Source organism: Tribolium castaneum, chromosome 5, assembly GCF_031307605.1.
Source record: "Tribolium castaneum strain GA2 chromosome 5, icTriCast1.1, whole genome shotgun sequence".
In the NCBI taxonomy this organism is placed as follows: domain Eukaryota; kingdom Metazoa; phylum Arthropoda; class Insecta; order Coleoptera; family Tenebrionidae; genus Tribolium; species Tribolium castaneum.
This window is the reverse complement of record NC_087398.1, coordinates 15648205-15925849: the sequence shown is the minus strand read 5'-3', so window position 1 is coordinate 15925849 and position 277645 is coordinate 15648205. Positions and strand designations below refer to the sequence as shown.

The following is a 277645-nucleotide window of genomic DNA, read 5'->3' as shown; positions in this document are numbered from 1 at the left end:
AACAAAAATAGTGTAAACATAGACGAAATTAGAGTCAAAATCAAAACAATAAAGAAGACAAATAATGGTGACGTGTTTCTAGAAATACAAGGAGGAAAAAATGAGGCAACCATCCTTAAACAAGCAATAATAAATAAAAACGAAAATACCCAAGTAGTGATTAAAAACAACGAAGATATCATACACATATTGGATATAGATGCAGACCTTAGTAGCCAGCAGATTGAAGATGCTGTTAAAAAAAGCGTCGGAAACGCAGAAGATAACGAAGTTAGAGTTGTGTCATGTAGAACAAACCAGAGAGGTAATCAAACCGCTACTGTTGCTGTTAAAAAAGGCAAAGCAAATGCACTGGTGAATAAAGGAGTTATCAAGATAGGATGGGTGCCATGCAAAGTAAGAGCACGCACAAACCTCCTACGGTGCTACAGATGCTTAGACTTTGGACATCACACCAAGGACTGCACTGGAAACGATAACACAAATATATGCCTTAAATGTGGCAAAGATAGTCATCGAGCTAAAGAATGCCAAAACACAAGCTACTGCCTTAAGTGTAAACAAGAAGGCCACAGAGCGGAACAAGACAAGTGCCCATACTATCGTAAGTTATTAAAAGACCAAGCTAAAGCAACAAATGAAAATAGACGAAGGCATGCAAGTGCTGCATGCCCGACGCGTTAAATACCCTAAATGACTCTAAAAATACTACAAGCTAACGTTGGACGAGCATATGCAGCTCAAGATCTAGTCTGTGCCACAGCAAACCAGCTAAAAGCTGATTTGCTAGTTATCAGCGAACCAAATAAAAAAAGAATAGAAAAATCAAACTGGATTAAAGACAAAAGGAGAGACGTGGCAATGTTAGTCCTAACAAAGAATGTTGGTATTGTAAGCCATACTATTTTTGACGGTTACTTAATGATCCAAACAAAAAAACTTAATATAATTGGATGCTATATATCACCCAATATAGGAATACAAGATTACCAAAAAAAGGTAGATAGCATAATGAAGGAAGTTAAATATGGAGAAACCATAGTATTGGGAGATTTTAACGGCAAATCTCCGCTATGGAGATCACCTAAAAAAGATGAAAAGGGCGACTACTGGGTGCAGTGGATCTCGGCGCGCGACATGGTTGTTCTGAATACTGGACTAAGACCTACCTTTGTACGGGGAGAAAGCGAATCATATATCGACGTAACAATGGCCACTAACAAATCGCAGGAGATGTAACTAATTGGGAGATTCTGGACATCGAGACACTGACAGAGCATAAATACATCTACTTTGAAATTAGGACAAATTCTGGAAAAATAATAAGGGATGTGGGCAACAAACGAGCAGACTGGGACGCATAAAAAACAGCTATAGAGTTGTTAACAAGAGACAGATATGATACTGACTATAGAGCAAGCACCAGGCTAATAAAACAAGCATACAAAAATTGTATACAATTACGTAACCTAGAATGGAAAACGCCTTATTGGTGGAATAGAGACATTGCTGTAAAAAGGGAGCTATGTAACAAGATCAGGAGAAAACAGATACGAGCCGCAAAAAACAAGACAATAACCAGGGAAGAAACAGAGAGACTAAAAATCGATTATAAAAAATGTAAGAAAGAACTTAGCAAACTAATTAGGGATTCTAAAAACAGACACTGGAAGGACTTGATTCAAGAGCTTGATAACGATATATGGGGAAAAGCCTTTCAGATAGTAGCAAAAAATGCAAATGCCTTAAAACCATACGAATTAGATATTGAAAAGAAAAAGCAGGTAGTAACAGATCTTTTCCCAACAGAAAAGGAAGAGTGGGCGATCTTTCAAATAGATGACAAACCAACACCATTCACACTAGAGGAGCTAAGAACTGCAGCGGTTGGCATAAAATGTGGGAAGGCACCAGGAGTAGACAAAGTACCACCAGATGCAATTAAAATAGTAGCAACATGTGCCCCAAACTGGCTGTTGTCGATAATGAATGGCCTACTTCAAGTTCAAAACTTTCCTGATGAATGGAAAATAGCTAAAATTGTATTAATCTTAAAACCTGGCAAACCAACAGAAATAGCAAGTTCATATAGACCACTTTGTATGCTAAACTCTCTAAGCAAGCTGCTGGAAACTCTCATTAAAAACAGACTACAAAGTGAATTAGTTAATAAGGTGGATTACATCCACGACAGTACGGTTTTCAAAAAGGAAAATCCACTTTTCAAGCAGTAGAAAAGGCACTAGCGATTGCAAGAGATTTTAACAGAAAATATTGCACACTTATAACAATTGATGTGAAGAACGCATTTAACTCTGCTAGTCATAAAATTATTATTGAAAAACTGCAGGAAAAAAGAATATCGAAATACTTGATAACTTTCATCTCAAACTACCTAAAAAATAGAAAGATTATGATTAAACCGGGAAGTATGATAAAGGTGACGGCTGGAGTTCCACAGGGTTCGGTCCTTGGACCAACACTGTGGAATATTCTATATGATGAAATCTTAAGCACTGAACTTACTAGTGATGCTAAAACTATAGGGTTTGCTGACGACCTTACACTAATTGTTGGAGCATCCGAAGAGAAGACTTTTGTAAACAATACAAATGAGTGTCTAGCAAGAATTAACAAGTGGATGAAGTCTCACAAGTTGCAGTTAGCTCCTAATAAAACCGAGGCAGTTTTACTTAGAGGTATGCAAAAGAGGGAACGCATTATGTTTACGATTGAAGGAGTCAACATTACACCGAGCAAAACGTTAAAATACCTTGGAATTATAATTGATGAGAGGCTTACCTTTGGAAGTCATGTTGAGACAGCTATTTTAAAAGCGGAAAAAAACATATCTACTCTAACTAGAATCTTACCAAACATAGGAGGTCCAAGAGATAGCAAAAGAAAAGTGTTGTGCAGTGCCGTCCATAACATTGTATTGTATGGTGCGCCAGTTTGGGAGAAAGCACTAGAAACCAAAAAGCAATACACAGCCATACACAAGCTACAAAGAAAGATGCTATTGCGAGTTGCCTCAGCCTTCAAAACCGTATCTGGGCTGGCGCTACAAACTGTCACGGGCATTCTCCCTATAAATATTATGGTACAAGAACGGTCATATATGTATCAACATAGGCTAGAGGATAAAAAACAAACTGAAATCTCCGCTAGAGAAAGATCTCTAAAGCAATAGGAAAATAGGTGGACGAGTGAAACGAATAAGGCACAATAGACCAAATTTGAGGATCTGGCTTAATTGCAAACATCGGCAGACGGACTATTATCTTACGCAAGTTCTTACAGGACATGGTGTTTTTAGAAGCTACGCAAAAAGATTTGCGAAAGACACCGTGGAAGAATGCATTTTCTGCTGTAGAAACGACACTGTTGAACATACTATTTTTGAATGTGAAAAATGGAATAATATTAGACAGAGCACTTACAACCAACTGGGATGCACACTAGAACCTGGAAATCTTGTGCAGAAGATGATTGACAACAAAACAAACTGGGATACAATTTACAACATGATCAAACATATAATGAGTAGAAAGGAAAAGGCTGAACTTAACAGACAGGACGAAATGAAAAGTAGATAGAAGAAAACAGAAGAACAAAAATGAGACCAGCACTGATATCCTGATGAATATCTGAACTAGATGGATTCCGGGATGTCTCAGGTGCGAGACAGGAGGGTGGTTTTAGTCAGTAGGGCTAAGGTAAAAGCAGAGTCTGACACTACCAGAGCGCGATAGAAACTAAGCGTATGGTGTCCATAAAGGATTTCCACCCTTAAATTAAAAAAAAAAAGATAATAATGATAATAATAATAATAATGATAATATTGATAATAATGATAATAATGATGATAATAATAATAATAATAATAATAATAATAATAATAATAATAATAATAATAATAATAATAATAATAATAATAATGATAATAATGATAAAGATAATGATAATGATAATAATAATAATAATAATAATAATAATAATAATAATAATAATAATAATAATAATAATAATAATAATGATAATAATGATAATAATAATAATAATAATAATAATAATAATGATAATAATGATAATAATGATAATAATAATAATAATAATAATAATAATAATAATAATAATAATAATAAATACTTTTAATATTGAATTTCCTTCTAAATCTAAGCTTAGTTTTTCTAAGCAAAAATGAAGCTTATTTTGTGTGTTATATGAGCGTTTTCTCATTTCTATGCAAAAGATCATCTGTGATCTGTGTTTTTAGGCAATGTAAGCCATTTTATAGTATTTAGGCAAAAAATTGTTTAAAATTAATCACTCATTTTAAAACTGGTATAAAAACATTTACTATACAAAAGTTATAAACGGTTTTTAATAACAATACTAATAGTAATAATAATAAAGCTCAGAGGATACAAAGATACGACAAGCGAACCAAAACGTATCACCAAAACAAATTGTTTGCAGAAGACAACGGAAAGTTTTATAAAATGTTAAATCAATCGCAGAATGATAACCACAAATAGCCAAGAAAATATGAGTTGGAAAACTATTGGAAAAACATATGGGAAAAAGAAGAACACTAGGAAAATGAAGCCAAATGAATAAAAAGAGAGGAACGCCGAAATGAAAAGTAAACAATATGACATGGAATTTTATAACAAAAGAAGAATTAGAGCAACAGATAAAGCGAACTGCCAGTTGAAAAGCAACAGGCCCCGACTTAATATCAAACTACTGGTTAAAAAAGTTTCCAGCCACACACGAAGCATTAGCTAATGCATTTAACAACCTCATTGTCAATAATGAACCACCCCCTAAATGGTTAACGCTTGGAAACACCTACTTAATCCCAAAAGACAAACATACAATTCTTCCAGCAAACTTTAGACCTATCACATGCTTGCCGACTATATATAAAATCATGACAAGATTAATAGCCAAAAAAGTAAAACAACATTTTCTACGCAATAAAGTATTTCCCAAAGAACAAAAAAGCTGCATGTCTCAAACATACGGATGCAAAGATCACCTATTAATAGATAAAGCAATTACTACTAACTGTAAGAAAAATAAGAAGAATTTAAGCATGTGCTAGATTGATTACCAAAAAGCATTTGATAGTGTACCGCACGATTGGCTTTTAAAATCGTTAGAAATCTACAAAGTCAACGAAGTAATAATAAACTTTATTGCAAGAACAATGCAAAATTGGTCAAAAAATCTATTAGCAAAAAATTACTTTAACAGTGTAGAAATAAAAGAAGTAAAAATAAAACGAGGCATCTTTCAAGGAGATTCGCTATCTCCACTTCTATTTTGTATCGCATTGTTTCCGCTGACATCTGAGCTAAAGGAGTCGTCAACTGGATATCAGCTTCATCCTGGAGGTACAAAAATCGATCATCTACTATACATAGACGATCTCAAACTGTTTGCAAAATCAAAAAATGAATTAGAAATACAACTTGAATCAGTTAAAGTCTTTAGCGAAAATATTAAAATGAGCTTTGGGTTCGAAAAATGTGCTAAAGCTACTTTAAAAAAAGGAAGAATCGAATACACCGAAAAGTTAGAATTGATAAATGACAACAACATCAAAGAACTACTACCAACCACCTCTTATAAGTACCTGGGAATCAAAGAAAGTGCAAAAGGAGTGGAACAAGCTGAGATGAAGAATCAAATCAGGAAAAAATTCTTACGAAGAATTAGATTAATAATGAAAACAGAACTAACGTCAAAAAATAAATTTATAGCAATTAGAACATTAGCAGTTCTAGTAATTGAGTATGAAGTAGGCATAATAGATTGGAGAGCAGAAGAGCTAAGGAGTATTGATAGAAAAGTAAGAAAAATACTTACCCTCAACGGGCTACTACATCCTAGAGCCGACGTGCATCGATTATATGTCCCACGACGAGATGGTGGACGAGGGCTTCCTCAAATTGAGGACATTGTAAACAACACACTTATTGGCTTAGCTACATACCTAAATGAAACAGAAAACCAACAATTAAAACTTGTACTCAATGACCAGGGTGAAAACAGGAAATTAAGTAAATTCCACAAAAAGACACCGGAGATTGAAAACTCAAGAACAACAACTGAAATAGCAAAAGATGTACGAAAGAAGGAAAAAGAAAAGGCTGAAGCAAAATTACAAGAAAAATGGAAAGAAAAAGAAATGCATGGGCAATACTGCAGGGAAATGCAAAAGGAACATGTCAACAAGTTCATTACCAATGGCTGGCTAAGAAAAGGACTTTTAAAAGGAGAAACGGAAGCATTAATAACTGCATACCAGGATCAAGCAATTAGCACAAATTACTACAAAGCATGCATATTAAAAACACAAGAAAACACTGCATGCAGAATATGCCAACAACACGCGGAAACAATACATCACCTGTTAACTGGTTGTCCTATATTAGCCCCAAGAGAGTACACACAACGCCATGATTCAGTAGCTTCCCAAATACACTGGAACATTTGCAAGGCATTTAACATCCCGGTATCGTTAAAATGGTACGAATACAAACCTCGACCAGTAGAAGAAACAGGAGATGTTACAATACTCTGGAACATGCAAATCCACACTGACCAGACAATCTTAGCAAATAAGCTTGACATTGTAGTTAAAGACAAAAAGCACAACTTATGCCAACTAATAGACGTAGCAATTCCATCCGACTACAACGTCATCCAAAAAGAGGCTGAAAAAATGAATAAGTATAAAGATCTAGCGATAGAAGTCAGTAGAATGTGGAAGATAAAGATCAAAACGATACCGATTATTATTGGAGTTACAGGATTAGTCAGCAAAAACATCACTAATCTTCTTTAAGAAATCCCTGGCCACCACAATGTATCGGATCTACAAAAAACAACTAATAATAATAATAATAATAATAATAATAATAATAATAATAATAATAATAATAATAATAATAATAATAATAATAATAATAATAATAGTAATAATAGTAATAATAGTAATAATAATAATAATAATAATAATCCCAAGGCAGAAGCCAAACTGCTACTGGGCGCGTCCCCGGGTAACGGATAGGGGGATGCCCAAACCGGCTGATGACGGACTTGGCGATGGACATGGAAAAGATTCTGGTACTCTGGGGAAAAATGGAAACAGGGAAAACAACATGGCGATGGACCGGGCTCCAGGTTACGGACACTGAGGATAGGAAAAGACTCAGGTACAAAAATGCCCTAAACATGAATATGGCGGATAGCAAAAATAATCCCCGGGCGGGTCCTCTAAAAGGGGGAATCCCGTCGTCTGAACTGACAGACGCTGCCTCAACGGATACGGGGGAGGCACTACTCGTTAATTCTATCGCTGTAGGATACAGCTGGGAAGATGCACCGGACCCATTCAACAGGCGTTCCTCTATACAAAGAACACCGCCAAGCAAGAGCGAATTAAAGCAAGGTGAAAACTTTGAAAATGTTTTTGACACTCCAAAAGAAAGCAAGCCTGAAGTAACAAACATGCAAGAAGGCGAGTGGCAAGATGAAAAGATTTTTACAAGCTCAATATCTACACTCTACGAGAAAGATAATGAAAACGAAAGTGCTCTACTGAAAAAAAACATAAGAAGTCCGCTAAAAAAAAAGAGGAAAAGAGAAGTGCGTGAAAGCGATGAAGCCGAAGGGATCGACAAAGAAATGACAGCTGTAAGTGCTGCAATGGAAAATCTAAACAAAAAGATCGAAGAGCTTAAAATGCAAGTAAGACAGCGTACTAAAACAAAAACTGAAATAAAAGCTATTACAAGACAGTTGGTAGATACAACAGCTACCCTAAAGAGGAAAATGGCTGTTTTGCAAGCAAGCTATAGTGACTTAAAAACTAAAACTGTAGAACTGGATAAACAAAACAATGAAACTAGAGATGGTACGAAAAGAACTGTTATTTTGGAACAGGTATGCGGTGACTGTTCCACGGAACTGTTCCGTCATTCAGTAAGTAACAGTTACTGCGATACTTGGAACGACGCCTGTTCTATGCTTACACCCGTTGTCAACTTTCGCACTGGAACGAATACTGGTCTCGTCATATCTCGATCCTTCAACTAATATCGGTTCCTAGCCTGTTCCCGAAATTATTTCTGTTATTCTGTGACTCACTTACGGCGATCTCTGCCAATATCGGCATCGGACAGTGGTCTTGGTCTCGGTACTCTCGCTCGATGACGCATACTTACATGTTTCATTATTTATCATCGAATTACACCGTTTATATTTTGCTAATGCGGCGTCTTATTTTTATCGTAAATTATCTTCAACGAAATTAAACACAACAAAAATGAATAAAAAAACATAATCACGGATAATATAATTTTGTAATTATAAAAAATAATGATTAATTACGTAAATAACGCAATATAAAGCGAAAATTAAATTTAATTCAGAATTAAACTAATTTTAAATTAAGTTGCCAATGGTTGTCATTTATCTTGTATTGACAATAGACAATAAACGTCAAGTTAATCGCGAACTAAAATTTCCTCTTTTTAATCTGTGGTATACGTACTCGTATATACCTGTAAATTAACTAATAATATAAACAGATAAAAATGTAATTCTCCGGGCAATTCTCCTTAAACGAAAAATAAAAACTGTCATCTCTCAAACTTTTCAAACCCTTTTATTTTTGTGTAATATGTAAAGAAGAAAAGAAGTACTCCCTTGATATAAATCAATTGTAATTCACTTAATTCATTTGTATTTTTATTTTTATACATCAGACTTCGAGTCTTGTGATGCCTGTAAGATTGTAGTTCCTCGGTACGGCACGACACCAAGCCAGACGGAGCAATATTGTTATCGGTATCGGTAAGAGTTTCATTTTACTTTCAACGTGACTTACTTTGGAACCACTTGGAACAGGAACAGGTATTTGGAACAGATATCATTCGGTAACAGGAACAGTTCGGAACTGTTCCGCAGAAACGTTGTTCCATACCATCTCTAAATGAAACAGAGGAAAAAGATGAAGAAGTGTACACAAGAAATATAAGCACCCAAGATGTCGGGGTGCAAGCTGATGAAAATGAAATAAAGCAAGAAGTCTGGCAACGAAATGAAGAAATATACAGGAAAGTGGAAACTGCAATTGAAGAGGAAACAGGATGGACAGGCTTAGAAAAAGTAATAAATGAGAAGTGGCCACCAAAATGCTTCAAAAACACTGATTTATTAGAACTACAGACGCTAAAAGAACTAAGAGGAGATGCTGCTATCATCATATATCCAGATAAGACACTGACTATAACAGTGAAAGAAAACCTGAAATATAACTACCCTGAAATTGAAGCGGTAATGAAAGATGAGCTTAGAGAAGGTAATGTTGAGTGTATTAAAACAAACATGGAGACTATTCTAAAAAAAGGAGGAAAAGAAACGACTTCCAGGATTTTATACGTGATACCGTACCAGATAAACGAAGACGGCGTAAACGATATGGCTAAGCTATATGAGAGCATACAAATACTGAAAGATGAGACAATAATACAAGATACAAAACAAGTTAAAATAGCCCCTTTTGGAAACCTAGATAATATGTATATACGGAAATGTACGGACTATGTATTTCGGGGCTCTGATAAAGAATAACAAATAATCATTCCCAAAACGAATAAAAAGAGTAGGCTCAAATTTACAAGCAATAGAAACAATGTGCAGACGGAAAAAGTTATAGTAAAAGCGGAGGACAGACAGTACGCTGATATTCTGCGCACAAAAACAAAAATAGTGTAAACATAGACGAAATTAGAGTCAAAATCAAAACAATAAAGAAAACAAATAATGGTGACGTGTTTCTAGAAATACAAGGAGGAAAAAAGAGGCAACCATCCTTAAACAAGCAATAATAAATAAAAACGAAAACACCCAAGTAGTGATTAAAAACAACGAAGATATCATACACATACTGGATATAGATGCAGACCTTAGTAGGCAGCAGATTGAAGAAACTGTTAAAAAAAGCGTAGGAAACGCAGAAGATAACGAAGTTAGAGTTGTGTCATGTAGAACAAACCAGAGAGGTAATCAAACTGCTACTGTTGCTGTTAAAAAAGGCAAAGCAAATGCACTGGTGAATCAAGAAGTTATCAAGATATGATGGGTGCCATGCAAAGTAAGAGCACGCAAAAACCTCCTACGGTGCTACAGATGCTTAGACTTTGGACATCACACCAAGGACTGCACTGGAAACGATAACACAAATATATGCCTTAAATGTGGCAAAGATAGTCATCGAGCTAAAGAATGCCAAAACACAAGCTACTGCCTTAAGTGTAAACACGAAGACCACAGAGCGGAACAAGCCAAGTGCCCATACTATCGTAAGTTATTAAAAGACGAAGCTAAAGCAACAAATGATAATAGACGAAGGCATGCAAGTGCTGCATGCCCGACGCGTTAAATACCCTAAATGACTCTAAAAATACTACAAGCTAACGTTGGACGAGCATATGCAGCTCAAGATCTAGTCTGTGCCACAGCAAACCAGCTAAAAGCTGATTTGCTAATTATCAGCGAACCAAATAAAAAAAGAATAGAAAAATCAAACTGGATTAAAGACAAAAGGAGAGACGTGGCAATGTTAGTCCTAACAAAAAATTTTGGCATTGTAAGCCATACTATTTTTGACGGTTACTTAATGATCCAAACAAAAAACTTAGTATAATTGGATGCTATATATAAATCACCCAATATATAATAGGAATACAAGATTACCACAAAAAGGTAGATAGCATAATGAAAGAAGTTAAATATGGAGAAACCATAGTATTGGAAGATTTTAACGGCAAATCTCCGCTATGGGGATCACCTAAAAGAGATGAAAAGAGCGACTATTGGGTGCAGTGGATCTCGGTGCGCGACATGGTTGTTCTGAATACTGAACTAACAATGGCCACTAATAAAATCGCAGGAAATGCAACTAATTGGGAGGTTCTTGACATCGAGACACTGACAGAGCATAAATACATCTACTTTGAAATTAGGACAAATTGTGAAAAAATAATAATAGATGTGGGCAACAAACGAGCAGACTGGGACGCATACAAAACAGCTATAGAGTTGTTAACAAAAGACAGATATGATACTGACTATAGAGTAAGCACCAGGCTGATAAAACAAGCATACAAAAATTGTATACAATTACGTAACCTAGAAAGGAAAACGCCTTATTGGTGGAATAGAAACATTGCTGTAAAAAGGGAGCAATGTAACAAGATCAGGAGAAAACAGATACGAGCCGCAAAAAACAAGACAGTAACCAGTTAAGAAACAGAGAGACTAAAATTCGATTATAAAAAATGTAAGAAAGAACTTAGCAAACTAATTAGGGATTCTAAAAACAGACACAGAAAGGACTTGATTCAAGAGCTTGATAACGATATATGGGGAAAAGCCTTTCAGATAGTAGCAAAAAATGCAAATGCCTTAAGACCATACGAATTAGATATTGAAAAGAAAAAGCAGGTAGTAACAGATCTTTTCCCAACAGAAAAGGAAGAGTGGGCGATCTCTCAAATAGATGACAAACCAACACCGTTCACAATGGAGGAGCTGAGAATTGCAACGGTTGGCATAAAATGCGGGAAGGCACCAGGAGTAGACAAAATACCACCAGATGCAGTTAAAATAGTAGCAACATGTGCCCCAAACTGGCTGTGGTCGATAATGAATAGCCTACTTCAAGATCAAAACTTTCCTGATGAATAAAAAATAGCTAAAATTGTATTAATCTTAAAACCTGGCAAACCAACAGAAATAGCAAGTTCATATAGACCACTTTGTATGCTTAACTCTCTAAGCAAGCTGCTGGAAACTCTCATTAAAAACAGACTACAAAATGAATTAGTTAATATAGGTGGATTACGTCCACGACAGTACGGTTTTCAAAAAGGAAAATCCACTATTCAGGCAGTAGAAAAGGCACTAGCGATTGCAAGAGATTTTAACAGAAAATATTGCACACTTATAACAATTAATGTGAAGAACGCTTTTAACTCTGCTAGTCATAAAATTATTATTGAAAAAGTGCAGGAAAAAAGAATATCGAAATACTTGATAAATTTCATCTCAAGCTACCTAAAAAATAGAAAAATTATGATTAAACCGGAAAGTATGGTAAAGGTGACGGCTGGAGTTCCACAGGGTTCGGTCCTTGGACCAACACTGTGGAATATTCTATATGATGAAATCTTAAGCATTGAACTTACTAGTGATGCTAACACAATAGGGTTTGCTGACGACCTAACACTAATTGTTGGAGCATCTAAAGAGAAGACTTTTGTAGACAATACAAATGAGTGTCTAGCAAGAATTAGCAAGTAGATGAAATCTCACAAGTTGCAGTTAGCTCCTAATAAAACCAAGGCAGTTTTACTTAGAGGTATGCAAAAAAGGGAACGCATTATGTTTACGATTGAAGGAGTCAACATTACACCGAGCAAAACGTTAAAATACCTTGGAATTATAATTGATGAGAGGCTTACCTTTGGAAGTCATGTTGAGACAGCTATTTTAAAAGCGGAAAAAAACATATCTACTCTAACTAGAATCTTACCAAACATAGGAGGTCCAAGAGATAGCAAAAGAAAAGTATTGTGCAGTGCCGTCCATAACATTGTATTGTATGGTGCGCCAGTTTGGGAGAAAGCACTAGAAACCAAAAAGCAATACACAGCCATACACAAGCTACAAAGAAAGATGCTACTGCGAGTTGCCTCAGCCTTCAAAACCGTATCTGGGCTGGCGCTACAAACTGTCACGGGCATTCTCCCTATAGATATTATGGTACAAGAACGGTCATATATGTATCAACATAGGCTAGAGGATAAAAAACAAACTAAAATCTCCGCTAGAGAAAGATCTCTAAAGCAATGGGAAAATAAGTGGATGAGTGAAACGAATAAGGCACAATGGACAAAAAGGTTAATTCCAAATTTGAGGATCTGGCTTAATTGCAAACATCGGCAGACGGACTACTATCTTACGCAAGTTCTTACAGGACATGGTGTTTTTAGAAGCTACGCAAAAAGATTTGCGAAAGACACCGTGGAAGAATGCATTTTCTGCTGTAGAAACGACACTGTTGAACATACTATTTTTGATTGTGAAAAATGGAATAATATTAGACAGAGCACTTACAACCAACTGGGATGCACACTAGAACCTGGAAATCTTGTGCAGAAGATGTTTGACAACAAAACAAACTGGGATACAATTTACAACATGATCAAACATATAATGAGTAGAAAGGAAAAGGCTGAACTTAACAGACAGGAAGAAATGAAAACTAGATAGAAAAAAACAGAAGAACAAAAATGAGACTCAGCACTAAAATCAGCACTGATATCCTGATGAATATCTGAACTAGATGGATTCCGGGATGTCTCAGGTGTGAGACAGGAGGGTGGTTTTAGTCAGTAGGGCTAAGGTAAAAGCAGAGTCTGACACTACCAGAGCGCGATAGAAACTAAGCGTATGGTGTCCATAAAGGATTTCCACCCTTTAAAAAAAATTATAATAATGATAATAATGATAATAATAATAATGATAATACTGATAATGATAATAATAATAATAATAATGATAATGATAATAATAATAATAATAATAATAATAATAATAATAATAATAATAATAATAATAATAATAATAATAATAATAATAATAATAATAATAATAATAATAATAATAATGATAATAATAATAATAATAATAATAATAAATACTTTTAATATTGAATTTCCTTCTAAATCTAAGCTTAGTTTTTCTAAGCAAAAATGAAGCTTATTTTGTGTGTTATATGAGCGTTTTCTCATTTCTATGCAAAAGATCATCTGTGATCTGTGTTTTTAGGCAATGTAAGCCATTTTATAGTATTTAGGCAAAAAATTGATTAAAATTAAACACTCATTTTAAAACTAGTATAAAAACATTTACTATACAAAAGTTATAAACGGTTTTTAATAACAATACTAATAGTAATAATAATAAAGCTCAGAGGATACAAAGATACGACAAGCGAACCAAAACGTATCACCAAAACAAATTGTTTGCAGAAGACAACGGAAAGTTTTATAAAATGTTAAATCAATCGCAGAATGATAACCACAAATAGCCAAGAAAAGATGAGTTGGAAAACTATTGGAAGAACATATGGGAAAAAGAAGAACACTATGAAAATGAAGCCAAATGGATAAAAAGAGAGGAACGCCGAAATGAAAAGTAAACAATATGACATGGAATTTTATAACAAAAGAAGAATTAGAGCAACAGATAAAGCGAACTGCCAGTTGGAAAGCAACAGGCCCCGACTTAATATCAAACTACTGGTTAAAAAAGTTTCCAGCCACACACGAAGCATTAGCTAATGCATTTAACAACCTCATTGTCAATAATGAACCACCCCCTAAATGGTTAACGCTTGGAAACACCTACTTAATCCCAAAAGACAAACATACAATTCTTCCAGCAAACTTTAGACCTATCACATGCTTGCCGACTATATATAAAATCATGACAAGATTAATAGCCAAAAAAGTAAAGCAACATTTTCTACGCAATAAAGTATTTCCCAAAGAACAAAAAGGCTGCATGTCTCAAACATACGGATGCAAAGATCACCTATTAATAGATAAAGCAATTACTACTAACTGTAAGAAAAATAAGAAGAATTTAAGCATGTGCTAGATTGATTACCAAAAAGCATTTGATAGTGTACCGCACGATTGGCTTTTAAAATCGTTAGAAATCTACAAAGTCAACGAAGTAATAATAAACTTTATTGCAAGAACAATGCAAAATTGGTCAAAAAATCTAATAGCAAAAAATTATTTTAACAGTGTAGAAATAAAAGAAGTAAAAATAAAACGAGGCATCTTTCAAAGAGATTCGCTATCTCCACTTCTATTTTGTATCGCATTGTTTCCGCTGACATCTGAGCTAAAGGAGTCGTCAACTGGATATCAGCTTCATCCTGGAAGTACAAAGATCGATCATTTACTATACATAGACGATCTCAAACTGTTTGCAAAATCAAAAAATGAATTAGAAATACAACTTGAATCAGTTAAAGTTTTTAGCGAAAATATTAAAATGAGCTTTGGGTTCGAAAAATGTGCTAAAGCTACTTTAAAAAAAGGAAGAATCGAATACACCGAAAAGTTAGAATTGATAAATGACAACAACATCAAAGAACTACTACCAACCACCTCTTATAAGTACCTGGGAATCAAAGAAAGTGCAAAAGGAGTGGAACAAGCTGAGATGAAGAATCAAATCAGGAAAAAATTCTTACGAAGAATTAGATTAATAATGAAAACAGAACTAACGTCAAAAAATATATTTATAGCAATTAGAACATTAGCAGTTCTAGTAATTGAGTATAGAGTAGGCATAATAGATTGGAAAGCAGAATAGCTAAGGAGTATTGATAGAAAAGTAAGAAAAATACTTACCCTCAACGGGCTACTACATCCTAGAGCCGACGTGCATCGATTATATGTCCCACGACGAGATGGTGGACGAGGGCTTCCTCAAATTGAGGGCATTGTAAACAACACACTTATTGGCTTAGCTACATACCTAAATGAAACAGAAGACCAACAATTAAAACTTGTACTCAATGACCAGGGTGAAAACAGCAAATTAAGTAAATTCCACAAAAAGACACCGGAGATTGAAAACACAAAAACAACAACTGAAATAGCAAAAGATGTACAAAAGAAGGAAAAAGAAAAAGCTGATGCAAAATTACAAGAAAAATAGAAAGAAAAAGAAATGCATAGGCAATACTGCAGGGAAATGCAAAAGGAACATGTCAACAAGTTCATTAACAATGGCTGGCTAAGAAAAGGACTTTTAAAAGGAGAAACGGAAGCATTAATAACTGCATGCCAGGATCAAGCAATTAGCACAAATTACTACAAAGCATGCATATTAAAAACTCAAGAAAACACTACATGCAGAATGTGCCAACAACACGCGGAAACAATACATCACCTGTTAAGTGGTTGTCCTATGGAAAACGCCTTATTGGTGGAATAGAGACATTGCTGTAAAAAGGGAGCAATGTAACAAGATCAGGAGAAAACAGATACGAGCCGCAAAAAACAAGACAATAACCAGGGAAGAAACAGAGAGACTAAAAATCGATTATAAAAAATGTAAGAAAGAACTTAGCAAACTAATTAGGGATTCTAAAAACAGACACTGGAAGGACTTGATTCAAGAGCTTGATAACGATATATGGGGAAAAGCCTTTCAGATAGTAGCAAAAAATGTAAATGCCTTAAGACCATACGAATTAGATATTGAAAAGAAAAAGCAGGTAGTAACAGATCTTTTCCCAACAGAAAAGGAAGAGTGGGCGATCTTTCAAATAGATGACAAACCAACACCATTCACACTAGAGGAGCTAAGAACTGCAGCGGTTGGCATAAAATGCGGGAAGGCACCAGGAGTAGACAAAGTACCACCAGATGCAATTAAAATAGTAGCAACATGTGCCCCAAACTGGCTGTTGTCGATAATGAATGGCCTACTTCAAGTTCAAAACTTTCATGATGAATGGAAAATAGCTAAAATTGTATTAATCTTAAAACCTGGCAAACCAACAGAAATATCAAGTTCATATAGACCACTTTGTATGCTAAACTCTCTAAGCAAGCTGCTGGAAACTCTCATTAAAAACAGACTACAAAGTGAATTAGTTAATAGAGGTGGATTACATCCACGACAGTACGGTTTTCAAAAAGGAAAATCCACTATTCAAGCAGTAGAAAAGGCACTAGCGATTGCAAGAGATTTTAACAGAAAATATTGCACACTTATAACAATTGATGTGAAGAACGCATTTAACTCTGCTAGTCATAAAATTATTATTGAAAAACTGCAGGAAAAAAGAATATCGAAATACTTGATAAATTTCATCTCAAGCTACCTAAAAAATAGAAAGATTATGATTAAACCGGGAAGTATGATAAAGGTGACGGCTGGAGTTCCACAGGGTTCGGTCCTTGGACCAACACTGTGGAATATTCTATATGATGAAATCTTAAGCATTGAACTTACTAGTGATGCTAAAACTTTAGGGTTTGCTGACGACCTTACACTAATTGTTGGAGCATCCGAAGAAAAGACTTTTGTAAACAATACAAATGAGTGTCTAGCAAGAATTGACAAGTGGATGAAGTCTCACAAGTTGCAGTTAGCTCCTAATAAAACCGAGGCAGTTTTACTTAGAGGTATGCAAAAGAGGGAACGCATTATGTTTACGATTGAAGGAGTCAACATTACACCGAGCAAAACGTTAAAATACCTTGGAATTATAATTGATGAGAGGCTTACCTTTGGAAGTCATGTTGAGACAGCTATTTTAAAAGCGGAAAAAAACATATCTACTCTAACTAGAATCTTACCAAACATAGGAGGTCCAAGAGATAGCAAAAGAAAAGTATTGTGCAGTGCCGTCCATAACATTGTATTGTATGGTGCGCCAGTTTGGGAGAAAGCACTAGAAACCAAAAAGCAATACACAGCCATACACAAGCTACAAAGAAAGATGCTATTGCGAGTTGCCTCAGCCTTCAAAACCGTATCTGGGCTGGCGCTACAAACTGTCACGGGCATTCTCCCTATAGATATTATGGTACAAGAACGGTCATATATGTATCAACATAAGCTAGAGGATAAAAAACAAACTGAAATCTCCGCTAGAGAAAGATCTCTAAAGCAATGGGAAAATAGGTGGATGAGTGAAACGAATAAGGCACAATGGACAAAAAGGTTAATTCCAAATTTGAGGATCTGGCTTAATTGCAAACATCGGCAGACGGACTACTATCTTACGCAAGTTCTTACAGGACATGGTGTTTTTAGAAGCTACGCAAAAAGATTTGCGAAAGACACCGTGGAAGAATGCATTTTCTGCTGTAGAAACGACACTGTTGAACATACTATTTTTGATTGTGAAAAATGGAATAATATTAGACAGAGCACTTACAACCAACTGGGATGCACACTAGAACCTGGAAATCTTGTGCAGAAGATGATTGACAACAAAACAAACTGGGATACAATTTACAACATGATCAAACATATAATGAGTAGAAAGGAAAAGGCTGAACTTAACAGACAGGAAGAAATGAAAACTAGATAGAAAAAAACAGAAGAACAAAAATGAGACTCAGCACTAAAATCAGCACTGATATCCTGATGAATATCTGAACTAGATGGATTCCGGGATGTCTCAGGTGCGAGACAGGAGGGTGGTTTTAGTCAGTAGGGCTAAGGTAAAAGCAGAGTCTGACACTACCAGAGCGCGATAGAAACTAAGCGTATGGTGTCCATAAAGGATTTCCACCCTTTAAAAAAAATGATAATAATGATAATAATAATAATGATAATACTGATAATGATAATAATAATAATAATAATAATGATAATAATGATAATGATAATGATAATAACAATAATAATAATAATAATAATAATAATAATAATAATGATAATAATGATAATAATAATAATAATAATAATAATAATAATAATAATAATTATAAATACTTTTTATATTGAATTTCCTTCTAAATCTAAGCTTAGTTTTTCTAAGCAAAAATGAAGCTTATTTTGTGTGTTATATGAGCGTTTTCTCATTTCTATGCAAAAGATCATCTGTGATCTGTGTTTTTAGGCAATGTAAGCCATTTTATAGTATTTAGGCAAAAAATTGTTTAAAATTAAACACTCATTTTAAAACTGGTATAAAAACATTTACTATACAAAAGTTATAAACGGTTTTTAGTTACAATACTAATAGTAATAATAATAAAGCTCAGAGGATACAAAGATACGACAAGCGAACCAAAACGTATCACCAAAACAAATTGTTTGCAGAAGACAACGGAAAGTTTTATAAAATGTTAAATCAATCGCAGAATGATAACCACAAATAGCCAAGAAAAGATGAGTTGGAAAACTATTGGAAGAACATATGGGAAAAAGAAGAACACTATGAAAATGAAGCCAAATGGATAAAAAGAGAGGAACGCCGAAATGAAAAGTAAACAATATGACATGGAATTTTATAATAAAAGAAGAATTAGAGCAACAGATAAAGCGAACTGCCAGTTGGAAAGCAACAGGCCCCGACTTAATATCAAACTACTGGTTAAAAAAGTTTCCAGCCACACACGAAGCATTAGCTAATGCATTTAACAACCTCATTGTCAATAATGAACCACCCCCTAAATGGTTAACGCTTGGAAACACCTACTTAATCCCAAAAGACAAACATACAATTCTTCCAGCAAACTTTAGACCTATCACATGCTTGCCGACTATATATAAAATCATGACAAGATTAATAGCCAAAAAAGTAAAACAACATTTTCTACGCAATAAAGTATTTCCCAAAGAACAAAAAGGCTGCATGTCTCAAACATACGGATGCAAAGATCACCTATTAATAGATAAAGCAATTACTACTAACTGTAAGAAAAATAAGAAGAATTTAAGCATGTGCTAGATTGATTACCAAAAAGCATTTGATAGTGTACCGCACGATTGGCTTTTAAAATCGTTAGAAATCTACAAAGTCAACGAAGTAATAATAAACTTTATTGCAAGAACAATGCAAAATTGGTCAAAAAATCTAATAGCAAAAAATTATTTTAACAGTGTAGAAATAAAAGAAGTAAAAATAAAACGAGGCATCTTTCAAGGAGATTCGCTATCTCCACTTCTATTTTGTATCGCATTGTTTCCGCTGACATCTGAGCTAAAGGAGTCGTCAACTGGATATCAGCTTCATCCTGGAAGTACAAAGATCGATCATCTACTATACATAGACGATCTCAAACTGTTTGCAAAATCAAAAAATGAATTAGAAATACAACTTGAATCAGTTAAAGTTTTTAGCGAAAATATTAAAATGAGCTTTGGGTTCGAAAAATGTGCTAAAGCTACTTTAAAAAAAGGAAGAATCGAATACACCGAAAAGTTAGAATTGATAAATGACAACAACATCAAAGAACTACTACCAACCACCTCTTATAAGTACCTGGGAATCAAAGAAAGTGCAAAAGGAGTGGAACAAGCTGAGATGAAGAATCAAATCAAGAAAAAATTCTTACGAAGAATTAGATTAATAATGAAAACAGAACTAACGTCAAAAAATAAATTTATAGCAATTAGAACATTAGCAGTTCTAGTAATTGAGTATAGAGTAGGCATAATAGATTGGAAAGCAGAAGAGCTAAGGAGTATTGATAGAAAAGTAAGAAAAATACTTACCCTCAACGGGCTACTACATCCTAGAGCCGACGTGCATCGATTATATGTCCCACGACGAGATGGTGGACGAGGGCTTCCTCAAATTGAGGGCATTGTAAACAACACACTTATTGGCTTAGCTACATACCTAAATGAAACAGAAGACCAACAATTAAAACTTGTACTCAATGACCAGGGTGAAAACAGCAAATTAAGTAAATTCCACAAAAATCACCGGAGATTGAAAACACAAGAACAACAACTGAAATAGCAAAAGATGTACGAAAGAAGGAAAAAGAAAAAGCTGATGCAAAATTACAAGAAAAATGGAAAGAAAAAGAAAAGAAATGCATGGGCAATACTGCAGGGAAATGCAAAAGGAACATGTCAACAAGTTCATTAACAATGGCTGGCTAAGAAAAGGACTTTTAAAAGGAGAAACGGAAGCATTAATAACTGCATGCCAGGATCAAGCAATTAGCACAAATTACTACAAAGCATGCATATTAAAAACTCAAGAAAACACTACATGCAGAATGTGCCAACAACACGCGGAAACAATACATCACCTGTTAAGTGGTTGTCCTATATTAGCCCCAAGAGAGTACACACAACGCCATGATTCAGTAGCTTCCCAAATACACTGGAACATTTGCAAGGCATTTAACATCCCGGTATCGTTAAAATGGTACGAACACAAACCTCGACCAGTAGAAGAAACAGGAGATGTTACAATACTCTGGAACATGCAAATCCACACTGACCAGACAATCTTAGCAAATAAGCCTGACATTGTAGTTAAAGACAAAAAGCGCAACTTATGCCAACTAATAGACGTAGCAATTCCATCCGACTACAACGTCATCCAAAAGAGGCTGAAAAAATGAATAAGTATAAAGATCTAGCGATAGAAGTCAGTAGAATGTGGAAGATAAAGATCAAAACGATACCGATTATTATTGGAGTTACAGGATTAGTCAGCAAAAACATCACTAATCTTCTTTAAGAAATCCCTGGCCACCACAATGTATCGGATCTACAAAAAACAACTAATAATAATAATAATAATAATAATAATAATAATAATAATAATAATAATAATAATAATAATAATAATAATAATAATAATAATAATAATAATAATAATAATAATAATAGTAGTAATAATAATAGTAATAATAATAATAATAATAATAATAATAATAATAATAATAATAATAATAATAATAATCCCAAGGCAGAAGCCAAACTGCTACTGGGCGCGTCCCCGGGTGACGGATAGGGGGATGCCCAAACCGGATGTCGGTGGGTAGTGGTAAAATAAAATAGCCACCGCGGACCAAATAGTGCAAACGGCTGATGACGGACTTGGCGATGGACATGGAAAAGATTCTGGTACTCTGGGGAAAAATGGAAACAGGGAAAACAACATGGCGATGGACCGGGCTCCAGGTTACGGACACTGTGGAAATGAAAAGACTCAGGTACAAAAATGCCCTAAACATAAATATGGCGGATAGCAAAAATAATCCCCGGGCGGGTCCTCTAAAAGGGGGAATCCCGTCGTCTGAACTGACAGACGCTGCCTCAACGGATACGGGGGAGGCACTACTCGTTAATTCTAAAGCTGAAGGATACAGCTGGGAAGATGCACCGGACCCATTCAATAGGCGTTCCTCTATACAAAGAACACCGCCAAGCAAGAGCGAATTAAAGCAAGGTGAAAACTTTGAAAATGTTTTTGACACTCCAAAAGAAAGCAAGCCTAAAGTAACAAACATGCAAGAAGGCGAGTGGCAAGATGAAAAGATTTTTACAAGCTCAATATCTACACTCTACGAGAAAGATAATGAAAACGAAAGTGCTCTACTGAAAAAAAACACAAGAAGTCCGCTAAAAAAAAAGAGAAAAAGAGAAGTGCGTGAAAGCGATGAAGCCGAAGGGATCGACAAAGAAATGACAGCTGTAATTGCTGCAATGGAAAATCTAAACAAAAAGATCGAAGAGCTTAAAATGCAAGTAAGACAGCGTACTAAAACAAAAACTAAAATAAAAGCTATTACAAGACAGTTGGTAGATACAACAGCTACCCTAAAGAGGAAAATGGCTGTTTTGCAAGCAAGCTATAGTGACTTAAAAACTAAAACTGTAGAACTGGATAAACAAAACAATGAAACTAGAGATGGTACGAAAAGAACTGTTATTTTGGAACAGGTATGCGGTGACTGTTCCACGGAACTGTTCCGTCATTCAGTAAGTAACAGTTACTGCGATACTTGGAACGACGCCTGTTCTATGCTTACACCCGTTGTCAACTTTCGCACTGGAACGAATACTGGTCTCGTCATATCTCGATCTTTCAACTAATATCGGTTCCTAGCCTGTTCCCGAAATTATTTCTGTTATTCTGTGACTCACTTACGGCGATCTCTGCCAATATCGGCATCGGACAGTGGTCTTGGTCTCGGTACTCTCGCTCGATGACGCATACTTACATGTTTCATTATTTAGTATCGAATTACACCGTTTATATTTTGCTAATGCGGCGTCTTATTTTTATCGTAAATTATCTTCAACGAAATTAAACACAACAAAAATGAATAAAAAAACATAATCACGGATAATATAATTTTGTAATTATAAAAAATAATGATTAATTACGTACAGGTACATACGTAAATGCGTAAAATATTCTAAATTTTATTTCGCTAATCTTGTTTATTTCTTTATTTGGTCTTAGATACGTAATTATTTTAAATTAAGTTGCCAATGGTTGTCATTTATCTTGCATTGACAATAGACAATAAACGTCAAGTTAATCGCGAACTAAAATTTCCTTTTTTTAATCTGTGGTATACGTACTCGTATATACCTGTAAATTAACTAATAATATAAACAGATAAAAATGTAATTCTCCGGGCAATTCTCCTTAACCGAAAAATAAAAACTGTCATCTCTCAAACTTTTCAAACCCTTTTATTTTTGTGTAATATGTAAAGAAGAAAAGAAGTACTCCCTTGATATAAATCAACTGTAATTCACTTATTTCATTTGTATTTTTATTTTTATATATCAGACTTCGAGTCTTGTGATGCCTGTAAGAGTGTAGTTCCTCCGTACGGCACGACACCAAGCCAAACGGCCATTGTTATCGGTATCGGTAAGAGTTTCATTTTACTTTCAACGTGACTTGCTTTGAAACCACTTGGAACAGGAACAGGTATTTGGAACAGATATCATTCGGTTACAGGAACAGTTCAGAATTGTTCCGCAGAAACGTTGTTCCATACCATCTCTAAATGAAACAGAGGAAAAAGATGAAGAAGTATACACAAGAAATATAAGCACCCAAGATGTCGGGGTGCAAACTGATGAAAATGAAATAAAGCAAGAAGTCTGGCAACGAAATGAAGAAATATACAGGAAAGTGGAAACTGCAATTGAAGAGGAAACAGGATGGACAGGCTTAGAAAAAGTAATAGATGAGGAGTGGCCACCAAAATGCTTCAAAAACACTGATTTATTAGAACTAGAGACGCTAAAAGAACTAAGAGGAGATGCTGCTATCATCATATATCCAGATAAGACACTGACTATAACAGTGAAGAAAAACCTGAAATATAACTACCCTGAAATTGAAGCGGTAATGAAAGATGAGCTTAGAGAAGGTAATATTGAGTATATTAAAACAAACATGGAGACTATTCTAAAGAAAGGAGGAAAAGGAAAAGCAAATGCACTGGTGAATAAAGAAGTTATCAAGATATGATGGGTGCCATGCAAAGTAAGAGCACGCACAAACCTCCTACGGTGCTACAGATGCATAGACTTTGGACATCACACCAAAGACTGCACTGGAAACGATAACACAAATATATGCCTTAAATGTGGCAAAGATAGTCATCGAGCTAAAGAATGCCAAAACACAAGCTACTGCCTTAAGTGTAAACAAGAAGACCACAGAGCGGAACAAGCCAAGTGCCCATACTATCGTAAGTTATTAAAAGACGAAGCTAATGCAACAAATGAAAATAGACGAAGGCATGCAAGTGCTGCATGCCCGACGCGTTAAATACCCTAAATGACTCTAAAAATACTACAAGCCAGCGTTGGACGAGCATATGCAGTTCAAGATATAGTCTGTGCCACAGCAAACCAGCTAAAAGCTGATTTGCTAATTATCAGCGAACCAAATAAAAAAAGAATAGAAAAATCAAACTGGATTAAACACAAAAGGAGAGACGTGGCAATGTTAGTCCTAACAAAGAATGTTGCCATTGTAAGCCATACTATTTTTGACGGTTACTTAATGATCCAAACAAAAAACATAGTATAATTGGATGCTATATATCACCCAATATAGGAATACAAGATTACCAAAAAAAGGTAGATAGCATAATGAAAGAAGTTAAATATGGGGAAACCATAGTATTGGAAGATTTTAACGGCAAATCTCCGCTATGGGGATCACCTAAAAGAGATGAAAAGAGCGACTATTGGGTGCAGTGGATCTCGGTGCGCGACATGGTTGTTCTGAATACTGGACTAAGACCTACCTTTGTACGGGGAGAAAGCGAATCATATATCGACGTAACAATGGCCACTAATAAAATCGCAGGAAATGTAACTAATTGGGAGGTTCTTGACATCGAGACACTGACAGAGCAAAAATACATCTTCTTTGAAATTAGGACAAATTGTGAAAAAATTAAAATGGATGTGGGCAACAAACGAGCAGACTGGGACGCATACAAAACAGCTATAGAGTTGTTAACAAGAGACAGATATGATACTGACTATAGAGTAAGCACCAGGCTGATCAAACAAGCATACAAAAATTGTATACAATTACGTAACCTAGAAAGGAAAACGCCTTATTGGTGGAATAGAGACATTGCTGTAAAAAGGGAGCAATGTAACAAGATCAGAAGAAAACAGATACGAGCCGCAAAAAACAAGACAGTAACCAGGGAAGAAACAGAGAGACTAAAAATCGATTATAAAAAATGTAAGAAAGAACTTAGCAAACTAATTAGGGATTCTAAAAACAGACACAGGAAGTACTTGATTCAAGAGCTTGATAACGATATATGGGGAAAAGCCTTTCAGATAGTAGCAAAAAATGCAAATGCCTTAAGACCATACGAATTAGATATTGAAAAGAAAAAGCAGGTAGTAACAGATCTTTTCCCAACAGAAAAGGAAGAGTGGGCGATCTCTCAAATAGATGACAAACCAACACCGTTCACAATGGAGGAGCTGAGAATTGCAACGGTTGGCGTAAAATGCGGGAAGGCACCAGGAGTAGACAAAATACCACCAGATGCAGTTAAAATAGTAGCAACATGTGCCCCAAACTGGCTGTGGTCGATAATGAATAGCCTACTTCAAGTTCAAAACTTTCCTGATGAATAAAAAATAGCTAAAATTGTATTAATCTTAAAACCTGGCAAACCAACAGAAATAGCAAGTTTATATAGACCACTTTGTATGCTTAACTCTCTAAGCAAGCTGCTGGAAACTCTCATTAAAAACAGACTACAAAATGAATTAGTTAATAGAGGTGGATTACATCTACGACAGTACGACCTTTGTAGACAATACAAATGAGTGTCTAGCAAGAATCAGCAAGTGGATGAAATCTCACAAGTTGCAGTTAGCTCCTAATAAAACCGAGGCAGTTTTACTTAGAGGTATGCAAAAGAGGGAACGCATTGTGTTTAAGATTGAAGGAGTCAACATAACACCGAGCGAAACGTTAAAATACCTTGGAATTATAATTGATGAGAGGCTTATCTTTGGAAGTCATGTCGAGACAGCTATTTTAAAAGCGGAAAAAACATATCTACTCTAACTAGAATCTTACCAAACATAGGAGGTCCAAAAGATAGCAAAAGAAAAGTATTGTGCAGTGCCGTCCATAACATTGTATTGTATGGTGCGCCAGTTTGGGACAAAGCACTAGAAACCAAAAAGCAATACACAGCCATACACAAGCTACAAAGAAAGATGCTATTGCGAGTTGCCTCAGCCTTCAAAACCGTATCTGGGCTGGCGCTACAAACTGTCACGGGCACTCTCCCTATAGATATTATGGTACAAGAAGGGTCATATATGTATCAACAAAGGCTAGAGGATAAGAAACAAACTGAGAACTCCGCTAGAGAAAGATCTCTAAAGCAATGAGAATATAGGTGGATGAGAGAAACGAATAAGGCACAATGGACAAAAAGGTTAATTCCAAATTTGAGGATCTGGCTTAATTGCAAACATCGGCAGACGGACTACTATCTTACGCAAGTTCTTACAGGACATGGTGTTTGTAGAAGCTACGCAAAAAGATTTGCGAAAGACACCGTGGAAGAATGCATTTTCTGCTGTAGAAACGACACTGTTGAATATACTATTTTTGAATGTGAGATATGGAATAATATTAGAGAGAGCACTTACAACCAACTGGGATGCACACTAGAACCTGGAAATATTGTGCAGAAGATGATTGACAACAAAACAAACTGGGATACAATTTACAACATGATCAAACATATAATGAGTAGAAAGGAAAAGGCTGAGCTTAACAGACAGGAAGAATTGAAAACTAGATAGAAAAAAACAGAAGAACAAAAATGAGACATAGCACTAAAAGCAGCACTGATATCCTGATAAATATCTGAACTAGATGGATTCCGGGATGTCTCAGGTGCAAGACAGGAGGGTGGTTTTAGTCAGTAGGGCTAAGGTAAAAGCAGAGTCTGACACTACCAGAGCGCGATAGAAACTAAGCGTATGAAGTCCATAAAGGATTTCCACTCTTAAAAAAAAAAAAAATAATAATAATAATAATAATAATAATAATAATAATAATAATACTTTTAATAATGTATTTTCTTCTAAATCAAACCTTAGTTTTTCTAAGCAAAAATGAAGCTTATTTTGTGTGTTATAATTTGTAATTAATTTTGTATATTATCATAGCTCATGTCTTTTAAATTAACAATCCAGACATATTTCTTGTAGAAAATATATAATTTATGATTTGCTATTAAAAAAGTGTTAATACTTTCACTTAAGTTGCATAAATCAGGTAATGATTCAGTCTTTCTAGGAGTTAAAGTAATGGGTTTTTTAGTTGTGGTAGACGTAGTAGTTGTGGTAGTTGTAGTTGGAATCGATTCATATTTTGACCGTTCAGGTATTCCATATAAATATTGAATTGCCCAAATATCATTCTTGCGTTAATTTATCACCATCTCCCTTATAATAAGCATACATAATTGCTTTATCGTTGGCAGAATGTTCAATACCTAAAGTATGTCCAATCTCGTGTAGTAATGTTATATAGAAATTAATTTCTCCGTCAGGAGTATTGTCAAGTTCTCCAAAATACCAGCTTTCTGATTTATCAAAATGAATTCCTAGACATTCATCATTATTTGGAAGGAAGCCATGTGCTAAGACATTACCTTTTCCGTCAAAACTGCTAGAACATATTCCTTTTTGGCACCGTGAATTATGATTATGTTGAAACAGCGTATTAGAAAATTAAATAAGTATGTCCGGTTTACCACTATTGGGCTGGCCTGCGGAGCCGTAGTCCCTTTCAGAGACGCTGTGCCAGTATTCAAACTTCAAATTTGAAACAGATTCCCATTAATCAAAGGCTTTTTATGCTAATTCTTTCATCTCGTTTGTAGCTAACGAAAAATACCATTTAAGATTTGTTTTATTCCATTTTTGATAATGAATTCTATAAGCTGTTAGATTATCTTTAACGCCACATCTTGGTTTACTGATAAAAGCAAGTGTTTCTTGATTTAATGTTCCATCAGTTGGTAAATTATAGAATTCTTGAAACCTTATTAGTGCTTCGCGTGCACTAGTCAAAGACGTTTCTGTTGATAATGATCCATTACTCTCTAAATACCCAAATTGTTTAAATATCAAATTGAACTAAATGGGAAGATCTTCAAAAATAATTATATTACAAAAACAATCTTCACAATCATATGATTTCTTTGCAGAAACACTATTTGCTTTTTATCAAGAAAATATGAAACAGCGTCATATAACTCATACAACTTATTCATTTTTGTGGAGTCTGCAAATAAGTCAACAACGGATAAATATAACTTCAAGTTTCCCTCTAAAATAAAAAATAATCCATTAGTTGGACCAACTTATAGCAGTAATATCATACCTCTTATCAGTCTGGGGTGGAATTGCCAGTCATTTATTACAATAAGAAATTATTAATTTCCGTTTAAGTGGACTTTTTCTAGGTATTTCTCTCTGGGAAAATAATTAAAATTACTGACAAATTCTTCTTCACGTAAATTTATTTCTTTTTCATTTATTTTATCAGCCTTATATAAATGCAATAACTGTCTATAAAATTTATAAATTAACTTATATTCTTCCATTCTTTCTGATATTTTTAATCTCTTATCTAATATTTCTATTACCCCTGCACCAAGAGATAAACAAGCTAATGGAGGTAGGGCTAACGAAGATAATCCCGATGCACTAAATAATAATTTACTAATAGATAAGCCGATTCCAATTTTATAAAAATATATGTAACTTTTTCTGTATACATACAAACGTTTTTGTAGATATGTTTCCATTTATAACATATAGATAAATATATAATTTATCATCGTCGTCTTCGACACTGGCCTTGCCAGTCATCACGAGTAAGCAAAGGCAAATGTCAATTGCAAAAACACCTCGAAAGTTTCGCGTAGCTTCATGAGGCAAACCCGAATTTTTCATAATATCAGATATTTCTATATTACTTAAACCCGATTTCCTATCAATTTTATTCCTTGTCCATATGTCTTCGACCTTGCCTCTGGGCTGGCATTGCCAGTCTTCGTCTTCTTTTTTTTATACCATCTCCAAAGGCTTTTTGTGCTAATTTAGTACCAGCATAACCAGCAGCACCTAACCCCAATGCTTTGGCTATAGCTAACGTTGCAGGAATTGAAGTAGGTAAAAATCCACCTATCTGTGTTGGAGAAAATTTGATATTACAATAATTTTTCTTCTCTTTTTTACACTTTTTAATTTCATCAATCTGATTTTCTCTTAATTTAATAGTATTATTAGGTCTTTCTGTTAAATCGAATGTTATATTACAATCTATTCTTTTTTCCTTACAACTTTGGAGTTTCTTTATTTGACTGGGTGATAAATATACTTTATAATCATTCATCGTCGTCTTCGACACTGGATTGGCCTTGCCAGTCAATTATTTAATTAAAAACTCAGCAAAGCTTCGTGAGCCAAAGGCGAACTACTTCATTTCCAAATAAATCTTTTCATCTATGATATTCATATTTGCAATTCTTTGAGATTCAACGACAGCATATAAATAGTAATTAACATTTTGATAATCTTTTAATGTCCAATTAACTTCTAGTTCAGATGATTTTGTTTTACTAAATAAATTTTCATCATTTTCTTTTGTTACATCAAAAGCAACAACCAAATAGAGGTTACAAAAATCTTTATAGCTAACGCACGTACCTTCATCCAAATCTTTTTTATAATTACAAGAGAGGAATGCGGCATACAAGCGTTGTAAATCCTCATTATTCACCTGATATTCATAAGTAGGATGTTGGGTTCCATTGATTTTAATATTTATTCTTTTTAAATTCATATTATCAAAAATCATTATTGACTCGGTAAAATTATCGTTTCGTTCAGCTCTAGAAAAAACTATAAAAACTCTAGATATTTTATTTTGATTATTTACAACGCGCCAGTTTCCACTTTCAGAAGACCACAAATTACTACGGTAACAGTTAAGCGCATTCCATCCACAAAGAAAGTTAGATTTGCTAACTAATGATGAAGATAATATTTTTTCAGTTTCTAATGAGGGTTTTACTATTGGGATTCACAAACTAATATCAGATATTTCATAATCATAAGTTCCATCAACTTTAGCGTGTAATATATTTTTTACCCTACTTTTACGTAATTCAATGCGAATTTTTCCATTCAAAAGTTTGTTACAGTCTCGTACAAATCGGAAAATTTTAGATAAAGGAATAAATTTAACTCTTTAAATTTTTCCGCCTTATTTTTTCCATCATATTTGTATTGAGACGTATCTGCTGAATCTGCTGTGTCTGGGTACCAACACAATTGTGATGCTGAAGTATCAGAAACATCTCCTGAAAATTCAATCAGATTTGAAATTAGCGTAGCAACACCCACATAATTTGTTTTTTCTATTAATACCTCTTCATAGAATAGCCTCACATAGTCAAAATCATTTATCCCATTATTTGATATAGTTGCATAATTATTTAGATTGTTTTTAATTTTAGATTTGACAAAAATATAAGCACCTGATAAATGTTTCCATCCACTTATGTTAGTTTCGAGCGTATACTGTTCAAGTTCTTTCACATTGATATTACCTTCTCTTATTTCATTGTAAGTATAACTTTTTGTTGATTCATCGATTACAGGCATTTCACCAATACGCCATAAATTGTCCACAATGCTTTCCATTTATTTAAATAAAAAGAAGTCTGATGAAATCAGTCCCAGAGCCAAAAGCGAAGTCTTTTAGGAAACTTAAGTATTCAGTAGATTTTTAATAATCTCCTTTGATTTTTTAGTTAATCGATTCGTCCTGCCAGTCTTGGCCTTTTTCAATCCGTCACCTCGTAAATGTTCATTCGTCGATTTTTCTTTCATTTTGTTTAGAATAGGATTTATAATTTCTTCTTTATAAGTAGAAAACGGCGGTGATTTTACATATGTAGACGCTATGTTTTTAAACCCTGAAGTCACACCTTGAATGATATCCTCTTTATTATTTTTCCAAAAAGGTTTTAATATATTGCGATATAAAAAACCTAATGCAGGTAGAGCAAATTTTTTTATAGATTGAAAAATATTTCCACCTCTAATATCTCTGTGATATTTAAGGCCAAACCCATATTGTTTAGGAAATAATTGTTTTCTATGAACGACAAGTACCATTTATTCTACAAGAAAGACGAAGGCTTACTGAATATCTAGAACAAAATTTAAGCACTCTCCATTAAAATTTATCAACTGATTTAGCTGATTTGTAACGGAAATGCGAATATTAAATATATAATCCGTACGATTAATTGGTAAATATTTCGGATGCGTCGGTTCAATATTAATTAAAGATATAGGTGAAATATTTGGAGTAAAAGCGTATATAACATCACTTTTGAGATTATTTTGATAACTAGATGAAACTAGGGAGCAGTGAATCATGATTTGATCAATATCTTTGGTGATATTACCAATTTTTGTTGCATAGTTTATTCCTTCTTTATATATTTTTGAGTTCGGCTTCTAAGTCGTTTTTACCAGACTTGTATTTTATTTTTATACTCTTCGGTAATGTTATCCCAACTATACCAGAGACTTGCTGTTTTTAAAGCAATTTCACCTTTCAATCCAGATAAATTAATAGGATTTTCAGAATAACTTATTTCAAAATCATTTTTTTTAGATCTAATGTGTAATAGGCTCATTTATTCAGTTTAAAAAAGCAAGTGGTAGCGGAGCGTCCACGAAATGGACTAGTGCTTCGCGTGCACAAGTCAAAGACGGTTCACGAGGCAAAGGCGAGTTGCGTCGAGAATATCTTTTTGTGATCTGATTTTTTTATGAGTTTCAGGTTTAACAATTTATCAAGTATTTCTACGCATTCATTATATACCTCAATTGAATCATTTCCAGCATTTTTTGACGCGATTAATAGATTAAGACGTTCTACCATTTCCTTTGGATCTGAAAAAATACCGCTTCCTTTTTCATAGAAAGGAATTTTTCGAGTATCTTCTAAAACACTTTTATATTTTTTCAACTGTGAATACACATATTGTAAATTATCAATTTTTTCTTGTTCTTGTGATTTCTTTGCGTTTGTAATGTGTGCATTTAATGATTTTAATTTAGTTGATATTTCAGACATCGTTGTATCAATTTTTGCGTTTCGATTTCTAATGTCTAACGATAATAAATGTGAAGGTTTTTCAAATTTAAATTGTTTTTCAATAATATCAAAATTTAAATCTTTATTCGGATCTAAATTTATTGAGGTGGACGCTGAAGGTGATTCGCCTGCGGAGCCGCCTTCCGCGATCTTTGAAACATTTTTGTCTTCCTCTTCGACTCTGGGCAGACCTTGCCTGTCTTCTTCTTTGATTGCTAAGCCTTTTTTGGATTCATTTCGTTCATCATGAGCGATGCGAATTCAGTAATATTATCAATTCAGTTATAGGTTTCTGTAGCTTCTTAATTTTTTCCTTCGTTAAATGTTCTTTAAATTGTTTTAAGTGGATCCTGTTTTTTATTATCTCACGATTTTTTAAAATAGCGTCAATTATTTCAGTTTTACTATCCGTGTTAGTCATTTTAATGCAGTGAAAAAAAAATATTCCGGGATAGGGATTCGAACCTTGGACTGGGTTAATGAATTGTTTTTGACTTTAATACTTTCTTTTGTTATCTTGTAATTTACTGATTCACATAATTTGAAGGACTATCTGAAGATTGATAAACTTCTTGAAGAGTTTGTAACACGATCAAGGCCCTTCAAAATTTGTTTGAATTTTTGGATTTGTTTTGAATTTTATGATTCCTTTTAAAAATTTTATTTTACAACTTGATTTTTATTTTAGTTTAATCATGAGTCTAACGCGAAAGAATTTGCCCGCTATCAGGATTCGAACACGCAGCGAAATGTTGTACACATATTGGGAGTGCGTATTTGTGATAAATAAATGACTGGCAAGGCCAGTCCAGTGTCGAAGCCGAAGACGACGATGAATACGTCTTTGCCTATTCATTTTATTAAAGCCGATGAAAAAGAACATTACACCATTAATAAATTAGCGCCAAAATGGCCTTTTATATTAATAATTATAGGACGAAGCGGTTCTGGTAAAACAAATACTGTTGTCAATCTTTTAAAATATTTATTTTTTGATACTTTTTATTTGTATGCGAAAGATTTAGAAGAATTGCAAATTAAGCGGTGGTCGCAGTTTTATGGCATGGATTTGGACATAATTGGACATATCAAATAAAGGTGCTACAAATTTTAGTTTCCTTATCTGAAAAGGGTGCATCGTATGATACGCTATCCGTAGCCCGTAGACGACCGACCGTTTTCACCGTGTTTTCAAAATTAATCCGATGACATCTTTCTGGACCAAGATCCAACATGCCTAAGGCTCAAAACATGCCATTAACGTGTTGGGGGACTTAGTTTCTTGCTAAAATTGTCTGTATAAAAAACTGATGCTGAAGCTAATTAGTTCCTGGTCTTATTAAGAGCCCAAAGTTTGCATTTCGAAATTGAGATGACCTATCTCTCAGGACGCTTACTCATAACCACGTCCAAACACATTTTGTTCTATCTCAGCGAATGTGTGGCCTGTCTTCTAGTCTAAAGTACTAACTTTTCAATCCTTGTGCACGACCAAACGGCGGATGAACAGAAATTTCCGTTCATTTTAAAAAGGTCATTCGTAAAAACACTTATTTGGTTAAGTTATCCTTGAGCGTTTTGTTATTTATTTTGTCTTTATTTGGGCGAAATTTAACCAGGGTTACTTACCGTAACCCAGTAAAAAACAGAAAAATACTTAAGGCCCGTCCGGAGCAAGCTCGACCTTCAAAATTTTACGATACTGGTTCAACTGTCAAGTTGGAATCGGCAGCAATCTTGAAGGACACCCTATTACGATTGCATCATAATTTACAACACCCTAACCGCCGGTATCCCAGCCTCTTTATTCATTCCGAATTTCAGAATTTTACGTAGGCGACTAACTTGCCGCATTTTCAACTCTCAAACGTAATTTTTCAAGTTTGTATCATATTTCTCATTTATTTAAAAGAATGTTTATCCCAAAGAGATTTTAAAATCTCTGAAATCTTCTCTTATAAATCTAGCCATGTATTGGACATATGCAAATAAGGCTACCTCTGTGGAGGTGTTATTTACAAACATTTTTTCATCGGACTTGAAATTATCGGGTTAAACAACAAGAATAAATTTATTGGCCATTTAAAAATTCGAAAAAACCTCTCAGAATGCGTTTTCTAGAAATCTATAACTTTAGTCAAACTTTCTCTACCTTTATTAGAGTTTGTAGGTAACCTATCGCATATCTAAAATGGCCGATAAACAAGAAAAAAATCTCTTTTACATGATACCAAGTTTATGAAAATATGTTTGATAGTTTTTGAGGTACAGCGGTAGTCATTTACATTGGAACTCCCATAAGAGATTTCAATTCGGACGGCTCTTAAAGTAATACTTGAATAGGAGCAGAAGAAAAAATATAATAAACAAAAATGAAAACACAATTGTGTTAAGACTTGTAGACTCTTACTTTATATCTTCCTTGATTGGAACACTCGTTTGTCGCAACAGCTTTCAACATCTACACTTAATGGTCTAAGTGCAAGGTGCTAATACAATCAGAAGATCAAACAAACTTACCAAGTGAAGTTCGATCTTGATTATATGTAGCACCTTGTACGAAGATCAGTCCCTCCCATCCCCGTGGTTTACCACTTCACCCTAAAGTTGCGACAATTGACTTTACAAAGAATGAGCGCATGCGTGGGAATATACCGGGAGTTATAAAAATTTTGTTTTACTGGCTTGATACATGTGTGAATTTGTCCAAATAGAAAGGGTACTACACTTAATGATCTTCGTACAAGGTGCTACATAATCATCAATAAATATTTTCACTTTACATGAGGAAAGCCGTAGCATTTACTAAGCAGCTAAGTTTTTACTTTATTTAAAAGGTATTACAGAGTAAATGTTTCTACAAAAACAAAGTTTTATTAAGAGAAGTTACATCTTTATTAACATTTTCCGTTAATACTCGTACATGTACAAATTTTAACAATCTGTACTTTGCAATGTAAATTTGTCCGTAAATGAATTAAATCAAAACCAGGCATTTTCTTTATTACAACAAACAATTTGATGTTTGGAAATAAAAGTGGCATTAATAATATTCTCTAAGAAGGTAAAAGAATAAATAAAAAATATACAATTAGGTACGACAAAAAATTAACGGATAGTATAATTGATCTACAGATATAAATCCTTATTTAGAAAGCTGCAGAGCAACACTGCGAAAATAGTTCTATTGATGTGCGCACTGTATGCCCGGTCCATGCATGTGATCCTCGTCGTCGCTCGCATACGCTTCCCCTCTGCTTCCATGCGCCCCCTTGTCATTCGCCGAATCGAAATGATGCAAGTCAACTTCTTCCACGTTTTCGCCTTCAGGCATTTGAAAGACGGGCCGCGGCGGCAGCATACTCTCTAATGATTTGAGGGTCTTCTCGTCTGCGAAATTACTCTCCGGGAATGTGATTTCGAAGGTGATATAGAGATTTCCCTTTTCGAAGGGATTTTTGTACATGGGCATACCTTCGCCCATCACTGCTTTCAAATCGCCTGGTTTCACAATGTCCCCTGGTGGGTGTTTGATTAACAAATCGCGCCCGTCCAACTGGCGCAACACGAAACTGAAGCCACAGAGAGCTTCCGTCAGACTAATGGTGCGATTCATGAGCAAATCGTCGCCGCTTCTTTGGAACGTTTCATGGGATTTCTCGTTAAGTATGATGATGACATCGCCGGGTTCGATGTCGGGCTGTTGGTCGCCCTCGCCACGGAAGAAGATTTTCTGACCGTCTTTCATTCCTTTGTCGATGTGGACCTCGAGGATTTTCGTCTCGTTACAAACCTGAGTAGAACAACAATTTAAAACGCCTTCAAATCAAAATTTTGGAGAATTACGAAAAGGTTACCTAAAATGGTATACTGTGGTAAAACAGGATACCCTAATTATTTTGTAGTACATGCAAAGCAATCTGTTGTGTAATTGACCTAATACTTCCTGACAGTATGAATTTGCAATTTGACCATCATTAGTGCAATACCGCAACGTGGATCTTTAAGTTTTTAACATATTTTTGTAAAAGTTTAGAATTAAAAACATAAGCTTTTTGTATTTAAGAACAATAAGATGACGGTGATAAGTTTTTTATCAGTTACTAAAACATAAACGGCCATTTAACGTTCGAAATTTGAAGTTTTTCTTATAAGAAAAATATGAAATTGTCATTTAATTCGTATTGAGAATAAAATAATAATGAAAATTTTACTGTTATTTGTTGATTCCAAGAGTTGACTCGAATACAACTACTTAAAAGATCTGATGTTTCTAATAAATTTAACCGTCTAAACCCGTACGCTCGGTATTTTAGTTGATGGTTAAAGTAAAAATATTCTGGTTACCAATTAATTTCCAGGTTTGGCGTATTTCAGTGTTTGGTTATGATTTACCCAAGGTTAAAATTTTTACCGAAGGAAACGTGTCGGGTTACCAATTTGTTTCAGGGTTAGTCAAACTGTAGCAACGAGAGTATTCGGAAATAAAATTAACTAGACGCCCTCTGGTGATGACTTTTGAACTATGTCGAAAACAGTAAAGAAATTTTCGTAATGCCACATTTAACTGACATTTAATGAATTGTTCAACAATTTTGCGTGTATAGTGTTAATTATTTACAATAGAAAGAATTATTTTAAAAGTACGTGGTGGTAAATACTAGCGTTGACTTTGGTTCTGTAGTTTTTCGTGGTATAAAGTGTTTACTGTTGGAACTTGAAAGTGGATAAAAAGTGAAAAATATTTAAATTTTGATTACAAAGTGTTATCAAACAGTTGTCTAATCAATGATTATTAGTAATGGATCACAGCGAACACAAAGTTTGGCTCAAGAAACCAATAAATTAGTGAAGTGTTACGAATTTTAGGTTAGAATTTTCCACTGAAAAAATCATGAAATGCTGCGGTAAATCTACAAAACTACAATAAAGATTAACAACTTCTGATACATTTAAACGTAAGTTATGCCAAAAGGTAGGCTTTTCAATGTCTTTGTAATAATTTTCCAATAAAGAAAGTGAACCAAACAGTCATTCGTTATTCGTGTTTTCCTCGTCATCTCTCATTTGTCAACATACGTTTCTTGCATCAAAGATGCAATAATCATTCCGCATAGGCAATGTAATAATTGTGAAGCCCCAAAATTCGTACAACGCTCAAAATGTCCGAATAAACATTTTCCCGCCATTTATGGTTACTGTTTTCGACCTAGCTCAGTGGCGCCCCCAACGGTAATTTTACTTCCGAATATCTGCACTCAAGCTCCTGTCAAGTCCTGTCAGGCACTTGTCAACTTTAACTTTGGACCATTTAGGACTCTAAATTGAAAATATTTAATAAAAGAGTTTACTTCAGCATCTTTACATAACCTACAATAAATTTGAACTAATTTGGTAGCATTTTTGTTGCAGTTGTGCTACTAGTGATGCTACTTCTTCTTGACGATCTTGTAATTTAAAATAATGTAAATAATTTTTAAACAGTGCGTTAATTCTTTTTCAACAACCTGTGGAACAAAAATAACTTCCTATTAAAGCAAAAATTACCATATGCTACTACCAATGGTTGATAAGGTTTTATTTTATAATTTGTTACAGTTGAGGTAATCTTCTTGGTCTGAACGTTTTAATATTTCATTTGGTTTTGTAGTTTTATAATGCATATTGAAATACGAAGAACAAACAACAATTTTAATGGAAAATCGTTTTCGGTGTGAAAATTTGTGGTGTGGTCTTAGATCAATTTGTGACACCGGGATGGCTAACGCAAGCTCATGCACTGTTTCTTCCAACACATAATCGTGTCTTTAACTATTATCATCACGAATTAATCACATTTTACTTTGGATTAAATGAAATTGACAGCATTGACAGCTGTGTCATTCGTAGCGGACTGTTTCCAAGGTAATGGTACGCTCAAAATTCATACTTTTTGATTTTGCAGTGAAGTGTAGAGTTTAGTTTAAACTCAAATAACTTGAGACCGGTACATTTTGGCGATATGATATTAAACAATAATTGGGCTTTTGATTTTTGGCATCAAAAATACGTGTTAATAGGCCGAAAAATTGAGTTATGACCCAAAAAATGAAAGGGCCCCCTTGTCCCCGAAAATGTATAACTTTTAAAAGTTTTACCTTTACACCATATCAAAGAACGTCTTCGAGTCTCTTGACATGCGAAATTTCATAATTATCGGATAAACGATAACAAAAATATTTAAGAAAAAACATTTTTCCATACAAATTTTTGCAAAGCTGTAATTTTTCTATTTTTTGGGGTAGGCCAAATGAGATGAGTATTCGTGGTTAAAATTATGCCACACAATTTTGAATCACCCGATATTAAGCAAAATTTATGTTAATCAAAAATGCATAGTTTTTCCAAAAAAATCGTTCTTAAAAAAGTCCCAAATTTTAAGAACCGCTGAACTTGAATTATAAAAATTAGCGTAAATTTTAATATTATTGACAAAAAAGCAGAGATAAATTAACTTCTTGGTCCACTATTTTGTTCTTCTATTTCAGTTTGTTTTGTTATTAAATTTTACAAAAAAAAGTTTTTTGTCTAGTACCGGGATTCAAACCTCCCACACAAAGGAACATGTTAGCCACAGTTTTCAAAAATTCTCAAAACGCCCATGCGCCACCATCTCCATTTTGTTTTATGAAAAAATTAACTGCTAAAAAACTACCATTAGCCGCACAGTGGCTCTCAACAACCCTGTATGTTAATAAGATTAAGGCACTACTATACAGGGTGTCTGTTTTTCGAACTCCACCATGGGAATCTCAGTTATTATCAGAGATACGAAGTCGGTTAAATTAGAACAAAGTTGCGCATTTTCATGCCCTTGCCCTTGCGGTCACCACTCGTCGGGTGGGTTTATGATAGACAATTTGAATCTTTCAACAACGATTACATTTAAAGGTCCTCTACATAAATACAAAGCTTCAAATTATAATTAATTTTGTAGTGGCAATTCGCGTCCCCCGGCGTCAGATATAACATGCAATAATTCATTTGATGGAAAACGAATATTGATTTCATATCGAGCATATCCTAAGTACCACAAAATACTCGCAACATGTGCACAGCATCCTATGGTTCTTGCACCTGCTTTACAAAGACAATAATACCCGAAAATTGGATCGCCGGTATCATAATTTTCATTATTATTGTTAATGTTATAATCCGGATTAAATGAAATCCAAAGCTGATGTTTAGTAGATTGTCTAAACCTAGAATAATTCTGGCTCTTAAAAAACCAGTGACCTGATAAAAAAGTGATCAACATTTTCGCGATGCATTTTGTCCTGTACATAACCTGGTGCAAGTTTAATTTAGCATGTGCCAAAAGTAATATCTCGTAAATACAGGCTGATTCAGATAAGATAAAGAGCCTGACGATCTGACGATGCAACCCAAAAAACATATTCCATTTACTTCTTGATCTAATTTCCAAAGGTCTCAAATGCCCTTTGCATATTTTAAAGAAAACTTTGCATATTTTGGTAAAATTTGGTGCATATGCAGGGTGAATCATTGACATGGTCGACATTGGTCGTGCTCGATTACACCTACACTGTCAAAGATATCGAAATGAATCAAATGGCAAACAAATGGGAAGTCAAAGTGCACGTTCTAAACTTATTTTGCTCTATACAGAGTGTTTAATTTTTAGAGTGCAGCCTTTGAGTTTTTTTTAAATGGTACCCCCTGTATACAGGGTGTCCCAGCTAAGACTTTCGAGCCTGATATATCAGATATTTGTCAACGGATTTTTATGAAATTTAAAATGTAGATATTTTAGAAGATAATGATTAAAATCCAGTTAATGCAACAACTCAAGTCTTAAAAACGTAATTTTTACATGCCTTTTTAAAATGTTAAGCCTTTTAACACTTATTTAAAAAAATTATTGTCAGTGAAAAATACTGTCAGAAAAAACTCGTTCGTGGAAGACGTCTGTTTCGCGTGAAAAATGAGAAACAAAGTGTTAAACGTGGGTACAGATGCAAAAGCGTAGATCTCTATAAGACAAATGAGCATTACCATTGAACTTGGTCAATCCTACTCGCAGAAACGTAACGTAACAGGGACCTTTCACAATTACCTCTCACCCATACAAAGTTAAAAAACAATATTTTCGACTTACTTTTGGTACTGAATGCTTTAATTCTTTCAAAAAGGACTAAAAGACTGAACAACAACTGAAAAATTCTAGGCACTTGAACATTTAGGACTTTGGAAATGTTTCGTACACTGCTGATTGGATTCTCTTCAAAAGCTTGAATTACAGCCCCAACTATTGCTTCGTTTCCAGTAACGTGTTTTGTCCTCACTCGATTTAGTTCACGTTCGCTTCCTGTGTCTTCAAATTATTGACGATTCTTTGAACTTTAAATTTCATAAATAACATTTCACAAAAAGTCCAACGACACTTTCTATAGGCGAATATTGATTCCTTTTTCAACAACACAAAAATGTCAATTTTGGGTGACTGCCCAAATTACTACCAAAATTTAGATTAAGTTTTTAACAAGAAAATTTTTTTTCTTGGATCAGCCGAGCGATTTGGTTAATTTTTTGTGTGGCCATTTATTTTTCGGGGTTTAATGATCCAATTGTAATTTGGCTTAATTTCAAATAAAAGAAGTGTGTTTTAAAATTTCATTTTTAACTTGAAGTCATTTTTTTGCCCCTAATTGGAAAACCACCTCCTAAATGACAAATAACTGAGATATTAAGTTCGAAAATCTTAGTTGAAACACCCTGTATTTGCACATATTTAAATTTGCACTTTTTAGGCTTAATAAATCAGTTTAGTTTTTGCAATTTACTTCAACCGTTCAGAAGTTATTTAATTTTTTCTACAGTTTAGTGCGTCTGCAGGCCCATTATTAAAACATCGCAGAGCGCTTGGTTTTTGTGATATCAAGTTGGGACTTTGTCCATGGGTAAACAAATGGCTGAGGTATCTTTCGGTGACAAGACCATACATTTGCACTGTAGCATCACCTTGCTGTGACACATTCACTTTGGTAAAATTTGACCAAGCGTAACTTGATTTTTTTAAATAGCACCCCCTGTATCTTGTTACTAAGTATTATACAGTGTCTCATTTTACATCTTTTTTATTTGTTAAGTTTTTTCCAAAAGTTGATCGTTAAGGAGATAATTCGGTTTTTCTGAAAAATGCACACAAAATCTCTTGGATACTATTGTAATGTGCTATGAAAAACAAGCAATTTTCCACATTCGCACTTCATGCAGTACTCGCTACGCTCGTGCAGAAAACAAAGTGCTCATGTGGGAAACTGTACTTTCTAAACTCGTTAGGTAAATAACTATTTTTTAGCACTCTACTACTGCGATTCTCTTTGGTAAAAGATTGCTATGCTTTAAAAATTACTTTTAATTCAAATAGCTGAGCTTTGCAACTTTTTTTATTTTTATATTAATTTTTTGAGGTAAGAGGTAAATTCATCCACTTATGCAAATAATAAATTTTTTTATCAATCTTAAATTGAGGAAAAAACATTTTAGGGTATAACATATCCCACGACCCTAAACTCGCCACAATTTCCCAGCACACTAACGAAGGGCTAAGAGAGTAATCGCCTTCGATAGTTGACGTCCCGAATCGTTGGTCGCAGACATCTTTAATAACTTGTGATAAAATAGCAAGAGCGTTACTTCTTCACTTTTTAAATATTTTGCTTACCTTTTTTCCTTTACACGTCGTGCATCTATCCTTCTCCTTGATCATGACCCCATCACCATGACAGTCTGAGCACTCGGCCTGCACCTGCTGCGCCATTCCCGGTGCGATCTGGTGGTAGGTCACTTTGAATCCCCGACCCTTGCACCCGGGACACTGTTCGAAATTTTCGCTTCTGCCGCCTTTGCCGTTGCACGCGGCGCAAATAACGTTCTTGCTCAACTGCAATTTGGACGTTTTTCCGTTGTACAAGTCCTCAAGCGACACTTTAAGCGGATGGACGGTATCCTCTCCTTTGTGACGTCTCCTGTGCGGAAAGCCGCCGAAACCGCCAAACAAACCGCCGCCGAACAGGTGCGAGAACAAGCTGTCGCCAGCAAAGCCGTCCTGCGCCCCCTCTTGCATGCCTTTGAGGCCATACTTGTCGTAAATCTGTCGTTTCTTCGGATCGGAAAGCACCTCGTACGCGTACGAGATCTCCTTGAACTTGTCGCCAGCTTCAGGATTCTTATCCGGGTGGAATTCTTTCGCTAGTTTCCGGTAATTCTGCACAGAAAAACTACAATGATTTGGCTAATTTGGTAGCGGCCTTGACTCAAATGGTGACCTTGATGATTGATGTTGAGAGTTTTGGGAAGGTAGCACGAGGGGTTTACGAGATGTTACGTATCGAAACTTATGATCATACCTTTTTAATTTCGCTGTCTGATGCGTTTCGGCTCACCCCCAACGTTTCGTACAACTTGTTGTCTGCCATCTTTCTAAACAAGGAATGAAAGAAGGTAGCGCGCAAGCGCTAGTCGATAAAAACAAAACTGCCAACCTGACGTGAGGTCACCAACCACCATCTAGTTTTAAACAAAAACAATCAACTAGTTATTTAATCGATAATTAACAAATAAACTCTGCAACTGCCAATTGCAGTAAAAAACTTCTTACCCAAATTATATTAATCCGACTTCAAATCACAATACGCTGCCAGCAACCTGGTAAACTTGAGGTAACAAATAAAGTGCGGTAAATTCAAGTTTGTGCCATCTTTCTCAACAATCAAATGCAACAATGCGCAGGCGTCAATCGACGAGAACAGAGCAGAATCGCCAACCTAACGTGATGTTAGTTAGTGGTAACATCACCGAAGCGCTGACAAGCATTCAAGAAAGATAAAATATCTTACTGTCTCAATCATTTAAAAAATTTGTTGTTTTGGCACAGGCCCCTGAAGGTCTATACAAATTATTGGTTTACTGGCAGGGGTGGGGCAAAGGGGCGAAACGGCCCTTTCACTAAACATCAATTGCGTTTCGGAATGAAAAAGCAAAACATTTTGTAGAATTCGGTGAAGAATTCTAGAATGTTTCAATATTTTATTTGAGTGTGAAAAAATGCAACAACCGAATCTTGCAAATTCTTGAGTTTAACTCGCCTGGAAAACTGAATTTTTTTCCTTTCGCGACGGCTACAATCGACAAAATTTATTATTTCTATTTTGTTGCATAAAACAGCAGCTGTTGATTTCTCGGTTTATTTTGGACAAAAAAGTTTAACTTATAGTAATGTGGTGGTTCTTCAGTTTTACAAAAGATGGCACTGCAAATTTCTACTTACCACTATAGCATTTCTTTTTGTAAACAAATAGTCGTATTGTAAAGTTGTCTGTCTTATAGTTCGGTTTAGAACTGATCCGTAGACAGTTCAGTTATAGAACTTACAGTTCCTGAATTGTAGTGTGGTGAATAAATTGTGCTTCATATCATTAGGGAAGTGTTTCTTATTTCTAGTCCTACCACTCTACAGTAATAACTTTTCCTTCCATTTTAATAACAACTCGCTTAAAAGGTCAAAGAGCAAAAATAACATCATTTTCGACGTAATTCTGCAATTTTCGGCGTATTTTTTTATTCAAATAGCAAAATAATAAAGTTTCTGATTGGATAAACAATAAATAAAACTTTTGAAAATAAAGAGAGATAATTTTATGTTGACATAATTTTGTACTTTTTCATTCCCTTCTAAAAAAATATCGCTAAAAACAGATTTTTGAAGTATTTGACTGCACAATTTTCGACGCAATTTAATGATTTTTTTAAAGCAATTTTGATGCCAAATGCAACAAATAGCTCCAGTACAGTGATTGTAGTGGTTTTTCTATAGTTGGTCACCTAAGCAAGCGAGAAATAATTCGACAATAATTATTAATTAACAAATAAACTCAGCAACTGCTAATATAAATCCAAGACTCCTTATCAAATAATATTGAAAAAAACAATACGGTGACACCAAACCTGTAAACTTAGGTAAATAACTCACAAAGTGTGAAGAATTCAAACTTGGATAAAACAAGTACTGTTTTTATTTCAAATTATCGCAGATTATTTACAGGGTTTGAGAAAATGAAGGGCAATGCTATAAAAACTGTACAAGAAAATGGACTACATGGAGGGTCTGGGAAAAACAAGTAAATATCTGTTTCTATCCCATCACTGATTTTTTTGAGACGTGTATTCCTCAGTTCCAGCATGTAGTAATAACACATGGGAAAAAATCACTTTACACATTTCTCTAGAATCTAACAATAACACTATTTTTAAAAAGCATTATGCTACAAATTTAAGAAATCACACAAAATTTGTTTGTTTTTCCAGTGGCGTTATGCGACAAAAACAATTTATTGCACTAGAGACGCTTATAAAACCTTAGCAAAAATCGAAAAGTATACTCGAATATACCTGAGGTAGTACATTTCAGTTTGTGAGAAAGTAAAAATACCGTATGATCGAAAAAACCGGTCATTTGAGGGACCATTTTTTTTGATCTAGAGTACACTGAAAAAGGACACCAAGCTACAAATTTATTTCTCAATTTTTTTTCTTTATCAAAACGCTGGAAGACTTCTAATAATAAATAAAAACAAACGTCGGAGCGGCACAATAATAAATAAATAAACAAAAATAAAGTATATTATATTATAAAATGAAGTGTATGATATGTAACAGACTAAAATAATTTATACAATTAAAAAAATGTAAATCGGTGACGAACCAGAGTATTCTTATTCACATGTACAAGCATTAAGTAAAATAGTCCTCACTATGTTGTAAATTACAATATAAATTTTAAAAACTAATATTAAAAATCACTATGAACCAAGTCTTCTTTGTTACATTGTTCAATATACCACAGTACAATTTCACTTTTTTATTTGTTGGTAACGATTCTGCTTCAATTTAATCGCACAAAGCTGCTGAGTATAAACAATATAATGTCCCATTAAATGAAAAGCAGCTGTCTGACAATATAAATTAGTACGGAATAGAAAGTCATCAACGTTCAACTTTTTCTGTATATAGAACGTTGATAAACTATTGTTAGACAACTGTAATGTAATAAAATTAACAACCATAAAGATTCTGCTTGTAGATAACAGATCGTAATACTTTAAGAACCATGAAATTGCAGTTGTTGACGATGGTGTTATCGATCCAAAAATTTCGAAGCAAAGACAGATTTTCATTTAAGAAATTACGTATCGAATAATTAAAAACAAGAGAGATCGAGCGTCCAGTTTCAGAGATATTCAGTTTCGAAAATTGAGTTTTTGACTATCTTTTTTTACATTAAACCATATAGAGTATACCGGAATTATTAGGCTTTGCGCGATAAGATCGTAAACAAGGTCTAGCTTTTTCAATATGTGCTTGATATAAGTACGAAGCACTGTATATACAAATGATAATGATAAGGGCTCGTTTTTTAGTTAAAAGGAAATTACGAAGTAAAAACTTTGCTGATTATTTTTTAACGATCCGTTTGAATTTTTAATTACTTTCAAAAAAATCGGAAAATGTCCTAACATGACCCATGAGCATGTCAGATTTTTATATTTTTCGATAGTTCGAATAGGGCTTTAGACTACTTAGTATGTTTTCATGAGGATTCAAATCGATTTGAATACGGATCCAACTCATGAAAACACCTTGACCTGAACGTAAATGCCATTTTGCCATTGGTATGTTACTATCAACTTTTGTTACTACTACTAGTTACTCATATTTGACTAGAAAATTCACGCCATATCTCATCTGTTCGATTTTACTTTAAAAATTATCTAGAACTCGGACCCCACAACACTATTAAATTGTTGTTAACTGGAAGCGTACTCCATTGGTATTTTTTTAAATTCACATCCAGTGTTGCCAACAGACTCCAGTATTTCTGGATCAGTCTGTAGCATGCGAATCGAGATACAAAATAATTCCATCTTTTGCATTAAAAAAATTTGTGTCGCTAATAAAAATGAAGGCGCTTCGAAAGTTAAACCGTCTTGGCTCCAAATTTAAAATAGACTAGTACGAGTAGTTCACTAAGGACCGGTTTATAGAAGCGTCATTAATTTAATTCGCAATTAAATGTGTGATTAACGGATCACGTGACGAAACTGAGCCAATTTGATTGGTCTATTCGCGTTGTTAACTTTTAACAACGCATTAAAATTTGATGAAGCTTTCTATAAACTGGACCTAAGAGTCGGTTTACAGAAAGCAAAATTAATATTTAATTCAAGATTAAACTAATTCGAATTAAGTTGCCATTTAAAATGCATTGACAAATCTCAAATTAATGTCGATTAAATTTTAATTGCGATTAAAATGTTCTGTAAACCGGTCCTGTGAGCTAAATTAAGATTTAATTCAGAATTAAACTAATTTGAATTAAGTTGCCATTTATAATGCATTGACAAATGTCAAGTTAATTGCGATTAAAATATTATTGCAATTAAGATGTTCTGTAAACCGGCTCTAAGGGTCGGTTTACAGAAAGCGAAATTAAGATTTAATTCGAAATTAAACTAATTCGAATTAAGTTGCCATTTAAAATGCATTGACAAATGTCAAGTTAATCGCGATTAAAATTTAATTGCAATTAAAATTTTCTGTAAACCGGCTCTTAGGGTCGGTTTACAGAAAGCGAAATTAAGATTTAATTTGAAATTAAACTAATTCGAATTCAGTTGCCATTTAATATGCATTGACAAATGTCAAGTTAATCGCGATTAAAATTTAATTGCAATTAAAATTTTCTGTAAACCGGCTCTTAATGTTTTAGAACTTTTAACTTTTTAAAAAAAATAGGAAAGAGAAGCATCAAATTCTTATTAATAGTAGAAGTTTATTTTCTCCATTGTAAGAGTTAATTAATTACTTAATAAAACACCAAAGGGCCTTTTAATTTGTATTTATTATTAATTATTTTACAGCTGTTTCGGCCGTTTTTAATTGTTAATAATTTTACAGTACGTAACGAATTTTTTGTAGGTCTGATGATGGTGTAACGACCGTAACAGCTGTAACATAATAATAAATAAGAGTTAAAAGGACCTTTGGTATTTTGTAAAGTCTTACTAATAAGCTGAAAACAATTGACAACTAAAATTCCCACAACAAACATGAGAAAAAAATACAAATTTTAAAGATACAAAAAAAGTAAAGAATTATATTTTTGAAAGAAAATCATCGCTTCTAAGTCAACTGTCCTCAAAAACTCGAATCGTGTGTTATTATAAAACTGAAATAAACTACAGCATCAGTAAAATGCTTACGGCCCTCGTGCACTAAACAGTGCTTTATCTTATGAGTTATTTCAATAATGAAATGACATGTTGATGAAATTTACATGTTTTATATTTAATTAATTAATGTTTAAACTTAGCGAAGAGATAACTAATTTAATTTACCATTTAATTTCGTAGAAGGAATAGGATTCCGCAAACTGATTTAAGAAATAGCACCCAAATTTAATTTAAGAAGGCGAAACTTTTTTTATGATTTCGTGTGCAATAAACTGTATGGAAAAGAGACTTTTGACGATCGTCACACAAGACATAATTGCCGAATAATTGTTCCCATTAGCAACTTAAAAAACGCCTAGAAAAAAGAACAAGTCCGGACTTCTAAAAATTTTCTTTTAAGAATAAAATTAACTGGACGCCCTTTGGTGACGACACTTCGTACTTGCCGAAAGCAGTAACGAAATTTTCGTAATTCCTCATTTAATGAATTATTTAGCAATTCTGCATGTATCCTGTTAATTCCTTACATTAGAGAGAGTCAGTTTAAAAGTATGTGGTGGTAAACACTACTGTTGCTTTTGGTTGTGCGGTTTTTCGGTTTTTCATGATTATAAAGTGTTTTTTGTTGGACTTTGAAAGTGGATAAAAAGTGATAAAGATTTTGTTTTTGATTTTCTGATAACAAAGTGTTAATAAAACAATTGCGTAACTAACTACAGCCCATAAGTATCAGGTCACAGCCGATGCTGGGTTCAAAAAAAAACAGTAAATTATTGTGTGTGAATTTGAGGTTACAATTTTTCCACTGAAAAAAAAAATCATGAAATACGGCGGTGAATCTACAAAACTGCAATTAAGATTAAGCCAACTGCTGATACATTTTTGTATTTTTCTGTCGGTTACTATTCTGTCGCTTACGGTTCTGTGCAATAACGATTCTGTCACAGACACATTCTGTCTTGACCATATTATGTCAATGTGCGTTTCTAGTGATTACGTTTCTGTACATTTATTTTTATTTTGAAGTGCGTTTTTATAATTTACGGTTCTGTCGTTTTACGTTTCGGGTAACGTCCGGTTCTGTGAGTGTACTTTTCTAGGCTTGAAAGCTCCCCTGTGGGGTGTGACAAACCCTATGGACAAACCCCAAGCGATTTTAAAATGTGGTATTTTCGAAATCTGTATTTTTACGTGACTACCCTTTTCGATAACTTTCTGAAATAATCGTTTCTTTAAGTATACATACATCGCTAACATGATGACATTATGTTGCATTTAGTTTTGTGACACGTTTAATTTGGCTGGGGTTTGTGAAACCCCATACGTCAGTTACCAGTGGTTATTAGTCTCGGATTCGAGTTTTGAGATAATAGTTATTTACGTAGCAAATCCGTAAAATGGACTTTTAGCGGACGAATCGACGAATAATGAGATGAGTCCGTTAAAACTATTTTGCGAAAGTATTGCATACAAACTTTTTTGGTACCAGCTCTTTAAAAGAACAAAATTGTAAAATTCTTTACATTTCCAATTCACCCTCAAGTGCAGTCGACCGATAGTCATAGCAACGACTAATTTATTGAAACAATAATTATTGTTTTGTCGAATAATAAATAAATTAGAGTCCGCATAATGTTGCTATGACGACTTTAAGTACTTGTGCATTTTGCGGAGTCAAAGCAGTTTCCAAAGTAACCATCTTAGGGAGCGTGTACCAAAATAGTTATTTATGTTAAAAGGCCGTGAACTAAGACTTTTTTTATGAGAATGAATATTATTTGGCGAGGCGCAGGCCGAGTCTTTTCGTTTTCGAAATAAAAATCATTGAAAATTAGATCAAATATTGCTGTGCGTTTTTGATTTAAAAAGAAAAGTATGGTTGCTTGGATACTGCTTAGTTGCTTGAAACAGTACCTAAAATTCACAAAAAGCTAAAAGCGGCCAAGCAGCGACAGGTTCAACTTTTCTAAAAATTGCAGATGTACAGGGTGCTGCATTTTGGATGTCCGAATAGGAAATCTCCGAAACTAAGAGGTTTCGATAGAAACAAGTGTGACACATTCTCTGGTCCGTTTTTTTGAGAACATAATTTTGGTCAAAACCGCTTCCCGCTATCGTCTTTTGTTTTCAACTTATAAACAAAAGTTGACATTTTAGCGGAAACTTAAAAAAATCATATCTTTCTTAATATAAAAGATACACATTTGAAACATTTGAATACAGACATTATAGAAACACTTTTTTACGGATATTTAATTATGTTATCAGCGATTTTTTTAACCTTTAGTTTAGCTGTAATAACATAAAGTTTTATTTTCTTCAATAGGAATATAAATACAGTTTGATATTTTTATGCTTTTAATAAAAAAATGTATTTAAAATATTTGAAAGTAGTTGACTATGAAAAAATTATTTCACATAAAAGGTGAGAATAAACTTGAAATTTTGTGAACGGTTAAAGTAACAATTGTGAAATTACAAAAATAAGCTAAGTCAAAGTTATTTTCAATTAAACAAATATACGATCGTCACAAATTTTAATTACATAAAAAATGTGCAGAAAATTAAAAATGATGACATTTGATGACACTGTTTTATGATTTAGTGAAGTGCAATGGAGGCGACGTTGATAATGATATGTATTTTGTGACCGCAGAAAGATTTGATTTTGGTGTTTGGATTTTGTAAAAAAAATTATTAACAGGCAATCATACAATTAATAGAATTTTTCTTTGTCCGGCATTTCATTTTTAATTAGAAAATAGAATGACAATGTAACCTTGCCATTTTAAATCTAAAAACAAATAATTTTTATTAATTAATATATTATGCTGTTTTTGAATTCATTAGTGTTTAAAAAAATCATGAAATTTAAAAATACTTGTTGGGTAACACATTTTTCAGTTTTAATTAAAAACCCAATATTTTTTCAAGGCCTACTAAAAAGAAAAAAATGTTATGTTTTACCTTAATTATTTAAAATAATGTATTACACAAATAGGAATATTAAATCAAAAAAAGTAAACTTTTCGAAAATGTCATAAACAACTATGATTCCTATTTAAAATAATACAACTTTATGTTATTAGTTATTACAGCTAAACGCATGATTAAAAAAAATTGCTGATAGCATTATTAAATTCTCCGTAATGTTTTTGTTTCAAATGTGTACCTTTTATAATATGGAAGATATTAATTTTTTATATTTTGCTAATATTCAACTTTCGTTTATAATTCGAGAACAAAAGACGATTGCAGGACGGGGTTTTGATCAAAATTATTTTCTCAAAAAACGGAGAATGTGTCACTCGTTTTTCTTTTAACTTCTTAGTTTCGGAGATTCCCTATTCGGATATCCAAAATGCAGCACCCTGTACACTTCATTGCACGGAAATCGACTACACTGAATTTTTGCCTCTGTAGCTTGCCTTTATTCAATTATTTTTTACGTTAAAATAATTATTCTCGTCAATCATTAAAATATCAAAACTTACACCAGAAGAGAACCGTTGCCAGGTTCATCAAATCAAAATCTTACTTATGAAGACGTCATACGTTTCCAAAAATTAAATAATTCCATGTGTATTGTTTGTATCTACTGTTTTGTGACGTTTGTATACCTCATTCTTTTTTTAAATCAATTGTCAATGTCAAAAATTTTGAAATTATGTTGGAACCCTGCGATATTGCTATAGAAACGAAGCCTGGACGACCAATTTTAAATGGAGTTGCCAACGTTGAAACAATTTGACAGTTGGTTTTAATACCAGATGGACTTTAGATTTGGGTGCGTACATTATTAGACGCAAGAGTCGTAAAATTGTGTTAAACACACTGTATTTAGACAAAAGAAAGCAGTTTACGATTCAGTTAGCACACGTGCATTTTTGTTACGTTCTAAGAAACAGAAATCCTTTCCGACATTACAGCAACATTCCGACAGGCACAAAATTATAAATTATTAAATTGTTTCGTAATAAAATTAGATTAATACTTTATTTCGTGTATCTATTCCAAACTTTAGAATTCATTTAACTTGAAAATTACTCATAGAGACTATGATCGGTTAGGACCAACGATCGGTTACTTATAACGAACAAATTCTAAAGCCCCTTGAGTGTTCGTTATAATCGAGTTCCACTGTAGTAAACTTGTGACTTATAGAAATCAACTTATAAATTTTTATGAAACAGGCCCCAGATAGCGATTTACAATCGACTCGATTTCGAATAAAATGGCAAAAGCCTTGATAATTTTTTGTCGCAGTGTTGTTTCACAAGTGCTATCCTTTATATCATTTTCCTTGGAATACGAGCTCTTGCTAGACATCTGTTGGTTAAACAAGTTCATTTAGTTTTCGTTACGAGGCACCGCCCTTAAACACAAACTTTATCTGCTCATATAATAAATAACTATTTTTGCATTTCTGCTTAAAGTACGTACGTCTTGGAAATAATTTTTTGAAAATAAAATCAGTAATCAAATTAAATAAAACTAAATATACACGCTATGAGAAAAATATCACAAACCCCAAACAAATGGTCTTGAGTGCGACCAAGATACATAAAAGTGTATGGTATGTACGTCAACTTAACGTAAAAACGCCGCCAAAGTCGAGAGCACGAAAGCTGTTAAATTAAGTTGAATCAGATGGCACCACAGTTTCGTTGACAGCGTGGCCCACGAAAATGACATTTCGCTTCACTCATTTGGCCGTGCCACTAAGCCTAGTTTCCATCGTGAAATTGATTCTATTTGACATTTCCAATTGCACGGCAGATTACGACCTCTACCCTCGTTTGAGTTTCAAATTTTAGCTGTAAAGCGTTGTGATTTCGTCGTCATACCAAATGTTATCTGTTAAAAAAATTAAATAATTTGCTCATATATGCGTTAAGACCAAGATGGTGAGTTAAAATAGCTTCCAAAGAAGTTTTTCAGCAATAGAAGTTAAATTTGTTCTTTTGGAAATGTCTAATTGAATCCCAATACGATAAAGAGTACGTAGAATCACACCCCGAGAAGCTATAATAATAATGAGCTTTTCCAGTGACTGATGTGATGGCCTAAGATACTTAATACGTACAACGCTTACTGCAATGAGTAAAACAGAAAAAAAGACATAAGTGGTCAATAATTTGCTGTGAAAATGGTTTACGCAAAGTTTAGTATTACACGTAATCTTTTAAGCTTTTGATTAAAAGAAAAAATACATTAAAATACCTAGGGAGTTCAAAAATAAACTGGAATTTTAATTTCAAACAACTTTTTCACATATTCTTCCTCTACCTCCCTGCGCATACGCCATTCCTTTGGTAGTTTTAAAACTCTAAAAAGTTTTGTTAAAATTTTGTTTCAATAAAAAATTATGAACAAATTCCGGTTTATATTTGAACTCCCCTCGTATATTGGTTGTTTCTACTAAGTAATAACCTAACTATTGCTTGAGATTTTAAACAAAGATTTATTCGGGTTACTCCAGGCGAAACACTTACGTTTAACCATTGAACCAAATCTAAGAAAAAACACAATTGCAAGAAACAACGAAAAAAACAACTCAGAGCGAGATTATTAAATTAAGAAAAGTGCTTGAAAAGTGTCAAGAGCTGAACAGTCACAACAATGCCCCTTCAAATGTATATTATTTAAAAGTAACTAAGTAACGGTGAAATTTTTCGAATTTCGCGGTTTTATTCTGCTATTCTGCCTGTAGAGGGCTCTACATGCCGGCCGCTTCAAGGCCTTCTGATCTGAATCAGAATTTCATGTCCAGTGAAACGGCCACATGAGTGAAGCGAAATGTCATTTTCGTCGGCCACGGTTGACAGTGCTGTCAACATTTTCATGCAAAAGTAAAATTTACAAAAAAGATGCTTAAATTGATAAGAAAATAACTTGGAAAACGTTAATTTACTGAGCCTCTTGGGGGTATCAAGTCTTTCTTGACCTGTCATCCCCGTAGGGGCCGTACTAGGGAGAGATAGATAATAAATTTGTGCTGCTATAAACCTTGTCTGAACTATTTTGTGCCTGAAACTTCAACACTATTCTTCTATAAGGTAAGTTGGTAACGTGAAAGAATGGTAGACTTTTTGCCGCTGAGTTTTACAGAATTTTCCCTATTAAGATGACTGGTCAAGAAAGTCTAATACCTTCAACACTCAGAAAATTAACGTTTTTCAAGTTATTTTCTTATCAATTTAAGCTTCTTTATTGTAAATTTTACTTTGCTTGAGAATGCTGACAGCATCGTCAACAAAACTGATAGTCCTTCGCCTACCGTGGTGCCGTCTGTTTCAATTTAATTTGATTGCTTTCATATTCTATGCTGCTTTCGTACTCTCGTTTTGACGTTAAGTTGACGTACCATAAACTTCTATGTATCTTGAGTGCGACCTGTTATCTACGCTTTTACCCTGATTGACCGTTACCAACAAATAATCTCTCACACAATCCAACCTACCGTATAAAACACGTACGACAAAGTCTATTCGGTCCAATACAGTCGTCGTGACAGAACGCTCCGCACTTTTTACATACGACCATCGCTTTCAGACTGCACGCGCAATTGTCCGTCGTCCGCTTCGGCATCATTTGCATCGGCTGCATCGCCGCCCCCGGATGGTCAACCATCTCGCCGCCAATGATCGTATAATTATGCATTTGATTCTCAACGCTTACGTCGCCGTACACTACACCGGAAGGCAGTCTCTGTCTGCGCGTGACCGCTTGAGTGCCCGGATTCGGACACTGAACAATAAAGTCGTTCGATTGTGGCGGCTGGGGCGGTGGCTGCTGTTGAAGGATCGGATGGTCCGCGTCGACACTGGCCGGACGACCGCGCGCTGTACCCACTGAAACTATCTGCGAGACGCCACCAGTGTTGATCGGCGTCGGGAGCTGCTGCTGGTGGGATGGGGGTGCGCTGGACGAACGGGGGATGTTGTGGTGGTCGCCGACGCCAGCGCGCTGCACGAGGATGTATTGGCCGACGGCGCCCATCGGATTCGGGGCTTCAACCACCTACCAAAGCAGATACACACAAATTTTATATCAGAAAGTATTGTTGATTACATAAAAATGTAGTCGAAATCAATTGATTTTTCGATGTAAAAGTGATCTTTTCTGACCAAACTGTTGTTTATGGCAGAGGCGTTAGCCGAGACTGCAATTCAGATAAGGCCAAAAAAGCACCCTAGGCGATCATTAATTGATTGATTGATTTTTCGAATACTATTTCCAATAAAAGCATAGTTGTCTTTGGATAACAAGACAAACCAAAAAACATCTGTCAACTTTAATAGCGTCCTTCGCGTCGATTTTAAAACGGGTCAAAATGAGTGGTAGTGAGAGTTCCGATACCCCCCAAGAAGTTTTGGGAGAGACAAATGTTGCGACGTTGAGTTTACTTCCCGTTGTTAAATCACAACAATCTTTCTTGGTGAAATAGTTTTTGACAAATGGGTCCAAGAAAATGCCAGATGTGTACAAAAACGCAAAAATTTAACAGATGAGTACAAAAAAACGAAATCTTTATGCGCCCAAGGAGGCCACAGAATTATCTTTTTTGTAATCATCGTCTTAAAAAAGTAAGGACGCTATCACTAAATTAAAAAAATTACAAATTATTGAAATTTCAACGTTTCTTATACATGAATTATTTATAAGTATAACACTTGGATACTTAGTTTGATTTTTGTACATTAACTGAATCAACGTACTTAGTAGTTTTCTCATCTTTTAAATAAATAATCCAGCAAAACTGTCAAGACAAATCAGGGACGTAGGAAGAGAGGACGGAGCGGAACCTATACCGTCAATACTTTGAATGCGGTATAAGGCGGCTTCACATGACATTATCCTCACCTTTTCAGTAGCATACCGTACCTAAGGCGTGTTTTTTTTTTGTAGTGATTTTGTGTAATTTTGGTGTTTTTATAGTTACTGTACTACTGTACACTTGTTACTGTACACTTTTTACACAGTCATTTTTAAAGTTCCGAAAGGCATTTAATTAACTAATACTCAAAAAGCACAAATTGTGGCCAAACTTGAATGCAGATGGTTAATCCTAAAGTTGGCGGCAGATTTTAAGTAAGTTTAGAAATTAATTAAAACATCATTTGTGTGGTAATGTAATAGCAATAAAAATCCAATTTCACAAATAAAGAATTGCAAAATGGGCTTTCAGTGTATGCTTTTTCAGTGAACAGAAGCGTACAATGGCGGACAAAAGTCTTCATACATCAATGTCATGATTACAACATAATATGTAAAATGGTTTTACATAAGTAACCACACTTTTGATTATTGACATTTTGACAAACAATTCCATTTGATTAAAATCAAAGACACTGTCACACGGCGAACACAAAGTTGGGCTCTAGAAACCAATAAATTAGTGAAGTGTGTGAATTTTAGGTTAGAATTTTTCCACTGAAAAAATCATGAAATACTTAAATAAATCTACAAAACTACAATTAAGATTAACAACTGCTGATACATTTAAACGTAAATTATGCCAAAAAGTAGGCTTTTTAATGTCTTTGTAATAATTTTCCAATAAAGAAAGTGAACCAAACAGATATTCGTTATTCGTGTTTTCCCCGTCATCTCTAATTTGTCAACATTCGTTTCTTGCTCCAAAGATACAGTAGTCATCCCGCATAGGCAATGCAATAATTGTGAAGCCTCAAACTTCGTACAACGCTTAATAAAATATCCGAATAAACACTTTCCCGTCATTTATGGTTACTGTTTTCGACCTAGTTCAGTTGCGCCCCCAACGGTAATTTTACTTCCGAATTACTGCGCTCACCGTCCACTCGGCCTTGTGAATGCACAAATTTGAAACTTAATATTTAAGAAAAATAATAAACAAAATTGTTAATAATTTATTTATTCGACGAGTGTGAGTGTAAATCAGACGCTTTATTTCACGACTGGATTTATTAAACGCCGAATGATGACGAGAGTTTATCATCCACGAGGTGAAATAAATGAACCGATTTATACGAAAACGAGTTGAATACAACATTTCATTCTTTGAATTAGACTCAACAAGGCTTAAAATTGCTTTAAACTTGTTATAAATAATCTGACGTTTCGTACTAAATGACTAAAAATTGAGGTTTTTTCATTTTATTTTTAAATGACACTAACGTTTTTTCTTTATGTATGTTGTTGCTAAGGTCCTCAAAAATTTACCATATTATTTTTTTCATGCAATTTGAATTTGATAGCATTTTAATAGTATATTAAGTATTAAGAACGGTAAGGAGATTTTACCGATCAAAGACAATTGTTTGTAGGAGGAGCGTAGCGACGACACCAATTATTGTCTGAGATCGGCAATCCTTAACGTTCGTGATGTTTATGGCGTTTTTTGCACGATTCTTAATTTTTTTAAATTTATTAAATAACGTCAAAATACTTGTCAAGACAGAAGGTTATGTTTACCGGTTGCTACGTCCAAGGCGTCGACAAATATTACTTACCGACGCGCCTAATTTACTTACTGACGCCTTTCGACGTAACAACTAGTAAACACTACATACTGTCTTAGAAACAGGCGTAGTAAACAATCAAATAGAGCTTAGTCGTGCAAAAAACACTTTTTCCTTACAGGCCAAGTAGAAGAATGTGTCCTGTAAATAACTCTAAAAACGTTACTCAAAACGGCTGAAATTTTAGCGTGGGTATTCTCCCCCTTAATTTCTGATGTACAAAACATAAAATCATGATAGTACTTTAAAAGCAAATAGTGGACGGATCCAAAAGTGTCAGGTCATCTCTTAGGAAAAGATAAAAATTCCTATGACAACAAATTGTTCACGTCCTGTAGCTCAAAAATACGCCAAAAACCACAAAAAAATCAAAAATAAGGTAAGTTTCGAGCGAAACGTTAACTTGAAGCACATTTTGCTGATAAAAACTGTTATTTTAAAGAGACATGATATTTCGCTGGAACATACAGAAAAATCACCAAATAAAATTGAAAATGACATTATTTTTGTCAAAATTTTGCATCTTTCGAGTGCTTTAGCGTATATTTTAACTAGAAACCATGAAAGAATGAATACTCAGGAGGAAAGGATAGTTCAAAAAGCTGTTATTTCGCGCCACGCAACGAAGCTGTAAAAGGTGCTTGCAAATGGCGGCCTATTCCAGACACGTAGCATAAGGTTCTACTGAAGGGCAACATAAATAAAATTAAATTCGATTTTATTTATCAGATTGATTGGAGATTGTTGAAGCTGGTGTTTTAAGTGAAGTGAGAAATATTAACACAAAAAAACAACTAAACTAAAACCGGTAAAAAAGCCAACAGAACGCTAGACGCTGTGGTTGTTATTAGAAACGCCACTGGTGGAGCGAGTGCATCAGTCATACGTAAAAGATCGGCAATGTCCGTTGCGCGTGAAACTGCGCATCAGTCTAAACGATTCTTGGATTTGTGGTAAAAATTTTACACGGCGAACATAGCTAACTTTACCTCTAGAGTATTCATTCCTTCATGCTAGACACACAAATAAAAAATAAAAATGACACTCTTATTGTATTTTCAAGTACCATAAAGTAGTCATTTTTTAGCTAAAAAATAAGCTTCTTTCGAAACATTTTGCCAAAACTGAGAATAAAATTACCGTAATTTGGTAATCAACATTGATATTATTTTAGCGTGCTTTGCTCAATTAAATCAGTTTCGGAACCAGATACTCATTTTAATTATTTCAGTGTGTGGTTTGTAGTATTTACTCACTCACTTCTGGACTTAAGGCAGGAGGTTGTGGAAGCACAGCCATAGTGACAGGAATTCCCTGTCCTGATGTGAAGACGTGTCGCACCACCACAGGTGGACTTGGTTGCCTCTGTTGTTGATAAGGAACTGACCTCGCCTTCTGTCCTACGTTTTTAACGCCATTATTTTGCACCATTTGGAAGTTACCACTGGCAGGCAATGGGGGCGTAAACGTCTTAGTTGAACCTCGAGACGAAGTCACTGAACTGTACTGAGTTTGTCTATTGTTTTCGTTCTTTTTCACGTTGTTGTTACCTGCGGCGGCGGCAAGAAGAGATGGGGGTGGCTTCAACTGACACCTAAAAACAAGCAATTAACTTTTATCTAGAATTTTGCCACATAATATTTTTTTTGTTCAAATTTTGGTAACAAAATTGCTATCAACTTATCACCATGTCCACCTGTTTTGTCTGTTTTTGTTCTCGTCCGTATAAATTAAAACACGGATTTTAAAGTTTTTCCTTTTTTTGTGGAAATGCCCTTTACAACCTTTGGAATGCGATTGTATCTTAAAATTGTGCACTTATATCCCTTTTCCTGATTATGACCTTTTGAAATACTTTCAATGACTTTAATAACCTTTTTATTTTATTTCTGCTTTTTTTTAATTTCTTGCTTTATTTTATACTTACCAGAAAAATAAAAATGTGTACAGTGGCGGACATGGAATTTTGAACACCTATGACATCTCGTTGACATAAACATATGGAATGCTCCATACCTTTTGACAACGAAAAGCGTCCAAAATTCCATGTCCGCCACTGGACTATCTAAAACACTAATCAAAATTGTAAGTTGTTATTTTTAAAAATTAACATCATTACTCATGAATTAATGGCTTCAGAAATGTCATTAAAGTATTAAAATAAAGCATTTAAAAAATTAAGTCGACCAGTACCAGTATTTTTTTTTTTTTGAAAAATGACACAAAAAATATACAAATTTTTTGCATTAAAAAATAAAAATTAATTAATCGAAATTTTATTAGTTCTGTAGTGCCTTTTTAGATCAACGGTGCATGCTTGAAGCAAAAATTTCTTAATAAAAATTAAATTCTTCTTTAATGTATGTATGTTACAACAAATGTGTAAACTTGGCTAGTTTGTAAACTACATGATTACTTTGTAAACTAGCCAGACCATAGACTATTTCAATAAATAAAAACGCAACTTAAGTATCGGCTAGCTTTTGAACTAACCAAGAATCTTGCCTAATTTACTTATAATATAAAACAGCTGGAAGTTTTAGAAATTTTTTAAGATGTCTTTACGTTAGAACACATAGTACAACACATGGAGTTATTTCAACGACCAACTAATTCAAATTTGAGGGACTGTGTAACCCAACATAATACTTATATCTCATTCTTTTTTTGAACCAACTGTCAATGTCAAAAATTTTGAAATTATGTTGGAACCCTGCGGCATTGCCATAGGAATGAAGCCTGGACGACTAATTTAAAATGGAGTTGCCAACGTTGAAACAATTTGATAATTAATTTTAATTTCGGATGGACTTTACGTCCCGATTGTCAAATCTGATGTGCAAAATGTAAAATACAGAATACAGATAGTTTCGAAATAGTTGGACATGAACTTGTTGAAGTAGAAAGAAAAATCAAAGTAGCTTATGCTTAACAACACAAAGTTATTGATAGATATTGTTTTTAATTCAAATGTTTTATATAAACTGTCATCACAGTCTTTATTCTTCTAAATAAACCTTAACAAGTTTTTCATCGTCTTTATTCTAACAGAACTTTTAGGGTGATACAGTCTGGTCTTTATCAGAATTTTTTTATCAGACAGTTGGTTATTATTAAAAATTAACTGTAATACAGAATGTTTATAAAAGAGTGTAGCATCTCAGGTGGTTCTGGAATATAAATTTGCCGCATTTAATTATTTTATTTCTATAAAATTGCTGAAAAGTACCAAGTTTTATCTATTCAGGCAACCAGTCAAACCAAATTTTTCATATACTAACTTTGATCGTTTTTTCTGGAAAGACATTTATAGACATTTATTGTATAAAAACAATACTTTCTTGAAACACAAAATATTCAATGCTTTAGTTACTAGTTTTCAAACTAATAAACTCGGTAGCTAATTTAGTAAATAAAATGATGATGCGAGATACTTTTTGCATAAATCAAATTGACTTCGTAAAAATAAGTAGCCAAAATATAAGTTGGCTAATTTATAAACAAGATAAAACATCCAATGTTTTATTTAGCAAATAAACCCGAATCGGTAATCAAAAATATCGCGTAACTGGCGTAACTATTCATAAGTCCTAACCCCATTTTTGGTAGAATGCTAAAGCATTGGAAATTTCTGTAATAAAAGAAAGTACGGTTCTCACATTAGCTTTAAAGTTTATAAACTAACCGCTATTTCAGAAGAAATTGCGTTTTCTATTAAAATAAACAACAAGGCAACGGTTTGGCTAGTTTATAAACTAACCAGCTAGATTATAAATTAACCAAGTTTGCACATTAAGCGTAACAAATACAGAGTATCTCAGTGAGTTGGTAAGGTTCATTATTGACCTTTAAATGTTAGAAAAGAATTTTTTACAAAAGCCGTAGATACTAACCCTTTGTCTCACCTAAAATTATTTTCAAGTATGTAGGTAAACACGATGTTTCACTAGTGAGCTACAACGTATAACTTTTTTTTAATAAAACGCACAATTTTTTTGCATTTTGGGATATAGCTTTCAATATTCATGTTTTTAAGCTAACTGTTGTTGGTCAATTTTGCCAAATTTATTTTAAATTTCATTTATTTGACGAAAACATGGTTTATTAAAAAAATATTAGATAAAAACTAAGAATCGTAGGAAAGTAGAACTTTCACTACTTTAATGAAGAAAACTTAAAAGATCCAATTTCTTTTAAACCCACTGCAATAAAGAAGATAGAGAACTATCTTTTGTTGACGGTTGTTGCAAGTAGAATAACTCAAAAATTTAAATGGAACACACTATTCGGAAAAAAATAAGGACACTCACATGAGAATGACCAACCCTAAAAATAAGTCTCAGTTTTGCTTACACACATCTGATAGACGATTACCAGAATCTACAGACGATTCGAGAAACGTTATTCTCATTGTAACTTTCGCCATCATGCTCTTTTCGGAGGAGGTTAAAAATTATGATTTTGGGGGAAAATCTGAAAACACACAGAGTTGGTGTCCTGTATGTGGTGCTTGTCTAACAATTGCCCGATTGAAGACATTTTAGAACCTCATGTGGTACCCTATGGCTGTTATGTCGGGAATAATTTCTTGTTTATTCGCAAAAATGCCCGATAGTACCAGACTTCACATAGCTAAAATTATGCATCAGTACATGTAAGAGGTCAATTTAAGAACATTGTATTGGTCTGAAAAAAATCCTGATCTTAATCTTATCGATTATGTTTGGAATCACCCTCAGCGAGGCTTGCTAAAGCAGCAAAATGAATTTTGGTCTCAACAATAAATACTGTAAAATGCCCTTCTGCAGTGATGGAAAAAATTGGTTCAAAATTATGTTGTTGTCCTCATAGCAAGCATTCCTAGAACATTGGATTCGGACTAGAGGTGATAATACACGGTATTAATGTTAAAGTGTAACACCTACAAAAATTATAATTTTTGATAAGAATTAATTTTTGTCCTTAAAAGATTTTTTTGCAAATAAATAAATTTCAATTCTTATTGTACTTCCAAAAACAATAAAATATTTTTTGTTCCTAAATTATTTAAGAAAATCACCCGTGTTGCGATAATTTTGTGTATTACAAAATAAGAATTATTAGGTTAAATAAAACCTTTGATAAACGTAGCGAAGTTTTACTATAAACACGTTTTAATGTCGAAATTTAAAGGAAAACCTTGCAATGACATCTTCTTGGTGGTCCCTGTGGCAGGCTCACCTCGTAGGAACAGCGACTTTTAATATAAGTTTACCCCCTAACTAGCCCGAACACAGCCCTAAAGTTAAAAATACTGTGTCAGGATATTCGTTTTTGTTTGTTAGCTGGTTCAAAATTTATTTTTAGGAGTTTTACAGTTGCGCAGTGTTGCCAGTTTTATTTTAGTTTTATTTTAGTCTTATACTGCTCCAGAGAGACAAATTTCTTATCCTTTATTAACTCCAAAATTTAGACAGTGACCCCCAGTTTTTTCCCCTTAAAATACTTATATATTAACCCCTTAAAATACTTAAGAAGCGCTTATTAGTTATACTAAAAAACGTAAAAAACCCAATTTTCCATATGCCAGAATGTAAAATAGAGTCAAAAATTCAATTTTTAAAATTCAGTATCTCCGAAACTAGACGGTCGATCTTTTTAATTTTTGCACCATCGATGCGGAATTCTTTGAACAATATCTGTTAAGTTTTAAAAAAAATCTTAAGAAAGTGAATTTAGGCACCAACTACCTTAAAGTGGTGAAAGTCCTACTTTTCTAAAATATTTTGTTTCTGTGTAATATTTTTTAAAAGCGTGTTTTCATTACTTTTCAATTATTTGAAGGTCAATAATGGACTTTTTCAACTCTCTGGGACAAACAATAACTGTTATTAACAAAATTGATTTCAATTTACCTGAGCTGATCCCTATTGGGACTATTCTGAATGACAGCTTGACAAATCTGATAACTCCTTTCTAAATTGACAGCCCCCGGTGGCGGTTTGTTGCTCCCTCTATTTCGATTCGAACCACTACTTTGCGAATTCTTCGGTTTTGATTTGGTGTGTGCCGGTACAGCCCTGATTGGTTGACTCGTACTCAATGCCAGATAAGGTAAAGCACTCGAACTTTGTACCATTCCAGGCCTCGGTAAAGTAGGACATTGCGTTTCATTAACTGGGGGATTCACCAGAGACGAAGTACTGACAACCGAAGGCAAACAAACGATGGTAGTTGGCGGAATCACAGTCGTTACTGTCTTACTAACAGAGGGCGTGACAGTCGAATTCGTTCCATTGCTCGAACTGACTGTACTTGTTATGAGACTATCGTTACTAATAATTTCCGGTGTTAGAGTCACTTCCAGCTCGAGTTTGACTTGATTTCCGGTGAATTCCTGATAGTTTTGGTTCGGTTTGTTATTGGAGGTGGTGGTGGCGTTGGTGGCGTTATCATTGTCAGTGGTTCCCAAAGCCGCTGCCACCATTTCCGAATCCATTTTCACATCGTAAGGCCAATCGTTTGGAACAGGGAAATTTCCTTGTTCTAGTCTCACTTCGAGTTCTTCTTGCATCGGAATCACTTCGACGTGTTCGGTGGGATTCTCCTGACCGACGATGCCGGCAGGAACAGACTCTAACGCGTGCAAAGGCACTTCTAGAAGTTTCTCGGTGCTCGAATCGACTAAATCCCAACAGCAGCCTTCTGTTGGCGCTGAAAACATTTAAGGGCGATTTAGATTGTGGAAACAATTGACGCTGAATGTGCGATAATGAACATGGTGTTTTGGTTATACGATAGACTTTTGCAGACTCGACACGATTGATAAGTTATAAATCGTGACGGTTTTTAGACCACCAACCAAGACAAAAAATATTGAGCAAACAGATTTCCGTTGCATTTTTAAATAAAAAGTCTTAATGTGACTCGTTTGTATAGGTACTTACCCACACATTAGACCACGAAATTCAGTTTCGGATGAACGATTAAATTAGGCGACGTCTTTAAACCGTTTTTTTTTACAACTGCAATACATTTACCTGTAATGGAGTTAGTCCACTGAGGTAAACGAGAAATCATGAGCCAAAACTTCCTTTCATATCTAAATTTTGTATTATAATAAATTAAAGTAATTTAAGTACACATTATTTTTTTAGTAACCAATAGACTCAGTAAATGTTGCAGTGAGTCAAAAATTAAATTATATACAGGGGCGATTCACGAAAGCCTAACCAAATTCTCTATGCAACCACCATTACATTTCGCAATGATTCGTATTCGTATTCCTATTTTTGCTAAATGATGCAAATTCACTGCAAACTGTACAAATATCTGAGAACATATATAACACTGTTTTAAGACTAAAGTCATAATCCAGTGCTTATTTATTAATACTTGTGATCGTGGGACGGATTCAATTACAGGGACAAGAAATAAAAACAAGCCATCACTATCAGTGACATGTCCATAAGTCCAAGGGAGTAACGTTGTCATAAATTAATACTTGTCTTAAGTGATCAATATGGCAAATATTTGATACAAAGTTAATATTGAAAACAACGATGTTTAATGCAAACAGCTATTAGAAAGATTGGCCAAAAATTTCCTGTAATTTATTAAAACTGAGCTCCAAACTGAAGAAAGTTATCCACATTTAAAATAAGTAACACAGTTGTAATCGTATATAAAGTACAAGAACGGTAAGGAGATTTTACCGATCGAAAACAATTTTTTTCTTACTTTTTTTAAATTTATTAAATATTGTCACAATAATTGTCAATACAGCAGCTTATGACTACCGGTTGCTAGAGCTTATTCCAAATCTGGTGGCGAACTGACATTGTCAAAAATGACTGAATTTTGACAATAAACACATGTTTACTATTGAAAAAAAATTGTCCATAGGCGTCGTAATAAAATGATTTTCAAATCCACTGATAGTCTTTAAAAAATTATAGTGAGAGGCGTAAAATGAAGAATAATGAACAAATTATTAACAATAATAGTAATTTTTGTATGTATCATCGTCCTCAAAATTTATTAAAATAACAACTAAGTAAATTTTAGCGAAAAAAATGCACGCCCATGTATTTCATTATCTTAACCAAGTGAGTGCATTTCAAGAGACTTTTATGTCACTGTCAGTTCGCCACCAGACATGGAACCACCTTTACGTCCAAGGCGTCGACAAAATTACCTACTGATGCCAAATTTAGTTACCGACGCATTGGGCGTAGCAACTAGTAAACACCACACTTTGACAAGCCCATAAGCGTAAACATAAGCACAACATAAAGAAAACAAGAAAAATAGTTAATGTTCGTTTCAAAAATATTGTACGACCCATTTATTATTTTTTTACTGATCAAAACCGGATCAATTACGCTTTAATATTACCCTTAAAAATTATATGATGACGTCATGGCGACGTCATATTGACCACTGTAACTTATTCAGTCAAAACTGACCGCAGATAAAATGTTTTTGTATTTTCTGTTTTAGAAAAATAAAAGAATTATGAATTTTATGCATTACTTTAAGCTCACTCTGTACACTTCTTCAGCATTACTTTCAAAATTGGTACTTTGCTCTGTAACCACACAACTTTATTTATTGCTTTCCGTCTTATTCAAAAGTACTATTCTGTATTTTCGTTTCTTTACCACTAAAAATTGAAGAATGTTTTAATTTCGAAAAGAATTCCAGTAATTCGATGATTTATCAATTAGTTTTTTCTACAAGCAGACAATTTAAGAATAAAACGATAGATTCTATGCTTTGTATTCACATGGCTTCGTTTCATGCACAAAAATTAAAGTAACAAACTGTTCTATAAAAAAGAGTTGGTGTGTTCGATAATTTATATGTTGGTTCATCAGAAAAATTAACAACAAAAAATAAAAAAACAAACACTAATACAACGTTTTCTTACCAGGTTTTCCTTATTTTATTCAATTTTATGGTACAACTTCCAATTTCTTACGATCACAATAAAAAATACGGTCAACTATAATACAAATTTGTTTGATCACAATAGTGCATAAATACATATTTACATGTATATGTTAAATGTCATTTTTATTACACTGCTTACATGTTCTCCAATGTCAAAAAATCATTTTTTGTAATCCCATGCTATTTTAATGATATTCGTTATGAAACGAGTTTTTAATATAATTTTTTGTAATTTGCCCCCTTTTTAACGTTTTTAAACAAAAATTGTTATTTTAGTCGATTTAGAGATTTTTTTAACAGTTGATAATGTTTCAATTTTGAAAATGAAAAATTGATTTCAAAATTTTGTTTTATCCAAATTCTGTCAAAAACAAGAATATAGATAATAATGAAAGTAATCTTGGATGAACTCCCCCTAAAATTTGTAAAATTTGCAAAAATACAGTCTCGAATTTGCTTCTTGCCAATCTGAAAATTTTCGTAAAATGTTCGGCAAATAATGACTATTATGACATTGCACTTGATGACGTTGCGTGCTTTAAGATGCCTATTAAAGCATTAAAAAAGCGGCAAATTACAAAGGAATTATTTATCATAAAGTATATTTCGCGGTCTCTGAAAGCCTAAAACTTTCGTGTTATTTTACCAAATGGTGTGCGCAAAAATGCACAAATGCCTGTAAAAAACTACCGTGAATGTTAAAAATATGTAAAGACGTAAACTACAGTTGTCGAAGCCAAAAAAAAATTCTATGTGAAAGGTCAAAATTATCGTTTTTCTTTTATTATTCTCGGAAACAGTAAGCCTTATCATGAAAATGGTCAGACAAAAGTTGCAGCTCATACCATCATCTATAAAAATTGTTTTATTTTTGTCCTACAAACAACCAATCCTGAGTTTTCTCCATTCGAAATATCGAAATACAATCAGGGTGTTCAATGTTAAAACACTACCTTCCGTCAAAATGGCATTTTGCGACCGCGAACGTAGATGTCTCGCACTAGTGCGCGAACTTTAATTTACACGGTGATTTAGAAGAGTCAGACAATCTTTTAAATGGTGATAGAAAACATTAAAAGAAACCGAAAAGTGCTTTTAATGTTTTTTAAACCGCGTGATTTTTAAACTGCAAATGACGAAGGGCAAATTTGAAATAATTTTTTCTCATGAAAATTTTAGTCGTCAGTTTTTCGCAGTCTGTTGGGAATGCAAAGCTCAACATTCCGGCATTTTTTTAAGTAATTAGTGAATTGGTTGAATTTAAATTAATTTAAAACGATTTGGCACTGCGACAGTATACCTCCCCGGTATAGTCCTTCGTAGTATATAAGATTACCCTTATTACATTAACAGAAAATACATATTAAAGTGAGAACTTTGAAGAGATGTATCCACCTCAAGAAATTTTTTGAGATATAACTAAGTGGTTCCTAAAACCATGCACGAGATTGTACGGTGCTTTGAATCACGCTGTATAATAATAAATGCTGGTTGTCATTTTTCCACTTTGGATATTGAATTGAATATCGGAAGAATAAAAATAAATCGCTATTTTATTTATTTTCTTTTTAACTCGATTGACAGTTGACACTTTGGCAAGCCCATAAGCGCAAATAATATAATTAATGTTCGTTTCAAAAAAATATTGTACGAAGCTCTGCGTGAAGACGTACTCGACGCATTTGTGCAAATGAAGCACTCGTTCGTTTCCCACTCATGTTAGCTTATGGTACATTAATAGCCGATTATTTTTTTTTAATATTTGCAATTAAGTTATAAATAAAAATTCTACAGCGCCTGTCGTTTTTTTAATCACCTTGCATACGAAAGTGGCAGTGTGCAAAATAAGATTGGCAGGTGTTTCAAAAACGCTTTATTGTTCACTTTAATTTTTAAATTCAATCTATTCTGTTTACTACTCATACTTGTTACAACACTCGCCTCCGGCTCGTTGCATAACATACTATATAAAAACAACTCACCTTGCGCTGTGTCGTTCCCAAACAACGTCGCCTCTATATCCACCTCAGTCCTCTCCTTTTCCTTATCGGCCTCCTGGACCGTAATCTGTCCCGACTCTAGCACATAATTCTCCGCATCGATAAACCTATCCTCATTCGCATCATCATCAGCGATATTCCTCACGCTTTCGAAATTGCTTTCGGTCAACTGCGCCATCACTAAATCGGACTCCTCCACACTCGCCTCGAGCTTCTCCGCCGAGTCCTCCAGACACATCCCGGCGTCGCACAGCGTCTTCTCCAACACGATCGACTCCTGCTGCAAAATCAACGAATTGGGAAGAATCGGAAACGAGTCCTCGATTAAGTTTGGTGCGGGGTTTTCCTCCTCCTCCTCTTCGTCGATCTTAGGCTCAGTTTTTGGCTCCTCGTCTTCGACCTTTTCATCGGTCGAAGGCTCCTCCTCGTCTTTGGTGTCGCTTTCAGACAGCACGATCGAGCTGTCGACGGAATCAGGGTCGGTATTACAGGGTTCTGTAACTTTATCGTCAAGCGATTGGCGCTTTGAATCGATGGATTCGTGACTAAGCGATCTCCGACGCTTGTTATTGTTACTACAAATGATTGTCTCTTCGTCGGTTTGAAGAATCGTTTTACTAATGTTGATTATACAGTTTTCTTGTTTTTCGGCTTGGGTTTCGCTGGTGTCTTTAGGCGTTTGGTTTCGGATCGATTTGATCGGTAACAAATCGGGGATTGGTGTCTTGATCGGTTCTTGATTCGATATTTCGGATTCTTTCAAACTTGTGCACGATCTAGTCATCGCTCCGACGGTTCGTAGTCGTTTGATAGGTGGCGCTGCTTTTGCTTTATTGGTGACTGTTGTTGTGGGTCGTAATTTGATCGTGGTTTTGATTGGCGGTCTTGATGCCAGGGGTGTGTTGAAGTTTTGAGGCGGCTCAGTTTGACTCCTGTCGCCCCAAATCGGTTCGAAATGTTTCAATTTCCAGGGATCTAATTTACTACGTTCTTTGTCAGCTTCCAATTTCAATTTTTGTTGGTTTTCTGGTGTGAATTCGCCTTCGGCGAGCCGATCTTGCCATTCGACACAAGCCCGTGCAAAAAACTCGTTATTGAGTCCGGAATTGCTAAGTTCGAGCGAATCCGTCGAATTTGTTACACTATTATTTCGATCAACGTCTGGTAATAATTGCACTAGTTTGTTTTGGTACAGAAGTGGTAGAGAGGCAAAAGTCGCTTTGTTGAGTAGTAATCGCAGGTTTGTGTTGACAAGGATCGAGTCAGGAGTCTCCAAATCGATGCAGCCCTCTTTGGTTTGTTCCAATTGCGCTGCAGTTGAAAGTTTCTTGTTAGTGCGTCGTCTGGGTTTCATAGTGAAGCCGGGAATCGACGCTAGGACTTCCCGCATCGTAGGGGCTTTGGCTGGGGGCGTCTCCTCGGGGGGCTGCGGAGGCAACGGTTTGACTATTATACGAGGAACCGTCGAACTGTTTCCCGATGCAATCGTCGTGTTCTTTTTCCTGCGTTTGGCCTGCTGTCGCAGCGCGAGCTTGATGGCCTTCTTCGTGGGCTCGGGGGCCGCTTTTTCTGACACCACTTTTTCGGCATTTTCTTCCTCGCCTTGACTCGAAGCACCGTCACTCGCCTCGGGTGTAACGTCTATTTCCATCACGTAACCGAACAGTTGAGGACATTAAAGTTTACTTGAGTCGATTTTTTCGACTTGTGTGTGAAATACGACCGAATTTTCAGGCGAGCATTCACCCCATATTTTGGTGCGCGTTCGGGTCACAACAGGACTCGTTGCCATTCATTTACAAAATGCTAGGAGGCGACAACAGTCTTAGTCTTTTTGTTTAAAAGCACTCGGTCTTTGACAATAAAACACCATCCGCCATTTCATAACCGGGCCTAATATAAACAGGATTTTTGGACTGCTAGGTTGGCCACACTGGTTGCAACTTGCAACCGTACGACTGGTGCCAACATTTAAATTCTCGATAATATCAATAAAAAGACAACGAACAAATTAACATTGAATTTAACTTGCTTGCTTCTGTTTGGTATTTAATTATTAATTAATGGTGAAGCAGCAAAAATTACAACAAGCTAGACACGAATGCACTCCTATAATAGGTACACATTTTCTTTTTTTTGTAAATAATATAAACGACTCCTACCGATAGACGTTATCAGTGGCGTAGTGAAGGTGGTTCCGCGGGTTCCGAGGAACCAGGCCCGGGACTGTGAAAGGCCCGGTCAAATTTCTTACTTATTAACTTTATTGTAAAAATAAAATAAAAAAGTTTTATTGTTAAAAACAAAATTGGCCTACTATGTATTTAAAATTCATGGAAAACACTGAAGCGATCTACGATGTTTATTTTAAATACAAAACAAAACTGCTACTCACAATAACTACAAGTTGGTTACAAGAAATGGCTGGCTCTTGTTTTCTAAACACTAGCTCGTTTGGGTTTAGAATTATTTTTCTCCTTGGGACACTTTTAAGAAAAGTATAAAAAATAAAAATAAATGTGAAACACGACTTTATTACTTCTTTTACGTATTTTCAACCTTCATTTCTTCAGTCGTTATGCAGAGCTCAGATTAAAATCAGCTTGACACCGAACAGTGTTCAATTTTTGTGTATTTAATCCATTAATCAGTTATTGAATATGACCTCCGTAATTTATTTTCCGATTTATTTATTAAAACTGAGGCTAATAATTTTTAATTTAAAAATAGCTTTAATAGTCGCTGACTTGGACACTGAATCAAGCACGAATTCTTCAAATTTGGATCTTTGTAAGTTATCTTTAAATTTGGTATTTAAATTTTGATTCGAATTTTACTAGGTCCTGAAAAAGATGACATTACTATTGTCAATGTTACCGATAGGGGTCATTTTCAGGCAGTGTTGACTAATTCTGAAAAACGTTTTATGTTTATCTAATTTATATTTTATATTATATTTATATTTATATTATATTTTAATATTTTATCTAATGGCGACCTTGCAGACCCCCTGGTCTATTCCCAAAAAATTGTATTATTACACAAAAACTTCAGCAATGGGATTTAAAAGTACTCGAACCTGGTTATGTTACTCTAAAATCCTTAACAAATGTTATTGTCAACCATGTTGGCTATTTTCTAAACAACAAATTAAACTCAGTTTAGGGTTTGATGACTGGATACATTTAAATCGAACAATTAAAAAACATGAAGAAAAGTTAGAGCATAGTCAATGTTGTGCAATATACAAGGAGCTCAAAAACTGGCGTACCAACTACGCTGTTGGTACGCTGTTGAGAAGCATGTGTAGATCACGGAAAAAATCGTGAAAAAATTCCTAATGTCATATTTTAAAAAATATGGAGCTACAAACTTATTTTGTAAACTTCTTCAGTTTTCATTCTTTTTTTATGTTTTTATGTTTCACACTAAGTAATCGTTCCCTAACACAACAATGAATAATTATTTTTAAATTTCCTATCAGACTTTAGCAGATTTTTTAATTAAAAAAAATAAAATTCGTTAAAAAAATCACAATTTGTAGATGTGTCAACAATGGGAATTATTACCTAGGAAACCGTTTCAAAAATAATTTATTTTTATTGTTGATCAAGTTTTATGGCGATCATGACTGTTAGACAACGTTGCCACATATCATTTCATTAAAATTCGTTATTTATGAATAATTTTAATACAAAGAATTTTTTTACTATTTTTACCTTTATATGTAAGCAATTCTCTACCACACTCCAATGAGTTGGTGCGCCGGTTTTTGAGCACTCGGTATGACAAATGGCGTTTAAATAAAACTATCGATTATACAGGGTGTATCAGAAATACGTGTCTTAATTTTAACAGGTAGCAGAACTCAACAAATAAAGCATCTTTTCTATTTTTCAATAAAAAATTCGCAAATTTACTTAAAATTTGAAAAAAGATAACATACTGAAACGTGTACTCGCCTATGGGTAGGTACAAAAATAAGAGAGCCGAACTATTTTCGTTGTGACAGAAACAGACAATTTAAACAATTTAGAATAACAATGAAAATTGTTGCTATGAATACAAACTATTAAACACTGACCCGCTCGTTTGCATAAAAGAAAGAAGGAAAACAGTGAAAATTATAAATAAAAATTTTGCAAAATGTTATATAGAAAAGTTGTGGTATTTGATGAGTTTTATTACGTGTTAAAATTAACACACGTATTTCTGATACACCCTGTATTAATGAAGAAGTAATTTGCCAAGAGATCTCATCTTGGAGGAAGGTTTTAAAGCGTGTTATTAGCGTTGCTCTTTTATTGGCTTCATGTAATATGCCGATTCGAGGACATGAAAAAATTGAGTCTACAAATCCAGGGATGTTTTTGGCGACTATAAAATTATTATCTAAATATGATCCTGTGTTAAAACATCTTCTAGAAACTAAAACGAAAAAATCAGTTACATACTTTAGTCGCCAAATTCAGAACGAAGTAATACAATTATTATCAAATGCAGTTAAAGAAAACATACTTGAAAGAATTAATGCAAGTCCATTTTATTCAATTATAATTAACATCACCCAGGATATTTCAAAAGTAGATCAAATGAGTTTAATTATTTGTTACGTAGAACTCGTTTATTCTCATAATATTTTGAAAGGTATAAAAGTGAATCAATCCTTTTTAGGATTTGTACCAGTAGAAAATCAAAGTGCTGCTACATTAAGTGATAAAATAATTTCTACCATTAATAATTTAAATCTTCCGTTAAATAAATTGCGAACCCAAACATATGGCGGAGCCGTCAATATTAGCGGTGTATACAATGGGGTTCAAACAAACATTTCGGAAAAAATTGGTTATACGCCATACATTCACTGCGATGCACATAATTTAAACTTAATTTTAAACGATTCGGTAAAAGAAGTAGAACAAATTCGATTTTTTTTTGACTTTGTTGAAAAAGTATACGTTTTTTTGGTCATAGCATCATACGCTGGCATTATTTATATCCAGAGAAAAATACAAAAGATTTTAAATTGAAAAAATTGGTACCTACAAGGTGGTCTTCTAGTCATGACGCACTGAGTGCTTTACGGTATAAATGTGTAGATACAGGGCGATTCAGATAAAATAAGGAGCCTGACAATCTGGCGATGCAACCCAAAAAACACATTTCATTTACGCCTTTCACCCAATTTAAATTAGGATTTGCAAGTTGAATCAAAGTTATCAACTTATGTCACTCTGACGTTAACGCAGAGAACGATCGTTATTGCGATGATATGTCTAACACCACCGTTATTGCCATTCAGTTTTCGTGGAATGATAGAGAAAGTAGAGAACTCTTTTCAGTGTATAAACTACAATACAAAATATATGAAAGAATGAAGCATTAAAGGTAGGTATTCAGTTTTTCCAAAATCATAAATTGCAACAGTAAACAGGGAAACAAAAAATTAACTTTTAGCGAAAAATGTGTTCAAAATGCTGGCCTTCTGCTAGTTTTTCTTGGCCCGATTATACGATTCACAAAGATGCGAGATACCACACTAAACGTTCACCAAAACAATTAATTGGAAATGTGTTTCACTTATCCCCAGTGTATCTTTTTGAGCATAGTAATGACTGTTGTGCAATATCATTAATGTTAGAAAATCGGGCTTCCTCACAATAACATTTTCTGAAGTAAGTTGTTGCCAACTTGTATTTATGTTCTGATAAAGAGACAAAACTCTAATCTGCGTTCAAATTCAGTTTTCCCAAGTTCTCGCACTAGCTGAACATGATAGGTAAGAAATTTATTTTTTCTCAGCGGGTGTATCAGAAATACGTGTGTTAATTTTAACAGGTAACAGAGCTTAACAAATAAAACATTTTTTCTATTTGTAATTTTTCAATAAAAGTTTCGCAAATTTACTTAAAAATTGGAACAAATAACATACAGAAATGTGTGCCCGCCAATGGGTACAAAAATAGTAGTAGGTATCGAACTGTTTTTGTTGTGATAGAAACGTATAATTTGAACAATTTAAAACAACAATAAAAATTGTTGTTATGAATACAACACTGACCGGCTGGTTTGCATAAAAGAGAGGAGGAAAATATATTATATTAAATAAGAATAAGAATTAAACATATTAAATAAGAATTTGGAAAATATTATATAGAAAAGTTGTTGTACTTGATAAGTTTTTTTACGTAGTAAATTAACACACGTATTTCTGATACATCCTGTATACCTTCAAAACCTAAATGAAGGAAGTGTCCCTTAATTTTCTGATTATGGTTAAGGAAAAACTAAATAGTTTTATATGTGCAAAAATCAAGTCTAATAAATATTTACCCTTGATGTAATATACGGACTGTTTATAAAAGAGTGTAGAATTTTAGGTGGTTCTGGAATTTAAATTTACCGCAATTAATTATTGAATTTTTAAGAAATTTCTGAAAAGTACCAATTTTTATTTACTCAGTAATCAGTAAAACCAAATTTTTCATATACTAACATTGTTTGTTTTTTCTTTAAAGAAGCGGCAACCTTTTAATACCTACTACGATCCTACATTCATTTTTAGACAGATTGTAAAAATTTGCTAAGAAATGTTTTGATTTTCCACATAGTAAAACAACTTTATGTTGCATAATGAAATCTATTAGCTATAGGTATAAAAAAGTTGACTCCAAAGATTATCATAAAACTATGAATGGTGCGTTTTTCAAAAAATAGGTGAGCGCACTCAGCTGCTCCTTCATTTGCACTCATTAAATGTTAAGGGTCGGTTTACAGAAAGCGAAATTAAGACTTAATTCAAAATTAAACTAATTTGTGAAACGTAAAGGTCGTTTTACACAATCATGTCATCTTTTATTTTGAAAACGAGATACGTTGATACGTTCTTTTATTTACATCAATTTTTTTTGTCCTCAATATTGCAGTGGCCGACACGGAATTTTGGACACCTATGACATTTCGTTGACATAAACGTCATACTTTTTGACAACGAAGTGACTGGAGTGTCCAAAATTCCGCGTCCGCCACTGTACTAGTTTTCTTATAGTTCATTTTTTATATAATCAACTGTCAATGTTAAAATTTTGATAAAGACCAAGTTCATGACCAACCACTTTTGAAACTACCTTCTGTTCATTTTCATAAAAACCATTGTGGTGGAACTGACTAAGCTGTTACCATGACAATTTATATAAAAGTTAGTGCCAAGAATGTAGCTGTATTCTGTATTTGACATTTTGAACACCAGATTTGACATTTTTCAAAATTTGACGTTAGTGTTAATCGATAATTCGTTAGTTTAAAGATGGTCTAAAATAACTAAATGTGTTGTTGAATGTGTTTTAAATTGGAGACACTTGAAAAATTTGGAAATTGAATTTGCCAGATAAAAAATTACACTAACCTTGATTCAAAAAAATTACTATTTATGGTAATGCCAACCTGGGGGCTCTTTAACAGTAGATTATAAAAAAAAGACTATATGTCCGCTTTTAGAGACCTTTACCACAGTCTACTGAACTAAGGATTGCGAGCATTTTAGTTGCCTACCCTACAGTTCTTTACTAGTAAAAGAAAGTGTTGAGTGAAATATCTCATTAATGCAAGATTTCTTTATTCACAAATAAACGGAAAACAAATTACTAGCGGCTAGCCCTTGCCGGTCTACAAATGTTCGCTCAGTCGAAATGTTGCGAGCGAGGTCGGAACAGTACGAACGGAGACCATAACGGACTTCTCATTTCAGCTGGGCTGGTTAAGTCTAAAGAGTTTTCTGAGTATTTTAAAAATAATTACATTAACAATCGGCATTGATGGGCATATTGGAATAGTGGTTTTTATGGAAATATGTTGCGCGTTTAGTTAACTAAAAGGAAACAAACCCCACGACCAATTAAACTCGAAAACGTGGAACTCGAAACGTGGAATAGTGTTTATGTTTATGAACTGTACGCCACCCTAGCTCCATAAAAAAACACTATTCCACGTTTCGAGTTCCACGTTTTCGAGTTTAATTGGTCGTGGGGTTTGTTTCCTTTTAGTTAACTGGGGCGAAGCCCCAGCCACGCGCAACATATTTCCATAAAAACCACTATTCCAATATGCCCAGCTGAAATGAGAAGTCCGTTATGGTCTCCGTTCGTACTGTTCCGACCTCGCTCGCAAAATTTCGACTGAGCGAACATTTGTAGACCGGCAAGGGCTAGCCGCTAGTAAACAAATTCACTTATTTTGTTAAAATTAATAGTGAGCTGGTGAGGCATCGGGACATACATGGTTGCAAGGTTGGTAGCGCAACCACTCGTCTAATTTTTTATTCCAGTAAAATAATTTTTTGTTAAAATTATAAGTGGATACTACTGAAGGTGGTAATAAACAAATCGTTTATAATTTATAATATCCTACGGACTGTTCTGTTTATAATATTGATAACAATTTGCACGTTGCATGTTGCAAGTTGCAACCGTCCAAAGCATCCTTCAAAGTTTGACAGTTCGGTTCCTTGTCCGAAAAATGTGTTTAATTCGCCGTTTGAAACAACAATCCACATAAAACCATGTAATAGTAAACAAGTTGTGCGCACCGTCGAAATCCACAAACTCCTCACCGGCTGCATTCGCAATTGCCGGCTGAAACAAGGCGTTCACTCGTGGGTGTTGATCTAAAATCGGCTTATCTGCGTGGACACAATCGGTGATAAGATGAGCTGCCGCAGATAGCGATGGCACGCTAAGGGGGCCACCATGGGCAACAAGAACAGCTGCTGCTCGTACTCCAGCCCGCAGACCAGCCACCGCGTCATCATCCCCATTGAAGATACGCTAAATGAGGGCGAGGTCAGTGTCAGTAACCTGCAGCATATCAGCGAGCGGGAGGCAGACGACGGCGACGCCGACCCCTCGCAAGACCCTACGGCGAAAACCATCTTCATTGAACGCTCCAAGACGGCCATCGAGAATGGCATGATCCGCAGGAAGAGCCAGCACCAGATCGCCGATTTGCGCCCCCTGAAGAAGAGCAGCTCGTGTTCGACGATTTATTTGGACGACAGCACAGTGTCGCAGCCCAATTTGAAGAACACGGTCAAGTGTGTGGCATTGGCGATTTACTACCACATCAAAAACAGGGATTCGCAAAGAGAGATTGATATCTTTGATGAGAAGCTGCATCCACTGACCAGGGATGGGGTTAGTGACGATTACGACAAGCATAATCCCGAACACCGACAAATTTACAAGTTTGTGAGGACTTTGTTCAATGCTGCTCAACTGACTGCTGAGTGTGCCATTATTACTCTAGTGTATTTAGAACGGCTGTTGACATATGCAGAGTTGGATATACAACCTTCCAATTGGAAAAGAATAGTCTTAGGTACGTATAAACTACGAAAATAATTAATATTTTGATTAATAGTTAATGTACAAGGTGAGTTTGCTAAAAGTATACCGGATATTTTGGTTTGGTTTTTCCATACTTTTTTGTACTGGGTGACTTTTAAAGATTGAGGCTAAAAAATCTATTGGCAACATTGAGTTATTGGCCTCCCTGCTAGCTTGTTGTATGGAGTTGTTTTATCTGACGGCCATGTCAGCGATCGTAGGTCGAAAATGAATGACAATTGAATATAAAATTTTGAGAAATAAATTTAATAGTCAAGGTTGCGAAATTTAGTTTTCAAATTTGTTACCAACTTGGCCACAAATATCACAATCATTAATAGTCACCCGGTCTAGTAAAAATGTATTATTACAAACCAAAACCGAAATATATTCTTGATTGAAATGACAAAATCTTTTCAATTAAATCACGAGTTTACCTTATGATCATATTTGTCTATATCTGTCGAGTTTTTTTCAAATGGTACCCTGTATAATTTTTTGCTCTCTTTGATAGATAATTTACTTGTAATTTTAGAAATGTGTCACAATATGACAAAATAATAGTAAGCAAACAAATAAAATTAAAAAGTATACAGGTGTCCCAAAATTGGCGAATTCCGACTACAGAGCATTGTAGAGAATCACTTCAGTAGTCCAGATATAGAAAAAAATAAGACTGGGGGCTTTTCCACAAAGATACACTGGTTTGAAGATTACTCTTTGAATTTCGTTTTTTTTTTCAAATGCAAGCTATAAGTTTTGTGATTTATGGTGTAGATGATTGTGGAGAATAATAATGAAAACCATTTTTTTAATTAGCCTTATTTTGGAGTAAAAAAATTTAAATTTTGGTGATTTTCGTCTGATTTTTAAGAAAGATTACGAAAATTTAAGATTGTTTTACTCCAAAATAAAGCAAATTTTTTGAGAAATTGTTTTACATTATTATTTTTTACAATCACCTACACTATAAATAACAATAAACAATGAAATTTTTTGCTTGCATTTGAAAAAAAAACGCAATTCAAAATGCACCGAAGTACACATTCAAACCAATGTATCTTTGTGGGGAAGCACCGAATCTTTATTTTGTTTCTACCTACATTTGGACTAGTAAAGTGATTCTTTACAACATTCTGAACTCGGAATTTGCCAATTTTGAGACACGCTGTATATTATTTCAGATAAAAAAGCTAGATGACAACGAAAACAATTAACACTCTTGTCAACTTTTTTCATTCAAATAATCTAGCCATTTTTTATAATCACAGATTTAAACTGATTGACAAGGCATGATATTTTTTGATACTTTAAAATGAAGTGAAATTGTTTTTATAGGTAACTAAGTTTTTTTTTTAACTAACTATATTAACTGTTTCAAAACTACACACATCTGAAAAGTTTAGGGATATTAGCAATTTTTCTAAATAATAATGTAATGAATTTAATTTTTGTAATTTTTTTGAAATGAATTGTTATTTCTTTCAAATATTCCATGAAAATGACTTTGTCATTCTTACAATTAAAGAAAAACAAAAATAAAAAAATAATTTAAATTAAATTAATTAATTAAATTTTTAAATTTTTGAACTTGGTTTAATTAATACGAAATCGGTTCTTCGTCCGGTTTGAGTTCTACCCTACGACATGATTGTTTCACTTAAGTAAGGATACATTCCTGGACCTGTTGGAAAAGATTTTCTCTGCCAGATTCTCTTCAAATACGCATTCTTGTTGAACCCGGGTAGATTCCAAATAGTTATTAATCAGGAAACAAAACATTAGCTCACTGTTGCAAATTTCAAGGAACAATTTGCTGAGCCAGTGAAAGTCTGGCTATGCGTTTTGACTAAACCATTTTTAACCGCAAGAATCTTAACCTCTTGTCTTGCATTATACCAAAAATTATGATAATAGTTTGATTTTTATGCAAGATATTGCTAACTGCACACTTCAAGTGGTTAAGGAATATTTACAAAGGTATCGAAATTTCTGTTTTGCTGTGGCCAAAACAATCTTCTGACTCTTTGAAGTCGTCTAGCATACACTCCAAATTCTATGGATAATTGTTCCGCAGAAAAATCATCAGGATTTATTCGCTGCCTTAAGGGCAGTGTAGAAAGAAATCTTTTAAGAAAAGATAAACAACTATGCCACGGCGATGTCGAGCTGTAATAACCAATAGGAGTTGCATTAGTTATTAAAAATATTATCTTATTTTTATTTTTTGTAATTGTAAAATCGTCGCACAGGATCAGGTTACAAACATCAGTCTTTGTTTTTGATTTTCATGGAATCTTTGAAGTTTACTCTGATAAATAACAATTTGTTTAAAAAAAAGCCAAATATTTCATTTATTATTATTCAGAAAAATCATTAATTTTCTGATGTGTATGTAAATGCCATCCCATAGAAAACTCGCCTATGGCTCGTTATCTAACTTGGGATTCGTACGCCAAATCAAACCCTTATAAAACTTGTTTTTTAATATACTATTATACGTTTAGAAAAATATTAACTACAAGTAGTACTTAATACAATGGTAATATTACATGTTGTTATTACTGTTTGTTATTTTTTTTTTTATAAAAAAGTTACAAGGATGTGAATACCAAACTGACACATCAGGTTTTTTTACTGAATCTCAAAAACTAATCACATTCGAATTCAACGTTTGCTATTAAACAAATAGTTTTTTTCTCTGCATGGAAATGATTCTTGCACCAAAAACTTATTTGAAGAGTACATGGGAAAAACAAAGTAATTTTTCAAAAAAAATTGGAAATTTGAACTAAAGCGCCATCTAGTAGGAAAAATTGAGAACTATGGATTGCTGTGTCAATTCACGTAAAAAAATATTTTTAAAGGTATTAATAATGTTGCTTATTCCATAAATACGAATACAGGTAGTACATTTTTATTCTACAAGTGGTTACTGTGTTAATTTAGCTATGGTTTGTTTCTTCATTTTACTCTGGCGTACTATTTTTTTTTTTTGGGTTCAGAATTTTCCAAAGTCCTAGCAGTGAGTTTTCTTCTTTTGCAAAGAGGCCAATTTCTTCTAAGTTCCCTCTCAGGACTTTTAAAATTCATGCCACTAGAATTTTGTTTATTTGGGAAACGTTGAGCAAACAAATTCATTGCAGCAACAGCAATGCAGGGTACAATGTGACAATAATGACTAGCACCGATGTCAAAGCTTATCAAGGACTGTCAGTAACATAAGATTACTTGGATTGCAAATGCAAATCGTAATTAAAATTAGATCAAGACGTAAATGAAATTGTTTTTTGGGTTGCATCGCCAAATCGTCAGGCTCTTAATCTTATCTGAATCACCCTGGATAAGAGAAAACGTTGTTTATACACGTAAAAAAAAGTTGGCATAATCTGCTCTTGATTGTTTCAGAAACCCCTCACTCTCAGATAATGAACAACTTTTTTTTACTTGTATAATAAACTACTAGTTTTTGATTTTTTCCTTTTTCTTTAAATGATAGAGGTATCAAAAATTTGGTTTAAGTTAAAACCTTAAGTCAAAAGGTCATTGTATGACACTAAAAAACTTACAAAAGCAATAATATTCCCTAAAAACTAAAATTAAAGTTCTAAACACAATATGAAAATTGAACCAAAAAACCTGTTTTTTTTTCAGAACGTGTAAAATTTGTCATTCCTTGTTTTTCTTTTGTACAATGGTGGACAAATTAATCGCGTATACTACGAAAAATCAAGCAACACATTTTTTCTAACTTAATGTGTAATTATGTCTTTTTTGAAGTTTGAAGGTATTTTTAGAATAGAGGTTATCGGTTGCAATTAGAAATTGTCACTCTAATTTAACAGTAAGGTAAGAATGACACTTTATTTACAAAAATTAGTACAGCATCGATTGCAAAATTAAAATTTTTTTATGGCTCCATTTACAACTGATACTTAGTGTGATCTGTTAGAAATGGATGCATTAAGGTCTATAATTTTTGTTAATTTCCTTCAACCGTTTTGAATAACATCCCAAAGTTCGTTTTTGTTCTCAGATCTAAAATTCCTTAATTATTATTTAACAAATGTTTCACCTTATCCAGGATTTGACAGTCATGGTCGTTCCGAACCAACTTTTTTTGTTCCCATCACTTCTTTACTCTTATGATGTGACTCTCCTCCAGTTTCGACAATGTAAGAACTTTGTCGTGTTCAGTAAGTATTGTCAATTTTAGTATTTGACACTGATGAAAATGTCATGCTAATACCTACTAGATCCAGCAAAAATACGGTGTACGCGACTATATTGTCCACCATTGTATATCTCATTTCATTTCATAGTAGAATTTTGCTACATTTTGACAACATTTGCGCGTAGACAGTGAAATGAAATTAATAATTTGGACCGTCATTAGTTTATTCGTACAAATGTATTCTGAAAATGTCTAAGACGTCTAAGGCAATCCCTTAACAAATACGGGCTTTTGTGTCAAATACGTGGAATTTGAAAATTGGCCGAAGGATAATGAGATTTCAATTTACTTACTTGCACTGGCTTTTGAAGTTATGTATGTACATTACTCGAAAGGGCCACATATCATGACTGGTACAAAAGCCTCTAAAGACAAAGCTGTTTCTAAAGTAACCATTTTAGGGAGCGTGTACCAAAAAAAAATCTTTAACGTTTTTAAATATAATTTAGACCTCGGGAACTGTGGTAAAACGGTGCTTTAGTTTTTTACTTTTATTATTTATTATTTACTGTATTCGGGCTTATCGAAGTTTTCGACCAGCTGTCCCTTATTAATAACCGAGCTTTTATAAATTTTAAAATCCTAATTTGTAAGCAAAACTATTCTCATCTGATAGAAAAACATACTTTTGATTCACTTTCATAAAAATCATTGTGGTGGAATTAACTAACCTGTTACCATGATAACTCATATAAAAGTTAATGCTAAGATTACCCAATTTCCACCACAATGGTTTTTATGAAGGTGAACCGAATGTAATTTTTTACTTTTTAGTGCATCTTTTAAATATAAGCTTTTTTCTAAAAAAACATTTTTTTTATTTTAATTTACTAAAATTTTTGTTAGCAACTTCATGTCGAAATAATTTCAAGGTTATAATTTTTGTCAAATAAATAAAATGACATAAGTTTACGTCAAATTTAACCAAGGACGTAGAAAACGTAGGAATTTTGGAATAACTATTTAGAAAAAGAAAAGAATTGAATAGCTACAAATTTAATATTAATGTTCACATTTCTGAAATTTGTCGATCTTTATTTTAATATTAAATACATAACTTAAAAACATACTTCAATGCTAAAAATGCCTTTCTTCCGGTTACAATTTTTAGTTAAACGTCTCGTCCTAAAATTGGTCATTAAAAACTCATCATATTTCTCGTCGTCTTTTTAAATTTCCCAAAAAAAAAAGATATTAAAGGTCTTCTTGAGTGAAAAGCGTAACAAAATCGTGAATTCAAGTATCTACGTATTTTGTAAATGCATAGATTTTGTACATAACATTATTTAGACAATCCGCTTTTCCAAATACTTGCTAATAATAAACGTAAAACTTGGCAGGAAAGGTTCAATTTCTTTCTCTTTCATCGATGATTACCATTTCTTAAAGTTAAGTTTATGATGAAGAGTTTAGACTAAAATTCTTGTACTTACAAATTAAAAATGAACGACGACTGCCAGTCTAAACCATTTCTAAACATTTTTGGACAAATTTATTTGACTTTTCGCTAAATTTAAAGTGTAACATCACTGAATTCTATCCCAATTTGTTTTTATTCATATTCCAGCGGACGTATATGAAACATAATTTTGAAAATTTACATTCAGTCTCCCACCTCTCCCTATTTAGGAACTTTAGTTTGCATATAAGAAAGAAGGAAAACAGTGTGCTTTGTAAATAAGAATTTTGCAAAACATTATATAGAAAAGTTATTGTATTTGATGCATTTTATTACGTGGTAAAATTAACACACGTATTTCTGATACACCCTGCATGGTACATTGTATTGTATCCACAGTAACCTAACCCAAAAATTTTTGCTGTGAATGTACTGCCCTAGCCAATCAAGACTCATTTAAGGCGTTCCCCGAGAACTGTCAAAATGATGTGCTCATACTTTTATACATATCTCAAAAAATAGACCACGGAGCAGTACCAAACAAAATTAATAAATAATTATTCATCGTTTTGTTAGTGAACGATCATTTAGTGTGAAATATAAAAACATTAAAAAAATAGTGAAAACTGAAAAAGTTAACAAAATAAGTTTGTAACTCCAGAATTTTAAAATACGACTTTTTTTCAGTTTTTTCAAGATTTTTACCGTAATGTACACATACTTCTCAACAACGTACCACTAAGCTGGTGCGCCAGTTTTGAAGCACCCTGTATAATTGTGAATTTGAAAATTCTACAGTCAAAAGAAATTAGGGTATATTAATATTTATATTGAATTTATTTTGTAAAATGTACTTAGCAGGATGAGCATAATATATTTGTTTGTTTGGATTGGGGCCATTTAGGTCATTACAACTCAAACTCTCCAATGTCATGGCCTAGTTAATTATTTACAAAATTTATTGCATTCAATAAAATGTAATCAGAATTTTTTCCAAACTGCATTTAATTTAAACGCATGGTAGTTTTTATTAATTATTATACGCACGACGAAACCACGTAGTTTTTTTATGAGAAGACATATAAGGTTTCAAGAAAAAAAAATATTTCTGGTCGATTGCGTTACTTATTTATTTAACAATACATACACGTGCAAATTAAGTAACCGCATTCAAGTCCCCTACACTTGAGTTGAATTAAGTAATAGTATTCGCTTTGATAACAAATATTGTTGTTTTAATCTGGAGGACTATTTTCGTTTAAATTGTCTGTACAAGTAATTGAAAAACCTACCTATAGGTATTTTGCAATAATTGTCGTTCTCTTATATAATTTCTAACAGGTTTTTTGGTGGAAATTACCACTCACTCACAAGTATTAAAAAGTCGTGTATCTACTTTCTTTCAGTGTTACTAACTCCAAATAATTAATAAGTGTTAGAAACGTTTTTCAGATTATTGAAATAAAAAATCAAGACGCTCAGACCAAAGTTTATTTAATTTAGTATTAGACACATGTGTACTGTTCCACGGCCTAATTCACTATATCTCCCGGCTGATTTTTCTCTAAGTAAATAACGACAAAAATAAAAAAACACCCAAAATCGTTAAAAATAAAGCTTATTCTTTATTATATGTCATTCCAGCACTGCACTCGAGTGGAAGTTTGACACCAGAGCCGAAGACAAGAGTAGCGGTCGAAGAATGCATTACATTTTTTGTTTATTTGATGAGATAAAAAAATAGAAAATAATTTAAGCCTTCGAAAGCGATATTTTTTTAATTTTGTAGAACGCGAGGTGTTGTAAAAGAAATGGATAATACTTTTTTTGGCAAAACGTTCAAATAGATTTTAAAATTTTGAAGTCGTGTGGTGTGGTACAGTTGATAAAGTTTCTAAATATTGTTATTATGTGACAAGTTGCATAAGTTAATATCATTAAATCGCTGTATTTTTTTGCAGGTGCAATCCTCTTAGCTTCCAAAGTGTGGGATGACCAAGCTGTGTGGAACGTAGATTACTGCCAAATCCTCAAAGACATAACCGTGGAGGACATGAATGAATTAGAACGTCAGTTTCTCGAGTTGCTCCAATTTAACATAAATGTCCCTTCAAGCGTATACGCAAAATATTACTTCGATCTACGTACCTTAGCAGAAGCAAACGATTTGACGTTTCCTAGTGAACCCTTAAGCAAAGATAGAGCGCAGAAATTAGAAGCCATGTCCAGAGTAATGGAAGATAAATACACAACGGAAGCGATCAAAAACGGACTAAAAAAATGGTCCAGTTTAGATAATATTACGAACGGTGGGACTGCGGCGAGAAGAAGCGTCGCCATTTTGTCGTGATCAAAAGGATTTTTTTATTTTTTAAGAGATCTACCAAAGTATTTCTAGTGGAAGTTTTTATTTTTATTTTTTCTTAGATCTTTTTATTTCCGATTCATATTTATTATATTGATGCTTTTGTGTTTGACTTATTTATTACTGGCGACTCACTCAATTATGTTACGTAATTTAATGGAAAAAGCCTAATTGACTGTATTTACTTATTATACTTATGTTAAATGTTATTCTTTTGTTTCTGTTGCAGTGTGTCACATGACAGATGGCGATTTGATAGTGATGCACTGCCAAATCAAATGCCAACATGTATATAAAAATTAGTGATTAAAACTTTCCATTCCAGAATAAAAGTATGTCAGGGAGAGTGTTTATCCATAAATGAAGATGAGATTATATTTAAAATTGCACAACCCTGCTTTTAATACACGTCCACTATATGAAATAAGTGATTTTTGATAATTATGTTGGAGGACAATCCTGTAATATGATGCCTATTTTCAATTTTTATACTATACCAGGCTTTGTCTAGAAAAAGTAAAATATACCTGTAAAAACTATTCTTGACTGTGCGTTTTTACCCAAAGCCCCCCACTGAAAAAAAAGACACTTTATTTTAAACAAATAGTCACTAACAATTTGTTTCAATAGGTTTCAAACTCTGAGCTACAGATCACCTGAAGATTAGGATACGACACGACTATGGATTACTATAGATTAGGAAAGGATGTTGTACAAATAAAAAGTCCCCGTCGATAGTTCGGTTAATGTCGCCAGAGAGCGCAGTTCTTTTGTCCTCTAAGTTTTCAGAACAACGAATTTAAAAAAATGATTATATTGAAGTAGTAATTGGTTAACACAAGGCAATCAAAAACACGCAGATGGAGTATTTGTTACTCCACGAGTAACAGACAAAACAAATAACTATTCGCGACTATCGCGAACAAACGTATTAGCCGGGCTGCCTCCAAATACTTTGGACTTACCTTTAGTCCGATGGTGAGGGGCTTCTCAATTGTAATATCAACCACAGGAAATTATTACGTATACTATATTATTTTAAATTTAAAACTTATCAATTTGCACTTCCCCATATTTTTCAAAACGCTGAGAATACGGTCACAGGTACAAGAAAAATGTTAGAAAGAAAGTTGTAGAGAATTATATAACACAGAATTCTTTTTTTATACAGAAACTCTCAATTTCTGAGTTTATTTCATTCCGAAAAATTCAAATGCGCTGTTGCAAAGTTCTACTATGAACTGAAATGGGATATATCTTTAACGGTAGGCCACAAAGCCCTTCAAGCGATAGAATTTTTACTTATGGTCTGATTTCAAAAATTGCTTTTAATGAAGTATAACTTGATGTTTTTAATTTTATTTCTAAATGTCAGTATATATTTTGGACTTAATTTAAATTTCTTATTTTAAATTAGGACATATATTTTTCCTTTTATAATTTGGAAGATATTAGTTTTTTTATAAACATGTGCAATATGTTCTTTTACTACAAATTATTAACAAATTATTGTTAAAAAATGTTTTTAAAAAAATATATAAAAGTTAATAAAAATCTAGTTGTGTGGTACCTAATAAGGTAATGCCATTTGTGTTAAGTCAATAATAAATAAATGAAAGAAAACTTTACCATATTATTTCAAATATACCTACTTGCAACATATCTCTTAAGAAATTAGAAATAATAAATCATTTAAAAAACGAGTTTACTCGAAACAAGATTATCTTTATTGTCAATATATTTTATTGAAAAAAATTTTAACAAATGTCATTCAAAAAGCTAAGCACACACTAACATCTTCTAAATTATGAAAAGAATAGCTCATAATTTAAAATACTAAATTTGAATATAGTTAAAAAACAGACTGATTCAGAAATACTGTTTCTGTTAGTAATACTGAATTCAAATTTTAAAGGATATCAATAAAGTATGATTCCAGTTACCAACAAACCAAAAGTCTTGTGGGTTTGTACGTTAAATATTTGTCAAGAAAAACCAAAGCCGGTTGTAGTGTTGTAAATTACAAAATATTGATTAATCTATGTTATGCTTTTTTTGAAGAAAATTTAATGCATTTGCTTATACAATGTGTTTTTAAATGATTCTCATCTGGTCGTCTGTGAATTTCTCATGTAAAATCAGAAAATGCCGCTTCATAGAACTAATGATAGGCATTTAGACAATCGAATATTACCATTCTCCATTTATTATGTCTCCAACTCCGGAAATAAGCTTCGATAATAAAAGTGTTTTCTTGCACATTTTTAATGCAATTTTTAAAAGAAATTAATTGGGTTTTACAACTGACTGATTTGACATTTATTGATAAAGGAATCAATTGAGCAGAGCGGCATGTAAACCAATTTCTAAGTTAACTAGAAAAACACATTGTACTGTTCGTATAGAGACTGATTCTGTTAGGGCCCACATTAGAACCTTTTTGACTTGCATTTTTGAATTTGTCTTTTAGAACTGAGTAAAATGTATGTAGTACTCTAGCTCACAGATCAGAGAGAGCAAGATCGTAAACTTGGCGACTATCGAATTTGGCGCCCATCTTATTTCTCAATTGTTTATTACGGTTTCGAAATAGCCGCGAATTTGCAAAAGAGCGCTATGATGGTCAATCTAACGCCATTTGAAAATCTAAGTAAGTTTTAAAAAATGAGTCACGGCAATTACTGCATAGTGAAAATGTTATAATAATAAAATGAATAATAGCTATATCGCTTTCTTTACACTTCCCAAAGATTCGTCATTGTAAATAAAAATTGTATTGTGAGCATTATTAAGATTTACGCAATTTTAGAGCACGTAAACAGCTAGAAGCAGTAAATCGGGAAGATTTACTAGAAGTGAATTATAGCAAATGAAATTTTCAGGTTTGTAGTTATCATTTTGCTCAAGAACAATTGTAAAGAAAATGGCCAAGGTGTGTTAATACGTGGATCTATACCCAATATTAAATATATAAAAAATGTAGCAAATTTTAATAAGATTTTCACATACTATCAAAGAGTACTTCCATACTTGATTTCAGAACCATAAGAAGAAACAGGGCCATTGAAATTGAAAATATTGTTCTTTCGAGTACAAATTTCTTACTTATAAAATGTTTCCTTAAATGTATTGTTTTTAGAATCAGAAAACAAAGAATGTGCTATTAAATTCTGAAATTATTGATAACAACACACATTTTGTGAGTAAATTTGTTATAAAAATACGTTGTTCTAAAAAATCGCTTCAGGATTTACCAAAGCCGTAAGCGAAAATCCTGTTTTTGATGATGCAGTTTTATTATCAAGTTCTATCAATGATAATGCTAGCTCAACCAGTCCCAAAAAAAGAACAATTGCAATTTAATGCAAGATCCGCGAAATAAAGAAATATTAATTTAAAAAGGGCTCTTAATAAAAGGAACTGTAAATTATACAGAAATTACAATTTTCACGATTATTTCAACGTTTGACAAGAAAAAATAAATATGTATGTAACGGACGGATTAAAATCCGGATTCGTGTCAGATTCGGATCAAATACGGATTATGGTAAAAAAATTGTGAATCAGGCTGATCCGTTTCACTGCCAAGGATGACATCATGGATCACATCCATCTTTTCCAATTATAGTTCAGAATGTATCAGATTAACTTCAGAAAGTATCAAATGTAGTTCAGATTAAGAGCCGGTTTACAAAATATTTTTATTGCAATTAAATTTTAATCGCGATTAACTTGACATTTGTCAATGCATTTTAAATGGCAACTTAATTTGAATTAATTTAATTTTGAATTAAATCGTGATTTCGCTTTCTGTAAACCGGCCCTTAGAATAATAAAATTAATTTCAAAAATGAATTGCATTTACTAAAATATATTTAATTATTTCTGAAATTCTGAAATGATCAATTCTGAACTACAATTGGAAAAGATGTGGATTCAAATACATAATAATTTGAGCCTTCATTTGTAAGATTCGGTTTACAGAACGTTTTAATCGCATTTTGATTTTAACTTGAACTTTGTCAATGCACAGTAAATAGCGACTTAATTTGAATTAAGGTGAATTTTACAATCGTCAGATAAACCCCGGATAAGTTATTCCTAATATAATTACTATGGGTACAATTGTTACAACAATGTATTTTTCAAAATTTAGCCCCAGAATAGTGTTCCGACAATTGTAAAAACTAAGGGAAATCCACCCTTAATTTACTTCCGACTTAAATTTTAATTTCGCTTTTTGTAAACTGACCCCTAGTGTTTTGAGTTCTCCGTAGAATTCTTAGAAAAATTCAAAACACTGTTGACAACTTTGAACGTCAAATGTCAAATTTCGCCAGATATCTGGTTCCAATTTTGAGTCTTTATTTTAGAAGTATACGTTTGTTCAACAAGTAGTTTATCAATTGTGTTTTTTTAAACAAAAAATTATTATTTTACGATAAAACGGGTGCACTTGATAGCCCAATTTTTGGCCTTTTAAAATTTTATTCACCCTGGAAGATATTGATTTGACTCACGTAGTCAGGCTACAAACATGGCCGTCGCGTTTTTGTGATTTTGACGTTGTGACGGGTCAAGTAATTTCAAATAATTTTATAATTTCTTGAAATACTTTGTTATAATTTCTTTGCAATCTCATATAAACCAGGTGAGACAAAAAAATCGCAAAAGATTCAAGTGACACATCCGCTGAAACTTACAATCCATCCAATTATCAGATTATGTGGACAGTCAAGATTAGTCATTAATTGCACCTTGTTTTGGCCAGTTTACTTTACGTTTTTTTATCTTATGTTGGGTCTAATTTGGTTGCGTGATAATTGTTATTGTTTACAGCAAAAATGTCAGCTGGACCGTACAACTATTCCTACATCTTCAAATACATAATAATCGGAGACATGGGGGTGGGCAAGTCGTGTCTCCTCCACCAATTCACCGAGAAAAAGTGTAAGTTCATATGTTGCCACCTTGATCCGTCTTGACGTTGTTTTCGCTCCAGTCATGGCCGACTGCCCCCACACAATTGGGGTGGAGTTTGGCACTCGTATTATCGAAGTCTCCGGCCAGAAAATCAAATTGCAGATTTGGGACACGGCGGGACAGGAGAGGTTCCGGGCCGTCACGCGGTCGTACTATCGGGGGGCTGCCGGGGCCCTCATGGTCTACGACATTACTCGCCGTTCCACCTATAATCATCTAAGTAGCTGGCTTACGGATACAAGGAATTTGACGAATCCTAGTACTGTTATTTTCCTTATTGGGAACAAGTGTGATTTGGAGGGGCAAAGGGATGTGACTTATGAGGAGGCCAGCAAATTTGCGGAAGAAAATGGGCTGATGTTTGTTGAAGCTAGCGCTAAAACGTAAGGAAATGTTTAGTTTCTAAAAGCTCCTATTTAACTTGTTTTTATACATATTTTGCCAAACTAGCTGAAATTTTGCATACACACAAAAATTACAAAAATATTTACTTTAATTAAAAATATATAAACAATTAACAGGTGTTATAAACAGTTATAAATATCTCTGGATTAATTGAAATAAAAAGTTGAAACGGACGCCATGCGAAAGAAAAGAGAAATTCTCTTGGCTTTTGCATTTTTAAAATCTCTCACTGGATATTGACATTAAAAAAGTTTAAAATCGCTGTTTGTGGTAGTTTAAGATTGTACCATATTCTGCAAGCGGCCGTGCGAATGCACAAATTTCAAACTCAATTTTTACGAAAAATTATAATCAAAATCATTTTTTTTAAATTGAATGTTTCTAGGTTAAATTATTACTTTATAGACAATGTTTTAACGGCTCAAACACCCTAATAATTTTAAGGTTTTTATGGAAAACCTAAAGTTCAAATGGCTTGAAAAAAAAATACAAAAAATCCCGTAAGTCATATACAAGACTTCCAAGAACATTTATCAAAAAATTACGTACCACTTTTTAATAAAAAAGAAAAAATTGAATGACCAAAAATGAGATTTTTTATTTTATTTTTAAATCACACTGAATTTTTTTCCAAGTTATACAGCATTGGGCAAAAGTATGGAACCAAGCGTTTTGAGCCGAAACTATGTCCCTTACGAAAAAAAAAATTGTTTTTCAAATGGCACCCCACTACGGTGATTTTTTGGTAAAAGATTATGCTCTAAGAATTACTTCTAATACAATAATATTGTTTTTGAACCAGTGATTTTTTTAAATAAATTATTAAAGTTGTATCCATGGGTGTTTTTAATCCACTAATTTGATTCGTCAAATTTTTTGCAAATAAAAACATCTATGGATACAACCACTTCGTCCAAGTTCGAAAAACCTTCGTAATAAGCTCGGAACGCAATTTTAATAATTTATTTAAGAAAAACCACTGGTTTAAAAGTAATTTTATTAAAACTGAAGTCATTTCTAGAGCGTAATCTTTTACCAAAGAAAAACCGCCTTAGTAGGGTCATTTAACAAAAAATATTTTTTTGAATAACTCGAAAACCAGTGTGATTTCGAAAAAAATATTTTTTAAAAATTATCACATTTTTAAAGTCTTCGATGATATACTAATTAGTTTTTTTTGTGATTTGCATAGATTAGGCACAAAACAGTTGGTTCCATAGTTCTGCCTAACGCTGTATAATGTATATATTATAAATAATATCACTCTTCTAAGGCCTTCAGACAATTGCGATATTTTTTCATGCGATTTTGACTTAAAAAATGTTTATAGGAAAATCGAACGAGTTTTTTAACACATTTACACTCAGTTACAAATATTTAAAATAAGTAAAAACTAACCTGTGAAGGAATAATTCAACTTAGTTGTAAAGAAACCACTTTGTTTATTCTGAGTGCTACAATTAAGTCTTATAAAACAAGTGTAATATACTATTTTTTCCACTTTCTATTTTTGATGTTTAACTTATCAAAATCTGGTCAAACTATTTCCTCTCAATTTTGTTAATTATTTGGACTTTATCAATAAACAACTTGACGCTATTGACGGATCATACATTAAATTACAGTGATGAATGAGTGATGACTAATGACACTCAGCCCAGCACTGCCAATACAACTCTTAAAAATTTACTAAAAGTTTACTAAAAATTTACAAAAGTTCTGTTGGTGAAACTACTTTCAGTTTTACGATGAACAGTATGTGAAACTAAAGTAGAAAAAAAGATTTTATCTACTACTGCCATATTGTAATATAACAATTCTCTATTAAAATTAGATTTTACACACATAGCACTTTTATTGTCGTTTTAATTGATTTTTGATGAAAACAAATTTGTTTTGGTGATAACAATTGTAGTTTACTTTGACTAAGTGTTTTGGTTGAAAAATAATAATACGCTACACTTAAATAATTAAATAATACAGTCGCAGATAAAGTATAGTATTCAGTTTGTGTAAAATGTAGCAAGTTACATTTGAGTCGTACTGTTAAAATTTCATAATGAAGCCTGTAGTAAAAATTGTAATATATTTTACGTCCGGGAAAACCAAATTAGTATATTATGATACGAGTTTTATAAGTAAGTGCGACAAAATGCCTTATAAAATTACTCTGGTTTTTAGTGTAATTATTATAGTACTCCGTTAGACCTCAATTAGTAGACCTCAATACGAAATCGAAGTAGAAAAAATATTATATGAATTTGTAATTAATGCTTGGAATAATGCAAAACGGAAATATTATTTGCCCTCGAAGTTTTGCTAATTCACATTCTCTTTGAGCAATAAAATTGAAACAAAATGACCATGTTGAAATATAAAACTGGTAATTTTTATTTAATATACAGAGTGTCCCAGCGATGTGAAAAAGTTAATTGTTGACCTTTAAATATTAGAAAATTAATTTTTTTTACGAAAGCCGTAAAAAATAATTAATAACCCCCTGACTCATCTAAAGTTATTTTTAAGTTTACAGTCTGTTCCCGAAATGAGCAATAATACATACTTATGTTTTTTATAAATGGATTATCCTATATTTTTTGCATTTTTTAATGTAGCTTTTAACACTGATATTTTTAAGATACATTGTTATTAGTCGATTTTGCTTTGTTTTTGAAATAATTTGATTAAAAAAAGATGCTTTAAAAATATTTAATAAAAATTAAGAATCTTAGGACTTTCTCTACTTTAAAGAAGGAAGTTCAAACTTAAAGGATGTATTTTTTTAGCTTACTGCATAAGATAAAAAATAAAATTTTACCGAATTTTTAAATTCCTTCTGAACTCCAACAAATGGTCCTTGATGGAGTTACAATGGCTGTGATATAGTTTACTGTAGTAACAACAATGCTTATTAATTATGTGTATTGTTGCTGAAATTAACTTTTAAAGTCAAAGATCTTTTTAGTTATTAACTTTAGGCATTGAAACTTTATGTTTTTTGATAGACGATTTAATAATTTTTGAGAAGTAACAACAAAAAATAGGATGTTCTATTTAACTTTTTCAAGTTATTCAGATTTTAACAAACTTCTTAATTTTTCTACGTTTCTAATTACATTGCGCTAAACAATTGGAACATATTTAAGTATGAATTTTTCCTTTTAAAATGGTGGTAGAGTCCTACTTAACTTACTACAATTCTTCGTTTTTGTGTAATACATTTTTAAATAAAACGTGTAAAAAAAACAAATTATTTTAAAAACTAAGGAGAATCGACCAATACAAGTTTAAATTAAAATCATCAGTATTAAAAGCTGCGTCCAAAAATGCAATAAAATTAATGGTGTTCTATTTGAAAAACATTACTTAAGTGTTTTTTAATATTGAGACAGCCTGTATTCATACCGCAATATTTTAAAAATATGCAGCTATAGATGAAAATTAATTTTCTTAGAAAAGCTGTAGAAAATATGCAGCTATATAGAAGAAAGAAAAAATTAATATCGCTAATTCAATAAGCATGTTAGGAAGTTTTTGGGGTCGGTGTTCCGTTTTTTTTTATATAAGTTTAAACAGGTGATAAAACATCTAATTCTAAGACAAAAGTTTTTTATAAACATGTGTTGAAAAATATTTCCTAAGGGAGCTACACCCTTTGAAAGGGATGCTTCTTATAGTGGATTTTCTCCAATATTTTAGAAACCATGATTTATAAAATTACAAATTTTGGTACAGTTAATAATCTTTGTACGCCTAATCAAATTTGAAGATCAAATGTAAAAAATTTTATTCTCAGTTTTTTACATAAAAATGGTCTCTTGTGTTGTTTGGATACAACTCACCATTCTTGAGTAAAATCGATTTTAAATTTATGTTACAGACCGCAAACAGCATTTCTGGATCAGTCTGTAGTTAAGAAACTTTTTACTCTACTCCCTCCTCCCCTCCCCCATTTCTACATTTTATACTCGATTCGATTAGGCGTATAACGGTTATTAACTGTATCTAATTTGTAATTTTACCTGCAATGGTTTCCGAAATATTGAGGAAAACCTACTAAAAGAAGTACCCTTTTGTTTTAAAATTGAATGTTCTATCACCTATTAAATAGAAACGGAACACACTGTATAAAAGGAATGTTTTGAATTTTTTTCTAGAATTATTGGGATTCATTTAAATTAGATATTTTCTAAACCTAAACAAGTTTTTGTAATTTTTAAAATGATAGATAATGTGTTTTTTGTTGTAATAAACCACTGCTTTATTTTTTATCAAAATGATATGAGTAGTTCCTATTAATAACCTCTTCGTTCAAATGTTGCGTTTTAAAAATATTGGAACCTGATGATGCTATTAAATAAGTTAAAAATATTATTTAGCCATGTTTTATTGGTGATAAAAAGTATATGAAATTAATTAGTTAGTGATATATTAAATCACGTAATTAATTGCGATAACAATTTTTATTTAGATTGTAAGTGGTTTGATGTAACACAACAGACACGATAAATTTATGTTTTGATTTATGAAATTACGTTTTTAAACTAGATAATATGTAAGTTATTTAAATACAGGGACGGATCTAATACAATATAGTGAGAGACAAAATTATGGAATCGATTTAAATTTATTGAATCTGCAAACATTTTGTTTCGACAAAAAAATTACATTATTTTCAAGAGAAATTAGCCGAATTGAGTCGAAAATAATATTATTTTGAACTTTTTCAAGCTTGCATTCTCGTGTTTCCGCCGAGCACTCAGTTATTTCGCCAAATGTCATCAAAAATCGCTAAGTCGGATCAGGAAATGGTATAATTTTTAACTGCCTCCAACATTTAAGCACGTTATAAAGCTTAGATCTCAGTTTTTTTCGACCGCTTTCTTGTATTTTTCAGACAGGAATTTTCCTAAATTTGACTGCAAAAACACTAAATTACGTCGAAATTTTCATTATTTTGCCACTTTTACTTTTTATTACCACATTTTTCATCGAAAAACAATTATTTTACGAATTTTCTTCAAAAATAAACCAGATTGAGTCGAAAATATTGTCATTTTTTAACTTTTCAGGTTTCAGGTCGGTTTTTAAGACGTTCCGCTAAGCACATTGTAAAGCTTAAAACAACAAATTTGAAATGACATTTATGCTTTTGAAAATATGGCCGTAAAAGATTTGTTGGTTGTTTAGGGCAGGGAGTAATTAAAATTTATATTTTTTTTACTATATTTTTCTAATGGGAAGAATTATTTGCTAAAACACTAAATTACCACATTTTTTTCAAAATAAAACGTGTAGTGAAAATAATTAGGTATTAATATATTTCTAGAAGTCAGCTTAACCTAGCCGAAAACTTTACACCCTTACGCCCGGTATTTCAGTGCTTGGGAATCTCGTAATCTGTGGCTTGGTTAAAATCTTTGGTAACTAACCGATGGTAAATCTTACCCAAGACCTCTAATCTGTGTCCAAGATTTTAACTTTGAATGTGTATTTCATTGCTTTAGTGGCAATTGGGTTAAATTTCCAGTTTTTTGTTAACACTGCGCGCTAGGATTTTAAATGCGCAAGCGTTGTAGGCGTTGAAAAGTATGAATTTGTTTTTGATATCTTGGTGATTTTTTTATTGTTCCTTAAAATGCAATACACATCTACAGCATTCATGTTTCGTATAAATTTATTATTATTACCGTGCCAACAAAACACGAGCAAGAACGAGCAGAAAGTGTCAAAACGGCCTGAAATCTCGGAAAAAAAATTGGTTAGAAAAACAAAGACACTGCGCATTAATATGACTAACCCTGAAAAAAGTTGGTAACCAGACACATTTCCTTCGGTAAAGATTTTAACCTGGGGTAAATCATAACCAAGCACTGAAATACGCCAAACCAAGAAATAAATTGGTAACCAGAATATTTTTAGTTTAACTATCAACTGAAATACAGGGCGTTAAGGTTGAACTATACTGTGCGAATGCACTAATTTGAAACTCAATTTTTAAGAAAAATAATAAATAAAATAGTTTTTTTACAATTGGATGTTGTTTTTAGGTTAACTTATAACCTTACGATTTAAATATTTGCAAGCAAGTTGTAAAGGGGTAAACAGCATAATAATTTTAATGCTTTTATGGAAAAACCTAAAGTTCAAATGGCTTGAAAAATACAGTATTTCAAGTAAGTCATATACAAGACCCACAAAAAAATATCAAGAAACTTGGTACTATTTTTTAATGACACTAACAATTTTTTTAAAATTTACGTATATTGTTGCGAAGGTCCTCGGAAAGTTACAATATTTTTTTCATGCAATTTGAACTTACAATTTTTTTAATAGAACAATAAATTAAATCGATCCAGTATTGGATCTTTCTATAGTGTCCTTAAAAAAACATTATTTATTTGTTTGCAGAGGCGACAACGTAGAAGAAGCATTCCTTGAAACCGCCAAAAAAATCTACCAAAGCATCCAAGACGGCCGTTTAGACCTGAATGCTGCCGAATCGGGTGTCCAACACAAGCCTTCACAACCTGGTCGTAATAATCTCAGCAACGACCAGCAAGCGAATAAAGATAATTGCGCCTGCTAGTTATTTTACCCTAACCTGGGGTCAAGATTTCAAATTTTTTTAAATCTGTCAACTTGTTAGGAATAATTTAATTTTGAATCATTTTGTGATGAGGAGGTTTCACATACCTTAGTCCAAAATAATTTATTATTCATACAGTTAACAATAACTATTGAGATTATTTTAAGTTAATAAAGCAAAAAGCACATTAAGAAAAAAAATGAAACGGAACGTTTATATCAAGTGGATGTAGCTTTAGTAATTTTTTTATTACACTTATTACAACACAGTTTCAGTTGAAAATAACAATAAAAATAGGAGTTAAGAGGCGAAAACATTATTGTGGGAATTAGGTCACTTAGCCAGGCACGGTTATGTAATAAATATATGACAGAAGTGTTGTTATAATGTAGATTATAAACAAAGATGTATTGTAAAACATTTATGAAAGAATGAAATTGTTCTTGATTCCGCTCCCTAGTGTGCATACAGCATAGGTCTTTTTGTTTTTATATTAATAGCAAATAATTTAATTTTTATACTGTATTTCGGGGGTAAAGATCGAGTTATTGTGGCTTAAGTCAGTTTGCTTCTCAACATTTAAATAAATGATTCCAAATTGTTGCAACGTTATTTTTAGTGATGATGTATCTTTGTATGTGATGTATTTATTATTGAATCATATATATAAAAAATAATATAGATTAAGTTGATGCATTTTTGTATTATTTTAATGTTATGTATTATTAATACACTTTTCTCTTATTTTTGTGATTTGTTACGATTTTGCGTCCCCGAATAATCAAATACATGCTACACATTGCATTTTATTTTTCCTCAGATTGCAAAAAAATCTATTCATCGAACTCGATATTTATTAAACCATAATTTTTTATTCACACGATTGGTTGCACAAGAATATAGAGGATATTGAAATTTTTATATTAAGGGCCGCTTTTACAATCGTCCGATAAACTCCGGATAAGTTATCCGTGGTATAAATTTATATTAGAGGCAACGGACCGATATCCATCACGTAACTTTTATGCCTTTTTCACTACAAATAATTTATCCATGGAATAAATGGACATTTGAGCATTATTGTGACAGTTACTTTTCAATTAAAAAATGCAAGAAGTTAACGTATTTGAATCAGACAGCGATGGCAAATTGATTGAGTATGTGGACAGGTTAGCAGTACCTATCTAAACAATGTTGTCCAAGAAAAATTCCCATAAAGTTTCTTAAAAAACAACCAATTACAGCAGAGTATAAATTTATACCATAGTTTATCCGGTCGTCGAACGACCAGATAATTTATTCCGTGGTTTAGACCGTATGTTATCCTATCGGGGATTTATCGGACGATTGAAAAAGTGGCCTTAATTAAGTTTTATATTAAAGCTTTTTTTTCAAAACCCGAGTAGGGGTTAAAAAAATTAATACCTGTTTTCTTCAAGACAAAATAGGTAACTGCTAAAAAAAGTTCCAAATGAAAATTAAAGGCATTGGCAACTTATTTTACCTGTTTTATGTTTTAACGTATATTGAAAATATCGTTCGTTCTCTGCTAGTAGGTTTTTTCAAAATTTCTTGCGATGTAAAATAAGCGAGATATCGCTTGAAAGGAAGAAATCGTGACGTCATAACCGCCTCTTATTACTGAATCCTCTAAGTCACCGAAAACCTGAGAGATATTTGAACATTTTCGACACATCTTCCACAAAATAGAAAATTAGCTACTTTCTCGGCTTCCTTCTGTCCTAAACTTTGTCTTGAACTTCTCGAAAACATCTGAGGAATTTTGTTGAGTTTGATAAACTCTGAGAGTGTCACATAAAAGACAAAAACTATTTGATCTTAAAATTGGACCAAATGCTGGAGAGACAGTTACGACGTCATAATTCTATCTTTATATCGAAATAACTCGAGTAGAGAGCAGATTGAATTGAATTATCCTGAACATTTTTGAGCGATGATTTTTTTCCAATTGTCGATGTGGATTATGTCAACAATAGTGCATCAATGAATTTGATGCGACTTTTAGTCGGTGGTCAATTTAATTAAAAAATGGGGTTCGAAAATTGCTTTAAGAGAATTCAAAAGTGTATTATTTTTTATGAAAAATATTTTGAAAATTTAAATTCTAAAACGACACAAGGAGTATCAGTATCACATTTAAGTGCACCACGAGTTACCCGTTACACGATTGACACCATTTCGTGTTTTTCTTCAATGGAGTATTGAAAGGGCATTTTTTAAGTCACAAATCATTACTTTTAGTTTGACAAGTAATGACAGTAGGTACAAATTTTTGTGAATTAAGCAAAGACACGAACTCTTTTCTCAAAAGTGACTAAAATAAAACATTTATTTGGTCTAAATCAAATTAAAAAATCAATTGCTCAAAACGCCTTGGATTTTTTACTATTTAAATTTCGGATGTCTTACTTAAAAAATAGGAGGAATTTGATTTTAAACAATAATGCATGCATTATACAACGTGTCTCAGCTAAGACTTTCGAGCTTAATATCTCCGTTATTTGTCAACGGATTGTTATGAAATTTAGAATGCACAATTAGGGGCAAAAAAATGACCTCAAGTTAAAAAATGAAAATTTAAAACACATTTCTTTTATTTAAAATCAAGCCAAATTACCGTTGGATCATTAAACCCCGAAATTTTGGCAGTCACCTTTTGAAACAATTGATGAAGCATTCCTATGCGGCATTTTGTGTACCACTGAAAAAAACTGTCAAAAGTGTGCGTGCTGTCAGAAAAGCAAAATTGTTTTAATTTGGTGAAATTACTTTAAAAACCAACAACACTGGCTGAAATTGCTGTGTTGTTGAAAAAGAAATCAATATTCGCCTATGGAAAGTGTTGTTGGACTTTTTGTGAAATGTTATTTATGAAATTTAAAGTTCAAAGAATCGTCAGTAATTTGAAGACCCAGGAAGAGTACCTGAACTAAATCGAGTGAGGACAAAACGCGTCACTGGAAACGAAGCAATACTTGGGACTGTAATTCAAGCTTTTGAAGAGAATCCAATCAGCAGTGTACGAAACATTTCCAAAGTCCTGAATGTTCAAGTGTCTAGAATTTTTCAGTTGTTCAGTCTTTTAGTCCTTTTTGAAAGAATTAAAGCATTCACTACCAAAAGTAAGTCAAAAATATTATTTTTTAACTTTGTATGGTTGAGAGGTAATTGTGAAATGTCTCTTGCATAACAATTACGTTTCTGCGAGTAGGATTGACCAAAACTCAATGGTAGTGCTCATTTGTCTCATAGAGATCTACGCTTTTGCATCTGTACCCACGTTTAACAGTTTGTTTCTCATTTTTCTCGCGAAACAGACGTCTTCCACAAACGAGTTTTTTCTGACAGCATTTTTCACTGACGATAATTTTTTTAATATAAGTCTTAAAAGGCTTAACATTTTAAAAAGGTAGGTAAAAATTACGATTTTAAGACTTGAGTTGTTGCATTAATTGGATTTTAATCTTTATCTTCTAAAATATCTGCATTTTAAATTTCATAAAAATCCGTTGACAAATATCTGAGATATCAGGCTCAAAAGTCTTAGCTGAGACACACTTACAATGTGTTTTAAAGAGATTTTAATGTAGTTAACTTTGGATTTGGTTTATATATAAAAAAATTTGTGTCACTTAGCTCAACTGAATCCGCTGTTAATAAATGTGCCAAAACTATCAATTGTGATGAAAGTCTCAAATTTTCAATTAATTACATTTTTATTGGTGCGTATGAATAAAGTTGAAGTAATTACTTAAAGCATGAGTATAAAGTAAAAGCACATACTTGAAAAAATAAGTAAAAGCATATGGTTAATTTGAATAAGCTCTCGCTTTAAATTCGAAGTAAATGCTTTAATTTTTCGGAAAAAGATAAAATTTCTTAAAAAAATCGTTTTGAAATTAATGGTTCCACACATTGAGAACAGCTGAAATGGGACGATAAAAATTATTGTCGATACAATGGAGCGCTCTTTTTTCAAAGTTATTGCCAACCAGTAGATAAGGAAATTTTAAAGAGATTTTTATCATACAAAGATCTACGAGTAGGTATAATTTAAATGCTCTTGATTAGATCCAAGTTTGTGTCTACGGGTTGCAAAAAAGATTGTGTATGCATTTCTGGTGGAAATCAAACAGAATCTATTAAAACATAATTTATTTTGTAGGTACTCCACAAGATCGGTTACATTGTGTTTATCAAAAATAAATACTCAAATTTATCATTTTTACATCATGATCGGGATAAAATTAACACTAAGATGTTAAATAAATGAAAAATGCACTTAAATTAGAATAATTTACAAACGAAGGCCGCGATTCGTGGCAGCTACATAATTTAGTAACTCCTCAGAGTCCTCGCAGACGACGGGCTTCTCATGATAGCAGGCAACGTCATGCCAGGCGATACCGTCATTGTAGACGTTGTTCAAGATGGAAAGACACGACTCGCTGGTGCCATTGATGTCGAATTCCGCATTGTCGGGTTGGCGTTGTTTTTTGTGACCAGTGGAGGACCATGGGTTGTAGCCCCAGCCGTTGGGCACCTGGTTGGTAGGCGCCATCTTTTCGCGGTTCGCGGACCAGAACCATCCGTAGATGTTCTTGGGTTCCAAGTCGGCGCGGTTCTCGCAGCCCTTGAAGTCGCACAGTCTGCCGGAGGTCCAAATGTAAGGGACATCGTCTGAAAAAGAATTCAATCGTTTAAACAACTATAATAGTATATTATGATACTAGTTTTATAAGGCGCATTTTGTCGCACGCACGGATTTAGAATAAGTGTGACAAAATGCCTTATAAACAAGATACCATACAGTATTTTTTCTACTTTGCACTTTTTGTACCAAAAAAATTAATTTCGAAATTTAGGGAATTTTGTGGCAGTTGACAGCATTTGCGCACAGGCCGTGAAATAAAATTAATAATTTAGATTATCATAAAATTATTCGTTCAAATATATTCTCACAGTGTCCAAGATGTTTTGCAATGTACCACTTAACAAATACGGGCTTTTGTGGCAAATACGTGGAATTTGAAAATTAGCCGAAAGATAATGAGATCTCCAATTATTTACTTGCACTGGCTTTTGAAATTATGTTTGTACATTACTCGAAAGGTGTTCGAAGGGGCCACATATCAGGACTGATACAAAAGTTTCTAAAAGTTCGTATTTGATTAATTTGATTAAATTATGCACTTGAAACAGGTGCCAATTGACACTCACAGTTCTCTCAGATAATTGTCAAAAAACTAGGTTGTCAAAATTATCCAACTAAATTACCCTGGTTTTTAGTGTAATTATTATAGCACTCCGTTGGATAGATACTATGATACGCGAATCGAATATTGACCTCAGTACCAAACCGAAGTAGAAAAAAACACAAGTATAGTACTAGTGTTCGGTCATAACCAAGTCAGAAAAAAGTGTCATTAGCGCGTTAAAATTTAACACTGGTTATTAAAATCGCAGATCTAGGAATTTTATTGGTTATTGCTATAGCAACAATGATTAACGACCTTTAAATTTTAACGGTTTCTTTGTAGAATACTCGCGTTTAGCAATTAATTTTACTTTACAGATTAAATATTGTTTTGTGGTGATAGATTTGTAAAAAATGGCGATGGGTTTTCTTGAAGTGTTTTTAAAACGTACATTCGAACAAAGTGAAAAATTCTTTTAACTAAAAATTTAACGAAAATAAAAAGTCAACAATTTTTTGTCATCAATGTTTGAAAATTATTATTTCCATATAATAGTTTGACAAATCTAACATAATAAACTGATTCAAATCTAATTTCTTTTGATGTCAAAACTAAAAAAAAATTGAGTTGTTAACTACATAAACGTAAATAAGTCTGAACTATTTCTAACATTTGTCTCTGAATAACTGCATTTTAGAAGTTTGAAAAATAAAAATAGGCTGGAAGTTAATTTTTATAAATTATTTAATAGTATATTAAAATACAAGTTTCATAAGAAGTCTTAAAGCACGAATTCATTTTCAAAAACGAGTGGCGTTAGCCACAAGTTTTTTTATACTATTTTTGTAATTTGCCCCCTTTTGCCATTTTTAAACAAACTCTGTTATTTTAGTCGACTTAGGGTTTTTTGTGACAGTCGGTATATCTCAATTTTGAAAATGAAAAATTGATTTAAAATTTTATCATGTTTTATAAAAGTTTTGTCAAAAAACAAGATTTTGGATGACAATGGAGGTAATCTTGTATGAACGCCCTCTGAAATTTTGACATTCGCAAAAATGCGGTCCTGAATTTATTTCTTGCCAATCTAAAAATTTTCGTAAAATGTTCCGTCGAATTACTGTTATGACGTCGCACTTGATGACGCTGAGTGCTTTAAGATGCCTATTGAAGCATCAAAATGGCGACAAATTACAAAAAATATTATTATTGTTTTACATATAATATCAAGTTTAAAATAAAGAAAGCCTATGTCGTCCAAAAATTATGCTAATTAATTTTTGTACTCATAGTTTTTAGACAGCTATTATTTTAACGGACTTTCCCGCACTGCGGTGTTTTTTACTTTGCAACAATGGCTATTATTTTTTTAGGATACATGATAATTCATGTCAATTTTTTGATTATTTGACCTGTTATCAATCCATTACCAAAAAAAACTTATTAAAATATTGAATTAAAAATTAAAAATATTAATTTATATTTTTTTATACGTTACAAAAAATATTGTACCTAACTTATTTGGAAAGCAATTTCTCACATTCGCACTTCATGCAACTCTCGCTGCGCTCGTACCGTAAACAAAATGCTCATGTGGGAAATTGCACATTCCGAACTCGTTATGAAATAACTATTAATTTTAGAAAACAGTTTATCAAAAGAAATTACATCAAGGAGGAAAATACCCACGCTAAAAAGCGTCGAATTACAGCCATTTTCCTAGTTGTTTTACAGTAGGCGTAAGTATTTAGAAGTATTACATACTTCTAAAAAGGACCCGTTTATCGAACATTTATTTTTATGCAAAATTTTCTGATTAATTGCATCCGAAGTTAGTTTTTCGATTCGAAACTGCCTTCATACTAAAATAGTGGTTTCTCTTATATTAGCTGTTTCGAGACTATAAAAACGCCAAAGTCGCATTTTCTCTCAAAATTAGCTGTTATAAATTATTCATTCACTTCAAAAAAATAATAGCTAACGTAATTTATACTTTTGATGTGAGATCTATTCATTGATACTATTTTTCATCAAGTTTATTTAAAAAAATAATTTGGTAAAATGCGACGTTGGCGTTTTTATAGTTTTGAAACAGCTAATAATGTTGTCGCTTATTACATAGATACGAGTAGAGGTAAAGCACCTTTATTCTACAAGTGGTTACTATGGTACATTATTTCATTTAGTTATGGTCTGTTTTTTTATAAACAATTGTCTGTGTCAAAATTGGGTATAAACGTAGTTTATATCGCCTTAAAAGGGAAAATTGAGAAATTAGATTTACATTACGTACCCGGATTTGGGGTGTTATATAAGTTGTACCTAAGTTATATAAATTTCTTTAATTAAAGCCATACAACAAAATTCGATAGAATAAAATAGCCATTTTAGAAAATTTAATAAAAATTTCTTGATGTACCTAATAAGAGAAAACGTTGTATTAGACACGTAAAGAAATGTTAGCATTATTTGCTCCTGATTCCTTTCTGGAACTCGTGCTCCGCACTCATTTCAGAAACCCATCACTCACAGATAATGAACAACTTTTCTTTATTTGTATAATAACGACTATTATTATACAAGTAAAGAAAATTTGTTCATTATCTCACGATCATTATCGATAAATTTTAAGTTTTTCAAAAATCTTCACAGAAACGTGTTTTTCATAATGAAAGCCTTTTCAAACAAAAAATCGAACTTCGGATTCGAAATCAGCAGAAAATTTTGTATAAGAATTAGTTAAAAAAAACGTGTGTACTGCAACCCCGACAGACAAATAAGTTATTAATTAAATAATTACAAGGCGCTTCTGATGGACCCTTTCCTGGCTAGTTGACGTAGAGTAGAACATAAAATATATGACGCCAAATATGACTTGTGGACAGTTACATATTATTTGAAATACAGGAATTCTCCTTAATGCTTTATTGTTCATAAGAAATGGTTTTTGTTAAATTGTTTACTACTATTATTTAAAAAACTAATCATTTTCATTTAATTTAAAAGTATTACAATTTAGCAAAAAATAAATGTTGTAGCAGAATTAAAAAAATTCAAATGGTTTTGCTTTTTTTGGTTAAATTAAATAAATTAATTAAAAAATCGTTCTTATTTAAAGAGAAAAGTTTCTGCACAAAAATCTGACTTTTTTAATAGTGCCAGATATATAACAACATAAAACAATGAAAACTGTACAGTAGTTAAAACAATATTCAACTTGATAAAAAAAATTTGAATTATTTTAGTTTATTTTGTTCAATGTTTCTGTAAACTGCGTCATAAGCATCACGAATGTTAAGGATTACCGATCCTCAATTGATTAATGATTGACACTTAATATACTGTTTCAATAAGAATTGCTCCAATTTGAAAAATAAGATGTATAGTATCCTCACAAAAATTTGGATTTTTTAATAGTTTTTAAAAACAATTACAAAAAGATCTTACTTTGTTGAATAAGTCTGAAGATCATGTTGTTTTCTTCTTGCGTCTCTAGCGAGACCAAGTCCATGCAGTACTCCCTGCAAATGTTCCTTCCATCTAACCAGTCGAATTTTCTGTTGGCTAATTCAGGGACATGACCGGTGAAGAAGTAATTGTGTCCTCGGAAAAAAAACTGTTTCGGTCCTGCAAATTACCATTACAAGTCTTAATACAATCACGCTTAGTATTCATTACGAGTCATTTATTATTCATTAGAAGAAAGTCAAGAGATTTGGGTTAATTTTAGTGACAAAAAGTGCACAATTAGGAAGAAAGTTAGCTTTTAGACAAATTACCTGTAACGTTGAAGAAAAGTGACGAGATTGTCGTCTCTATTAATAACAAAAGTATTGTATAATAACGTGTTCAAGGGACATTTCAGTTTAAAGAAAGAAAACAACAATCATCATAAAATAATCTATGACGAGATTTACAACTTAATCGTGAAAGTATAATAAGAGTACAGGTACAACTTACAGTTTTTCTCTAGTAAATACAAAGGTAAATACAGGGTCTATCAGAAATACGTGTGTTAATTTTACCATGTAATAAAACTCATCAAATACACCAACTTTTCTTTATAACATTTTGCAAAATTCTTATTTCTAATTTTCACTGTTTCCTCCTTTCTTTTGTGCAAACGAGCCGGTGAGTGTTTAATAATTACAACAACAATTTTCATTGTTGTTTTAAATTGTTAAAATTGTCCGTTACTATCATAATGAAAATAGTTTGGCTCTTTTATTTTTGTACCCATAGGCGGATACACGTTTCAGTATGTTATCTTTTTCAAAATTTTAAGTAAATTTGCGAATTTTTTATTGAAAAATTACAAATAGAAAAGATGTTTCGTTTGTTGAGTTTTGTTACCTGTTACATATTTCTGATACAGCCTGTATAATTTCGGTTTAATGGTGATTGTAAATTACGCTTTGATGCTCAATGTCGACAATTATTATTAAACAAACATTTAATTTTAATTTTTATTAAGTGTAATTAATATCATTATGTATTTTTCTAACTCAAGTATATTTAAGTGTCGTGATATCATCTCCTAATACTTTGTGAAAAAATGTGCAACCTTTACGCTAAATGAAAAATATGATGGCTTAGTGTAATTAAAATCAAGGTGATTTGTCAAACTCGGTGTCGTTAACTGTTGGGTATACTTATTCGTATTTGAGTTTGATTCCTTGATATCTTTTTTGTTACATTACTGTTTTTTAAATACATTAACATCGAATCGCTTTTTTATTTTTTCGATATTTTAGAAATATTATTTACTACAAAAATTATTTGTATAATTAACAGTTAATTTACTGTTAAACATATTAAGTTGTCAGTTACATTCCACTGACAAATGTTAAATTATTAGAAAAAGGTTTTATTTAAAAGATACATTTAGAAGTAAAAAATAATGTTTTTCAATCAGAGCAGAATATTTTTTCCTACAGGTTAAAATTCTAAAATTTATAAAAGCTTTGGGAGTTATAAAACTACATAGCATTACATAGTTATTTTGTTCATTTGACTGCTCCCAAAGCTTTTATAAATCTTAGAATTTCAACCTGTAGGAAAAAATATTCAAGTTTCATAACACCAGTTTTGAAGCATGAATTCGATTTCAATTTTTTAAAGAATGAGTCTTATTAGGTTTTATGAAGATGATCTTGCATGAACACTCCTTGAAATTTGTGAAATTAGCAAAAACACGGTCCCGAATTTGCTTCTTGCCAACCTAAAAATTTTCGTAAAATGTTTCGTCAAATAATGACTATTATGACTTGATGAGGTTGCGTGCTTTAAGATGCCTATTATTAAATTATCAAAATGGCGGCAAATTACAAAAACATTATTTTTTCCTTTTTAGTGCATCATTTAAATAAAAACTTTTTTTTTGAAATCCTTTTTTTTATATTTTTTATTTAGAAATTGTGTTAATTTCTTACATTAGATAGTCATCTTAAAAGTATGTGGTGGCAAATAGCTTTGGCTTTATTTATGCGATATTTCGTGTTTATAAAGTGTTTACTGTTAGAATTTTCTACATGAAATTCAAACAACAACGACGCATTTGTTTCATTGCACAAGTTCTTGTAGTAAATAAATACCACCCACTTAATGATTGTATTACAATTTCATGAATAATTTCTTTAAATAAACCATGTCTGATTTGGAAAGGTACGTAAATAAGGGCAACAGGATATTAGACACATTTACATTTATCACTTTCCTCTCTTTGACTAATCATGTGACAATATAATTGTTCTTTCAGTAATCATTAAAGTAATACCCAAGTGATGTAAGAATATCACTATAATGAGTAGTATTTATAAAATGTAGTAAATGCTTTTACCTGTAATAGCTAAATTTAGATTTTATTAGAAAGAAAGAGATAAAACTATAGTAAAAGCTTATGCTACATTTTAGAAATACTACCCATTATATTATCATAAATTTTGTAATAATAATCAATTAATTAGGGAAAAAGCAAGTTGTTGAACTTAGTGTAGTGTTGACGATTAAAACCTAACAATTCAATGAAAATTTTATGAAAATAAGTGTATTATACTCTTGGTATTTTAAAGTGTTTGGTAACAACTGCTTGTATAATTTAGGTACAAGCATTGTTTTTAAACTTGTCGTTTCTTATCACGTGTGAATTTTTGTGTATTGGTGCAGTTTCACTTATTGGGAAATTTTGGTCACTTTTGTACTGCATACATTAATGAGAAATCACCGTAAACTCTGTAAATATTTGAAAATAATTAAGATGTGCTTTACCCGGAACCGAGTAACCAGGAACAATTAAGATCTTCTACATCATGAGATCAAATTTGTACATCAGGATGTGGGATTTTACAGTGATTTGGTTGCTTCTCTCCGTGTGTGTTAGTGTTAGTAAGTATTTAGACGGAAATTATAAACCCACTTACTGTTTGCGCATTTCTGCGGATTTGGCAAGGACAAGAAGCGACCTGGTCTGTTGGAAACCGGCCTGATTTGGTTGATGGCAGGAGTGGCTACTGCAGCTGCACAAGCAGCTAATACTATTAAAGCTAATTTCATCTGAAACAAAAAATAAAATATGTAAACAAGAGATAAAACAATATTTTTTTTCATTTATACGTTTTATACGAAATGCTGGGAATTATTTGAAATTATGGGAATTACTAAAATTTGTTTTGGAATACACTGTACACTTAAGGTACACTTAAACAAAAATTGTCACTGTCCTCTAGAAGTTTAAGAACATATATCTACATAATGAACAAAATAATCTTAAAAAAATACAAAATTTACAGTTCATAAGTTATGATAATCAATGACGATGTAACTCAGATTTTTGATAAAAACAACATTTGCATTTGGTCTAAGAAAAAAGATTTTAATAATGATTCATTTTACTTAAAAAATATTTTTTATCACAAATGAGGGGATGAAAACTTAATTGTAATTAATTTTAATTTGCTTTCTGTAAAACGATTTCAAATGTGTTAAAATTATAAGTAGTGCAACTTCTCAATTGGTTTAATCTTTTGGCACTAAAGATGATTTGCAACGATTTTAATCACACATTTTTTGTACTCATGTCTCATAGCTTTTATACAGCTAGGTATTTCCCACACACTGGAGCGTATTTTTTACTTTGCAATAATAGGTTGGGACATATAATAGGCTGGGATCGCTATCGTTGAGATGGAAACGATATTTTTTGATAAGTGGCAGTTCATGTCAATTTGATCATTGTTTCACCTGTTATTAACCCATCAGAAAAAAGAACTAAATTATCAAAAAAATATATTTTTGATACGCGCAAATCGCGTATCGTAATGACCTCAGTACGAAATCAAAGTAGAAAAAAAATTGTACCTAAATTGTTTGGAAAGCAATTTCCTACAATTCATGCATCCCTCGCTTCGGTCGTGTCGCAAACAAAGTGTTCATGTGGGAAATTGTCTTTTTCCATGACCCCCTACGAAAGTGTCTACTTTATCCACCTAATTCGTAGGTACAAAAGTTGACAATTTCGAACAAATGTCATAATTTCCTTAACAAACCCGTTTGTTATACATATTATATAGAGGGTGAGGTCATGCGTTTAAATTAGTTGTTTGGAAAAAAATACCCCATTTTTAATCAAGAAAACCAATAGTACACAAAGATCATTGTTGCATTGATCAAGTAGGTATATTGTCATCAAATAATTATCATGTTTTCTACTAACAGAGCTAATACTACTAGCGAAAACATTAGTGGGGCACGCTTTATCTCCAAAATAATTTTTGAAAACGGTTATCCAAAGAATTTTTTTACTATTTTTCCCAACATGTATTCATTTGAAATTTTATCGGTCTATTTAAGAATCACGTTGTATAACGAATAGAATTAGAGATTTTCAGAACTAATGATGTTAGTTATACAGCGTGGAATTTTTAACTGGAATAAAATTCATAACTTGGATATAGTCGATTTTTGTAAAAATTCCAGAAACAGGTCGATTTTTGTTTTTCTTTGCACATCATTTTGTGCATGCGGTTTTTGTTTATCTGTTTTCAAAAATGCACAGCCACCTCTAACTTTTTTTTCGAATGTAACGGTATGTCAAGTGTTACCTCATGACAAAGAGCATTTTGCAAGGAATACAATGCACGATCTGTTTTTTGAATAGTTTCAAAGCCAACGCGATAAAAAAATGAAAACCAATTTTTATAAGTTGAATTTAGGCAAACCACACTAGAAATGTTGCAAAGGTTAGACATTCATGCTACTATCGTTATGTTATTTCCCAGGAGAGGAACGGTGCCCATTTTGAACAATTGTTGCATTAAATAATGTTCAACTTATACATTTGGATTTATTTTTTTTATCACATAAGCTTTGAAAACAACAAATAAACAAAAATCATATGCACCAAGTAGTAGGCAATGAAAATAACAATTGACCTGTTTCGGGAATTTTCACCAAAATTCCCTAAATCAAAGTTATGACTTTTATTCCAGTTAAAAATTCCACGCACGCTGTATATAACAAACGTGTTTGTTATAAAAAATTAATTATTTACTTTTGTAGTAGTTTGTTGTAGGTAGCACAGTAGGTAGTTACATGTGTAGATTAAACTATCGTTCATTTAAAAATAGACGGTTTGATAACAAAACTCGATGGAAAGTGGGTATCGTTTGTTCGTGAGTATTCTGCCCTCGGCTCGCGTCTCGTTCGTCAAGATTCTCACTCGCACGATATCACTCACTTTTCACACTCGTTATGTAATATACTATTTCCAAACACGTTAGGTAAATAACTATTCAAATGACTGTTTTGCTTTATGACTTTTAATTTTTGGGGTGTAATAACGACATAATTAAAAGACCTTTAGGCGGAACTGTTTATCCGAAACGAATTAGGTTGTAACTGTTTGATAGATAACTTGACGCTTATTTGATTATTTAATTCTTTTTTAATTTTTGTCCTGAGTCTTATTCATATGTATAAACCTAGGAGAGGTGTAAAAATTTTTGTTTTTTTTATTTTGTCAATTGCGGCAGCAATTATATAAATATATGATGTTTCGGGGAATCGATCATAATGGTATAGTTTAAAATGTTCTAGGATAAATAGTTTTTGCAAAAAAGTCATTTAAAGTCGTTGAAAATTTAGGACTTCTCAAACTGACCACTATAAATTTAGGCAAAAAGGCAAAAAACTTGAAACATTTAAATGTTCTAAAAAACTTGTAATATAAACAGTAGAATTGCTTGAATAACCCTTTTTGGTTTAAGGTTTTTGAGTTACCTTCGTATATTTTTAATGAAAACCTGAAAATTTCCTGAACCTGGTTTTTAACATTTGTATAAGAAAACTTTTTCCAAAAGCAACCTTGAAGTTTATGAGTCTTTATGAATCAAATAAACCACCACAATTATGTAACGATCGAATAAACGTACTTTTTGGTTGGTACTAACAGTTCTACCAACTCTGTTTTTGTTTTTATATTTTTTCTAACTTATCAAGTTTATGTGTGATGTAATCTGTGGTCAAATATTCAAATTTGACTTGATACTTGAATAATTGTATCAAGAAAATGTGCTATAATGAAAGGATCTTGCGTCAAGTATATTATATTTCAGCAAGATATAAACATTTATATGTAAACACTATAAACAGCAGTAGTTATAAACAAGTTTTTTTTAACGATTTTATTTGTAGTTTGTTACTAGGTATCAATTATAAATAATTTTTCTTTGCTCCGGATTTTTTTTTAAAACCTCAAGAGATCAGTAAACATCAACGAATATCATATATTTTGGAAAAGAAGAAAAGTAGATCAGGCCCGAATCAAGTCCATTTTCGTGGGCGTATTAATTACATCATTAGTCCGTAACGAAGAACTGATTAATAAAAAGTGAAAGTGTATTTTGAGCGATCGATTGGTCAACCGAAACTGGATCAAAATCGGAATCCTCCTTAAAAAATTGCGCACGATTTGGTTGCGGGCACGATTCCTGCAATAATTCAACAGAAGTTCAGTGGGTCAAAAAAGGTCACGCAAATACACACACACATACACATACATATGATGAAGATCTGATAAATGATGAGTTGCATTTTGAAAGATTTCTCTTTGCGACAATCTCATCTCATAGACGCCGATGAATCAAATTGCCCAACTCTTTGCAAAACAGTGTCAAGATGAAACCGGAGAAAGTGGAAGAACAAACAACAACAGAATTTCGGACGGACACACCTCTACTTCACTTTTTGTACTCTTGATGAGCTGCATCCATTATCTAACCTTCGCTACTATTTATTTACAAAGGATTTGGCACCGCATCGTTAATTTGAATGCTTTTAAACAGAAATCGAACTTTTTCGTAGAGAGGGAATACATACAGGAAATGGACCAGTTTTCGAGTTCTCGCTTTTTGGGTGGGTTTTATAAGAAATGGGAAAGTGGTTATTAACACATTATCAGAGGACATAAAAATTATCATTTGTATGCACAACAATTGCTTCACCTTTCTCTGTTTCGATTAGAAGGTTGAACCTTTTTGTAAATTTGGTGCTAATTAAAAACTAACGTAACAGACTAAATTCCAGATTGATAAAGTCATCACAGAAAAATCACAAAATGTCAACGAGAATTTTGATGATTATTTAATATTTCCTATTAGAGCACTGCCTCTTCAGACAAATAAGTTAATTGAAAGGTTAAGATGAGTAGCAACTTGTTTTATTTGCTAATAGTCATTTATCATGAGCTAAATTAGCATTTGTGAAAAGTTAAGAATAGCACTTTAGCTATTGTATCTCTTAAATATTTTATTACGCAATAATTATTATTTAACGTTGTAATTTACACAATGTTTTTGGTTTATGATGCCGTTTTGGAAATATTCATCCATGAATTATTTGAAGGATGTGTTAGCTCATAAAATTTAATTGAAAACGTAATTTTTTTTAATTTAATGTCAAGTGAAGTACTTAATTGAAGAACCGCTTGTCTTGAAAAGGTTTTCAGGCAAAATTTCATTACGACGGAGAAATAAATTATTGTGTAGGTACTAAATCTTTTTCAATCAACTTTTTTTCGCGAAATTTTTGCGTGGTGAAAACCCATTCTGTTTGGAATTTTCATATAGTTTTATGAAACAGGATGTAACACCATTACTTTCGTTGGAATTTTTTTAAATATAAATTTAAGATGTTATCGAGGTCTAGGTACGCAACGTTTTTCTTTTTGGTCGGTTCATCTTTGAGACGGATCTCACGTAATGAATACGTGTCAAGGTGTGCCTTATTTAATTCCTTATTATCTTAATAACATATTTTTTCCATTTAAGTTAATTTCTCTTTTCGAAGATAATGCAGTACTTTACATATGATTGTGACTCTAATTGTGCCTTGTTTCAATTTTCTTTCACAGAACAGGAAAGTTAGCGTGAAAGTGAAAAATGTTAAACAATGAAAAGTCTATGTTACTAAGTACAAATTCAGCTGCAAAATATTTTACTCTAGAGTATATTTTTTCTGAGTCTTAAAAACCAATACCCACACAAAAATCAGTGTTTACTGTTGAATAGGTACTTTATATCTTTGCCTGTGTATCTATGTACATTTTTTCAGAATTTTTCCCCAATTCGTTGTAATCAAAATTAATTAAAAACAATTAGCTAATTAAAAATAAAAAATACCAAAGAGAGTTTTTACGTACATATATATTAGCTGCTTCAAAGCTATAGAAATACCAAAGTCGCATTTTACCGAATTATTTTTTAAAAAAGGTTGATACAATTGGAAAATCTCATTGAAACTATAAATTACATTACCTAATTACTTTTTCAACTACATAAATAATTTATAACAAATAACTTTTAGAGAAAATGCGACGTAAAACAGCTATATATCTACTTTTTGCACAAAGCAAATTAATTAATGTTTATTATAAAGAATCGCGACAAATTTTGAAAAAATTACAAGCTTAGAAAAACATATATAGCATTTAATAGCAAACGGTGATTTTTGTGTAATTATTAGATTTTGAGATAAACAGCACAAATAAAGACTGTACACGTGTTTGTATTTTTTAATAAAAATTTGGTCATTTGCATTTGAATAAGAAAATTAAATGAGAAAATTAATAAAATAATCAAGTCAAGTCGTTTTAAATTAATTTCTTTTTTTTGTGGATTATAAAAATTAAAATTGGCCATACTTTTTTTTACAAAACATAGAAAAATTGAAGGAAGATTTGGAATCCTCAAATAAATTTTGCATTTTTTGGCATAAATTTTCGGTTATTGTAATTTTAATGTTTTTTTTTATTGGTAGGTAATAAGTAAAAATTTTGACCAAGTTGTTTTATTCGAACTATTTGCACAATTTTTACTCGATTACCACAAAATTGTTCACAACTAGTTAATTAACTAGTATTTTTCATCACATTCAAGACCCATCAGAAAATTAAGGTAACTAAACTAGTTTTGTGGAATGTAGCTCAAGATCAGGATTGCTTTTCCATTATTTTGCAAACATTTTTATTAATGTTGTGAGTGTTTTTGTGTACTATATAAAGTCATCAATCACTTTGACATTGTTGTGTTTACATACCTACAGAAGAACAAACCACAAACAAGCTTTTTTACTGACATCCATACTACAAGTTTAATTCATATTTTGTATAAAAACAAAACCACTGTAGTTATAAAGTCGTGAATGAAATCGAATATTTCAAGATTCGAAATAAACAAACCATTGAATCAAGACTTTTAGCTTTTGTAAACGCACCATAATTAGCAATTACCGTAGGTTGTAAATTTGTAAGTGTAGGTCAGTAATGTGGTAATACATCTTTTTTACATAACAATGATGTTTAAGACAAAAGTTTTGATTCTACATTGTCTAGGGGCATTCGTGCCAGAACAATTAACTGAATTAATTGTGAAAACAAAGACTCATCTTCAAGTTCCAGTTATTACTGAAACTTGTTTCTTCATGCAAAAAATTAATTAGTTCCGTGACCATCCTATTTTTGAAATTGTAATTTTGTGCGATGACCTTAAGACTAGCCTTGAAGTTATTAATGGGATGCGAAAATGCAGCAAAATGTATTTTTCATTTTTACGAGTTTTTTTACTAAATTCAATTTAACCGGTCCAGTTTAATATATATTTTTCTATTTTACGAGTTTCTCTATTAGAATCGCCCTAGTTTTTTGTAAATTAGTAGCCACTCACCTTTTTAAATCCACTACCAAATAATTTTCGCAAAAATCAACACTCGCACATACACACGATCCTTACCTTCTTTCAGTAAAACACTAAACCTCCGTCGAATAAGTGAGAGTCTCATTTATATGTCTTCTCGCGTTTTTAAGGTGGGATTTCTCTCTCGTTATCCCCATATGAAACCGAAATTTTTTCTTCTCTCCTCGTGAGCTCACACCGAGGCAAGGTGAAGCCGATCGGCGATTTTTTTCAAGTCATTTTGCTCCTAATCTAATTTGCACGTTGTTGGCGAAAAAATTTCTAACCTTTCTTCAAGGATTGAAGATCCGCGTGATTGTTTTTTAAAATCCTGATCAATGTCATGCACGACTGATCGTCTACGGAAAAATGACCAAAAGGACCCGTTTCTAACCCCTGTGGGTTTTTTACAGAACGGTTGGAGAATGTGTTTCAAAAGGTAGGAACGGGTTTTCGGTTTTTTGGAAGGAGTCGTGAATTTTTTCACTCGTTCGAATTTTAAATATTGTAGAATTATGTAAGTGTTGACTCGTGACATTTTGTAATCCGCTTCTGATTGTGCCGTGTACCGAACAGGAATTTCTCTGAATATTTACATACAATTGTCATTTTTCAAGTTTTGGGAAGCATTTCAGGTTCAACAGAAAACATGTAGAATGTTTTCGGGTTTCTATTTTCCTAAGTTGTTCTTTATTTTCACGTTTTTATGTCTGCTACACTACATTTCTACACTAAAAAAGTACAAAACGCGAATAAATATTTAATTATACACTAATTTTTTTTTTGAAATTTAGCACATTTATTATTTATTGTTCTTTTTGGGAATATTTTAACGTTGCTTGTACCATGAGATCGAGAATGTATCGAAATAAAGCAAGGGAAGTGTAACTTTAGCCACATTTCTTTTCAAAACATCGTGTTGCAACAGACTGTAGAAGAGACAAAGGAGATGTCCATAAACACCGTTTAAAAAATTCGTAGAAAAATTTCTCCCAAAATTCCAATTGAATATTTCCACCCCCAATTTATTTTTTCACTTGTTAAAATAGTATGCTACAATCTAGGCTTTTCGGTGCGAAGTGAACACGGAATAATTTAGTTCTTAAAAAATCCTGTACTGTCATTTTTGACTAAAGTTCCACAGGCACAACCTGCTCTAATTCAGTTTATTTTCGATCTCATGTTATTATTAGCTGTTTCAAAACTACAGCGTGGAATTTTTAACTCGAAAAAAATTTATAAAATTCCCGAAACAGGTCAATTTTTCTTTTTCTTTGCCTACTATGTGGTGCATATGGTTTTTGTTTATCTGTTGTATCTCTAACTTTTTTTTTTTCAAATATAATGGTAAGTCAAGTGACACCTCGTATGAAAGCTCTTTTCGTAAGCAATACAACCCACTATTTTTTTTAATTTCTTCAAAGCCTACGTGATAAAAAAATTAAAAGTAATTTTATAACTTGAACATTATTTAATGGGCACCGTTCCTCTCCTGGAAAATAACAATAATAGTAACATGAATTTCTAACATTTTGGAACATTTCTAGTGTGATTTGCCTAATTTCATGTTATAAAAATTGTTCTTCATTTTCTTATCGGGTAGGCTTTGAAAATATTCAGAAATAATATTGTGCGTTGTATTCCTTGCACAGTGCTGTTTCACATGAGATGACACTTGACATACCGTTACATTTGAAAAAAAAAGTTAGAGGTGGCAGCGCTTTTTTGAAAACAGATAAACAAAAACTGCATGCACCAAATGATCTGCAAAGAAAACAAAAAATCGACCTGTTTCAAGATTTTTTTTACAAAAATCGCTTATATCCTAGTTACAAATTTTATTTTAGTCAATAATTCCACACTGTTTTAATTTTAATTGGCTCTTAAATTTTTGAAGTGCATAAATAATTTATAACATCTAATTTTGAGAGAAAATGCGACATTGAAGTTTTCATAGTTTTGAAACTGCTAATATGTACTTTATAATCATTTATATTGTGAAAACTATTAATAAAACATTAATGGATAAGTCACAAAGTAGCAGACATTTAAGTTTTCGATTTTTTTTAATTGTTAAAAAATTCAACTGACGTTTATTATGCTTGTTTAGTTCATGTTGTAGTCGTAAATTCTAAATTCTTTGCGATTTATTGAATAGATTCAAAAAAATGTCACAATGTCAGGAAATACTGAAAAATTCTCCTAAAATAAGCAAAGTGCTACTTCTGGCATTGTTAACAAGATGTTATTTATTAAGATACTACAATATGTGTGTTATAGTGATTTTCATCTAGTCGTCTGTGAATTCCTCATATAAAATCTGAAAATTTTAGTAAGTGTAACTTAAGTTTTTCCCAATAAAATATACACAAAAAAAACTGTATATGTATTGATAAATAATAATGCTAGCCTTGTTTTTACAGCAGAATAAGGCCATTTATGATAAAAGTCAGATTGGACCCATTTAAAAAGTTCTTGGCTAAAAATTACAAAAAATAACCCGAAAATGTTAATTTAGAACGTGTTCCTGTGACGTTACGTAGATTTAATAAAATTTAATAATAAATGAAAATTTATTTTATTAAAAATAAAATTTTAATAAAAATAATAGTTTCAAAAATAGCCCACTGCTTAATAAATAGTATATAGAGTGATTTCTAAAACGTGGCAGGTGCAGTAAAATTAAAAAAATACTTACATGACTTTTTAATTTTTCCTAAATCTTTAGCAGGTATATTTTGGGTTATATTCGGCTTTATTATTTTACTTATTGAAACCTATAATTTTTGATAATTTGGAAGATATAGCAGGAACCAGAAATATATAGGATTGATTTATGCAAGCTTTATTGAGACTTAGACAGCTTTACGGCAATCGTAATATTTTTTTACAGCTGATGGTACCACCTTAAAGATTCTTAAATGAATCGTATTCTGTAATTTTCATTGTAAACTTTTAATTTATTCCAGGCAAAAGTTTTAAAATTTATTAGATTAGTTACTTTATTAGACCACTTTATTTGTGAACAACGAACAACGCAACGAAATTAAACTGCATTTCACATATTTACCTTTATATTAAATGAAAATATGGTTGAATTCTTCTTTATTCGACGTCGAGGAATTAAATTAAATTAAATTAAAACGTCTCGTCAAAACGTCAAATGAAAATTTTGAAAAATAATTTGAAAATATTGATTTAGTTTCGTATTTAGTTTATATTGCCTGGCTGTGGATAAAACGTTGTATTGCATACAGGTCTTACATGTGTTTTATCCGCTGGAACCTTTGCGCAGATAAAATACATTGTAAGACCCTTTTACAATAAATAACTAAAAAATATTTTTACAAGAATCAAGTAATAGCAACACGAAATATCTGTAACATAGCTTTGTTTGTGTACTCATTGGTAAAATACAGACTGATCCAGAAATATTGAGTCTGTTGGCAACAGATTTGAATGTATTTGTGCTCGTAATTTGCAACATTGCAACCGAATTCGATTTTTCTTGACAATTATTTGACAAGAATATTAAAAATTAAGTCCAGTGTTGCCAACAGATTCAGCAGATTCTGGATCTGTATTTATATTACATTAGAACTGAATAATGTTCTCACAACAAGTAGATAATAAAAAAACAACATTATAATCTTGTAATCAAAGTGTCAAAATATTTTTTAATTTATTTTTTACGAAACGTATTTTTCTCATGGCTTTATAGCAGCGTAGTAAAAGAACAATTTAACAATGCAACGAACAAGAAATTTCATGTTTATTAGGTCTTATGCATACAATGTATTTCATCTCTTACGAAACACCTCTTTACTTAAATTTGATCAAAATTAACGTTCGGAAGAAACAATTTTCTCAAGGATTTTATGAAATGACAGTAAGTACAAGTTTAGATAATAAAAAAGCATTGGCTACCATTAATTCTCCATTCTTTTTTATTTTTTTCTGTATTTATATGTGAACAATGGGTAGTGTGAATAAATTGTAGCAAAAACTTTTACTATAGTTCTTTCTTTCTGATAAAGATAAAATATAAATTACGTTTATCTTTTACTAATACAAGCATTTACCTAACATTATTCACACGGTCCATTATCCTAAATGTAGGTTAAAATGTAATGTAAGTTAAAATCTAATTCTGGTACGTGTGGCCCAATAAATTCGCTGAACTTTAAACAAACCGTTTCCGATAGTTTAATAATTGCATTTGCATATCAAATCCACGTAACGAATGTAAAAATGAGCCGAAACACGCGATTCGTGTGCCATAAATCTTCCTCCTTTGTTGCAATTGGTGGCAGTTTGGTTGCAGTAATGCATTTATCGGTCGATAATTACAATAAGATGGTCACGATTGTTGGCCTTTGGAAGGCCGCTCCGTCGTTAGATGACCCACTTCTTTGGGTGATGTTTGCGCAACGGCGAAAAAGATGCACCACGTTGGAATTGTGTGCTTCACGCTTTGATGTGGCTCGTTAAATGTCCATTATATTAGTTGCTTTCAATTACTCCACACGTTGTACAAACACGACGAAAAATTATCATTTTCTGATAAAAATTCAGACGTTTCTTATTGCAACATCTTTGTGGATGGATGTGTCTTTCGGGCCACGGTCGCCTATTCAGGATATGTGCTGGCTGTCTTGTGTTGCAGACGAGCGATTTCAACATACGATCAAGCAAGCAAAAATATTATTTTAAATATAGACTTGAATAGATAACAGATATATTATACGTATTCAAATTACTTGTCTCCAGCTTAAAGGTGATAAAGAATAAAAATAATACTTGACATTTGCCAAATATTCAAATACTGAAAACTAATACGTAACAATATTTTGTATAAAAAGTGAAGTAGCGTTTCCTTGTTTAAAAATACGCTTTATCTCTCACAAAGATCGAATTTATCTTGCTAAATAAATAATAATCTACAGTAATATTGTAAACGCTTGGGCAAATTGAAACTGAATGGATAAATACAACGTTTTTACAATGCGACTGAAAATTTTAGGCGTATTTTATTATAAAACGCTTAACAAGTTTTCGTCTAATGTAAAATGGTTTTTTATAATTATCCACTTAGAAAATGATTGGTTACATTCAAAACTGGTTAGGCATTTTATAATACGCCTAAAATATTTAGTAGCATTTTAGAAACCCTACATTTATTCATTCATTTACAATATGACTAGACTTCTTATAATACGTCTAATTTTACTATTAGCATACGACATATACCTACATATTGACGCATAAGCTCTTCCGTACGCTATAGCACACATTACAATAAACTCTAGAAAAATATTAAAAAAAATTCCCTATCAATTATTCTTAACAGTTTTAAGAAGTAAAGTGGTGACTTTTTCTCTTATTTTCTTAAAATATCTTTAATCGATTTTAGAACCAACAAGAAAGAAGCCCAAGTTCCTCTACTCTTCCACGTCAACGAATCTAAAAATTATTTATACTAATTATCACCATTTTTTAAATTAAAAAAATTGTGATTTTTATATCCGGAAAGTTAAAAAATTTATCTGGCAACTACGGATATCTAAAACTAAGGAATGAAACGACGTACAAATAAAACGTCCCTGTCCTTGATAGTTCCGTTATTGTCAACAGAGGCACAGTTGTTTCATTACCGTTCAAGTTTTCAGAGCAATGAATTTATAAAAATAGTTATAATTAAATAACGGTTAGCACAAGGCGAATAAAAAAAATTATAGGCAGATAAAGCAGTAAATTAAAATAATGCAAAATTAAATCGTAAACTATACAGGCTGTTCGCGAAGTGGACATTTCTGTCACTACGTTTACATAGCAGGGTCATAGCGGTGACAAACTATCAAATATTTTTTGAGGTTACGAAGTGTTTAAATTATGAGTTGTTACAAAAAATACAGATTCACAAAACAAGAACTAATAAACGCAGAATCAAAAACCTAACGAAACGCAAATCACAAAACACAATAAACGAACGGAAAATACTTGCGATTAACACCGATAACACTTTCGACAACCATGCGACGACGTCTATAATTTATTGTCAATGTCAGGTTGAGAAATTCATGACACTTGACGGTGTTGTCGAAGTGCACATGTAAATTAATGTTTAAGGATACCACCCTTAGATACCCCTTAGTTGTTTAAATTTGCATTGTTTTTTTACAGCTTTGTGTTGGTAATGAAAAAATGAAATTGATGACGCACACGCAAATCGAGCTGACCGCCACTATATTATGCATTATTCCTAATAGTGTTAACCTAAATCGTTTTAATAAAATGTTTTTAATAACGGAGATAATTTAAGTTTGTCTAAAATTTTGAGTCCGGTCCTGACTCAAAAGTTGATCATTATCTGTGACTGATGTGTTTCGAAAAGGAATCACGAGCAGACAATGCCAACTTTTCTTTAGTAATAATGGAGTGTTATACTCAAAAGTAAAAGTTTTTGGAAATTGCAGATTCTGAAAGTAGACACAAAATGATGTCTAGTAATATCGGTCTGAGTTTGTTAAATCGGTACTTTTTTAGTAATAATAGAAAATTTGCGTTGTGACGTAAGTAATGTCTCGACTAATGATTCGTCAGTTTTTCGCTGCATACAATTAATGCTACGACCTACGTTTGGGCTGGTAAACGTCAAATACAAACGTCAAAGCCGTGCGTTGTCAATTGTGACTGTGTTTTGTGCTAATATTTTGCAGGAGTTTGTGTTTTGGTAAAATGACTGCTCCTGCAGCACATCTGAAGTCGAATGTAAAACAATAGAGGCAGAAATACAGAAAAGACGTACGTCTTTCAAGCTATCTTTGTTGGTAAGTTTTCTATCTCAAGTTCTGTGACTGGCTGATTCAAAAATGAACATTGTTGACGTCAGGCCAGGAATTTTCACCTTTTCAATTATTTTTCTCCAAAACGGTTGAGCTTTGGTTAAAATAAAAAAATATGGGTTGCCTATTTTATAGTTTGCTATCCATATAAAAATTTTCATTTTTTAGTATAACACTCCGTTAATAAAATTAAGAGTAAATAGTTTGAACAGATTTTAATAAGTTAAACAAAACAAACAACAAAAACTCTGTGATTCCCATTTAAAGCAAATTTATTTTCTTAAACAAAATTACAAAATATGTCCTTGAACTAATGAACTGCTGTTTTGAGATGAGAGCTTCAAAATAATCTACTTCATTATTGTGGATACCAGATTTCCGAAAATGATCCTTTTATTTTTTTTTTCATACTCTAAGTACACTTTGAATGCCGCAGCTGCCTCTGATAACATTGCCCATACAATTTCATGAAATCTGTAAGATTGTTATTATTGTAATAGTGAGCCTTTTCCGACTATTTAGATGACAATTGTAACAGTTTTTGTTGATTACACCAATGGTCCTTTAATTTTTTATGATCTGAACAGGGTCGGCTTCCAAAATAAAAAAAAAGAAGTTATTGTGCCTTCGTTATCACTATCATGAACATTTTACTAAGGTGTTTTAGGATAAAACTCTTAAAAACAATGCATGCTAGCACCTCTTAAAAGGAACGCCTCAATTTCGCCCTGCATTTAAAAAAAACTTCAAACGTTTATCAATTGGCACTCTGCCCACTATTTTTCAAAACGATGCGAATACGGTTATAGATACAAGAAAAATGATCAGAAGAAAGTTGTAGAGAATTAAATTTTCTTTAAAAAAGTCCGCGCGACCATATGCCTATCTTCAACCCTTTAGGTCCCAAAGTCATTCAAGGACTTTCAAGCGACGGATTTCCTTCATTTTACCGGTGGTCAAGTATCGGAAAGTGAATTTACACCTTAACCGTTGAAGATAGGAATATTGTATTGAGGACTTTGTTATAGAAAATTTAATTCTCTACAACCTCGTTTCTTACATATTTTGTATCTTCAACCGTATTCGCTGCGCTTGTAAAAATATCAGGTGGGACACAAATTGATAATTTTAAGCGATAATTTTTTGCGCACTATCGCCTATTTATCAAAACGCTGCGAATACAAATGAAGATATAAAAAAGTGTAAGGAATGAGGTTGTAGAGAATTAAATGTTCTACAAAAAAGTCCGCGACACCATATTTCTATCTTCAACGGTTTAGGTATAAATTCACTTTACTTGACCACCGACAACCACTTCAAAATTTTAAATGGCACCATCGCCTTTGTTGTATTTGAGCTTTCTTCCGAGGAAAGGCTTTTTGGAAATTCCACTCCCATAGGGGAAAAGTAAAAATCCTTCATTGTTGAAGTTATAATCATGAAAATTGGTATTTGAACAATCGGTTAAAAATGAAGAGGCATGTATTTCAGGATTTTTAGAAATTCTACTCCCAAGGAGGTTGAATACAAAAATCCGTCTTTTTTAAGTTATATCCATGAGAATTGGTATTTAGGCTTTTGGTTAAATACGAAGAAAGATGTATATCAGGCATTTGGAAATTACACCCACAAGGGGGTGAAATAGGGAATGAAAGTTCCTTTTGGGTCGCGGTTTTAAAGTTCGCAATGAAATAATAATAAGTGGTCCAGGGTTTCTACTTTTTGTTATTAAGTTTTGGTTTGTTTTTCTGGGTTTAAAAATAGTGAACATGAGTGCGAAGCAAGAAGTTAGTAAAATAATTATAATGATGACATGGAATATACAATAGTACAGACTGTAATACTGAATCTGTTGGCAACACTAGATTTAATTTTTTAAAATAGCAATGTGGTACGTTTCCAGTTAACAACAATTTAACAATCTTGTGGGACTATCCGTATGGCGGATGGTACAAGAGCCTCTAAAAGTTCATATTTGACTCATTTCATTAAATTATGCACTTGAAACAGGTGCCTATTGACACTGACAGTCCTTTCAGATGATTGTAAAAAACTAGGTTGTCAACATTACCCAACTAAATTGCCCTGCTTTATACTATACTTATAAATCATAGCACTCCATTGGATAAATCGCGTATCGTAATGGCCCCACTACCATCCCAAAGTTGAAAATATTATTATTTTTGGCTCACAAAAATAAATAAGAAATAATACTAATAATGATAAGTATTAAATGAAAAGAAAGAAATTCAAAAAATACTAAGATTAAAAAATATACTTGTCTAATTCTTATTTAACAAAATTATTTAAGTAAAAAAAAAAAAAAATACTGAAAGCTGATATGTAACAAAAAATGAAGTAGCGTTTCCTCATTTAAAAAAATTAAATTTACCTTATCTCTTGCAAAGATCGAATATTTCTTACGAAAAACATGAATACCAACCTTGTACAGTCTTTGGCTTCATATTTTTTGTAGTGAATCTTCCGTTCTCTTAACCATACGAATGTCATAATCCAATCAGCACCTTTCGATGCGAAAAATGTCAAATAATAAATAATTTCGCTCAAGCGGATCTCGCGCTAGTCAAGGTGAAGATGTTCAAATGGCAAAGAAAATTGTGTTTTTTCGACAATATTATCATCATGCAATTGACTAGTGCCACCACGATTTGCATCTTATTATTACATAACGATTATTGTCCAAGTTTAATACACGTATTGACATTAGGTGAAGAGGCATGATGTCATGGGCGTGCGTGCCGGCGGGGGCACACGTGATCGGATAAACGCACCTAATCATAATTAGATAGCAAATTAGAGACTCTAAAACCAAGGAAGAGAGATTCCCTGAATTTGACCTGACGTCAACTTTAGATGATGAATTTGGCCTTGGTTTGAAGAAAACTCGATGAGAAAATAAAAAACTGTCAAATGGGTTATTAGAGGCAGACAGTGAATCCTTCTTAAATAGGACAGTGACCAGGTTGGGAGGTCACAAAAACAAAATTATTGACTTTTCAATTGTTGTTAGTGTTGCAATTTTTAATATTTGTTAGTGCATAAATCGGTAAGTACAAATTGCAAAATGTAAAAACGTAATTTTCAATGAAATACGTTTTTTCATTTGGAAAATTTAGTCAGTGTTCACTATATTAGACGTTATTGAGCAATTTACAACAAAACGGTCATCTTTTTTTAGGTGAACCTATATGCAAAAAAATCCATATAAAATTCTACTATATCAAATCTCAACTTGCCATTTTTTCTTAATCAGAAATTCTCAACCTACAAGCGACTAAAAGGAGGGGATTTTTCTCATTTTACTCAATTTAGGACGGATTACTTGTAAATTACTGCGTTTTTGGATTACTGGAGTTATTCTAAGGAAGTTTTCATAAGTTTTCGAAATATTTACGGTAATTAAAAAAAATCGTATTTGACCTTTGAGTTCAAAAATCGCTAACTGCCATTTTTATTTTGGAATCGTATTTTGAATATTTAAAAGAAAATATTTATATGTTATCTTCAGTTTGTTCAAAATTGTATTCAAGCTAAAATTTTTAGTATCCCAAAAACATTTTTTCTAATTTCTCAGTTTTTATTTAACTAATTGAAGAGAATTAAATTTTTATCGGTCTGCATTAGCATTCCCTTAAGTAACTGTACTAAATATAATTTTCATGTCACTATGTTTTACTCGTACTTTGACACTGCGGAAAAGTTCTTACTAACACTTTTGCGTAATTTGCCATCAAACGAGTCATGTTCAAAATTTTGTTATATTTTCTGTTAATACAAAATAAATTCATTGCACTTTGTTCTAAAACATTGATTTTTGATTCCTCATATTTTTTGAGCAAACTATGAGATATTCTCAACAAAATTGTTAGTATAACTTGAAAACTATTAAATATAAGCCTCAATTTTATACTGTTCGATGCAGAATTCTCTTGGATTTACGTTCGGTTTATAAACTAGAAGCTTAATCTGCAATTAAATGCGTGATTAACTGGTCACGTGTTTAAGTTGAACAAATCAGATGCTGTCGATTACGAAATAAACTTTTAACATTGCATTAAATTTTAATTGAGTTTTCTATAAATCTGCCCTTAAAAAAAGAACTAAGCTATTTCTTTCAAATTTTCAAATACGATTTTAATATTTATAAAAATGAAAGAATTTGTAGATTTCTTAAGAAAAATGAGCAAATCGAAAAAAATTTAGACAAACACGTGAGTAGGTACTAAAAGTATTTTCCTTACTATTTTTGCTAATTTAATAATAGGTAACTAAAAAACTCAATTTTCATTTTAAGGCAAAGTGTACTAGGTATTTTCTACTTTTTTTCATTACTTAATTTAATTTTAACCATGTATAGAGGTAGTGATTAAGTGATTACACTACCACTTTTTAGTTTTTTTTTAGTTTCCTCAGTAGCATTTTGTCACATTTATACAACAATACCACAATATTTCTCACAACTTTACATTAAAAACTGCATAGTCATGGTAGGAAAGGTCATGTACTAAGAATTTATGACCCAAGACATGACCTAATTTTTCTAAAAAAATCATCACGTGAAATTTTTTCCATCCAAATTTATAACCAAATTTGATATGATAAACATTCCAAAAATATTTTTTATAACTACGGCATGAAAAAAGTGCACAATCATCGTAGGAAAGGTCATGTAACAAAAAGTGTGTTATTTATAAACATTTTTTAATTTTTAAGTAAAAATCACACAAAAGAAACATTTAAAAAATTTCCGGTATTGCATAAAAATCAGCAATAAAATTTCCATCAAATCGCATAAATCTCTATAAAAAATAATTAATTGGACGTTATGACAATTTCACAACACATTTCCCGTATCGGAGAATCGCCCGAGAATCGTCATTTCGCAACAAATACACATCTTAATAAATGTAAATTCGCGTCCTGATTTCACTCGCGGAAATCAAAACTGATTAGATGAGTATAAAATTGGCCAATCTTAACACCTATTGTTTAAAATGTAATTCAAATTATAACAATTATTTTGCTTTTTTAAGTAAAGAAAACGGTGTAATTAGCATTGTTCTTGATGCAATTAACATATCGAGTCCTTGGCTGATTTAGAAATAGAGGCAGTGCAATTACAGATTTACTGTGTTAGATAAAAATGAGGCAGTCGTAATTAAACTTGACCGTAATTTGTGGTTTAATGCGGGATGCGCGTCTTCTTAATTTATGGTGGATATGAATGATTAATTAACTTTGTGATTTTTAGCTAAATCTGGCAGTACTCGTGATTTTTATGGCCTTTTAACTGTCGACAATATGCTAATTTATGCCAATGATTTTGGCTGCAAAAATCGTGATTTTCAATTCCTTATTTGTCAAAACACCAACGTAACCGGCAAAACTATTCACTTAACAAAAATAAATAAATACCTAAATAAAATGTATTTTAAAGCATTTATTTAAAAGGTGTACTAAAAATTTAAAAAAACATTTTTAAAATTCACAAAAGCGGAGAACTAAGTAAAGTAATTCTGCAAGAGTTTCGCCCTGATCGGCTCTTGGAAATTAAATTTTATTTTAAAAGATCTTGCCTTGAGTTGACACTTTTGCCGAACTTTTTACTTCAATTCTAATAATCTCGCCGTAATCGACACTTGGAAATAAAAAAATTGTAACACTTTAATCGGTAATCCATAACGTTCGTTTTTTTTACACGATGCTTACATTTTTTAAAGATTCATCAAATAATGTCTAAATAATTGTTAAGACAGCAGGTTATGTTTACCGGTTGTTGCGTCCAAGGCGTCGACAAAATTACTTACCGACGCCATGGACGTAGCAACTAGTAAACACTACGTACTGTCTTGGAAACAAGAGTGGTAAACAATCAAATAGAGTTCATTTGTGCAAAAATTAACGTTTACCCTCAAGTTTCTATTTGTTAGTAAACACTTCTTTTGTGTCCTCTTCTACTTAAAAGATAACATTTCGTGTCAATTTACAATTTACTAAAATTAATACCAGGGTAGCATTATACTCATTCTGTTATTGAATTGACATTGCCCAAAAAAGTTTTGCATTAAATCAAAATAAGATAAGAATTTAAAAAAATACAGAAGTTCAGTCTTCAAAACGCTTTTATTTTTGGTAGATATGTTGTATTGTAGTTTCTGTAATATTTCGGTAATCAGTTTTTTTCGAAAAAATAGATAGGGTGCTATTTAACATTATAAAGCTATAGAGGGCGGCTGGGGGCACACAAAATCTTATACATTACTTACTTTCGGTTTCCCAACGATAAATAAATCGTCATATATAATTACATGATTAATATTTCGTATTTATTTACGTTATTAAATAAAAAATTGTTTCACCAAACTTTGTTTAGTTATCAAGTTATCGATTATAAATTTTGACGATTTTTGACGATTGGGTTTTTATTCATCTGAGCTTTTTTCATTGTGTTTTTTTTCTCTAGGTGGGCTTCTGTGTAAGTTCTTTCGGTGTGAGCTTCTTTCCGTGTGGAAATGTTCATGTGGGCTTATTTCATGAATTCCCTTATTTTGGTATTTACATAGGTTCTTACGTATTGTTTAATAAATCACATTTTAAACCACAAATAAATAAATCATTCTTTTTCTTCCATTCTCTCATGTGAAAAATGAATATGGCACAAATTGCACAAACCTAGTATTACCATAATAGTCATAAAGGTAATTTATTATGGCTAATTTCTTCAAATATTCTCTTTAGTGCCCATCAATTCTGCATTCAGCGTGACAAATCGAAGGATAAAATTGTTACCTTTAGATTATACCTCACCTATAATTGGTTATTGTTGTTACAAAGGATCTACCTTTGTGAAGTGTTAATATACAAAAATTAGACATTTCAAATACAAGAATGGTAAGTAATACAAAATCATTGTCTCGTATTACTCCAACTAGTCTGTCCATGTAATTTAATTAATAATAAATTACAGACTGCTTTTATTTTGTAGGCAAATAGAATACCAGTGGTTTAATAAAAGGTAAATTATGTTGGTAATAATATTAATAATATTATTTTATAGTTTAATCGGTTTAATCTTAAGCAATAACTATCGCAATTAACCTCAGACCTCAGCCAATTTACATGAGCAGTTATTTATGGCAAAAGTTTGACTTTATTCCTAGCTTAATCGGTTTATTTTTATTCCGCTTTTATAAATGCAATTTAGTTCATTGTTGGGATAAATAAACCGATAACATATCAACAATGTAGAAATTTCCTTGTGCAACCCGAAAACAATTCGATTCCCATGCATTGTGTCCGTTTAACTGTACAAAACGCCAACAATTGCGTTTGCGCTTATGTCATTTTCCAGCACAATTAAATAATTACAATCGATGCAATAAATAAATTAAACTTTCACACCTCATCAATGATACACGCGCATCCAGGATGTACTGAAATTCTTTACCATTTTCGTCCTCGCATCAATTCCAATCGAGGTTGCTGCATCTGAGTGCAAATAGCTTAAATTAAATGCAAATTCGTCTCATCTCATTGTCCTTGCTCTAATCCAGTGGTCGCCTTGTAGGATAATTAAATGCAGATATCAAGGCTCGAGCAAATTATCCCCTGGACGATTCCCTCAAATGTCGCTTAATGGCTTATATGAATAGGGCACAATTTTTAATGAGATAATTGCGCTTGTTAATGTGCTCATCACCTTGTGATTTTTATTAAATTTTGGAGATGAATGTATGTTATTAGGTCAAATTGTTTATTACCAATTTGCTGCTAATTTTTGTAAAAATACCTACGTATACGTTGCGAGGGTTTGCTTATTGCTTCATTTACAGTACTGATGGGTAAAAATTGAGACAAAGAAGTGGTTTTTTTAGGTGATAACAGTAATTAAATTGCAATATGTCTGTTGCGGCATCTTTAGCTGTCATTAGTGTCATAAATGCCAGATATAAACAGTGAGGTTGGTTTCATGCTAAACCTACTGTTTCAAGCACGAAATGACTGGCATTTCAAACATTGCGAAAAGACGAGATAAAGCAAAGAGCAAGTTTAACGATTCGTCTAATAATTAAGTACTAGATTTTCTACTTTAAAACTATTTAAATGTGTTTCAAATGGTAGAAAAAATAGCCAGTCACGTGTTCACACTTTCGTGATATTTCCAAACGCTGTAATCCAACTAATAAACATAATAATTCTATTAATTACGATAATTAATTGGCATCCTGACACGACCTATTGGCAAAAAATATGTAAACATTTTCATTTATAAAGTTATGATTTATACATGGAGTTGCTAATATTTTTTTCCAATAATGTTAATTGTCTTGTCGAGTATTTGGCGTTAGTTTAATTTATTTGCATAGCAAATGAATACAGGAATTAACCAATTTCGTCCTTGTTGATTATTTGTCATGCACGCATGTATGTTAAAATGTGAATCATTTGCATTTTTATTGGTTATCGATGACATAAGTTATGTCAAGGATGTTGGTAAAGATAGGACAATTTGTTATTGCATTTTTACAGTGGATATTAATTAAGGTTTGACGACAACTTGTGCACATTTTTCAATATAGTGGCGTGTTACGCCACTGGAATGACATAACTTCAGCTTGTTTTAAGAATCACTTTGTTTTTAAAAAGATTAGTTAAAAATCGCAGAAATATGAACACAAATCTTTCTTTACTTTTGTGTATTTTCTTGTAAAATCATGTTTCAAATTCAAATTTACAAGACTTTAATTATTTATTTTTCATATTGCCAATTTTTGGGCAGAAGTGAAACGGGATGTAACGTACACCATTAGTTTCTTTGCAAATGATGTAATAATAAGTAAAAAATTATAAATTTAGATAAACATTGTTTAGTTTGCATTTTTCTTTAATAAATCTGCAATAAAATGTTAGACAAATAACTATAAAGGCGACAAGTAGATACATTTGTAAAATTAATGTTTTAAATTAAAAAGAATAATTTAATTGCTAATAAATATTTTTCCAAATAAGCAAAGGTCGAATTTAAAAAGAAATGAAATTCTCTGTTGGCAACACTGGATGTGAATTTTAAAGAATATCAATAGAATACGCCCAATTAACAACAATTTAAGAATTTTCTGGGGTTGTACGTCAAATGATCGTCAAGAGAAATCGAATTTGGTTACAGTGTTGCAAATTACAAGTAAAAATACTTTCAAATCTGTTGCCAAATGATTCAGTTTTTCTGGATCAGTATGAATTGTGGTTTTGGCTTAGCAGCTTATTTTTTTGAGTTTTGAAACTAATATAAGATCTTAAGTATATTGCGATTAATATCTAATAATAAAGGTAAATATATGTTTTGTCGATTTTCTAGGATACATGGTTATTCAGTTCAGACTTCACGCCTGACCTGACCTGACCTGACCTGACCTGACCTGACCTGACCACAGGTAAAAATACACTTTACAGAGCATACGTTTAGATTTTATTAAAAAAAAAAACAAATTGATATACGAGTACTGTCGTATGTGACATGTAGAAAGAGCACTTTGTAAATAGAATTCTTCTAAATCTTCGAAATCACTTCAAATTACAAATTCGCATTATTTTCCAGCAGGTATAATATTAATTTATGTAGAAAGCCGAAAAATGTCGACGTAGCAGCAAAGTTTTGCCATGAACGTTTTTCTTATCGAAAAAATGATAAAACATTTAGAAGTTAAAATACAGGTGCTCAAAAACTAGCGCACCAACTCATTGGTACGTTGTTGAGAAACATGTGTAGCCTACGAGAAAAATCTTGAATAAACTCTATTAAATTGTATAGGCTGACTCAAAATTGGCGAATTCCGAGTTTAGAGCGTTATAGAGAATCACTAATGAGTTCAAATATAAAAACACAATAAAGATTCGGGGCTTCCCTTTGTATTGGGTTTTCTTTAAATGCAAGCTAAAAATGTAAATGTTTATTGTTATTTATGGTGCAGACGAGTGTGGAGAATTATAATGTTAAACAAATTCTCAAAAAATAGCTTTATTTTTGAGTAAAAAAATCTTTATTTATTTATTTTTTTTAAATGAACGGCAAATTACAAAAATTTAAGATATTTTACACCAAAATAAAGCAGATTTTTTTGAGAATTTGTTTTATATTTTTATTCTCCACAATCATTTACACCCTAAGGTCCATAAGTAACAATAAACTTTGAAACTTTTCGTCTGCATTTGAAGAAAACATTATTCAAAAAGAGATCGTCAAACCAATACATCTTTATGAGGAAGCTCCGAATCTTTATTTTTTTTCTATATTTGGACTATTGAAGTGATTCTCTACAACATTCTGAACTCGAAATTTGCCAATTTTGGATCTCCCTGTATTTTAAAAATCTGGAGTTACAAACTTATTTTGTTAACTTCTTCAGTTTTCATTATTTTTTTTAATGTTTTTGTGTTTTACACTAAGTAATCGTTCCCTAACACAATAATAAATAACTATTTTGTAATTTATTACCAGCCTTATTAAGCAGTTTTTTGAATTAAAAAAAATTAAAATCCATCAAAAAATCACAATTTCTAGATATGACAACAGTGGGAATTATTTCAATGGTTTCAAAAATAATTTATTTTAATTGTTAATTAAATTCTGTTGTGATCATGATGGTTAGACAACTGTGCCACATATTTATTTAAAATTCGTTATTTATCAATATCTTTAATACAATAATACAAAGAATTTTATTTTTAATTTTTACCTTTATATGTTAGCATTTCTCTATCACAGACCATTGAGTTGGTGCGGCAGTTTTTGAGCACCTGGTAGAATTACATACCACATGTGAAAAAGTAAAACATTAGGAACCCACTGACCCACAGTCATGGTTAATAAGAATCATCATCAGTCAAAATTCTTTCTCTGAGCAAAGTGGAATTCAGTCAGTCAGTCGTCAGTTTTTGGAATATTAAAGCGAAATAAATCTCTATCATGCATACTCCAACAGATATTTATACCAACTGAAAAACTTAAAAGGCATTGCTTTGGTAATGGAGTGTTATACTCGAAAGTAAAAGTTTTTGGAAATTACAAATTCTGAAAGTAGACACAAAATGATGTCTAGTAATATCGGTCTGAGTTTTTTTAAATCGGTACTTTTTTAGTAATAATAGAACATTTGCGCTGTGACGTAAGCAATGTCTTTACTATTGATTCGTCTTTCGCTGCATACAATTAACGCTGCGACTTACGTTTGGGCTGGTAAACGTCAAATATAAACGTCAAAACCGTGCGTTGTCGATTGTGACTGTGTTGTGTGCTAATATTTTGCAGGAGTTTGTACTTTTGTAAAATGACTGCTCCTGTAGCAGATCTGAAGTCGTATGTAAAATAACGGAGGCAAAAATTAAGAAAAAACGTACGTCTTTCAAGCTATCTTTGTTGGCAAGTTTTCTATCTCAAGTTCTGTGACTGGCTGATTCAAAAAGGAACATTGCTGACGTCAGGCCAGGAATTTTCACCTTCTCATTTATTTTTCTCAAAAACGGTAGAGCTTTGGTTAAAATAAAAAAATATAGGTCGCCTATTTTGTTGTTGGCTATCCATATAAAAATTTTCATTTTTTAGTACTCCATTTAGTTCGCAACACAACAATTTTTTCGAAATTTTTTGAGATTTTTGAAGGATCTGCGTTGGTATTAATGATGACGCGCGGAGTCTTTAAGTGATAAACCTTGTATACAAGTGATTCAAAAGTGTCGGACAATCTCTCATGCGGTGATAAAGGACATCAACAGGATGTAAAGTTCCTATGACAAGAAATTGTTTGAACCTTTTTTCACGAGTTAAATTTTTATGGTTTTGATACTTCAAATAATATTTTTTGACGTTGGTTAGCGGAAACGCCAGCTACTGCAACATTAAACCGATACCTCTTGAAAAAAATCACCAATTAGTGTCTTTCGATGTACAAAACATTAAAAAACTTGAAAATTCGATAATAATAAATTAGACTTCGTAAGAAACAAAAGAGCAACAATTGATACTTTTCATAAAAAAAACAAATTAAAAAATATATATGTATTAAAAATAAAAAATTAAATTTGATTAAAAAAAATTCTGACTATTTTTGTGCGTTTTATCGCCATTCAAAAGTTTGTTCGAAACTTTTGAATCAGCCTGTATTTTTTTTTAATTTAGGATATCCGAATTGGCGTTCTTTTAAGTTTAAGTCTATGGACCATTTTGCAAAACCTACTTGATAACGACGAAGTAAAGTATTTAACAAACTGTACGAGATAGCTAAGGACGTATTGATAAAAGTTACCATAAACGTCGCAGTTCTTTCGATGGTTATTAAAGAGTAAATGGGGTCATTCTGTTGGAGAGAAAACTGTTATAGCCGCTTTTTATCATTATTTTGAAAAAATCGAACGAGTATTGCAATTTGACAATTGATAATTTTGACAATTTTAAAACTTTTCGAACCTTCGGTTATCAAATGCAAAAAAAAATTTCACTTATCGCCAATGGTTGATGTTTTAAATAAACCCCTGTAAATAATGAATACCAACAACTTGGGTAAATTTTACTCAGTTGGAGAAGGCGAATTTAAGCCAATTTCTGGTAGTTACGAAAATAATTTAGTTGCATCAGGAATAGTCGATGGGTACATATAACATTTTAATGAAGTTAAAAAGTTTCAAATGGAGGACATAAAAGAATCATCCCGTATGTTTTAAATCTCTAATATTTTTAAATTTAGTTTAAAATGGTCATATTTTCGACTCTTTTCCACATTGATACTTTTATTTATTTGCTCTTTTACTAAAAATTAAAAATTGGTGATTTTTTATTCTTTTCTCACCCTATGATATTCCTATGATAATTCTGTAAAAGGTGATGGTCGAATTGGCTCCCGCATGAGCAGGTAGGTAAAAAGGATTAAACCACATATATGTTAATATTTTAGATTTAAAGCAGGTAGAAATGTTCAAATAATTATTTTCTTGGCACAAAATCCAACAACAAGTTTCATTTATTCATCGCTAACTGATTATTTAAAAAAAGGAGAATATTAATTTTTTACGCGGCCCCCGAGAACTATCAAAATCATACTGTCAAATAAAAAAATATGTGTTTTTACACTTTTTTACTTTTATACATATCTCAAAATCGACAAAAATTTTCAACCGGAAACTATTGTGGCGCCTATAACTGGCAAATAAATTTTGAAAGCGATGATTTAAAAAAAAACTCATTTTCAAAATAAAATTTTGTTTTTTTTTCCTTGCTATTGCTAATATCTAGTTCAATTTTTGCAAGCATATTTACAATGATGTTGTGCATGAATGGTGTATTTTTTCCGATGTGTGCAGTATCTTGCGTTTTGCACCCAAGTCTCAGATCAGCAGACCAAAAAAACGGATTCAATACTAAATAAAAAATGTGTAGTTTTGTGGGGAATTGATTTGTAATCATTTTGCTTTTTGTTTGACAGTTCTCAGGGGCCGCCTTAAGCCCAATGCTCCCCTATAAGTTTCGTAAAATGTTTCGTCAAATAATGAGTATTAAGACATGCAACATGATGACGTTGCGTTCGTTAATATGTCTATTAATACTATTAAAACATCAAAATGAAGACAAATTACAAATACAATTTTAACATTTTTCGACTTAGTACCCATTAAGTTCTATGCTCCTCCATCGTTTGAATACTCGAAGAAATATATTTATCCAGAGCCTTTAAATCGTTAAAATACGATTTGTTTTTGAACGATTTGAAACTTGTGAATTTATTCATACACTTACATTCCTGTTATCATAATACTTTAATCTGTTTATCTGACCTACCTGACCGACGGGAACCAATTCGACCATCCCCGGGAACCAGTTCATCTATCATTAGAGAGGATTACTGAATTTGGGAACCAATCCTAACATGATATTCCTAAATAAACAAAACCTTAAGGTTGAACTATATTGGGCAAATCGTTCACGCGGCTGTGCGAAAGCACGAATTTGAAACTCAATTAAAAAAAAATAAACAAAATTCTTTTTTTACAATTGGATGTTGTTTCTAGGTAAGGTACTGGATGCTGTCGTGGACAGAGGTACTGCCATCATATGGTTTTAACAATGACAGCGGCTTTTTGACCTTGAAAAATTGCCAAAAAAAGTGTCAAGATTTGAATAATTTAATGTCAATGTCACTGTTGTCACAATTTATTGACACAAAAATTAACCTAAAGTATCCATTTTGACAATATACTCGATATGACAGCATCCAGTACCTTATTTCTAGATAAACTTATTACCTCACAGGCCAATTCTTTTAAACTTTTAAACGTTTAAACTCGGTTCCAAAAATTTAAAATGAGGTACAAACTGTGAGGTAATGACTCAATTTAGAAACAACAACCAATTGTAAACAAGTGTTTTGTTTATTAGTTTTCTCAAAAATCTCAGTATAGTTCAACTTTAGTTTAACTCCCCCTTTTTATTTTTTTATAGTTTTTAATAATACAAGTGCAAAAACACAAGCTTAAAGTTCGAGGACTGTCGGGAAACCCGACAACTTTAAGAGTTTTCGCATGAGTGTTATTCTAAAAACGTCTTTTAAATTATTTTTTTTTAATTTATTTTAAATTTTAGATTTAAACGTGTTTTAAAATAGTGTTTATAATCTAGGATTCAGATATTAAAAAGAAGGCTCAAAATGTTACCAACAAAAAAATATTAAATTACTCGTATTTATGAATATTTCAGTCGTAAACATTTCTACGATTTCTCTTTTCATTGTCCACAGATACACTATGTAATTCTGTCACACTCTTGATTTAGTCTAAAGTGTACATAAAACAATCTGTGAACACTTGGAACAACTACTAGGAAGTGGTTACCGGACCTATAAGTACCTACAATAAGAGTATTTTTTTAAAAATTATAAGTACTGGGTGTCAGGCTATTAATCATTTAATCGTCATCTCAGTTTTGTGGTCACTGCCTGGAACTCGTTACGAACAGGATGTTGTCCCACAGCTACAGAATTCTATCTCAAGGGTCAAGGATAACCTTCCACTAAATTTCAGTGATCCTTCGACTCCGGGAGACTGAGCGATAACCTTTAGACCGAGACCTAACAGGTGGTCGGATTCGTTAATTTTATTGTTTTTTATTATTAATTGATAAAAGATTTTATGGCGGCAACGACTTATTTGCCCTTGAAACTCATCACTTTCACTTTTAATTCAGTTTCAGTAGATCTTCACTTGAATCAATTTTTTACAAATGGAGAAAAGGTTAAGTGATCTGGTTTTCAGATTTTCAGGGTCTCTCGAAGAAGAGCAAACAAGTTCTAAACGCCGTTATTCGAAAAGTTACCCGAAAATTATACTAATTTGAAGACGATTTTATGACACCAACAAATCATAAAAATCCAAAGTTATGTTTCAGAGAGCGATAGGTTCAAAGTTATAAATTCACATTGATGGAATAATAAACACAATAAGACTGCATTAAATTTCTTGGAGCCTTTAAGGATTTAAAATTCTGTTGAGGACAGGGAAGCATGGAAAAGTAAAGTGTATCTAATGTCTCATCTTCTGTCCGGAATTTATTCAATAGTTAAGGATTACAATGGCTTTTGTAATCGAATAGCTATGTACGTGACCATTTATAAAAAGACCGATTTTGTCTAACGAGCATAATGTTTGCCAAAACTTGTGAGCGCAAAGAAACAAGTTTGGCATACTATGCGAGTTAAACAATAATAACACGTATTAACTAAATAATTATATTTCCTAATCCCGTTAATTCAACAGAATGATGACACTACATTTGCTGTTTAAAAAAAATTAAGGCAGTTTGTATTCTACATATTTGTCTTTAATTATATGTGCATATGTGGTTCGGGTCGAAAACATCACATGGTCTCACATTTTTTTTTTAATTTTTTTGTTATTGAATACCGGTTTTAATATTTTTTTGTTTCACACATTTTAAGCCTTCTTTTTCATATCTGAATCCTAAGATTATAAACATTATTTTAAAACACGCTTCCCATAGCAACGTGTTTTAAATTAAAAAAAAATATGTTAAATTTAATGTAAAACACGTTTAAATTTAAAATTAAAAAAATGATTTTAAAAAATAATTTATTTTAAAACATGTTATGTTCCAACAAAAAAAATGTTGAATAACACTCATGCAAAAACGCTTCATGTTTCCGGATTATCTATGCAACGAGCGTTTTCGCACTTGTATTATTAATAACTATTATAAAATTGGTTCAAGTTTAACCACAAGATATCCCATATCAACTTGAACTCATATCTAATGGTATGTTAAGTGTTCACATTTACTTTCAAATAATTAGTAATTTTAATTATTGTCAAAACGATAGGTAAAAGTTGATAAAAGCCGATAAAAATACACTTCTTAAAAACGAATAGAACGACAGTCGCAATGAAAATAACTGTTGCCGTTTCAGCCTGTTTCTACATTCTTGCAATTCAAAAATCCGAATCAAAATTATTTAACCCATCTCTAGTTGTCAGTTTTATCAAGCCAACAATTGTAGATTTGATTGATAAAAGTGTTGAAGAATCACGATGTGCCTCAGACCTAAAACAATTCATCACCGACTTGTTCAAACTCAAATGGTGGGCGATTCGAAGTAAGTCGTTTCTTTCTTTTTTTGCAAACTTTTGATTCAATTTTCAGTGTTTGATGCTAGCAGTAAATTGCATCCTGGATTTTTTAATGGCAATTTTCGCCAATTTGGAAACTATGACCAATGTCTCAGTGTGTCTAAAACTTTGAATGGGGGAGAAATAAGTGGGCAATATTGCACGGTTTCATTCCAGGCATTCGAAAATACGACAAAAGTGTTTTTCAAGATGGTCAAAAATGTTAGACGTGATTTTAACTCTGTGTTTTTTCCTATTTTTAATTTTGTAGATTAGTCAAAGCAGAGGGACTGGAAAAATGATTGATTGGAAATTTTTCCTCAAATATACTAAAGCTTTTCTAGGTCTTTGTCTCCCCAAATCATGCTCAATCAAAGATATGAATAGGTTGTGGAGCTACATACAGAGAGTTTTTCGTATTCCAGTTGAGGCGAAGTTTTTGGAAGGCGCATGTGTTTCTGGAAGGGAGCAATACGCAAGTGCTGATGATTTTTACGTCTTGTAGCAACTTAATCAACATTTAGTGAAATACTGAAACAAATTTATTTCTAGCATATTTTTTGGGGTGATATTGGCCATACTTTTATCAAGCACGATTTATGATTTGTTTTTGCAAAGTAATAAGGGACAACCGGACGTTTTTGTATGTTTTTCTCTCTATACAAACACTAAACGACTTTTGTCAACACGTTGCGAAAATGATAGTCTCACTTGTTTGTATGGAATTCGAGTCATTAGTATGGCATGGGTCATCATTGGCCATATTGCAGTCATCCAAATGTTTTCCTCCAATATTAACACTCTCTACGTTGTCACAGAGGTTTTCTTGGAATTTATGGGCACTTTTTTTCAATAAAAAGTACATTTTTAGTGGAAAACTAGTTATATGAACACTTTTATCACCGCAGCCCCTTACGCAGTCGATACGTTTTTTTCAATTAGTGGTCTTTTGGTAGTTTACATCCATTTGAAATACTCAGAAAAGTTCAAGATCAATCTGTGGGCTTTCTATTTACACAGAGTAATAAGGTGAAATCGTTTTGGACAATCATTCAAAATTTGTAATTCATTTGTGATTTTAGGCTAGTTCCAGCACTAGTTGCAACCCTTTTAATTTACACAAGCTTGTACAAATACGTAAGTGAAGGGCCACTATGGCCTTTAATCGTCAAAAAATTACAAGTGCCTTGTCAATACACATGGTGGGCAACTTTACTTTTTTTCAATAATTATCTTGATTTTAATAATCAGGTAAGTGACATTTTTCTCTAACTTGTACGTACATAGATTTTTTCCAAGATAATGAATTTTGATTTTAAAGTTTTTATACTTATACCGTCCTAATTATTCCTCTTTAACTTTCAGTGTTGTCGAATTTGCTAATTTGTTAAATTTTTTGTACAATAACACAAATTTTATCCTCTAACCGAATTTAAGAAAAAAATCCACTGTAATACCAAAAACTTAACCCAAAAATGTACTCTTTAAAGAGCCATACCACCTCAATTTTTCCTCAGAGAACTTTTTTATGTTCTTTTTTATGTATATGTTTTTTACGTTTTTTTGTCACTACCCAAGAGAGACTTTTGTAAAACCATTAAGAAAATTATTATAGAGGGTAAGCTTCAAATATCGCATAAAATTTAAACGTATAGCTTTCTGTGCGTAATTGTCTATGTTTTTTAACTTATTTACTTTATTTTTAATTTTTTTTATATATTTAAAAAAATCTAACCAGAAAGATAATGGAGTATACTATCAATAACAGCGTCTAAAAATATTGGTTACTACTAAAATGAATAAAAATGCCATCATTGTAATCAGTTCATCACTCAAAACTAATGACAATTGGTATCTTTTAAGATACTCTTGTTCGTTATGACTTACGATATTACTCGCCTAGGGCTCGTTGAATAAGATACTATTATTAAATCGATCCAAAATATCACAATATATACATAAGGGTTCAATTTATCCTAAAACATACAGGGCTTTCATTTCAAAAGGAGCCAGTCTCAGTAACTTTTGACATTATACAAATCTATTTGCAAGCAAAAACAGTAACATTAGTTACATTTTACGTTTCATCCCTTAACCGCTAGCCACCCTTTTTTTAAAATTTTAAATAGCACCCCCTACTTTTTTAAATATTTTCTGAAAAGGAAAAAAATTGCGTATCTAACTATCAAAGAAAAAAAATTGTTGATCCATTTTTTAGATAAGGGTGGTTATATTTTTTTAATTTTTAATCGTAGTAGGCTATGATTTGAAGTCAATTTAATTTTAATAAAAAAATGTCGATTAAGAGTGCAATGAGAGAGTTTAAAACCAACATTAGTAACATTTTAGGTTTTATCTCCTAGTCGCTAGCCACCCCTACATTTTAATTGGCATTCTCAACCTTATAAATATCTAAGTTCTAAGTTTGTATTGGTCGTTTTAAAAAAATGTTCAATTTAAACAACAATTCTCAATTTGCTTCTTTCGTTCAATTTGGCATTTTTTAGCTTAATTTTGACGGGAATATGTACACGCATGGTGTCTCAGCTAAGACTTTCGAACCTGATATCTTAGATAATTGTCAACGGATTTTTATGAAATTTAAAATGCAGATATTTAAGAAGGTAATGATTAAATTCCAATTAATGCTACAACTCAGGTCTTAAAAAAGTAATGTTTTCATGCCTTTTTAAAATGTTTTAAGCATTTTAAGACTTATATTAAAAAATTAATAGTGAATGAAAAAGGTTGTAAAAAAACTCGTTTTTGAAAGACGTCTGTTTTGCAAAAAAATTATAAACAAACTGTTAAACGTGGATACAGATCCAGAAGCGTAGGTCTCTATGGAACAATATGTACTACCACTGAATTTTGGTTATTTCTACTCGCACAAACGTGTCACGCAAGCGGCATTTCACATTTATCTCTCACCCTTACAAAATTAAAAATAGTAGTTTATTAAACAATTAAAGAAACATTGTTCATTATTTGTGAGTAGTGGGTTTCTAAAACGAGTGCTGAGCCACAGATAATCACAGAAATATTCTAAGTTTGTATCTTTCTACATATTTCATTCGACTTAACTTAACTTAACTTAACTTAAAGAATTTTTTAAAGAATAATCTTTGATACAGGGTACTTCAAAAGTGTCGGACCAACTTTTAAATGGTATAAAAGACGTTAATTAAAAAAATCAATATTGAGATTTTTTTCTAAAATAGTGGTTTAATTTATGCAAAAATGAATTATTTTAGCTGATTTAATGCGCCTTTAATTATATAGCCTTCATATTTGTATAAAAATAAATTTAAAATTAATTTTTTAAATATATATACAGGGTGAGTCAGAAGTCCATCATACTCTGTAAACTGCAGAGTCGTCAGACTATTTCGCACATTCACAAAAATTCCATTTTGGCCGATGCGTCCATATGAAGGCAAAAAGCCGATGTAAAATTTAAGCACAAAAGATGAGTACGCCAACATTTAAAAGAATTGAGAAATTAAAAACTTATCGCGTCCAACGCATAGAAGGCCCAAAAACTTGTGTTATCGCCGGTGCGACGTACTATGTGCAGATTAGTGTGTTGTTAGTTCGGTTTTGATTTGTGTATCACTGGATCATTATTATGAAAAATCAAACAAATCCTGAAATGACCGATATGATTCTGTGTTGCGGAAGTGCAGATGGACTTTGTGAATAATTTTTATAATTATAAGTAGAAAGAGTATTTTTATTTGGAGTTTTTGCTTAACTTATCGATTTATTCATTTAAATCATTTTTGTGATATTTCATCCACTACAATAGTATCTCTGTTTTTAAAGTTTTTTGCGGTTATTCATGATTTGATTTATCACAAGCGTCGCTTTAGAGATGGAATTAAGGGAAATTTGATTTCACGCGTTTGCAATTTTGAACTACGTTTCCGGTTTCTACACATATTGAAGATTTTTAATTTAAAATTTAATCGATGCAGAAAACTGAAAAAGTAAGTGTACAGTAGGGTGATTTGAAAATGTCATCCCAATAAACCCCGGTTTGGGATCGGTAGGTACTCGGACCGCAAACATCTGTGGCAATAAACTAAACTTGGGTACACGAAATAATTTTACTTTTTAATTTGAAGCCAACTGCTTAAAATAAGATTTAGTTTTATAATGTTCTTAGTAATTTTATAAGTCACTATGTTAATAAACCCGTTAATCCAATAATTCTATTCCCTTTTCCGATTCTAATGAAGGTGTCGTTTAATTCTCAATATGAAATAAAATTGATTTCGAAATAAAAAAATTAATTAATGAATTAAAAAAAATTGATTGCCTCTAAAGGCCTATTTGTGGATTATGCGTTTTAAGAATTCTACCTATTTTGATACTTCATCAATGATTATTACTATTTCTTTAACAAGAAATAGAATATATTAAAAGAAAAGATCGCTCCAGTTAAAAACAAAACTGTTTTTTTTATTAATTATTAATTATTAATTATTATTAATTTTTATCAGAAATTTGTTTACAGTTTGTCACTTTGGTAATCGTGTTTGGATTTTTGTTACAAAAAGGGATGCAACTAGTTTTCGCTAAATATCATGGGGAGAACAAATTTATTTAGCAACGCGAATTAAACAACATCTTTATTGAAATTGGCTTCATCGGCCAAAGGTTTCGACGGTTAAATTTACTAGAAACATCAGATCTTTTAAGCAATTATATTCGAGTCAACTGTTGGAATCAACAAATACTAAAATTTCCATTTTTGTTTAATTTTATTCTCAATGCGAATTAAATGACAATTGTAATTGGAATCAACTTTATTATTAGTTGCATGGATTACGGATTTCGTCAACATAATGACTTTGAAATTTACTAAAAACATCAAATGAAATCTTATTTTAAGTAATTGTATTCAAAACTAAAATTATATCGTGTCCTCAAGTTTACGACTAAATATAGTTTATTACCACCGATGGTTGCGGTTGGAGTACCTACCGAACCCAAGTGCTGGGGTTTATTGGCATGACATTTTCAAATCACCCGGCCGTACACAGATATTCCAGATTTATTTTCTTTTAGTTTTGCTAATTGCAAACATATTGCAAGAATAATTTGTAAACTTACATTTTTGGGCATATTATCTTCAATTTAATTTTATTTCAGAAATAATAATAATAATTACAATGTGTTCAAAAATGGTTGTTCATCAGGTCGACTATGGAATTCAAATTCAATGTCTTGATTTGTTTTTATATTTCCATGATTTTTCTAGTTGTGTATTCTTTCGTTTTTAGATGCGAAGCCTTTTTGCATTATCCTGACGGATTGTCACTTTGACGGCATTCACAGTTTAAATTAAATGGCACATTACGTTCAAATTTCACAGTCGACTTGATGAACAACCATTTTTGATCACATTGTATAATAAAAAATGTTTAATGTTTCTAAAAGGATGGCAAAAAATCTGCTCTTACTGAGTACAGACTGTTTAAAAATTAACCTAATCTTGTTAAATTAAGACAGAAATTGCTAATTTAAACACATTTGTACTAATAACAGTAATAACGTAATTTACAGTGTATGCAACACACTTGGTACTTATCAGTGGACACCCAACTGTATGTGATAGTAGCACCAATCATCCTGTATTACATGAAGAAAAACCCATCAAAAACTCTATTAGGAATTACTTTGGCTTGCTTATTTTCAATTTTATACACTTTTTTAATGGTTGTTCATTACAATCTTGGATTTATACCATACTGGGAGTAAGCACATACCAAAAATGAGGAAAGTATTGACAAATAAATTTCAGAATGGAAGACAATGATTCAAAAATAACGTATTTTAATCCCTTATCACGTATGCCTTCCTGGCTTGTTGGCAGTGTTTTGGGTTACTTACTCTACCAAAATAAGAAGCTCCAAAATCCTCAAAAAATTAACTTCTTGCTATGGACAGCCTCGTTGCTACTTATGTTAGGACTAATTTTGTATCATCAAGTCTTCATGAATTCTCCACACAACGTGTTTCGATCAGCCTTCTTTAACAGCTTTTCCCGGTTCATGTGGTCTTTAGCCGTTTGTTTTATTATTTTTAGTTGCAGTACCGGACGTGGAGGTAAAGCAGAAATTTGAAAAATTGGATAAAATATTTTTTTTAGATTTTATCAACAATTTTTTGTCTCATCCCGTATTCATCGTTTTGGGAAAACTTACCTACAGTATGTATCTCACTCACGTACTGATTATAATGGCTGTGACAGGGAACCAAAAACATGCTAGTTATTTTAGCAATTTTGGAGTGGTAAATGGCAACAAGGCAACTACTTAAAACTAATTAAATGTTTCAGTTTTGTGACTTTTGTAGCAATTCGGTGATCATTATTGGATGTTCGACTTTAATGTGCTTGTGTTTCGAGACACCGTTTATATCCATTTTAAAACATTTGGATAAACGGAAAAATATTAAACACTCGTAGTTGTATGAGTAAAACATTAAAAAATTGCGGCCTTAGACACGGAACTATTTTATTTTGAGTTTATTTCTATCATCAGTGATGAAGTAATTTGTTAAAAACCACTTAAGTACGTTAACCATGAATAACTGTTACCTTGAGTGTTAATAACAAACACTATGCTGTTTGATATAATTATCATTTCAAGATCCTGAACGGATACATCTTTTTACATAATTAATTCGATGGTATTTGGCCAGTTTTCTGAAAAAACTTGCTGTTGCAATTTATGTTTTTGAGGTTTGTTTAAACTCAGTTTAAATGGACACTTTTATTATCGTTTATTAGCATTGCATGAACGAAAATTATACTTGAAGTAAAACAATTATTGGATTCTCTTGGTATGATAAGTTGTTGTCTTAAGTTCTATTACTAGCTGTATGTTGTCATATACAGCCTGTTCCGTCTAAACCCCACATTGGAAGTATTGAAAGGTTTAATAAAGATATTTATTTAAAAGTTGATGCTCATCCATAATCCGTTGAGTTCTGTTCAATGGAAATATTTTCAAAATGGCGGCACTTCCGGTTATACCGGAAGTCGCTATCAACTTTCTTATTTTGAATAGAAAGCTATGTTTTTCACTGTGTTTTTTGGATTAGTTGAGTTATTTTCGGGCCCTTTTTGTCAGCTTTCTCAATTTTTAAGTTAAACCGTTTTTGAGATACATATTTAAGATTTTTTGAAAATGTTGGGATTTGCACCTGTCACTTAAAAATTTGGTAACTTTCTTTGTTTTAGAGATTCCAAAATCACATTTGGAGAATTAAAAAAGAAAGCCTATATCTGTTCTCCAGTGTGTTCAACATTGGAAAAAAAGTTAATAAACCCAAAAATTTTAAGGTTAAGTTTGGACAACTTCAAGTACCCAAAACTTATTTTTTTTAAATGGGATATTCCAGGTTTTATTTTAATAGGTAGAGGACAATTGTTTTTGCATCGATCTTAGCATTCCCTATACCGATCTGATAATTTTCAAGTTATGTTGGTTTTTTTGCCATGTTTGTAGAAAATTTTCTACTCACCACAGCTATTTTTGCATAGTTTGCCATAAAAACATTTCTGATTAAACAAAGTACAAACTCTGTTCAAAATTATGTTGTCCGCCCTGTGAATAAAAAAATTCATTGAATGTTGGTTTGAAACACTTTAATTTTTCACATTTTTTCTACCGTTTCCATGGCAACGCTGAGTGGTCTAAAATACGAAAAACACGCGCTAAAATCATAGTTCGTTTATTTTTGAAAATATTTTTAACAACTTTGGTATGCACAGCTAATAAGTAATACGCAAGTCTGAATTCAATTATGTTTTAAATTTTGAGAAAAGGGCAAAAAGGCAAAAAAAATATTCAATTAACGAAAATGCTGCCGCAAGTAACAAACAAATATAGGGTTCGTCAAGTTTTACACTCAGGCACTTTACACTTCTTAGAAGAGAGAAAAAAAATATGAACTAAGTATATTCCACTGCACTGATATCCAATCTCGCTAGGAAAAAAATATTTTTTTCTATTGATTCATTTGTCCAATAAAAACGAAAAAAACCATTTGACCAAAAAATCACATTAGCTGTTTTTTACATCAATGGATCGGAAATACGAAATAAAATTCTTCTGCAAAAATTTGACTTGAAAAAAATCGTTAGAATTGGATTAAAAGCCATTTTGATATCATTTATCGGAAATTTCAGTATAATTTATGAAGGACAAGATTGAGTAGTAATAATTAATAAATCTTCGCTACAAAAGGATTCACTACCTACCCCAATAACAGTAATGACTGCAGAAATTTTACAACTAGCGGCACGGTCCCATCAGGCGGTTTTAAAGTCAGGACCGGGATAAGCATACTAACGTGTTAAAATTGTTTTTATTAAAAAATTACATCAGATGTTCAAACTGATGACTATTTTGGTCTAAGCATAAACAAATTTTTCGTTTACAATTCGCATAAACCCTTGCCGTAAGATTTAAAGATTAACATTCCATTTAGAGTAAACAGATAAAATAAATGGTAATCCGGGCCTGAAAAATTCTTACCAGCTGCCTCAACCTTCAGACCCAACAATGATCGCGTGCCAATTTTACGACAAATGTAATAAATTTTTGAAAACCACCATCCTGATGGAGACCTTTTGTGGAAGTGATTTACAATTTTACCAAAATTCATGGGAAAAAGCTGCTCCAATATCAAAACAGAAATTAAAAATCAACGACACATTTTCTCAAAATTTTAATTAGGCACTTCGATGACTACCTCAAAATACACCCATGGACCAAAGATCGTTGACATTAGACTATAGTTAACTAAGCGAAAGTCAAAAAACACACCATGCAAGTAATTATTTTAAAAATTGGTCAAATCGTTCTTCTATACAATAAAATCACATACGATTTTTTTTAGAATTTTAGATAAATTACAAAGAGGCGAAAAGTGCCTGAGTGTAAAACTTGACGAACCCGTACACAATTACACAATTTTACGGGGCCTCTAAAAGGCAAAAAGCATGAGAGTGTTTTCTGTACTTTTTATATCTCTCAAGGAAATGGAGCAGTATTGTGAGTTCTAACGAAAGATTCAACTGAAAATTTGTCCATAGTCATAATTCATTAAGCTCTGTCTAGTGAAGGTAGTTTAAAAATTGTGGCACTTCCGGTTATACCGGAAGTTAGTAGCAACGTTGCTAATTAAATAAAAAAACTGGTTTTGTTTAGATGACTCCAGTTATTCTACGAGAATTCTTATGGGCCATCCCAATACCAATACCGAAGTTTACCCGTTTTCAAAATATTTTAATTTTTGCAAACTTTTGAGTTTGCAAATCTTAAAGCAGTACGAATTGTATTCATTACGTTAGATTCACTCCGTAAAATAAATAACAGAACAAGAAAAGTACAAGCTTAGCTGGAACGACGCACAATTAACATGTTTTCGAACAAGCAAATGATTTAATTTATGACATATTATTGTATTTATTAGACGAAATAACAGTGATTATTAGTAGTTGCTAGAAAAAAATTTCGAATAGCCTCTTCCAAAACAAAAGTATACTCCTACAACAAGTCGTCTAAAGTGACTTCGCCCACCTGAAGTTCCATACTTTTTTATTGTACCAGTAGACTGCACACTAAAAAATTACCTCAGATGCAAATTTTTACACATCTACCTCAATCGTTTACTGAGAAAATTGAGAAAACTCATCTTTAGCTTACAATCTTCAGGGGGCTAAAGCTCGAATCATTTTTGACAAAAGGTCCATAAAAACTTGTTTCTGCGTTTTGGTCTAAGGAATCACCTTCAAAAAGCTTTTAACGGATTTTCCAAAAAAACTGTATACCTTGTAACAAAAATTTTGGATTTTATATTTGTTTGGTATTAGAAATATGGGTAGCATAATTTCCAAACAATAAGTTAACTAAAAGGTGTAAGAATTCTTTGAATTAACATTATGTTCTGTTTGTGTTTTATTTAAAAGAACCGCCAAAAATAAACCAATGGTAGATGAGTGGAGATAAATCGATAAAAATATAAACAAAGTGTTTTGTTGCTATGGAAATGGTGACTTCAAAAGAGTATATAAAGGAGCCCAAGCCGCCACTCAGACAGATTCATTCATAGGATTCATTTGAGTCTCCTTCCGGACCTCTTCGGATTGGTGGAACAACTTCAGGACCTCCTCTGAAGGATTGCACTCTTTGGACCTCTTCAAAGGATACAGTCGACGGGACCTTCTTTCGTCGTTAAACCACACCTGCCCCAAGACATCTTCTGGGAACCAAGTTCACCTTTGAACACGGGCCACGGGACCTCTTCCGTGGTAAGGGCATAACATCTGGGACTTCTTCCAGGTGGTATCATTTCCTGGACCTCTTTCAGGGAATACAACCGACGAGACTTCTTCCTTCAATTTCTCCCTCGGAGGACCTCTTCTCCAAGGGCTAGGGTTCATTAGGTCCAAGTTTAAAGTTGTTTGTTAAAGATACTTGTTTTATCTGTTGTTACTATTGTTATGGTTAATGAATAAAAATTTCTCTTTTCAATCACCTGTGTTTAATTGAAATCGAACCTCCCCACTCGCACTGTATAATCGAAAAGGCACTCTTATGTAGTGTAAACCAGGATAACAGCGGCAAATAAGTTCTTTTCCAACTTTTAGGAAAAAGTTGGTGGCGCCCAGTTTTGAATAATAAAAGAAATAAAAACATTACTAATAGAAAAATAAAAACCTTTACAACCTACAAAACAAGTTGCATCCTTACTCTAAGTTGTGCTACTTATTATTCACATCCGTACGTATCCGCAGCTGGATTTGAGTTTGTTTCTTAGCAATTTGTCTAAATGTTTGCAAAACAGAAATTAGCGTGTACCGTCGTGTACCATTTTTTGGGTTTGCAAATTTTAAGAGGTTTAACAAAAATAGTGCTTTTAAGTCTTTAGGACCATTTACACTCTGCAGTCAAAATGTCCTTACAGCCAAAGAATTCTAGAATTTATAATGACAATAGAATTTGTTAGAGTCGTTCTATATAAACTGTCAGATGCAAAATCGCGTATTTACGGTTAAATTAAATCACGCCAAATTTAATGATTTCAACCAGCCTTCTTCCCGGTATGGAGTTTTTTGTATTTTCTCTTGTTTTATAAATAGATGGTAAGCACTGTGTACTTCATTATACCAAAATTACACGGTTCCATGTCAGTTTAAAAAAAAATGAATTTCGCGCGTGTTTTGAGCAATTCGGACAACGTATGAGAAAGACCTACGGCTAATGAATTTTTCGATCTCAACAAAAAGTTATTGTAACTTAAAAACTATTAAACATAAGTAAAGGAAATGCAATACAGATCGATGCAGAATTAAATTCTTTACCATCTAGTAAAATAAAACTTGTGGCATTTCATTTAAAAAAATTGAGTTATGGGTGCTTAAAGTTCTGAAAACTTAACTTTGAACATTTGGAGTGTGTTATTTTTTTTAGAAATTTGAAAACACCAAAAGAAAGATCTAGGCTTCCTCTTTCAATTGAGTTAAAAAATATTTCCAAATTTTTAAAAATAGCAGAGTTATCGATTTTTAAACTGGAACGTGTAAATTAAAAAAAATCCCTAAATTTTTCGTAACGGTAATATTTAGATATAGGGACAGAATATAGAAACTACTTTATAACTCTAGTAATCTAAAAACGCATTAAAAATATAGCTTTCCATTTAATATAACGACTTCCGGTATAACCAGAAATGCCACCATCTTGAAAATATTATCACTAAGCAAGATCTAAGAGATTATGATTGTATACAAAAAACGACTATCATTATTAGAACTACCAATACTTCTAATGTGGGGTTTAGACGGAACAGCGTGTATAACTTTTATAAAAACTTTCATAACTCTTAAAAAAGTAAATAGAAAAAATGAGTCCGATAAAAGTAGATACATTTTTACGACATCACAAAAATTAATAATCACAGATAATTCAGCGTTACTTTGTAGCATATGTTGTTTTTCACAATTTTACTGTTACTTCTTATTGCTTATTGCGTATTACTATTTATTGCTGCTGTTTGCACTCTCCCTTGCAAGCCGGTCGGATTCATTTGAGTGACATTCTTTTTGGCCGTGAATGTACATTCTCTTATACAAAAAATAATACATACTTGATTAAAATATTAAATAACAAAGTTATAAAAACATAAAATGAAAAAATATCGCTAATATTACGGACAATGGGCTGCTCTATCTTTTCATTCTGGAGTAATTACCTTAAGTATTAATTTTGAAATAACGATATCCACTGTTCAAAAAATTATACAACCACACCACATTATTAGACTTTTTTCATATTTTTAGCGCTCAAAAAAAGTCCAGAAATCAAAATAGGTATGTACGTCTAAATAGATAAACACTTTCCGACCAATAATCTTGCTCCTGGGATAAAGCAACAAATTTAGCAAAATACTTTTGCAACAAATACATTGCAAAGTATATCTGGTTTTATACTTAAATGTTACTTCTAAAACGTTCTTAAGCATATGCAATAAACAAAACTGTACGTGTAAATGTTGGTTCGCTAATAACTAACTTCAAGAATGTGGGATCTACAAATAAGTATGCCCATTTCTGTTAAATTAAATGTCTATTTCTGATAAAAATTAATAAAAATGTCGCAATCACAAATAAAAGAACAAAGTAAACATTAAATTGTTTAAAAGTTTAGAGATTAAACAATAACAAATAACATAATAATTAATTAAGATTTTTTAACTAATCTCTCTTCAGATAAATAAATGAATTTAAAATCGAACCTGGTTATGGAATTAATTCGCGTTTTTATGTTTTTCTGTTTCATTTATTTATGTTTTCAAAGGTTTACTGCAACTTTATGGCAATCAGATGCCAAGTGTATTTAATTGAAGTTTCAAACATCGAACACTGATATAACATTGTGGTCACGAAAATTGTTATTTTATAACTCTTCGTGATAGTTTATCAGTAAATAATAATACAACACTTGAATGAATGAAAATAAACAATGTGAACTAAATTTGAAACAAAACATTGACCATTCAAATCCTTGAAATTTAATTTATTGACAAAATAATGGATAAAAGCGAGTGAAATTTTCGAATAATGAATATCTTCATATCAATATTGTGATCACCACAATCTAAAAATAATGTAATTGGACTTCCTTATAGAATTCGGAGTCAACAAGCCCACAAAACTCTTTGCTAATAGTCAATTATGACCTTAGCGAGATTTCATCAATAAGCTCTTTCTGACATCCTCATTGCACAACGCATACAAATTGTTTATATTGCCATGTAACACATGGGTGGTACTCTTTGTTGTTATCCCTACCAGAAGAATCAGCCGGCAAAGGTCCTGTCGCGACAGACCCCTTCCAAAAGCGAACCCCCGTATAAAACTCAAAGGTAGACATGCTTTCTCTAAATGCTAAATAATGAACACCGAGTAATCACAAATAACTAAACCAGTGCAGTAAGACATTGTGATAAGACGAAAAAATGTTGCGATTATTTACATTCATCTCGATTGTTTTATTATTCCAAATGACGAATGCTGCAGAAGAAAAAAATGAAACTTTCAAAACACGTAAGTTGAATTTTTATTTATATGCGGAAAATGCAAGGCAAGGTTTTGCCTTATTCTACGTCTAAAAAGCTTAAGGTAAACGGGTGAATTAGAAAGCATTGTCACGAAGAGCAATAAGAAATCAATTGCAATTTGTTGTGGAACGAAAAATTCAAAAAATCTGAATTTATGGTGTTTTTGTTTTTCGAAAATTTATCAAAATTTTATTTTAATCAAAATTTCGCTTGAAAAGAGACGTTATTTTGAAATGATAGTAGCTGCAATGCAAAATTAAATATCTTATAAATATTAACGAATAATTAAGACAGATTTTTTGAATGGTTTTTTAAATTTCTATTTTTTACGAGCACTTTAAATTCTTATAGTGACCATTACAAAGAGGAATTAATTATAATATAACTTATTTTTTTTATGAATTGCATTACTTAATTTAATACAGTTCGAAAGTATAGGTCAAATTCTCGAACGGTAATAAAAGGCGTACAGTTAAGCGCAAAAATTAAATGACTTTTTTAAGCATCTTTGTTTTTAATTGTTAACATACAGGGTGTCTTAAAATTGGTGAATTCGGATTCAGAGCATTGTAGAGAATCACTTCAGTAGTCCAAATATAAAAAAATAAGATTGGGGGTTTCCCCACAAAGATACACTCGTTTGAAGTTGACGATTTGAATTGCAATTTCTTCAAATGCAATAAGAATATTAATGTAAAAATTTTTTTAATTAGCTTTATTTTGGAGTAAAAATTCTTGAATTTTAATTATTTCTGTCTGATTTTTCAGAGAAATTACGAAAATTTAAGTTTTTTTACTCCAATATAAAGCTAAATTTTCGAGAAATTGTTTTACATTATTATTTTTTACAATCATCTACACCATAAATAACAATAAACACTAAATTTTTTTACGTGCATTTGAAGAAACTGCACCTGAAGTGCGCCTTCAAACCAATGTATCGTTGTGGGGACGCCCGAAATCTTTATTTTGTTTCTACATTTGAAGTAGTGAAGTGATTCTCTACAAAGCTGTGAACTCGGAATTCGCCAATTTTGGGACACGCAGTATATATTTCCAATTGTTGCGTTCTTGTTTTTAATGATGTCGAACACAATTTATTACAAGTTTGTTAAATGTTCTGTACAGCATAAGATAGTAATTGGTGATTTACTAGACAAAAAATATGATTTGAAGTTCCAAAAAGAAATTTAAATTTGAAGAGCTACTATCTCGTAAAAAAGGTTCAAACAAATTTTTGTCATAAAAACTTTTAATTCAGTTTGATGTACTTTGTCACCATCCGAGAGATTGTCCGATTGTCCGACACTATTGAATTAGCCTGTATATTATTAACAATTCTTACTCTGAGCGATATTAATTAATGGAGTACTAGAAAATCAATAAATGTTTTATTTTGCTATTGTCTTCGATTTTTCTCACTACAAACCCATTTTAAAATTATTGTTATAAAAACTTAAACTAAAACTAAAGGAAAAAACATTTTGTGTTTTAAACACCAACTTATTTTTTTATTAAAATTTGACTGAAACTTGGATTTTTAGGATTCCTTTCTTATAGTATAATCAAAATGATTCTGAAAAAAAATCCAAATAGCCATTGTAATTAACTGTGAATAATATGGTTAAAGGGAAACTGTTCAAAGGAGTATCTGAATGACCAAATTGGAAATTGAATTAAATAATACGTAATAAATTAATTATAAACAAAACGGTTTTTTTACAATTATTGGTTGTTGGTCTTGAATTAAATAAACAATAATGGTAAATAGCTGAAAGACAATTTTTAACTGCTTGAAAAACTCACTTGTTTTATTTTTGCATGAAAAAACTTCTAACATTGTCATGGCTTGGCAACAATATACATTACCCGGCAAAAGTATGTAATTAAGCGTTTTTTGTCTAAACTACATATTTACTATTACTGAAAAAATAGTAGATTGTGATCATTTTGTCATCTTTCGAGTTAGGCACGTTTTTAAATGCACGTCGATTGTTTGCTTAAAGTTTATGGTCCAAAAATGAATTCTGACTCAATAATAAAATAATATTGGTTTTATTGTTTTCTTTTTAATAAATTATTAACATTGCCTTTCCGAAGATTGCCGAACTTGACACAAAAATCGTCATAGTAGGATGTCATTTAAAAATAAAGAAATTTCTTTGCATAACTCAAAAACTATAAGAAATTTGGGAAAAAATGTAGTTCAGAAATCACCACAAATTTAGCGCACTTGATAATGTATTGTAACTATTTATTTTTGTAAAGTAAATAATTTAAACAAAAAACGCATGGTAACTTAATTTTGACCCACCCTGTGTATTAATTTGTAATACATGTGTCTCGTTTAAAAATAAAGTAAAAAATCTCTATTCCTTATAATATGATTTTTTATTGAAAAACCGTAAGACAGATACATACAATTTTTTTGATTAATTTTTGTTAATATGATAAATGTAATGAACCCTTTTTTACTTATTATTTTTTTCGATAATTCAATTTATATTTTTTCATTTGAACACTATTAGTTTGAAATTTGAACAGTACTATAGTTCTGTCGACTTTGCATGGAAGAATACCTATAAATATAGCTAATAGCTATTTCAGCATACAAACAAAAACAAAACAGAACTATGTCCTTCAGTAAAATAAAATACTACAATGTGTTCAAGAATGATTGTTTATCAAGTCACCTATGAAATTTGAACGTAGTGTGCCGCTTAATTCAAATTGTGAATGCCGTTAAAGTGCCAGATTCGTCAAAATAATGTAAAAAGCTTCGAATCTAAAAACAAAAGAATACACAACAACAAAATTCATGGAAATCTAAAACACAAATCAAAACAAACACTATAGACTTGAAAAACTTTGCCGAAAATTGCAAAAAAATGACTAAAAAGTTAATGCAATGATTTGACAGAATGACAGTACTTACTACAAGAGTATTTTAATGAAGCGGCACATTGAATTTGAATTCCATTGCCGACTTGATGAACAACATTTTTTGAACACATTGTATTTCAATATTCTGTAGAAATTACAGCCATGTACCAACAGTATCTGCGAATAAAACATAATGCTTTTTCTGATCGCATAGACCTATAAAAACAAGAAATTCCGTGTATATTATAAAAAATTTACGTATGAATTTGATGAAAGTTGAAAAATGCAGATAAAATATTTTGAAAGCAAGAAACCAAAAATGATTTGATAATACATGCAGTGCTTCAGAAAATTTATAACATGATAAAATGATTTAAAAAAATAATAAAAATACATTCAAGTTTATACCAAATTTTCATGATTGTGATTTTCTAGAAATTTTGACCCCGTAATTAATAAGTTTTTAATCGTTTTTGTTTATCTACAATGAGAAAGAATCAAGCCGGTACAACCCTCGTCATAATTTACGTGGTTTTACTATTAGCAATCAATGTCTGATGCCATTGTTGTTTGTACTTACTATCGTATTACTTTAAATACTTGTTGATCGAGAAAACAACGTTATAATTACATTTTTATTTGGTACTAATTTAAAAATTTTAAACTGCTTTTCATGTAAAAGATTTAGCATTAATGCAGAAGTTATCAAACCATTCTCATAATCACCATCAATAACTTGAACAAATAAAGTAATTTCTCTGGACACGTTACGGTAAAGCATGTAACCCAAATTGTTACTTAATGCGAATCGCGAGTACGAAATGTCGAAACCGAACTCGTCATTTCTAGAAAAGTGACATTTTGCAATAATTGAGTCCTTTAACAATCAATTTTGCAAAAATTATATAGACAGGACAATATGCGACACCAGTTATGTAACAATTTAAATAACAAATTTCTTGCGTGACATAATCTCGAAGAAAGTTCGATCTACGAAGAAATTGATCGAAACGTAACTTGCTATACAACCACTACTTGAAGATCTTTCAAGTTCTGCTTCGAGGTATGTCACGGTCTCATTTCGCAATTATGTAAGCGGTTATATCATTTCCGCGGATTTTTAAATGTATACCAAGTTCCGTCTAGTTGACGTATTTTTCGTCCCATCCTTTTTTAACGCGTAATTTAACATCTAATGGAGAAAGCACGATGACTGCTCATTGTCATACTTTCACTATCAGTGGCGAACAATATTAGATAATATTTACTCTTAATGGACGAGGAAGACACGCGGTTTTCCGCCACTGCCTTCATTTCAATGGCACGCAATTTTTTTTTTAATTATTGATACCGAGTTAAAAATAGTATAGTAATATACAGGGTGTCCCAGTTTTTTTAATCGGTTGTGGGGTTACTGTTAAAGAGTTAAAAACCAAAAAAAAATTCGGTTTTACAACCTTTTAGTTAAAAAACAGGAAAAAATTTAAAAATTTTAAAAATTAATAAAAAAATAGAAACGCTGCTTTCTTGATGAATTAGTACGTACGTCTTGAACAAAGTCGAACAGACTTTAAATTAAGTTTGATTGATTTGAATTTCTACAGGGCGTTTATAATTTGTTTTCAAACAAAAGTGTTAAACTTTTATTTTGCTTATTTCATATGGCCAGCGAATGGAGTTTACTCCACTTAAGGGATTTAGGCACTTTGGCCCCGAGGTATATACGCTCTTTTATGCACTTCAAAAGTATTTATTTTTTTGCTCTTCTGATACTAAAATAGATACTTTATTTTCTGTCTAAGGGTCATGGGTCATTTATTCCCAAGGGATTAAATATGGAGTGAACCCCTTAGAGAGCTCATTTTCTCTATTGGGAATAAATGATCCATTTTAATCCCGGAAGTGCAAAAAAATAGTAATGTCAGTTTTATTTGGTTAAAGTTAATGGTCTGGAAGACATTAGAAACTCACAATTAGAGAAAAGATTGTGATTGTTTAGTCGGCTAATTTATGTACAAAGTCCACTTTAAATATACTGATATTATTTGGTTAAATTTTAAGTTTTAAGATAATGGGACAGATCGAAGAGTTTGTCCCACGAAACAGAAATTGAAATTGCCTCAGTTATCGTTTAATAAACACGTATAAAATATCTTGAATTATTTTAGTGCTTATTTATTATTTTAATTGTTTGTCAATATGAAGAACGTGTTTACAAACTATAACAATGGATCTAAACGTGAGAATAACCCAATGACATAACATGACGATGTTATGTTATTAACTTCGTCATTAAAAGAAATATTTTTAAAAAACGAAGGGCAGAAATTTTTTGATATTACATATATGAAAACTAAAATCTTAAAATTAATAAACGAAAGCAAAACATTAGCCATAACTCTCGCCAAAATCAATATCTTGCAGTTTGTAAAAAAAAAAATTATAAAAAATATAGAACAGAGAAAGAAAAGTGCATTTTTCCAGAAGATCACATTTTCTTTCTTTTTTCTATGTAGATACATATGTTTTCAATTAGTGAGGGACGAATATTTAAAATTTATTAATAAATTAATAATAGAGGAAATAGGGAAGTTTCAGCTAAAGCAACTTGTAGTACATTTTTGAAAACACTGTTGTGAAGTTAAATAAATAGACAGCAAAAATATCTCTGAAATGACAAATTGCATGTTACAGAACATGAAAAGTTTTACTGATTATAATGTATTTCACATATCGGGTGCTCAAAAATCGGTGCACCAACTCAGTGGTGTATAGTAGAGAACTGGTTACATACTATAAAGGTAAAATAGTAAAAAAATAATTATTTATTGTTTTATTAGAGAACGATTACTTAGTGTGAAACAAAAAATCATTAAAAAATAATAAAAACTGAAAAAGTTAATAAAATAAGTTTGGAGCTCACAATTTGTTAAAATATAACTTTAAGATTTTTTTCAAAATTCTTCCCGTAATCTACAAATGCTTCTGAATAACGTGCCACTGAGTTGGTGTGCCGGTGTATGAACACCTGTATAGAAGGCGAATTAAAATTTACCATTTACATTGACAAACGTTAGGCTGATTTCAAATTTAGTAATTTCAAAAACTACGAGACATAGAATAAAAGAATAAGATTATCTAATATGAGAAAAAATTTTTGTAAAATCTTTACTTTACTATTCTTACTTTAGTTTACTTACACTAGTAGGCGTCAATGTTAAACTTTTTTGTAATAGCATTAAATTTACTTTACACAAAAAGTCCTATCACGTCTCCATTTTAAGCTAATGAATTAATAATAAAGTAAAGTAGCCCTTCTAAGTAGTATTGTTAAAAGTTTTATTTTGAGCCAAACCAGATTATAGAAAACTTAGTTGAAATTTAATGTGCTGCTAAAAGTTAATTAAGTTAAAAGGTAAATAAACTGAACATTTTAATTATTTTTTTTATTGGTAGTCTATTGTGCTTATTTAAAACACGCAGCAGGGTGTATAAATCCCACTTTAAAAACGCGCGATTTTTAAAGTGTCCATGGCAACATCAATAAGCAATAACCCAAGAAACGTGAAGATACATGGCCAATTTTTAATGATTTTTTTATTATGACAATCAATTTCATGACAACAAAAGTTATACTGATCTCACATTACATTATTTCCAATTTTTGTAATATTAATATTAGTATTTATGATTTCAAAGTATACCAAAAAAATAACGTAAAGTATTCGTGGATAACTTGCTCTATTTCTAACAATCGCGCGTGTTTTAAAGACCTCAATATCCACTTATACTTAAATACACTATTTTTTAATTAGTAATTTACAACTTTGTAGTAGTAGTAATATTATAAAGGAAAATTACATAATTGCGATTTTCTAAATAAAATACCGCAATGAGGTTGATCATTTATTTATAAAAGGTTTTTATATTTAAATTCCGCACATAAAACTTGTACCAGAAAAACACATATATTACTTTTCTTGAAAAAAACTGAAATAAAGTAGGTACTTTTTTTATATCAGATTCCTCAATTAATAAACGAACAACAAAAATACAAACAAATTACGTTCCTACAATGTGTAGAAAATCTTAATAATAGTAGATTTTTCTTAATACAAGAGGAACAGAACATTGTACGTGTTCCAAAAAACAAAAAAGAGCAGGAACAAAATGTACTAACAGTAAAAAAATCTGCCCTAGTAAAATTTATGCTAATTCATAAAACGTTTGACTCTAGAAAGATATTTATTTATAAATTAATAACTAATTAAAATTTCACTCACAACTAGGTTCTGTGAAGTAATTCAGTGTCAATAAATAGGCAGCTATGAAAATATAGAATGACATTGAATTTGTATGTATTCGATCTTGAAAATTATCACTGATATCAATGTGTTGGACTTTGTTGAGTAGATTATTAACCGCTGGACGCGGTCATTTTTAAATAATAAATAAAACATGTTTTAATTAAGAGCTAGAGTATAAAAGGATTAGGAAATTACAAAATATCCATTCAGGAACGTAAAAAGCGAACACGAGAGTTCCGTAATAAGGAAATAAATCTCACACTCTTATTACCAACGCCCTTGAACACATTTTCAAAATTCTTGCTCAACGAGATTTTTCTTGTAACTACTACTTCATTATTGTACTACCGATTTAAACGTTTTTTTGTAAAATGTTCACTTGCGCAAAATGAGATAATTGCTTCTGAAAATAGATCATATCACACAATTCTTCAATCAAGGGAAAAACAGCAGCGTTGGGAAATAATGCACAGCATTGCAGGAATGTTGATATGAGAATAATTTAACGCAACTACAAATTAGTTACACACGTAAACAATTGCAGATATGTATCTTAAATTTTTTTTCTAGCTGAATACATCATCCCTTGCTACAAAGCAGACCCCGAAATCAACAAATGCCTCCAACGCACATTCAACCACCTTCGACCCTACTTATTATCAGGAATCCAAGACATAAACGTGCCCAGTATCGATCCTTTAAAGATTGATAAACTTGTTATGGAAAATGGTCAAGGAGCCTTAAGAATTCGGGCCCTCTTCCACAATGTCACAGCTTCCGGTGGCAGCAACTACACCATCACCAAAATAAAGTAATATCTGTTTTCAAGTCTAATCGAATCTATTTCCACATTTTATTTGTATGTCAAGGCCATCCAGGTGCTGAATACAAAACTAATTTGTAATAATGTTTTACTCCACGTTCGGTACTTCACGCGAATTCTAAATTATTTGGTTAAATTTCAGAGCCGATGTTGTGAATTATAATATCGAACTCGGTTTCAAACTGCCCCGAGTTGAAATCAAAGGAAAGTATGAAGTTAACGGAAACGTCCTCCTGTTTCCAGTGAGGTCGAAAGGCGATTTTTGGGCCATTTTTCGTAAGTATTGAGTCACTAAAAAATTGTGAATTCAGGGCAATCCTCGCATTTGCATATTTCAATAATTAGGCAATCGGGACTTTAATTCCAGTAATTGTTACTCAACGAAACGTTCAAAACGAAGGGAAAGTCTCTCTTAAAAACGTGTACCTACACTTATTTATAAAAAAATGATTTCATAGTAATTTGAAGTAATCAAATTAAAAACGTAACTTGCTTTTGTGGTTTTGGCGTTTACGGATTTACTTTTTGCTTTATGGGCCTTATGAATCTTAAAAACAATTTATCAGTTTTATATACAATCCAGTGGAATTTTTAACTGAAATAAAATTCATAACTTGGATATAGGCAATTTTTGTGAAAATCCAGAAACAGGCCGCTTTTTGTTTTCTCTTGTCCATCATTTAGTGGATATAGTTTTCGTTTATCTGCTGTCAAAACTGCACAGCCATCTTCAACATTTTTTTTTCTAATAGAACAGTATGTCGTGTGACACCTTATGTGAAAGAGCCCTTCGAAAGCAGTACAACGCACTATTTGTTTTTTAAATATCGTCAACGCCCAAGTGAGAAAAAAATTAAAACAGTGTGGAATTATTGACTAAAATAAAATTTGAAACTTGGATTAAGCGGTTTTTGTTTATCTGTCTTCAAAAATGCACAACCAACTCTAACTTTTTTTTTCAAATGTAACGGTACGTCAAGTGTCATCTCATGTAAAAAAGCACTACTTGTTTTCTGAATATTTTCAAAGCCTATGCAATAAAAAAAAATGAAAACCAATTTTTATAATTTAAAATTAGGCAAATCACACTAGACATGTTGCAAATGTTAGTAATTCATGTTACTATCGTTATGTTATTTTCCAGGAGAGGAACGGTGCCCATTATGAACAATTGTTGCATTAAATAATGTTCAACTTATAAAATTGGTTTTTATTTTTTATAAAGTAGGCTTTGAAAAAATTCAAAACACAAATAGTGCGTTGTATTGCTTGCGAAGTGGGCATTCATACAAGGTGTCACTTGACCTACCATTATATTTGGAAAAAGAAGTTACATAGAAGTGGTTGTGCATTTCTGACAGCAGATAAACTAAAACCATGTAGACCAAATAGTGGGCAAGAAAAAACAAAAAGCGGCATGTTTCTGGAATTTTCACCAAAATGGCCTAAATCAAAGTTATGAAATGCAGTGTTATACTAAAAAATGAAAATTTTTATATGGATAGCCAACAACAAAATAGGCGACCCATATTTTTTTATTTTAACCAAAGCTCTACCGTTTTTGAGAAAAATAATTGAAAAGGTGAAAATTTCTGGCCTGACGTCAGCAATGTTCCTTTTTGAATCAACCAGTCACAGAACTTGAGATAGAAAACTTGCCAACAAAGATAGCTTGAAAGACGTACGTTTTTTCTTAATTTCTGCCTCTGTTGTTTTACATACGACTTCAGATGTGCTGCAGGAGCAGTCATTTTACCAAAACAAACTCCAGCAAAATATTAGCACACAACACAGTCACAACCGACAACTCACAGTTTTGACATTTGTATTTGACGTTTACCAGACCAAACGTAGGTCGTAGCGTTAATTGTATGCAGCGAAAGACTGACCAATCATTAGTCGAGACATTGCTTACGTCACAGCGCAAATTTTCGATTATTACTAAAAAAGTACCAATTTAAAAAAACTCAGACCGATATTACTAGACATCATTTTGTGTCTACTTTCAAAATCTGAAATTTCCAAAAACTTTTACTTTCGAGTATAACACTCCATTCCACGCTGTATGTCGCAGCCGCTTGGCGAAATCAGACATTTCATAAAATGTCTATACTTTTCATGAAGTGTCACCAGCCATTGCATGAAATGTTTACAGTGTTTCATGAAAAAACTAGACATTTTATGAAATGTCTGATTTTGCCAAGTGGCTGCGACATATACAGTGCGTTCAAAAAGTCTTTAGATCAACTCCTGCTGTGAAATTTTGAACGTATGTTGATTTCTTACGATTATTATATACAAAAAAACTAACGAAAAGTTAGTTAAGTTAACGAAAGTTAGTCGGGCTTATTTGAAAAGCACTGTATTTGAATGTATGTAGTACAGTCACGATTAAAAGGAATGACTAAAACCACAGCCACAAGTCTTTTCGATATGTTACGGTTACTGTATAAATTTGACTAGTTAATAAACTAGCTGGATATGTTTTAAACGATCAGGATTTGTAAAATAGTCTGTTTGTTGAAAATGAATTAAAACGTTTTAGTCAGGCCTTTGCCTTGGCGATCGGTTGATAGAGGTGTCATTCTTTTGATGTGACTGTACTTAAGGTATATTTAATGCAATGATCCAAATTTAACAGTATTTAAAGTATTCATCATTTAGATGAACCTATAATTAAATATTCTGGTACTTCAACATATTTGCCTGTAATTAAAATTACTTAAAAACAATTTACATATATTAAAAAAATTGTAAATAAGTATACCGATACATACACTATTTTCACAAATGATGTATAATTTCAGTTGATGTCGACGCCGCTGCGAAAATCTACGGAAAGGAATTTAAAGACAAAAACAACACTCGATTTATGAAGATTGAAAAATTATTGATCGATTTTAGACTGCAGAAAAGTCGATTTAGAGTTAGGGATATAATCAATCATGGCAATATTATTGGTAGGTCCCAAATCATTATAAAATTATTTATTTGATTTGAAAATTGATTGCAGGTGAGGCCATGAATCAGTTTTTGAATAGCAACGCGAACGAAATCATCGCCGAAATGAAACCAGCGGCAAATGCAGCAATTGCTAAACATTTCAAGGGATTTTTGAACAGTGCGTTCTTGAAATTACCATTGAAAGTCTGGTTGCCTGACGCGTAGGCGCTTTATCGTAGTTAATTAATTGATCTATTGGCAATTTTTTAAAAATCGCCATTTAGAACGAATCTCTCTACTATTGTATATAGAATTTTTGTAAAATATGTTTAAATGTTCGTTTTTGGACAAATTGTTTATAATAAAAATAAAATACTTCAAGTGTTGTTTTACTAAAACAAAATTGTTATCGTGCAAGCTTCGCGATCAATCATGTTTTCAATTTGTCATAAAATTGTTTAACCTTAACTTTGAATGTCCTTTTAAAATTATCTGCGTCAGTCAAGACAAAACACATAATCTTTTATCACATTTTGATTAAATTAATATTTTTCGATGCCTTTAAACTGCAATAAAGAGGAGAATGAGGCGACAACTAGATGAATTGCGTAATGCTTCATTCTTATTATAAATTATTAACGGCGTAGCGAATTGGTAATAACCTACACCAACAATGTGTAAAATTCATGTAAAACACAATAATTGCGATATCCTACCGACTAGAATAACCCCTGTTTAATCAAAAGGTCAATTCATTCAACTAAATCAAAATATCGAAAACAATTAACAGATTGTTATCGGTATGTAAATACTCTTGTTCCCTTCTGTCTTGATTTCTCTTAAAAAACAATAGGTTGTGTTATAAATTTTTCGGCAATTTAGAAAAATAAAAATTAAATAAATTAAAGTTATCATCAACGATCACATTTTCTCCACTTATTAGTACAAAAATGTTTGCAGACAACACTAAAGTTATTTAAGATTTTGCAACAATTTTTTTAAGTTGGTCATTACGTTTTTCGTGCAAAACATAAAAAATTATTGTACCATCTGAACCCAGAACAATTCTCAACAGTCCGTGAATCCGGATTCAGCACTGTCTTATCAAGCCTAGGAGTTATACGGCTAAAAATATAACAGAATACAATAACAATTTTTTAGTATTATTTATAGTAAACCACGAGTGCGTAAAATGTCTTAACTGAATTTTCAGAATAGTGCCAACGACCTGCTGCAGATAAAGGATTTACTGATATGCGTCTAAGATTTACATAAGAGGCCCAATTTTTTGTATTAAACTAGTAGGAATTACGTTGTTAACAATTTGGGATCAACTTCCAATAAAATACTTGTAATATCAAAATAACAAACTGTTTGCTATAAATTAATGTAAAGCATTAATCTGCTATCAATGAAATGGTGCCATTATTAAACAAAAAGTACTAAAAATAACAATGGTCGTACAATTTTGATGCAAATTTCACTTAAGTTACACCATGTTATTGTCACATAGGGGGTCAACCTCCACCAATAAAATAGAAATTAAAAAATTGTAAAGAGAAACTTAGGGAAGTCTTTGGTAGAGACTAAACTGCCAACAATAATAAATTGATAATAAATGTATAGTCATCAATTTAAATTTTAATCTAAATGCTAACCGGGGGTTATAATTTCCCACAAACGATTTTCCTACATTAGAATACTTGTAGTCGTTCGTTTAAGGAGGCCCCCGAGAACTGTCAAGATGATGTGCTCTTATAGTTCTTATATTTAGCTGTTTCCAAACTATAAAAACGCCAACGTCGTATTAATAGTTATTAATGATTGGATCTCTCATTGAAACTATAAATTACATTAGCTGTTTTTTGAGAGAAAGATAATTTTTGAGAGAAAATGCGATGTTGGCGTTTTTATAGTTTTGAAACTAGCTGTTTCAAAAAATACACATTTTTTATTTAGTATAGAATCCGTTTTTTTGTCTGCTAATCTGGGACTTGGGTGCCAAACGCAAAATAATGCACAGATCGGAAAAAATACACCAAAATTCATAACTTGAATCTAGGCAATTTTTGTAAAAATTTCAGAAACAGGTCACTTTTTGTTTTTTCTTACCCATCATTTAGTAGATATGGTTTTTGTTTATCTGCTGGCAAAACTGCACAGCCATCTCCAACTTTTTTTTTTCAAATGTAACGATATGTTATGTGACACCTTATGTGAAAGAGCACTTCGAAAGCAGTACAACGCACTTTTTGTTTTGTAAATATTATCAACGCCCAAGTGTTAAAAAAATTAAAGCAGTGTGGAATTATAGACTAAAATAAAATTTGTAACTTGCAGATAAGCGATTTTTGTAAAAAATTCTGAACCAGATCGATTTTTGATTTTCTCTGCGCATCATCTGGTGCATGCAATTTTTGATTATCTGTTTTCAAACATGAACAGTCACCTCTAACTTTTTTTTGAAATGTAACGGTTTGTCAAGTGTTACCTCATGTGAAAGAGCGTTTTACAAGGAATACAACGCATTACTTTTTTCCTGAATATTTTCAAAGCCTACGCGATAAAAAAATGAAAACCAATTTTTATAAGTTGAAATTAGGCAAATCACACTAGATATGTTGCAAAATGTTAGAAATTCACGCTACTATCGTTATGTTATTTATCAAGAGAGGAACGGTCTCCATTTTGAACAATTGTTGCATTAAATATTGTTCAAGTTGAAAAAAAAAATCAAAAACAAATAGTGCGTTGTATTGCTTGCGAAGTGGGCTTTCATAAGATCTGACCTACTGTTACATTTGAGAAAAAAAGTTAGAGGTGGCTGTGCATTTCTGACAGCAGATAAACAAAAACCATATGCACCAAATAGAGGGTAAGAATGGGGAAAGAAATATTTTAGACTTTACTTTAACATTTTTTTAATACAGATATGTACCTACTTAAATATGTAATTTGAAAATATGTAGTAATATTTTGATTCTAGCGTATGATAATTTCGGTGCTGTTAAAACTCTCTCAAAATCGATACTTTATTATACTCGTAATAGAGTTTTTTCTTCTTTATCTACACTTTCTTACTTTCTTCAATGGTAGTTCAGAATGTGTCAGATTAATTTTAAGTATCAAATGCATTTCATATTAGTCATTTGTATCTTACAATGTTTCATTTACAATTTGTAGTTCAGAAAGTGTGAAATGTATACTCATTATTTCAGAAAAAAAAATCTGAAATACATTTAATATACTCTCTGAAATACAGATACAAATATTTCTAAAATACAATAAATTTTGTGAAACAGCAAACTAAATTTTGTATAGGTAAAAAATTTCCGTTTTTGAAATAGCCGTTCATCGTCTGCAGAACGTCGACAATAAATCATTTACCAAAAAATAAGCTTGTCTGCATTCCCTAATAATTAATTTACTTTTTTGCATATTTGACTTCTCTTAAAAATATCTTTTAAATTCTTCAAGATTTCCTGTCTTTCTATGACTTCTCCCGACTTCGTCTGGTTTTGAAAATAATTTGCATTGATGTTGTAGATCAGATAATTACTAAAGTCTATCCGGAATTAAAATCAATTGTCAAATTGTTTCAAGGTTGGCAACTCCATTTAAAAGTAGTCGTCCAGGCTTCGTTCCTATGGCAATGCTGCAGGGTCCCAACATAAGTTCAAAATTTCTGACATTGACAATTGATATAAAAAAAGAATGAGGTATACATTTTTGTTGTGATTTAAGTTTTGTTTTTTTCTTCGTTCGTTAGTTTCAGTTAAAACCTGCGATTAACTAAGACTTTTCCTATTTTAAACAAAAATTGGTGGAAGGGCTTTTTATTTTTTTTTACTCTTTAAAGTGCCATTTTTTGGTATACCTACAGCGTGGTCCCGATATAACCTGCCAAAAAATTGTATGTTTCGCTAAGTGAAATTTAGACACACTTTCACAAAGCCGTACCTAGAATTTAAATACAATAAATTAAATAATTATTCAATTAAATTTAAATCAAAATTATTTTGTAGAAAAACTCAATTTCAAGTCTATTTTCTATGTAGAAAATCGCAGATAGCTCCAAAGTATAGGTATATACATTCTTTTATTCAAAACTCAGTAACGAATTAAAATAAAAAAGCTTTCATCTCCAACGCATAATAAATATACCCATGCAGTGGGACCTGACCTAACAGTTTAATTTTCCAGATTTTTTTATTCTTTTTTTTTGTATTTTTCTACTATTATAAAAGCTCACAAAAAATTTCTAATAACTTGTACAAAACGTACATTTTTTACAATGAATTGTACAATGAAATTTTTCAAAATAATAATCTTAAATCAACCAAATATGTAACATTAAAGAAAAAGAGAAGAAAACCTTGAGATTGTACAAATTGTTATGGTTGATATAGTTTATTGGCGGCGCCAGTAAGTTTTTTCGATTAGGCGGCAAATTTTTTTAAGGATGGACGTGATGGACACTGTCTTAAAAACCGTTTTTTAATTTTTTATTTATTGTTTCCAAAAACTCATATTTTCTAAAATAAATTATTTCCTACTATATAGGCTACTGACTGTTGTTTTAGGCTACTTTTATATGACTGCCAAGCAATCATAGAATTTTAGGTTGTTGACTTGTCGTGTTGTTTGAATCTAGCAGTTGCTTTTGAAGCTCTTTTACAGTTTTTGTAACTTTCATCAACAAAACTGCTGGATTTATCTTTGATAAGGAAACGCCAATAAGAATAACAAACTACAGCACCTTTCAAAACAATATGCTTATTCACGCTTCTGAGTCAGCCTTTTTGTTATCACCAGTGTGAGGAAATTTTATGGGCGAAGATTAGTGCATGGGCGCGCGGCTTGCAGTCAGATAAACCTTTAAATCAAAATGTTGTGAAACAGCTTGCATTGTTGATATAAGTTAGGAAAGAGTATTAAAAAATGTTTAGACAAAGAATTTTTTGTTTCAACCCTCGCGAAGGGGCTGAAAAGACGTTTTAGCTAAAAATTTGCAAACACCTAAAATTGGACACATTTTGCGTTTACATACTCATATCTTCCTTCTGGATAAAGCTAGAAACTTCGTTTTTTTTGCAAACAAATTTTCAATAAATGCAGATTTATACGTAGTTTAACAAGGTTGAGTTTTGATAAAGGGAAACCAAAAAAATTACATTTTCTTGTAACGTTGCATAATTGTGTAGTGAAATTTTCGAGATGCGAGAAAGTTTTTTAATTTAAAAGATAGACTCCCACATAATCGAGACGAAATAAAGCTAATATTTGAAATAAATTTTTGGTGCAAGAATCATTTCGTTATCTGTAAGACTCACCAAGTTATTGCAATTTAAAATTACTGCAAAATGCGCCTGAGGTGAAACCGAACCGTATTTCCCTCTGAAGCGTGTTCATCGCCTTTGATAACATTTCGAGAGCTAAAAATCGTAATTCGTAAATAATTAAAAAATAATTAATGTCACTTATCTATTAATATTATACCTTTACTTTTAACCGCCCTAACTCTCTGTTAATTTTAATAATATCTAAAAAGTCAAAAGAACATTTTTATCTCATGTACTTATTTAAAAAGCATAAAAGTGACCCAGTAGAACTAAATTACGAAATTGTAATTCATTTGAAAGTATTCTTTGGTGTGACATTAATATTTTTTTAATTATTTACCATTTTTAGCCCTTAAAATGTTTTCAACCACACCACGTTTCAAAGGGAAATACGCTGCGATTTCACCTCGAGCACATTTTGTAGATAACTAAATAATCCTTCTTTAAAGTCCTTTTTAAAAAAAATATACAAATCGTAACGTTTCTGACGAATCAACCGGTAACATTAATTGTATAAACCCCTAGTAAACTACGCCAATGCACGCGCTATAACGGACCATTTCATCAATAAATATGAACATCGCGAGAGCGCTGCGACAAGTCAGCTGATCGGTTGTGGCCTCATGGCCACCCCATAAAATTTCCTCACACTGGTTATCACCGCTGCTGGTAAATTTGTAACTTTGAATACTATGCTCTAGTTCATCTAGTTTTATTTTTTTTAGTGCTGTTTGAGGCACGAGATTCAATATTGTTACTTATTAACTTACAAAATTCTCAGCTGAGTGTTTTGTTTGCTCTTTTAGTTTGTTTTACATTAAGAAAATCACCGATAAGTTTGTCTCTCTTAGTGTTTTAAGCAAAAATATCAAATTTGAAGTTCTTAAATGATACCAATATTGTAATAAGATTTCGTAAATAAATGAGATTTCTCTAACCCTAACAATTAGATTCGAAAAATTCTTGAAGCAATTGTTTTATAAAAGGAGAGTGATTTTTTTGCAAATGTAAACAGGCTGGGCAGTCGCTTGGGCATTTGCTCACCCGCGCCCTCCTCTAGCGCCGCCACTGATATGGTTATTCATTAAGACACTTATGAAATTTGTATATGGTGTTCCGCTTAATTTACATTGCGAATGATGTCAAAATAACTTAAAAAAAGTTTCAAACCCAAAAATGACAGAACACTTAACACAAAAACCACAAATTAAACAAACTTTGGATCTGAAACAACTTTGGGGAAAAATGCAAAAAAGAAAGTAAAAAATCTAATGAAGAGATGTGACAAAGATGGGAGTACTGCAATACTTAGAAACTAATATGAGATCGAAAGTTAACTGAATTAGAGCAGATTGTGTTGTCTGCGGAATTTTAGCCACATCTCAAAAATTGACAGATCAGGATTTTTTTAAATTGATTTTTTATTTCATTTTTTAAAAATGATGTCTACCAGCTAAGAAAAAATAAATTTTGGGAGAAATTTCTCTAAAAATTTTTTAAACGTTTATTTCTTAACATAGAAACAGTATATTTGGACATCTCCTTAGTCTCTCCCCAGTTTTTTTCAAGAGGATGTTTTAAAAAGAAATGTAGCTAAAGTTACACTTCCCTTTGAAGGATTGCTCATGGTATAATAGTCATTCAGACGAAGCGGCAAATTGAATTTGAATTCAACTTGATGAAATAGTTGTTTACCTAACGAGTTTGGAAAGTGTAATTTCTCACATGAGCACTTTGTTTGCGGCACGAGCGCAGCGAACTCCTTTTAGTAAATTTTCAGGAGTTGTATTATTTTTGGCAGTGCTAGGCTAGGTGTTATCAGTCATGACTGTAATCTAGTATGTGATCTGTCAACAGCGCCAAGTCGCTTATTGATAAAGAATATTTAACAAAATTAAGAGGAAATAGTTTAAACAGATTTTGATAAGTTACACTAAACAAAAACAAATAACATATAGTAAATTACACTTGTTTTATAAGACTTAATTGTGGCACTTATCCTTCGTCGTGGTCCAAAACCATTCGTGCCACAATAGAACGTCTTATAAAACTCGAATAATAATATACAGAGTGATCCAGAAATACTGAGTCTGTTGGCAACACTGAACTTAAATTTTTGAGGATACCAATTGAGTACGCTTCCAGTTAATAACAATTTAACATTCTTGTGGGGTTGTACGTCAAATAATTGTCAAGAAAAGTCGATCTCGGTTGCAATGTTGCAAATTACGAGCACAAATACTTTCAAATCTGTTGCCAACAGACTCAGTATTTCTGGATCAGTCTGTACTAATGTACTATTCTTTCAAAAACACTACCAACTTAGAAAATATATTTATCTAATAACTCACCCAGTATAAGAAAGTGAAAATGTTATCGCCTTAACGGTGTGGCAAATTTTTAATAAATTGCGTCATTTTATTTCTAAGGTGGTAAGGGTCATGCAGAAGCTATAAATCCGTAAATAAAATATTTTAATAGATTAAAAGTGTAAACTTGAATCTGGAATTTTACTGAGCTGTTGTAAAATATCTACTTCAAAGGGTAGACAGAGCAATAAAGCATTTTCTTCTGCTAAATGAGCCACAATCAAAACTTTGGCACCCGATTAGATAATTGCCTCTTCCAAATTTGAGGAGATGACTTCATGGTCCAACCTCGTCCTCTTTTTTAATCACTTGTTTACAATTTCGCCCAAATTAGTGGGTCAAAAAAGTATTTTGGATTCGAGGCGCAACAATGGAGACAAGAGTAAACGAACTTTGGACTAAAATAGACATTTGTGATTGTCTATTTAAAATATAAATATTGTTCTTTGATAACCGTTATTGGTAGGAAACAAGAACCGTATTCTACCTTTTTGTTATTTCAGCGGTTTTTGTTTTTGAGTAATTTTCTTTGTTGATAATTATCAGAATTGTTGATGAAAAACTGACAAAATGCGTCGCTTAATTAAATCCCTCTGGTTCAATAAAACCAAAATTTTATTCAAAAGTGAAAACATACTATTTATCATAATCGTGGCAATAGTGATAAACTCTGTAAACTTTGAACCCAGCTTGGCTCCTCCTTGTGTCCGATGGAACCAAATCGAATTTTGCGTTCGAATTCTTCAGTGTGAGTCGAGTGACAATGCCACTTTTGGCAATATGGTAAATCGCGTTTTCTTCTACAACAACTATCTCATCCTCGTCGAGTTATCCTACTTCTATCTGAGTTTGTGACAAAAATATCGTGCAAAAAACTTATCAGTTAAAATGGTGCAGTTCACAAGACGCCAGTGGCTTACTTTGATAGTTATCGGGATCGCAGACTTTTGCAATGCCATTTGTGTCTCCCTACAAGCGCCCTTCTACCCAGCTGAGGTGAGTTTTTTGCGAAAAAAAAACAAACCAAAGGAACAATTCCAGGCGGAACGAAAAGGCTGCTCAGCGACTGAATACGGCCTAGTCTTCGGAATTTTTGAGCTAATTGTTTTCGTAATTAGTCCAGTTTATGGCCAACATTTGAATAAAATCGGGCCTAAAGTAACGTTCAATGGGGGCATCTACACCACCGGAATTTGCGCCATTTTATTCGGGTATTTCTCACCTCAAAAATGCAAAAATTAATTAATAAAATTCCAGCCTTTTGGACAAAATCGAGGGCCATTATCCGTTCATTATTTTGAGTTTTATCATTCGGATTGTTGAAGCTATGGGCAATGCTGCATTTCTCACAGCCAGTTTTGCCATCATTGCCAAAGAATTTCCAGATAATGTTGCGACAACTTTTGTAAGATTTTCGTGAATTTGTAAATTGGTAATTAAAACTGGGGTTTTAGGCCTCTTTGGAAACGTTTTTCGGGCTTGGACTTATCGTAGGTCCCACTGTAGGAGGGGCCCTTTATCAAGTGGGGGGCTACACACTTCCGTTCGCTGTCATGGGCTCTGCGCTCTTCATGTCGGCTATCTTAACTGCTTTTGTCTTACCAAAACACGAAGATGGGACCGATCGGGATAAAGGACGTGAGTATGAATCAATTAATTAAAAACAGAAGCGTGGGGAGCAGATTTACGTGACTTAGGTTTAAACAGTCAATAAAATTTCACACTTGTTGCGTTATAGAAATTATGAACACCGACGTTTTCAATTTTGAACCAAAATTATTCTAGAAAAGTAAAAAAACAACACCGTTTTTTCAAACAGTTATCACTTTGGTGCTTTTTAATCAAACATAAAGTGAATTCAAAAAAAAAGGTAGCATTTCCTTATTCTACCAAATTTCAATATTTTTCAGACGTCTAATCTCTCTGTAAAATAGCGATCCTATTATTAGAATAAATAGCAAATTATACTTTAGATAGAGGTTCTTAACCACTGAATGTTCTTTTTTTAAAAAAAAAGTAGGTAGTTTATTGAAAATGCCTTTTCTTAAATCTCACATGAATATCTATGGGTTTAAAGACTTACATGTTTTTGAAGATCTTCGATTTATTGAAAAAATATAAATTTATGCATAACATTGCAGTTAGTTAGATCCTTATATTATCAATATTACGATGCGTAATTCTTATAAATTTAATGCTTCTGAATGGAAATATAACTAATAACAAAAATTATTGTCACCTAAATATTTTTGTAATAACTTTTTTATATAAATTTTTTATTTTACTATAGTTATTTATTTAACGAGTTTGAGTGTAAATCGGTCGCTTTATTTTACGAGTGGATTATTAAACCACGATTGAAAACGAGTGGTTTATCATCCACGAGGTGAAGTAAATAAACCGATTTACAAGAAAACGAGTTGAATACAATATCTTCTTCTTCGAATTAGACTCAACAAGGCTTAAAATTGCTTTAAATCTCTTAAAAATAATCTAAACAGTCGTCAAAACGACATAGGAGAAAAGCCGGAAAATTTGACAGTGGCGAAAAATAAAATAAATTTTAGTGTGACTTGTATACATTTTTTAGAAATTATTGTACTATTTATAAATTGAGCCGAACACGTACAAAATAATGTTTACAATAAGGATATAAGGACAGAACAATGTTAAATTACGGAGATATTAAGCAATTACGAAAATATTTACTAAGAAGTTCTTTTGTCAGTATGTAGGTTCTTTACAATTTACTCTGTATTTTTGCTATTATTAACGTCCTGATTTTGAATTTTTGAAGATGATTACCTTAGTTAGTATCAAGAACAAATAGTTATTTGGTCATGGGTCACTTGCGCACGGGGGTCTAAAAAAATTGCAAGTAGTCCTGATCTCACAGGACAGTTGCGCGCAGGTTACCCTTCGGGTGTTGGTCAGTACCGCGCGGTGGTTACTTTACCCCCTACCTTGTCTCCTCATCCCTAAATCGTCAAAAGGATAGTTGCGCGCGGATAGAGGCAGGTTTATTAAATAAAACATGGTATACTTTAAATACTCTTTTTCTCTCATAGGTATAACAATTTATTAAATTTAACAAATGAGAAGAAAACACAGAAATATCTAAAAATTTATATTTTATTTTTTAACATACTGATAACAATTTTTCGCGCATTTATTTTTTTAATCAATAAAATTTTAATCGTGTAAATTAATATACAGGGTGTCTCAGCTAAGACGTTCGAGCCTGATATCTCAGATATTTGTCATCGGATTTTTATGAAATTTAAAATGCAGATATTTTAGAAGGTAGAGATTAAAATCCAATTAATGCAACAACTCAAGTCTTAAAAACGTAATTTTTACATGCCTTTTTAAAATGTTAAGCCTTTTAAGACTTATATTAAAAAAATATCGTCAGTGAAAAATGCTGTCAGAAAAAAATCGTTCGTGGGAAACGTCTGATTTGCGAGAAAAATGAGAAACAAATTGTTGAGCGTGGGTACAGATGCAAAAGCATAGATCTCTATGAGACAAATGAGCACTACCATTGAATTTTGGTCAATCTTACTCGCAGAAACGTAACTGTCACGCAAGGGACATTTCACAATTATCTCTCACCCATACAAAGTTAAAAAACCATATTTTTGACTTACTTTTGGTACTGGATGCTTTAATTCTTTCAAAAAAAATTAAAAGACTAAACAACAACTGAAAAATTCTAAACACTTGTACATTCAGAACTTTGGAAATGTTTCGTACACTGCTAATTGGATTCTCTTCAAAAGCATGAGTTACAGCCCCAACTATTGCTTCGTTTTCAGTGACGTGTTTTGTCCTCACTCGATTTAGTTCAGGTACGCTTTCTGTGTCTTCAAATTATTGACGATTCTTTGAACTTTAAATTTCATAAATAACATTTCACAAAAAGTCCAACGACACTTTCCATAGGCAAATATTGATTCCTTTTTCAACAACACAGAAATTTCAGCCACTGTTGTTGATTTTTAAAGTAATTTCACCAAATTAAAACAATATTTTCTGACAGCGCGCACATTTTTGTCAGTTTTTTTCAGTGGTACACAAAATGCCGCATAGAAATGCTTCATCAATTGTTTCAAAAGGTGACTGTCCAAATTACTTTCAAAATTTGGATTAAGTTTTTAACAACAAAATTTAATTTTTTAGTTGGATCAGCCGAGCGATTTGGTTAATTTTTTGTGTGGCGATTTATTTTTCAGAGTTTAATGATCCAACAGTAATTTGGCTTAATTTTAAATAAAAAAAATGTGATTTAAAATTTCATTTTTTAACTTGAGGTAATTGTTTTGTCCCTAATTGAAAGACCACTTCCTAAAATATGTGCATTCAGTGCTTTTATTTCAAAAGAAGCCAGTCTCAATAACTTTTGACATTGATCAAATCTATTTTCAAGCAAAAACAGGTCGATCAGAATCGCGAGGGGGAAGTTTAAAACAAACATTAGTAACATTTTAGCTTTCATCCCTTAGTCGCTAACCATCTTTACTTTAAAATTTGTAATATCACTCCCAACATTTTAAAACATTCTATGTTGGTTTTGAACTCAAAAACGAATCGAAAAAATGTCTTGTTTTTACGGTTAGATAAGCTTTTTATTCCCTTTCCAAAATATTTCAAAAGTTGGGGGTGCTATTTTAAATTTTAAAGTATGGGTTGTTAGAGCTTTGGTGATGAGATCTAAACCGTACACTATCTTGGCTTCGAATTATCTCATCGCATCTCTAATTGACAAATTTCTTGTTTAATTTTAAATTAAATTGGCTTTAAATCAAAGGTTATTTTTGCTTGAAAATAGATTTGCTTATTGTCAAAAGTTATTGAGACTGGCTTCTTTTAAAAAGAAGGCCCTATATGTAATTATTTAACTTAATTCAACGTAAAATCTTGGTCTAAGTTCGTGTTCCTCAGCCGCTCGAAACAGCCCATTTAGACTTAGGTGGCGCCTATAAAAAACTCTTATCTCCTATCCAACGTAAACCCAAAATCCAAGAGCTGCCGAAGCTGTACCTTATTTTATAGAAGAATATACAGAAGGTGAATTAAAGTTTAACTCAGAACTATACTAACTTGAACTAAGTTATCATTTATTTAACTTTGCTAGGTTGTGAGGTAGTGTCAGTTACTTTGATAGGAACTCGTGTGGCGACTTACCGGACCCTTAAACTAGTAGGTAACCATTTATAAGAGCCTGTACCAAAAATAAATTTATATTGCACCGACAAACATCAAGTTAATAATTACGAATAAAAATTTGGACAACACTGCTTTCAGAATACGAATTTTATAACAGACTGTAATTTTTACAGTAACAGACCAGTAACATAGATGGCATCATTTAGTTTCCGCACAACAATCTGGCTTTTATAATAATTTGCCTTTTTTGTTCAACTATTGCCAGATTTGTTAGGAAAAGGTATCTTAGTATATCAAAGATTTTTGTATGTGCAGAAAATCGTAAAACAAGTTCTAAGTATACATTTAAAAAAAAAATACGTTTAATTAAAAAGCGCCCATTCTTAGCTTACTACGCTACTGTTTAGAAAACTGTTTTATAATTATAACACCCTTTTGTAGCCTCGATGTTCAAAGCTGTGAAAATACCAGGAGTGCTTTTGTCTTGTGGAAGTATCATTGTAACGAGCATGTCGATTGGATTTCTACAAGCAACCCTCGAGCCGCATTTGCGTCAATTTTTCTTATCCCCCGTTATTTTGGGGTTGATGTTTGTCATAAATGGGGGTACTTATGCGGTCACAGCCCCCGGTTTTGGAATGCTCTGTGATAAATTCTGCCCCCCGAAAGTGATAACCGTTTTGGGGACTGTGCTAGTGGCTGCGGGATTCACTCTTGTGGGACCAGCACCTTTTATCCCCGTGCAAACGTAAGTGATTTATTTTTTATTTTTATTTATTAAACTGTAAAAAGGCAAATTTATAATCATTTTTGACTTAAGTTAATACATTTCACCCCGTTTTTTTTAAATTCTACTAAATAATAGTTATCTTATTTTTAACTGATAAACATTTTGGAGGAACAAAGCAAAGATAATATATAATCTCCAAAAAAATTTGTGATTTTTTAAAACAAGACCACTAGTCTTGAATGAATTTATAGATTTTTTTGCTATAATTTTGACCAAATTTTTAGGAAAGGCGAGTATGTCAAAACGCTCGAAATGAAATGAAAAAATTTGCTACCAAATCTGTTGGGTTATTTTTTAAAACAAACTAAAACCAAGCGAAACAAACAAAATACAAAATATGTAGTATAGTAATGTTTGGATAATCCGAACAGAAAGTTTACAGACCCCGTACGGATTACGAAAACGTTCGGTTTATAGATACCTTAGATAACTAGTTAACCATGCAATTACATATACAGGCTGTCCCAGCGATATTGCCCTTTGAATGTTAGAAAATTAATAATTTTTTTACGAAAGCCGTAGGTACTCTCTGACTTACGTAAAATTATTTTCAAGCATACAGAGTGTTTTAAAGATTAGCAAACTTATATTTTTTAAATAGAACACCTTATATCTATTGCATTTTTAGATGTAACATTAATGTTTTTAAGCTAAATTGTTATTGGTCAAGATTGCTTAGTTTTTTAAATAATATGAGTTTTTTGGCGATGACACGTTTTTTAAATTTGTTACAAAAAACTAGAAAACCTGAAAACATAAAATTAAAGATATATTTCAAACAGCTACTGTTTCAGATTCTTTCTATGTACAAAATTGTCAAGAGTTAAAAAAAAATAGAGTTATAAATAAGTTATAGTTCGGATTACGGAATTTAAACAGTTGGCATTGTGGATATCATTTTATCCAGTTAGTGTGCTCGGATTATAGGCTCGTTTGTATTATACGGGGTCTGGACTATCCTGAAAATTGGTACAGGTCTTTAGAACACTATTACAAATAACATATCAAAAGTTCCAATCCATCCCATGTGTGCAAAAAAAATATTCATGGTTAAAAGTCGGTTTTTGCAATTTTTCTCTTAAACGGTAAAAGTTATCATTAAAATAGAACAGACAAAAATTGTAGACAATGCAATTATCTACAAAAAATGATTTTATACTTTTTTTCTACGGGTCACCATTACCGAGATATCGCTATTCTAAAAGTTAAAGAAGGCGTATTCTACATAATACTAGATTTTCAATCACAAAGACACAAAACCGCCTACTTTAATTATAAATTCAAATGATCACATGGTATTACGGTCTATAAGAGATAATATTCCGAAATACTACTTTGCATCTACCATAGCTTTGCAAAAATTGTTTAAAATAGTGTACTTATTAGCTGTTTCAAAACTATAAAAACGCCAACATCGCATTTTACCAAATTGTTTTTTTAAATAAGATTGATAAAAATGTAAAATAGTTATTAGTGATTGAATCTCTCATTGAAAGTGTAAATTACATTAGCTATTATTTGTTTGAAGTGCATGAATAATGTAAAAAGTTTTTATAGTTTTGAAACAGCTAATAGCAACAGTCAAAATACGGATAGCGTAGACGTGCACTTTTAACTTTTAGAATCGCGGTATCTCAGTAACAGTGAGTCGTAGGAAAAAACGTATAAGGACATTTTTTGTAGACAATTTCATGGTCCACAACTTTTGTCTGACCTATTTTAATGATAACATTTACCGTTTACGAGAAAAATTGCAATAACCGATACATTTGAACTTTAACCTTGAATTTTTTTTTTGCACACATGAGATCTATTAGAACTTTTGATATGTTATTTGTAATCGTGTCTTAAAGATCTGTACCAGTTTTTAGCTCTATGCGAATTTTTGTAAATTGAAATGTCTATTTTGACTGGACTATTACTGTACCGTCAATTTCAATCTAATACCTGATATGCTCATAACACGCTAGGTGCATAAATACCTACGTAGTAAAAAAAAGCGTATACGTGTTTTGTTTACTCTTATTGTTACTCAGTACTTTTTTTTAACAAAATTTTACGAAACACTAGCTATGAACCGGACTATAAAACATACAAAAACATTCAAATGAGACCATTTACTTTTCAGCTAGTGATTTTTTAATCTGTAAAAGATTTCTTCAAAAACTGAAAACTTTGTTTAAAAGCACTATTTTTGACCTGACCTGACCAAGTTTTTTGTTAATTTTTGACAATTTTTTTTATTAGTTTAGTCTCTAATTCAAAAATAATTTGATGTTCTTTTAACTAATTTCGGTAATATTATTCGAAAGAAACTAGTTTGTGCTTAAAAACGTGCTTACTACACGAAAACAGCAAATTTAATTAAAATTATTTTGACTTAACTTGATATGTTTGGCTCGTTCTAAACGAAATTTTGCTAAATAACTCACAGGCGTGATACGTTACACAAATCATATTCTTGCACAAGGGCCATAATATGTATTTTATTTGAAGGTTATTTTCAACACTCAAAATCACAAAACAAAACAACAAAATCAAAACTTGGTGGGTTTTTTGTGCATAAAAACATGTTTCTACAAATTATGGGTTTTTATAAATAAATAAATTCTTAACTTTCAGAGAGGTTCTAAAAGATATTGCAACAAAAACACTCCAAAAATTCTAAAGCTCTTTTTACAGATAGGTTGATAGTAATTTAATTACTAAATCTTTCTTTTGGTTTCGCTTTATAAAAGCAAGTAAATTTCCTCCTTTGTGTAATTATAGCCGTCTGCTTGGCATCGGACCTCAAACTTTGCCCGCGGAAAGAAATTGTTCACTTTGCTCCCTTGACGTATAAATAATTTTTTTTTTCAGGATGTTGTGGATTACTATTTTGGGCTTGGTGTTACATGGGTTGGGGATTGCGGCCCAGTTGGTCGCCTCCTTCACAGACGCTCTCAGGACTAGTATGTAGGTAACAAAATTGTGATTTTTTCGTGTGATGATTTGTTTTTTAGAGCCCATGGTTTTCCGAATAATTTGGAAACGTTCGGTTTAATCTCAGGCCTTTGGACCAGCACGTTTGCACTTGGGGCTTTCATTGGGCCGTCGATCAGTGGTATACTTTACGACAACATTGGATTCAGGAATGCTTCAATGTTTATCGTCGGCATCCACCTTTTTATCGGCTTCGCGGTTTCCCTCTACTTAATCTTCACAAAGAGGCCACAGACTTATGTTGAACTTAAAGAGGAGAAACTTGTGGCTAATGGCGATGTTGATACGAGTTACACCAAGTCGCAGCAAGCCAGTGTTACCGAAAGTGTGAAAAGGTAGTTTTTTTTATTTTCGAATGTTGTGTTCTACTTTGTGTTTATTAATTTTAGTATCCGATCGGTGGGTAATGGAATTTCAATAGAAAAGAGTCGACCGCCAGCAATGAACAGTCTGATTGCGTGTAATAGTTACAAGAGTCAAGCTTGGCCTAAAAGAGATGCCAATAGTTTGACTTTTGGGAGGTATAGCTACAGTTATGGTACCGTTGATCAAAATGGGGCAACTACGTCTTACCTGGCAGGGGTTGCTTAAATGTTTGTGTTTTTATCATGTACTTTAGGACAATATAGTTAAATGGTTTTAATTTTTGTAAATTTTATAAATACTGAACATAATTTAATACATTGTAAGAACCCATTTGTATAATACAACATAAGTTATTGCAGATTACGAAATGTATCATTGTATAGAAATAAACAATTTTATTTTTTGCACTAGGTTTCTCTTACAAAAATCAATTTTAACAGAGTTGCAATGTAGAAAAAACATAGAAAAATAAAACAAAATCAATGTTTCGTACCTCAATAAATTTCTTTGTAACAACAAATCAAAAACTCTCTGAATTACAAACAAGTAACCCCATTTCAAGAAACATTTTCAAGCAGTTTCGATTGATTTTGTGGAAACAACCTTAAAAGTTAATAAAGTTAAATAAGAAAACCAAATATCACAAATTATATGCATACAAGGGATCAAATAAAAAAATGTTAATTAAAATAAAATAACAAACAGTTCTTAACATTCATACATTTGTTTTCTATTTTCCATTTTATTTTTTTTTAATAGGTCCAAATGGTATTATCTGCAGTTCTAAGGGTCCTGGAGACATAGAAAAGTTTTTAAATAAAATTTTATAAAAATCATTTTTTGACTTTTTTGACAGCAAAATAATCTTCCATCATAAACATTAGATCCCAAAATGATTTCAAATATTATAAGTTTCTAGACTTAAAATCACGTAAAAAGCACGACAGTAAAGTTAAAATACTCTACAAAAAAATGGGATATTAAGAAAAAGTAGTTCAAAATCAATTATTGGAAATCTAGTGCAAAATATTGACTATTGGTTTTATGCAAAAACTTAAAAAAATTCAAATACCTAAAATACCCAAAACTTCGTCCACACTACGCCGATCTGCAAGCCTAATATGTAAAATAAACCGAAAATTTGCTTAAATAAATCAAGATTTTTAGTTTTTAAGTTGTGAACTTCAATAAAAAAAATTAAATCCAAATTAACAATGCTTCTGTAACCGGAACCATTACTTGTAGCGACAATTCGATAGGTAATTTAAGGTGGATTCCAATGGTTTTTATTATTTTTACCGTAAGTTTAAGAATTTTCGAAAAAAGGTAAATAAATTTTTCCAAGTGAAAAAATTAAACGCGGGTAAACTACATTGTCAACAATACAATATTCATACAATATCAACTTACTGTAATTCTTATATTGTATTTCAAGAAATTTTTTACAAAAAAGTCAAAAATCGACAAATTGAGTCTTAATTACGTTGTTTTGTTTCAAAACGACATCTTTGATGTTTAAAATGAATTGTTTTTTGATTATCTTTTTTTGCTGATAAAAGAAAAAATTGTAGAATGCCCTTACCGTAGGCATTTAATATTTAGTTGTTTGAGTAAATAGGGAACGCAATATTGATAATGCAAATATTTTTTTAAAACAATTAATAACAAAATGTAATCTAAATTATGTTACAAAAGTAAAAGAAGTGTAATGTGAGTTGACTAAAAACAGGCGTAAATAAATGCTGAAAATTTACAACAGGTTCAAAAATATAGGTACGTAATAATTTATTCACCCAGTACGTAAAGAATATTCGTAAACAATTCATAATTTTAAAAAAGCACAAATACTAGATACTTTTGAGCCAAACATAATGGAACAAATATTAAAACTTTAAAAAATAGTAAAAGTAATTACATAATTTTTACGCTTAAAATCATAAAATCGACCACATCATGCTATTGGTAGTAAAATTGTTTTTGCTAAAGTAAGAAATTATCATTAAAAACAAGGATCATTGATGCCAACTACGAATATAAATAATACTGTATTCCTGATAGATTAATTACAAGAAAAACTTTGCGGAAACCTTGAGACTTGAATGTTATTACAAAGATTTAATGTCTATTATTGATTTATTCCGTATTAAAAAAAAAACAATTAATTACTATTAAATTATTAGTTATTACTATCAAAAGTAATAATGCTTTTATTAAAATTAAATAACTGTAAAGCAAAGAATGCACGGAACAATTTGGTAAGTTGCAATAAACCCAAAATACAGATTATTAATCAATAAATACTTCATTAACTGCAAATAACTGCAATACAAGTGCAACAACTGTTTAATTCCTGCAATTACAACGATCTCACGGTGTCGTGCCTGCAGATAGGTTAACGTATAACAAGAATTCGATTTATTATAATAAGATGCAATTAGTGATTTTGCTAAAATAGAAGAAAGCATTTATTGTAACTTAATCGCTTAATTAGACAAGAGTTTCGAAAAATGTATTAACTCATTTACAATTAAATTTATGCTGACATTAATAGCAAATATGTTTCATCGAACAATACATATTGCCAAAACGATTCTTCTAATCCGTTTCAGATTGTGATCTCCATGCTTGGTTGCTTTGCTATTTAAGCTAATTACACATAACGAATATTTAACTAAGGCTGTGTTGGATAATTATTCATTTAAATACATTTTGACGTTACACTACGACTCATACGTGTAGACTTATAGTGTAGACCCAAGAACTAATAAAATAAAATTATGGACTAAAATTTTTAATTGTTTTCCCAGATCTGTTCAAAGAATCTCGTTTGATGGAATATCAGTTATTACAAAGAATTACGCAAATACCAACCAATCAAGCATGGCATAAAATCTCTCATTTGTGTGACGAAATAAATGTATGGCAATAAGACTTCTTTAAAAAGTTTACAAAAATGGTATTTTTCAATTACTGTTATTACACGAAATTGTGACACTTTTTCTAATATCGGTTTGCACCGTACAAGAATGCAGCAATTTATAAAAATATGTTACATAACAAATTTCACTTTACGAAATTTCTAATATTTAAAAGACTACAATGAATTTATTATCATTTTCGTAGTAAAATAAAAATCCTCCCCCATTCTACCTGTTGTGGCATAAAGCACCGGAAGTGTTGGTACACAACAAGGAAAGCTTTGTGATATTATCAAAGCCGTTTGCCGTCTTCAAAAATCCGGTCTAGTATTAAATAACCAGTTTTTCTACAAACTGTGATATAAAATTTCGCTAATTAAGACTATTATGTTTAATCCAATTAAAGTTATATGTTTGTGCGTTATGCGGTTATGTCAATTAGATTTTTTAATGAAACCACAAAACTTTTAATTTTATTGTTACATAAAAAATAATTACACCGCAGCGTTGTGCGACATTCCTAAAACTTGGTTTCATTGACTGATGCTTTACAAATTATTCAAAAAAGTTCTATGCTGCTTACTTTCAATTAACCATTTAACCTTTCAGGAAACGAGATAGTAACTACTATTATCTTTATTCAAATGTAAACCTACTGAGTATTGTATTGTGCAAAAATGTAGTTGACTGTGCTGAGAATTTTATTTAAATGAGCTGAAAATTCAAACGTTTCTACTACATTTTATTATCAGAATTGGGCACAATAACATTTCGTCAAAAATAATAGTATATTTTTTAATATCAGAAAATTCCTACTATTCAAAATTCCTTTCTTTGAGAAATAGTTCTCGATATATTCCTTTAGTATACATAATTTTTGCAGTAATTAACACAATACTGAAAAGCGGAGAAACTGATTGAAAAGTATAAAACTAAAACTTTAAGAATTTTAAGAAATTGAGAAACGGAAACACAAGTACTAAAAAATATAGACAATGGGAACATATGAATGAAGCTAAAAAACTATAGAACTGAGAAGTGAGGAAATTGTACTAAAAAATCGTAAGCTGGCATTTTGAAAAACTGAGAAACTTGTAGACTGAAAGACTAAAATACTGAAACAATGAGAAACTGAAAAACTGAAAAATTGCAAATTTAAAAAATTGCGTGATTGAAACACGAAGAAATTGACGACTGAGAATTTAACAAAACTGGGAGCCAAAAATCTTGAAAATTAAGCAATTGCAAGACTAGATACTAAGATATTATTATTTATATTGGGTGATTTAAAAGTATCAGACCATCCTTTGGATAGTGACATAGGACATGAAAGTGATTTAAAAATTTCTATGGATAAAAATTGTTTGAGCCTTTATTTATGAAATATAGCTCTTGAGATTTAGATTTTTAGTTTGAGTTTTTGGCACTTCAGATAAAAAGTAAATTTGTTTAGCGGATTAATAAAGTCGCCGCAAATTAGACAATAAATTAAACTTGACATCGTTGGAAACAAAAGAAAACAATTAAAACGATTGCAAAAGAAAACAAATAAAAAATATATTAAAAATCAAATTGCTTAGAAAAAATCTGAGTTTATTTTCAAGGTTTATTGAACACACCTTAATAACATCATATATCCCTTTTCAGTTTATAGTATAATTTTGGAACTGCGCATTTGCATTTTTTTAAATGAAATGGAGCACAAATTCTGAGTTTCTGGTGGGTTTTCATATCTCAAAGTGTGTCGCTGGAATTTAGTTTAACACAGAATTCTTTTCTTATACAAAAACCCTCATTAGTGCTTTATTTTTCACTCAAAAAAATTTAAATGCGCCGTTGCAATTCTACTATGAATTGAAGTGAGATATATGAGAATTAGTGCAACTCTTTTAAACTTTTAGTGAACCAATAAGTAGAAAAATTACTAAATCCAAAATTGACTTTTCAGCAAAGTAAAAAGCTCAGAAATTAAAAAGCTTTGGCTTGTGTATTTTTTAATTATATTAAAAAAATTACTTGGCAGGTCACACCTGGTAAACAATCGTTTTCAAAAGGATGCAGAAATAAGTAAATTAAAAAAATATCTGGCAGCATAAGACACAAGATTTCTTACAAAAAATACAGTACTGGTTGATTTAAGAGATTATTTTAGTTGCGTTACAATAAATGTTTTTTTGTTGTAAAAACAAGACCGCTTTTTGTTTTGGCTGGAAATTGTGCAGTCACCACCTTTTTAATCTAAATATATGTTACAACTCGTTTGGTAGAAATAGACTGTATTATCTATTGTTTCAACAATTTACCAAACACACTTTTTAATTTATTTTAAAAATGTTAACACGTTTTAGATAAATATGTTACAATGAAGTGTATAAAACCAGTGAATGGTGACAAAACTTAAAATATTCCTAACCGTCATAAAACAAATAATATTTATAGAATTATTATAGGTTCGTTAAAAAACCTTTCAAATCAAGTTTAGTTTCACAAATTAATTAATTTAGGTATGTCCAAACAAATGCACCGTTTTCCATCCACTACAGCATGGTCAAGAAATTTCGGACCATGTCTCCACGCTACAGTGTGTTGCCCCACCTTACATTCAAACAGGTGAACCGGCGTTACCTGTGGTTCTCTTCGTCATGTACCCTCAGTAAGCGATCGACAATAAACCGGCAACAAGTGGTTCGTAACACCAAGTGCTTTACTACGAATGGATTGTTAACAAAGAACAAAACCATTTTACAAAATAAAAAGTGAATGTGTGCAATATTTACAGCATCCGGGAGGATTTCGCGTCATAACGATTAATGGTGGGTCATCATCATTTCACACTAAAAGTAAACCAACTAAAAAATAGTGGATTTTTCACTTGTGTAATGTTTACGTAACTGAATTTTTCAAACGATTTCAGTGCCATAAAACCTAATAAGACCTAATTACCTTTCTTGTTTGTAGTAACACACATACCGGGAACTCCCCGATTTTGTAACTTGGAGAAGAATGCGTCTTTGCATAACAGAATTATCTTTTCATATCTGTGCAAATTCTTGTTCGTCTTCATTCATGCATTAAAAGCTTTCCCCCTCCGAGTCTCATTAATTAAGCGAAATGTCGTTTCATATTTTTTAATTATGATTTTTGAAGGCAATCCTTTTGTTCTTGCTTGAATAAATTTACTGTTGCAAAGGTCATCTAACAATAAATTTTAAAAGTAGAAAAGACTCGTTCACACAACACACATATTTCACCATCTAATTAAATCAAACTTAAAGAAGCTGCCATAAATTTTGGCTTGAAAGTCCGTACGGAAGCACGATTCCTGATTAAATTTCAGAGAAGAAGTACTAAATGTGCAAATGAATTAGTAACTCGTTTCAAACTTTTACTTATCGCTTACGTTCACTTTTAATTTGAATTAAACTTTTCTTTCAGTAAAAATAAGAATTAATTGCAGGTGTACCCTTCACAAGTCGAGCTTAGGGTGTGAAACACCGAGATTCCTCCACGAGTGCATAAGTGCAGGACTTGACATGAAATAGTGTCCTTCTATTATTTCAACAGGTAAGTTGTTAATTACATTAGCCATCAATCGGTAATTTGGACTAAATTAAGCTAATGTTAAATTTAAATTTGTGATGGGCTTTCACTACGGTAACAACAAGTATTTTCGTCCCTTGTGAGTAAAAAATTTGCGACCTCGCGAGGTCTGAGCCCTGCTATATTCAGACCGTACCTAACAGGATGTTATAGTGTGCTCAATGACCGATGACTAATCAGTTTGTCCATGGCAAACGTCTCTTGCCCGCCGATAAATCGACCATGACCATTTGAAAATTTAATTTTAGTGATTCATTTGAATTTTGAAGAAATTGCTTTAGAGACATCAATAGTGGATTAGAAACCGAACCCGCAAATCAATGACAAAACACATAATAATGCAACTGTTTGCGCACACTTACTTTCTAATTGACAAGAAATATCAAAATACGCGCGTTATCTCCGATGCATTGAACTCCGGGTAGAAATCAAAGCTCTGGGCCCGCTTTCATTTCAAATAGCCGAAGGTCGACTCATGTTATTTTGGTAATTGGTTAAGTGAGCCCACATTTGTCGCGAAATAGCACTGACAAGTATGCTAATTAAGTTTAAACAAAATTGGCAGCTTTTGACGACATTTACCAGCAATTTAATTTGTTGCTAACCTGAGATAATCACTATTTTCACCGCTTGGTTGAGTGATAAAGGGGACAGTGAATGACATTTCAATATGGGATGAAAAATACTAAACAAACGGTGTAAACGTCATTTATGTGAACTAAGCTTAGATCATAAAAGAACTTGATAAAAAAGTTAGGTAGGAAAACCTGTCGATCACAATAAAACTCTAAGAATTATTAATGAAAAGTGCTTTCCAATGAGGTCACAAGAAACTAATAGTTCGAAAATTATCTACCAAATAAACATTATATTATGAAAATTTCTCTATAATTGGATGTTATAAATATTAAGTCTGTAATTTTTTAAAAACTAAAAAAACAGAATGAAGTAGATAATAACACGTAAGTTTTGAACAGTTTATTCTTAGCACCTTAAGAATTATTTTTACAAAAAACGAAAATCAATGGATCGTATACATAAATTATAAAGTATTTGACAAAGTTTAGTCATGCATTTAAAAATAAAAAAGTTATGTTTAAATTTAAAAATTCCTTAAGTCTTATTTTGGCATTAGTATTTTTTTGTTTCTTTTTTCCTACTCGCTTCGCTCGTCGTGCTCCACACCCTCTCGCTCAACAATAGATTGTCTTGTAGTACAACTCGTATAATAATATACTATTGCGGACTCTAATTTATTTATTATTTGAGAATAGTAGCTTACTATACACGTAAAAAAAAGTTGTTCATTATCTGTGAGTGATGTGTTTCTAAAACCTTGTATACCTTTCTTCATAGTTTGAACGCATTTGACAAAATAAGAAAAAATCTTAACGCCAGTTGATTTCTTGGAATATTTTACGTAATAAAGAGTTCACAAAATTTTAATTTTGTCCCATCGTTTTTTCGAAATTGACAAAACAGGAAAAGAAATAAAGCACATATTTTTCTATAACTTCAAAACTGTTGGTTGTTCGCCTTTTTCTTGTCTCCAACATACTTTTTGGAAGATTTTACTTATGTAGAGCTCCATCACATAACATTTGTTTCATAGTTTTGACGACAAAATGAGAAAAAAAGCACAACATTATAGATAATTTTTGTATTTAATTAAACTTTTCTTCGGCTTGACTTCTTGACTTTTGCCAAATATTTAATTGTCTGTGTAAAATTTTGTACAAACAGCATTTTCTTATTTTTTAGGATGATTCCATTACAAGTTAGTTATAAAAACAAAAATGATTTTTAATTTTTTTTAGATAAGTAAGCTGGGTTAAATCGTTTTATTTTAACCCAAGTTTTTTAATTCTTTGTCTTCATTTTTATAACGCGTTGTATCTTTTTAGTTAAGTAATTTTACAACAGAGAACCGAACTCATAATCTTTCTAATTAGAAAAAATGGGAAAAAAACTATAAACTAGAAATTGTTGCTGGATAGGTAAACTAAATGAACTTTCTTCTAAATTTATTACTTAAATAGATTCAGATTTGTTTAAAATGACTGAAAAAAAATTGTTTTAACATTTACGTATTTTTGACATTATCAAAATACCAAGCAAAAATAGTTTTCTTTTTAAAATTCAGGGCATAAAACACAATAAAGAGAGCTAAAACAATTCAAACATTGAAAGTGATATTAAATTCAAGTTGGGAACCTAAATGTAAAAAATTAATTGTACAATTAACTCAAACATGCATTTTGGATCACTTGGTAATTACCGAATTAACTCGTAATTACGACAAAATGTGACAAAAATATAATAATGTCAACAAATATAACAAAATATCATGTCTTAATTTTACCACAGAATAAAACTCATGAAATACAACAACTTTACACACGTATTTCTGATACACCCTGTATATTTTTAATTTATAGATATTTTGGTATTGGTGGTACTATCACAAAGTTTGTGGTGAGATTAAAAAAAAATTATTGCAAATTTTCCTTCACGTAGAGTTGACGATTTCTACTTGCAACACCTAAAATTGATCTAATCAATTGGAAAAATATTTGCCTTCGGTATTACGTGGTTGTGCATTTATTGATTAACGAAACAATCCTAGAATAACAAAAATTTTATTCAAACGAAAAGTGCATACCAACCGACACCTCATGCTGGGGATGACCACAATGACTCCAGTTTACAATATTCAGTTAATGGCGTAATAATTTCACAGCGATTGTCTTCTAACATGTTTCCGCAATAAAGCTAATTACATAAGATAATGACATCGGAATCAATAAGGTTCAGATAAATAAAGACCACTGACGCAATTTATTCCTTTGGAAAAGTACTCTAACGTCAGTCGTTTGATTAATAGTTGAGGGTTTTTGCTCCTGTAGGAGTTGTTAGTGTTGGCTTGTTTCAGTTCATTAGACTTGATAATTGCTTTCGGAGAGGATTTCGGAAGCAGCGATCAAATTCTACGTGAAATATTTACTCTCAATATAAATTTTATGCAAATGGCACGTTTTCCTTGGCACGCACCTTTCTCTCGTAACTGTTACAGCATTAGAGTATGCCACACGACGTTTTTTTCATTTAAAATCAGTGACAATGCTGTGATAAATTATTTCCAGTTGAAATTAATCCAGTCTGCTAACAACTAATATTTATCGGGCCAAGGAAACAACAAATTTACGATATTTTAGTAATTGTTTCCTAATTTATCGATCTTTATTTAATCTACAAACTATGTCAATGACTCACAAACGCACACCTCTTTACCAAGGTATCAACGAGGAAAAATGTGTATCTTGCATCTGAAATTTCTATTCCGAATAATTTATAAACACTTTCTATTGGTTTCGGACATATTTATCAATACTTAGCCGTGGAAATGGCTGTCACAAAATCTCGCGTAATAACCAATGCACTTTAGAGTTACCTAAGGCTATTTAAACGAGTATTTAAATATTAGATGTGGCAATAAAAATAAGAAAAAACGTGATGAGCATATGTCGTGATGTGCCACATTTTTATGCTTCGCTGGACTGTTAAAAAAAAAATTAACACTTAACTATTTTTAAAATCATTCCAATTGGAGACGAAACGCTCACTTTCTTCACCTTTTTACAGAAGAAGAGCAGTTTTACTTTCAGAAGCAACCATTGAAGCTGATATTTATAACCTTGATGTTACATATACAAGGTGACTCTGATAAAACTCAAAAAATCAGAATTTTTTCAGATATTTTTGCACAAAACCTCATTTAAGCATTATGTATATCAATGGAAACTTCGATTAATTAATGTTTATTATAAAATTAATTCATTTTTATTACAAGGAATTTTAGAAAAATTCTGAAAAAAATCTCTTACATAGAGAAAAGAATAAAATACCTATTTAACAGTGAACGCTTTTTCGGTAAGATATAGTTAAATTTTTTTAACAGACTCACCTTGTGCACGCATCCAGCGTAAAAGGTACAATTTTCAAATTGATTTATTACAAAAAATTGGAAAAATCGTCTATTTATTTGCATTCACAACAAAATAGCTTTTTGGCGCCTTCACTTCATTTCACTTTCAGTTGAAAAAGTGCCGAAGGTTGAGGTTATTTCCGTCATTTTACGAAAGAGTGACCAAAGTAAAAATAGGTAGATTTTGCCAAGAAGGTCATTTCGTTTGTTAAGCATACATTTGTAAGATTTTCTCTAATTATTATTACCTCACTTAATTATGACGAAAAATTTTGACGACGAAATTATTTCTTTTACGCATCAGGTCCAAACTTGAGCAAAAAAAAGCAATTTTCTGTGAATACTTTGAAAACAACAACAATTAGAGATTCAAGGCTAATAGCAGCATTAATTTTTGTTATAACACTAAAATCTAAACAATTAAGGAGCTAATAAGGAGGCACTTTGTTCCCATATGAGGGGCCGCTAACGTTGAAATTAATTGTACAAATTTTTGGAATTAATGGAATTACTAGAATTTCAGTGATTTTTTTGGAATTACCGGAAATCTTTTAGAAATTAGTGGATCTTTTTTTGAAATAATAGAATTTCTTTTTGGAAATATCCCAGATTACTTGAAAAGAAAACTACGCTGAATTTCTTAAAAGTATTTATCGGAATTAATTTAGAACTACAAAAATTATTTTGGAATTATGAAAATTAAGTTGAATTACAAAAATTAATTTAAAATTACTAAATCAATCTGAAATATTGGAATTACTAAAATTTCGATGAATTATTTTAGGAATTATTAGAATTATTTGTGAATTTCTGGAATTCTTTTAGGAATTATAAGAGATTACCTGAAATCGAAATTTCATTGAATATCATAAAACTTTGAACTAAGTATATTTGAATTAAGAATTAATTTGCAAGTAAAGGAATTATTTTAGTATTACGAAAATTAAGTTGGAATGTGGGAACTAAGTTGGAACTAATAAATTTATTTGAAATTATTATAATTAATCTGGAAACAGTATAGATTATTAAAATTACTGGAATTTTGGTGAAATTGTTTAGAATTACTTAAATTGTTTCTAAATTTCTAGAATTTTTTTGGAATTATCGGGGGAATTACAAAAATTCTTTTAGGAATTAGTAAATAACTGGAATTCTGTAAGGAATTAGCCAAACTCTTCTCATTAGTTGAAATAGAGATTACGTTGAATTTCTTAAAACTATCGGAAATCATTTGGAACTACAGAAATAATTTTTGTAGTTAAGAAAATTAAGAAGGAATTACGATAATTAATTTGGAATTACAAGAAGTAATTAATTATCAAATTAATCTAAAATATTGAAATTACTCGAATATTTCAATTTTTTTTTCAATTACTGGAGTCATTTGTCAATTTCTTGAACTTTCTGAAGTTACTGAAAATATTTTGGGATTATCCAAAATAAAATGGAATTAAAGAATGATTACACCTACGTTGAATTTCTGAGAACTATTGGAATTAATTTAAAATTACAAGAATTATTTAGTAATTACAAAAATTAAGACAGAATTACCGTAATTAATTTAGAATTATTGGAATTAATTTGGAATTACTATGGATTTTGGCGTAATTTGTTCGTGATATTACCTATTGGAATTTACTTAAAAAAATCTAATTGAATTTAATTATAGTTGCTACAAGTTAACGGCCCCTAGTAAAAAATTATACGTAATAAATGATTTTTTTTAAATCAATCTTCATTTATCGATTTAATCATTTACTGATTTATCGGTAGTGGTATGGAAAATGTTATTATAGGCTTTAGACTCATTTGTGACGCCTTATTTAGCTTTAATTTCAGTCATTTCTCGTGCACTAATTTAGAAAGCTTTTATCCAACCTTTGACGATAGCAAAATTCATACTCCAATTGACTTTTTTTATAATCTCGCATTACATGCATGCCTTAACACACGTTTGTAAAACACCTAATTAGGGTATTCATCCCATAGGACAGTGACCTGAACCATTGTTTGTGAGTCAATTGCTATGTATTTTCGTAAATAAAGCGAAGATTTCATCAAACTAACTGTCTACAATTACCACAAGATTTGAAGCAATTTTCTTTAGACAGGCTACGGTCGATTAGTCTGGTACTGTTTGCAAGGACGTACTTGTAATAACCCATACAATATATAGATCATCGCCTAAAGCAAATAACTTGAATTTCACTTTTACTCAGAGACAACATTTGAATGTGTAATAACGGTACAAGAAGCTTTATTGAAGGTAATAAGAAAAAATGAAATAAAAACACATTCCACAAACGAGTGATTGAATGCAACAATAAGGAAGTTCACTTGTACTTAATTAAATTATGGTTTATGACGCTATTTTGACAAGAATTTTTCTAGAGGTGAACTAGTGTAACATCAGAAAACCTGTTTGAGACCAATTTTTCGAGTGCAATTTTACTTTCAAGAAACCTTGGCCAGAAGTTTGAATAAATGGTAAAAATCCCAGTGAAATTTGCAGCCAGAGATTGAATTCTAGAGGTGAGTTGCGAGCGACCTCGGAAGACGTTGCTGCACACAAAGAAATGAAGAGAGTTCAACGTGCAGTCACGACACAAACTTTGAACTGTCGTCTCAAATTCACAAAGAAACTGCCTCCAATTAAATTCAAATACGAGGTGTCCAAGTTAAATTTTCAACTTTGTGAATAAAACAGACATTCCTTTAACGACAATGCTATTGTTTGAATATGTAACAGGAACCGTTTCGCATATGGACACCTCTCATATAAGGAGAGGTTGTCCTTCAACCGTTCTTTTATCCATTCATAAGCAGGCTAATATTTGACACGTCATAGTCTGTTGCAACGGTTTTCCGAGAGAATAACCGACACATGAGAGTTTTGAACAGCGCTTTTGTGTGACTCGAGGCGAAATTAACACAACTTTTGAACCAATTAGGCCGAGAATGGTCGAAATTTGCTGATAGTGAACCAGTTTTCGGAGATAACAGCGAAAGTCAAAATTCAGCGTTAGATAACGAAGCAATGAACTGTTTCTGTGGGCAAAGAAAGTCAAATTTTTTATTCGTTTGCAGTAAAAATAATTATGCAATTATTTTAACAATTCCAAATACGTTATTTATTTAGTTATTCGAAAAATCCGGCTGACATCGTCTGAATAAAGATGTGTTTGTTTATTTATAAACCACTGTGTCACATCTGCGGTGAATAATATTCAAACGTAAAACCGCTAAATGATAAAAATAACAAATGGTGTTAGAAATTTTTCCAAGTACCCCCAGTTCGGTTTAATAATAATCTTCAAGGTTTAATTGTTCATTGAAATTTGACATGGTCATAATAATGAGGTTTGCTGGAAATACATTTTTTGAAAAAAATGGAAACCAGTTAGTTATAACTGATCTTATTGTACAATTCTTGAAATAAGTTCCCACTATAATTAACGGTAGTGTGTTAAGGAAAAGAAGAAAAAATACAGGATGATGGTAGATTGAGCTAATTAGAATTTTCATAACTGACAATCAAAATGGTCATTTCATTAGTGATTAATTTAGTTCTCAAAAAAAGTAATTTGCATAGAATTTCGTGGCTTTAAGGTAAAAAAATGGACTAATTGCACAGTTTTTGTATAATTCTCTACCTAAACAAATGCAAATTAAATAATGTTGGCTCAAATTAAGTTAAGGAAATAGTTGTTCAACCTTGAAGCAGAGCTTCCAAATGAATGCTTACTCAAAGTGAAATTTACCTTTCCAAGGTTGTAATTCAAATTATTACCTACCTACAACATTCTTTTTGGCTAAATTTCAACACATTTCTTAACAAATTAAATATTGAAAATTTTGACACAAATAAATATGCACCAGAAACATTTTTAGAAACTTTGTATTAGTTGCATTTTCTGAATTTTCATAAAATATAGTCTCGTGTTAATAAATCAGATTTAAAAACGAGTTTGTTGTTTTGAAATGATAAAAGCTGGTTTAAATTATCACGACAAAGCTTTATGGTAATTAAAAACGAGCCAAATTGTTCAAATTGTCTCAAAAACGGTTTTTCTACTTGTTGAAAGAAATTTGCAATTGTAAATTGCTTACTTTGATTAATTTTCGCCAAAAACGATAATAAACGTTGATTTTCAATGATTTTTCGATTAAAAGCAAGCCAATTGGCTTTACATATTGGCTGCAAAGACCATTTCTTTTCTTGTGATCTGTAATTGTGAATAGCTAAAATTAACTTAGTTTAACACTTGCAAAGATTTCTTGTATAAATATGCCTAGGAATGTCTCAAATCGCTTTATTTTGTCCGAAAACATTCGTTGTGAATAGCTTATCGATTTATACATACAACGTGTTCAAAAATGGTTGTTGGTCAAGTCGACTATGGAAATCAAATTCAATGTGCCGCTTTGGCCGAATACAAATGATAATAATTATACTTTTTGAGTACTGTCTTCTCTGTCAAATCTTTGAATTAACCTTTTACCCACTTTTTCTGCATTTTTTGGCAAAGTTGCTTCCAGTGTAGGTTTTATCTTGATTTGTGTTTTATATTTTCGTGACTTTTCCTGTTACGTATTTTTTCTCTCTTAGATTCAAATCCTATTTGCATTATTCTGACGGATCTGCCATTTTGACGACATTCACGACATAAACTAAGCGGCAAACTACGTTCAAATTTCTTAGGTGACTTGATGAACAGCCATTTTTGAACACATTGTATAAGGAGAGTCAACTGAAAGTATATTTTTGCTAGGTATATCTCAAAAACTTGTAATCGCACAGAATTAATTTGGCGTTTGCTGAATTATAATATATTAAGTATCAAAAACGGTAAGCAGATTTTACCAATCGAAGACAATTGTTTGGAGGACGAGCGTATCGACGACTCCAGTTATTGTCTGGGGATGGTAATCCTTATGGCATTTTTTGAAAGATCTTTACATTTTCTGAAATATTTATTAAAAAATGTCAAAATAATTGTCAGGTCAGCAGGTTATGTTTACCGATTGCTACGACAAAATTACTTACCGACGCCATGGACGTAACAACTTGTAAACATTACGTACTGTCTTGGAAACAGACGTGGTAAACAGTGAAATAGTGCAAAAACATTTTACCAACCCTTGCGTTTAATAAAGTGCTATTTTATTTAGTTAAGAAACTTGATAAAGATATAGTTTAACGTCAGCTATAGAAAAAACGTAACTTTGGAGCTAGCAACAATGTTATTAAGAATTTTTGCTTGAAAACATTGATTAAGCATCGTTGTTTTAGAATATTATTAGAAATGAATAGCGATTAATTAATAATCGATTAATTAATATTACCATATTTTTAATTTTATTGATACAATTAATATTCTTAATTAATTAATTTTAATTATCAGGAAAAGTAATTTCTAAAAAAATCTAATATATAAAGAAAAATATGGAGTATTCAATAGCAAATTCTAAGTTTTGTGCGACTATTAGTTTTTGATAAAAATAAAATGAAAGATACTCTTAACAGACGACTCATTCTGTAGTGGCAGTAGACAGCGACTTTTGTAGTTTTTTTTAGAACTGTGAATACGAATAGTTGAAATTGATTTATTTTGACTTAAAACGACGATCTAGCTACAAATTTTGTTGAAATGTTGTGATTTGCAACGCTTTCTCGCCTAAAAACGAGCCAAATTTCCTTAATTTTGTCAAATCCGACGATTTTAACAGTTAAAGTAAAAATTAAAAAAAAGAACACTTCCATGTATTCATTGATTGGGCATTTAGAAAGTCCACTTCACTCAACTTTGTGCGAAAAATAATCATAAATACCCTCTTGTGGCATCAGGAGCCGTTTCACAATAACATCGTACGTCTCGGTATGAAATAAAAGAGTAAAAAAATCATAACCAGCTCCTTATTCGGTGGTCGAAAAGCCGGAAACCGGGTTACACTTTAAATGCAGTTTATCCTCGTTTAAAGCGCATTTTAGCCGGCCTCGAGCAGCTTTTCTCTGGGAGTGTTGAGAATGTCAGTAATGTCAATCTGGGATGTATGTATGTATACCTCTCGTGGGCGTTAAAAGGGAAATAGTTGAATTAATTCGAAGGCAAGTTTAATTGGATGCCTGCTGCAACTATAGCACATTTTCACCCGGGTGGCATTTAATTAAATTAATGTCGAAGATGAAGCGGTTGACCATTGTGGTGACAGAAAAGAAAGTAATCAACGCGCCGTGATTCGAGAGAGAAAATCATTAAGAATGCAATTTTGTTATTGTTCACTCTTACTTATGCAACAAAAATCGTAATTAAGCACCATATTGCTAATAAAAATGAAAGCCGGAAAACACTCACCCTGAAGAAACTAGCTCGATGGCTCAATTTAGTGCAAAAATGACTTTGATTGATTAGAAATTAAGACGTATGACATGAAAGTGCAACAGTTGGCACGGGTGGAATTCCAGGTATCTGCAAATTTCTAACCATCAACCAATTTTGGTTACAGGAACATGCAGGAATTCGACAAGTAATTACGTAAGGATTTCCCTAAAATGAATGGTAATCGTTTTTAGATGTCTTCAGTTTTTTAGCAATGCACTTCCTACACACAAGAAATACCATACTAAAGTGGCCAATGACTTCAAAATTAAATTGGCAACATCAACTCTCTCATTCAACTCATAGTTTTAATGAAACAAATAGTATTTTATTATTAGAAAATCTAAAGGATCTCATAATTTCTTTTAATTTTACCTATTCAAAAATGTTTTCAAGTAATTCCAGAATATTTAAGTAAAGTAAATTTAAATGCAAGTAATAAATGGTAATAAATGGCTCAAAATTTGTCGCTGAGATTTAGCCTAACACAGAGTTTTTTTCTTATACAGAAACTCTTAATTTGTGCTTTATTTCATACCAAAAACTTCAAATGCCTGTCAAAAAATTCTACTATGAAATGAAATGGGATTTACAAAACTTTTTGGCCAAAGCTCGCTCTTCACATAATTTAAATTTCAGTTTGTCAATACACCAATGCTATTTTCATCACAAGATGGCGCTGATTGGAATCTTGAGATGCGGCAAAAGCTTAAAAATTTCGGGTTATTAATAAAAAGGTAAATTTTTTATTTTAGTGTTTTTAAATGAATCTTTTGTTTAAAAACTACATAATAGGCAGGTAAATCAAAGAAAGTAAATACAATCAAATGCAACAAATTTATTGTGAAAAGGTAACAATAATAAGTTCTCAAGTAAAAAAATTAAAACGTTAATAAAAATAAATAAATAGAAAAAATTTGTTCCAAATTTTCGTACTTACTAAGATTGTTTATTATTTTGATTTAATCGATCATTGTATAAATTAAAACGTTCTTTTGATCAAAACAAAAAGGACTGAAAATTATACCTACGGGGTTAGTCCGCTACAAGTATATTTTTACTGTGCCAGGTGCCTTAGTGATTGCATAAATGGGTGTTTATTTTTTCCCTATCCTCAGTATTTATTTATAATCAAAATTAATATTAAGTTATTGATAAATATAGGTTTTTTATGGTTACATATTTCCAAAAATATTCTAAAAACACGTTCATTTGCAATCAAATTGTAATTAGTGATAAATTTGTCTTTCACGTAGTAATACTCGTGAATGTCAACTAAATTTAACTGATAACTAAAAATTAATTATTAATTATATTCATTCAAGTTAAGTTGCATAAAAATTGAACTGTAACATGTGAGCTATATCTGTTTCTAATTTTAGCAATTATAATATTTATTTTCCTCTTCTAATGCTCTTTTGCCATTTTCTCTAAAGATCTGAAACGATTGAAATGAGATATGCACAACAAATAAACATTTTTGGTGTCTAACTATAATTTTTTTAAAAATTTTTTTGAGCAAAACAACATTAAACATCGTTTTCGTGGATGCATTGTTTCTGCACACACTACCCCTACACTTTACCCTTTTTAAATCACCTGCAAATAATTATTACCGAATATTAACTGTTTTTCTTGTAATTAATTTACAGTAAATTTTAATAGTAGGTAGCTGTCAAAATTAAAGATGGTGTGACACAAAAGATGAAATTAATTTTGATTTAACATTAATTTTAAATTTTGTTGATAGAGTAAGAGTTTCCGATCAACAAAAAATAAATGTTATCACTATTATCATCTTTAGCATTTTCAGTAAAAAATCTTTTTTCAAGCATCTTTTTCCACTTAATTCTGCCTATAACACATTTTTGAGCTTTAGTTCTTATTAGACTTGAAATAAATCGGTTAATTCATTCTTTACTTGTTTCAACTAATCAACAATTCAAGACTTTTCACTTACCTGGGAACTATTTAATGTTGAATCCAGAAGAAAAGTCTGTTAATTGCATTTCTTTCTTTAAATGTGAACTAGCTTCGTATTTTTTGCTATCACCTTTGTCTGGATTAATCTATTTTTTTTTGCTTCCGTCTTCTTCAGTTTTCCTTTTCGTTTTTACATTGATTTTTGGGATGACTTATGAATTCCAAAAATTTTCAATATTTCCAAATAGTACCTACTTCAAAATCGTAATTCTAAATACACTAAACTACTGCCAAAACTAATAACGAATATCCTATATTTCTACGTAATTACTCCGTGATTTTTTTTTATAATTTAAGAATAGTCTGAGAACGATAATAATCATTTGGCGCCAATTTAATATCATTGTTTGTTTCAACGTAAACTACACGAGTTTAATCCTTGTTCCATGGAGGCCATCTATTATTACTTTCAAAATTGCCAACGTCCTAGTGAAAAAGTAAGAGACTCGTTTCACACTTGACCAGTTTATTTATGCACAAAGTGGCATTTTTTCAATGATAATTAAAACGCATTACACAAGATTATAATGACATAATTAAATTATTTTTTCCTATGTTTACTTAATTTCAATTTCCAATCGGTTTTATGATAATTGGACTTAGCGTCTGCTCAAAATGAATGGCAACGGTTGTCTGCCATACAACGCCCAAGAATGTCACTTTCACGTGGGCTAGTGCAAGATTTTGACCCAGTTTGCAAAAAAAGTCGAAAAAACCCAAAGGACAAAGATCAAATCTTCTTCAAGCGACCTTCGTGGTTACCATTATATAAGACAGAACCTGTAAATGTGAGCAATTATGGTTTAGACATAAACAAAACACCTAATTGCATCATCTGCGCCAAAATATGAAATATAATGATTTCCTCTCTTTGAGGTCGCATTCTTCTAATGTTTCCACACCGTTTGACATTTCGAAATGGCTGAAGATGCTCGCCTCCCAAAGGCAAAATGCATAGATTCACGTTTGAAACGAAAGTGAAACGTGAAAGAACCTCTTAAGTCTCTTAAGCCGAGACGCCTAAAATTTTTAATTATATAACCTCCAAGGCCAGTTAATGGTTCCAGTTTGCGAAAAGTGTCTCATTTGGTTGCGACTAACTGAACTTGTAGTAACTTGGAAAAAAGTGAAAGGGATTTGGTAATAGCAAGTACGAATTCTTTCCGTTACACTTATGGGTCAAGTTCAGTTCTAATTGATTGCAAGAAGTTAATTTGATTTGGTTGCGAGTTGGGTTCAACAGAACAATAGCTTGTGGATGAGGAATGAATGACGTCATAAACTAGCTATGGATGATGTTTTCAGTCTGGACACGATCGGGAGTTGTTGGTTCTTCGGTTCGTCTGCAACATCGCATTAAAACGATGGTAATTGCAGAGACGCCTACAACGTTTATTGGTACGGTTTTGCATAGCCACATATTGGAAAGAAGAAAGGTTAACGATCCCTGAGGGGAATTGATACATCTCTAATCAAAAACCGCAGCGAAATTATTACACGCAATCAGTGGCGGCCCGTTTACGCTACGTAGTACCACTAAATGTTAAAACACTTAAGTTTTGTATATAATTTATGTATTTATTGATCGATTTTACTGAGTTTTTGATATAATTTAACTTTTTTGACAAAAGTTAAACCTTTTTAAAAATGTATCATACAAAAACTATAAGAATAATAAAAACAATGGGTCAGCTTAAAAGAAAAAGGTTGAGTATGAATGTTTTAACATTTTTTTGAAGATCAGTCGAGAAGTTAAAAAAAGAATAAGAAAAAAATTCCTTCCACTTCAATGTAAAAAACCTAACAATATTTTACCATAAATATTAAAAGTCAACCCAAGTAAACCACAACAAAGGATGAAAACAAATTAAACAAAACAGAATTTTATCAGAAGATGAAATAAATTTATCAACTATTGAAGGGGACGTGCAAATAAAAAAAAATTAAAAAAGTAAATACTCAAGTAAATACAATCTCGGAAACTGCTAAACTTAAGGATAGGGAAAGCTCATGCAAACTTTCTTATAATAACTCGAGAATATTTTTCTATGAGTTAAACCAACTTTTTAAATAAAGGCAATACTTAATAAAAAATAAGTTTATTCGAACAAAATATGCCAAAAAACTTATCTTTGAGATCTACACTTTTTTCAAAAAGCTCAGTTTTTATTAGAAAATTAGTGGTAGTTCAAGCGAATGGTTTTTCATTTTTTATTTAAACTAAGCAAAATAAAAAAAAGAAGCCAGAAAATATAAAATCTTCAAAAATAAGTAACTTTTCAAAGCAAGTCCAGAGGACACTCTTTTTATGAATTAAACGAAACCCCAAGAGTTTCTGTGAACAAAATGAAAAGCACAAAAATGAAAAATGTTATACTACTATATTTGACAATGTTTCTCTTTACGAGCCGGCTATGCTGCCGAAAATTTGAAACCGATTAATATTCACGGTTAGATACTTTCGAATATCACGTTTTTCTGCTCCATTTTGATATTTTTGCACTGATAAAAAGGTCCATAAAATTGACTTTCTCTTGAATATTGATGTACCCACACTTTTTTATCACGTGCGCAGAGAAAATCGAGGGTAACCTTTAAATCAATTAAGTTTATTATTATTACTACTCCGACCATAAAACATTTTTTTGTAAGACAGTGTAACGATTAAAGGTAACTCACCGTCCTTGCAATATCATCACATTTAACTTAATAACAATTTTTAAATAAGTGTGGGTAAATATTGTGACATGCTATGCACGAGATGCTGCTATAACCATAATAATTTCAAGCAATTATTTTGTTCACTCATTAGCAGAAACGACCTTTACTTCACACCGAATCTGAATTGTGAAGTATCCGGCTATTTTGTTTTGCCAAATTCAGAATAAAGAAATAAGAGATATGGTTTGACATTCGCATACATTATAACCAGTATAAATGCACATTTTGTACAAAAAATGGGTTACTTAGATATAGGTGTACCACCATAAGTACCACGCCTAACAATAACCTTATAAAACTGAAAGTTTTAATAAAGTTGAAAACTGCTCATTGTTTGCAGCTCGTAAGATAATAAATTGAACAATGTTTCAATAAATCGTTATTTAATTACACTTTCAGTGCCAAAATGCAAGTTATCATTATCTAACAGCAATTAGACTATTAACCTTTTAATACACCTCATTAACCAAAAATAGAAAAGCTGTTACACTGAAATGGCGAAACGTGTTCGAACGTGGGTTGTAACATTTTTGCTAAATCACAGACCGAACCGAAACGTAAAATAATACCTCAGATTTTATTGTTACCTGTGATTTCCCATAGTCTCGGACCCAACACCAAAATAGAAAAGAACAATAAAACCAAATTGGTAGGCAAATAACCCAATCATTTTGTCCGAGACGTGAAAATACTATCGTCGTCCCAGTGTATAATTTATTCGCGTTAGCATATAATCAAAAACTTAAATAAATGGAGACGCGTCCTATTTTTCCCTGGCTTGATGATACCAATAAAAATGAAAATTATAACAACAATGTAATTTCGAAACAATCTGCAACGAATTTAAGGATATCTACCTAACCAACCTTGAAAATCCACATTATGGAACAACTCATACGAAGAGAACAAATGAGATAGCTTCAGCTCTTGAGGTATTTATTTGTTGTGAATTCTTCCGACTTTGGATGTCTTTGGGGCAAAGTCATTACAGGCAGAAATACGGTACTAGTTTGAAGTTTGATTCAACCGTTTCCGATTTTTTTTCTAACAAGAGGTCAAGCCAAGAAGAGTGGATGAACAAATTGTAACTTTATAACTTTCCGCAAGATTAAATATTACGATTTCATCTCTTATTGTGATTGCAAAACGACCTAACAATGACGGGAAAATAGAATTTGATAAACTCTGTAAAAATGTTGCAGCCATTAAAACAAAACAAAAGTGAGCACATACTGAACATCCTCAAGATTCATTCGTCTAAATTACAGGTTTTATTCATTGTGTGAATTTGGTACGTTCTAATTATCATCATTACATAATTTTATAAACTGTTGAAGACGTGCAACAGAGTTAAGAAACGCGTGTGAATTCTTTCAGATGACGGAAGTGGAATGTACAATGAAATTAAACTTTGGTTACTTTCATGAAGTCATTGAGTATTACGTGATTAGGTCGTGCATTATACTCTATGCAACTGCCTAACCTACCCACGCAGCGGTTCCGACCTGGATTTTTTATTGTTTGCAAACAGAATAAAGGCATGAAGGTGGTTGTTGCCTTTCGCAGATGATATTTGGTCTATTCCAACTAGTAAACATAATGGAACTGCATTTAATGCATTTACGACTATAGCACAGAATAACATAAAGTATTGAAAAGTGCAGTGAAGGGAATTACAAAGGTGTTGGTTAGTGTGAAAACATTTGATAAAATGAGTTAATAAAAATTTTTTGTTTTAGTTACGATGAACTAAATACTCGTAACTTTTCTGTACCAAACATATCTTGAACCACACTTTTACCGATATTCCAAAACTATTTACTCTAGATGAAAAATAAAGACAGTTTCGGAATTCCCAAATAATTTTTCGTAAGAAAAACGTACATTGGAGTTGGTTTCATTATCCAATTGTTGAAAATAATTATATTTTAGAAGTGTTCTTTAATCAGTTCCTCTGGCTTTGAAACCTTTTGAACCATCGGTTGCAGATTCAGATATGAATTTATGAATAGCCTAATTATTAATTGTCTGAACTGTCTAACTTCACTACAAATAATTAAAAACATTCATTTCGTACATCAATTAATCTTTATCTTGAGAAACCAAACCTTTTGAGTAATATTTCAAAAACTGTTAAGTGTAGATAGATAGTTGGTTTGATTCTCAAATTCCCAAATTTGAATGATACTCCCAGAAGTATTTGGTTAGTGACAAACTAAATTTTAAGCAGTTGTTCAAACTTTGACAATTTTAGAAACTGTCGCCCGTAGAATGAAAACGTATTCAAAATTCCTGAAGAACCTTGGATATGTAGAGCTCAATTTCTGAAATGTCAAAATGAATTAAAAACATTTAAAAAGATTCATTTTTTACTCCAACTAATCTTTATCTTGAGGAACCAAACTTATTCACAAAAACTGACAGTAGAAGATAAAAAATAAAAACAGAATCGGATTCATGAGATAATTTTCTGATAGGGAAATTTATATCTGATTTGGTTTGATTCCTGATTTTGGCAAAAATTATATTACGACACATTAGCTGGAGAATTTGGAAAATAATAAATAAAATCTTTTTTTTACAATTGGATGTTGTTCCTAGGTTAACTTATTTCCTGACAGACCAGTTCTTATCTCAATTTAAATATTTGTAACCAAGTTATAAGGGGGTAAACCGCGTGATAATTTTAATGTTTTTATGGAAAAACCTAAAGTTGAAAGGGCATGCAAAAGATACACAATTAGAAGTAAGTCATATACAAGACCCATACAAAAAATTATCAAAAAATTTATCATTTTTTTAATAAAAAATTAAATGTATAAAAAATTAGTTTTTTTTATTTTTTTAAATTTATGCATTTTATTGTTAACGTCTTCATGCACTCTGAACCTAAATTTTTTTTGATAAAAAAATTATCTAAATCGACTTTTTAACCGGTTCAAACTATACCTAAAATGAGGTACAAACTGACCTGTGAGGTAATGGGTAGTATGAATAAAATGTAGCAAATGTTTTTTGTACTCAGCTTTTAGATAGCTATTGGACTTTCCCGCACTGCGGTGTTTTTTACTTTGCAACAATGCCTAGGGACATTTAACAGGTTGGTATCGTTGAGATGAAAACGATACTTTTTTATGATAAGTGACAGTTTATGTCACTTTGATGATTCTTTGACCTGTTACCAACTCTTCAGCAAAAGGAACTAAATTATCAAAAAAAATATATATTTATATTTATTTTTTGAGAGTAAATAACTATTACTACAGTTTTAGTTCTTTCTTTCAAATTTCGCTATCTTTTACTATTAAGTACAAGTAAAAGCATTTATTCATACGACCCAATGACTCAATTTAGAAACAACAACCACTTGTAAAGAAAGCATTATGTTTATTACTTTTTTTTAAATACAATTTCAAATTTTGCGTTCACGCGCTTGCTTGAACAGCTCCTCTTCGGATGTGAATAAAACAGTAAAAAAAAGTAATAAACATAATGCTTAATAATATTCAATTTTAAAAATTGAATTCTTAACTTTCTTTTACATTGCGGCATTTATTGAACAAATCGATAAATCAGAAATAAATAAGAAAACGCGGACATGCAATAAAAATTAAATAAGTTATACAGAAAAAAAAGCAACATGTGGTAGTTACATTTCTCAGCAGGTATTAAAATTTGGTTTATTCCAGCTAGTAAAGCTAGAAAACTTGTCTATTTTTGGAAGAAAGTGCAGGACGTCATAAATTAGCATCAATTCCCGTTTAGTTGTTTATTAGGAACATATTGTTTCAAGATGTTATTTTACCGGTAAAAAATTGATTAAAACAACATATGTTCCGTTCTCTGTCCGATTTTTGTCCGCTCTCTCACAAAGCTCGTGTTTGCCCGGAAATGTATTCGAGCTTTTGTTCTTCATTCCTCAGTCCAGTAACCGTCTCGATCTTGAAACAATGGACTAAGTAAGGAACTCCAGTCGGTGGTTTTGGTTGCTGTATGCGATATGAGTAATGGTAGTTACGGAATTGTGTTTCTTGGACAGGCGAAACGGTTGGGTTCTTTTCCTTCCTAGCGAGCAGTTGGTGGAATAATCAAGGTCAACCACTCTCTCGCTGGGTTTCGGATGGTCATGTATTGCCGTTGATTTTATGTAAAACGGCCGCCGCGCCGCCGACCAGTTTTTCGCTTCGGTTTCCGAAATTGGGCCGGCACTCGGTTCCCACCACCATGGATCAATGAGTCATTGATCTGTCTCCCCTCGAGACGCCATTATTCATGTTCATATGTATTTTTAAAAAATCGATGTAAAACAGCGCGAATGGTAACAGATTACAAGTAGACATAATAATTTCTCTATTTGTTTCTCGGCTCTCCGACTTTTATACACTTATCTAAATTGCTGTAGCAACGTGCCGCAAGTCAACTTGTGCGAACAAAAACAACGTGTTCGTTTCGAGCTATTTGTGTTGCTTATTAGATAGCTTGGTCGACGATTCCAGCTTTGGTGCCACTGAAGGAGCCGGAATAATTGATTGAAAATGAACAACTCAATAGAATCAGCATTTTTTGTTGTTATTAATTTTCGTTATTCACAGTCAGTCACACTTTACAAGTGTAAACAAATGAATATTGACACCATAACAATGCACCACAGATTGGTCTCTTGACTATTATATTCACAAAATTTGAATAATCCAAAAATTAATTATATTAATTAGGGTAAACTGGATAGTTATTGGCCACTTAAGCAAAAATCTAAATTTGAAAAATCATTACCACCGAAAGATACAGATAATTGCGCGTTTCCCAAAACTGACCCTGGGTGCAAGAAATTCATTTATTAGTCGGGTCGAAAAATTATGACATGTAGACTAAAATGTCATTGCAAAGAAACACAAATTTGCACTTTATGATATGAAAACATGAGTTTAAAAAACTTTCTTTATAAAGTCATAATGCCCCATGGCCAATAACTGTGCAGTTTACCCTAATATATTAAATAATAATCGTAATAATTCAGTCATTAAGTAGCTGTAAAACAGTTCTTCTGTACAGAGTGTCCCATCGAGATGCTCCAGTCTGTTTATGAAAATTAAATCATAAAACATTAAAAAAATATACATACAAACCCCATGCATTACCTAAAATCATGTTTTTTATGTATAAAATATCCAAATGAAATTCACATTTGGCTTTTTTGAGAATCAATATGTTGTAGTTTAATTGATGACGTTACGGTTGTAGGTTTAGTTTAATTTAACGTTAATTAGATAGTTAATTAATTTTTGATTAATTTATTTTTTTAATTTAAGCAGTAAAAATTAAACTTTCTCATGTGATGCGATAATTTTACCGGAGAATGCATTTATTGCACCAAAACTAAGAATAAAACAAGTTGTAGTAGTAAAGTTAAAAAATTTAGAAGTCTCTCTTAAACCTATTTTTTATTTTTGCATTCAAAAAGCTAAATTGTTTTTCTTTGACAGTTAGGTGTCTCCAACTGGTTAGTTAAAATTACTGATTTTTAGGGGCTGATTTCAAGTATGGTCGCAAAGTTGCGCGGGTCGCTGTTGCATAGTAGCAACGAATGACTGCTAGATTTGCGCCGTTGCTATAACATTACCGATTTGCACCTAAGAAAATTATTAACTGTTGTATCCAAAAGTCGACAAGTGACTTTTTCAGCTAATTATGTCTAACATTATTTTTACGCTTACTCGTAAACCATTACTTTATGTTTATTACTAAGGTAATAACAATGTACAGTGAATACTATAATGTGTATTGTTGCTACAATTAAAGTCAAATATTAAATTTGACAGTTTCTGAGAAGCAAAAACAAAAATTATGGTGTTCAATTTAATTTTAGAAAAATCGACATTGGTTCTTGCCAATAGATTGCCAATATACTGTAGCAACGTTTTCTTTGTACACCATAAAGTTTTACAACAGGTAATCATATTTAAGATAAGCAACCTTGACAATAAGATGTTTTGACAAGAATGATCCGAAAATACTTACGAGTACGATACCGATTGGTTCGTCTGAAAAACTACAGCCTGTCTGCAATAAATCACACAATAAGCTTACCTGAGTGATTAGATTGAAGGGTCCTTGCAGCTTGGGGTAATCATAATAAAAATTTAATGGTGTACAAAGAAAACGTTGTCACAATATAGCGTGTCACAAAATTGGCGAATTCTGAGTTCAGAGCGTTGTAGAGAGTTGTTCAAATGTAGAAACAAGTTAAAGATTCGAGGCTTCCCTACAAAGATACATTGCTTTGAAGGTGCATTTCAGGCTTCAGGTGCACTTTGAATTGCGTTTTCTATAAATGAGGGCTAAAAATTTTAGTGTTTATTATTATTTTTGGTGTTGATGATTGTAAAAATGTATAATGTTTTACATTATTATTTTTCACAATCAATCACCTACACCATAAATCGCAATAAACACTAAAACTTTTAGCCTGAATTTGAAGCAAGCGAAATTTAAAGAATGATCTTCAAACCAGTGTATCTTTGCAGGGAAGCTCCCAATCTTAATTTTTTTCTATATTTGGACTACTGAAGTGGTTTTCTACAATGCTCTGAACTTGTAATTCCCCAATTTTGAGGCACCCTGTATTTTTTAAGGCAATCTTTAATTAACAGTCACCTGGTATTTCGCGTATGCAACTATATTTTGTAGTACAACAGTTTTATCAAATTGCAAAATGGGTTACAAATTGTTTCTTTGTAGCGTTCTGTTAAGAGCTGTGACTGCATACTAGTCAGTCAAGGTTCTGTTTTATTTTACTTTTTGCAAAACAAGAAAAACTTGCTAGAAAATGAAAAAATATCTAGCACTGTCAATTTTTTGTTTCTGAATTACTCAATTATAGAGTTATCAAGCTCAATAAAACTACAACAAAATTCAAACAAAAATAAGATTTTAGAAGGCGCTTGATAAAAAAGATAATATACCAAAAAACATCGAAACACGTATACCTCTCACTGAATGGCTCTCGTGTCACTTACTCCTTATCCACAACGAGTTTACATTTTTGTTTTTTAGTTTGTTCAGTTTAGTTTTCGCCCTCTTGTAATTCTTTATTTTTAAGAAAAAGTGGAGTATGACAAATATATCCCAAAATGGAATAAATCCTATTTGATGAGATTATCAATTTTATTTTGCATTGATAGGTATTTGTCAAAATGTTGACCGTCAATTTTTTTCAAATGGCACCCTGTATATTTTTTGCACCGTAATCAATTTCTAATTCCAAATACACATAGTGTATCAAAAGTACGTGTGTTAATTTTACCAAGTAGTAAAACTCATCAAATACAACAACTTTTCTGTCTAGCATTTTGCAAAATTCTTAATTAGTATTTTCACTGATTTCCTCCTTTCTTTTGTCCAAACGAGTCGCTCGATCTTTAATAATTAGTTTATATTCATAGCAACAATTTTCACTGTTGTTCAAATTGTCCGTTTCTATCACAACAAAAATAGTTCGACTTTTTTATTTTTGTACCCATAGGCGGGTACAGGTTTCAGTATATCATCTTTTCCAAATTTTAAGTAAATTTTGTTTTATTGAAAAATGACAAATAGTAAAAATGTTTTATTTGTTGAGCTCTGTTCCTTGTTATTTCTGATACACCCTGTATATCACTCCCCTTACTTAAAAGTAGTGTAACAATATGTTATATCTTAAATTTTGTGACAGTTTTAACAACAATGCAAGAGATTCGTTAAAACGGGGTTTGATGTTAGTGTTGATCTAAACTGGAGTGGCAAGAGCAAACTCGCCCTCATGTTTACCAAATAGTATCAAATTCATAAATGTTTAACTCGATTTTGCCAGAAGAAGGTAACGGCTGTTATCGGAACGTTGCATAGAAACAATAAATAGTCTTTTTTAATTATTCTTTATTCCACCAATTATCCCCGAAAAAAGCAATTATTATTAGACTCACAACTGATTAAAGAAAAATAAATGTTTAATAGCAGATTGTAGTTCTTGGCCCAATTGCTGGATAAATTCGAGCAAAACACGCGACATGAAAGAATGTGTGTTTCGGGGTTGGCTCAGGCGTGAGAGTCCATCATCTTGTCTGCGTCGAGCCCCTCGGGTGATCCACAGCAGGTGAAATGCGTTCTCCATTCATATCACATGCACCCAATACCTGCCTCTCGTTCGACCCTCGGAGAAAGGAATTTTTCGCTGCATTTCGACAAATTAGTCATTATTAGCATCAACAGACAGTAAAAGTTTCTTAACCTTCATCTGCTGCGATTTTTCTCAATAAGTTTTCCGTTTTTCGGTGTAATAGGGACTTTTTCACTTTTGAACGCTAAAAATAGTGTGGAGAGGCCAAATTGTAAATAACGAAATTTAACTTACCAATCACTTACAACACTCTGCTATCCATTGACTTAGTTGGTGTGTCCAACTGGTTATCTTTGTTCACTAAATTTTTTACTACTTTCACGGTATTCCACTGGAAGCATTTGCCAATTACTTTTTTCTTCAACAGAATTGGGAAAAGGCTACTTATTTTTTCTCTTAAGAAGTTTCTTTCTGTATATATTACAGTACAGCTTTCTTCATTATGGCTAGTGTATAATCAGGAAGTTGAAGTTTTTGCAAATATTTCATATTTTTTTGGAATCATGCCTGTATAGAATATTATAAGTGGTATTATTGTTACTTCCTTTTGTTTGCATATTTGTTCTAATTCAATTACTAATGGTATAAAATTTTTAATTTTACGGCGATAGGTATCGTCTACATTTGTATCATTTGGAATACCTACAGGTGTCCCAAATTGAAATTATGGGTTTAGACCGTTTTAGAGTATCACTTCAGGAGTCTAAATGTAGAAATAAAATGAAGATTTGAGATTTGCCCACTTACTAAATCGGACTTATTTATAAAAAAACGTTTGTAGGTACATTTGAAAATGGGTTGTTTTCTACAATTTATACCTTTTCGTATCAAGGTTTTTCGAATGACTCATTTCTAACTTGGAAATAATTTTTGATGCCTTATTAGTTTTTAAACATTTACTGTTGATAAGGATATAAATTATTATCGTTCAATTTCAATTTCAATGTCAATTTATGTATGAAAATGGCACGTGCAAAAACCCACAAAAAATTATAAGTTCAGAACCACTCAATACTTAATTCTTCAACTTAATCAACTTTTGTTCACTTTGACGCATCTTTTGCAATGAAAGCGAGCTCTTAGTCGATATTCCTGCGCTTACTACAATTTTCTGAAAAAGACAAACTACAAGTGGCCAAAACTCAATTTTTTCAAATGCAACACTGTTATTGGATCATTGAATGGCATTTTTTATAAGCTCTTTGTCCATATGAGATTTGTGGGCTCTAATTTGTACAATTCGTAATTTTTTTGCAAAATAAGAAATACTGATGGTTTTTTTGCAAAAAAAAACAAATGGGCTGTTCTCGTAAAAAATAACACTCTCATATCATTCTTATAAGAATATTATTTAACAAATTGTAAATTGTAATAGAATAAGGAGTATAACATCACAAAGGAAACAATTTTAGTAGTCTTTATAAAAACGAGAAAGTATGATTGAAAGAAAACAATGTAAAACCTTTGAGAAAAGCCTAATTATAAAAAAAATGCTCAAATAAGCCACCACAAGCTGCTGGTCTTCTAGTAAATGAGTTCCGAACTCTAGAAAGCAATCAATTCCATAATCCTGTTGTTTACTTGCTAGAGGTCGGAGCTCATTTACCAAAACAATGGCAGCTTGTGTGGTATACGATGGTAAGCATTTTTTATTTTAAATAGATTTTTCTGGAAATTTTTGCATTGTTTTCTGTGCGTCTTATTTCCCTGGTTTTATAAAGCCGACTAAAATTGTTTCTTTTGTGATGTACATACTTCTATTTCCATTAGAATTTATATTACATTTCACAATTCGTTAAGAGATACTCTTTTCAGAAGAGTGTAAAATTCTACGACAACGGTCTACTCGATTCTTTTTTCCGAAAGAAACATCAATATTCTATATTTCGCAAAAATATCACAAATCCTACAAAATATACCCCACAAAAATTAAAGTTTTTATTTAAAAAAACAGAACATAGTTGGAACACGTCACCCTGTATATGAATGTCATCAATGTAGAATAAATGATTTATGGTGTGCAGCGTTTGACCGTCTTTTTTAACTTTAAATCCATATGTTGTTTCTTTAAGCATGATAATAATAATAATTATTATTAATAATAATATTATTAATAATTAATAATAATATTATTAATAATTAATAATAATAATTATTATTATTATCATTTCTTTTATTTCTTTTTGCAGAAATGGACGCCGATAGCAGCTACGGCGGCAGCGATACTGCTCAGGACTCCCATTCCGGCCATGATAACAGTTCTTCGCTCGAAACCACCCACAATGATGCCACACAGCAGCAAGAACCTAACAATTTCTACCACAAGAACGAGATCACCCTTCCAGTCAACTATGATGAAACAGACTTCCAGGAGAACAAGCCCCCGAAACAGGCGCATTACCTGTCGACGGCCAATCTCAACATTAATGACACGTTGGAGCACCACAGTAATTTAGAGGAGATGAGCAAGAATTACAAGAGCACGAGTTATTTGAACGAATCGCCGAGGATACGGAAAAAATCCGAAGCGGGAGTCGATAATCCCGCTTTCCAGGAAGAAGAGTACAAACCGGAAGTCAAGTCGACTTTCGATAATAACAAGCCATACAATGGAGACTTGAACTCATCGGCGATGTTCACGTCGCCAACCAAAACTGAGGAACCTTTGACTGAAGCTGTTAATCTAGAGTTAATCAATTTGAAACCTGCGGGGAAGGATGTGACAGGTGCTTACGAAAATGGTACGAACGGGATGACTAGCATTCCAGTTAAGAAGGAAAACGATGCCGAAATTGGCAATCCCTATGATGAGTATTTCGTTCCTGTCAATGAACACCGAAAATACATGAGGTAAGTTTGCACGTTTGTGCCGTTATACGAGCTTCCGGCACTAAGCTGTGCTTGCACCAGACATTGTAAATATTTGCTGAAATAAAATCACTTTGAGTTTTCACACCGGGAAAATGTCTTGATGGAGCTTACAAAACATTAGTACTACACAAAGCGGTACTTTGTTCAAAACTGCAAAAAATCAAATACGCCCGATGGAACTTTCTCACTTACCTACCTACTCAGAACAATATACCTTACCTGTCTCATGTGTTATTTGTTCTGATTAACGTCAAGCCTCCTCAACACTAATTTTACTGTTAATACATAAGGCTACAATCAGCAAAGTTTCAAACTTAACGCTTTTGTAAAAACTGGCGAAGCCCATTAATTTTTATATTAATCCACGATTTTAATATATTTTCTTCAAACCTGTTAATCTACAGACACTATCGAGCGGCCCCCGAGAACGGACAAAATGATGTGTTCATACTTTTATAAACTCCGATCACTTTTGTAATATTAAACAAAATCGCATCAACTTGAAAATGTTGGCATTGTAAGTTGCGTCATTTACCGCGAATTTAGGCTTTCAAAAATAGGTTACGTTATATGTCAGTGTCAAATTGTTCAATTCTTTAAGTAGAAATCCTGCAAAATACGTTAAGTCGGTTAAGTTTTCTGCTTGTAAAAAACATTTCTTAGTCACTTTACCGATATCTTAGTACCTTATTTGCACTTTTAGCCGCTAAAAAGGGACATTCTGACTATAATAAAACTGCTTCACTCAAGCTTATTTACATTCCAAACGTGACTAAAACTATCAAATATAACACATATTTATAACAAACCTAAATAAATTAATGGACAACTAATCAAAAGAATCAAATAAACTTGTGTATTGAAAATATGAACGGACAAAAAAGTAGACCGGTAAAACCTACCTTGCGAATTATTTTAGACAAATAATTAGTTATTGTTCGTCCGGAATTGGCAGAAACCTTTGCAAGTAGTAAGTAGAGAAGACTTTTCGGCGTGTTTTATGTTGTTTTGTGAGCCGCAGATTGATTTAAACTCTCTCGTCATAAAATTAAAAGTACCCTTTGTCAGTGGTTGCTGAGTGTCTTGGCGGACCCCCATGCCAATTCGATGGGGTTACACAAACAATAATAGGGGGCTAGTTCGTTGCTGCTCGCTTAATTCTTTTAAATTCGTTAATTTTGACAATGCCAAAGACAAACTTCAAATTTCCATGACAGTAGCAAGAGCATTGCCAACTTTCAAATTTAGTAACAAAACTTGGTCTGAATATAACAGAATAAAAATCTCCAATATCCCAATATTACAAAAGTGATCCGACTTTACATATCTCAAAAAATTGACAACGGAGCAGTACCAAACAGTACCAGAAATCAATTCCCCACAAAACTACACATTTTTTATTTAGTATTGAATCCATTTTCATGGTCTCTTGATCTGAAACTTGGGTGCCAAACGCGAGATACTGCACAGATCGGAAAAAAATACACCATTCATGCACAACATCATTGTAAATATGCATGCCAAAATTGAACCCAATATTAGCAAGAGCAAGGAAAAAACAACCTTTAGAAAAATTTCTTTGGGAATGAAATTTTTTAAAACTTACCGCTTTCAAAATTTATTTGCTAGTTGGAGGCGCCACAATGGTTTCCGTTTCAATAATCGTGATTGAGTTAAAAACTTGTTTATTTTAGAAGATTTAGTCAAACAAGTGGAAAACTTAAACATAAAAAATTATTGTTATTTTTGATTCAAGATTGCGAAATGACACTTTTGCGTTTGAGAGTAAAAAAACAACAATAATTGTTTCTCGAGAAAGCTAACATACACCGTTCACGATTGTTAGAAATTCGGGCTATATTTGAAAATATGACATTTTATTTGGCAGCTCTGTGAGTTGTCATCAGAAATCTATTTCATCTATAACTGATGACAACTAAGCAGTGTTGTCAGTTTCTATCATTTTTTAAGTAAATTGTTGAATACGTTATTTATTATTATTCTTACTCATTTTCATTAGATAAAAAAGTCCGGTCTGTCTGTCTTGTATTCATCACAACATCTTTTGATACACGCTTTTTTATCAACAGAACATACCCTATTTTAATAATATTTTTACCAAATCATAATTTGACAATTATGATTACATTTAAATATTTCCGCATTTTTTTTTTTAAATTCAGTATTTATCTTCTTCTTACAGTTCCCTCCTTTACCTTAATTTCTCCGTTGGAGGGCGAAATGTATCTTCCTTTTTTTAATTTTAATGTATTTCCGGCGCCTATTTTACCATTTTAGTTCTTCACACCAAGGTTCAATTTTTAAACTAATTTAAACTGTTTTAACTTTTTTTATTTTAATTTTATCATATAATTTTTTTACACTTTTTCCACCCATAGGGTACTCTCTTCCAACCCAAATAGTAAAGAGAGACTAAAATAATACATCATATTACAACAATACAGCTTAGGACAGAATATGTTCAGTCTGCAATAAAATGCAAATTAGGGTTGTTGTAACAACATATTTTAATCAATATTCACTCTGTAAGGAGGAATACTATACTTTAAAAATAAAAATATTGTTAAGTTGTTTTCATGTAGTTTTTGGCTAAAGATGGTTTAATAAATCCGAAACTAGTCCAAATTTGATGTATTTAGTTTATTCCGTTTGGGTCGACATAATTTTAATTCTTCATTTCTTAAAAAAAATTGTTCGAAAAATACTATTAAAGGTGTACAGAAGGTTAAAACACCTTTGGTTCTAAAAGGTGTAATTTAAATTTTGTTTAAATTCATTAATAAATAAAAAAGTTATGAGGGGGGTGCCCTTTTCGGTGGGACACCCTGTATAGCAAAGAAAAAACTGAGGCTTTCCATTTGTAAAAAATGAGTTACGGGTTATTGACGTTCTGCAACTTAAGGTTTGTTTACTTTCTTTCCAAAACTGAAAAACGCCCAAGGGGAGACCGAAGCTTTTTTTTTCAAATGCCCAAATACAATTTCAAAATATAAAATTATAATGTTATCAATGTCCGACACGAAGCCGAAGGCAGGAATCAATAATCATATGATTTTTTCGACGGCTTCATAAAAAATATTATTTTCCACCTTTAAAATATTTCTTGAGAGTGCCGTTTTTTCGTTTTTGTAACACGAAATAAACTTCTCTTTTACTTTTAATTAGTTTTAATAAATTAACTTTTATCCACATTAAGTGTATTAGCTGTTTCAAAATTAAAGAAATGTCAACATCGCATTTTACCGAATTACTTATCAAATAAAGTTGGTAAAAATGTAAATTGTTATTAATGATTAAATCTCTCATTGAAACTACATATAAATTACATTAGCTACTAATTTTTTGAAAGGCATAAATAATTTATAACAACTAACTTTTGAGAGACCATGCGACGTTGGCATTTCTAATATAGTTTTAAAATAGATAATACTTGCAGGTAGATTTAGAACAATTCAGCTAAAATTTTGCAAGTTTGCCTTTAAATATAGATAGTAGGTACGAGTAACAATTGTATATTATTGAAAAGTTAAATGGTTAATATTGAAAGTAATTTAAATAGATTTACATTTCTAAAGGTAAGAATCCATGAATCAGATCTAAATTGAACCACTATTAAAAAAATTAAGGTGATTATCCATCACCAAATGTCCCTAAGGAAAAAATGACCCACAGACTAACGCCCGGTTTCTAGAACTAGTTATCGCTAGATAAATTTTTTCGGTTACACCATTTGAACATTTAAAAATAATTAAAGCGTTTTGGAAAACACAAGGGTTGTATTTTTGTCAGAACATACAATTAAAAATTAATCAATGAATTATAATTTACCTCTTTTTGTAAAGCTAAGTAAGATTTTTTCATGCTCCAAAAATAAAATAAAATAAAATAAAATCACAAAGTGGTACATAAAGGGGTGAAAGTAAACAAGCAAGTATGATCAGTTTGAATCTGATATCTACTATAATATTTCATGTAGAAAAAGTGTCAGTTTCTTGTGATGCTTTTCAAAATTACAGGTTAATTATTTTTTGTCTGATGTTTGTTACTACAAATGATAACCAAAACATATAGTAGAAATTGCCTGTTCACCTAATATTTCCGAGCAAATATTTGTACGTAATTTTTCCATAGATTTTCCATACGTAGTGAAAGTTTTCATCATCTAGTTATTCTAATGATGTTCCATTATTTCTGTTATTAACTATCTAATTGACTGTGATTAACAAAATATAGAAAATATATGCATAGAGATAGCACTTAATTAGCCATTAATTGCGATACTATTATTTTGTTTTGGGTAGTAAGTGCAGTGGGTTAAAAATATAATGTTATGTTTCTTGGTCTAAATTTCGCTACTCAGAAAATTTTTATCTAAAAATATGAGCAAGCATGTATAAACACTCGAGTAGTGGATCACATTTAAAATTGAAATATTGTTGCGGTCCGAGAAATGCGACATTATATTTTTGATTCACTGTACATCTGTTATTTAAAATTATTACTAAAATTTGAATAAATATTTGATATGGCCAGTGAACATATCCACACAAAAAAATTCCGATAAAAAAACTATCTAATTTACAAATGTATTTAAAAATGTTAACAAGCTACAGTAAGAATAAGACAACTTTCGCGCACTAAGAGTCTCAGAAAGGTGTCAATAATTATTAACCACATTTATTGTTTTCACAATAATGAACGCACCATCAACTGCAAGTTATTATTTTTGAGAAATATTTGTACCAAATAAATTCCACTTTTATACCGTTACGTAAACTTGCACAATTCAAAGAAACAATCGACAAAAGCCATCAGTTTTAATGAATTTATTTCTACAAATTGCCACAACTATAAAGAATTAATAAATTCCTCATCGCCTAATTAAAACTTTTCATTTTTTCCAAGTCGACATTCACTAGATCACGATATATTCAAATAGCGTGTAAATGTAGTCCACTTTTATTTGAAAGTCCCAATCGTCACTTAATAATAACTCCTATTGTAAATAGCAATTCGATAAATCATAGAGCCGAAAATGATGTCACGTTTTTGTAAAAACTATCTAAGCCTGTCATCAGGAAGTACTTGACATCTTTAAAGTGTTATAAGTACGCGCCCAAAAAAAGTAATTGTCAATTTCGTGCTTTCGCTTTCATATTGTTTAGCATTCCGAAGACTTAGTAAAAATCAATATTCTATGAGACAAGCAGATTTCCAATCATCCACCGGCATATTAATGCTATTGTTATCTTGTTTGCATCAATGTAAAAGATTTTTCTCCTGTAGCAAAACGCGAAAAGGTCGCAACAGCGTCACTTTTGCCGAGATGATTGCTACATCAGGAGTTGACAATGCCGGACTGTCCATAACAGCCCCGGAACAGGGTGTAGTGGAATACCCCGACTGGCTGACGTCACTCGAAAACACACGGTACCAACATTCATTCATACCACGACACCATTTCGGGTACCATAACTGAATAAAACTATTGACTAAACTTTTATGACGATTTTTCGATCAATAATTTTATTCAACGGAAGTACAAACAACATAGGGGAGCATTGGTGTATGGTGGATATGACTGGGTGTTGGTTTAATATAATCTAGACGCTAGAGCCCTTAACACTCACGCATAGAGTGATGATAACTGGGAGAAATCCTCTCTTATTAGTGATTAACACAATGTACCACTTATCATCATAATAACGAGCTGTAGCACTTTAAACAATATTCTCGAGCCATTTTTACCACGGTCTTGTTTGCAGAGGAGAAAAATTATACGTTACGATGGACAAAAGAAATAAGAAGAAGCGAAACAAATGTTTGTGTTGGGGACTCTGTTTGTGCATCGTCGCTGCGGCTGTTATCATCGGCATCTTAGCTGCAGGTGAGATTTTGGCCGATTTATGTAAATATTTACCCATTAAATAAATTTCACCCATTTCCAGTTGGTGTAATTGGTAATCAAGGACTGCCAGGACAAGAAGTAAGTGCGCGTCATTTCGGTTCGTCCGGGCCAAATGAGCCGGAAACTAAAGCCGCTGGGGGAATTTTTGGACTTCCACGAGATATAGTTAATGGAACGACGATACCTCCAGAAATTCGGGTTACTCCAGGTCCCCCTGTTGTTACTGTTTCGAGTATGTTACCAACTACTGAGACTTCAATGATACAAGGTTGGTAAAAATATAGAGAACAAAAGGGCAAAAATAAATGTTTTGTTTTAGTTCCTCGGGCGCTAGAATCGCAAATAGTAATAGATAATCTTGAGTTTACTCCTGCCTTGGCCGATAAGAATAGTACTGAATTCAAAACTCTTGCTGAGGCCTTAGAGACTGAACTGAAAAATTCCTTGTTTTCTAGTGATATGTTAAAGTATGGTGCTGCTGATGTCGAAGTCAAAGTTATGGATTTTGCGTAAGACCACTTTTGCAACAATTTTTTTGTTCATAACCAAATTTCAATTCCAGCTCCGGGAGTGTAGTAGTAAAATATCGAATTACCTGGGTTTTTAAAGACGGCATCCACAATCCTAAAGATCCAATGGACGAAGAAATGTTGAAAAAGAAAATGAGAAATGTATTAGACAAAAATAACGGTTTCTTGAGTGATTACCACATTTCCGATAATACTGTCACCGTTGATAGAATTCTCGATCAATGCAAAATTGATAATAACGGCTGCGAATTTAACTGTTCTTTTGATTACAAAACAGCAAACTTCATGTGTTTATGCCCTGACGGAAAATATTTAGCCCACGACCAAAAATCTTGCGTGGCTGAACCAATGGTTCAACCTGAAGCTGAATTTGAACATCATTACCATCATAGCAGTGAACCTTCAGCAGAACCAGAACCAACCTCTGAACCTGAACCATCTCATTTTGATCACCACCATCACGATGAACCTTCGACCGAACCAGAACCTACATCCCAACCTGAACCAGAACCCACGTCAGAACCTGAACCAATTCACGAACCTTCATCTGAACCTGAACCTACTAGCAATCACCATAACTATGACAACATTCCAGAACCAACTTCTGAACCTGAACCTGAACCAGCATCAGAACCCGAACCTACTCCAAAACCGGAGGAAATCTCGCACCAAAATTATGTCCACTTCCATGAAGCTGAACCTCAAACTGAACCCACTAGTGAACCTAGTGCGGAACCAGAACCAACCGCAGAACCTAAACCTGAACCAGTTACAACAACAAAAACTGTAGAAGATAAAACTGAATCTGTTCTGGTTCATGAACCTGAAGTATTTCCTGAACCCACTTCTGAACCAGCTGTGGAGCATAAAACTGAGTCTGTTCTTGTACATGAAGCCAAAACCACTTCGGAAACAACTGCGGAACACAAAACTGAGTCAGTCCCTATTCATGAACCTGAAGTGGTTCCTGAACCAACTTCGGAACCAGCTGTGGAACATAAGACTGAATCACTTCTCGTCCATGAACCTGAAGCAGTTCCTGAACCTACTTCGGAACCAGCCGTGGAACAAAAAACTGAGTCTGTTCTTGTGCATGAACCTGAACCTACTTCAGAACCAGCTGTGGAACATAAAACTGAATCACTTCTCGTCCATGAACCTGAAGCAGTTCCTGAACCTACTTCAGAACCAACTGTGGAACATAAAACTGAACCTGTTCTTGTCCATGAACCTAAAGTGGTTCCTGAATCCACTTCGGAACCAACAGTGGAACACAAAACCGAATCTGTTCTTGTCCATGAACCTGAAGCAGAACACAAAACTGAAACTGTACTTACTCATGAACCTGAAGTGGTTCCTGAACCCACTTCGAAACCTGTTGTTGTAACCACTATGAAACCAATGGAAACTACGAAATCGACTGAGATTATTGTGGAACCTGCTGCTGAACCCACTTCAGAACCTGTGCCAGAACCTACACCTACCGAGATAATTCATGGTAACAATGAACCCGTTGCAGAACCTACTCCGGAACCTACTAATACTGAACACCAAGATGTGAAAATAGTACCTCTAGTGGATATTACAACAACTATCCCACCACCAATAAATGTCACTTCGAAAACCGAAGTTGTTACCGAATCTAATTCCGAAACTACTACTCAAAATACAAAAATACTTATAAGTAACGCCACTTCAAATGAAACTGAATCAAATGATACAGAAAATAAAGTTCAAGAACCGGTAACTAGCAGAGAATACACTTCTGCCATTACTTCCACAACACCGCATTTGAATTTTGTCGAAACTGAAATAACAACGCAACAAATGGAAAACACGAACATAACTGAATTATTTACTAGCCGACCAAATGTGCAAACCTCCGAAACTCCTCTAGTAAATTCAGTTGAACAAACACTCGATGTAACAACTACACCAAAAGTTGAAAATTTTGTTACTACTCAAGTAAATGATAATATGTTGGTACCCGTTTTGGTAAATGGTGAAACTCGGTTATTACACGTCGGAAATAGCACAACCACTGAAAATGAAACTCTTCCAGTGCCAATTACTGTCAATGATCAAACATTAAATGTAACCACGAAACCAACAGAACTTGAAACTACTCCTCAGTCCATTGAAGTAACGACAAACGCGACTCAAGTCAATGTTGCTGTTGTTGAAAGTACCGAAAATACAAGTGCTATGGACAACATGTCGCCTTTCCTTCCGGAAATCGATAATGACACTTTTGTTAACAAATTGCATTTAGGCGAACACGTGATACCACACATCCAAAATGAAACGCAAGAAGATGAAACACTTGATCCTAGACTTGATAACGACCAAATGAATGTTACAAATCCTCAAGAAAATAACCAAAATGATACGATTCTTAAAGTTGTACCTCTAGGAGGTAGCGAAAATGAAATTGTTGCAAAAACTACTCTTAGACCTTTAGTTGAAGTTGCAACTACAATATCACCAGTAAGTTTTAACGTTACCAAGAACTCGACAGAAACCACGATTGAAACAATCAGCACTTTACCCCCTGAAATTATTAACAATGTTCATAGTAACAATTATTTTGATAACATTGAAAAAGCCTTGCAGTCAAATAGTACCGGATTCAGTACCAGTACCGAAGACTTGATTGCTTTGGAAACGACGACTAATGGAGGAAAAATGGCCGAAAATCGTAATATAGTCCTGGATAGTGTAACGGAATCGTCAAACGTTCACAACCAAACAGTCCAGGCTGAAATTTTGGACACAGTAACCGAAATGGTCCATTTTGCGAAAAATCATAGTGACACTAATGTAACAACCATGACACCTGAAATGTTACCACAAAACAGTACCCACCACTATGAAGTAAACGAAGCGTCGTCAGATGTTACCACAACAGAAAAGTTCTTCGTAACTGCAAAAAGTACCACTGAAATCCCCATTGTATTGAAATCCGATGAAGACTTGTCTGTGGTTCCTCTCGACCCAGAAGAAGAAAACGAAGCTTCGAAAGCAACCGAAAAACGCGTTCCGCACGACGCTGCCAAAAGCCTTGAATCGGAAAGTAGCGACAGTTTGAATGATATCTCAGAAGAACACAACAACGTTGTTAAATATCACCACGACTTGAATCATGTCTCAGAAACAACGACAAAAACTAACGATTTTGACAATAATACGGAACCAGAATTGACAAAACAATCCATCAACAAAAAGAATTATTTCGATAAAGAGAAGCCCAAGTTCGAGAAAAAGGTCAAACTTGAGAAAGTGATAACCACCTTCACTAATGACGAAATTTTAACAACTTCGGTCCCAAGTGACAAAGAGGCGCATCCATTTAGTGACATCAAACCAGTGACTGAAGATTTTGAAATCTCTGGGTTCACCAGGTGCAGCTATGGGCAATTCCATTGTGTTAATGGTACTTCTATCAAAGATGGAAGTTACTGTATCCCGGAAAATGACCGTTGCGACTCTGTTGACGATTGCAGTGACGCTTCCGACGAAATCGATTGTGTCAACAACGGGTGTCCTAATAATTTCCAAGTAAGTTTCGTACTAGGGTATTTAAAAAAGTTATGAGACCTCAAAGTTCCAAATTTGACAGATCGCGCGCTTTACTGTTCTCCCTAAGTCTGACGTCACGCAGCACAATTGACTCAGCTGCCCACTGCCGCGTGTGGAAAATTCGATTCTTTGAGGGACTGTGTCTCATTAAAATTAACATGTTTCCAAAATTCCTTCACTGTTCTTTAATTTTTTCTATTTATTTATTGTACTACTGGTTCTTTTATGATGTTTAATGAACTATTAGCCCTAAATAAACTAAAACTTAGAAATCTCACGCTTGAAAATCGTTTGATATCGAAAAACGAGAACATTAGAACTAAACTAGAAAGAAAAAACTAGAAAATCGTGATTTCACATCTTTGTAAACTCTTAGGTTTATAATTAAAAACCACATCTACTTATTCATCGAACGTATCTTTAAAAGCATCGACAAAGAAAGAAATTGTATTTCTGTTTATACAAGTGTCGATATCTTTAATAAGAAGTCGTTTGTAGAACACTTATTTTTTGCATAAAATAATTTGGAAGTATCGCTTGCTTTAAAATGACACTAGAAATCATAAAAATTTCCATTACATATCTTTATTTTTTTATATAAAATTAAATTTTATTAATATAAATATTTCTTATTAATTAATATTTATTATTTATAAGAAATTGTAGAAAAATTCTGAAAAAAATTCGGAGGCATGCAGAAAGAAATAAAGTATTTAATAGCAAACGCTGATTTTTATGTGATTATTAAAATTGATTATTATTAGTTATGAGTGATTTATTACAGTATCTAAAATAAATGACTTCAATCATCACAAACAACACTTTCTTTCAATATTTATTTGTCTTAAGTCGATAAAATTATCCAGAGATCAACACAATGCCGAAAGAGTACAGTACAGTAGTGTGTAAATCGCCGCTACCTTGTAACAGTTTATGCCGCGTGACGTCATCAGACTTAAAGCGGGACCGCTGTCAATCCGGCAGACAAAAAAGCTTATATTTTTGTTATTTTTAAAGCAATCGAATTATTTTTTTTGCATTTAATTTCTTGATTTGTGTAATATTATGTTGATAAAAAATAATGACATTTTGAAAAATTGGAACCATCCTCATTCTCATCAATTTTTGTGGCTTGCTTCATGGTCCACATATCTAACAAATTTTAATCAACCAACAACAAAAATCTAATTGTTTGCATTTAGTGCGCCAGTGGTCAGTGTTTGAAGCGACACCTCGTTTGCGACGGCATCCAGAACTGTAACGACGGTAGCGACGAAACGATTTGTGGTAAGTTATATCATTTAAGAGTGTAGCAAGGAAAACAAATTCTGGTTTCAGAACATTGGATTTGCCGATTCGATGAATTTTCTTGCGGTCAGGGCAGCCGTTGCTTGCCAGTGCACTGGAAATGCGACGGAAGGGCGCAATGTCCTGACGGGTCAGATGAGTTTAATTGTCCGTCAATGTGCAACGAGCACTCGTTCCAGTGTTTGGAACAAAATACATGCGTACCAAAGAGTTGGAAGTGCGACGGAAAGGCCGATTGCATGAATGCGGAAGATGAAAAATCTTGCGGTAAGCCAATGAGTGTTAAAGTAAAATGAAAAATTAATGTGGCAATAAGTACGAGTTCAAATTATTAAATGTTTAGTTTTGGATTGCATTCTTCAATTTTCTAGCTACAATACAGGATGATTTTTTAAAAACGAGCCAACCTGAATATCTCCGCAAATAAGCAAAAAATTAAAAAAATCCCGAGACAGGTCAATTTTTATTTAAAGGAAGACACCTTTTAATCTATTTTTAATAAAAATTGTAGCACCAACTTCCTTTATAATACAAACAACCCCTTAAAAATTTTAAATGGCATCACCCCATTGTAATACCTGAAGTGAAAGTTATTTTGACCTGGAATTCGGCTGTGTAATTTTTTTTTAAGTTTTGTGTATTCTTATTTACATTACGCAGAACAAGATTTAGCAGAATAGCAGAACAAATCATTGTAAATGTCACCTATGAATTATAAACGTGATGTCCGCTACATTGAAATTGTGAATTCTGTCAGAAGTGGCAGCAAAAATGCTTCAAACAGAAAAACGACAGCTCAAACAACTCAAGTAAGCATATCAATGTAAAACACAAATCAAGACAAACCCTACAATAGAAACAACATTGCCGAAAAATGTATAAAAATGAGGAAACAACTAAATTAAAATTTAACAGCGATGACATTTCTCAGAAACTACAGTAATCATTTGAAGGAAGCGGTACATTGAATTTAAATTACATAGTCGACTTTTTGGTAAAGAATCATGTATTACCATGTAACTTTATAAAAAATTATTGAAACTCAAAAAAATCACACAACTATATTTCTGGTCAAAATACCTTTCATTTGAAGTATCATAAATAGAGTCATGCCATTTAAAATTTTAAAGCAGTTGTTACTATATTAAAAAGGTGGTTGGTGTTACAGCTTTGGAAAGTACACTAAAAGGTGTCCCCCTGAAAATAAAAATTGACCTGACTCAAGATTTTCTAATTTTTTGTTTATTTTATGAAATATTTAGAATGGCTCGTTTTAAAAAAAACACCTATATTTCGCTTAGTCGGGGAACCATCTACAAATTCGAACGAAATTTAAATAAAATTTTTAAGTTCAAGGAAGGCAGCCAAATTATTTGTGATGAAAATGTAGAATGTACAATTTTTATTTTTCTTAGGTTTGATTTTTTTAGATTTGTCAATTTTGATCTGTTAACCTCAGTTTCAGTTTCAGTTAGAACTTTGATGCTTACAAATTTTTAGTTTTTGGCTTGGTTTTTAGTATGAGATCTCTACAGATTATACTTTTTTTTAATTTATTTTTTGATGTTGTTCGGACTTTCAGGTTTTTTGGTTCAGGTTTATTTGAGTTTTTCCAAAATTTTAAGTATTATGACAATTTTTTAAAAATAAGTCAAAAAGTGAATCAGCTAACAACTTTTAATGGTGCCAGTAAAAAAGAAACCTAAGTTGTACTTTTTTATTAGATAAGGGCGTTAATGAATAATGAGATGTAGTTTGGGTGGTTCGGAAATTTTTGAATAATCGAATTAAATTGTAGCTGCGAATTAAATTAGGTATACTTTTATTATTTTTTTTTTTTTTTAGAATGTACAAGTGACGAATTCAAGTGTGCCATCGGTGGTGGTTGTATCAAAAAAGACCAAACATGTGACGGAATCAAAGATTGCGCCGATAACTCAGACGAATGGAATTGTCTGCGATTTGACCACGACAAGAAATACTTACAAGTGAGACTTACACAAAAATCATTAAAAAAAAAATAACTCAATACTTTCAGATCAACGTTATGAACACGACATGGTCTCCTGTTTGTTCCGACAACTGGAACCAAACCCATTCTGATCTCGTTTGCCGCCAAATGGGCTATGGTGGCGCATCTTCCACAGAAACACTTGAAGCACCCGAAGCAATGTTTAAGGAATACTACAAATTAATACCACAAGCAGTCGTAAGATCGCCAATATTGTCCCAACTCCAAAAAGTAGATTCGTGCGAATTCATCGTTTCAATCACTTGCCAAGAATTCTGTAAGTTTGATCGATTTGTTTTCTATCGGTAGGTAATAAGAAATAGTACAATGCGTTTTTAAATGATTCTCATCTAGTTAACTTTGCAATTGGTTTATATGTAAAAAAATTTGTGCCGCTCTGCTCAATTGAATCCTCTGTCGATAAATGTCACATCTGTCAATTCATTTCAATTAATTTCTTCTGAAAATTTTGTTAAAATGCAACTAAATTGTTACAAGACACTTTTATTATCGAAGCTTATTTCTAAATTTACCAATTGGAGTCTTAATAAATGGAGAATGGTAATATTCGATGTCTAAATGCCTTTCATTAGTTATATGAAGCCGCATTTTCTGATTTTACTTGAGAAATTCACAGACGACTAGATGAGAATAATTAAAAAATACATTGTACTTTATTGTACAAGTAAAGAAAAGTTGTTCATTATCTGTAAGTGATGTGTCTATGGAACGAAGAAGGAACGGAGAACGGAGAGTTTTTGTTTAATTTTTTCACCGATAGAATAAAAAAGTCACCCAAAGGTCACTTTATTCTATCGAGTAAGATAAGAAAATAACTATTAATCAAATAATGTACTACCAAAGTAACCACTTGTAGAATAAAGGTGTATTACCTCTACTCGTATCTATGGAATAAACAACAACATTATTAATACCTATAAAATAAATCAATTTTTTTCTACTTTGCATTTCTAAGAACAACTTTATGCAGTCACTTTACGTTTCATAAAGACGCTTTTTATGAAACGCAAATTTTTATTAGCAAAGGTTGGTAACTGAACCCGTACTATGACGAATTGCCAAGTAAATGTAACGTCAAAAATGTAATAAGCTGTTAGCTGTTTTAAAACTATAAAAAAGACAACGTCGCATTTTCTTTCAAAATTAGTTGTTATAAATTATTCATGCACTTAAAAAAATAATAGCTAATGTAATTTATACTTTCAATTAAAGATATAATCAAAGATGTTCAACATCTTTCTAAAACACATAATTTCAAAATTATTTTTTTTTGTAATTTGACGTAATTTCATGCAAGTGCGATGACATTATTAGTAATGATTTGACGAAACATTTTACAAAAATTTTTAGGTTGGCAGCTAACAAATTCGCGACCGTATTTTTGCCATTTTCACAAATTTCAAGAACGTTCTTGCAAGATTACCTTTATTATCATCCATACTCTTGTTTTTTGACCGAATCTGGATAAAACGAAAATTTTAAATCAATTTTTTACTTTCAAAATTGAGATATTACCCACAAAAACCCCTCAATAGATTAAAATTACAATTTTTGTTTATAAACGGCAAAAAGGGGACAAATTACAAAAAATAGTATAAAAACTCGTTTCATAATGTCTTGAAGTACTCATCCTTTCAAAAAACTCGTGGCTAATGCCTTTCGTGCTTGAAGACTAGTCTTATGAAAGTTTTACACTCAGGCACTTTACACCTCTTATAAGAGAGAAAAAAAAAAAATAAATATACTCCACTGCACTGCAATCTCGCTTGGGGAAAAAATTATTAATTATTAATTAATAAACCTCGGAAAAAAGCATATGATTAAAAAATCACATTGGCGGATTTTTACATCAATGGATAGAAAATGCGAAATAAAATTATTCTGCAAAAATTTGACTAAAAAAAATCGTTAGAATTTGATTAAAAGCCATTTTGATATTATTCATTGGGAATTTCAGTCTAATTTATAAGCGACTAGATTAAGTAGTAATAATTTAATAAATCTCCGCCACAAAAGGATCCACTACCTACCCCAATAACAGTATTGACTGCAGAAATTTTATGACTAGCGGCACGGTCCCATCGGGCGGTTTTAAAGCCAGGACCGGAATAAGCACAGTACCGTGTTAAAAATGTTTTATTATAACATTACATCAGATGTTCAAATTAATGACTATTTTGGTTTAAGAATAAACGAATTCTTCGTTTAAAATTTCCATGAACCCTTGCCGCAAGATTCAAAGATTAACATTCCATTTGCAGTAAACAGAAAAAATAAACGAGAATCCGGGCCTGAAAAATTCTTACCAGCTGCCTCAACCTTTACACCCGACAATGATCGCGTGCCAATTTTACGACAAATACAATAAATTTTTGAAAACCACTACCCTGATGGAGACCTTTTGTGGAAGTGATTTACAATTCTACCAGAATTCATGGCAAAAAAGCTGCCCCCATATCAAAACGCAAATTAAAAATCAACGACACATTTTCTCGAAAATTTAATTAGACACTTTGATGCACTACCTCAAAATACAACTATAGACAAAAAATCGTTGACATTAGATTGTAGTTAACTACGCGAAAGTGAAAAAAACACACCATACAAGTAAACATTTTAAAAATTGGTCAAAACTTTCTTCTATACAATAAAATCACATACGATTTTTTTAGAATTTTAGATAAATTACAAAGAGGTGTAAAGTGCCTGAGTGTAAAACTTGACTCACCCGGTACATAAGAGCAACAAGTGGATGGAACCTAAAATGTACCTACGAGTAATGTTAGTTTTCAACCTCCCCTCGCAATGATAACCGACAGGTTGCTTAAAATAAAAAGTTATTTAGACTGTCCTGTGTTCACTTTTGAAATGAAAGCCTTTTTGTATTCACTGTACATTTATTTACTTTTAAGGTGCATTTAATTATTTATTATTTCCACTGTGTATTTATTTCCACTGTTCAATTAATTTGTAATTGTATTCTATTTATTTTAGCTTGCGGTAGTCACTCGAGTGTCGACGTCCAATCAGCGCGAATTATTGGCGGAAACCGAGGAGCTGATACACAATGGCCCAGTTTGACTCTTCTCTACAACCAAAAACTGAATCTCCAATGCACGGCCACTCTCTTGACTCCAGTTTGGGCTATGGCTAGTCATTCTTGTGTTTCTGGTTCTTTGGTTCCAAATGATTGGATTTTGTACGCCGGAAGCACCAACTTTTTCAGTAACTTGGATAATTCAACTACACAAGTGGGACAAATCAAACGAATTGTCTCGCATCCACAAGCCAAGTACTCGCAATTTGAGTTCGCAAATGACGCTGTTTTGGTCGAACTTAGCAAACCGCTAACAATGACCAGGAATGTGAGTGCTATGTGCTTGCCTGACAAAGATATTGAACCAAGACAGTTGTGTGTCATTGCCGGTTGGGGAGTCAGCAAACCCGGAGGTAAATTCTAACAAAATTTCTTGTTTAACTGCGATTCTCTACGTTGTGCGTTGAATTTAATTTTGTTAACCAGTAATTGATGGATACACTTTTAAATATACAATGTGTTCAAAAATGGTTGTTCATCATGTTGACTATGGAATTCAAATTCAATCTGCCGCTTTGTTTAAGTCACCGCCTCCTTAATGAAATGTATGAATATCCCACCTGGGCATTTCGTAAAAAATGCATTGAGACAGTGATTCCTGAATTCCGCGCATTGCTATGTGTAGTTCGTCAACTTCTGTTGTCAACTTCTGTTGTCAACTGCTCAACGTGTCAAGTTATTAATGAGCTGTCAACAATGACAATTTTTAAATGCAAGAACAACGAAATACGAACTAACTAAATCAACAAAGGAAAACGAAACTAACAAAATCTTGACACGAAGAATACAACAAAACAAGATATGCAAAGGATATTTTGAAGTTTTGAAAAACAATTTACCGTCAAAAGCACGATGTGTCAAATATTCCGCGCGAATTGGAGCTCTATCGGGAATCACTTGAACTTGACAAATGCCCAGGCGAGAGAAAGTGTCATTCTATAAAGCCGGCGATGGTTTAAATGACTATTGTAGTTTCTCTGTCAAATTTTTGAATTAGCTTTCTATTCACTTTTTTGCATTTTTCGGCAAATTTGTTATAAGTCTAGGGTTTGTCTTGATTTGTGTTTTATATTTCCGTGATTGTTGTTTTTGGATTTGAACCCTTTTTGTATTATTTTGACGGATTTGTTACGTTGACGGGCTTGGACGGCATTTACAATTTAAATTAAGCGGCACATTATGTTCAAATTTCATAGATGACTTGATGAACAACCATTTTTGGATATATTGTATATATTTATGTTTTTAAACACACTCGTTATTTGAACTGTAAAATGCTAAATGCAAAAAAAAGCATGGGTGGTCCATTTAAAAAAAAATTGTTAATAATTTTTTTAAGATACCTATTTTTTCATTTAACTTAATTCGAGTGTAATCCTTAAAAAAGATGGTAAAGCACTAAAGTACATACTTTCTTCTTTTGAGCTGGTTCATAAAAATAGCAACGCTGAAAAAATTGTGTAAAAGACTCGTTACGGAACGTTATTAAAGCAAAAATTTGCAATTAGGAACAACTTTTTTAATATACTACCTTTTTTGCAGAACCGAACAAAAATCAATATTTACACTATCTTCCCGTCCCAATAATTGACTCCGAGGAGTGCAACTCTACCAAACACTACAATGGTTTAATGAGCAAAGACAAGATATGTGCCGGTTATACCGATTCTGAGAAAACCCCATGTTATGTGAGTTGTTTTCAAAGTTAGAAAACAATTGTTTCCTAATCCCGTTACCAAATGTTTGATTTTACGTGTAATTTAACGTCACTAATTGCTAATTGTTTTGTCTACTTTTTTTAAACAAAATTGCAGGAATAAATTTTTTATTCTCGACGGAATTAGGAAAAATTATGTATGTAATAAATTATTATTATTATTGTTTAACTCGCAAAACTTGTGCGCTCCGCTCGCGCTCACTCGTTTTGGCAAACATTACACTCGTTGGACAAAACTATTTTTCCATAACTTTTCACATATGTTTTTAGAATGATGAAGGGGCCCCCTTGATGTGCTTCTCAGACAGCAGCGGCACGTGGGAGCTGCAGGGCATCCTCAGCCATCACGATAATTGTGCAAGAAGTAAACACCCAGCCATTTACACTTCAATCAATGACAAAATGAGAAGATGGGTGATAAATACAATAGGACAAAAGCCATCAAGGAATGCGTAATCGTGATTTTGTATAGACTCTGTAATATATTATACACTAGTTTTACGAAATAATTTTATCGCATATTTAGCTCAATGCAGAAGACAACTAACTTCCATTTTTACTTCACCGCAAAAATGGAAACTAGTCAGTAAAATTAACCGATTTGTAGTATGTGGTTTAGTTTTAATTTTAAATACCGTTACGCGAGTATTTTGGTACCATTTTTAATTATTGTAAATATTGTATAGTTAAGTTACTCTATTATTATTTTTATTTTATTCCTGTTATCTCATTTCTTACGTCATTCTATTAGTTCGAGGTCCAAATCCGTCCAATAAATTTAGAGAGAAAAAATACAAGCTGTCTTTTTGTACGTTTTCGCTAGTCACACATTCTTGTGCCAAGCATACGTGACGGTAAAGACCATGTAAATACATTTTTTATTATGTAGTAACAAACCAATCTTCGTTAGTGTTGTAGTGTTAAATTTTATCTAAATAAACTAAACAACAATTTTTTGACTTTTAATAAACTTTTATCATACATTACTGGACATTAAGCTATGGAAGTCTAAATGCATCTTTAATTTAGTTACCAAAAACTTCATTTGTTGCCACCATGGTGTATTTAAAAATATTTAAAAAAAAGTGTTTATACTATAATTTACACAGTGATTCCAAAGAAGAATCTACACAAGAATTTATGAACATATTTACCATATTTCAGATCTACGTACAGCTTTCGAAATGAATCAGGGAAGAATCTAATTAAGAAAACTCTAAATAAGAGTTGGGGAAAAATGCTAAACAATCTGGAAAAATTCTAAACAAATGTAAAAAGAATTTTTAAAAGACGGAAATTGGAATTTAAAAGAGAATTAGAAATTTGGAATCTAGAAGTGTTTAAAACATAATGGAGTGTTATACTCGAAAGTAAAAGTTTTTGGAAATTGCAGATTCTGAAAGTAGACACAAAATGATGTCTAGTAATATCGGTCTGAGTTTTTTTAAATCGGTACTTTTTTAGTAATAATAGAAAATTTGCTCTGTGACGTAAGCAATGTCTCGACTAATGATTCGTCAGTCTTTCGCTGCATACAATTAACGCTACGACCTACGTTTGGGCTGGTAAACGTCAAATACAAATGTCAAAACTGCAAGTTGCCGGTTGTGACTGTGTTGTGTGCTAATATTTTGCAGGAGTTTGTGTTTTGGTAAAATGACTGCTCCTACAGCACATCTGAATTCGTATGTAAATCAACAGAGGCAGAAGTAAAGTACAGACGTACGTCTTTCAAGCTATCTTTATTGGCAAGTTTTCTATCTCAAGTTCTATGACTGGCTGATTCAAAAATGAACATTGCTGACGTCAGGCCAGGAATTTTCACCTTTTCAATTATTTTTCTCAAAAACGGTAGAGCTTTGGTTAAAATAAAAAAATGTGGGTCGCCTATTTTGTTGTTGGCTATCCATATAAAAATTTTAATTTTTTAGTATAACACTCTATTCTTCTAAAGAATTCTAAAGGATTTGTAAAAGAATCTGACAACAGATCCAGATTTGAGATTTAGAAACGATCTTAGATAAGGAACAGAGAATACAATCTTAAAAAATGTAGAGAAGACTACAAAAACAATGCTAAAACATAAACTGGAAAAATTCTAAACGAAACTATCAAAAAATTTTGAAAAGATGCCGATGTAATCTAGAAGAGATTTTGTAGAAAAATAATTGTGTAAAAAAGTATTTAGAAAAAAATTACTTATAAAGAAATTATAAACAAACCAAAGGAAGATCCAGATTTCAGATTTATTAGAAACGGCTTCAGGAAAAAAATCACAGAAGCTTAAAAAATTGTACGTAGATAAGATCACAGAAACAATAAAAAAATCTGGAAAAATTCTAAACCAAACATTCAAAGTAAATTCAAAAGAGAATAAGTGTGAATATTTTTAGTAGTCTAGCAAATAATAATTTATTCTAAAGAAGCATTTATAGAAGTCTTAATAAAAAACCTAAAATGGTTTTATATAATAACTTCCAGAAAAGTACAGAAACAATATACTAAGGTTTATAAAAAGATTCGAAACGAAAGTAGAGAAGTACAAAGCGATCAAAAAGTCCTTTTATCAAGTAAGCTTAGAAATTAAAGAATCAAGCCTAATGTTAAAGGAAAAATGTCAAAAAATTAAGCAAATTAATTTATTGTTGGAATCCATTTTTACTCCATAAACACCATTTACGGGTCGTGTAGCTTTCTGGTGTTATTTGTGTTACAAATTTACAACTAGTATTAGGTTTGAGGTAATTTTAGCTTAAAATTTGACACCATGATGAACTAATACACGACACCGGACACACGTTCTCATTAATACGCCTACTTGCAAGAAGGACTTTTTGATCGCTTTGTATTTTGAAAAGAATCTTAGAGCGAATCTTAAAGAGTGTTTATATATTTATTGCACGAGTGAGCTCTATTTGGTTGTTTACCAATCGCCTGTTTCCGAGATATTACGTGGTCTTTACTAGGTGCTACGTCCAAGGCGCCGACAAAACTACTTACCGACGCCTTGGACCGGTAAACATAACCTGCTGCCTTAACAATTTTGATATTATTTAATAAATCTTTAAAAAAATTAAAAGTTTCCGATTGAAAATTGTTGTCGATTTTGGGATATGTATAAAAGTAAAAAACACATGTTTTTTTATCATTTTGACAGTTCTCGGGGCCGCCTAAAGGATTACCGATCTCAGACAATAATTGTCTTCGATCGATAAATTCGGTAAAACCGTCCCCGATACTTAATACTCTTAATATACTATCTTTCATTCACATTGCTTCTCTATTAGTGTTTAATAAAGAAAATAATTAGAATATATTTGCTTTGTTACTTTTTAATATGTGTAAAATCTAAAATGCCACCCTATATTAATATTAACTACGTACTTAATTTTAATCGATCTTTTGCTACTTGGTTGTTACAGAAAACAAAGGTTTTCAAATAGGCCTAAGATTGTAAAAAGCAGTAACTCGACAATTAGTTCTTAGAAGCTTACAAAATTTTTGGTTTTCTCAAAATATGTATTTTGGCTCGATCTTAGACGAATGTTTTTTTAGTGAATAATTAACCGGTATTTTCCAGTTTTTGCAGAAAATAAAGGTTATCAAAAAAGCTTTCGATTGCAAAAAAAAATAGTAAACCAAAAATAATTTCTTAGAGTCGATTTTACCAACGATTCAAAAATCGTCTGTTAGTTATTTGAACAATATTTTTTTGTAGAAAACAAAGCTTATCTTTGAAAAAGGTCTACAATTGCAAAAAAATAAACATAGTAGTGAACTAACAATCACTTCTTAAGATTTCAATGAAGTTTGATTGTTTGAAATAACACAGGTATTTTAGTCTACCTGACTTTGCAATTTGCTTTTAACGCAGTTCTGAGAGAAAAATGCATGACGGAAAAAGTATCTAAAACGTTCCTCATTGCATTGCACCAATCAATTAATACAGGACTTAAGTTTGAACTCTCCTCTTTAAAGTGGTGAAAGTCCGACTTTTCTAGGAGTCTTAGATTCGGAGTTATACATTTTTAAAAAGAGCTTGTTTTTGTTAAAAAAATTAAAATATTTCAGAAACTGAACAAAATCAACCAATAAAAATTTAGATCTAAGTCATTAGTTTTAAAAGCTACATCTAAAAATACAAAAAAATGTAGGGTGCTCCATTGTAAGTTTGTATTGTAGGTATTTTCCGAAACAACCTGTTTATTTGAAAATACTTTTAGGTGAAGCAGGGGATTAGTATACGCGCTATCAGTCGTGACGTCACCTCCCCACTCTTATTACGGTAGGTCAGTTGCTCAAAGCTAAACAACCAGTCTTTTACATGTGGTGTAATACGTTTTTCGGTTTTTTGGTTGTGTTTGTGCGTTAATAACGTGTCAAATAGCTGCAGCGGGTGTAATTTGTGCCACTAGAGACTTTAATTTAATTTAGAAGTGACTTTTTGTGAAAATACGAACTTTATAAAAGAATACAGGGAACCACGTTGTCGGTGAGAAAGTGAGTAAGCTTTAATTATACTTTGAGAAACTATTATATTTATGCATTTTAGTGGCAGAAAAGCACATTGTTAAGTTTCACTTTATTGCGAAATTTTTTGGGGACGGTAATCGCTTTTTAGTTCGGGGAGAAAATGCTTTTACCAGCGGTCACGTCACCAAATTTAGGTTTGATGGCACAGTACAACCGATGAGAATTTCTGCAGAAGTTCTACCGAGCATGAAAAAGCTAAATTATACTGTGGAGGTTTGTATTTATTTAACTGTTAGACATTTCTTCTACAAAGTGTGTTTTAGATTTCATATGACCTAGAAGAAGGGGTTAAGACGGCACATTGTACCTGCCCAAGGGGCAACGTGGCTTGCCATCATATGGCTGCAGCATTATATTATGCTCATTATAATGTAAGTGCTACTGACATTGAGTGTCAGTGGAGTGCCCCATCAAAAACAACACCACAAACAGAAGTCATTAAGTTAGCTGATGTTTACAAGCCGAAATTATCAAACTATACGGCACTGTCTAGGTCCTCTACTGAGGACGAAATTATTCAGTTCCGTGCCGAAATAGGCGTCACGAATGTGGTGGGCTTCACTTGGCTCCTAAGACCAGAAGCAAGTGAAGAAGCCAGAAAAATTATTGCAGATATCGAAGAAATTCTACAAAGCTTAGAATACGTGCAGGCCATAGACAAACAAAAGTTTCTTTTGGAGAAGTGCAGAATAGATGAGGCACGCATTAAACTGGTTGAGGCGTGCACTCGGGGCCAACATGTTAACGAAAATTGGCATGTAGCAAGGAAACATCGTTTAACGGCCAGCAGGTTTGGCATGGTACTATCTGCTTGCAGTAGACGAAGATTCCCACCCTCTTTATTTAAAAATTTGGCGGAAGGCTATTCGCTTGACAGGGTTGCTGCTGTGCAGTGGGGTAAGACCCACGAGAAGACAGCGCTCAGAGAATTTGAAGAAGCGACGAATCTTAAAGTCCAAGAGACGGGATTTTGGTAGGTCGAAAATAATTAACACGTATAACTTAGATGAATAATGTAATATTACTTTTTTTTGTAGGTTGGAAGAATCAGGCTTTTTGGGAGCAAGTCCTGATGGATTAGTGGAAGAAGATGGGATTCTCGAAATTAAATGCCCATATAAATATAGGGACACTGACAGTTTGTCTGAAGCCCTGAAGGATAAAAAATATTTTTATTGGAGGGATGAAAATGAGGACATTAATCTTAACAGCAATCACAATTATTACCACCAAGTACAGGGGCAAATGCACATCACTGGTCGAAGTATCTGCTACTTTGTCGTGTGGACACCAAAGTGCACAGAGATATTTCAAATTGAAAAAGATCCGGGGTGGTCAGAAAATATCAATATTTTAAAAGAATTTTATCTTGACCAATATATTTCCTTTATTTCACAATAATAAACTGTATATAAATAGATGGTTTTTATTTTACATTATTTTAATCATCACAATCCTGAAACAATTCTGCTACCTCTTTAATTAATGGAAATTGGAGGTTTGTTAAAGCGGCAGTCGCTTTAAAAACAATATCTCCATAGTGGCACAAAGACTCTGGCAAAAAATTTAAAATATGATAACATTTTAATCGGCGTATTGCCCTTTCGACGTGTATTCTTGCACGTGCAATATTTTCGGTACACTTAACTTGCTCTGGTGTAAATTGGACATTTGATAAAAAAGGTGGAATATTCAAAGTGACCCCTGGTGGCAGAATATTTTGGATCAAAAATCCCTTATCGGCTAAAATCATATCTCCAGTTTTTAACATGTCGATTATTCCACAATTTAAAACAACTTTTTGATCAGAAGTTGATCCCACGTATAAATCACTTACAAATGTGATGACACCATTGGGTGCAACTCCAATTAGCCCTTTGAAAGTATTATGATGTTTGTAAGTACTATATGTTAATTTCTGTGTTGACATAGACTTACGTGATACCACAGTGAAAATTTCGGTACAATCTAGAACTGCTCTACAATTAGTAAAATTGCTAAAACATGTTGGCAAGCAAGATTTATTTTTTTCGCGCGAAGGCATTGTCGTCATAAACTGTTTATATAAAATTTCATATATTACATGGACAAATGTTAAAATAATATTAGAAACTGTGCTTTGGGCAACCCCAAAGCGTTGCGCCAAATCAAGTTGAGGGAAATTGAGTCGTAATTTTACTAGGGTTAAAAAGAGTTGGTCAATTCTAGTTAACTTTTGGACTGTCCATTTGTGGTAATATTTTATGTCCAACTTTTCGATTAAGTGAAACAATGCTTCGAAAATCTGGCTATTGGGAAGACCGGTATATAAAACAATGAGTTTGTCATTTCCTTGAACATTTTCATAGCAAAATCGTACTGTCAGATATTGTATTTTTGCTTTAAGTTCAGCATTTTCCTTTTTGAGAAAATACATTTCTGCTTCAAGAGCCGCATGTGACACCAAGGGTGCTTGCACACCCATAGATTCTAACGGAGCATCTTGAATTATATCTGCTGGTGCTGCAACTACGGCTGTAGACGTCGATGGCACTTCCTCTAAATTCATTGTCGATGGTACTGTTTCTTCCGGTATATCAACACTATTCAAATGATCAAATTGTAAATCAATTTAAAACTAGGATTCACTTTTTACCTTAATGATTCAGCGGAACTAGAACAAGAAGGGAGTCCTTGTTTTTTCATCTTTTTTTTTTCTGGAGATTCCACTTGAAAATAGGCTCTTTTTGCGATATTGTGCAAAAATAATTCAGGACCATTTTCCTTTCTTCCATCCCGAAAATGGCAGCTGCAAACGTAGGCTCCTGGTCCGGGTTCTACATCTCTTCTACATTTAACAATGAAACAAGCAATTAAAAATTAATATCAAAACATCTATTAAAAATTACCTCAACAATTTTTTCCATAGTGCTCGTTCTTTTCCCGACTTAGGAAAACTAAAAAAATGGCATTTATCGCGAGTACTATAGTGTTTGCAATCTGGAGCCCAACACATTCCCATAGTTGTGATGTAAAAACCTACTACACATGAACTATCAAAGTATCGCAACAAAATATTATTCACAAATCATACCTAATGATGTACCACAAAAATGAGATAATGTCTTGGAAAAACAGAATTTTAAAAATTCAAGAACACGAAGATATGGAGAACGATCGGAAAAAACACGATAACAAAAGACACTCACGAAAGAAGCACAGAACTCACAACCCGTACTACTTTCAACCATGTATGTGCCTGAACCCTCTACCCTCGTATACCTGCTATTCATCCCTCGTGATGGGGGAGGGGGACAGAAAACAACCCGTTTATTGGGGTTGCGCCGGTTGCACCCCATGAATTCGTCATTCAGAAGAAATCCAATGTCATTAGTGTGGCAAACCATTTTTCCCTCAGTTTTAAAAGGCCACATAATAATTTACATCAATATGATGTCCAAATTAAGAAAAACTGAATTTTGAAGTTTGAAAAAAGTTAGGTTAGAAAAGGATTTATGTGTTCAACTTACAGAAATATTAGCTCAGTTGCTAAAATCTTTAAGAAACGACATTGCATTTTTCATAGCTATCATTTCTCTGTAAAAGTAATGTTCCTACACTTCTAGCATTAAAGAAATACGAAAAACTTTTAAATGCCCATAAGAAAAGCATTGAAAATGGCGATTGTTTAGCTTTAAGGTGCTGACCTACCTCAAATGTCTACGTCACACTGATAGCGCGTATTTATGGGTTAGGAAAAAAAGTTATTACTTTTCTAACATTTAAAGGTGACTAATGGACTTTAGCAACTCGCAGGGACAACCTGTATAGAAGTTAAATTAAATATTAATCATGCAATGAAATAGTTAACCACAAAATTACCCCTCCAACGATGAAAATGAGCATATCTTAATTATGCAAAATAGCGATAATAGTGTAAGTGCGACAAAATGCCTTATAAACAAGATATCATACAAAATTTTTTCTACTTCTACTACGAAACTACTTTCTACTACCTTTCTGCTTCAAATGGTGTTCGAAGAGGGTTCGAAGATATCAGGAATGATACAACAGCCTCGTTCGTATTTGATTAATTTGATTAAATTATGCACTTGAAAGAGGTCCCGATTGACAATGACAGTTCTCTCATATAATTATCAAACAACTAGGTTGTTAACATTATCCAACTAAATTACCCTGGTTTTTAGTGTAATTATTATAGCACTGCGTTAGATATTAGGTACGATAAGCAAATCGCAAATCGCGTATTGTAATGACCTCAGTACGAAACCGAAGTAGAAAAACGATTATTACAGTAGTGAAAACCGTTTCTTAGTATCTGCTCTCTAACTCAAGTTATTTCGGTTTAAAGTTGACGTTATAACCACCTATCGGACATTTAGTAATGGCATTTGGTCTAATTTAAAGATCAAATGATTTTTTAATTTTAAGTGACACTGACAAAGTTTATCAAAACATGACAAAATTTCTTGAAATTTTCCAGACAAAATTAGAACAGAAATTTGTCGAGAATGTATTTAATTTATGATTTTGTGGAAGATGTGTGAAAAATGTTCAATCATCTGTCAGGATTTTGTTATCACTTATTTTTCATCACAAAAATTAGAAAAAAACCTGCAGAACGAACGATATTTTCAATTTCCTTTAAAACATAAAACAGGAAAAATAAGTTGCCAATGCCTTTAAAATTCAAATTTGACGCGCTTCGGTTGCAAAGCACATGACGCAAGCGCATACCTGTCAAGTGTCACTTATCGCTGTCATCCGATTGTCAACAAATTGCAAAATTTGGCTTAAAACGCCGTTTTGAGGTATTTATTTCCCGTTTATTGCACGTTGAGCTTGATTTTGTTGTTTTTTGAGCTAGGTAAAATGGACTCGCTGGACGTTCTGGAGAAACGTATTGCAGCCCTCGAGCTGCAAGTTCTCCCCAAAAACCCCAATTTTGCGTCCGACGACAAGACGCAAGAAATCACCCATTTGTTACTCCTAACCCAAACAATGATCAGTTCGGCTCTCAGTTGTCGAGAAGCAATCACCTCAATCTTACAGCATATGACCACAATTAACGAATATCTTGATCCAAGTAATGGAGAAAATGAGTTAGAAGTTGAGGCGAAACGACACTATTTGTTGGAATTGTACCCGGAATTGAAAGACACGGTGAAGTTGATTTCGACGTTTGAAAGTTTAACTCCTTACACTGATTCGAGTAGTATCATTAAAGTTACGGAGCTGACTGATAAATTAGAAAGTTTAGCTGTGTCGAATTTGAAAATATTTGAAGAGAGTCAGGAAGTTACCAAAAAAACTGTCAGTGCGTTGCAACAATACAATGATATAATCTCTACAATTAAAGTGTTGTTTTCTCAGTTAGATAAGGCCATTACTGATTTAGAGGTGGCTCTGTTGCCCAAATTTGTTACTGAAGAATAATTCTTGTTTTTCTTACATTATTACTTAAGTGTACTACCTGAGTTAAATTGTGTTGGTTTTGTATTTGTTTAATCTTTGAATTGTACTTTAAAACCCGAGTTGTCAATAAATCACGTTAAAATAGTATTTGTTTTGTTCGCACTACAGATATGATATGAAACGACGTACAAATAAAACGTCCCCGTCCTCGATAGTTCCGCTAATGTCGACAGAGGCGTAGTTGTTCCATTACCGGGCTTTGATTACCGTCTAAGTTTTCAGAGCAATACGTTTATAAAAATAGTTGTAATTAAATAACGGTTAGCACAAGGCGAATAAAAAAATACAGGCAGACAGAGCATCAAATTCTCAATAATAGGAGATAAAAATAGTGCAAACATTATATCTAAACTATAATTAAAAAAATTTCAAGGTTTTACCAATTTGGACTCTGTCCTATATTTTTCAAAACGCTGCAAATACAGTTACAGATACAAGAATCATGTTTAGAGGAAAGTTGTAGAGAATTAAATTTCCTTTCAAAAAGACTGCGAGACCATATCCCTATTTTCAACAATATAGGCCCCAGAGTCATTCAAAAATGCTCAAGCGATGGATTTCCTTCATTTCGGCGGTGGTCAAATATTGGAAAATGAATTTATACCAAAACCCTTGAAGATAGACATATGGACATATGGTGTCGCGGACTTTTTTGTAGAAAACTGAATTCTCAACAACCTCGTTCCTTTTACTTTTTTGTATCTTCAACCGTATTCGCTGCGTTTGCAAAATATAAGGGCGCAAAATGATAATTCTAAGCGATAATTTTTGGGCACCGTCACATATTTATTTAAACGCTGCGAATAGGGTTCAAGATACAAAAAAGTGTAAGGAACGACGTTGTAGAGAATTAAATTTACTACAAAAAAGTCCGCAACACCATATTTCTATCTTCAACGGTGTGGGTATAAATTCACTTTCCCATACACCGCCAACAAAATGAAGGAAATCCGTCGCTTGAGCATCTTTGAATGTCTTCAAAGCCTAAACCGTTGAAGATAAAGATATGGTCTCCCTGACTTTTTTAAAGGAAATTTAATTCTCTACAACTTTCTTCCAAACAGTTTTCTCGTATCTACAACTTTCTTCCAAACAGTTTTCTCGTATCTTTAACCGCATTTGCAGCGTTTTGAAAAATACGGTACGAAGCGTAAATTTTAAATATTTTTTTTCTCATGTTTCCCATGAAAATGTTAGTCCTCAGTTTTTCTCAGTCTATTGAGAATGCAAAACGCAACATTTCTGCATTTTTTTCCAAGTAATTAGTGAACTGGTTGAATTTCAATTAAATTAAAACGATTTGACACCGAGACAGAATAACGCTCGAAGCGCCCTCATTTTACTCTGGCGTACTATTTTTTTTGGGTTCAGAAAATCCTGCGATTTTGTATCTCGTTTCGTTTCCTAAATTATTGTCCTTCGTAGTTCGCACTACCCCGTAAAAAACTATACAGGATTATTCAAAAACCTCAAACAATTTCTTGGGAAGTGACAAAAGACATCAAACGGAGTTAAAATTTCCTATGACAAAAAATTGTTTGAGCCTCTTTTTGAGAGAGGTGTAAGCTCTTCAATGTTAAGTTTTTAAAAAGTTTAAGTTTTGGCACTTCAGATTATTTTTTTAATCTAGTTAACGGAAATAACAAATCTTGCAACATTAACCAGATCCCTGTTCAAAAACATTCAGAAAAATTGGAAATAAAAGGGCAACAATTAATACGGAAAAAAATTGGTCGTCAGAAAAAAAGAAAAAAAAAAAAAGAAAATAGTTATTTATGTGGCAAGTAATGCATTTTTTAATGGTTAATATGTAGTTAAAGAAAGATAGCGCACGAGGCGTATTCCGAGTGTGTCATACTGATCCTACAAAATTTTATCCAACATCTTCACATTGCTTTATGCAATGATAATCTTTATGATTATCTAATATTTCACGATTTTATTTAAAAATTACAATACAGAAATATCGAACGATAGAAATCTGAACTTTAGGGTTACTGATGTGTTAAAAAATTTACTGACTGTAGGTGATTTTACAAAATTCCGCTCAAAAAATAGGTTAATTCATAACTAAAGCATTCTATACAGACTACAAAATGTTAATTTACAATTCAATTTTCACAAAGTCGCTCTAACAATAGTATACAGAGTGTTTACGGTCTAGGAGTCGAAACTTTACCTGGTGTCAAAAGCGTGTGTAAATGGTAACTGAAAAAAAACCTTAAGGAACTGTTACTTTTGAGAATGTTATTTAACTTCGAAGTATTGGCACAAGGTTTGAGGGTCACTGGAACACTTTCTGTTAAAATAAAATTTAATTGTTGCTACAAATAAGAATATTGTAACCACGACAGTGAAAAACGTCAATTCATAGTTTTGACACTGTCATCATTACATTTGGCTTTAATTTTGATCAAAATTTAAATCCGATGGTTCTCTGCTTGATCACTTCAGCCGAAAGCGTTTCGAGCGAGTGTGATTTATTTGTGTTTTGTGGAGGTTTTTCACCAAATTTATATCCATGGACTACAGCAGTTGTTGAAATAATGAATTAATTGTCATGATTAAGACTTAAGGTGAAGCACAAGGTAACAGTAGGTAATGGTTGTAGTTAAAGCAGCAGTTCACGAACAAATAGTCTAAGTTGAATGATTATTTGTTGTAATGTGGATTTTTATTTTTCATGACGTTTTGGAATTCTTTTACCACACATATCATTTCCTTTAAGTTTCAAGCTAAAGATTCAGATTACTGAAAACTAATTCTTATGTAAAATTTCCTGCTGAATTCGAATTTGTAGGTCGCTTTTTTATTTGGAATTGCCTTCATTATGAAAAAAACGTTTTTTGAAAAATTTTGGAAAACTAAAATTGCGCAAAACTTCACCAATAAATGTAGATTTTAACGTTTATACACAAGCTTGAGTTTTTTTTACAGGTTGACCGTTTTTTGAGCTCCACCATGGGGATCTCAGTTATTATAAGAGATACGAAGGTCGGTTAAATTAGGGCAAAGTTGTGCATTTTTATGCTGAACATCTGAAAGAAAATGTAATGTGTCATTTTTAGTTTTTGAATTATTGAGAAAAATGAAAATTTTGTAATTTTTGTTTTTATTTTTTTAAGCGAAAACCAAAAGAACTAGCCGTTTTTAAATAGGACCTTTTTCAGGCATTTTTTTACAAGAAATCTAAATCTGTCATCGTCTTTTTTAAGGCAATCTTAATGTCAGAGTTACAATACTCAACTTTGGTTTTTCTTACGGACGCGATATTTGATACTTGTGTTTTTGAAAAATCTTTTTGTTCCTGATTACAACGATGTATCACATCATATGATCGAATCTTACTAGCTGATTAAAATTAAAAGAAAATCGCTTATGCAAAGAGTGCTTTGGAAAAAACGCCAAAAATTTAACAAACTAGATTTTGAGTTCTATTAATAGGTATGCGAGCACAATTTTTATAACTTTGTGTTGTTTTGTTTTGGGAAGAATAAAATTCTAGCTTATTATGTCGTTTAGTTTTTAAATAAGTAAGCTTGGCGAAAATTTGAACCAAATTCAATTAAACCTCTAAAATCTAGTTTGTTTAAAAATAAAATTGTTGACGTGTTTTCCAAAGCACTCTTCGCAAAAATGCTTTTTTCTCCATTTTGATTAGCATGTACGATATGACCTTATCCTGTGATACATCGTTGTAATCGAGAATAAAAATACTTTTCAAAAATACAAGTATTAAATATGGCGTCCATAAGAAAAACCAAAGTTGAGTTCTGACATCATCCATCCGGAATTAAAATCAATTGTCAAATTGTTTCAACGTTGGCAACTCCATTTAGAATTTGTTGTCCAGGTTTCGTTTCTATGGCAATGTCGCAGGGTTCCAACATAATTTCAAACTTTTTGACATTGACAATTGATTTTAAAAAAGAATGAGGTATACATTTATTGGTAAATCTAGTGCAAATAAAGCAAAATAGAGCAACTATATTTAAAGTATGACACTTTAAAGCCTTTTAGGGCAAACATTACTTTTTTTAAATAAAACACAAATTATGTACACTTTCTGAGTAATTATTCAGAAAAATGTGTAAGAGCAGATAATACGTAAAAGGCATTAAGTTACTCGACTCCCGCAACCACTTAACGGCAGTTAATTGCATTACTGGGCCATTAACAAGCTTTCCTTCGCGAATTAGCAACAATTCTCTTATTTCGCTTATTCGTATTTATTTTCCCTGTTGAAAATAACATTTTTGGCTAAATAGAGCGAATCAATTCTTTTTTTAGGAGCGATGACACGCTGTTTTAATTAGCAAATAGCAGGCCGCAATCCATTAATTAGCCTCCCCACACCTTCTGTGATGAATTCATCTAGCGTTTGCTCCCCGATCGAATTTCCCGTTTCACCCCTGCTCGCTAAATCCGGTCCTGCTCCTCACCCTTGGAGATGGCATGCGTCCTCGCGCGCTCCCCTTAACATGGCGTCATAGAACAATGACGAAATCCGCCGTCGTCTCCGACACAGGGAAGCTCTAAAAGTAAATATCTTTTCGAATCGCTTGAAAGCTTTCTTAGTCGCTCCCTAGCTAGTTTTGCCAGCAATTTGCACCCTTTCAGTATGTAATGCATGCGATGGCTTACTCACGACAGTTGTGCTGCAGCAACACGTGCCTTTGCCGCTCTCTGGCTTGTGCAAAATCAATAGTCGTTTTCTCTATTATTTCTCGAAATTTGTGCAACGGTCGCGACCACATGCTGCCGAAGCTCTACAAGTAAGATTCACACTTGCTGTTATTTATTTTGTCTTGATCGATTAGTTTGGTGTCTTGTTACATCAAGATTTCGCGCGGAAAAGCTCCGGACGAAATGAATTTTTTATTTAAAGTGACGGGAAACTCACAACTTGGACGATATTTAATATTAGATCGGGGCTTGAAAGGCCTCTTAACTCTGACATCATCTTCTTAAAATAGACGGTTTGCTGATATTCCCCATTTGCCGGATTTTCTAAATCAAACTGTGACGATCAAAAAAACTTAAATATTTACAAAATGAAGTTTGTAAAATAATACAGGGTGATTCACTAAAAAATTTGTAACTTCTAATGTAGCTACAGCTTTGAAATTTTGTATATGATACAAATCGACCATCCTCATCCTCAGAATTTTCAGTCAAAATGATTCAACTTCGGGAACTACGATAAATTGGCTCTAACTTTAAAATTTTAAATGGAAATCACCTTTTTTTATTGCATTTTTTAAATCGCTTTTTTCAACTCAGCAAAATGTACCCAGTTGTTGGTAAACTTATCTGTCATAGGTTATGACGTCTGTCAATTTTTATTTGCAGGGGCTAATTCAAAACATCTCAGTTCTTAAAACTTTTGCATATTTGATAACCAAAAGTTCAAAGAATTTTCTAGAATTTTCAAATTTGCCAACTGTCAAATTGCAAAGCTGGTATTAATTTTTGAAAATAATGATCGAAATATGGTTATAGCATGTGTTTTTCAAATGGAATGACCCTGTGTTGTCATTGCCAATCAAAACAACATTGATTTTTATAGAAACTTTTACTGACATTTTCTACAGTGTGAGTTTAAAATACTTTCATAAAAACCATTGTGGTTGTGACTAACCGGTTACCACGACAATTTATATAAAAGTTAATGCCAAGAATTTACCAATAAAAGTAAACAGAATGTAGATAACGAATTTGCCGCCATTTTAGATTTTGCAATTTGACACCATTTTGGATTTTTGAATCTGTCGCCATTTTGGATTTTTGAATTTGCCACAAATATTTGAAATTTCCCCCATTTTGAAAATTTGAATCCCCCATTAGCGTGATTGGTGTGACGCCATGTCACGTCATTTTCATATTTAGTGGTGGGGGGGGTGCTACAAACCCTCCATTTTCACTACTAATTTTTTTTGTTATTGCCATTTGTAAAAAAAGCAAAAAAAAAACAATCGCTTCTTACAAAATAAGGCAAAGACAAACATGTAAAGCCTGTTGTGCGTATGAGCTGTTTCAAACTATAAAAACGCCAATGTCGCATTTTACCAAATTATCTTTTTAAATAAGATTGATAAAATTGTAAAATAGTTATTAGTGATTAGTGACATTGAAAGTGTAAATTTCATTAGCTATTATTTAGCTAATTTGGAGAAAAAATGCGACGTTGACGTTTTTATAGTTTTGAAACAGATAATAATTAGCAATAAGTCTCTATAACTTTTTTATTTAATTTTCTTCTTTTATCGAATTTTTTTAAATTATTTTTACTTACCCGTAAGTTAAAGAAGTATCTATCAATTGCCATTAAAAAAACAATTAAAATGACGTTACTACTCAAAAACCAATGACGACACAAATTTTATCATGGTGTCAAAATGTATTATTTATAAAAATAAAATTGACCTGTTCAAGGATTTTTTTGAAAAATGATCCACAACAAAAATATGAATTTTATGCAATACTTTAAACTTAAAGTATATCTGTTTTTTACCGCTTTTAAAATAATCAGAAAAAATGGAATTTAACTTGTTATTTTCATTTTTAATTGAGTAAACTTTCAAAAAATACAATAAAGTTGTAATTAATAAAAATGTTCAAAATGTCTACCATTTTCATTCAAGAAGTTCAAAATTCGATGGTAAATTGTCTGGGTTACTTTACACCATTCATTAATTTATAATTACGAGTATAATAACTAATAAGCTATGATTGAATTAGTTTTACTGCTTATTGCCTTATTCGATAATGAATCAGCTGAAAACTAAGAAAAATGGTGAAGTTAAACAATTATTGTTGACCATTTTGTAAGGCCTACTCGATTAACGATGTTTCATTGTAAAACCTGATTTTGTGATTATTTCAAAAACTATAAATGATAGCTATTGGGTGTGTTTATAATATAAAAGTCACCATAATATTATTGTTCTTTCGACAGCCGCTAAGAATGTAAGGTCTTTACATAAAAAAAACGAGTTGTAGTCGGTTTTTCATCGTATTGCAAAAATCATTTTAGTCTTGAAATTTGACAATTGACAATTTTAAATATTCTAGAAGATTATAGGATTTTTGGTTATCAAATACAAAAAAATTATTCACGTATCGTAAAGGATTCCAAAGCTATGATGTGACTGCGACAGATAAGTGCTAACAAATGGATTCATTAAAAATGTAAAAATGCAATAAAATTAAAAATACTAGGTATGTGCTTATTTAGTTTAGTTAGTTGAACTCAGAATGGTTAATTTGAGTTGTGTACAAAATTTTAAAACCGTAGCTACACTGGCGAAGTAAAAAAGTTTCTAGTATAGGCACTAAAAGGATCACTCTGTAATAAATAATTTATATTTTATTTCGCGGATGAAAAGTTTTGCACCCTAGGCTAAATTCTGGTACAAGAGTTTGAACAAACTCCCAACTACAACACGCCTTTAATTATGTTGTTCATAATTAACAGGTAACAACTACGGAACGATAAAATTTTCTGTTTTCAATACAAACAAATATTTCCAATAACAAACAATGTTTTAATTAACTGTTTGGATTTATCGTTTTATAGCTCACGAAAGTCTCATCGTTTTGTTTTTGCTTTCGTATACTTTTATCGATTTTGTCGGCCGAAAACACAATAATTCGCAATATTACTTGAGAGGATAAGTTTGGTGCAGTAATCAGCAAGTTCAAACTTTTGTGTTTTTCTTTTGGAAACGAAAATTAAGTTTGCCTTTTCAGTATAAAACATTTATTTTCGATCCACCAATTCATCACGATTTGTAAGATACGGGACGGAATAGTAACGTTTTAAATCACGACATTGCCAAATTTTTCGTAGACAACTGATAATGAAATAATCTTGATTAAGTGCTGTGTCAACCATATTTCAAAGTTTTTTGTGTGTTTTAGGCAAACCGTATAAAATAAAAGATCTTCAGTTATAACAAATTGCTAATTCACTAAAACAATCCGCGAAATAATCTTAATTTTATAAAATAAACCATGCTTTTATTCCGAGAGGTTTAGTTCTTCCAAGAAATTTTACCGAAAATTCTTCGAATTACATACTAACAACTTCTAATAAGCGACTTGTTTTTAATAAATAAACTAAGGTCTGATGTGACATTAGTTAATTTTTTGATTATACAGGTTCTGCACCGAATATACGCACCCAAATATAAAAAAAATCAGAAAACACTATTAGTTGTTTCAAAACGCCAACGTCGCATAAAATAGTTATGAATGATTAGGTCTCTCATTGAAACTGTAAATTAGATTAGATATTATTTTTTTGAAGTACATGAATAATTTATAACAGCTAATTTTAAGTGAAAATGCGACGTTGGCGTTTTTATAGTTTTGAATCAACTAATAGATTAAAAAATACACATTTAGTTATTTAATTTTTGGAAACCTATGACAGTAGTAGTCAAACTAATTACTGGTTCATTAATAGTTATAAATTGCTGTGTTTCAGAAAGAATTTTCATGTGTTTTATCAAGAGACAATATGATTCTAATCCATCTAACTCAATCGTTAACTAACTAAAAACCTTGCAATTTCTGGAAGGAAACAAACTAAAAAAAAACAATTTTTCAAAACTTGGAATCGAGTTTGTTTTAGAATACGTATTGTTGAATGCGTTTTACATGCGCAAGCGTCATAAACTAACTATATAATTTGTAAAAAAAATAAAAATTATGGTTTTCTTCTCAGATGTCGAGTATTTGTTGACATATTAGGGGAAGGTGTACGAATTGGTAAAAGTTTAAAGTTTGATAATGTAGTATTCGATAAAAAAATTCATTATTCTTCTCTTACTATATTAAGATTTTTATTTCTTACTAATCTATTGTAAACAAATATTGTCTTTGTTACGACTTACGGTAACCATAGAGATAGTCATAATTTCCTTGCGGGAGTTATAGGAGCGAATTAGGAATCATTAAAGCCCAGTTTCTGAAAACATACTTAACGGAGATATAAATTTAAGAAGCCTCAGTGAAAACATAGCAACGCAAGTTAGATACGTCTACCTTAGCAACTAAAGAGAGATAAAACAAAAATTTATTTTGTTTGTTTTTTTATTTGCTTTGTGTTCATTGTTATTTAAATTCAACAATTTTTTGTACTTATTTCAAAAATCTTAATACTTTGACAGACTAGAAATAAGTGCGCTATGAAATTATTTACAGACGCTAATCAAACTAAGTAGAACAGGAAGTAAATACTTCTATACACAAAGCGATCGAAAAGTCCTTCCATCAAGTAAGCTTAGAAATTAAAGGACGTATGGCTGCGGAACTGAAGCCAAATATCAAAGGAAAAATGTCAAAAAAGGTAAACAGATTAAATTATTGTTGGAATCCAGTTTTGCCCCTTAGACAACATTTACGGGTCGTGTAGCGTTCGTGTGTAATTTATGTTACGAATTCACGTCATCTAAAACAGTTTACTTTTGAGATAATTTCGGTTTAAATTTTGACAGCAGGCTGAACTAATACACGACACCGGACACACGTTCTCAAGTGATACGCCTACTTGATAGAAGTATTTTCTGATCGCTTTGTAGTTACTTTAATTTTTTCCCAATAACCGAGAAACAAGTTTAGGAAAAATCTTTAACACGAAATAAAAAACGCGAGGAGCCGTTATTTTAGTTTCTTATACGATTTTTTGGAATTTAATTGGAATTACTAGAGGTTAATGCCACGTATCAAAGTATAAGGGTCGGTTTACAGAAAGCAAAATTAAAATTTAATTCAAGATTACACTAATTAAGTTCCATTTAAAATGCATTGACAAATCTTAAGTTAATTTCGAATTAAATTTAATTGTGATTAAAATGTTGTGTAAACCGGCTGTTATAATATTTTACAGTATTAGCAAGGTAAAACGGTTTTTACTGGCGAAAGGAGGGAATGACTGGGCCGAAGGCGAGCCTGCACCTCCTGGAGCCAGTAAAAACGGTTACCTTGCGTATACTGTACAATACTTTATTTGTTTCTCACTTGTAAACAAAACGAAAGTTATTAATAAAATTTGAATAAAAAATGTGGCTATTTTCGAAAATTTATCAAAATGCTGTAGAAAATTACTGTGGAAACGACATGACAACAACGTTATTTATTAAACAATTTCTTTGCAATTTTGCAATTATTACACCTTTAACAGATTAATAAAATGTCTCACGTACCAGAAGCAATTAGAAACGAAGCGAGAAGTGTAGTTTTGGGTTTATTACCCAAAAAATCTTCAGCAAGGTACGAGCATCAGTATTTAGATTTTAAAAATTGGCAGAAGAAGCAGAACGTAGGGAGTGTAAACGAGGAAGTGATTCTTGGCATACTTAAATCAACTGTCGATGAAATATAGCCCCAATTCTTTATGGTCCAAGTGGTCAATGTTAAAAAGCTGCTTAGAAATTAAAGAAAATATTGGAACTGACAGGTTTGCTGTTTACTGTAAATAACTGAAAGAAATAACTGTTGTTTTATTTAGATTTTATAAAGTAATTGCTTTTTTAAAAAGAAAAAATGAGCGTTACACGCCAAAAAAAGCCAAAATCCTAACTAAAAAGCAAGTCGAGACTTTTCTGCTGGAAGCTCTTGACGACCAGTGGTTACTCTTTAAAGTTGTGACAATTTTTGGAATTTTCGAAGCTTGTCGGTGTGATGAGCTTTTGTCTCTCACATCAAACGATGTAGAAGACACAGGGAAATACATAATTGTCACTTTGCGAAATACAAAAAATTTTACAACAAGGAGGTTTACAATAACGGATGAGTGCAGATTTCAACCTTGCGTTTTGTACAGAAAATATGCGTCTCTTCGACCAACTCAGGCCGAAAGTCTACGCCTTTTCTTAACTTATCGTAGCGGTAAATACATCTCCCTGAATGCTGGTCAACACACTATTGGTGGCATACCGAAGAAAATTGCGTCGTACTTGAAATTAAGTGAACCGGAATTGTATACCGGTCATTCTTTTCGCCGCTCAGCGGCAACTATGGTTGTGGATTCTGGGGGAGACATTTTGGCACTGAAACGTGCAGGAGGCTGGAAATCTAGTGCTGTTGCAGAAGGATATGTGGAAGATTCAATTAAGCAGAAGCTAGAACGAGCAAAAAAATTGTTTCTAGTTCCAGAGCCGACAAGTGCTTCCTCCAGTTCCAAATACGCCTCCACAGTTTCAGAAGAAACAAGTGAAAAATTTAATGTTAGTGGGAATCAAAATTGCAATATCACTATTAATGTGTATAGCCGAAAAATTAATCCTGTTAATAATGAATAAGTTGTTCTTGTATTTTAATAATTTGTAGTTTAATTCAGTAATTCAGTTTCTGTTTGCAATAAAAGCTTGAGAATTAAGAGTAATTTTGCCTCAAATTTTGCTAAATATTGATGGTTGTAAAGAAAACAATTTCTAATCAATATAAATCAACGTTGCAAACGTGTTAATTTTATAACTGGCGCTCCTGTCAGTTTTACTAGTAGCTAACTTGTAAAAGTGAAGTTTCGAAGTGATTAGACAGATAATTGACGTTTACAAGTGAGGAACAAATAAAAGTTTAAAATATTTGGGATTTTAAAATTAAAATAATTTTTGGAATTACGAAATTATTTTTTCAATGATCCGAAATTACTTGGAAAGATCTACCATATAGGATGAATTTATGAATTATTTTGGAATTATGACAGTTATGCTGAAATTACAAAAAATAATTTGGAATAGCAATAAGTACCAATAAAAAACCAGTTATCAAAATAATGTTAAATTTATTTTGTCATTACATTTTTCATTAAATAAAATTTCTCATTGCTTATTAAATTACAAAATTACTCGAACAAAATACAAAACGGAAATATGAACCAAATAAGGTTTTGTATGCGGTTACAGAAATCTAAAAAAAATACAAACAACGCATTATTTTCCGAGTAATAATTAAGATCCTCCGTTAATTTTCTATTTCCCACGTGGTTTTAAGAGTGTATTTAAGCCGCTTAATAGCCTCCTCATCCCAGTTTCTCATTTTTCAGGCTGCTCTCACTCCGCATGATGAGTGTCCAAAAAGCCTAGCCAACAACTTCACCACCTCCAATCAACTCAGAAGAATGTTGGAACCCTACGCCCCCAGTTCGATATGGCTTGTGGTGGTAGGATTCGTAATCGCCTTCATCCTGGCCTTCGGCATCGGAGCCAACGACGTCGCCAACTCCTTTGGGACCAGCGTGGGCTCCAAAGTCCTCACCATAGTCCAGGCGTGCTGTTTGGCCACGGTTTTCGAAGTGGCCGGTGCTATTCTCATAGGTAATGAGACTTAGTCACCACTTAACCACTCCAATTGATCTCTCTTAAGGTTACAAGGTCTCGGACACCATGAGGAAGGGCATCCTGGATATCAAAGTGTACAATGACGCCGAAGTCGAGCTTATGTTGGGCTCTCTGAGCGCTTTGACATCGAGTGCCGCCTGGCTGATGGTCGCAACGTTCTTCAAGTTGCCCATTTCAGGGACTCACAGCATCGTGGGCGCGACGGTGGGGTACAGTCTCGTCGCCAGGGGGACCAGGGGCGTGCACTGGGGCACGCTTGCCAAAATTGGTAATAAAATTAGGCTGGGCCAAAGAAAGAAATATTTGTAGTTGAGTGAAATATTTATATACCAAAGAAATTGTAAGAATGTTAATGACCGCCTGCAATATGCTCACTATCCAGAGGGCCGTTAGGCCCGAGGGACTGTCGTAAAACCTATGATAGAGCTCAATATTGTTCAAAGTAAAAATGTCTAAAACATAAGTAAAATAGGCATCTGCACTTTTGTCCACCGTAAAAATGTCCAAAACAGCAAAACGTAATTTTATCCAACGTAAAAACTTTCAAAGTATTTTTGTTTATCGGGTGGATACTAGTGCTCCTTATTTAAGATGCAGCAGCTCGTAAAGTTGCAAAAAATGAATACTTAAACCTGTTAACTTTGTTTTTAATGATTTATTTTCATGTTTACTTGATTTATATAATTTTTCAAAATGAATTGTAGGAAAACATTTCCTTTGGTTTTAAAAATTAATAAAAACATCACTTCAAAAATGCAGCAACATTGACAACATTGAGTAATGTTACCATGGTAATACCCTTGGTTAATATTTTTCTAGACGTATAAAAATAGGAGTACTTATACGGCGTTGCCATTTTTTGTTTTTAATTTCAGCCAAATAAAAGGATTATGATTTTTTTATCGAAAATACTGTTCTGTATAGTTCTAACTAACTGTTCTTAAGAGCCTATCCGCGACTTTTGACACATCCGACATAGTCAATATAGTCAATATTGATATAGTCAATCGTTTATACAGGGTGCTCAAAAACCGGCGCACCAACTCAGTGGTACGTTATTGAGAAGCAAGTGCAGATTACGGGAAAAATGTTGAAAAAATTCCTAAAGTCATATTTTAAAAAATCTGGAGCTACAAACTTATTGTATTAACTTCTTTAGTTTTCATTGTTTTTTTATATTTTTATGTTTTATACCAGGTAATCGCTCCGTAACAAAACGATGAATAATTATTTTTAAATTTATTATCAGATTTTAGCAGTTTTTTTAATTAAAAAAATATAAAATTCATCAATAAAATCACAATTTGTAGATGTGCCAACACTGGGAATTATTTCCTAGGAAACCGTTTCAAAAATAATTTATTTTTATTGTTGCTCAAATTCTATTGCGATCATGACTGTTAGACAACGTTGCCACATATCATTTATCTAAAATCCGTTATTTATCAATAACTTTAATATAAAGAATTTTTTTACTATTTTTACCTTTACATGTAACCAGTTCTCTACCACACACCATTGAGTTGGTGCGCCAATTTTTGAGCACGCTGTATGTCTACCCAAGTGTAAAGAAAATTAAAAAAAATCCAAATCTCTAAGAATTTTTTTCACCGATCGCTTTATTTTTGTCTAATTTGACTGGGCTACTAACGTAAAATAAGCATCCGTATTTTTGTTCAATACTAGCATTGTAACGATATAACTAGGTATAATGTTTTTTCTATGTTGCAACATGTAAATAAATTGTCTATACTAAAATTTAAATTTTAAAAGTGTTTTTATTAACGAATTCTACCATAATTTTCAGATAAGCATAAATAATTAATTTTTTTCTTAAAAAACAATTACGATATTCACTCCTCCGGCAATGCTGTCAACACCCAAACATATTCCTTGATCACTGAACCTTTTTAAATAGTACATTGGATTATTTTACGTTGGACCATTTTACATTGGATTAAAATACTTTGGATGATTTTACATTTTGGACAATTTTATATGCATTCCCATGATAGTTAATTACTCGAAACTTATCTACCTAGCAAAATTATAAAGGTCGATTTACAGAAACGGAAATTAAAATTTAATTTCGAATATTAAAGCGATGTAGTGCGTTTATAACGCACCAGCTTATAAATGATCATATTATTTTTCAAACACCGATAATCTTTCTATAAGTTTAATGTATTTTTTTACCGGTTAGAGCGAACACGCTTATAATAACGAATTTTCGGATATAACGAACTAGATTTAACTTAAAATGTGATACAAATTTCCGTTTATAATCAACTTTTCACTGAATTTTGAGAAATATGTCGGGGTTGATCATGACTGAAACCGGTGAAAACCTATGTTTTTAAACTTAATTACAGTGTCAATTTCATAGTTGTGCAATTTTATGACAGTAGAGCTCAAAAAATTCAAAATAAATCAACTTGCTTTATCCGATCTTTTACTACTTTTACTATTTTTTAGATATAAAGGTTGCAACCTCCACTTTTTTCCAAAATTTACATGACTAATAAGGCGATGATTTGACAAAATAAAATTCGGAGGTATCTTTACCAAAAAGAATTGATGCTAATTTTTTTCATTTTATTAATTTTTATTGCAGAACTAAGAACTAAGCTCAGAGATCAAATTTCTTTACCGAACAAAACTCTCCATATCTTAGAAACTATAAATATTCGGATAAAGCAAGTTAAATTATTTATCACTATTTTCACTTTTGATCTCTACTATCACCCCTTAACAATATTTGCACAACTATACAGCGTGTGTCACCTAAGACTCATGTTTTCTTTGTGTTTCTTACAATAAATATTTATTTTGTCTTATTTCATATGTAAAGTGAAAACCTTTGCTAAAAACACTTTTTTTAATTTACCGTTTATGGCAAATCTCGGATATAACGAATTGATTTTGATGCATTTTCGTTCGTTATAACGACACCAATATAATTCAACATTAATTTGTTGTCGTTTAAAATAAACTGACAAATAAGTTAATCTCGAATTAGAACTTGATTGCATCAAAAGTTTTTTCTGTAAACCGGCCAATATTATTAGCAATATTAAATTAAAGGAATTTTGGTTACTGGGTGATTTACAGCAATACTTTAAAAACTTTGAACAATGACATCAAAGCATTAAATTGTACAGAATTTGTTCCTCTAACGTTAACGATATTAATTTCTTTTCTTTACTCAACTAGAAATATTTATTTCTCCGTACGTCCAAAGACTTGAGGCTTCGGTGCACGTCAAAAGGATCACTTTTAGATCTCGAAATCTCCGATTTTTGTCGTAAATATACAGCACGTGTTTTACCATTTTTTATTTTTAGTAAATAATTTACCAGATGATTTTCTAAATGGTAAAATGTTCTAAGCAGAGCACAAAAAAATAGACAATCATAATACAAAAATACTTTAACGTCGCCGTCGTCATCGTAAAATTGAAGATTTTACCTTTACTTTGATAACTTTACACTTTTTTCTATTAATTTGTTGCTAAGTGAGTGAATTACATCTATTATACAGGGTAAATATAATGATTACCTATACAAAAATATTCTAATGAGCTATTAGAGTAAAGATTAAAAACAGAAATAGCAAACAACTTGCCTTATTCGAACGTTTTAAGTTTCTGAGATTGATAGATTAGAAAGATAAATTTAAAATAGAAAAGTTGACAATGACGAAATTGACATAAATATTTTTTTTTCAAATACTGACTTATGAATTTATTTTTTAATCACCAGAAGTACTATAGCAAGTTTTTTTTCTAATAAATTTTTAATACACAGAGAGAAAAATGAAAAATGAGGGCAGCAAATTTGGTTATTTTTAATGTTATGCACATTTTTTTTTCGTTTGAATAGTACATTATTTCAACAAAAATCGAAGAAATTGAGTTTTATACAAATGGTCCTTTAAGAAACAGAAATACATGATGATATTTTTTTCCAGTGGGGTCCTGGTTTATCTCCCCGGTGCTGAGTGGTGTAACTTCAGTCTGCATTTTGTTAATTATAAAGTACTTGATTTTATCGAAACCTGATCCTCTCGAAGCAGGTCTCTTCTCGTTGCCCCTTTTTTACAGTTTTACGATATTAGTTAACGTTTTTTCCATCGTACACGATGGTCCTAAATTGCTCTACATGGACAACATACCGTTTTGGTTGGCGACTACCATAAGTCTTTCCATCGCCTTTCTCACAATGATTTTCATCTGGTTGGTGGTAGTTCCTTGGCAGAGACGGAAAATCAAAGCTGATTTGTTAGCCGAGAAACCGACTGTTAATTTCAACATTGGCGAGTCTACAGGTAGGCAAATTTGTTCACAATCCCTAGTTACACAATTATACAAAGTATTTTTTTTAAACGAGCCATCCTAAATCTCAGCAAACAAAGAAAACAAAAAATTTGAAAAAACTGCGATTGGTTAATTTTTATTTACAAGGGAACACCTTTAGTGTACTTTTGAAAATTGTTGGTCATCAAGTCAGCAATGAAATTTAATTAAATTCATTGTCTAACTTTATTCATACGGCCCATTGATAGACTCACTATCTTTTTCATATAATTAAAACACTTTTTGTGATATTGAAGTTTAAAAATTTAAAATTCGTGTCCAATATTAAGTTTTACTTGTTTCAGAATTTCATAAAACTCATGAAAAACCTTTTACAGTAATTCATGATCTACTACTACTCTACTAAAAGGTTCGTTGAGGTAGTTGCCGTGGTTCCTGGCGACCTCTTCTTGAACATAATTTATAGCATATTATAATAAAAATACACGCAAAAAAATGCAAAAATTATGACTCACACATAACACTTTATGACTTTTGAATTACACAAACAGATTAATGATTATACAGGGTTGCTCAATTTTAAAAAATCTAGAGCTACAAACTTATTTTGTTAACTTTTGCAGTTTTCATTATTTTTTAAATGTTTTTATGTTTCACACTAAGAAATCGTTCCCTAACACAATGATTGATTATTTTTAAATTTATTATCAGACCTTAGAATTTTTTTGAATTAATAGTTATTTATTTAACGAGTTTGAGTGTAAATCGGACGCTTTATTTCATGAGCGAATTGTTAAACCACGAGTGAAAACGAGTGGTTTATTATCCACGAGGTGAAATAACAACCGATTTGCACACGAAAACGAGTTGAATACAACATTTTATTTTTCGAATTAAACTCAACAAAGCTTAAAATTGTTTTAAATTTATTGAAAATGGTCTGACGTTTTGTCAAACAGTTGTCAAAACTTCCTTACACCGGAGAAAAACTGTAAATTTTGACAGCGTCAAAGAATAAAAAAATCAAATTCATCAAAAAATCACAATTTGTAAATGTGCCAACAATGGGAATTATTTCCTGGGAAACCGTTTCACAAATAATTTATTTTTATTGTTGATCAAATTCTATTGCGATCACATCTGTTAGACAACGTTATTTATCAATAACTTTAATAATAACTTTAATACAAAGAAATTTTTAAATATTAAATACCACTGACTTGGTGCCCCGGTTTTTGAGCACCCAGTATAGCGAATTTCTACCGTTATTAAAGATGGTACGATGAAAAAGATTATTCTGGTTTTGATTTGGTATTGATTTTAAATTTTGTCACTAGAATAGAAGACTTTTGCGGTGAACGAAAAATGTTGTTATCAAGTCGTTTGATAATGGGTGATTAATAATCTCAACTGTTATAGGCACTCACTCACTACCGCTCGCTCGTGCTTTAAACAGTATCGATTATTATACGCCTACGGCTGGTTTACAGAACATTTTATTCGCAATTAAAATTTAGTTTGCGATTAATTTGACATTTGTCAATGTATTTTAAATGTCAACTTAATTCGAATTAGTTTAATTCTGAATTAAATTTTATTAAATTTTAATTTCAGTTTCTGTAAACCGACTCTTAATTTTATTACTATGTATTAATATTTTGTTCCTTGTAATTCTGAAAAAATCTGAAAGACTTCATATGAATATAGAGAATAAATAAAGTATAAAAGCAAACGCTCATTTCTGTCTGGTTGTTACGTATAGAGATATAGTAAAAATACTTTTAGAAGACTGTTGGTAGTGTTAGTTACTGTATATACAGCTTGCTCAAAAACTGGCGCGCCAACTCAATGGTGTGTGGTAGAGAACTGGTTACATATAAAGGTAAAAATATTAAAAAAATTCTTCGTATTAAAGTTATTGATAAATAACGGATTTTAGGTAAATGATACGTGGCAACGTTGTCTAACAGTCATGATCACAATAGAATTTGAGCAACAATAGAAATAAATTATTTTTGAAACGGTTTCTTAGGAAATAATTCCCAGTGTTGGCACATCTATCCATTGTGATTTTTTGGATAAATTTTAATTTTTTTAAATTAAAAAAACTGCTAAAACTGATAGTAAATTTAAAAGTAATTATTCAACGTTTTGTTACGGAACGATTACCTGGTATGAAACATAAAAACATAAAAAAAATAATGAAAACTAAAGAAGTTAGCACAATAAGTTTGTAGCTCCAGATTTTTTAAAATATGACTTTTGGAATTTTTTCAACATTTTTCCCGTAATCTGCACTTGCTTCTCAATAACGTACCACTGAGTTGGTGCGCTGGTTTTTGAGCACCCTGTACTGTATAGCAAGCAAATTGTGGTACTATGGTATTTTCCCAACTTTTAGATACGTCACCTGAGGGCAGTCCACGAAAATCGAATCGCAACTCAACGGCTTTATCTGAACGTCAATTAACCGTAATATCCGAAAGTACCGAACTTCAAGCCATGGAAAATAAAAAAACGGCCGCTAAATACATCTTCCCACTGCAAACCAATGATAACAAAAATGGTTACATGCCGGCTAAAGAGACTGAAATCCACACCAGACCTAAGACTTTAAAACTGGTCGAAAGTACAAACGAAGTGAACCCAACTCTGTCTCCAAGCTCGAGTGGAGTTCCCTTAATTATTAATAAAAATACTAGAACACAAAGTGACCAAGGAATGTGTGCTTTAGATATCAAAGATAACGAAAGCACTCTCGTTGAAAATAAAAGCGTCTCCAAGTTGTTCAGTTTTTTGCAAGTTTTAACTGCCATGTTTGGTAGCTTTGCTCATGGAGGAAATGATGTCAGGTAGGTACTTACTTATTGATACACAATAGCGGCTAACTCTTGTAATTGTATTTTAGTAACGCAATAGGCCCTTTAGTAACTTTATGGCTCATCTATACCGAGGGAACAGTGCACCAAAAATCGGAGACTCCTCTCTACATCTTGCTGTTTGGAGGGTTTGGAATTTCAGTCGGATTGTGGCTTTGGGGGAGGAGAGTTATACAAACGATTGGGGAAGATTTGACCACGATAACCCCCTCAACGTATGACCACATTTATTTTTATTCTTATACATACTAAATTGTATGTTTTAGTGGTTTTACGATTGAAATCGGTGCAGCTTTTACAGTATTACTAGCCAGCAAAATCGGAATACCCATCTCGACCACCCACTGTAAAGTCGGATCAGTTGTTTTCGTCGGTTATTTCAGTTCTTCGAAAAAAGGAGTAGATTGGAGTCTATTTAGGTGTGTATACGGACTATTAAATACGAGGGTACGACACAAATAAATCGTCAATATTTTTGATGGTACCTAGATACCGCAGTTTAAAATTTAAGAGCAATTTACTATGTAAAATTATTTGTACAATCAAAAGCGTTAATCAATTTGACTCAAACAAAATTTAACAAAACAACATAAGCGATACGAGCCCTTAAGAACTTTCTGAATATTGCGAGCTGTATTTAATAAATAACGGTGAAGATGCGTAACTCAAACAAAACAAAATATGGGCAGATAAACCATTAAATTCCCAATAGTAAAAACAAAACTGATAACTTTTATCGAAAACTATATTAAACTACGAGTAATTCAAACTTTTAACAACCTTCAAAACGCAATTAGCGAAGTAGTTCAATTTAAACTATTTAATTTAAAACAATTTGGAGCCAACACGGAAAGTTTTGGGTATAAAAAATCAAGTTAATGTTTTTTTTTTGCAGGAACATCATCTCAGCTTGGTTGATAACAGTGCCCATTGCAGCTTTACTCTCTGCTGCAACCATGTTTCTTCTACGTTACATTGTTTTGGATTAAGACACTAGTAGCTAAATCAACAGATAATACAGGATGGCGCAAAAGTATGTTTTCAATTTAAACTGGGAAAAACAAATTAATTTGTAAATAAACTAGATTTTCTGGTTTAAGGATATACTACTCGGACACAGCTTTAAAATAAATTCAGTTTATAAAAATTTGCTACTCTATCCGTCTCTTATAATAAAAATCTTTTTGGAATTGCAAACAACCCCTTTGGGAAAATGAAAACTCCACTACAATCAATTATAAGGTTGATGAATTTCTAGTACAAATATATTTATATAAAAATATTTTTTATGTAACATTTTAATTAATACTAATTTTTATTTTGGAAGAGATACTACAATGTGTTTTTAAATAATTCTCATCTAGTTAATTTTAAAATTAGTTTACATGTAAAAAAAAATTGTGCCGCTCTGCTCAATTAAATCATCAAGTCAACAAACGTCAAATCTGTCAGTTGTGAAATTCAATCAATTTCTTTTAAAATTTTCATTAAAATGCAACTAAATTGGTACACTGTACAAGAATAGTTATTTATTTAATGAGTTTGAGTGTAAATCAGACGCTTTATTTCACGAGTGGATTTTTAAACCACGAGGCGAAATAAATGAACCGATTTACACAAAAACGAGTTGAATACAACATTTTATTCTTCGAAATAGACGCAGCAAGGCTTAAAATTGCTTTAAATTTGTTTAAAATAATCTGACGATTCGTTCTGAGAAATGCCAAACAGTTGTCAAAACTTCCTTACACAGGAGAAAAACCGTAAATTTTGACAGTGTCGAAGAATAAAATACTTTTATCATCTAAAGCTTATTTCCGAATTGAAAAATGGCGCATTTGAATTTTTCGGAGTGAAAAATAAAGCACAAAGTCAGAATTTCTGTAAAAGAAAAAAATTCTGTGTTAAACTGAAAAAACAAAATAATAATAAACAAAATGGTTCATTTAAAATTGGACGTTGTTCTTAATATAATAAATGAAACTAGTTTTTTATAACCACAATTTAAATATATGTTAATGATTACTGATTTTTAAATTAAAAACTTAATGTTCAAATATCATGAAAAAAAACAGTAGATCAACTCTATATTACCAATATTAAATTTTTTTTTTGTATAAGTACTGTTTTTTAATAAAATAAAATGTATAAAAATTTGTTTTTTCATTTTATCTTGAAACGGGACACTTTTTTTTCAAATTCATATATACCGGGTGCTCAAAAACCGGCGCACCAACTCAATGGAGTGTGGTAGAAAAGTGGTTACATATAAAGGTAAAAATAGTAAAAAAATTCTTTGCATTAAAGTTATTGATAAATATCGGATTTTAAATAAATGATATGTGGCAACGTTGTCTTACAGTCGTGATCGCAATAGAATTTGATCAACAATAAAAATAAATTATTTTTAAAACGGTTTCCTAGGAAATAATTCCCAGCGTTGGCACATCTACAAAGTGTGATTTTTTTGAAGAATTTTATTTTTTTTTTTAATTAAAAAAACTGCTAAACTCTAATAGGAAATCTAAAAATAGTTATTCATCTTTGTGTTAGGGAACGATTATTTGGTGTGAAACATAAAAAAATTAAAAAATAATGAAAACTGAAGAAGTTAACAAAATAAATTTGTAGCTCCAGATTTTTTACAATATGACTTTAGGAATTTTTTCAAGATTTTTCCCGTGATCTACACATGCTTTTCAACAACGTACCACTGAGTTAGTGCGCCAGTTTTTGAGCACCCTGTATTATTGCTACTCATCTACATATATTATTGCTACTCATCACACAGTTACATATGTCTTCAATTGTTTTATGCGATTTGAACGTTACGTTTTTTCATAAATAATAACACTGAATTTTAAACCCCTTACAAATTCGATTTCAAATATTTAAAACCAAACATTAACTTACTTGTGACGTTATGTTTTAATTTAGGAGCAACAACCAATCGTAAAGGAACCATCTTGTAATTTTTCGTAAAACTTCAACATAAAATTTGTTAATTCGAACATTCGTTTGAACAGGCCCTCTTTAACTAATATCAATATAGTTCAACCTTAACTCTTACTTCTTCGTGGGTTGAATTAAAGTATAAACGATTTTTTTGCACAATTTGTGTACCTCTTGAAATGTACCTTAGAATTTTTTAACCACACTGTCCGAAAAAATTTTACACTAACTTTTTGGTCATTTGAAAAAAACATTTAAAGCCACTGAAACTTCAGAAACCTTAAAAGTTCATACAAATGTAAATCTTCTATAGGAAGTAAAATATTTGAACGAAACAGCCAAGAGAATCAAATTTATATCAAATACAAAATTCTTCGATTTGGTTCTTTTTCACCCCAAAGCTGTGGTGTTTTTTATTACTCACCATTATAAAACTTGTAACTATAAAACCCTCTAAAAATATTTATGGTTGCACGATTTGTAAAAATTCTGGACTGATTTTGCGCCACCCTGTAGTACTTACGTCTACTCAAAATTTTGGATATTTGAGGTTGTAGAAGCGTCGCTGCAGTCACTAAAATATAGTACCTTCGAAAATTGACTAGAAATTTTGCTTCATTTAAAATTGGTCAAAAAAACATCCCTTTAGAGCACTGCATAATGGCCTAAGACCGACTTCGTGCACGTAACCTCCGAGTATTATCTGCATGATCGCAATTTTAAATCAATGTTGGTTAACAAGGTGTTAGACTAGACAATTTGGACGTAGACGTCTCTTTGAACCACCTCGTAAAAAGTCTCTTATTTTTCTATTCCTGTGAAACCGCTTAGAGGTTTTGCCTAACCCAGGTATTTAAATGTATAGGTTGTATTTATTACGGAGTACTATATATTAGGATTCGAAACGACGTACAAATAAAACGTTCCTGTTTTCGACAATTCCGTTATGTTGATTAATTCTAACATTTGGATTTTCTTTAACTCTAGTTTCCTTGTTTCGTTCGTGAAGTTCATTTAAAATTTTAAATAAAAAATACATTCTAGTCAAAAGAAAAATCAAATTAATGCCTTCAAGATGCTGTACTACTTATAGCTGTAGCAATTCCTTTTGTTGAAACTATAAGCTGATTTCAATTTGCCAATAAGGTGAATACGAATGAAGATGCAAAAAAGTGAAAGGAATAAAGTAGTATAGAATAAAATTTTCTCATTAACAGTTCAACGACACCGTATTTATTATATCCAAAAGGTTTAAAATAATGATATGATCTCGCGGATTTTTGTAACGAAAATTTAATCCTCTATAATTTTCTTATTATTTTTAACCGTATTTGCAACGTTTTGAAAAGTTCAGGATGAACAGCTAATTTCAATTGTTTTAATACTTTTTTTCTTTTATATTTCTCGCGAAAATTTTAGTCGTCAGTTTTTCTAAGCCTATTATGAATGCAAAAGCCCATTAAAATGGTACCGTAGGTAGTATAACGCTGGAAACAACCTCATTTTAATTCTACCATACTGTAACTTTTGGGTGCGATTTTGAATATCGTTCAGTCTCCTAATTTATAGTCCTCCGTAGTTGTAATATTTTTGTATTATTTGGCGAACTAGATTCTAGTGGCATGTCTGTGATTGAAAACTAATTTTGCCAGTGTCTTGTTCTCGTTCGAAACAATTGTTACAAAATATTGTCAGTAAAACAAATTGGTTTTGTCCGGCAATATTTTACGTAATTTATTTTTTTCAGATATATTTTGTATCGTATTGTTAACAACTTGACGAATGTACGGCACATGTCAAATTAAAAGGATAGCGATGAATAAATTAGAAACCAAATAAAGTTTTATAAAAAATATTCTATTTAACTATGTTGACTTTTGGGTACAATTAATTACATCCAAATCCTATAAAAGAAATTGTACATTGTACAAAAAAAACTTACAATAACATGTAAGAAGATTACTTTCAACTTGCAATAAATAAATTAGTTAAGTGTGTTATTACTCGAGCATGACAACTTGCTCCTGCTGTTCTTCGTCTTCTTCATTGCTCGACGCCCCTTCCACAGTTACCTCACCTGCTATTGTTACCTCATTTACATTATCTTCCAAGGTCACCTCATTTACAAACACTTCTTCATCAAAAGTTTTAGTAACCATCGCGTTCTCAAACAAATGTTCGTTTAAAAATGTACCCTCCTCGATAACATTCTGTTCCTCTTCCACCTCCCCATCTTCCGTTTCGACGTCCTCACAATACTCCTCAATCTGCTCCTCAACTTGTTCGTACTGCAACTCACTACTATCGTCTTCTTCAACTTCTTCATCAACAGTTACTTCTTGTTTTGGGATGATTTCGCACGGCGAAGCCGATTGTTGTTGTTGCTTGATAAGCTTTGTAGTTTTCAAGAGAAAAGTTTTAGGTGCCTAATAAAAAATCTCAACAAAATTGCGGCCACCTTTCTACGTACTTACATCAGAGTCGCTCTGTTGGGGAACCACTTTTAATATTACGTTTTTACCCGATGTAGTTTTCACCATCACCAAACTCGAAGGGTATGAAGCAACACTGGTTACGTCGTTTGTGCTCTCAACTTCTTCAGTGTGGCCAACTTCCAAAGCCTCGGTTCTAAAATTTTAGCCTAGCTGTAATTCGATTAATCACAAACAATGAAAAACTGAAATGAGAAATCATGTACGAACAAAATAATAAAAGCTCACTCAATAGTTATTTACATTGCAAGTGCGGTACAGTATAAAGTTTTTTTTATTGGTAACATTTTAAGCCTTCTGTTTAATATTTGAGTCCTAGATATAAACACTATTTTAAAACACGTTTCCCATATCAACGTGTTTTTACTATTATAAAAACACGCTTCCCACAGCTACGTGTTTTAAATTTAATTTAAACGTGTTTTAATTTAAAATTTAAATAATAAATAATTTAATATAAAACACGTTTAAATTTAAAATTAAATTAAATTAATTAAAAATTAGTTGAAATTTAAAAAAATAATTTCAAACCCGTGTTGTAGCAGCAAAAAAATTTTGAATAACACTCATGCGAAAACGCTTAAATTTTTCAGGTCTTCCGACAGCCCTCGAATTTTAACCTTGTGTTTTCGCACTTGTATTATTAAGGCTACAAATTAAATGCACAGTAAAAATAATAAATGCACAGTAAAAATAAAATTGCACAGTAAAAATAATAAATGCACAGTAAATAGTAGCATCCCAAAACTAGAGAGTGTAGAAATCCACATTTCAAGTTTTACGTTTTCGAGTTTAATCCATCGAGGGGTATGTTTCCTTTTAGGTTGCTGGGGCAAAGTCCCCGCCTGCAAACTTTTTAAACTGTGCAAACTGAAACTAGATACTGTGCATATAAGATTTTTTTACTGAGCAAATTTTAATAAAATACTGTGCGTGGTTTACTTGTCATTTAGATCTTTTCTGTGCAAAAATGAATTAAATACTGGTCATTTATTATTTTTTACTGACCAAAATCGAATTTATTACTGATCGCTTTATTACTACCCTATTATTAATAACTAACTGTAATATTGAATAATACCTCTGAATGCTGTAAAATACAATGTGTTCAAAAATGGTTGTTCATCAAGTCACCTATGAAATTTGAACGTAATGTGCCGATGCCAAAGTGACAGATCCGTCAAAATGAAGCAAAAAGACTGCGAAACCAAAAACGAAAAAACACGGAAATATAAAATACAAATCAAGACAAACCCCACACTTGAAAGAACTTTGCCAAAAAATGCAAAAAAGAGAGTAAAAAGCTAATTCAAAGATTTGACAGAGATTTGGACGAAGCGGCACATTTAATTTGAATTTCATAGTTAACTTTAAGAACAACCATTTTCGAATACATTGTACGTAACGTACAAATAGGGTACGAAACTTTTTGGCCAAAAACAGTCCTTCGATTAATTCAAATTTCGATTTCTCAACAAATGGGATCTATGAGTTTATTATTTTATCACGAAATGACACTAACTTGAAATTAACAAAAAATTGAGTATATTTTTGAATATTAAATAATTAAATGAGAGCGGTACCTTCTTTCAACATTCATGAACTTCATTTATCATGAAGTGTTTCGTGATCTTTTTTTTCGTGATATTTCACCGTTAAGAGTACCTGAACTGTACAAACGCTTTCTAAAAATCAGATATCGTAGCCGTTAAAAATGCTTAAAAATGGTTTCTTCTGACCATAAAGACCAAACCGGTAACGCTTTTGAATAAAAATATTTGAGTGAGCGTTTATTTCTTAACAAAACCAATCAACCCAAATAAGAAGAAAAATAAAAAGTATGAAAATTATAAAACAAAGTTTTATTTCAATTCATTGTGCCATAAATGCAATACGAAACTGGTTTCATGTTCGTGCTTCAAGCAAATCAATAAATCTCCAACATGAAAGTTTAAAAGGTGAATAACAAACATTTAAAGAGCACTTAATTTTTCACACAACTTTCTTCAGAAATTTCAAAACAACAACTGAAACAACAAATTCAAAATCCTGCTTCTTTAAAAATATGAAGAAAAAAATCAATATGAAGTTACGGGCTCAGGAAAATAAGAATTAGTTGTAACTTATGGTGTACAAGTTGGTGTATATTATATAGAAATTTGGAATAACTCGTTTCCAGTTTTCCAAATAACTTAAAATTATTTGAAAACGTTGTGTGGAATACTAAAAATCAATCCAACGAAGAAGAAAAAGACAAAGATGAAGCAGAGTTTCCCCTACTGACGATGTCATATTAGTTAATATACAATTAAAAGAATCAGGAAGTGGTTCTAAGGTGTATATTCATTATGTTTATTACTTGAAACGAATAAAATGCGAATTAATAACGATCGACTTCAAAAATGTATTTCAAGTAAAAACAAAAAAAAAAAAATCAGAGCCCCAAAAAGGTGTCATAGACACAATTAAACGCAAATAAAATATATAAAATACTTTTTTGTACTCATAGCTTTTAAATAGCTATTTCCCGGTTATCTCCAGCGTGTGGGAATTGGGAAATGGACTTTCCCACACTGCGGTGTTTTTTACTTTGCAACAATAGCTAGGGACATTTAATAGGTTGGTATCGCTATCGTTGAGATGGAAACGCTAATTTTTGTATGATACGTTGATAACTTGATAAGTGACAGTTCATGTCAATTTGATGATTGTTTGACCTGCTACCAACCTATCAGCAAAAAATTAATGTTAAAAACCACGAGTTATTTATAAAAATCCGTGCATCAAGTTCCCCTGAAGCTATTTAATTTTTAAACTATTTTTCAGTAATTTGTTTTTCGGAGTTTTAAACGAAAATCTATAATTTGTTCAAATTGTTTTTAGACTGGCTTAGCAAGTGCCTTTAGGTATAGCGTTCCTTAAGTAGATAAGATATTATTATTTTTTCTTCGCAAATTTTTAGATTATTTTACTAGCATTTACAATATTTTACTTAGAAAATGAGTATTATCTTCCTACCATGCTATTAATTCTTAATTTGAAGTTCATCAATGCAAAGAAAATGGCAACTTAATTCGAATTGAATTGAATAAATATGATTTAAGATTTGTCATTAAATTAAGTCAATTTTGATCAATTTGTCAAATTATGTTCAATTCTAATTTAATTAAATTTAGAGTTCTATAAAAAAACGCTGAATTGTGCAAGTAAAAAAAATTATTGAAAATTAACAATGCAGAACTGGAAAAAAAAATGAACAATACCATGGTAGTAATTTGCTCTTTGTAATTAAAGAGATTAATTAAAGAGAACAATTTCACAATTAAGCGAAATTGTTGAGAAAAAAAGAGATGGCAATATCTAATATTTAATTCAATTTCAATATAGTATTGCCTGTTTATGATACACATAAAAATGATTAAAATACATTAAATAACTGTTTTTCTCAAATAATGAATTATCTCCGCAAGTTAATAACTCACAATGATAAAAAACAAATAGAACATGGAAAATTCCATTTTGCAATAAACAAATTTAAATGGATGCATGAGCACACACAAAGCAAAAATTCGAAAACACACTTTTTACAATTTATCAACCAATGTTTTATGTCGTAACACATTTCTGAGATAATTCTAGCAATTTACTTACCTTCGAAACCTAAGAGATTGGACAATTTGAGATGGTTATTGCCGATTATTTCCCGGCAAAAAAATGAAATGTATGATGAATTTTGACAATAATGACAAGCAATTGACATTTGACAGCTGTCATATGTCACATTGTTGTGAATAACAAAAAGTTCGTGTTCTCACCCTCTATCAGCTGGATTTACAGTAAGTCCATAGTGAATATCCGCCTGCCAGGGATTGAATTTCCTCTCACTGGTGACCTCCTCATAACCGTTTGTGTTTTCCTCGTAGTCTGACTGACTGTCTTCACTGCCCCCATCGATCCTCATCTGCTTGCTCCCCTTGTGATAAACCTCCCCGTTCACGCCACGTCTTACTCTCCTACGCCTTGTGATCGTGTAGTGCATGGAATCGTAGCCCTCCCTTCGCATCATTTCGGGCAAATAGCGTCTTCGTGCGTTGATAAACCAATTACTGATCTGCAGCACTGTCAAGTTGGTTTCTTGAGACAGTATGTTTTTCTCCACTTCGGTCGGATAGGCGTTGAACCTGTGCTCATACAGCCAGTTTTTGAGGATTTTGACGGCGTCTTTGGGCAAGTGGCCCCGCCGTTTTATAGCGGATTTCTCCACTTGGTGGTAGTGAAACATGATGGGCTGCTCCTCGTCTGAGCCCGTTTCGGCTTCCTCTTCCGACTGGAACCTGGAGTGGTCCGTGAAGACCACTTCCCGCATGTGGTACTCGTTCGGACTCGACATTTTCCTACTCACAATCGCTCATGCATTAATCGAACCGTTTGACAACGTCTAGAACAAAGGAGACTCTGTTTTTACATTAGCGACGAATTTAATAAACAAATCTTGCAGCACAAAATTGGGCTTATGTTGTTACATGCAACAAAATTGACTAGTGACGTCACTATGGAGGGGATGGGTGTGTGTGAAATATTTTCTACATTTAGGCCTTACCTCACACATTCAAACGAATTTCGATTTTGGTTATTGGCTTTATTCAAAACACGGCAAACGATTACACGCTGATGATGTTTGAAAACAAATTTCACACAAATGTCAATACAATTAGGTTAGGTCGAAAGCTTGGGTATTTGTCAAGATTTTTCAAACACTTTGCACGAAAATAACGAATTGGGGGGGTTTTGCACCAATTACCTACACTTTTTACTGGATTTTATTACAACTCGGAAATGGATATGATGCCGAATTCACCATCACATCTAGGGACTGCGGAGTTTTGAGGATGCTTTTGTTTGCCTACCGTGGTATAGCTACCGACGCCATTACTGTTACGCTACCGAAGCAACCGACCGGAAACACTACGGTTATCACGGCTGATGAAGGTCACAAAATAATTAAGAAAATACTCCTAATTTAAAAAACTTCGCTAAGTTACGTAAGTTAATTAATTTCGAATCGAAGTGAGTTGTGACGTGGAAATTTCGAAATTAAGTTGGCAACATTGAATAATTCAGGGACAGTTTTAAACAAATTAGGGATACTAAATAAAGTCTTTAAATGACTAATCTATAAAGCATTTTTATCAATTATCAATTAAGGTACAAATGGTACAATGAAAGAATAGTTTTCACCGATAGAAAAAAACCTATTTTACAATTTTATTAATCTTCAATCAAATAATTCGGTAAAATACTACATTGGTATTTTTATAGTTTTGAAACAGCTAATATAACAGAAAGAATATTGTAATCGACTATAATAATAGTATATTATTATTAACAGTATAATAATACACAAGTTCATAAGGCCAGTCTTGAAGCACGAATTCTAGTTTAATAGTGTAAAAAGCGTATGGCGTTAGCCACGAGTTATTTGAAAAAATGAGTGCTTCAAGGTATAAAACGATGTTTTTAAACTATTTGTAATTTTCGTTTTTATTTTTTCATGCGAAAACCAAAAGAACTAGATGTTTTTAACTGGGACGTTCTTCAGGCATTTTTTTACAAGGAATCTAAATCTCTCATCGGATTTTTCAAGACGTTCTTGATGTTAGAGTTACAATACTCAACTTTGGTTTTTCTTATGGACGCCATATTTAATACTTGTATTTTTGAATAGTATTTTTGTTCCTGATTTCAACGATGTATCACATATTATCGAGTCTTACATGCTGATTAAGATTAAGATAAATTTTCTTTAACAAACTAAATTTTGACAGTTCTATTAAATATGCGAGTAGAATTTTTATAACTTTGTCTTGATTTCTTTTGCGAAGAATAAACTTCTAGCTTATCATGTTGTTTAATTTTTCTAAGCCCAAATTCAATTAAAGCTCCAAAATCTAGTTTGTTTAAAAACAAAATTTTTGGCGTTTTTTTCCAAAGCACTTTTCGCAAAAATGCTTTTTTCTCCAGTTTGATCAGCATGTAAATTCCGATCATATCATGTGATACATCGTTGTAATAAGGAATAAAAACACTTTTCAAAAATAGAAAAAGCGGGTATGGCTCTCTTAGGAAAAACCAAACTTTAGTGTTGTAACTCTGACATCAAAAACGACTTGGAAAATACGATGACAGATTCCCTGTGAAAAAGTGCTCAAAAAATGAAAATCACGAATTTAAATGTTTTTTCCAATAATTCAAAAACTAAAAATGACGCTAAATATTCTTTCAGTTCAGCATAAACATGAGCAACTTTGCCCTAATTTAACCGATCTCATGTTTCTTATAATCATTAAGATCCCCATGGTGGAGCTCGAAAAAAAGACACCCTGTAGAATACGATGCAACTTTTTAAAATTTGTAATCGCCGAGTTCGTATTGGAATATGTATGGTTGGTTGTGTTTTACAGGCGCAGGCCTCGAAAAAATTACCCTATATGTCTATCAAAGCATTAAAATGGAGACAAATTACAAAAAAATAATTTAACTAATCTACGGACTGTTTATAAAAAAGTGAAGGATCTCAGGTGGTTCTGGAATTTAATTTGCCGAATTTAATTATTTTATTTCTATAAAAGTACCAATTTTTATCTGTTTACAGGAAAACCGTAAAACCAAATTTTTCTTATGCTCACATTGTTCGTTTTTTCTTGAAAGAAGCGGCAAATTTTTAACACCTTTACAATCCTACATTCCATTATAGAAAAATTGGAGAATTCAAATAGAAATGGAATAGAATGTGTTGTTGTTTTTTTTTCGAAAAAGTTTTCACTTTATTTTTTTAGCGTTGATTTCAAAATTCGTTCGTCCAGTGCTATGCAACCAACATTTCACCTCAAGACGTACTCTTAATATTATTATTATTAAATTAAGGGGGGATTATGTTTTGTCTAACGAAAGACCTATTTATGAAAAGTCAATGAAACTTTAATATTTAATTCAAAATTAAACTAATTCATTTATCAAATTAATTTCGAATTAAAATTTTGTATTTAGTATCCAAAGCACTTAAAATGCTTACATGTTTGTTTCCAAGTCATTTTGGGTATTTTATGGAGTATTTCATTCATCTTGCATCAGTTAATAACAATTGTTTCTGTGGATTTGTTCTACCAATGAATTTAACTGAGCTTGGTGAAACCGACCCTAGAAAAGAAAAAAATCTCCATTTTACTTCTCAATACTGCTAAGAATAATTCAGAAGGAATTTTTTTAAATTATTTTTCTAAAGTTTGTTTGAACGTATACTATAGAGTACTGAAGAGCTTATGTACCAATTTGTATGTACATACCATGTATAGGTTCGTATAATTTTTTTAGTGACAAATTATATGGGTACGACTGGAGGCAAGAAAATTTTTAATACTTTAGAAATTCATTTTTAATGTAAAATTTAATATGGGGGTAGTTTTAACAGGACAATTGTAATATGTAGTGTGTAATTTTTTGGTGGATAAACTATTCAAATAACATAATTGTTGGAAAAGCAGACACCTATGTTGATTTTAGTTTTATAATTTACTGGACCGACGTTGCGCCACATTTTTTTAGACTTCTTCAGGTCCATAAATGAATATTAAACTATTCGACGTGGAGAGGAAGCTTTTTGTTGATACATTATGTGAAATAAAATTATTGGGGGTTCGCCCCACTTAATCTTAAAATTTTACAGCTTGTTAACTTTTTCCAATTTTGAAGACATCGAAGGAAAGAAAGGAAGATAGATGTATAAACATTTGAAATTTTAAAAAATAGCAGATTTTTGTAAAATAAAAATTGACAAAAAAACAGCTTTCCATTAAAATAACAAAGTTGATAATGATTTTCGATTTAATCTTGAAAATGCATAATTTCAATAGGACGTAACTGACTTTGGCTGCATAGTTGAAAAGTTTTAGTTAATGTGGTTTTTCTAGGTTGATATGGTTTTCGGGGTTGGGACAGCCTGTATTATAATTTATAACAGAATTTCCCCGTGAGACAGCCTGTATTCTAATTTTCATATCAATATCAAATCTAGTCAGATCTGTCAGTTTCCAACGTTAGAAAAATTTTCTTTTCCACAATGCACCAAACTTATTCGTATTGTGATTCTACCTCGGTCGCGTCTCGCGAGAAAACCCCTAACCACACAATCACACTTTTTCCAGCGGAATTTTTCATATTTTACACTTTGTTTACTCATTCGCTTACTCAGCGCCCGTACGATTCAAAAACTCAGTTAATTATTTTACAATCCCTGAAAAAAAGTACCACAGCAACAAATTATAGCGTGCTCCAGCGATGATGCTATTCCCGACCTACGTCCATAAAACGCGCATCCCCTCTCTGCCTCATGGAGCTCTTCCATTGGTCAAGACACCTATCATTATCTCCCACTTCTCGGCACCAACCGTAGAATTTTTGAAAAATAAATCGGAACCCATTTACAAGTCGACTTTCAAACAAGTTAGGTTGCTGTGATTTAAACCGATTTTTTTCAGTTTGAGACGAAATGCAGTTATCAGTGATAGTGTGATTGACGCCAGGTGATAAGAGACTTATCGTCGCGAAAAACGGTAAGAAACGCGGCAAAAGTGCGTGAAAAAGACAAAGCGGTAGTTATCCTAAAGTTTTTGATGGGTGAGGGTTTGGTGCATGTTTTATTTTAATCATGACTAGATCCACACTCATCCAAAAATTTGGTGTCCTCATCTGGAAAAATTACCGCTTAATACCAGAAACCTGTTTTCCCGCCAAAATCACACCAACAATTTGAATCAAAAAAGGGTTCTTGATCCACTTCGTTTGTTTTCGCTTCTTCGCACCGGTTTCATTGTTCTTCCAGTTCCTTTGTTATCGACTTTACAAAAGTTGTTTTTTGATATCGCGGCGTCATTTATATTTTTAGTTTTGTTGTATTTAATTCGAGCTGAGGAAAAATCCAAAGTCGTAATTAGCGAGCAATTTAGATCAATTTGGTCCCAAGAAAGAGTTCGGTAATTCTTTTTTAATTTCGATAAATATTCCAAACTAATAAACACGTTGGATAAAATAAATGTGAGATGCAAAATTGATCTGAAAGACTCAGCAAACATTAAAAACTACTTAAAATTAAAAGTAATAACATTTCAATAAGTGGCTGTGTTTATCTCGGATGACATTCACTTCAAACAGCTTAATTACAGCCTGCAAAAATAGCTAAAATAAACGTTTCCAAACCGCATTTTCGATGATTTAACGACTTCATGAATCATAAAATAATCTAAAACAAAGCTAATATCGAATTTATGACTCCTTCTTAGAGAGTTATTTAGAAATTATCAGACATGTAGGCAAATATTATGAGTAACGTGAGGTGATAACTTCAGACATGAAATGCAAGCAAAATGTAAACTGGAGTATTGGATTAATGTAGTTTTCCACGTGTGATTACTGTTTAGTGATTTTGACAACTTACATTCTGTCCTTGGCCTTGGCTGGACAGAGATGTGTTCATAATTACTAGACACCGGATCTCAGGAGACTTCCCTAACCCGAAATTTTTAAGAGCTTTTATTGAAATAAATCTGTTTTATTAAAAATTAAATACTTGACACAATTTTTATTTTTCCTAAATTGCTAAATTGACTTGCATCGTTTTATTTTTTAATTAGTATTTAGTTCAGAAAAACAATACATCAGATTTTCAAATTTAATAATTTTACATCAGATTTTTTGTTTCTTAGGTTTCCAGTCTTTTAATTTCATGGATACTGTTTCAATCATACAGTTTTTAGGTTTCTCAGGATTTCAGTTTTTCAGTTGAATAATGTATTGTTTTTTCATTTAAAATGTAACTGTTTCAATTTATTTGTGTTTCTGTTTTCCAGTTCAATAGGTTTTTTTCAGTTTCTTATTTTTTCAGTCACGTCAGAATTTTAATTTTTTATTTTTTGTTTCAGCTTCTGATAGTTTCTAGTTTCTAGGCGTTAAAGTAACTTACTTAGAATGTCACTTTTTGAATTTGAATTTTTTTACTTTTCAGATGGAAGTAGTAGTTTTAAATTAAATTATTTTTTAAAGTTCCACAGTCTTTTAATTCTGAAATTTCACGAACTTTTCACTTTGAAAAATGACTTAGAAAAATTAGAATGACTACGCCCTTTACTTGTTAAGGTTACTGAACTTGTGAATAAACTGTAAATTTTATTAAAAAAATGCTCCAGGGGTCTATTTCATGAAACTTTTTACAAGTGATTTACTTGTCGCTTGTGTAATAAACTAATAAAATAGGATTGGGAATTAATAAAAAATGTATGCTACAATAACATATTTTAATAGTTACTTTCTGTTATTTACATTTTTTTAACACTTAAACAACGTTTTTAACCTCCCAAAAAACAGGTCTCTATTCCTAATTTATTGCCAAACGATTTTTGCAAAACTCGACTGCAGGTGTTAGAAAAGTTGTAATTACATCCATGAGAAATGCAACATTTACTTGAAATGTCAAGATAATCATATCTAATCATCGGAAGCTGCATTTTTACACAAACGTAGGTATTGGATATGCAATAAAATTAGTTTTTTGCGTAATTATTTCGATATTTATGTCATTTATAATTGGTCATTTTCATTCCACTGACAAATTTAAATCAACGTAACGCGTTACTCCGCTTCATTCAATTTAAAGTAATTTTCTCGTAAAACAATTTCCAAGCGGTTTGAGCCACATCTCAGGTGGATTCAGTCCAGGAATTTACAAGTCAGCGTTACTGAATAGCCTGAATGCGTTTTTCAACCAACTTACATTAACTTCGTAAA

At 32.1% G+C, this 277645-nt stretch overlaps 14 protein-coding genes, 2 long non-coding RNA genes and 1 other non-coding gene across 38 annotated transcripts; 10 read left to right on the top strand and 7 right to left on the bottom strand.

Moving 5' to 3' along the window:
* Positions 1–5189: 5189 nt before the first annotated feature.
* LOC107399153 (uncharacterized) lies at positions 5190–15665 on the bottom strand. The gene is made up of 6 exons (XR_010334461.1): positions 15519–15665; positions 6807–6892; positions 6558–6731; positions 6425–6498; positions 5881–5953; positions 5190–5399 (listed from the first exon to the last, which is right to left on the bottom strand). It is a non-coding gene; the product is annotated as an uncharacterized LOC107399153 (long non-coding RNA).
* Positions 15666–35186: 19521 nt separating this feature from the next.
* Positions 35187–42904, bottom strand: LOC659314 (dnaJ homolog subfamily A member 2). Of its 2 annotated transcripts, none has more exons than XM_965631.5 (3): positions 42745–42904; positions 42060–42602; positions 35187–36125 (listed from the first exon to the last, which is right to left on the bottom strand). In XM_965631.5, exons 1-3 carry the CDS (start codon positions 42811–42813, stop codon positions 35517–35519), a joined length of 1221 nt encoding a protein of 406 aa, XP_970724.1. In that variant the 5' UTR covers positions 42814–42904; the 3' UTR covers positions 35187–35516. The 2 variants fall into 2 exon arrangements, with proteins under 2 accessions (XP_970724.1, XP_015835186.1); XM_015979700.2 differs by having other exon boundaries at positions 42060–42615; positions 42745–42872.
* Positions 42905–44391: 1487 nt separating this feature from the next.
* Positions 44392–70003, bottom strand: Asx (Additional sex combs). Of its 2 annotated transcripts, none has more exons than XM_008194692.3 (4): positions 68048–70003; positions 63026–63824; positions 58392–58725; positions 44392–54648 (listed from the first exon to the last, which is right to left on the bottom strand). In XM_008194692.3, the coding sequence occupies exons 1-4, from the start codon at positions 69714–69716 to the stop codon at positions 54085–54087; spliced, it is 3366 nt and encodes a 1121-aa protein (XP_008192914.1). In that variant the 5' UTR covers positions 69717–70003; the 3' UTR covers positions 44392–54084. The 2 variants fall into 2 exon arrangements, with proteins under 2 accessions (XP_008192914.1, XP_008192915.1); XM_008194693.3 differs by having other exon boundaries at positions 54508–54648; positions 58388–58725.
* A 6321-nt stretch (positions 70004–76324) lies between these two features.
* On the top strand, positions 76325–85982 carry CycY (Cyclin Y). Its single transcript, XM_970927.4, has 2 exons — positions 76325–77437; positions 85040–85982. The coding sequence occupies exons 1-2, from the start codon at positions 76810–76812 to the stop codon at positions 85426–85428; spliced, it is 1017 nt and encodes a 338-aa protein (XP_976020.1). The 5' UTR covers positions 76325–76809; the 3' UTR covers positions 85429–85982.
* A 3955-nt stretch (positions 85983–89937) lies between these two features.
* Rab14 lies at positions 89938–98168 on the top strand. 2 transcript variants are annotated; one of them, XM_064356530.1, is made up of 4 exons: positions 89938–90094; positions 90283–90393; positions 90446–90809; positions 97243–98168. In XM_064356530.1, the coding sequence occupies exons 2-4, from the start codon at positions 90288–90290 to the stop codon at positions 97418–97420; spliced, it is 648 nt and encodes a 215-aa protein (XP_064212600.1). In that variant the 5' UTR covers positions 89938–90094; positions 90283–90287; the 3' UTR covers positions 97421–98168. The 2 variants fall into 2 exon arrangements, with proteins under 2 accessions (XP_064212600.1, NP_001153783.1); NM_001160311.1 differs by lacking the exon at positions 89938–90094 and having other exon boundaries at positions 90204–90393; positions 97243–97420.
* A 3413-nt stretch (positions 98169–101581) lies between these two features.
* slf (schlaff) lies at positions 101582–116060 on the bottom strand. 2 transcript variants are annotated; one of them, XM_970972.5, is made up of 4 exons: positions 115923–116060; positions 109059–109191; positions 106087–106266; positions 101582–102121 (listed from the first exon to the last, which is right to left on the bottom strand). In XM_970972.5, exons 2-4 carry the CDS (start codon positions 109189–109191, stop codon positions 101739–101741), a joined length of 696 nt encoding a protein of 231 aa, XP_976065.1. In that variant the 5' UTR covers positions 115923–116060; the 3' UTR covers positions 101582–101738. The 2 variants fall into 2 exon arrangements, with proteins under 2 accessions (XP_976065.1, XP_967043.1); XM_961950.4 differs by having other exon boundaries at positions 115857–115986.
* A 9565-nt stretch (positions 116061–125625) lies between these two features.
* Positions 125626–149947, top strand: LOC103312893 (nose resistant to fluoxetine protein 6). Of its 7 annotated transcripts, none has more exons than XM_015979701.2 (13): positions 125626–125777; positions 132087–132162; positions 139285–139380; positions 139441–139615; positions 139665–139894; positions 139946–140213; positions 140265–140422; positions 140476–140644; positions 144965–145155; positions 145203–145507; positions 145551–145693; positions 145740–145974; positions 149525–149947. In XM_015979701.2, exons 3-12 carry the CDS (start codon positions 139316–139318, stop codon positions 145866–145868), a joined length of 1833 nt encoding a protein of 610 aa, XP_015835187.1. In that variant the 5' UTR covers positions 125626–125777; positions 132087–132162; positions 139285–139315; the 3' UTR covers positions 145869–145974; positions 149525–149947. The 7 variants fall into 7 exon arrangements, with proteins under 7 accessions (XP_015835187.1, XP_064212770.1, XP_064212773.1 ...); XM_064356700.1 differs by having other exon boundaries at positions 139195–139380; XM_064356703.1 differs by having other exon boundaries at positions 125627–125777; positions 139428–139615.
* Positions 149948–152840: 2893 nt separating this feature from the next.
* On the top strand, positions 152841–164371 carry LOC659008 (protein takeout). Its single transcript, XM_015979702.2, has 5 exons — positions 152841–153020; positions 160795–161035; positions 161190–161323; positions 163855–164007; positions 164061–164371. Exons 1-5 carry the CDS (start codon positions 152933–152935, stop codon positions 164213–164215), a joined length of 771 nt encoding a protein of 256 aa, XP_015835188.1. The 5' UTR covers positions 152841–152932; the 3' UTR covers positions 164216–164371.
* An 8083-nt stretch (positions 164372–172454) lies between these two features.
* Positions 172455–181415, top strand: LOC658936 (uncharacterized MFS-type transporter). The gene is made up of 8 exons (NM_001160073.1): positions 172455–172697; positions 172743–172912; positions 172959–173106; positions 173156–173339; positions 177312–177618; positions 180520–180615; positions 180663–180977; positions 181032–181415. The coding sequence occupies exons 1-8, from the start codon at positions 172590–172592 to the stop codon at positions 181231–181233; spliced, it is 1530 nt and encodes a 509-aa protein (NP_001153545.1). The 5' UTR covers positions 172455–172589; the 3' UTR covers positions 181234–181415.
* A 5149-nt stretch (positions 181416–186564) lies between these two features.
* On the top strand, positions 186565–232766 carry LOC658865 (uncharacterized). 2 transcript variants are annotated; one of them, XM_965217.4, is made up of 15 exons: positions 186565–186739; positions 187384–187490; positions 212940–213600; positions 218929–219072; positions 219408–219529; positions 219591–219818; positions 219870–220059; positions 220113–223638; positions 224862–224946; positions 224998–225234; positions 226813–226955; positions 227006–227255; positions 229994–230449; positions 231639–231784; positions 232084–232766. In XM_965217.4, the coding sequence occupies exons 3-15, from the start codon at positions 212942–212944 to the stop codon at positions 232267–232269; spliced, it is 6372 nt and encodes a 2123-aa protein (XP_970310.1). In that variant the 5' UTR covers positions 186565–186739; positions 187384–187490; positions 212940–212941; the 3' UTR covers positions 232270–232766. The 2 variants fall into 2 exon arrangements, with proteins under 2 accessions (XP_970310.1, XP_008192913.1); XM_008194691.3 differs by lacking the exon at positions 218929–219072.
* LOC135266311 (uncharacterized) lies at positions 210493–211952 on the bottom strand. Its single transcript, XR_010334266.1, has 2 exons — positions 210985–211952; positions 210493–210934 (listed from the first exon to the last, which is right to left on the bottom strand). It is a non-coding gene; the product is annotated as an uncharacterized LOC135266311 (long non-coding RNA).
* A 3291-nt stretch (positions 232767–236057) lies between the features above and the next one.
* LOC135266295 (uncharacterized) lies at positions 236058–237764 on the top strand. 3 transcript variants are annotated; one of them, XR_010334212.1, is made up of 5 exons: positions 236058–236313; positions 236366–236559; positions 236610–236897; positions 236959–237319; positions 237384–237764. XR_010334212.1 is itself a non-coding variant. In XM_064356741.1 (4 exons), coding segments are annotated over exons 1-4 (1269 nt in total). In that variant the 5' UTR covers positions 236061–236312; the 3' UTR covers positions 237748–237764. The 3 variants fall into 3 exon arrangements, 1 of the variants encoding a protein (XP_064212811.1); XR_010334213.1 differs by having other exon boundaries at positions 236061–236313; positions 236610–236717; XM_064356741.1 differs by having other exon boundaries at positions 236061–236313; positions 236610–237319.
* LOC107397403 (uncharacterized) lies at positions 237757–240738 on the bottom strand. Of its 3 annotated transcripts, XM_064356740.1 has the most exons (6): positions 239856–240721; positions 239420–239797; positions 239235–239367; positions 238982–239173; positions 238285–238928; positions 237757–238221 (listed from the first exon to the last, which is right to left on the bottom strand). In XM_064356740.1, the coding sequence occupies exons 2-6, from the start codon at positions 239757–239759 to the stop codon at positions 237788–237790; spliced, it is 1743 nt and encodes a 580-aa protein (XP_064212810.1). In that variant the 5' UTR covers positions 239760–239797; positions 239856–240721; the 3' UTR covers positions 237757–237787. The 3 variants fall into 3 exon arrangements, 1 of the variants encoding a protein (XP_064212810.1); XR_010334210.1 differs by having other exon boundaries at positions 237757–238928; positions 239235–239797; positions 239856–240148; positions 240208–240738; XR_010334211.1 differs by having other exon boundaries at positions 237757–238928; positions 239235–239364; positions 239856–240725.
* Positions 240739–241026: 288 nt separating this feature from the next.
* LOC658790 (dynactin subunit 3) lies at positions 241027–241908 on the top strand. Of its 2 annotated transcripts, none has more exons than XM_965149.4 (2): positions 241027–241157; positions 241214–241908. In XM_965149.4, exon 2 carries the CDS (start codon positions 241219–241221, stop codon positions 241780–241782), a length of 564 nt encoding a protein of 187 aa, XP_970242.1. In that variant the 5' UTR covers positions 241027–241157; positions 241214–241218; the 3' UTR covers positions 241783–241908. The 2 variants fall into 2 exon arrangements, with proteins under 2 accessions (XP_970242.1, XP_008192912.1); XM_008194690.3 differs by having other exon boundaries at positions 241059–241157; positions 241210–241908.
* Positions 241909–246234: 4326 nt separating this feature from the next.
* NaPi-III (Na[+]-dependent inorganic phosphate cotransporter type III) lies at positions 246235–266172 on the top strand. Of its 3 annotated transcripts, none has more exons than XM_015979696.2 (8): positions 246235–246362; positions 253877–254147; positions 254197–254439; positions 258141–258497; positions 260888–261338; positions 261395–261580; positions 261632–261784; positions 262261–266172. In XM_015979696.2, exons 2-8 carry the CDS (start codon positions 253952–253954, stop codon positions 262352–262354), a joined length of 1680 nt encoding a protein of 559 aa, XP_015835182.1. In that variant the 5' UTR covers positions 246235–246362; positions 253877–253951; the 3' UTR covers positions 262355–266172. The 3 variants fall into 3 exon arrangements, with proteins under 3 accessions (XP_015835182.1, XP_015835184.1, XP_015835181.1); XM_015979698.2 differs by lacking the exon at positions 246235–246362 and adding an exon at positions 246445–246596; XM_015979695.2 differs by lacking the exon at positions 246235–246362 and adding an exon at positions 252647–253055.
* On the bottom strand, positions 266154–271772 carry LOC103312892 (uncharacterized). 4 transcript variants are annotated; one of them, XM_064356581.1, is made up of 4 exons: positions 271615–271772; positions 270625–271247; positions 266792–266945; positions 266154–266743 (listed from the first exon to the last, which is right to left on the bottom strand). In XM_064356581.1, the coding sequence occupies exons 2-4, from the start codon at positions 271197–271199 to the stop codon at positions 266318–266320; spliced, it is 1155 nt and encodes a 384-aa protein (XP_064212651.1). In that variant the 5' UTR covers positions 271200–271247; positions 271615–271772; the 3' UTR covers positions 266154–266317. The 4 variants fall into 4 exon arrangements, with proteins under 4 accessions (XP_064212651.1, XP_064212650.1, XP_064212649.1 ...); XM_064356580.1 differs by having other exon boundaries at positions 270625–271264; positions 271410–271757; XM_064356579.1 differs by having other exon boundaries at positions 271410–271757.
* A 3684-nt stretch (positions 271773–275456) lies between these two features.
* On the top strand, positions 275457–275548 carry Mir279b (microRNA mir-279b). Its single transcript, NR_036320.1, has one exon. It is a non-coding gene; the product is annotated as a microRNA mir-279b (primary transcript).
* Positions 275549–277645: the final 2097 nt, after the last annotated feature.

Excerpts from the sequence above, each read along its gene's own strand:
- LOC659314 (XM_965631.5), bottom strand. The coding sequence starts at position 42,813 with ATGGCAGACAACAAGTTGTACGAAACGTTGGGGGTGAGCCGAAACGCA. Across the intron at positions 42,603-42,744 it reads CAGACAGCGAAATTAAAAAG|AATTACCGGAAACTAGCGAA; the intron begins GTATGATCATAA and ends TTTTCTGTGCAG. Across the intron at positions 36,126-42,059 it reads CGACGTGTAAAGGAAAAAAG|GTTTGTAACGAGACGAAAAT; the intron begins GTAAGCAAAATA and ends TGTTCTACTCAG.
- CycY (XM_970927.4), top strand. The coding sequence starts at position 76,810 with ATGGGCAACAAGAACAGCTGCTGCTCGTACTCCAGCCCGCAGACCAGC. Across the intron at positions 77,438-85,039 it reads TTGGAAAAGAATAGTCTTAG|GTGCAATCCTCTTAGCTTCC; the intron begins GTACGTATAAAC and ends ATTTTTTTGCAG.
- LOC135266295 (XM_064356741.1), top strand. Across the intron at positions 236,560-236,609 it reads AGCTAAATTATACTGTGGAG|ATTTCATATGACCTAGAAGA; the intron begins GTTTGTATTTAT and ends AGTGTGTTTTAG. Across the intron at positions 237,320-237,383 it reads GTCCAAGAGACGGGATTTTG|GTTGGAAGAATCAGGCTTTT; the intron begins GTAGGTCGAAAA and ends TTTTTTTTGTAG.
- LOC103312892 (XM_064356581.1), bottom strand. The coding sequence starts at position 271,199 with ATGTCGAGTCCGAACGAGTACCACATGCGGGAAGTGGTCTTCACGGAC. Across the intron at positions 266,946-270,624 it reads GTAAATCCAGCTGATAGAGG|AACCGAGGCTTTGGAAGTTG; the intron begins GTGAGAACACGA and ends CTAAAATTTTAG. Across the intron at positions 266,744-266,791 it reads CCCAACAGAGCGACTCTGAT|GCACCTAAAACTTTTCTCTT; the intron begins GTAAGTACGTAG and ends ATTTTTTATTAG.
- LOC659008 (XM_015979702.2), top strand. The coding sequence starts at position 152,933 with ATGTTGCGATTATTTACATTCATCTCGATTGTTTTATTATTCCAAATG. Across the intron at positions 153,021-160,794 it reads AAATGAAACTTTCAAAACAC|CTGAATACATCATCCCTTGC; the intron begins GTAAGTTGAATT and ends TTTTTTTTCTAG. Across the intron at positions 164,008-164,060 it reads CAATCATGGCAATATTATTG|GTGAGGCCATGAATCAGTTT; the intron begins GTAGGTCCCAAA and ends AATTGATTGCAG.
- Asx (XM_008194692.3), bottom strand. The coding sequence starts at position 69,716 with ATGGAAATAGACGTTACACCCGAGGCGAGTGACGGTGCTTCGAGTCAA. Across the intron at positions 63,825-68,047 it reads TGGGAACGACACAGCGCAAG|CGCCAACAGAAGGCTGCTGT; the intron begins GTGAGTTGTTTT and ends AAATGTTTTCAG. Across the intron at positions 58,726-63,025 it reads CCCAATAGGGATCAGCTCAG|GTGTCAGTTGAAGCCACCCC; the intron begins GTAAATTGAAAT and ends GCTTGTTTTTAG.
- LOC107397403 (XM_064356740.1), bottom strand. The coding sequence starts at position 239,759 with ATGTGGCCTTTTAAAACTGAGGGAAAAATGGTTTGCCACACTAATGAC. Across the intron at positions 239,368-239,419 it reads TTTTTGTGGTACATCATTAG|TAGGTTTTTACATCACAACT; the intron begins GTATGATTTGTG and ends GTTCATGTGTAG. Across the intron at positions 238,222-238,284 it reads AATTTTCACTGTGGTATCAC|GGCTAATTGGAGTTGCACCC; the intron begins GTAAGTCTATGT and ends ATACTTTCAAAG.
- slf (XM_970972.5), bottom strand. The coding sequence starts at position 109,191 with ATGAAATTAGCTTTAATAGTATTAGCTGCTTGTGCAGCTGCAGTAGCC. Across the intron at positions 106,267-109,058 it reads TCCGCAGAAATGCGCAAACA|GACCGAAACAGTTTTTTTTC; the intron begins GTAAGTGGGTTT and ends GGTAATTTGCAG. Across the intron at positions 102,122-106,086 it reads CTTCAGACTTATTCAACAAA|ACGATGTCCCTTACATTTGG; the intron begins GTAAGATCTTTT and ends ATTCTTTTTCAG.
- NaPi-III (XM_015979695.2), top strand. The coding sequence starts at position 252,846 with ATGGTTGTGGATTCTGGGGGAGACATTTTGGCACTGAAACGTGCAGGA. Across the intron at positions 261,339-261,394 it reads CATGGAGGAAATGATGTCAG|TAACGCAATAGGCCCTTTAG; the intron begins GTAGGTACTTAC and ends ATTGTATTTTAG. Across the intron at positions 261,785-262,260 it reads GTAGATTGGAGTCTATTTAG|GAACATCATCTCAGCTTGGT; the intron begins GTGTGTATACGG and ends TTTTTTTTGCAG.
- LOC658790 (XM_965149.4), top strand. The coding sequence starts at position 241,219 with ATGGACTCGCTGGACGTTCTGGAGAAACGTATTGCAGCCCTCGAGCTG.
- LOC658936 (NM_001160073.1), top strand. The coding sequence starts at position 172,590 with ATGGTGCAGTTCACAAGACGCCAGTGGCTTACTTTGATAGTTATCGGG. Across the intron at positions 172,698-172,742 it reads CGCCCTTCTACCCAGCTGAG|GCGGAACGAAAAGGCTGCTC; the intron begins GTGAGTTTTTTG and ends GAACAATTCCAG. Across the intron at positions 173,340-177,311 it reads GACCGATCGGGATAAAGGAC|CCTCGATGTTCAAAGCTGTG; the intron begins GTGAGTATGAAT and ends ACCCTTTTGTAG.
- Rab14 (XM_064356530.1), top strand. The coding sequence starts at position 90,288 with ATGTCAGCTGGACCGTACAACTATTCCTACATCTTCAAATACATAATA. Across the intron at positions 90,394-90,445 it reads CCAATTCACCGAGAAAAAGT|TCATGGCCGACTGCCCCCAC; the intron begins GTAAGTTCATAT and ends TTTTCGCTCCAG. Across the intron at positions 90,810-97,242 it reads GTTGAAGCTAGCGCTAAAAC|AGGCGACAACGTAGAAGAAG; the intron begins GTAAGGAAATGT and ends ATTTGTTTGCAG.
- LOC103312893 (XM_064356699.1), top strand. The coding sequence starts at position 139,170 with ATGAAAATAACTGTTGCCGTTTCAGCCTGTTTCTACATTCTTGCAATT. Across the intron at positions 139,381-139,427 it reads CAAATGGTGGGCGATTCGAA|TGTTTGATGCTAGCAGTAAA; the intron begins GTAAGTCGTTTC and ends TTCAATTTTCAG. Across the intron at positions 140,645-144,964 it reads ATCTTGATTTTAATAATCAG|TGTATGCAACACACTTGGTA; the intron begins GTAAGTGACATT and ends CGTAATTTACAG.
- LOC658865 (XM_965217.4), top strand. The coding sequence starts at position 212,942 with ATGGACGCCGATAGCAGCTACGGCGGCAGCGATACTGCTCAGGACTCC. Across the intron at positions 220,060-220,112 it reads GTCAAAGTTATGGATTTTGC|CTCCGGGAGTGTAGTAGTAA; the intron begins GTAAGACCACTT and ends TTTCAATTCCAG. Across the intron at positions 223,639-224,861 it reads GGTGTCCTAATAATTTCCAA|TGCGCCAGTGGTCAGTGTTT; the intron begins GTAAGTTTCGTA and ends GTTTGCATTTAG.